At 40.7% G+C, this 285857-nt stretch overlaps 17 protein-coding genes, 2 long non-coding RNA genes and 1 pseudogene across 31 annotated transcripts in view; 8 read left to right on the top strand and 12 right to left on the bottom strand.

The window, feature by feature from the left end:
• Nucleotides 1-32768, bottom strand: part of trabd2b (TraB domain containing 2B) — a 74142-nt gene extending 41374 nt beyond the window's left edge. Inside the window, exons 1-2 of one of the 2 annotated variants that reach the window (XM_076880377.1) lie at nucleotides 32295-32768; nucleotides 29183-29752 (exon numbers count right to left, since the gene is read on the bottom strand). In XM_076880377.1, coding sequence (XP_076736492.1) covers nucleotides 29183-29752; nucleotides 32295-32408 — 684 coding nt within the window. In that variant the 5' untranslated portion in view covers nucleotides 32409-32768. The remainder of the gene's footprint in view (nucleotides 1-29182; nucleotides 29753-32294) is intronic. The other variant, XM_004555012.6, reaches the window with a different exon arrangement.
• A 15511-nt stretch (nucleotides 32769-48279) lies between these two features.
• Nucleotides 48280-53907, bottom strand: lpxn (leupaxin). Its single transcript, XM_012920120.2, has 9 exons — nucleotides 53755-53907; nucleotides 52673-52758; nucleotides 52440-52507; nucleotides 51978-52074; nucleotides 51414-51656; nucleotides 51111-51284; nucleotides 50485-50566; nucleotides 50255-50403; nucleotides 48280-48690 (listed from the first exon to the last, which is right to left on the bottom strand). Exons 1-9 carry the CDS (start codon nucleotides 53765-53767, stop codon nucleotides 48424-48426), a joined length of 1179 nt encoding a protein of 392 aa, XP_012775574.1. The 5' UTR covers nucleotides 53768-53907; the 3' UTR covers nucleotides 48280-48423.
• Nucleotides 53908-57793: 3886 nt separating this feature from the next.
• scyl3 (SCY1-like, kinase-like 3) lies at nucleotides 57794-68424 on the top strand. Its single transcript, XM_004555013.4, has 14 exons — nucleotides 57794-58024; nucleotides 58152-58395; nucleotides 58854-59039; nucleotides 59205-59318; nucleotides 60623-60679; nucleotides 60760-60862; nucleotides 60952-61063; nucleotides 61151-61228; nucleotides 61356-61495; nucleotides 61637-61827; nucleotides 62342-62513; nucleotides 64058-64207; nucleotides 64300-65102; nucleotides 67854-68424. The coding sequence occupies exons 2-14, from the start codon at nucleotides 58231-58233 to the stop codon at nucleotides 67911-67913; spliced, it is 2331 nt and encodes a 776-aa protein (XP_004555070.3). The 5' UTR covers nucleotides 57794-58024; nucleotides 58152-58230; the 3' UTR covers nucleotides 67914-68424.
• Nucleotides 68425-68504: 80 nt separating this feature from the next.
• firrm (fignl1 interacting regulator of recombination and mitosis) lies at nucleotides 68505-82815 on the bottom strand. Of its 2 annotated transcripts, none has more exons than XM_004555015.3 (25): nucleotides 82643-82815; nucleotides 82167-82277; nucleotides 81927-81966; nucleotides 81758-81846; nucleotides 81466-81570; nucleotides 81184-81324; nucleotides 79372-79534; nucleotides 79168-79252; nucleotides 78913-79051; nucleotides 77150-77239; nucleotides 76978-77042; nucleotides 76726-76874; nucleotides 76169-76298; nucleotides 75513-75699; nucleotides 72526-72608; nucleotides 72326-72377; nucleotides 71762-71851; nucleotides 71095-71280; nucleotides 70505-70624; nucleotides 70329-70424; nucleotides 70128-70241; nucleotides 69766-69870; nucleotides 69587-69667; nucleotides 69361-69507; nucleotides 68505-68870 (listed from the first exon to the last, which is right to left on the bottom strand). In XM_004555015.3, the coding sequence occupies exons 2-25, from the start codon at nucleotides 82260-82262 to the stop codon at nucleotides 68655-68657; spliced, it is 2769 nt and encodes a 922-aa protein (XP_004555072.3). In that variant the 5' UTR covers nucleotides 82263-82277; nucleotides 82643-82815; the 3' UTR covers nucleotides 68505-68654. The 2 variants fall into 2 exon arrangements, with proteins under 2 accessions (XP_004555072.3, XP_004555073.3); XM_004555016.6 differs by lacking the exon at nucleotides 82643-82815 and adding an exon at nucleotides 82358-82628.
• A 12362-nt stretch (nucleotides 82816-95177) lies between these two features.
• On the bottom strand, nucleotides 95178-96149 carry si:dkey-51e6.1. The gene is made up of 3 exons (XM_004555017.6): nucleotides 95923-96149; nucleotides 95472-95596; nucleotides 95178-95387 (listed from the first exon to the last, which is right to left on the bottom strand). The coding sequence occupies exons 1-3, from the start codon at nucleotides 96134-96136 to the stop codon at nucleotides 95295-95297; spliced, it is 432 nt and encodes a 143-aa protein (XP_004555074.1). The 5' UTR covers nucleotides 96137-96149; the 3' UTR covers nucleotides 95178-95294.
• Nucleotides 96150-99560: 3411 nt separating this feature from the next.
• Nucleotides 99561-102840, bottom strand: LOC101472351 (dynein axonemal heavy chain 6 pseudogene; annotated as a pseudogene).
• On the top strand, nucleotides 102491-140710 carry LOC101472657 (sushi, von Willebrand factor type A, EGF and pentraxin domain-containing protein 1). The gene is made up of 34 exons (XM_076880101.1): nucleotides 102491-104072; nucleotides 105819-106008; nucleotides 106138-106201; nucleotides 106320-106724; nucleotides 106886-106990; nucleotides 107082-107273; nucleotides 107390-107575; nucleotides 107697-107885; nucleotides 108107-108313; nucleotides 108411-108590; nucleotides 108703-108832; nucleotides 108917-108951; nucleotides 110369-110450; nucleotides 113185-113311; nucleotides 113441-113519; nucleotides 113650-114054; nucleotides 114172-114276; nucleotides 114368-114559; nucleotides 114676-114861; nucleotides 114983-115171; nucleotides 115255-115440; nucleotides 115559-115765; nucleotides 115891-116070; nucleotides 124293-124478; nucleotides 124601-124807; nucleotides 124933-125112; nucleotides 127107-127292; nucleotides 127411-127617; nucleotides 129815-129994; nucleotides 139049-139234; nucleotides 139353-139559; nucleotides 139649-139828; nucleotides 139901-140022; nucleotides 140106-140710. The coding sequence occupies exons 2-34, from the start codon at nucleotides 106006-106008 to the stop codon at nucleotides 140112-140114; spliced, it is 5484 nt and encodes a 1827-aa protein (XP_076736216.1). The 5' UTR covers nucleotides 102491-104072; nucleotides 105819-106005; the 3' UTR covers nucleotides 140115-140710.
• A 133-nt stretch (nucleotides 140711-140843) lies between these two features.
• LOC101469853 (L-selectin) lies at nucleotides 140844-145727 on the top strand. The gene is made up of 8 exons (XM_004555020.4): nucleotides 140844-141814; nucleotides 141929-142324; nucleotides 142782-142886; nucleotides 143540-143719; nucleotides 144707-144886; nucleotides 145114-145203; nucleotides 145301-145322; nucleotides 145442-145727. The coding sequence occupies exons 1-8, from the start codon at nucleotides 141787-141789 to the stop codon at nucleotides 145482-145484; spliced, it is 1044 nt and encodes a 347-aa protein (XP_004555077.1). The 5' UTR covers nucleotides 140844-141786; the 3' UTR covers nucleotides 145485-145727.
• Nucleotides 145728-145917: 190 nt separating this feature from the next.
• Nucleotides 145918-152182, top strand: selp (selectin P). Of its 2 annotated transcripts, XM_076880467.1 has the most exons (19): nucleotides 145918-146007; nucleotides 146118-146187; nucleotides 146269-146658; nucleotides 146742-146849; nucleotides 147239-147424; nucleotides 147510-147701; nucleotides 148203-148388; nucleotides 148496-148681; nucleotides 148798-148983; nucleotides 149095-149280; nucleotides 149423-149608; nucleotides 149736-149921; nucleotides 150033-150218; nucleotides 150346-150531; nucleotides 150686-150871; nucleotides 151020-151208; nucleotides 151285-151473; nucleotides 151699-151815; nucleotides 151906-152182. In XM_076880467.1, the coding sequence occupies exons 2-19, from the start codon at nucleotides 146118-146120 to the stop codon at nucleotides 151968-151970; spliced, it is 3180 nt and encodes a 1059-aa protein (XP_076736582.1). In that variant the 5' UTR covers nucleotides 145918-146007; the 3' UTR covers nucleotides 151971-152182. The 2 variants fall into 2 exon arrangements, with proteins under 2 accessions (XP_076736582.1, XP_076736583.1); XM_076880468.1 differs by lacking the exon at nucleotides 145918-146007 and having other exon boundaries at nucleotides 146118-146183.
• A 1691-nt stretch (nucleotides 152183-153873) lies between these two features.
• lmx1a (LIM homeobox transcription factor 1, alpha) lies at nucleotides 153874-164152 on the bottom strand. Its single transcript, XM_004555021.3, has 9 exons — nucleotides 163913-164152; nucleotides 163778-163823; nucleotides 163236-163416; nucleotides 158027-158247; nucleotides 157447-157625; nucleotides 156768-156845; nucleotides 156315-156396; nucleotides 154547-154726; nucleotides 153874-154375 (listed from the first exon to the last, which is right to left on the bottom strand). The coding sequence occupies exons 2-9, from the start codon at nucleotides 163803-163805 to the stop codon at nucleotides 154233-154235; spliced, it is 1092 nt and encodes a 363-aa protein (XP_004555078.1). The 5' UTR covers nucleotides 163806-163823; nucleotides 163913-164152; the 3' UTR covers nucleotides 153874-154232.
• An 891-nt stretch (nucleotides 164153-165043) lies between these two features.
• Nucleotides 165044-195027, bottom strand: rxrgb (retinoid X receptor, gamma b). 3 transcript variants are annotated; one of them, XM_012920190.2, is made up of 10 exons: nucleotides 194910-195027; nucleotides 173874-174109; nucleotides 171166-171310; nucleotides 170626-170805; nucleotides 170033-170193; nucleotides 169186-169315; nucleotides 168569-168701; nucleotides 168170-168261; nucleotides 167095-167200; nucleotides 165044-165570 (listed from the first exon to the last, which is right to left on the bottom strand). In XM_012920190.2, the coding sequence occupies exons 1-10, from the start codon at nucleotides 194923-194925 to the stop codon at nucleotides 165423-165425; spliced, it is 1347 nt and encodes a 448-aa protein (XP_012775644.1). In that variant the 5' UTR covers nucleotides 194926-195027; the 3' UTR covers nucleotides 165044-165422. The 3 variants fall into 3 exon arrangements, with proteins under 3 accessions (XP_012775644.1, XP_012775643.1, XP_004555079.1); XM_012920189.4 differs by lacking the exon at nucleotides 194910-195027 and adding an exon at nucleotides 188436-188672; XM_004555022.6 differs by lacking the exon at nucleotides 194910-195027 and adding an exon at nucleotides 182669-182853.
• Nucleotides 195028-195390: 363 nt separating this feature from the next.
• Nucleotides 195391-223366, top strand: atf6 (activating transcription factor 6). The gene is made up of 16 exons (XM_004555023.6): nucleotides 195391-195617; nucleotides 196689-196777; nucleotides 197126-197204; nucleotides 197468-197565; nucleotides 198224-198347; nucleotides 198629-198832; nucleotides 200381-200550; nucleotides 208123-208308; nucleotides 208404-208495; nucleotides 209986-210135; nucleotides 211631-211726; nucleotides 211814-211916; nucleotides 212677-212747; nucleotides 213731-213842; nucleotides 216968-217052; nucleotides 222243-223366. The coding sequence occupies exons 1-16, from the start codon at nucleotides 195518-195520 to the stop codon at nucleotides 222437-222439; spliced, it is 1956 nt and encodes a 651-aa protein (XP_004555080.3). The 5' UTR covers nucleotides 195391-195517; the 3' UTR covers nucleotides 222440-223366.
• Nucleotides 223367-225809: 2443 nt separating this feature from the next.
• olfml2ba (olfactomedin-like 2Ba) lies at nucleotides 225810-232849 on the bottom strand. 2 transcript variants are annotated; one of them, XM_004555024.4, is made up of 9 exons: nucleotides 232434-232849; nucleotides 232051-232314; nucleotides 231674-231781; nucleotides 230700-230858; nucleotides 229794-229955; nucleotides 228474-228702; nucleotides 227207-228205; nucleotides 226708-226884; nucleotides 225810-226612 (listed from the first exon to the last, which is right to left on the bottom strand). In XM_004555024.4, exons 1-9 carry the CDS (start codon nucleotides 232599-232601, stop codon nucleotides 225996-225998), a joined length of 2883 nt encoding a protein of 960 aa, XP_004555081.3. In that variant the 5' UTR covers nucleotides 232602-232849; the 3' UTR covers nucleotides 225810-225995. The 2 variants fall into 2 exon arrangements, with proteins under 2 accessions (XP_004555081.3, XP_076736448.1); XM_076880333.1 differs by having other exon boundaries at nucleotides 232051-232243; nucleotides 232434-232548.
• Nucleotides 232850-233159: 310 nt separating this feature from the next.
• On the bottom strand, nucleotides 233160-238498 carry LOC101472944 (torsin-1A-interacting protein 2). 6 transcript variants are annotated; one of them, XM_076880334.1, is made up of 10 exons: nucleotides 238365-238497; nucleotides 237668-237743; nucleotides 237075-237248; nucleotides 235832-235975; nucleotides 235647-235727; nucleotides 235511-235558; nucleotides 235254-235412; nucleotides 234836-234982; nucleotides 234533-234661; nucleotides 233160-234424 (listed from the first exon to the last, which is right to left on the bottom strand). In XM_076880334.1, exons 2-10 carry the CDS (start codon nucleotides 237699-237701, stop codon nucleotides 233661-233663), a joined length of 1680 nt encoding a protein of 559 aa, XP_076736449.1. In that variant the 5' UTR covers nucleotides 237702-237743; nucleotides 238365-238497; the 3' UTR covers nucleotides 233160-233660. The 6 variants fall into 6 exon arrangements, with proteins under 6 accessions (XP_076736449.1, XP_076736450.1, XP_076736451.1 ...); XM_076880335.1 differs by lacking the exon at nucleotides 238365-238497 and adding an exon at nucleotides 237869-238118; XM_076880336.1 differs by lacking the exon at nucleotides 235254-235412.
• A 13-nt stretch (nucleotides 238499-238511) lies between these two features.
• Nucleotides 238512-243493, top strand: LOC101471485 (uncharacterized). 2 transcript variants are annotated; one of them, XM_004555026.6, is made up of 8 exons: nucleotides 238512-238723; nucleotides 239926-240057; nucleotides 240178-240351; nucleotides 240927-241028; nucleotides 241110-241262; nucleotides 241354-241458; nucleotides 241554-241604; nucleotides 241703-243493. In XM_004555026.6, exons 1-8 carry the CDS (start codon nucleotides 238657-238659, stop codon nucleotides 242500-242502), a joined length of 1584 nt encoding a protein of 527 aa, XP_004555083.1. In that variant the 5' UTR covers nucleotides 238512-238656; the 3' UTR covers nucleotides 242503-243493. The 2 variants fall into 2 exon arrangements, with proteins under 2 accessions (XP_004555083.1, XP_004555082.1); XM_004555025.6 differs by having other exon boundaries at nucleotides 238512-238729.
• A 1947-nt stretch (nucleotides 243494-245440) lies between these two features.
• Nucleotides 245441-249976, bottom strand: LOC101472145 (uncharacterized). Its single transcript, XM_024798831.2, has 8 exons — nucleotides 249881-249976; nucleotides 249718-249771; nucleotides 249548-249610; nucleotides 249239-249322; nucleotides 249050-249141; nucleotides 248905-248963; nucleotides 248624-248767; nucleotides 245441-248528 (listed from the first exon to the last, which is right to left on the bottom strand). The coding sequence occupies exons 2-8, from the start codon at nucleotides 249751-249753 to the stop codon at nucleotides 248356-248358; spliced, it is 651 nt and encodes a 216-aa protein (XP_024654599.2). The 5' UTR covers nucleotides 249754-249771; nucleotides 249881-249976; the 3' UTR covers nucleotides 245441-248355.
• An 88-nt stretch (nucleotides 249977-250064) lies between these two features.
• On the bottom strand, nucleotides 250065-252482 carry LOC143415080 (uncharacterized). The gene is made up of 5 exons (XR_013095690.1): nucleotides 252347-252482; nucleotides 250810-250993; nucleotides 250508-250650; nucleotides 250338-250429; nucleotides 250065-250199 (listed from the first exon to the last, which is right to left on the bottom strand). It is a non-coding gene; the product is annotated as an uncharacterized LOC143415080 (long non-coding RNA).
• A 12436-nt stretch (nucleotides 252483-264918) lies between these two features.
• Nucleotides 264919-265587, top strand: LOC143414972 (uncharacterized; the record flags this gene model as incomplete). Its single annotated transcript, XM_076880099.1, has 1 exon — nucleotides 264919-265587. A coding segment is annotated over exon 1 (669 nt), but the record flags the coding sequence as incomplete, so codon positions are not given.
• Nucleotides 265588-265589: 2 nt separating this feature from the next.
• Nucleotides 265590-266487, top strand: LOC143415095 (uncharacterized). The gene is made up of 3 exons (XR_013095700.1): nucleotides 265590-265630; nucleotides 266003-266199; nucleotides 266289-266487. It is a non-coding gene; the product is annotated as an uncharacterized LOC143415095 (long non-coding RNA).
• A 7484-nt stretch (nucleotides 266488-273971) lies between these two features.
• LOC101472451 (chemokine XC receptor 1-like) lies at nucleotides 273972-275468 on the bottom strand. The gene is made up of 2 exons (XM_004555028.3): nucleotides 275326-275468; nucleotides 273972-275229 (listed from the first exon to the last, which is right to left on the bottom strand). The coding sequence occupies exon 2, from the start codon at nucleotides 275210-275212 to the stop codon at nucleotides 274235-274237; it is 978 nt and encodes a 325-aa protein (XP_004555085.3). The 5' UTR covers nucleotides 275213-275229; nucleotides 275326-275468; the 3' UTR covers nucleotides 273972-274234.
• Between the last annotated feature and the right edge of the window lie 10389 nt (nucleotides 275469-285857).

Here is a 285857-nt window from a genome sequence, read left to right as displayed (position 1 = left end):
AACATTGTTATCTTTTTACAAAAACCAGCTGAACATGAGAGGTTTTTGGACCAATTTTGTGTTCTCCATTCTTTAAGCACCGGTTTGAGCACCGTTTGAGCACCGGCACCGTTTCAAAAGTACCGATTTGGCACCGGTATCGGATAAAACCTAAACGATACCCATCCCTACTGTCGACCATAATATCCTATTAGAGCGATTAGAACATGCTGTAGGTATTACAGGTACTGCACTGCAGTGGTTTGTATCATATCTATCCAATAGACTCCAATTTGTGCATGTAAATGGATTATTATTACTATGGGGAACAGAGCTTTCAGTTGCTCTGCTCCCCAGCTCTGGAACTCTTTTCCTCCTGCACTAAGAAATATTGACTCCCTCTCCATATTTAAGACACAGCTCAAAACACATCTGTTTAAACTGGCTTATTCGCTTTATCTGTTGTCATGCTCTGTTTTATAATTTTAACTTATTTTATGTATTTTATGACTACTGTTCCTTTTATTAATTGTGTTTTTTGTAAGTCGACCTTGAGTTTCTGAAAGGCGCCCTCAAATAAAATGTATTATTATTATTATTATTATGCTTCCCTTAGGCAGCATCACTAGAAGACATAGCATACATTTTCACTGCTATGCTGATGACACCCAGCTCTATCTGTCCATGAAGCCAGATAACACACACCAATTAGTTAAACTGTAGGAATGTCTTAAAGACATAAAGACCTGGATGGCCGCTAACTTTCTGCTTCTTAATTCAGATCAAACTGAGGTTATTGTACTCGGCCCTGGAAATCTTAGAAATATGGTATCTAAGCAGATTCTTACTCTGGATGGCATTACCTTGGCCTCCAGTAACACTGTGAGGAACCTTGGAGTCATTTTTGACCAGGACATGTCCTTCAACGCACATATTAAACAAATATGTAAGACTGCTTTCTTCCATTTGCGCAACATCTCTAAAGTTAGAAATATCCTGTCTCAGAGTGACGCTGAAAAACTAGTTCATGCATTTATTACTTCCAGGCTGGACGACTGTAATTCATTATTATCAGGATGTCCAAAAAACTCCCTGAAAGGTCTTCAGTTAATCCAAAATGCTGCAGCAAGAGTCCTGACAGGGACTAGAAAGAGAGCAGATTTCTCCTGTTTTGGCTTCCTGTTAAACCCAGAATTCAAAATCCTGCTCCTCACATACAAGGTCTTAAATAATCAGGCCCCATCTTATCTTAATGACCTTGTAGTACCATATCACCCTATTAGAGCACTTCGCTCTCGCTCTGCAGGCCTACTTGTTGTTCCTAGAGTATTTAAAAGTAGAATGGGAGGCAGAGCCTTCAGTTTTCAGGCCCCTCTTCTGTGGAACCAGCTTCCAGTTTGGATTCAGGAGACAGACACTATCTCTACTTTCAAGATTAGGCTTCAAACTTTCCTTTTTGCTAAAGCATATAGTTAGGGCTGGACCAGGTGACCCTGAATCCTCCCTTAGTTATGCTGCAATAGATGTAGGCTGCCGGGGATTCCCATGATGCATTGAGTTTTTCCTTTCCAGTCACCTTTCTTACTCACTGTGTGTTAACAGACCTCTCTGCATCGAATCATATCTGTTATTAACCTCTGTCTCTCTTCCACAGCATGTCTTTATCCTGTTTTCCTTCTCTCACCCCGACCAATCACAGCAGATGGCCCCGCCCCTCCCTGAGCCTGGTTCTCTTGGAGGTTTCTTCCTGTTAAAAGGGAGTTTTTCCTTCCCACTGTCGCCAAAGTGCTTGTTCATAGGGGGTCATATGATTGTTGGGTTTTCTCTGTATCTATGAAGCGCCTTGAGGCGACTTTTGTTGTGATTTGGCGCTAAATGAATAAAATTGAATTGAATTGAGTTGAGTTGAACGACTGTTTTCTAGTTGTGCCAAAAAGAAAAAGGGATTTGAACCTGGGGGCTTCATCAAGGCACCAGTTTGAAAAGACACCTTGCAGCAGAATCAAGGAACTTCATAGTTATATAATTATAACAGACTAACAGTCTGTTTTCATGTCCTGGATTGACTGGGAAAATCGTGTTACAGCTAATCCACTAAATCCATTTGCACAATACATGACGAGAGACATGGCACAAACACAGACAAATAAACCCACACACACACCCTTAACCAACTTCACACAGTCTTTTAAATGGCAGCCAACAACCTCCACTGAGGAGTGAAAACTCTGGTGATGATGATCAAATGAAAAGTATGGGGAAACACAACATGAGACGTTGAGTCAAACTGAAAATGAGGTGGTATAACAGCATTTCCTGATGTTCCTACAAAAATCATTTCACAATTTCAATTGTAGTGTTTAATGTCCCTCCACAAAAGCTTTCAGGACATGTCCTTGCCACTTTAAAAACTTTGGGCTAGATAAGAAAAATTAAAAAAAAAGGTGATGGATATCATTGTGCTCGTGTGATTTTGTTCCATTGTTACTTGAAAAACACGGTTGCATTTGATGAGCTGTATTGTTGTAATGGTCCCTTATCTGGTATTAAAAAATGGACAACAACAAATCTGTAATGTGACTTCCAGCTTTTTGCATTTGGTCCAAAATCCATTTTCTTTGTTCTCCTGTGATCAGAATGTGTTTAACAGTCGCAATTTTGAGGAGGAAGATTTATGTAGTTTGTACATTAGCCAGTCGTCCCTAGTGCTACTCTTAATTACTGAGTTTAAGAAGCTTTCGCTTTTCCACACCACAATTAATTAACAGTTTCTGTTCATGCTGACAGCTAAATCAGACATAAGGCCTGCGCTGGAAATTGTACCAAAGAGGAATTAATCATGTTTACGAGCAGCCCATAAATAAGCCCCTGCCTGCATCATCAGAGCAATTCAGTGTTGGGGGAAGCGTGCATTTATATGAGTGTTTAAGTGTGCTTGTGTGGGACAGAGAAAAATAAATGTATTTTGTGTTTGTGGAAGAGGGAGGGCAGAGAATCAGAAAGGGAAGCCAACATGGAGACAGAGCAAAACAGACAAACAAACAGACAGGAAAACTCACTGAAGCACCAAGTGGGAGGCAGTAAAGGGGGAGAGGGGAAGAAAGCCCAGTGATAGGATATGGGAATTAATTCCTCTATGCTGCCAGTGGTTTTGGAGGTGGAAGGCAGAGTCTGGATAGCATGTGGCGGAGGAGGTTGCAGTAATGCTGGCCAGTAGCTCCTCGTCTAGTTGGCCTTGACTTGGAGGGATGCTGGCTGTGACATCAGAGACCGGGCATTTAACTACTCTCATGAGACTCTAATTATTTCATAAATCTGACATTTAGGCACTCGGTGCTGTTGATTTGAGCCTCAGCCAGGGCTTAGAGTATGTTTTTACAATCTCCTTAATTTATTAACAACCTTGATTCATTTTTCTGTATGTGTGTGTATGCGTGTGCACGTGTGTGTGTGAGAGAGAGAGAGAAAATCACAGACTAAGAGCGTATGGAGAGAGACCTAGGTGAAAGTTATTGAGCTTACCAGCTTTGCTTGTATGTATTTGTGCACCCCATCAAACAGGAGCTATAATATGATAAATCTTGCACAGGACCAACAGGGAATTAAATATGACCACATCTGCTGCCCATATGAAATTAATCGTTCATGTAGCTGAGACACATATTTCATCTACCAGTTTTATTTTGCCCTGTCACATTCTTGGCTGGTCCTTTATCTTGGAATTGTCTTTGTTAGATGTCTAAATGTCTGACTCTCCACAACCAAACCACCCTTTTGCATAAAATATCATCAGAATCTAAAGTATGCATATCAACAAACAGATGTAAATGTCTCAGCTCTCTTCTCATGCACAGTTTCCTGTGTAATAAAACGTACAATTAAAAACAAACAAACAAACCTGTGGCTTGCTTTGCTATCCATCCTCACAAGTGAAAACCTGATGCTATATACCATCATACATGTACAGTATATATTATTTCTTTTGTCTTGATTTCTGTTTTTCGTGCTTGTGCGGCACAGACAGTTGCTTACACTTCACATCTGTATTCATCTGTATTCCTACAGCCTCCCAGGGAAAGTGCTTGGTATGAAGAAATCCAATATGATTAAGACTATTATTGCTGCCTCTAATAGTTTTAGCGCTCATACCCTCTATTAAGGAAAACATTGGGTTTGGACCAGCGCAAGTTTCTGGCAAAGGGGATCAGTCTGTGGGAAGTAACCACAGTTGAGTATGTGTGTATACGGTAGGTATGAGTTCTACATATGTAAGCACATATACACGTGTCCCCCCTACATCTTTCTGGATGTATTCGAAACAGCGAGCGCGTGTTGGTGTACGCATCTGCAAAGCCCTCAGTGGCTTAAAAGCAGACTTGGTCAGCCGTGCTGAGGTTTTGTGGTCACTTTAACCAAGAGATCACATGTATGTGGCTTTAAATGGGCCACAAATCATCAAAGAGGCCACACCGATAGAGAGGAATGTTGAAGCAGACGGGAGGAGTACTGGATAAACAAGATTACAACTTCTGCACTTTGTCTTCACTGGAAGGCAAATAATAAAACCCTTGGATGAAATGGCTCATAGCAGAGATTAGTACAACGTATAGTGTTACACCTTTGAGTAGGAGTCAAAGTCACCAGTTTGGTTTTCTGCTTTTTGGGGGGTAAAAATGAGTGAAAATCAACTAAATACATCATATTTGTTCAGCTTAGGAAACAATTTCAGTTAATTTTCTGCCATTTATCAGTGTTCTTAAGTTTAATATCAATCTTAAGGCCTGTTCACACCAGGAAGCTGAGCTGCTAAAATCACTGAACCAAGTAGTCAGTTTGACCCTAGTCAGTCACAAGAGCAAACAGAGATTCTCCCAAAATGTTGATTCTAGTCCAGATGAATGATGCGTTTTCCTGAAAACGCTACTTCCAGATGAAGCTAATCAACTTTTTGGGATTTCCTTACCTGGATGATTGAGCATGCATCAAAACAGAGATTCTCTTTACCTGTGCATACACATTCATTAAAAATATTGAAAATGGACTGTTGTAGTCATGTAACAAGCATCGGAAGCTTCGCTCATCTCTTTTCCCCTAAAATGTCATTCCACTGAAACATGTTTTCTACTGAGACAGCTTTTCTGATAGCACCATGTCTCATACACTTCTCAAACACACTCAGTCATACCATCAGCTAAGCAGAGGAGATTGCATTGAGCCCAAGTTAATTCTGGACTCCTCACTGCTGCTTATCTGTGACCAGAGCACAGTCCAGATAGACTTGACATGGGCAAAAACACTGACAATGACCATAGATGGGTGTCACGAATTGTCTGCACTTACATCCTAGAGCTGCTAGTTTTCATTTTGTAGAGAGAAAAGAAGTGTTGTCCCTTTTCTAGGATGCATTAATGAGATCATCCTGCAAAAAAGGAATCTCAACCTGGTTTGGTTTCATTGTGTGGCTACAGCTGAAAGTCTAGGTTATGAGGCTAACGCAATTAGCCATAAGAAATCCACACGCAATATTTAGAGTATAGGCAAATATCCTTAACTCATAGAAACATGGAACTATTTCTCTTTAAAAGAACACCATGAGAAATAAAAATCAGACCTTATTTTCTTTGAATACTCTGCCCAAGTGGCAAATAGTAATGTTGCACATATGTTACATTAGGTATTTATAGTTAATTGACATATTGTTGGATTTTTATTTATTTATTTATTTAGTTTCATGGGAGCACAGTTTTGCCTTTTTATTTGTATTTCCATGTTAAATTTATGCTTTTTCCCAGATTTGTTACTGTGACATTCAGATTTTTGCACAGTGTATAAATCTGTCTGTTCCCTTCAAGCACCTTTGCTGCTATGACCTTTTTAAAATACTCCAGGGGGGTATGAAGACCATGTGGAGGTGTGACACCCGGTCCACTAAATGGGCACTCAATATTTACTTTTTCAAGAAACTTTCCTTGGGAGGTTACAGTTTGTTAGCCAGGGTTTATTTTCATCTGTGGTACTTAAATCACTAAATCTATTTGAGATAAACAAATGCATAAATAAATAAAATTACAGCAAATTAGGACACACTCGTATTCGTTTTAACTACCAAAGCTGAAGTATAAAGTATTTTATAAAGTATATTATGAAAAAATTAAGTACTTTTGACAACATTTCATAAATTTTTCTTGCATTTGTTTATATATGCTTCAAATTGCACAGCCCTGCACTGGAAGTGATGGAAATTCATCCAGTGTTACATGACTGCATCGTGTTCCTTAGATGACCCTTGGGGACTTAATGAGTAATGAAGTAAGTGAAAGACTAAACTGTATAAGGAATATTTTCCAGATCATTTGTGACATTTGTGTCACCATGGGCTCTTATGGGTTAGCTTTGTGGTGTATCATTTGCTATTTCAAATTACAAAATATGTTTTTCTTTAGTAAACTGGGAGGGATTGGGAAATCTTTTGTTCTTTCAGGGGAGGGAGAGCTGAAGTTAGTTCTCACAAGTAAAGCAACTAATAGAACTAGGAAAACACATTTTTTGCCAAATAGTGCTCTATGTATGCCTTTGCTCTAAAGGAGGACAGGTAAAGTCCCCAATTTGGTCGCAAAACTGAAGCTTGTGTATTACAAAATAATAAAGGCATTATGACAAACACAACAACAGAATAGTAATTGGTTAAAAAAACAGGGAAACATTCCCACAGACACATCACAGGTAATGGGCTAAATTTCAGGGCACAGAAAAGAATTTCCTATCAAAGCTGCTGTGATTTTCTGGAGCTGTTTATTTGCCTTATTTTATCTTAAGACATCATTTGCCCTCCCTGTGTTTTCCCCATATTTTTGTCTGAACCTAATCTTTGCGTATTATCATTTATTTATATGTATATATGCATTACTGGCATTGTCTAAACATACAAGAGTCTCTTTTTCCACATCAAGCTCTCAGCTCTCATCTCACCACACACCCTGCTGGGCCAAAGCCTATCTTAATTAACACTGGGATTTTACTAGATAACTGTTGGTTTAGTAGGACCTACACGCTGGTTTTGACAGTAATTAAGTGTTGAAGTTGAGGCTGGGGCTGGGGCCCCGGCGCGTTAACTAAAACGAGAACGTGTCAGAAAAAGATGATGTTATCGACTCAGGGTTAACTGAAAACGATATCTGTCACGGTCAGTTGAGTAGAAATTGAGCCAAATCAAGCAGTGGCACAGTCTGTGTGTGTTTATATGTTCTCCTGCATGCCTGGGTCTGGGCCAGTGACCCAATCGTTAGTGTGGTTATGGGTGAGTAGCCGTGGTTTCAATGGCTCCACACAGACACATACACACAAGGGGGTTGCTGACAGATGCTTTACACAGTTCAGGGTTACAACAGAAGAATAGAAAAGAATGACTGTACCCTGTCCACCGCCACCATTGTTGTGAAAATACCATAACAGGCAATTCAACACACACTGGTATAAACATACATGCACATTCAAACAGATGCTGCACCTCAACGACTGTTTAAAAAGCCCATTGAGAGAGACTGAAGTTTACATTTAGAACAAAAGGGACAAGTTAAAGAACGTGTACCATTTCAAAATAATATCCGCCCTTCTTTTTTCCTAATCACTTTAGGTCACTAACATTTTCTCTACTCACCCCTGGGCTCTCTATCCTCTCTGCCCACATAACCTCCCCCACTCTCATCAGCACCCCCACCTGGTTCATTTCAGGCCGGGCTGGCAGTGGCTATGGAAACGTTCCAAGAAGGTGGCCGAGTCAACAGAGAGCCACAGAGGCCCTTCTCTCAACCTTAGTCTTTGGGGGGTGAGATGGTGGAGTGAGGCAACCTCAACTCCCTGAATGAACGAAGAGGAAAGGGTGAGAGCAGAGAAAGTGTTTGTTAGATTTTAAAGAATTATGGAAAACTAAATGTTTTTTTTTTGCAATGCTGGCTCATGTTACTTTTAAAGTGATTTGAACGACCTCAAAAACGCCAAATCATCAGGGTTAAAGCTCTTGGCAAAAACGTAGGATTTCCGTATTAGAGAATGTGGCTTATGGTGTATGTCAGTGCTCACCTCAAGACTGAGTTGTTTCCCTTTTCACAATTTGTCATTTCCCGCAAAGAGACTTTGTATGACCTACATTAAGTTTAGTATCTCTGTGGAAATTGATTGTAAAAATACACTTTTTCTGTATTTTGTATATTTGCAGGAAATGAAAATAAGCACAATTTTAAAGTGACACACACTCCATTATATCCATCCATCCATCTGCTTAGTTGTAATTGGATCAGGCTAAGTAGGTTATTTCAGACGTCTTTCTCCTCGGCAATGTTTTCCAGTTCGTTTTGCAGGATCCCAAGATGCTCCCAGTTCAAGCTCAGGGTCTTGTCTCACATGGAGCAGACTAGTAAGCCACTAGGCAGATGTCACGAAGAAGGCATCCAGATCATCAAGCTACATCAGCTGGATGCTTTCAATGCAAAGCACCTCAGCCCACTGTCAGATCTCCTCACACTTTCTGTCACTTTCACAGGGCTGACTGCTCTCACTGAAAATTCTCCCTGCTCGTTTCTGCAACGGCATTCTTAGATTGAATACAGCTCATGGCTATACTGTAGATGAAAAGAAATCAGTCTTCAGTAAAACAATACCCATGATTTCATGCTAACATGGTAACCTAACGTGGCTGAACTTTATATCTCTGGTTGTTATTGAAGTTTACATATCCCATGGGAGGGACATCTCATCACATGGACATCAACTGAAAATGTAGGTGAGGACAAGACCAAATGATTAAGTAGGAGTAGGGAGAAGAAAAAAACATGTAACACTTAACTCTCTGGTGCTGAGGGTAAAATAGCCCGTGTCCATTAACACGCATACAGCACGAGTGTGACTGCTACAAGTGTATATCATAATTATCAGTGTCAGTGTTAGAATTCACTTTGTCTCGCAAATACACACATACATAAATAGAGCGGAATCTCGCGATGGGTGATACGGACACATGTTTATCATTGAGGGGATTGGTTGGATTCCTTTCATCTGAAAATGGCTGCCTGTTCCCTCGCTCCAGACCTGACCTCTCAGCTGCCTTTATCTTCCTCTTGCTGTCTGTCGGTCTCTCCCACTTTCTCTTGAGCGCTCTCCTGCTTTCTGTCTCTTACATTCTCTTTAGTACCCTCTCACTTTATCTCTGTCTTATTTTTTGAGGTTTTTTTTCCTCTCCAGTGTCTAATTCTGACCCTTTAACCTGAATCTGACTTTACGCCTGTTTTATTCGTCTTCATGTATTTCATTTTGTGTCTCTTCCACTCGAGTCTAATCCATCTGCTTTTCATCTGAGGCCAGATAGATGAGAAGAGAGAGAAGCTTGTGGTTAAGGCAATGATGCAGTTAAGTGGGAGGTGTGTGTGTGTGTGTGTGTGTGTGTGTGTGTGTGTGTGTGTGTGTGTGTGTGTGTGTGTGTGTGTGTGTGTGTGTGTGAGGGAGGGGGTGTTATCCCTTACATTTCCAATCAGATTCCTAAATATTATTATCCCTGACTGATTGATGCCTGTAGACAATACGCCTGTGTGATTGTGTGTGTGCAATTTACCCATCATCTTGGAGTGTGTTTATGTAGGTGCATTCCTGCATGCATGTGTGTGAAGAAATAAGTGAGTTATTAAGCTTCACCAGGGATGTTTGCCTTCTCATAATAAATGCACACAGATATTTGGCACGCTCCAACACCAACCCCCAACCCTCGCACACACACATGCACACAGCAGTTCTCAGTGCGATGAGCTGTCAGTCCCTGTTAGGCTTGGCATTCTTGTTAGCACGCGGTTTAGATCCCCTTTCAGAGGAGCTGAACTCAGGACCTTTCTCCCTCAGCACTTCCAAAGAGCGTTAGACGCCAGTGCTGGCAGAAAAGCAGCGAACATGAAGGAAAGAGGACAGACAGGAAGTGAGAGCCAACGAGCTCTCATGATATCGGAGAGTTTGTATTTAATCATTTGTTGAAATAGCTTCCATTCTGCGTGAGTTTTACAATTCCTGGTGTTCAGTCACAGTCTCAGAGCCCACTTCCATTTTCTGCTCAACTAATTGTGTCTTCACCCAAATTGCTGCAAGTTCACCCTTGAGTATATCAAAGGCCAGAGAAAGAAATGAAGCTTACCAAAGCACATTTACCTTATGAATAATGTTACCTTAAGTTTCAATTACATTCTTTCCAAATGAGCCCCTGAAGAATCCACTGCTGATTAAAAAGAATTTATTTGTGTTTCTCTGGGAGACAAAGTGGACTAGAGTTCCTTTTTACAAGAGCCAGATCAGCAAGTCCACCTGGGTGGGCAGTGGTACCCTAAAAAACCTGAATCCAAACCAGACGTCCTTAAAATGATTTCATCCACAGTTCCTCGTGCACTGATGACTGCGAGCGATCCAAGATAAGCATCTGATTTGCGAGAAATGTGATTCAATTGAAGGGAACATCTACCATCCCACAGACGTGCCCAAAAATCTTTCCAAAACTTGGCACGCTCCCAAACAAAAAAAAAACAACAAAATCCCATCTCTACAGTCAAAGCTGAGCCCAAGTGAAGACAAATGGAATTCCTGAATCAACTTGCAGACTAAAATCAGACCTCGCGTTCCGAATCTCTCTGTGGGTAAGGTGAGGCGTGAAGAGATTTGAGGGCTTTGAGGATTCAGGATTCTTTATTTTTTCACACATAAATTGAAATAATAGGATACTGACAAAATTCCACAAACTGATGGATTCAATTTTGTGTTGTGATGTCGAACCCCCCCAAAAAGAATTAAGTTAATTTCCTTTAAAGCCCTAAACCTATCAATTTCTTTTTTTTTTTATCAAGTCTTTTCTTTTTTTTTTTTTTTTTTTTTCTTTTTTTTTTTTTTTTAAATGACATCAGAAACAGCAGTATGCAACATTACGTGATGGCAGAGCTTCAGTTCATCCTTTGTCATTTTTTTTTTTTTTTTTTTTTTTTAATAAATAGGACAGGGGGAATGAATGAGAGAGAGAGGGGGAGAGAAAGAAAGAAAACCAAAGGGGAGAAGAGACGGTGAGAAGGGGGGGGAAGAGAGAGAAAAAAAAAAGAACTCCTGGGTCACCTGTATGGAGAAAAAAAAAAAACAAACAAAAAAAACAAACAGAGGAGACAGCAAACAACAAAGAGCAACATAATAATAGAGAAAACAAAGCACCATCACAATAAACTAGCTAGTCATAGATATCAATATTTACTAAATAATAAACGATATTGTGCAGCACGCAAGATAGACAGCGCACAGTGTGCTTTGAGGCAGCAGCCAAGAAAGCTTTAGTCCGCGTCTGTGAATACCCATGTGTGCATACCTGTGTGGATCAGCATGCTTGCATTCCAAAGGTTTCTCCATGTAATGATCTGCTAGAGGGTGTGGGGGGGCCACAGCCCCGTCCTCCAGGGTGTGAAGCAGGTATGGAGGAGATCAAAACTCCAGACATCCAGAGGCCCCCAGAACACAAGAGACCATGGAAGACCAACAGAGGGGCAGCCGCGCCACTGTTCCAGTAAGAGCTGAGGAGAGTCCCAGATGAGGGCTCGCCCAGCAGCCGCGGAGCAGAAGTCAGGGGGAGTTGCAGTGACGCGCCCGTGAGCTCCGCCGGCCCCCAGCTGTGCCTTAGTGACCGAGCCCCAGGCCGAGAGGCCGGGGGCACCCTATCTCCAAAGGGGCCCGAGCGAGCCCCAGGCCCCAGGCCCCGACAAGCGGCCGCCAAGGAGTGAGCCGGTGTGTACCCGGACGCCCACCCCCAGACACAAAGAACCACCAACACACCGACACCTGAGGGAGTCCGCCACCGGCAGGGGAAGTGGTGGTGGGTGGAGATAGGCCTCCAAACCTTGGAGGGCCTGAGGTGTCCCCAGAGAGGTGGCGTCTGATACCCAACCTGACATATAGACACAGACATACAGGCACACACAGACACAAACATCCATTCCCACCCTCATGCTCTCATATGCACTTACTCCACACTCAACCAACGTGGAGACAGACATAAAGAGACGCTGTACACACAATCACACTCCCCAAGCGTACTCTACAAACCGGGTCTAGGTACCCTTGCCCCTGGAGGGGGGAATTGCACCCAGACCCAGGTGGTGTTACCCTTTTCCCTGCGGTGGGGAGAGGCAGACCACCCCGACTCCGCAGCAGCAGGGAGGCCCCACACCCCAGACCGCAGTCGGACGGCCAACTCCTCCTACTAGCCCTCCCGCTCCAGCAGGCCGCAGAGAATGGGGGTGGGAGAAGACTCCAAACCTCCCTCCACCCGCTCATTGTAATGTTGATGCATGTGTGTTCTAAGGTGCAATTAAAACCCAGGAGGGCATGGAGCTACCTGCCAAGGAGCAGCAGGTAAGCGCATAGTCCCTCCTGATAGCCCTCAATGTCTAAGTGTATTTAAAATTGAGAGGTGGGCAACGACGTCAGGGGTGAGGTATACACCCTGATGGTAATTTGGACTCCGTGATTGTGCCCACCCCCAAGATCCTATATGTATGTGTAATGAGAGTGTGAATAATGTGAATGTCTAAGTTGTGGGATAAAATTGAGGCAGAGGCAGCCAGAAGGGGACAGGGGGGGGGGGGTAGCCTCCTCTGCACCCTGGTGACATACCCCCACTCCAAGGCCCTGCATGTGTGGGTGGTTGTGGAGGAGCGGGAAGAGGGAGGCAGCTGGAGATGGGGAGGGAAGGAAGGGAGGGGCAGGTAACCCCTCCCTGGGGCCAGCTCCCCCGCTGACCCCAGTAGGCACCCCCACCCTCCGCGACCCGCCAGGGAAGGGGGGCCCAGGCCCATCAGACCGGGGCCCAGTGCAGTAGCGCCCCCCGGCTCCACAGAGCCCTGGACAGTCCACCCAACCCCACCACAGAGAAAACTGCACCCACCCCACCATCCACACATCTTCCAGACTACATAAGACGGTAAACGCCCAGGCTGAGATCTTCCTCCACCTCTCCTGTATCTCCCCCTCCTGCAGAGAGTTCCTGAAGAGAAGAAAGCTCCTGCAAGATGTGACCATCCCCCCCAGCAGTTGAAGAGCCCCCCAGGCGGCTCGACGCACCGGCGGCACCCTGCTCCAGGGCCGGGCCCCCATGCACCCACCCGCCCACAACCCCGGCAACACACCAACCAGGACCCAAGCCCCCGAGGCCCGGCCCGGGCCCCAGCCCAGAGACGGAGCGCCCCCAGAACCTCACGCCCATCCCGGACCCACCCAGGGGCAGCCAGGTTGCCAGGTCAGTAACCCACGTCCGTCAGCACAGACCCTCCCCTAGCCCCGCTGCACGCAGCCGCGAGGAAACAGTCACCTGAGAGCCAACAGAGCCCCCAACCGGACGTGACCGCTACCCCGGGTTGAGCTCCCCAAGGAAGATGCCTCCGGGGAACCCCCCGACGCCCTAAGCCTGTCCCTACCCCCTCACCAATCACAACAGTGAAGGCGGGACCAAACTATGACCCCCCACCCCCACTAGGTGATGGAGCTGATAAAAGGGGCCCAGAGCAATTGATCTAATGTGGTGGCAGAGGCTGTGTCAAGACTAATGTAATCTAATAGATAATTTCTATATTGGTTAGAATTAAGATTATTTTTATTTTTCCAGTTCATGAGGACTGTTTTCTTGGCTATGCATAGGGCAGTGAAAACCATATGGGCTATATTCTTTTCTGAAGTGACATTATCTAAGCTGCCCAGTAGACACACTAAGGGGGAAGTTGGAATGTTACATTTCAGACATTTTGATAAGTCTTCACATATCTCGCGCCAAAACTTTTGCACTGGTGGACAGAACCAAAGAGCGTGGATGTAATTGTCTGGTGTATTGCCTTGACAGTGTGAGCAGTTGTTGGAAGATGTAAAGCCCATCTTGAACATCCGATGACCTGTATAGTGCACTCTATGTAGTATTTTGTATTGTATTAATTGCAGACTGGGATTTTTAATTAATTTAAAAGTTTTTAAGCAAATCTGAGACCAGAAGTTTTGGTCTAGGTTGACTGATAAATCTGCTTCCCACTTTGCAGTAGGAAGGGATATTGATTCATCTAATTTAGAAAGTGTTCTGTATATTTTAGATAATAATTTGGGGGATTTAAGAGTACTCTTAAACCTATCAATTTCTACAATAAGTGATTTAGTAAACACCAGATAACACTCCTTATGCACAACACAAGTAATATGGAGAGTAAGAAATTTAGAAATGGTTGCATAAAAATCTTTGGAAACTAAATATAAAGGTAGAATTACATGAAAAGCAAAGAACAACAGTTCAGAAAACTTAACAAAGTTTCTGTTTAAGAATCTGAAAAATCAGAAACCAAGAAAAAACAAAGACAACTTTTTCACTTTTAGTTTTCTTTCTTTAGCATTTTGACTTCTTCCTGTAAATTTATGTAGTTTGATTTTTTCCCATCCTCTTTCCCATCTTCATCACTCTAATCTTCTCTTCACACGGTTTCCAAGGAGCATTCCCGCTTTTGTTTGAGTCAGGGGCCATTTTATGTAAACACCAGCAGGGATGAGGTAAGATAGTGTAGTTTGTGTAGTACTGTATATATGACCCGACCAGTTCCTTTCTTCAGAAATCCTCTTCTGATAAACATAAAAAATGGATTCTGGCTGTCTTTCAGTTTTTAAACATTTGGAATGAAGCAGTACGCTTTTCCTCAAATATGCCGTTTTATGACACAAAGGTCAATTAAATAGTTTCCAGATTCATTTGTTGTTCCTTCTTCTGTCTTATATCATTTGTAGCATTTGGACTCAATAGCTCATTATAAAAATCTATTGATCATGTTCCAATTTCATGACTTTTTAAATGTTTCTTGCAGAGATGCATGACGCAGATTCACAATTAACAATGTTCTCATAAACAACAGCAATTCCATCACTGCTCCTGTTTGTATCCAGAACTATAATTAGTGGGCGATGTTTCAATCACCTGTTAGAAGCATGCAATCCAGTTTGCTGCTAATAATGATATCATTAATAATGAAAGTGCTAGATGTAATATGGAGTGACAATGGCATTGGTGGACTGAGACAAGGTGAATGTAATGAATGTAATGTGTACAAGAGCAGCAGGTCGTTGCTTACTGGCTTGTTGTTAGTGTCTGGTCTGTTGTTAATTATTATCTTATTATGATAAAGATGTTTGGGAACATTATAAAATGATGTATTAGCAATTGTAAACTGTGAGAAGTTCAAAGGATCAAACATTGTTGGTTCTTGTCATAAAAGGACGAGCTCCCAATGTGGTAATTTATAATGTTTACAGAGGTTCCTATCGCCACATGAGAGGCAGTTGGAATAAGTGAAAACCGATTAGGGCTGGCATCAAGATCCAGATGATGTCAGTATGTGCAAGGGATCAATGTTTGCCAAAAGCTCGGACTTCATTCTGCTGTAAGTGCTCAATTTTAGAAAGTGTTTAGCTAAAACAACTTGTTTTAGAAGTTGAAATGCTGCGCCAAGGCCTAGTATAAGATAAACAAGTAGTCTTTCGAACCGTGAATCATGAAATTACTTTAGTTCAATAATAATATGGAGCTGGAGGTTATTGTAATAGGTTCTCTTTGACAGATATGACATGAGTTTTGTCTTGCTGTAGGAAATGGTGAACTCACTATCATGAAGGAAAAGATTCGATCAAACAAAAGTTTAGTCTAACTGCAGAAAAAGGCAAGACAGTGGCACTCCTTTTGGCCATCAGACTTTCTCTTGTATTTGCATTGGACAGCACTTGTCAACAGCATATTCACTCAAGTTTAGTCTGACTGAGTGCATAACCAGCCGGCTGAACAGACATCTATAGATAGAAGAGCATCACTGGCAATTATGTCTGTGATTTCCACATAATTGAAACGTCATTTGTGTCAGTCTCAAGCAAAATACCAAGACCTCAAAAAAATATGAGGCATGACCAAGATAAATGAGGTTGGAGTCAGAGAAAAGACCACAATGTTAAATCTGTGATCACTAATAGCACAAAGCACAGGATGAACTTGAGTCCTGCAGCTGTACAGTGACTGGGCAGCAGCGCTGCAGCAGTGGTCAGCTGGGACCTCTTGTCCAAACATTGTCGTCACTCATCCTTTCTCCATCCCTCCCATCCTTCAGCATATCCCTTCATCCATTCCCGCATCCCACTAAATACCCTGGCTGTTAGCAGGCATTAAAAAGCCATTCGCACTGCTCTCAAGTGCATAGGTTGGCCGTCACCACGACTCACTACAGAGGCTTTGACGGGCTCTGGCCTCTCTCTCGCTCTCTGTCTTTCTCTAACTCTCTTCCTCTATGTCTCTCATGCGTTCTCCCCTTTGCATTTTGGCATCTGATAAAATAGCCTTGTGTTTCCATTCCAACACTCACTCGCTCTCCATGAGCTTTTCACAAAGATCTAGCTTTCGACTGTCAACAATGGCGTGCATGCCTGCACCGCATGTCTGTCAGGCTCCTGTCAGCTGCCCCGGGCACTGACACTATTACCTGTGAGAATCAACAGCAGAAAAACCAATCAAAAACACTGGATTTGTTCATGTCAATCCAGAATTGGCTCACACGGAGAGCAGACCATATTTTCTGTATTATCAGATTGTGTTATGTTTCATAGCAACATGACGATGGAGGCCTCATCCATTAGAAACTGTTTATTGTGATGGTGTGTTCATTTGTTCATCACTGACTGATGTTTTTTTAACACTGATACGGCTTTCAGGAGGATTCAGAAAGAAATCTGAAAACGGTGCCCTGTGTTGTCCAGTACTGAAATATCACATTTCTGTTTTGGAGATTGTGAGTGAACTCTTTCGTGGAGAGCTGGAGACTCTGCGTCAGTCATCTCTATCAGAGGATAGGGGGTCTGTAAATACAGTATTTCTAAAGCAATTTATAATTCTAATGATTTATAATATATGTGCTAATCTAAAAATATGAAATAAAAAAGTAATAAATGACAGAAATAGCAACTAACTCTGTCTAACAACAGTGAATTCACAGTCTGGACTAAACTACCAGTTTAGCAGGTTTTAATGACATTAAATACATCATTTTCAGACGCTTTTCAGTTCACTATAATAGCAAAAATAATATGTTTTATATTGATATAAAGCATTATAAGGAATATGACGAGCTGTCCTAAAAAGAAACAAGTAGAACGTTTTCCATTCTAGTAGCCGTTAATACACTAGACATTTAAAACATGTGTAAATAATTTCTGAACAAGTTAAAACGCCTTTTTTTAAACTCCTGTAAGTAATGGCTTATTAGAAAGAAGTCTCAGAAAAAAATAACACAATCCTACACTATAAGACAAATGTGGATTTACACAAACTAGACACTTCTAGCTATGAAAGGGAATATACATGTAAAGGGTTTGTTTTTTTAAGGGTAAAATACTATGGCCACCCACACTTGGTGGTATATTATGTGATGTTGTTACTACCTGAAGGCAGGTGGTTTGGCACTGAGTTGACAGGGGCATCAGAAACCAATAACGGCATGTGCTTACACATTGACTTTCTTCAGCCAAGTTAAACTCATGTATCTGAATGGGCTCGTACAGTGTGTCCATGAGATTTCTTTGCGGCTCTTATTCTACCTAACAGTCTTTGATTGTCTGTCTCCTCAGCTCAGCTCCAGGAATGCTTACTTGTGCATCATCTCTCTGTTCCCACACTCAACTTTAGCTGAGAGCAGTGCTCAATGGGGCAGTTCCTTTACATTTTTACAATGAAAAGCTGCTATTTCAGTGTCAATATTAACTTTAACTACTGATGATGGCAATATCTCGAAATTAAATGTAGCCTCCCAGTCTACAACTAATCTTAACTTAAAAGTGACGTATCACAGTAGGACAGGGAGCCTCTGTATATATGTTTGTTATAGAATGTGGTCAAGCTGGTAATTACATACATTTTGTTTGTGATGTTAGCATGATTAATTGTAATTAGAAATAATAGTAATAGAAATTCCAGCCAGAACCTCATAGATTTGAAAAAGAAATTTGGAAATCTGTAGTTGCTGCAGGACTTAACTTGCTTTTATATAGGAATAGAACCAGAATACAACTACTTGGCAACCAGCTGAGGCATGTCACATCCCCTATTGCGTTGACTGAGTTGTACTCATTGGTGCAGAATAGTTATTTGCAAACCTTTGCCAATCTGAACGTGACTGCAGTCACACCAAGTCAGACCCCAGTTGTTTGAAGTTGGCCCGCACTTGGCAACCTGTGCAATAACTATGCAATTGAAAGTGGTCTTCCAGAAGTTGATGGTCTGGCACCCTCAAACCGCAACCCCGAGGATCTTGCACTCTCAACTCAACAACCAGGTGGTTGGTGTAATTACTTGTAATCTGTCTCTGACAGTCGAACAAATCCAGTGGAGTCACGAGGCTACCACCGATTTTTCCTAGTCGCAATGAGGTTGCCGTCCTATTTTTGTTCTCGTGTGAGTGAGCCATAACCAAAATTACTGTGGTCAGATGCCCCAAAACTGCAATGTGGTTATCCCAGAGAGGACATTGTTTCTGTGTCAAACACTGGTCCAACCGGGCCCTCTCTTGCACACCAGAAAATGTTTATCATATTACTGAAGTGAAAAAAGTGAAATATGTCCACATTTGAACGACAGTTTATTTGGCTGTGAAATGGCTGCGATGAGACAGGCATACGAAATTCACCCATGTATAAAGATGCATCGGGTTTAGATTTAAAACTCTAAAAAAGGATATAAGCTGGTATTGGGAATGAGCTGCAGACTTAATATGAAAGTTTTTAAAATACCAGGCTGATCACACAATGAACTTCTGTTGAGTTTCTGCAGTGCTGGGCTTTATGGCAGTGAGAGCAAGGCTTGTAATCTCCAGTGTGCTTAAAACCACACTGAACCTCTGGAATATATGAGTACAGTGCAGACATAATTCAATTTAGTGAATGAAAATGAAGCATTGCAAGTCTTTGTGTATGGATGCATGTGTTGGTATTATTATATGTGCGTGTAACTGTGCATAAATACTGCCCGAGAACTCTAGACATTTCCCAAGTGCCCACGACAACAAATTTGTCTGTGACAAAGTCAACTGCCCCACCTGTTCACCATTAATATAGGTTTTACTCCATCAAACCATTTCCCACACAATCCCACATCTGTGATTCACACAAAACACACATTCACCTCCGCAGCCCCTCAGGCTGACATGTTTCCCTGCTAATCTGTTTGCACAACTCTGGTGTGACCACAGGCCAATTACACATCGTCACATGATGCACACCCACAAGAGAGCCCAAGGAAGAAAAATGAGAAAAAGAGCCACCCACTGAGAGAGACCCTCTTTGTCAGCTTCTTCCCCTTCCCACTCACCCCAAATATTCCCCTGGGCTTTTCCCTCCATCCTCACTGTCCTCTTGGTTCTCTCAGTTAAACCATCCCCTTCATCTTCTGATCTCTCGCACCAGTTTTGTGGCTGTAATTACAGCTGCCCGTCATTTAGGCTCTCCCTAAACAACGGCACCCCTCGGAGACCACAGTCCTGCTACATAAATTTGATTTCTCATCTCATTTACGTTCTGTAAACTCTGCCATATGTTTGATATTATATTTAAACTGTTCCAGTGGATGCCAAGAAAGTGTGTGCCTTGGGAAAGGTAGAAAACTTTGCTGGAAAAACGGTGCAAGTGACTGACAGGTGAAATTAACCGTGATGTGAAAGAACATTTCAGGGGGAAAAAACAATCAAAAGCAAAAATGGAGAAGAGAAAGTTACTTCACAGCAGCATCCAGTTTATTATTGTTGTCTTTTATTTTGGCACAGGGGAAGCTATCAAGTGTAGAAAGTATTCCTGTGTTACTGTTGCCGTTCTCTCTCCAGTACCACCAAATTGAGCATTTTTATTTTCCTCTTCACTCCCTCTAGTTTGAATTAGTGACATGGAGACTCCTTCGTCTCCTGACTCACTGGGTGTCCCCATCCTTTCAATTTTCTCTTTCTTCATAATCGCCTTTTCCATGCTTTTCTCTTTTTTTGCCCTTTCTCCCGTGATAAGGATTGACCGGGTCAGACGTCAGCAGCAGGGCAGCCAATTTTTATTGTATACATATATATATATACATATATATTTATTATCCTTTTAACACACCAAAAGGACAGGAATTTCTCTATAAGCTTGCAGAACGAGAGCCAAGGAGTTCAGCAAATTATTTGGAGATTACGTTCACTTTCATCATTGTCCCAATGCTGTACTTACCTGATAGAAAAGAGAAATAATCCTCATCCATTCATGTACTTCTTAAACAGCTTAGCTTGTTAAACCCAAACTTGCAAAGGCTACCTGACTCCAGCCTGCGTCGTTATATAGAACTAAAAATGTCACATTCAACTGCAGTGTGAGGGGCACGGAGAAGAAACTGGGCCTAAGGCAAAGGAATGGGGTCATCCAGAGGGCAAGTGCAAGGCCAACCTAGTCCTTCAGTCAGTCTAACTCAGGAAAGGTTCTGTGAACTCTAACTGGAAAGATGGAACAGAGACCAAAATCTCATAGGAAAACAATATATTTATTGATCGGATGCTTATGGTCTTTGCTAAAAGCTCATTTTTGTATTTTACTGGTATAATCTATTCTAACGAGTTGCAGAATTTGAAACAGAAGCAGATAAATCCCGATGATTCAGTCTGGCTTGGAAACTACTGACAGTGCCTGAATTTTACATGTGTACACCACTACAATAAATTTGAAATGATGCAGGTGAAGTGCAGACTCTTGGTTAAATTTATGGGTGCAAATAAACCCTCTAAATGCTGTTTTACAGCTATTTCACAGGTATTGCTGCTACTTTGTACACAGTTCCCTCTTTTTTAGGGATTAATTTCCAATTGCATCATTTCAAACTGACAGTGGTGTAAGAAACTGTGAAATCTGAGTCAGCATCCAAAAATTTCACCTAACTGTATACATGGGTTCACATTACACTCAATACAGTTTTTAGTCTAATTACATAGTAGCTGTGCATCAACCTTCAGAACCCTATACCCAGGTGTGTTATAAAAATACAACTCAAAAAGGTGGTTAGCAAAGACAGACGCATATAGTCTAGATACTTTTGTTATGTGTAACAGAAAGGAACCTGGCAACAGCACTGTGAGTGGCTGAGAACAGATTTGCAATGGCGAGAAGAAAGTTTGGGCAGAAGGTAGCATTTTTCAAATTAGTGGCTAAGCTTAGTTTGACCTTTGGAGCTCAATGTTTGTGCTTTCGCTTATCTCTGGGGTAATCTATCCCTGCAAAATGTTGTTAACAACACTGCAGACCAGAGCATCTGCAGTGTTGTTAATGGTACTGGATCCTTTCTCCTGCTCGCCTGCTTCTTGTCTTTCTTTCTTTCCTGCCTGCTTGCCTTTCTGATTATCTGCTTTCTGTCTTGTCTGTTTATTTACCCTCTGGTCCTTACCGCTAACTTACTTCTTGCATGCTTTTCTCTCTGCTGGTTTTGCTTCAGCTCACAGGTACTCCTCTAGAGGTGTGCAAAGGGAGTAACTGTATCCAACTGTTCAAGGGATGATAGGACTATAGGATTTATGTGCTCCCTAATAAAGTTTATGAGTGGAGCCTTGCTTCAAGAGAGCCAACTGGTCGTTTCACCTTGGCTGAGAGACATTCTCAGTCAGAGACAGAAAAAAAATAGCATTAGAATGAAATTGTTCTGTTATTTGTTTTTGTTTTTTCTGACAAAAACATTACATACATTATAATTTTATAATTTTTATTCACTACAACCCTGAACTTTTCTACACAAAACCTGACTGATGTGAATACAATGTAACAAGGGTCTCAGAAAATACACAGTCTTTACTCTGACAGCTCTGTGGTACAAAGTCTGTGAGATGTTCTCATGTTAGAACAGTGCAGGTAAATGTCTTTTGAATTCACAGAATTGAACTGTAATCATGTCCCCTGCCTCCATAATGCTAATCAGAGAGCTTGACTAGCTGACTTTTCACAGACAGGATCATTTGATGCATTATATTGTTCTGCTTAGTTTACAAAAATGCCACTGTTGTCAAAGAAAGCCGCTCACCTGCTATCTTACATCTACATTATTGAATGGAGGTAATCTTAACTCTCACAGGTCACCTACTCCCCTTGAACCAGAAAGTTGGAGTATGAAAATTGTATTTTTGCTGCATACAAATGACTGCTTTCTATATGAGACTTCTAGCAGAAGGAAATCTGTTTTACACTCCACAGAGCCAAGTGTGAATATGTGCCATGTGTGACGCGCAGTATTGCCAAAAAAAATGACGTACATGTGCCCCACAAGTCTGACTGCAAAAACACATAAAAAGCGGGACTACAAAAATATTATTTGACTTACAGGATAATGCAGGTAAAGGGTGTGAGAGTGAAAATGAGCTTGAACATGTTTTTCTGAAGGGGGGTATAGAGAGGTGAGCGTTAGAGGGGCAGGGTACAAGCAGAGCTGAAGTGCTCCACTGGGTTGTGTATAATGGGGACAGGGCGTTGGGGGTAGAAAGGAGGAATCACATTAAAACTGAGTTCAGTGTGAGGGCTCCGCTAATGCTACCTAATCCTGACAAGCCTGCATCACACAACACACACTCATACACACAGTTGCTCCCTACTGGCACCTATTTATGATTGTTGGCCACCAGTGTGTGTGAGAGGTGTGTGAGGTATGTGTGGCTGATGTCACAGGCTGACTGAGAAGCTGAATTCATCTTGGACCACCAAGTATCTGACATGGAAAGTTGCATGCCATGGCACGCTGGCAATCTATTTTTCCATGTTCACCTCTTCAGGCTGATACTGACATGCCACAATGTCCGGTTAGTTAGTTGTCAGGCACTACTGTTTTACGCTTTGCATGTGTACGCAAGATATTTTTTATGTCTAATTAGATTTAAGCCCTCTGTGGCCCCCCTTTCTTCTGTGAGGGATTCTGTTTTGAAGATTGCTTTTTGGTTTTTTTGTTAACTTTTTTACTAAACTGAAACATTAATTTATTTGTGTAGACACACATGTGACACGAACCATGCCGCAGAACACAGGATTATTTGCCTAACCTAATTTGCAATGCCAATTCCTAGATGGGCATTAAAATTAGGAAGTGGTCTCTTTAAGGATGGCACTGTTCATAGCTGAAGGCATATGAGGGTCAAAGAAAAGGCTGATGGCTATAAAAACAAATGATAAGAGTCATATGTTATTCCTTTCACAGTTCCCAGATCTCCTCCCAGTTAAATATTTATGGGGGATTTGCACCACCATGTTCAAAACACCAGGAAATCTCTTTTAAGAGAATTGTTTGTGGCACACTAAAGGTACCTTTAGAGCAGGTGGTTGCCCAACACCCATAAAATCCTTGAGTTATGATAAAAATCATTATAAAATATTGTCTGAACCTTATACAACTAGCAAATCTATTTTGTTTTCTGTTTTATCCCATCTAGGCATGAAGATTAAAGATATGCATCAGGAAAGAACAGAATTATGAGAGAAATTTCTACAACGAAAGTGTAGCTTTTTGCGCTGCTCACACCCTGATCCTTAGATCTAGCAGGGTTAACCTGGTTAAACAAAGGTTATAAAACAACAATGTCCCAAAAGACAACAACATTCCAGAGGGGCCAAGTGGGTCTCTGAGGAAATCAGTCGGTCACATTCCTGTCTGTGATCAATCAGCCTCTGGCCCAGACAACCTGAGATTGACTTCAGCCACCCTGGAAACTACCTGCCCTCCCCATAGAAAGCAACCTCCAGCCTTATGAAAATCAATTTTCCCTTATTGTGATGAGAAAATATCAAAGTTTAATATGTGTGCTTGTGAATGTTTCTTTGAGTGTACCTGAAGATTTACTGCAATTTCCACAGTTAGGATGACAAAATAATTATAGAGAAGCTGGCTATAGTGTGTGTGTGTGTGTGTGTGTGTGTGTGTGTGTGTGTGTGTGTGTGTGTGTGTGTGTGTGTGTGTGTGTGTGTGTGTGTGTGTGATCAAGAAGAGTGTGGAGTTTAGATGAATTCACAGTATGACAAGAGGTCTCTACAATTTACCCTGACAGAAACCCTCATTTCTCCACCAAAGGGAGAATGTGGGCGAAGGAAGGAGGGAAGGCTTTTGGCAAAATAAATTCAAAAGTATGGAAGAGCGCTTCAACCTGCCGTGCTTAACTCACTGCCTCGGCTTAGCGACAATGTGGTGGAATCATTACCTCAGGTCTCTCAGGTACTCAGAGGGAGAAGGGACGTGAACTCTGTTGGAAGCAACGAATAGAGATACTGCACCGAGTTAATAGACGAGCACATGGGTTTACAGGTTTTTTTGGTTAGACTGAAGTTAACAGTACACTGTTGATTAATGAATCTTGTTCATAAGTCCAAGTTTTACAGATCCAAGGAAAAAAATCAAACCTGGAAACACATGCGCTTTGGGGTATTCTTATTTATTTAGTAACGAGAGTTTGCTTAACTTTCTCAACTTAAAAGAAACACTGAAATTGCGGCACTTAAGTTCAGTGGATTGATTTTTGTAGTAATATTCTCCCATTACTTCTTGATTGCAGCCTGCTATTGAACACCACAGAAGAAACATTTTGTCTCGCAAAATGACTGTAAAAATACGAACCACGTACAAGAACTGTGATCTATTCTGTTGTCAAGCACGCCGCTCCTGTTTTCACATTGTCCACATCCTGCTTCTGTACCTCCCTCAGCCTACAGAGTTCTGGCCTGTACATAATTGTCTAAGTGCTTCTAGATGGCAGTGGGCGATTTGGTCATTTAGGGGCCTATTAAGTCATTAGTGCAGCAGAGGGACTGCCTTCTGCCTGCCGACAGGACCAGATGATCAACCTGATATGTGTTGCCTTGCAGTTTTTCAACAGATTCGCGCAGGTAATTATAGCTTCAATGTAAACCACCCTCAGATGTCACGCTTAAAGAGGGAATGCACGTCACCAGCATGCTTTAAAGACAATCTCCATCTCTGCTTTTCCTCCTCCTCCTTCTCTCCTTTTTCCACTCAGCCTATGCGTTTGGATTTGTGTGTGCGGATGAGCAATAGGTGAGAAGCGGGACAACCAGAGCCTCGGGACATGTCAGAGAAAAGGATACGGAATGAAGAAGAAGGCAACAGAGACCCAAATAGAGTGAGGAGGTCAGAGGAAGTTAGAGTATAGTGCAGACAGTCATCCTCTGTGGCCAACACAATTTCTTTAAACCCAAACTTACAATGTAAATATTTGGATATGGCTAAGGTTGGTTGCTTAATTCCACCCTTTAAAGATGTGCTGTTTAGGTGAACACGGTCCAAGGAACACAAATCAAAGTATCATTCATCATTTAATATGACGCATGAGAATCTTATTTTGATTTCATTTCTGTAAACCTCGCCCAGCTTTTGGAGCCATTCATTACCCTGGGTTCTCAATATTACATTCACCGCCTATAAATGCTCATCATCTAAGTGCCACGCACAGCCAAAAACCTCAGTATCCCCACAGAAAAAGTCATTCGCCGTCGAAAGGCTGTATTTTATTTTTACCATTTCACTGCTTTTAAATCATCTTCAAAATTGCTGATTTGTATCAGTCTGAATTGGAAAACCAAACACAAATCATATTTAATATCATATAAAGTAGTAGTGACTTATGGGAAAAGTCTAAACACTGTTAAAAGGAATGTCTTTTTTTCCCAGACAGACAAAAGTTTCACTTTATGGTCGCTGTGTGTAAACTCAGCGGTTGCTATCGTGTATTTTTTATTATATGTTTGCAAGCACATGTTGGAAAATCTTAATGTCATCACTTTGCACATTATTTTACCATAAAGAAATACATTGTTGTGATACTTTGGCCATCTCCCCAGGCCTGAAAGTGCCCCACTGTGACCACAGCATGTGTGAGGCTGCAGCGTCAGCACAGCAGAAAGCCTCAGGCTGATGTCTGCTCTAGCAGAGGAATGCCACAGGAGCTGCACTGATTGAAATAGACACATCAGACTGTCACTGCATCTGTAAACAGGGCGCCTCCTAATCGGGAGGAGAACGCCTTCTTACTCAGAGGAAACTGGATTCACCAACCACCCTCCCGTCTCGTAATAACATTACCCAATCTCCTTTCAAGCCTAAGGTGACGGCACTCGAATCTGTCACCGGTCATCTATCTCTCGCTCTCTATTTGCGCAAGTAGCTTGAGCTGATGGAAACTAATGGTCAGAGGTTGAACAAGGGACTCCATCAGACTGGTCTCTGTCTGCCTGCTCAGCAGTGCCCAGGCTGACCTCAGCAGACTGCCAGTCTCCTTACCGCTCTGCTGCTTGTGGCTCCGCTACCACCTCCCACCATGACCCATGACCCCCGCCCAGGAGAAAGGCGCCACCGATACGATGCAATTTCCCTTTGACGTGGTCCAGTGGTCTCAGCTGCCAAGTGACCCAGGCAAAGTAAATATTGTTGCTTATCACAGGCCAGCGCCACCACCAAATTTCCCAAAAGAAGTGTTGGACTAAATCAATTTTTCTTCCATGTCCCAACTCCAAAAATGAACAGACTCTAGGTGCAAATAAGCCAGTGGAGTTTGATGTTGTGCATTAATAACACATGGTACAGTTGCTATTATTATGGTGATAGTGGCATTTACTTGATAAGTCATTATGTAATATATGTATCTACCCTTGAGGGAACAAAAGACATACAAAGAGTGTTGGTTATGGAGTGTACACTCTCTCTGCTGACTGCACTGTCTCCAGCCTTTTCCAATCTGCGCTGAAAGCACTTGGTACCGCCCAGCTGTCAACCTACATCGGCCTTCAAAGGACTGGAGAAGAACCATGCACCCTGCCTGCCTTTGTTTCCACAGCCTTAAACTGCCTCTCACAGAGACATCCACACCTCTCTGTCATCTAAAAAGACCAGAGAGAGGTCTCAGACAAACTGCACTCTTGTTAGACCACAATTGTCTAAAGAGGGTTCTGCTATACTTGATATCTCTCTGACCCTCCCACGCTACCACAAACACCACCACTAAACAGAAGATTACTGCTTTAAACATGCCTCCTCCTCCTATTCCAGAGAGGATGATATATTTGCCGTACCACTTTTCAGCCAAAAACTGCTTCCTCTAAATTCATGAGTCACAAAGCAGTGCTTCGAGACCACCCATCTCCCAGGAGTCCACTGTACTGGTACTGTAACAGTGGGACCGGGCCCTCCACTGAGATACCTACAGTGTGATAGGTGATAAATGATCAGTGATCACGTTTTTAAGAGCCTCTCTGTAAAGTCAGAGTTATGGGATGGTGTTAAAAATGTACTTTTTATTGGGACCAAATTATCTGTGAGCCAGCCAGGTTTAGAGTAACTCCCATTTTAGCTCTCCCTTTGCTTATGTTTCAGATTAGCATTAGCAGCAACAAGATGCCGGTCACTCTCCATGCAGCTCCTCCGCCGTCTTTCCCCTGTTTCTTCCTCCTTAGTCAATGTATCTCTGACTTTCTCTCTCTGGTGTTTCACTTCTCTTTCCCCTGATTCCCACCCACGCATTTTCTGTTCAACTTTTGGTGTATCCATCCTTCTGACCTCATCGCTGTTATAGTCAAGCGTAGAGGGATCCAATCAACCATAGTGTTCAGATTAAATCACAAATTATTATAATTGAGAATAATGGTTTCCATGTCAGTTTCAGTTCAGTTCTCATACATGTCTGGAAGCAAAGGGGGTTGGAAGCTCTGGAGTCGGTGGTGCCTATGTACAGGTTGGGTGAAATTCAAATTATTTGTGATAAAAGTTCTATTTAATGTGCTTATCTGAATTTGAAAGATCGTCATATGATTTTGTTTAAAGCCTTTTCATGCAAAAACACATCTCAAAGATTAAAGTCAAGTCAAGGTTCTTTAGAAACATAAACGCTATTTTCTAAAACTGGACGTGTGCTGCTTCTCAACCATGTTTGGGTGTAATTTAAGCAGTGTTGTTTTTAGGGGCAGTGACTGTCGCACTAAATGCAGATCAACATTAAATACACTAAAAACAGGAAACATATTATTACCCTTAAGGTAATAAGAAAACGACACCTGTACGGCACATAATAGACATAAACACTGAAAAAAACTCCCAAAGGCAGTGGCAATATTCTCCCGAGAAACATAGTGTGCCTGCCCTAGCTTATTTCTAGGGTTAGTAAAGCTCTCAGGCATGTGCAGGGCATGCAACGCGACTTTGACAGCGTAGTTAGGAGGTGCTGATGAAAGAGGAGAGGCAGGAAGCCCGCTGCGTCTCAAATTAGCTCCCGAGCCCTCCGTCCTCTCGCATGGAGGTTCAGGCCCTCACAGATTCTCTTGCATTACTCAGTCAACATGGATGTATGAACCTTTTACATGTAGAGCGTGCCTTTGTGTGTAGGCAGTCCACGCAAACGTGTTTGATTATGAATACTTTGTGAACACACATGCAGATTTCTCATTTCAAATTTTGTCAAAAGGCTGCATTAGGGAATAAAAACTATTAGATCATCTTACTCCTTCTTTTGAGGCTCAATAGAGTTTTGTCTGGGAACTCACATGCCCTGAAAAATGTTTTACAGCCTCTATTTTAAGTAAGCTGCTGACTAATTCTTTAAATAGAAACATATTTCCATTGCTTTTTACATGATACAATCAATTAAAAATGCATATGCACCCTGTGTTTTGCTGATCAAGTAATTTGGTAATTACACTCCTCTCAAATTGCAGTATGAGTTTAGGATTACTGCAGAGAGCTTGACACACAGTCTGCATTAATAAATGAGAGAGAGCGCTCCTCTCTTCTCACCTTCTTCAGTGTGTTATTGTGTACTCTCTCACACCCTTTTTCCAGATTCAGCAGTTAAATATGTTTGTGTAGTGAGGTGGAGGGACGTTCATAACCATAAAGCTGTCTACAGCAGACATGTTTTAATCACTTCTTTCTCCTTATGTTGTCTTCTCCCACATTCTTAGTTGCATGCAGTATATGTGTATATATTTTCATGTATTCAGGAGGATAAACGATGCTCCAACTTCACCAAATTGTTCTTGTCATTTCTTCGGCTATTCTGGCTGTGTACACACAGGAAAAATAAAGGCAAAGACAGTCATTTCATCCTCTTACCTGAGAGAAGTTGAGTCCATTGAGGGGATGACACTGCTCCTCCACTTGCTCAACTGCCCCTGTAGTCTTTCCCATTCGCTCTGCCTCTTGAGCTAGAAACAGGTCGAGCACTGGTGTCCCCCTGGACCGGACGTCCCATTCTGTGAGTGAGTTTACCATCAGCATTACCCACACAGGCCTCTTCCTCTCCCAGTTCCCTGCAATAGCATTGAACAGGTAGTCAGCATACAGGCCTCGGCCTCGCTGGTCAGCTGTCATCCAATAAGGCATCATGTGTTTGACGTAATCAAGATGGCGTTTGAGTCGGCGGTACAGATCTCGAGGTAGCAGGGTCTGCAGGTTTTCTCCGTGGGGCAGTAACTGGCAGCTGGTCAGTTTGGAGATGGTCAGGGGATCAGTCAGGTCCAGCTCAAAGTAAACATTATTGCTGTCATGGAAAGCCTGCTTGGAGCTGTTGGGAATGAAGTCCCAGACTCGGGTGTAGGGCACGTGGATGGTACCAAATAAGTAAGAAGGTGGGTGAGGAGGTGCCCGCTTTACTCTCCAAAGGAAAGAGTTCATGTCACTTTGCTATAAAAAACACACAAAAAAGAAGAAGAGGAAAACGATTTTAACAGTAAACAGAAACAAAAACACCAAAACCATCATGTTAGAGCTCGCATTAAAACTGAAAGTGACAGATTTTTCCTCTGTTGTGGTTTACTGGCTCATGGGCTCAGGTCAACAAGTTAAAAATTTGAAATACTATTTTAAAATTACACCGCAGGAAGTATGAAGTCTAGTCAGCCTGGGGCTGTGCTGCGAGCACTTGCAGTCAGGGAGTTTATAGAGGGGCCTTCTGGGCTGTAAACAGACCCCCGTGTATTGTTGAGGTGCATACCTCGGTTGCCAAAGCCTCTTTAGGCCTGGGAAGCATTTTCAGGGCTGTGGTGCAAATATACTACACTGGAGCTCATAAAAACCATGAAAGAAACCTGCACTCAATTCTGACCTCACTATGATACTTATATTTGGGATTTTACTTTCTTTTTTTGACATCGGGCATGAGGACGAAATGCTGACAGTCTCAAGTACAGCACTGATTTTGTCTCCAAAGTTTGTGTTACAGCTTTTTACTGTTGTGGTTGTCTTTAATAGAAAGAAATGTCAAAATTGAAATTAAATAATCACAGTCGTTCTAAATGAATATAAGGCTCTACTGCATTTAAAACATGTTTCTTATTAGCTGCTCTGCAAATGTGCTTTGCATGTGCTATGACTTTGATGTTGGCATTATTTAAATATGACAAAAAATAGCTTTTATAAACAATATCAAACTTCTGGCCGCTGAGACACAGTGCAATCAGGCATTTGAGGGATGAAACCCATTACTGTAAAATAAAGTTTTTCTTAGAAAATGTTTATTTCTAAAATTTAATCAAGATTTTCTTCAGCTGTGCTCCACTGCATACTGCCAATGCTGCCTTTGTCATTTCAACTTTTCAAATAGCGGTGCTCTTGTGGTATGTTTCTATAATCATCATAATTAATTGCAATTTACATACCGTAATTACTGGCACCAACTTGTGCTAGACAAAATAAATCAAAATGAACATATTTGATTTCAGGGCAAAATTTTTTGCAGACACACTGCGTTTGTTTCTGTGTTTCTAACCTCATTTTCACTCTGGCCAAGGCCACTCGTCTGCGAAGAGTAACGGGAAAGGTTTGGAAGGGATTAATATCATATTTTGGAAGGGCGGAAACTAATAAAGCATTTTGCACGTCCACCGTTAACGACGTGTACTTGGGCCTAACCGTAAACGAAGACGTTTTGACGTGGAAAGTGAGACGGTGTTCGTGTAAGACCTGAAAAGAGGCGAGAGCCTCTCTACTAAGGCAGCTTTGACTTTTCTGGCGAGCCTTGACGCACGGGGTTCCTTTTTATGGGGGTAATTACTCTTAACAGAAAACAGAGACCACTGTACTGATGCATTAGAAATCACATGGAGCAAGCCTTCAGCCATATCTGACAACAGTACTATTATAGGACAACCTAATACAACAAAGTCTGTGATCTGTAAACAACTCCTTAATAATATCTTCTGCACACTCAAGTGCCAAGCGTTTTGTTTTTGTTTTGGACTGTTTCTGGGCTCTTGGGCAGTTTTCATGTGCTGTATTTTTTTTCCAACAGAAAAGAGTGTTGGATATGATTCTTGAAGTCACGATGGCCATTAACTTTCCCCCCGCTCTTTATGTCGAAAATGCAAGAAGTGGAAGTCAGACAGCCGGCTGGGCAAGCACATTAACCGAGCTGGAATATGTCCGGGCTGCACTCCGGCACTTCCTCACGGTCTGCGAGTTCAAGCCACGTCCATAATTTTACCAATATGCCCGATAAGTGTTTTAATAAGCCGCCACAGTACTGAAACACGATCACTTCTGAAAGGTCAATGAAACTTTCCCAAATGAAGTAAGTCACCCGTGGGTGTTCCCACTTGCGTTTGTCACATAAACAGCCATAAAGTTGGCAAACGGTAACAGTTTCTCTTGGCAGTCTCCTTCACGTTAAGTCCCCACTCCACAGTTTTACTGCAGTATAAGGGTCTTTCATATATACCTGAACATTTACATAAACATAACGCACAAAAAGTTATTATTATTATTATTATTATTATTATTATTATTATAACTTTAAGTTATTGTTACTATAAATTTAAGCATAAGTAATAAGAAATTGTAGGCTGTTTTCTTTAAAGTCATATCAGCCTTTGCGCTTGTTATAGACAAGTGTCTAAGTCAGAAAAACAGCCTAATGACAAACTAGACTCTGCGCCCCCCGTCGTAGAATCTCCCTCCAAAGTGACCCAATGCTTCAGTGGAGTTTCGCCATATAATTCAAAAAGAAGTTATTAGAGAGAAAGGGGTGTTTAGGATGAACAGACAACAAGTGTCACAAAGCCGTAGGGTTGTTATTAGCACCATTCAGTTATGTGGGCTAAATAACGACCTTGTCGGGGCCAAATCTTTGCTTGGAGTAGCCTAGATTATTATTAACTTTCAAATACGCGTCCATCCCGGTGCACACGGAGAGTCACTGACTTAAGAAAGCCCTCCCAACACGACTCACCGACTTTGGAGCGTCGCACTGTCTCGGTCTGCCCGGTCGGTCTGCGCCCCAGGGTGCCACAGCGTGCAGCAGCGCGCTCAGGAAGACCCAGCTGATTCCAGGCAGAACGACCATCCCGTCGATGTTATTGGACACTTGTAGGAGTCAGCTCAAAGCGGACTTTTCTCTCTTTTCTCCCCACTCTGTCTTCTCTGTTATTGCCCGGTTTCCCGTCTCCTTTGAAGTACAAAAAAAAAAAAGTTACCGGTGGCCTCTGGGCTCACATGTGCAGGTCGGCGAGAGGACCATTCCGCCTCTTCGCCATTCCCGACGCACTCCACTTGTGAAAGTATCTGTTTCTGCTCTAAATTTTTCTTGGCTCCTTCCAACCCGGTGCAGTCCTGAAGCAGGAGCTATAAACTCTTTGGAGAGTTTGCGCTCCACGAACTTGGAGCGTCTTGACTGGGAAAGAGGGAGGTGGGACGGTCTGAGTGAGTACCCCACCCCACCCATAATACACACAGCCCAGGTTCTTTTAAGAGGAGGGAGCACAGGTTCATAGAGAAATGACAGGTTTCCGCGAGTGAAGCAGCTCTAGCCACGCAGACCCCCAAAACAGTGCAGATTGGAATTAATCTTCTCATTAGCTGCTTATTAAGTTAATTTAGCTTCCATTTCGATGTTCCTGATATTTTTCTAATAACCCGAACTCAGGAACTCGTTTTTTTAAATTGATCCCAATGATCTTAAATGAAATATTTGCTATAGTGGTTTATATACCACAGCCATGCGCTATGATTGGGTATATGTACCTCATTATTATGAGGGGGGCTGTCACCACTAACCAAGAGCCCAGAGGGCTCACAGTACTAGCAGTCCAGAGGTTTGTTTGGTTTGGTTTTCGGCAGAGTCATTTCAAAGATGTAAATGAACACTATTTCAAATGCTGTCATGTGCTTCCTCACCAGTAGGATCCCATTCATCTCTGTCCTTCTCTGTTTGACATGCCTGCAGCAATAGGCTGCATTTGAACTGTATGGATAATCTTGGACCTTATATGCATGATTAATGGATGCAAATAAACAGGTCTAAGAAAAGACAACTGTGAGAAGTCTTTTATTTATCTTCATTCCACCACTCTTCTTAAGATGTATTAGTCATGATGAGGAGCAGGCATTCTGAAATCAGCGCATGTGTTGAGAGATAGTGGCCCCTCTGTGCAGGCACCGATGTCAACGCTCCACTACTCTACTGTGACCTCAGTTATTGTCCAAGTGGCAGACAGCGTGACAGAGTCAAGTAGTGGAAATTTATCATGGGGACCCCTCAAACAAGTGGCACCGAGCCCCTCCCGGCAGGCTGGGCAGACAGACCTCAGACAAGCAGCTCTTTGTCCTCTTTCATGTTCTCCCCTCCTCTCCACTCCTCTTCTCACCACTCCATGTTCACTTCTGTTACTGGGCAGCTCGGTCCGTCTGCACCCTTATTGTATTTTCCATTCAGATTGGCTGTTTGTGTTGAGTGCCTTTGATCAAGTTGTCTTTTAACCAAGTTTCACGTTGTAAAACTGTGACACTTCTGCTCTTTGACTCTTGACTCTGACTACTTTCGTTGGGAGTCATTTATCAAGATTTGAGAGTCTGACAGGTAGAAAAGTTAGCATGTTTTTGCTTTATGGATTTGCACAATGGTCCACTTGAATGCCACCTCATATTTTCACATACTTGAAACAGAAGGAACAACTCAAGAAAACCATGCTAAACAGATCTAATCTCTGCATCCTCACTACTCGGTTTCTCCCTTTTGTGGCTCTTGCTCTGAGACAGGTGTGGGACTTCAGTTAACGGTTTCATCTAGTCTAATGTGGCCACCTGTAGACCCAGGTACATGCTTTAACCACGCCTCGTAGAAGGCTTCTCTTTGAAGGAGCTTTCCACATTCTTGGCTGGTTAGAAGAGGGCTTATGAGCGGCTGGCTGCAGGATATTCCTGGACTGGGGCCAGCACTTACAGCATGGTGCACGTATATAGCTGGGGACGAAAGAAGACTTTAAAGTTAATGTTCTGTTAGCAGATCGCGGCAACGTCCACTTATAGAGCACACATCTGGGGAGGTGTTGGAGAGAGAAGGAGGCAGGAAAGGGAGAGAAAGAGAGTTGACTCGGCTGCAAAAGTATTTTTGACATGTTAAACAAGTCTGCAGCTGAATCCTGCCAATAGGCCTGTCCACACTTTTACTGGCTTTGCATATTTTTCTTTAATATGTCAATTACATCCAGAAGAAAGCATACAGATAGGGAAAGAGTAAATATGAGATTGAAGGCACCCTGTTAATGTCTGTAGCCCTTCAGTTCAAAAGATCTGCTGTCTGCTTGTCCTTGTGGCCGTCCACATGTCTGATATTGTGCAGAAGTCCTGGCACAAAACCCCAATTTTAACTCTGCACCTTTGCCTCAGAGTCATTACTTGTCTTTTGTTATGTAATGCAAGAAGTATTATTTCCTTCATAAACACCACCGGTGCTCTACACCACATGAAAAGAGAACATCCATTTATATCCAGTGAACTGTACAGAGATGTGTAACTGTAACTGAGGCTGGAAATGCATGCAAACTATTTTGTTTATTATGTACACAGGGACCCCTAGTGGTGTGAAGAAGAATTAAGCATGTGCACATTGTGGACAAAAGTAAGAAGAACAAGGTGGGATGGGTACCATGAGGGCATAAAAATTGCGCTTCAAAGAAACTGAGTATGATAAATCTGAAGGAGTGGCTTATAGCTTCAGGCTTCCATACCTCAGAGTCTGACTGTCAAGCTCGAAGGCCCCACTGGACACTCCCTCTTTCTGTCTCTTTCTGGTGTCTCAGCTGGACTAAACACGCATTCCCTTCACTACCTCCACCCATTTCTTGCTCAGGGTCTAATATCCTCTGTCCTCCTTTGAAGACGTCGAGTAATAATATTGACAGAGTCTCTGGTGAAAGGTTATTGTGGTTCCCTTTTCCGGATGTCCTGGGAAAAACGGGGGGTAAAATGTAAAGGTTAGGAGGTGGTAGAGAAGAAGGACAATTTTATGTGGTGAAATATATCAAAGAATCCAAGGAGTGGGCCCAAAATGTATCTGTTTACCCTAGATGAGTAAAGCAGAGATAAAAAGGAGGAAAGGAGTTCAACCAAGTCTAACGTGTAACGGCTATTTTTGGTTAGTCTCCAAGAATTTCTGCTGCCATTGGTGGGTCATGCAGACACTGATTTGTTTGGTGACAGCACATTTGGGTTAAATAGTTTTTCCTAGTAGTTGCAGTGATGTCTCTTGTTGCAGGTCAACACATGCAATTGACGGCCACACGTCTATCTTCATCCAGAATGAGCAAAAGCAGAAGGGGAAAGATGAGAGGAAGAGATACAATGACAGAGGTCATGGCAAGGGTTGTTTTTTCAGGAGTATTGTCTCATATAGATTTTTTTTTAAACATCTGTCATTATTTTGGGGGGAAGTAAAGAAGAAGAGACATGAGTCTGAGTCGGAGAGAAATAGTTCAGTTTAGTTAAATGAGATCAAGATTTGCATTTAGGATGTATTAATATTTCAAAATATACCTTTTAGGTTCTTTTGTCATGCTGTATAATAGTTACAATTAAGTCATGGAAAGAAAATTCACACTTTCACAGTTTCTTGAGATGCTGAATGAATGAATGAAAGCACACAGCCACCCTGTTTCCAGTTATTTGTGTTAAGTGGTTGCTGGCTCTCGCTTCACATTCACTGTGCAGACATGTGAGTTACAGTCGTCTCCTCATCAAGCTCTCAACGAGCAGGCAGATTAGTACATTTCCAAAAATGTTGAACTGCTTCTTCAAAGGAAAAAGCCTGACTGAAAGAGTGGGAAAACAAAGCAAATGTACAATAATTCCAATTTCTACTTGGGGTCACTGAATTGTTTGATTGTCTGAAAATGATTTGAATCATCATATGGGTGATTTTGGGACCGGCGGACGCTCTCCGCCATCATCATCAAGACGCCTAATAAGGGAGTATTTTTGGATGAATGGAGTTGATGCTTTTGGTACATTTCCACAAACTAGAGCTGTTTTGACAGCGTGCGGTGACCACACACCTTACTAATATGCTTCATGTTGAAATTTCCCTTAATATGCGTGCCAGCTGTTGATCACTTTCCATTTAATGATGAAGGAGACTCATCTTATTAGCAACAATGTACTTCTAAGGTCATTGTGGAAATGGTTTCTATGCTGAGATTTTGGTAAAGCAGCAGTTTTGATCATAATTTGTATTTTTTTTTTTGTGGTCATTTTGTATATGTGCACACATACTGACGCTTTCACAGAGAGCCATATCTTGTGTTTGTTTTCTAGAGCCTATAATTCTCTTACATCAAAGGCTTGGCTGGCAAAGTCACCCCATGATGCACTGCACTCTCTCCCACTGATCACTGGCATTGTTAGTAATTGTATTACCCATATCTGGAGCACCCCCTGCTATCTTCCCTCTTCTCCCCCATTTACCCCTGAAAGCCAAAGCTGAAGAGTTGGAGGAGTGAAAAGGCTCGTCCTGCTGTTAAGAAGATCTGTCTTTTGGCTATTTGAATGGTAAAAAAAAATAAAGTATGGACAAATAATGATGTTTCCCTTCTTGTCATTTAAGCATACATACTGGTTCTGCTCCAAATCTCAGAGCTGGACAATGGATGCCATTAATATCACAATATTATGGTAATACAATATATATTTTGCCAGTGTTAATCTCTATTATACTGTTGTTGTTCATTGTCGGTGTCCTGTTTGGGGTTTATTCAAGCAGGGTTCAAAGAAGGCCACCAACGCCATATAAGGAATTTTTCATTGACTGGGGAGCACAAACAGCATGTGTTATGATATCATTAAATCAAAGCCTCTGGTCTGCACTGGTGTGCAGGGATCAGATGAGCTCTTCTCTAAGTCGACAGAAATCTGGGTTTGAACTTGACCGTCTTTTGAAGATGGTCATCTGCACTAATAAGGTCTTTTGAAGATTATCGTATTGTCCGAAGATGCTTTATTGCCGCACGTATAGTAAATTTGTGGCATGAAAGGTTAAAAAATAAATTATGCTTTAAGATCAATAGAGAACAGGAAGCATTGGTTCAGCCGCTGTCTGATCGTGTTGTTTTTCCACACACAGCTTTCCCTAGTTTCTGTGATTTTACACTGACTACAGAAAGCAAAGCCTGGCCTTATGCCTGAGTCAGCCTTTGGCAGGGAGTTTAGTTTGGTGTCAATGAAACGCTGTGTGTTTATCCTGTATTTATCCAAGGTTTATTTGGTCTCTTGCACATCTCTCTCTGTGGTCGTACTGTACGCCAGCTGCTGTGTTTGAGGGGGTAGTCTTAGTCATAGACTGTCTTGAGCTTTGTTTACCCACATCTGTGAAGCTAGGTGTCCAAAATACTACATAGTGTGTACCTGGGTGCTTTGGACAGACATGTGGTTTGAACATGTGTTTGAAAGTATAAAAACAATTCAGTGGCCGGATCTGCAGTTTGGGTTCCTTTGGGAGACAACGAAACAGGCTCAGAACGATAACATCTTGACTCAGCTACGTTGAGAACTGTGTGATTCCAGAAAAAAGCTCTTTGATCCCTGTGACTGATAAAACTGGACTTCAGCTATGAGTTCAGAACCAGTGCAAGGTTGGGGGTAGGGAGGGGCTGAATGATGCGAAAGCGGTAACGCAATATGACATTTCATGCTTTCTTTCTATCATCTGTTCTTTTCGGCATCTTTTTTCCCACCCCGACATATCCTTTGGTTTCCAGCTCTGTATATTTTCAAAATCAGTGTGCGCTTCTGTAACACTTGGCCCATCAAATTCAACCCCCCCAAACTCAAGTTCATGTATCGGTGCAGATATACATACCCATTCATCTAAACATGAGACACTGAAAGAAGGAGGGTGCACCAGTGCACAAGGTGGAAGAAGAAAGGAAAAAGAAACACAAAAAGAAAAGGTGTTGATGGAAAGCAATTGAAGTGAAGAGTCACAGGAATGCTACAGAGGGAGATGATTAGGTCTGACTGATGGCTCTGTATTGATACAACACAGACATAATTTATTGCCTTAAAGGCCATATTTCAAATGCCTAAAATTAATGGTTTGTGGAACGAGAGCAGTGGAGGATGAGAAGTAGGAGGGCATTTTCAAGATCTGTCTCCATAATAACAACCTGGCTCAGATAAACACACAGACTCAGACATGCATAGACACTGATACAGGTACGCACACATAGATGCACACACACACAAACCCCAGACTTCTTTCTGGGCAATGTTCCTACTGCTACTCTTCACTCACACATAGAGCTGTTCTTGTGGTTGACAGGGAGCGGTGGAGCTGTCAACAGGCCCAGAGCCTGTTGAGAAGCAGACTGCGCTACTAAGCTACACACACACACATTCACCCACACAGCCGCCGATATAAACACAGATCCATACATGCACATGCTTTTGAAATATGTCAAACAGCATGGCTTCTATGACAAAATACACACAAACACACGCACTAGGTCAGAGGGAACATATTAAGCAGTACTGTGCGTATGACTAAACTGAACACACACAAAGAACCGAAACACATTAAACAGCATGACCCTTACGACTAAATACACAAACACACAGGCACGCAGGCACAGACAAATACACAAATAGTTCTCTCAGGAAAAATCCAGAGAGGTAATTTTCTGCTTCTTCAGCTGATCCTGAACATGTGTCACGGTTTATACTGTAATCTACAGTATGAGACTGAAAAAGGAAAATACACCAGCTTCGCCCCTGCTTTCATGTCTAGATTTATTTATGGTCTTGCCTGGAGCTCTGTTTGGGCTTCCAAGGGGTGTGAGTCTGTTATGCTGTGATGTGTATAATAATATCATTAACCACTTACCTTGGTAGAAATGACAGTGGGCCTATAATTATTAAACATTGTCTTAGATTTGGACTCTAAGCAAGCTTCATATTTTTTTGTAATATCACTGTATTGAGCAAAGACTATTTTTACTTCCTTAGTAGCAGTCTGAGCCAAGAATATGCCTTAAATGCAACACATCAATAACGTTGCGATGACAGCTTCCAGTCTCCACCTGGTCTCACAGAAGATGAATTATACTCTGAATCTGACTGAGCCCCAATGCTCAGGTCCCAGGGGGGGCAAAGTTTGAGCCTTAATGCCCCAACAGGGAAGTCAATAATACAGTAAGTGAAATACAAACTGTATCAGTCGACGTGTAAGCGTTTCCCAGCACTTTCTCTGTAAGTGAACACAATTCAGTGGATCTGTTGTTGCAGTATTTCATTCTACAGAAGTATTTAGTTTCAAAAATAGGACCAACTTTATAAATAATCTCTCTAGACAAGTGCAGATATGTATGGAGAAAAATGCGATATTCTGCTTTTTTAAGCCGAACGGGGTTGATCTCATATGTTAAATGTATCAGCTAACATTGTTGTGATTGGCCAGTGAGCCCAGACCTGGTACAATCAGGCCGATGTTTGGTTGGTATCGTGACAGTATTATCATCATCGACAGCTTAGCATATTAGCTAGTAACATTTACAAACAATTTGTAACATAAAGTATCACAAGTTGATGGTGAAGACGATGTTTTGTAATGGTCATAACTAGATCATTCAAATTAAATTTGCTATGAAAAGTTAGGAGTAACTGTAATATGCAAGGCCTTTGTCTCTGTGACAGGCCCATTTTTGACCTGCACATGCCCCCAGAAAACCTCACCAGTTTAACAAAGTAAGTATTATTCATCCTTAGGGCACCGTTAATGTTGGTCCAAAAGGACACAGTAATTCGATCGGGTATTGAGCTGTTCAGTCTAGTCTGCTGCTATCTCTGGAGCAATAAAACGTTCAATTTATAAGCATTTTCACACTCATTACCTTTGATATTTAACTTGATCCCTTTCTAGTAAAATTTGCTGGCCATTCATCTATAATATGTCTGCACTGTACATATACAGTACAGTGCAGACATAAGCTGTGTGATTCATGACAAAGGGAGACTGAAGTGATGAACCAGTGACTATGAAGATGCCTGACAATAGCAGCTGACTGCAGAGAGTTAAAAAACGTGCGTAACACTCTGGGGAGCTCTGAGCTGTGCAGTCGAAGCGAGGTTGATTTATGAGCCAGAGTTGAGCCTAGCATAGACTGCTGGGCTGAAGCACATCACCATGATTGAAAGTCACATCTAAACCAATGTGCTGCCCTCTCAGTCACCACACTGCACATGCCCAGAGATGGCTGAGTTCTGTTTTGATATCGGAGGCTCTTAAAATGAGGTTGACAGGGTAACATTTACAAAGTAATTCGAGCACACAGGAAACAGTGGTCCTCTGGTCTGGTGAAGAGGCTTTTGGATTCTGTTGCTCATAAGTCTCCCTTTCTTTTCCTTCTTTTTTATATTTGCTGCTATTCTGTCTTGCTCCCTTATTCCGTCACTCCCTTATACTGTCATAGCCCACCAGTCACATGTTGGTAGTCATATTGAATTTGTTGCTCTGAACTCTTACAGCCAAATCAAATGATGCACAAAAATTGAGGTAATCTAGCTTCCTGTATTTATCTTTATTGCCTCTTGCATGACCTTCTAAAGACAGAAGCCTTGTCTGACTAGTAAACAGACAACAAGATCAATATGAGGTCACTGAGAAATCTTCTTTGTTTTTGGATATATTTCACGCATTTACTTAAAAAGTAACTTGAAATTGAAAACAGATGGTTTAATAAATTAGGTGGTGCACTGGTCAGCACATTCATCTTACAGCAGGTTCAAATCTGCTGGTTGGGGTCGTTCATGTTCTCAATGTGCAAGTCCATTTTCATGTTAGGTTAACTGATAATTGATCGTTCTGTGTTGGCCCCGCAATCGATTGCATCCTGTCCAGGGTGAAACCGGTCTCTCACCCACCGGAGGGACACGAAGGGACTCCATCCTCCTATTACACTAAATTGGATTAGCCAATCATTTCCATATTTCAGTTGCAAGCTGTGTTATCTAATGTAATTTTTTCATGTTAAAAGGCTGGTTAATCTATAGAGAACCTCCCATTCAATTGTGTCTTGCTGAAAATTGCTGTGCTAATAAAAGAACAATTACATTTACCTAGTTTTGGCTCAAAATGGTCAAAAATCAAAAGAACTTCTTGGTCAAAAATAGAGCTATTACATGGATGAAGTTGGTTCAAAAAAAGATGGAAAATGAATTTTGAATATTCCCATAGACTCCTGTATTACCTTCACAGAGCAGCCAAACTGGCTCTGACATGAAACAGAAAATAGAAACAGAAGTGGGAGGTCTCTGAAAGTGAAGGCAAGCAAAGCGTCATGAATTATTACCTGCTAAATGTCCCATTCACATTTCAGACCATTTTAAAAAATAAAGTAGAAAATAAAACCATTATTATATTAATGCTTATACTGGTTTTGCCACTAGAGCAAATAACTGCATCTTTGAAATCGTGTTTGACATGGTTTGTGGTTTGGTTTAACTTCATGCTGTAATGCCACATTGCAACCGCATGATCACACAAATGATCTTGCTACTCGCCCTCGTTTCCTGAGTAAGATTGTGGAACACTGTGTTTGAATGGTCCGACAGCAGTGTGTATGCAGCAGCATTCAGTGATAATATCGCAGAAGATAAATGAGACATGGCTTGTTGCCATCCATTCCTCTTTGCAGAGAGAACAGGAAGATAACAATAACAGAATGATGCAGGTTTAAGTTATTCATTAACACTGCCAAGAACATTTTTCAACACCAGTGACCAAAATGAGCCTGGTGTTGTTTGTGGTTCGAACTGATGTTGTCGCCACAGTAAATTAACCACTTTTTTGACAAGACATGAACCTGATGCAAGATGAGTCATTGCTGGGTAAACAGTGCAGTCATAACTGTAACGATAACAGGAGGATAATTAAAGAAAAGTATGCCAAGTTGGTCTACTGCTACTTCTGCTGTGCACATTTTGTTACAGCTAAACTATGAACGCTAATTACAAATTTTGACTCGAATAATTGTTGTTTTTCCTAGATTTCTCTCAGTTTCATATCGTAGCACAGAAAACCTTTACTTTTGTCCTTGCGCTTGCCTTTCACATCCTCTATGTGTTACAACTTGTGACATCAAACATTACACATAAAAGCCTTTCTGCGGCACTGGAAAGAGAAATGTGTTTCTCATTTCATGCTATTATCATATCACTGGACATGTCCACATGCAACTTTGTTCTGAAAACCGTGGATTCGGAGAGTAAATGAGCCACAGAGTCAGTAATTTGAGCTCTAATCCCACCGTAAGCCCTGATGGAGACTCAACTGTTTAGTGGAAATATTTACAAAGCCAGACATCATTCGGGGAAGGAAAGTGAACAAGATGTTGATAAAAATGACTGAATAATCCGTGTGTTCCTGTTTGTCTTGGCTTTGTTGGTTGCTATGTGATTATGAAGTATGCAAAAGAAAAAAAAAGTCTGAGAGGGAGAGAGAGAGTAAGTATCTGATAAAGGAAAGATAGAAACTTTTTTTCAATAAAAAGGAAACATTAGTGCATCTTCTCATATACTGTGATGTCAAACATAACATACTACAGTTAAAAGGGGTAAACAACATTTTTCCCCCTAACAATATAACTTACTTTCAAACAAAAACAGAAAAAACACAAAAACATACACTTACACCTAATGAAGAGTGTTTTTCTTTTCAAAAAGAATTTGAATCACTTGTGCATTTCTTTAGTTTCAGTGATTTCAGCATTTTGTTTAAACAATGAACACATTTAAAAAGAACGGCTCTTTGAAAATTAAATATTCCATTTTTAAAACGTGCAGAATACCCTCAGAGAGAAGAAATCTTTATTGGTGAAAGCAATGCAGTGGTTTAGAATTACTATGCACTAAATCATTTTTATGCTAAGGAGTAACCCCAGCTCCATCAACACATAGCTGTTGGTTAAGCCTGGGTTCAGATGAGGGCTTATGATTGCGTCTTAATGGGTTTAGTGGGAACAAGGTGTCACAGAAAGCATTGGGGGATTAGCAGTTACAAAAATGTCTCCACCAGCCCAAAGTTTTTGAGTGAGCTGCTAATTTATCCGTCACCTGGGCAAACCGAAATCCTCTCAGTGCAAATTAAATTAACATGCAGTCAAACTTACCAGAGGTGCTGTAAAATAGACACCTGCTAATGATTTTGTGGTAAACTCCTATTGGTGTTTCCAGGGTTAAAATGGTATTTGCTCCCACAAAGTTTCAGATTGATTTTCAAAGCGGGCTAGTGTGAAGTTTGACTAGAAGCTGGCCTTTTGGGCTCTTACTACAGCGGCTGTGATTTATCAACAAGCCAACCCTGATCTTCCACTGGTGGGGCTTCCCAGCCCTAAACAAACGTTTCCAAGTTTGTCTAAACCCAGGAGACCATTCAACTCTTAGGCAACAGGGCTGCATTGCGGTTAACCATCACTCTTTAAAACAAATCTTATAATGATCCATGCTGTGGCTGCTACAAAGGCGGCGGATTTGGATCAGAGCCACTGTTATGCTCAATGTCTGACCTCTGGTTCAAGCCTTACCCTTGCAACTTAAAGAACCAAAGCTCCAGCCCTAACTATCAAGCATCTTTCATACAAACAACAGAGGGCACCTGTGGAGCTCCAACAGAGACTGAGATGTGTTACCTAATTTTTACCTTTGGACCATATTTGGAAAAACAGTGACATGTGAGACTAAACTAAATCACTGCAGGTTTACCACCATTCAAAGCATGTTCTAACAGTTACGAGAAGGCTTTAATTAAGTGATCCATCGATTACAAGAGAGGTTTCCCTGAAAATATCACAGAGTGTAAAGTTCTGGCACACTGTGCAGTAAATCCACACATGGACACAATGAGCAAGCATAATGAAACCATCTATCTTCTTGATACTAAAGTCTAGCATACAGAAGGAACTGACTGTCTTATAAATCTTTTTCATAACCCCAGCCAGTTTGATCCATGGAGTTATTAGGATCCAGATAAAATGCACCATGCTGTCTTTCTCATTCTCTTTCTCCAAGCTCTTCCTTGTTGAGCATGGAGGTCCAGCTGAGACACTTGGCAGAAGATGTGAGGGAGATGAGACAAAGATGTGTAGCAAAGCAACAGGAGAAGAAGGTGAAGTTGTCTTGGGAACCACCCATTAAGTCCACCTCTGGAGCTGGCTCCATTTAATCCATAAAACTGGAGACCTAAAGTTATCTTGGTTAAGGATCTACAAGCACACAGGGAGGGCAGTGATGTTCGCACAGATACACTTTGTGTCACCAAAAAAAAGAAGGCTGTGCAGAGAGAGACTGAGAGACAGACACCAAACTAATAAAAGCCATTTATATATTTATGCATGTGCATGTGTTTTGCATCTGTGCGTGATGTTGTTGACCAAACCCAAAGAGTCCGCACATGTTTGAACTGATTTGGGAGCGTGCATAAGTTGTTTTTTAGTTTTTTTTTAATTATTCCTAATATGTAGCCAAAGCCTTTTCCACTCATGTGTTGTTTTTGTGCATGTCTGTGTATGTGATTATGTAAACCAAATCCAAGATGGCACGAACAGAAAATCCCCAAATAGTATTTACAAGTTTGTGAGGTTTGTGTGTGTGCATTTATACGTCTGCTGGTGTGTGAGGGAGTGTGAGATAGTGAGGGGAACTCAGTGTTCAGCCAAGGACAACAAGAAGTTCCCTTTGGACAGAGGAGGCAGTCATGAATCAGGTGCGATACCTGTGACCCTGTGTTAGCAGAAGGCCAAAACAAACACACCCAAAGTAGAGCCGCACTCCAGCTAAACTTCTCTCTGTGTGGAAGTAATTACCGAGGTGTTGAAGTTGTCACTTTTCCTCTGCTGTTGAAAATGGATTCATGTAAATCTCTTACACAGAAACCCTTTCATTTCATAGGGTAACAGGCGCTAATGTTTTTTGAGACGTGCATTATCCTCAGTATACGTAGATGGTTAATGACACGTCTTTATATCAGAATAACAGGAGGCTTTCCTGTTCTATAATGTATGAATGAGCATTTCTTGCATGATAAGAAAGAGACATGAAGCTCTCGTTTACTGAGAGAATATATTTTGGAATGGCCAGCAATAGAGAGAAGTTTTGAAAAGTTGTGGCCTGACTGAATTTTGCCATCTCACCTGTGTATATCTCAAATTGTATATGTTCTAGAATGCTAGCAGTGTAAAACTGATGCTAATTATCTATTATCCCAACAAAGATGTAACAAATTCATTCAGTTTAAGTTTTGTTACTTTAAATTAGATGTCATTTGCTTTGTGTTATCTTCATTAACTAGATACCTAACACATCCAATCACTTGTTTACATTTATTAGAAATATGCTGTGCATTGACAGTACCGGTAATGATGTTGCAGTAACCTGAACCGTCTGCGTTTTACTGCTCGGACTGAAGCTGTAATTTCACCATGTCAGGACAAAGCTGCAACGGAGGTGTTTCAAGATGGTGTTTTTCATGGATGTGTCTAGAAGCAAATGTCTTGATTAATGTGCTGGTCTGAACCAAAGTCCTGTTTGACAGTTATGAGTTCAAAGTTTCTCGGTTTACTAGGTATGGCAGGACAAGCCAAGTGTGACCTGCAGTGGGGCTGTATGGATCTGGACAAGACTCCCCTCCATCCCCATCAGGGGTGGCCAAGCGGACACAGTCATTTTACAGGAGAGGAGGCGAGTGTTGAGTTTCAGTGTCACACAAGGGAAACTCTTACAACTACACTCCTCAACCCCTGCCCTCCTCACCCTGTGTCCCTCAGCACCAGTATCCATTATGTCCCGATATACTCCCCACTCCTTTTCCGTCCCCCATTGAGCTCTAGCTGCCATCTCATGGCCCAGTGCGCTCCCAGACCGTCCGTACTCTGTTTCACTGCTGTAAATGTCACCTGCCTTACACTCTCTCTTCTTTTCACAGAGTGTGCTTTATTCAGCCACCATTTAAAAAAGACCCCTGCTTGCATTTCATGTTTTCTCTTTTTTTTTAAAACGTGCCAAAGGGCACTTTTCCTCCCTATCCTCCATAAAATATTGTAGAAGGCATACGATAACGCCTATATATTTCTGTGAATGTCAGATTTTATTTAGTCACTGCTTTGAGACTGGATAGCTGTGAGTAATGCTCACGTGTTTTTTGCAAATCTTAATTTAAACTGTTAGTTTACATTTAGTTCTTTGAAGCCATTAGTGGAAATATAGCATTAAATTATGGGTTTTTTCCATTCATAACACAGTTTTGTGAGTGTTAGGTCCACAAATAATAGCAATCATTTGTAAAAGTGCTTCATCCAGAAAGAGATATGTGTAATACTATCATATGACAGGGTGAAATTTTACAGTTTACATGCCAAGGTCTTCAATCAGATCATATCCCAAGATGATGTTCTGTGCATGACTCATGCTGGAAACACAGCAGCAAATGTGTCAGGCATCTTCTTGCATTTCTAAAAATCATTATAGTAAGTCCTTGGTAGCAATCTGGGCAGAGGAATGTTGGACTACTAAACACTTACAATTGTGGATTTTGACTGAACATAACACAGTCACAGTTCTTCCATGATGCAAGGTCTATATTCTGTAGAGGCCATAAGGGACCTGGTCTGAAAGTGATGACAGCATGATTAATGCACACCTCCATTCCCGCTCACACACTAACATCACATGCAAGCACAAGTGGCTTGCTTAAGCAAAACTTAAGAAAGCTTAGAAAAGTAGCCAGTGTTCATCTGAAGATCACTGATAAGATAAGACACAGTTTGGCACTGACAATAACACTGAACTCATTATTTTAGGGATAATAACAGTGAAAACATTTTGGCAAGTTTGGTAATACATCATACTAGAAGAAACTAGCCTTCAATTTATTTAGCTAACTGATTCATCAGTCAAAAATTCAGCAAAATTTTGATATCAGATAAAAGCAATTTGGCTAAAAAATAATCAGACAAAGAAGAAGTGAATATATTTAAATACATAAGTTGTGATAGAGAATTCAAAAGCTTAGTCCAAACTTTCTCATGATGTGATTCTGCAGAACTGATTACAATATTCACACAAAAGAAATCTGTCTTCTATTAGAACAACAGTACATCCCAACTGGGCTGCAAATGCTTCGCTGTCACGTATCATCCGCACCATCTGCCAATAACAAAATGAGCTCAAATACATCGACAGCCTAAAAAGCATTAAAACACTTTGTGGTTTTGTCATCCCTCAGCAGTCAAAATGAGTTTCTAAAGAGATGCAGTGATGTGAAGGAGCTCTTTCTCAAACCACCTTTGTTAACCTCACCACCTCTATTAATCTTCCGTGCACAGCTATAAAAGAGCCTGTGTGGAAAATGAAGAGGTTGTCTGAATTCAGTGCACGCCAGAGGCCAAGTGGTCAGTCAGGGTAAGGGGAAACTCGGGCTGGCATGCCGATTCAGTGCCAGTTACTGCCAATACAAGCTATCAGGCCACATAGACAAACACCTTGACAAATGGTTCCATACTGCGAGAGAGCATATCTGGACTGCCAAGTCTTACGGCAAACTAAGGGTAGCTTAATGGAAAGCGTGGACTAAAACAGCACACATGTGTTATTCTTACTCCACCTATAAATTTTGTCATCATGATGTATGAAATCCCATAAATTTTACATCAAGCAATACACCTTTTAGAACCATTCAGTCCTCACATTTATTGTTATAATGGGGAAAATTTGTATTTTTCATAACCATCTAATTAATTATGTAACAATGTTAGCATGTTCCCTTCATTTAATCCATGATCAATGTATGTTTTTCTTACGGTTACATGCTATTTATCATGTAATTCACCGTAATGGTTTTTAAATATGATCTACTGAGAATTTGTATATACAAATAGAACAATGAATTGTAATGTAGAGACTGTACAATTGCTTCATTTTATTTTGTCATTCATACACAGACGAGACAGTCTAAACTCAACAAAGATAGTAATGTAGCATTTGAATGTTTTGTTGTTTTTGTTGTTGTTTTGTATTATTTACATCTTACTCATGTGCAAATCTCAGACAAAGAGTTTGTCAAAGCAAGCTGAGCAGTATGGTTTCCCTTTCTGCTCCTTGAAGATGCCCTGGCTGAGCTGCCGCAGACAAAAGGCACACACAAAGTGCTCGGGGTGAAACTTGCGATCCATCGCAGAGATGCAGCGGCCGATGATGGGCTTTCCGCAGCCACCGCACACAGTGCCTTGCCTGGAGTGAAAGTGAAGCGAGCAGAGGGGACGACCATTGAGCTCCATGAAAATTCCATCAGTGAAGGGCTTCAGGCAGTCCTGCGTAGAGGAAGAGGGGCAGTAGGGAGGATAGAACGTTATGTAAAATTAGGCATGGTGTTATGGAAGAAGAAGTTTAAACTTCCAACAGTTAAACTTTCTTGATTTTTCTATAACAGTTTCAATTAGACACAGTGATGCCAAACCCAACCCACACGTCATACCCAACACTGCTTAACATACAGCAGTGATAACTTTTAGAGAGAAAGTAAAAGACTTTAAATCCATCATTCATTTTAAATGTCTACGATGTGAAGGGAAACCAAGCGCCTGGAAAATGGTTGACTGTTACAGCCAGATAATGAAGTGACGGCGCCACAAAATCACATGGCATGGACCTTTAATATGAAAACTAAAGGAGTGTTACAACTGTGTTTCTTTTAACAATCTGTTAATAACCGCTAAAGCATAATTGGAACCTACATGTACAGCACTGAATTTGATTATGGTCGTTTCTCTTGGCCGACACTTTGACTTGTCATACCGTAGCAGTAAAAGCACAGGTGTAACTCTTAACATCACCAGTGGCACTGTTCCATTTATTATGCACCAGCATGAGCAGCTCCAAAGCCTTGGAACACCTGAGTTATCTGTGTCCATCAAAGGGCTGGTTTGCTCAGTGTTGGTGACAAAACAGACTAAAACAATAGATGTTGCGTCACAGTTTTAGCCTGATTTCATACAGATTACAGTCAAAATAAAGCAATTAATGACTAGCAAATGTGTGATGAGAATAACACTGTGACAGCCGTGTTAATGACTGCTCTTTCAGGGGAATTTCATCTGGGGCTTACAGGACGCAAATGACTCATGGTATGGAAACGTTTCTACTGTTGCTGTGAAACAGAAAAAGTGGCGGGGAAGTTCAAGGGTCCTAAATTGTATGACCTGTTTTATTTATTTTTATCAGTAGGCTGATTAAAAAGTCTCCACCTTTGAGTGTCCACGTCATCCTTTTTTATGGAGTGTCTGACCTTCAGCCTGCTGGAATTAGTTTTAGGTTATTAGGTAGCAGGTACAACTGACCTTATTGATAATGACTGGTTTGTATAAAATAAGTAGTTGTAGTTGGTGTTTGTGATTAATGATTAACTAAGATATGTTAATTATAATTTTAAGTGATAGGTATTAAGAAATAAAATGCCCTTTATATGTTTTATGGTCAGGTTTATGGACCTCATATTTCAGTACCTGCCAGAAAAACAATGAATACATTCTTAATATTACAGTTGCTCCTGCTTGTCTCTTACTACTGATGGCATTTTATGTTTTACACTTGCACATGTTAAGTAAAGCAGAGCTGCACATTGAACCATTTTTGACCAGATGCTACATACAGAAATAGATTTGAAGAGAATGTAAAAGATACCCACACTGAGGAATACACTTCCTTGATTTATCTGCATCATTTCTAACAGCAGAGTATTCATCAGGCATATGGTTTTCATCAGCGTTGAGGTCAAAATGTTGCAAATAAAGCTAACGTGCGGGTATCTTTTCTCATTTATTCTCAGGCTCGTATGCAAGCCAGAGCTGTGTGTGTGGTCTGAGGTAAGAGGCTCACTGCGCAGACGAAGCACTCTGGATGCCAGGTGCCATTGGCTGCAGTCAGGTAATTCTCCCGCACCGACTCCCCACAGCCTGAGCACTTTGGAGCAAAGAGGTAGTAGAAGTCCTTACAACAATATGGCTTCCCATCCTTCTCTAGGAAACCTAGGATAGGCATAAGATGCAGTGAGTTATTTGCTAAAGTTGTGGTTTCAATTGGAGAGAAATAATCCACAAATCTCTCACCTTCCGTTCCAAACAAGCCTCCGCAGTGTGCGCAGAAGAAGTGCTCTGGGTGCCAGGTCTGGTCCAGAGCTGTCACGATGTTCTAAAGCAGCCCAAAATATATCATAAATTTACTTCCTTTGAGGATTAGTAAGGTTTGTCTCATCTCACATGTTCAAATGTCAGGGAACACAAAAATGTGAATTGTGAAACACACAAAGTGGAACATAGAAGAAGCTGCATTAGTTTCTGATTAATGACTTTGGTCTGCAGCAGAATCCCAGTATGGTTTTGTGTTTTCTCTATTAGAATGACATGTGGGATATGTTGAGAAAAATTGATTACATACTACTGTATGTCATCATCCAATCTTCAAAAGATTATTGTGTAAATAAATTGATGTACTATATGACAGAACAAATTATAGCTTAAATCAAACAACAGCGCAGCTGAATTTGAGTGACATTTAGATACCAGAGAGTTCCAGATTGGTATTTTGGTCATTTTCTATGTGCATTTTCCACCAAAGTGAATTCATTAAAACATGAAATTTCATCCTTTAGTGGAGATCATATTAACACCTATTTTTATTTTAATCTTACTTTCTATGCAGAGGCAGGGTTATATATGAATACAGTTGTCCTCACCTGCATAATAGGCCCCTTGCAATAGGCACAGCGTGGTGAGAAGAGCTGATGGTAGTCTTTGTCACAGTACGGCCGTCCGTCTCTCTCAAAGAAGCCTGTGGTGCTCAGCTCCATCTTACACACCGTACACACAAAGTGTTCGGGGTGCCACACTTCACCCAGTGCTGTGATCATCTGGAGAAAGGAAATGTCAGTGAAAGAGGGAACAAGAGGTTTTGATCTCTTTCATCTTGTTTGAATTTCCACAATTTGGTACCAGTGTGACAAATTCTCTTCTTTGTGTCCTGTAGGTCCAGATTGTACCTTTCCTACAATGCATTTGTTGCAGGAAGCACAGTGGCCCTTGGCTGTGGTCCGTACACCGATCTTCTCCAAGTCAGTGCTCAACCCTCCCAGCAGGTCATCTATCATATCCGTTTTCTTTCTTTGCGTTGTGGCTTTTCCATCTGAAGCCGCTGGAGTGTTGCTGCTGCTGCTCGCCTGTTTTCCACCTTCTGTTTGCTTTTTTTGTGTAAGTGATGGTGGGTCAGTTGGAGGTTCTAGATCCTAAATTATGGTACAAAATGTAGGAATAACAGTTTTATGTACATATTTCCTCAAAATATATTAGCTGTCTATTATATTTATTTTATATTTAATCAGAGTATTTTTAATGTTTAAGAACAAAATGCTTATTGGTCCAAGAGCTTGAGTCTGATATAAGTACAATGCTGCCCTCTGTTGTTAACCATGTCATTTTACTAATGTTTGAAAATAGATAGACATAGTTTTTCAGGCTTCACACTTAAATAAATAAGCTCAAAGGGGCAACACAGATTACTTTCAATATTTATAAAATATGTATTTCCGCACTGGGGTAGTACTAACCCCTTCAGCTAGACCCATCAGGTCTTGCAAGATTGAGTCCAGCTCCTGAGTCGGTGAGTCAGGTTCCACAAAAGCTGGCACAGGAGTTGGAACATCACTAAATCCCAGAGAGGAAAAACACGAATGTTTTAAAATGCAAAACTGACATCCTGTAACATCATTAATAATTGAAATGGTTGCATTTCTGAACCATAGCAAAAATATAACTGGAAATTCTTAACCTTTTAGACCTTAAGAAAATAAAGCACATCTACATAAAGGCCAGAATATGCTGAAGAACAATGCTTTCATTTTCATTGTATTTGCTCTCCTCTTTTTGGGTGTGGTCTGAATGAAAGAAAAACCTTAGCATTAAAATGTTAAAAAGAAATACATAAATTAATTAAAATGTATTATTTAAATTATTAAGCTAATGATCTTCATGCAGCACCACTATGAATCGGGTTCAACTTTGAACTTCACCTGTACACATTTGAGGAGTTTGAGACTTTTTCATTTTTGGTAGTTCCAACACAAACTTCACTTGGCACCTGCGAACACAACCAACATATACTGAAGTTTCTGTACTTAAAGAAATTAAATTACATGTTAGGTTTTAAGTTGTTTTCTTTAGAATTCCAGGTTCATCTACAAATGAAATGGGGGATAAAGCAGAAACAGGATAAGCTCATGATTAATGAGTTTTGTCTTTTTACTTCTCTTTTTGTTGCATCATTGCTCTTTTTCTCAGGGACGCTGTCTGAACCCGCTGGATTCAGGGCCAGCTCCTCTAACAGCAAATCTGCGGCAGGAAACACACACAATAAATCTTTAAACCTCAGAAAAAATACTCATGCAACCAAATATTCATATTACATAACGTTTGTACGGCACACATTTGCTCTTTCACACTTATTGTCCTTTGTGGGTGTTAACTGTTAGACTGTATGCATATAATTTATGTATAGTGAAATATTTTCTATGAAGTAAGTTACAGTGGATTTCAATACACAGATCAAGATGCTAGCAGACTAAGGTTGCTCATGCAACTTGCGTTCCTCAGGAAGTGAGGGCATACCACATTGCAGAAGTGAAACTTGTGATAATGTTGCAAGAATCTGGTGACATTTGTTACAACAAATACAACACTCCTTCACACAGGGCAAACCACACATCTAGGGAAATGGGAAGCTTTGTATGAGTAAGTATTTTACATAGAAGTAGCAGAAGTAGCAAAAAAGACAAAGGTTCATTTTAAAAAGTCAAAGACATGACTTTAACTTTCAATGTCAGTAAGTCAGTAAAGATCATCATCTTCAAACATCATCGCACCTCAGAAAAATATTTTTTGACATTGTGAAATTAAAAGAATTTTTCTTTTTTGTCTTACCTTTTGACCGTCACCCTTATTTCATTTCCAGTATGCGAATTAAACGACTTCGTTAAGACTTGTAAAATTCTACTGTATTCTAAATGTTACATTGTATTTGATTTGTAGTGAATCGCTACATGTAGAGCCCTAGAATCAGAGGTAAAACACAAGAACAGTGGTATAAAAATTCCTTCTAATGAGCTGGATCATTGAGTACATTACATATTGTACTTAGAGTCTGCTGTATAAATCAGTCTGAGAACACACAAGACTGTGGTAATACTCCATAAGCACTGGCTGTGCTTGATGTCATGGTGTCAACACACCAACTCCTGAGTTTGCTAACAGTTTCGACCTCAGTTTAAATTGTACCATCGATTAGTTTGAGGACATTCATGAAGGTAAAACATGACAGAAAGTTCTTACCGAGCTCATCCATTTTCCTTCTGACAGCATAAAACTTGAATGTGAGTGGGTGGCTTTTTTTTCTTTTCTTTGTGTGTGTGTGTGTGTGTGTGTGTGTGTGTGTGTGTGTGTGTGTGTGTGTGTGTGTGTGTGTGTGTGTGTGTGTGTGTGTGTCTCTGCTGGTTAGTTGCTAAGGCAACTGAACTCATTTCTGATCTGATCAAAACCGTCGCTTCCTGTGAGGAAGGTGTGTTTTCGGTTGCTGCTGTGTGAAGAATTGTCAGTAGCTAGGAGGAGGTTTGACTATTTCCTGAAGATGAAAACAGTGAGAGTTTTAAAGCAGTGCAAGTGTGATACCAACAGAGTTGTGCTTTTGTTAAATATTTATTGCATATTTCTTCAAACAAAGTGTGTGTTATGTTGTAACACTACCTCCACTGCAAGTGGTAGAAAAAATCTGCTTCTCTTAATTACTGATTAACATGGCGCTGATAAAACTCAACATCCTCGTGTTACTAACACAGAGTCAGACTGACATTTTGGTTCACAGATACAGAAAATAGGACAGAAAAGATCATTTTGAAGCTGTGTCATGACAGTGTTTGCCCAGCAGAGTTTGCTCTGACTCCACTGTTCACAGTTCTCTCAGCAGTGCAAGCATCACATGTAGCAGGGGAGAGTCAAGTGAGGTCTTCACCTTAAGTTAACCTCACTTTAAACTTGTGAAACACATTGCTGGAAAGTTCCTAAATAAACTTTTTAATGTAACTTTGCACTCTGTATTTATACTCATAAAGAATATGTGTGATTTTTAAAATGCGCAAAAGAAGGAACATTTTTTTTAAAAAGAGATCTATTTTCTGTCGCCTACATTGTAGAGGGCGATTTTGCCTCTAAACAGAAGATGAGTATAGCCCAGGGTTAAAGTGGGATTCAGCACGTGGTGGAACCCTAAAATCAGTTATAGTGGCTCAGCGTGGGGAAAAGAATCGCAATTTCTATTCTGAGCTCTTGTAGATCTTCTTTTGTGTACAGGCTGTGATCAGATGATCTGGGCTGCTGCTGCTCTGAGGTTTACTGCACTTTGTGGATTAACACAACTGAATTTAACAAGATGTGAGCAGGTGTTTCATGAGTTGTCCTGTTCCATCCTCTACACTGACACAGTTTATGCTGTCGTTATACTAAACAGTATGAAGGTGGAATTCAGTGAATGAATCCAAGTATAATCAGCTTACCTTCAAATTCATCTTTGCAATACTTAATGTACCCTAACTCTGAAGACCACAGCCACTTTGCACCAATCTAACACAACGCTTTATTTAAATTCCATCACATTACTGCAAGCGAACCAGCTTATCCTGCACTAAACTCCATATTTTCATGCAACCTTTAAATAACACGGTTAGTCTGTGTCAGGTTTTTTTCCCAGCACATTTTACAACATGAAAAAAATAACATAATATGTACAAACCTGATATTCAAATTTCCAGTTTATCAAACACCACCGAGCAGAGGTTAAATATAACCTCTCTTCTTCCTCTCCTGCCCTGTCTTTATCGCTCTCCATCTCTGAGTAAAATTAACATCTTCACAGCAGCTCTACCTTTCTTTAGCTAGCAGACACACAGTGTGACAAACTGCACACACAAACAGTTTGTGTGTTTACTGACATTTCTTGAGGTGACAAAAACGTTGCATTTGAAATTACCTGCTACTTAAAAAAATATCACTCCTTTTATGCTTCTCTTGGTCCTCTTCTGTAGTGCTAACTAGATGCTGAAGTACAGCAACTGCAACTTACGGACATGTGCACCCATTCCTGTGTTGTGCCGAAAAGTGGTTATCTGCCAAAAATTGATTTCCAATGTTTCGATGTGGTATTTTTTTATGTGTCATGTCTTTATAAGTAAATATTGGTCAATAGACTTTAGTGAACAGGATTTACAAAGGATCTACAAAGGGGTTATTTATAGAATTAAAAAAATACATGTTTTTCAAGTATCTTTATGACTCTGGGTTACTGTATCTACATTGTAACCAATCCAGTCCATTTTGGAAGTATCTTTATAGAATTATTGTTATATTTGTTGCAATTCCTGCTGTCTTCTTGGCCAGATTACTCCTAAAAAGGCATTTGTTAATGTGAATTAGACTTTTTAACTGGATAAATAAAGGATATATAAAAGTCACTTTGCCAAAAATTGATTGCGGCTTCTACGTTGAGATAGGAATGTTGTTTGTGGCTCAAGATGACTTGATATCGTTCATGAGGGATACATTTGACATATGTTTTAGATATTATAAGCCAACAAGTTATTTATGGCAATTTAAATACAGGCAATCACTTTTTTAGCAAATACCGGAAATCAGTTTTTGGCAGGCAATCACCTTTTGGCATTTTAACCCCTGATTATGGTCTCTTTCGTCTCTTTTTATGTGACATATCGTTGTGAATAATACACGAGTAAGATTGCCTTTCATGTGTTGCTGTTGAGGCTCAAATTTTGAAAGTTTGATGTTTGAAGATGCGCACTGACATGAAGAAAAAAAAGAACTCCCCTCAAATGTCTTAAACCAAAAGTACCGAGTCTGTTTTGAAAGTGTAAGGAGTAGAAAGTACAGACATTTGGTTAAAAATATAGGTAATAAAAGTAAGAAGTTGTTAGAAAAAAAATAATACTTATGTAAAGTACATATATCTGCAAAGGCTACATACTTACAGTAACAAAATATTTGTACTTTGTTACTTCACACCTCCACTTTGACTTGTGCAATTTGCTGTCATGGTGAGGCTAGATCATATGCCAGCTGACATAGGATGAGAGACAGGATACAGCCTGGACAGGTCACCAGTCTGTCAGAGGGACAGACAACAGTTCACTCTCTCATATGCATACATGTTTTCGGATTGCTTAGGGGAGCCAGAGGACCCAGGGAGAACATTTGAAACCAACACTTTCTTGCTGTAAGGTGACATTGGTAACCACAACACAACCCTGCAGCCTTTAGTATTAATTCCAAAAATCCAGTAGTGGTGGTGGTGGTAAAGATGGAAGCAGTTTTAATTAACAAGCAATGTAAAGCATATCAGAAATATATATATTTTTAAGAACCCCACTAACATAGAAATAAAGTTTGGGATGCAAATTTTTATATTTACCATCCCATGATGGCTTTACGTGAACTGGTAGTGTTTATATGGTTTATTTTATTTAACCTTGCTGTGTTTGGGAGTCTTGTATATTATGCATATAATAATAATAATAATAATAATAATAATAATAATAATAATAATAATAATAATAATAATAATGGATTGCATTTATATAGCGCTTTTCGAAACCCTCAAAGCGCTTTTACAATTCCACTATTCATTCACTCTTACATTCACACACTGGTGGAGGCAGCTACAGTTGTAGCCACAGCTGCCGGAATGAAACCGGAATGAACTATGAAACTATGCTTTGACAGCTTTTTAGTCAAAGTAAACTTTATTGTCATCTCCGCTATGTCCAGTGACGAAGCTCCGGTTACATCAGTGCAAAAAACCTAACAAATATATATATAACTAAGGAATAAGAAAATAAATATACACTTAAGACTTAAGGTGATTTTAACTTTTATACCTATGTGTTACCCTAACATTATGGACAGCACACCCGCTTTTGCTGAGAATGAAACAGTGTGCTTTTCAGAGTTTGTATAACAGGTAAAGGAAAGAAAGACACACATGGACTGCTCTCTCTAAAAAGGACATAAAGTATGATTTAAGTAACTCAAATGAATAGTGACAGTTTCTATTTTCACTTCACTCACCATATGGCGCTCAACTCTCCGCTGATTACTTGCGTTATCTCGCACCACTTTAGTCGCAACCATTAGCTTACGGGGAGGGGTGTTCGTTCTTTTGTATCAATGTATCAACAACAAATAAACCTATTAACGAATTATTTTATGATGAAGGGATTTGAAACCTGTATCTTTTGAAAATAAAGTTGAAAAACATTAAGTTATTCAACCAAGTGAGTAATTACAAGTAAGTACCAACCCCTCCTCTGTGGTTTCGTCTTTTACCGGAAAGGTCCTTGTTTACAGCGCAGCTCTTGCTCCACGTTAGCATCGGTGATTTGACAAGAAGGAAACGGGATTTATTTATTTTTTTACTTTTAAAGCAGTTCGCAAAACTCGTTGAATTAATCTGTGGTACACTTCGACTGGCATGGTTGTTTGGAGGCGGAAAAGCTACCGACAAGGGCAGCAATGACAAGCTTGCTAACGTAGTGCTAAGGTTAGCCTGCTAGGCAACTGACGCTAGCTAACTTGTCACTAAGTGGTGCATCCAGTTTACTGAAACAGGTACCGGTATGTCAACTTAACTCTATAACAAGTACTCGTGTCTGTTTCTTTACTGACAGGCACTCGCACTGCCACGTATCACGCCTGGCTTGCTTAGTTTATGACCTGAGTGGCTGCTCATAAAGAACGACCGCGGTCATGGGTGCGGAGAGCAGCGCGGTGCGGAGCTGCACCCTGGAGGAGCCGCTCCTGACTCTGCCCACCGGACCCACCATGTACTCGGCGGTGCTCCAGGATGGAAAGCCCGCTTCTGTGTTTGTTCACAAACGTGGCAATGAAGACAAAGTCAACAAAGCTGCCAAGGTGTGTAATTTCCAGATGTCGCTGCTCGCCTTTGCCGTCGCTCATGTGCATTATGCGTGGAAGTGTGCAGCCAGCACGCTGCCATGATCATGTTGGACACAAAGTACCGCTGCAGCGTTGAGACATTTTTACCAAACTTCTCCAGTCGGTTTTCTGTCTTTTCTAAAACTCTGTAGAAAAAAAGTTCTTTAAAAAAGCGAATTATTGCATCACGTGTGATTGTGTGTGAAGTTGAGCTGTACACACAAGTGTGTAATGTGGATGTAACATTTTAATTAAGAAAAAAAATTAACATGGTTTTGCGTAGTGGAAGAGCCCCCTCCAACTTCAGTATTCTCTGTTGTGACTAGAATTAAATAAGTGAAAGTATGAGTTTTGTGTCTTAACTGACGGGTAATTTAAAATACTAATTATTTGCAATTCTTACACCTGCTTAATCATCCACACATTTCACCCAGCACCTGAAGACACTGCGACACCCACGTCTACTGCGCTTCCTGTCCTGCTCAGTGCAGAATGGTGGCATCCACCTGGTGACAGAGCCTGTGCAGCCCCTGCAGCTACTGTTAGACAGTCTCTCCCCAGAGGAAATTTGTGCAGGCATCTATGACCTCCTGCAGGCACTTGTTTTTCTGCATGAGAGGGTGAGTGTTTCTACAGTCTCTGCATGATTATATCAAAGCATGTGGGAAAAACAAGGTAGATGAAGATGGAGATGGTGATTGACCCTTGGATGTTGTTCTGTTTGCATTAAACATGCATGCATGCATATTCATGCAAGTTCCAAACTTGTCTTGCTCTTCCACCAGGGTAAGTCGAGCCACAACAACGTCTGTATTTCATCTGTATTTGTCAGTGATGATGGTCATTGGAAACTGGGAGGGATGGAGACTGTCTGCAAGTTCTCTGAAGCAACTCCTGAGGTAAGAAGTGCATTAAAGCCATGTGGGCAGTCATGTGAAAAAGAAAGTTTGAGAAGAATTCTTTACTGTCCTGTGGAAAAACTAAGTAAATATCATGATTCAGTAGCTTGTAGCTTTCTCAGTCTTTTACATCATAGTGAAAGAATATTGACCCACTCTTTGTACAACTCTTTTTACAACATTGTTTCAGTTCATTGAGGTTTGCAGGCATTGGCTTAGGAGATGATGTCAAATTTCAATTGATTTAAGGTCTAGACTTTGTTTTTGTTTGTTTGTTTGTTTGTTTGACAACTACTTGAAGTTTTAGCTGTTGGATAGAGTTGGTCTTTGGTACACAGAAAAGCTCATGGTTGACACAATGACAGCAAAGTGCCATGGTCATGTGGTTGCAGAGCAAGCCAAAATCATCATCCCTCCACCACTGTGCTTAAAAGTTGGTTTGAGGTGTTTGTGCTGATGAGCTGTCTTTAATTTTTGCTTGATGCGATTCTGTGCATTATAGCTAACCATTTCCACTTTGATATCATGTAGCCAAAGCACATACCGTAAATCCTGGACTACAGAGCGCACCTGATTAAAAGCCGCATGCTCTAATTTTAGAAAGAACATAAATTTTGTACTTCTACAGGCCGCACTGGATTTTAAGCCGTATGCGTTTCACTTCTAATATGAGATATTTACACAGAAATATTACACGTGAGGATTAATCCGTAAGGTAACATAAACATGGTAACATACAAAAATACATACTGCAAATGCTTTCTTTCCTTGAACAGCGCCTGTAACGTGGCTACCTTTAAGTATTAAGTACGTTGCTCATGGTTTTTTTTACGGAACAGTGCACAAACAACATTACGTCTCTTAACAACCGGTAAAAATATATACAGTATATATATTACTTATCAATTTTATTGGTCTACTGTTACCAGGCAAAATGTTTTTGGCTGAATGAAAAACAATATGCATTAGCCGCACGTCAGTATAAGCCACAGTGTTCACAGTGTGGGGGAAAAAGTAGCGACTTATGACCCGAAAACTACGGTAATACTGGTTAAGCTGTTTTCTAATCGTACTGTCATAACATGCTAACTGATATTTGAGAAAACATTTTGTATGACTGTAATACCACAATTCAGTCCGTGTGTGTTCACTCAACTCAAAGATTTATCCAAACATTGAGCTATTTTTCTTGCAATGTATATACAGTTCAGCAGTTTTAATGCACTTTTTTTTAGACTGTTTGAAGACTCACTCTGTAAAATATCAGGTTTATGTTAAATGTTGGCTATTCCTAAACTCCTTAGTTCCTCACAAGCATCCAGAATGCAAGAGAGGCCAGCTATCTTCCTCCAGAAGAGCAGGTAAGCAGGTTAAAGTTAATGATTGACAAGAAGCACTTCCCACTGTGTTGACAGGTTTTCAAGAAACGTTTTCTTGACAGGTGGAGGGTTTTAAAATCCTTCCTGATAAACATGCTCACTCTCGGGACTGTTACTCTTTTGGGATGATGGTGGAGTCTCTTATTCCCCTCCTTAATGGCTATGGTAAGGAGAGGTGACCTTGAATATCACATTTCATTTTTTCAGGTTTAACCTGCATGTACATTATCATATGCTTGCACTGTTGTTTTCAGTGTCACAGGAGCTTGCTGCCAGCCTGACAAAAACACTGCAGGCAGGCCTGCTGAACTCTGACCCCATGTCGCGGCCGCCACTCAGTTCCTTGCTCACCAATGACTTTTTCAGGTTTGTGTGGTCAGGTTTGATTTGTAGTTATCATTAAATACTCAGAATGATTTTTTTTTTAAGCAAACATTCTTTTTCTGTGAACAGGAATGACTTTCTGGAAGTGATGAATTTTCTGAACAGTCTCACCCTAAAGACAGAAGAAGAGAAGAATGAATTCTTTAAGTAAGAAATAATGTAGTGATCTTGTTACATGTTATATGTGGACTTTTTTCACAGATAGAATTTTCTTTAACTTGTATTATGGTGTATATATTCTCCTTACGTAGTGTTTTGGTTTTATGTTTTTTAGGTTTCTTCTAGACCGAGTCCAGAACCTCCCTGAAGAGTTGATAGCTACACGCCTTGCTCCCAAACTCCTTAACTCTCTCGTTTTTGCAGAACCCATGGCTGTAAAAAGCTTCCTGCCTCATCTTTTAAGGCCAAAGAAAGGTGAGATTGCATTTGAACAAAAATTGGCTTCTGATAACCAGATCTTCTAATCCCATTTTCTGAGAGAAAGCCAGAACTTAGTATTTGCCTGACAGGCACAAATGTTTTATGAAACTTTCTTTATTTCACCTTTGTGGACAGATAACAGTGGTGGTGGTAGCAGTGAAGATTGCCTGCTGTCTATGTCCCTTTACCGTAAGCATGTGATTCCTCAGCTTCTTGAACTCTACAAGGTCAATGAGGAACATGTCCGAATTGTGCTGCTGACCCACATCCACCTTTACGCTGAGTTTTTCTCCCACGATGAACTCAAAAACCAGATCCTACCTCAGGTGGGGTGTTACTTTAGAAGCAAACTTTTTTGTTGTTGTTCTTGTTGTCAAAAAAACGAAGACAGTTGAAGCTGAAATGTTCAGTATTTTGGAAAATGTTTAAACCAATAAACAAATTTTTTTTTCTTTAGTCTTACCAGACGGGGAGATTAGGTAATAGCTTAAACAGGGTGAAACAGGCAACCCCAGAAATTGTAACCAATTTAATAATGATAATAATAATAATAATAATAATGTATACTTTAATGATCCCCGTGGGGAAATTCCTCTCTGCATTTAACCCATTCACTCAGTGCAGTGGACAGCCATTGGGCGCCCGGGGAGCAGTGTGTAGGGACAGTACCTTGCTCAGGGGTACCTCAGGGTAGCTGTTCAGGGGAATCGGACCCCCGACCTTCCAATCACAGAGCCACCACTTTTATCACACCAATTTTATCTAATGTCTAAAGCTTGAGAACAAAATTCAAATGAAACTATCTCTTAAGTATATTATCTTGTCTATTACTCTCTTTAGGTTTTGTTAGGAATGAGAGACACCAATGATTCTCTGGTTGCCATGACGCTGCAGAGTCTTGCGGTGTTGGTGCCCTTGCTCGGGGCTCAGGTGGTTGTTGGTGGAGAGAGAACCAAGGTCTTTAAATGCACTACACCTAACTTTACCAAGTCTACAGAAGTGACCCCTGAAAGTAAGCAACACTGTCTATAAATGTCAATGAAAGCACCTCTATCTAAATAATAACTAAACAGTGCAAGACAGCACAAGTCTTGTATTGCGATAACTAATTTATTAAAATTTTATGTCTAATTTTTTTGGATAAAGACACTTTTTGTAGTTATGCCTCTGCAAACCACTGCAGTGGATTTTAAATCAAACAGTCGGCTGCAGATTTTCAGCTTTTCCAAAAGTATTGCATAAACTGTTTAGTAATTACTGGAATATTAAATGTCGACAATTTTCAGAGGCTCAAAAGTAACTGGACAAACTAAAACTGCAGTAATTTTAAATATAAGAGTTTGTTTTTGTAACTGGACAAAAATCCTTTTGCAGTCAATTACTGCATGAAGTCTAGAATCCACGAACATCATCAGATGCTGTGTTTCCTCCCGTGAGATGCTCTGCTAGGTTTTATTGGAGCTGCCTGCGGTGCCTGGTTGTTTGTGGGTCTCCCTGCAATCAGTTTTGTTTTCAGTCTTCATGCTGTGTTCCGTTGGGATTAGACTGACTTGGCCACTTAATGTTATCTTTGCCTTGAGATAATCTTGCGTTGTTTCAGCATCATGCTTTGAGCCATTATCCATTTGCACTGTGAGGTATCTCTATTTTCAGATGTGTGAGTGATGACGTAGCCACTTAACACGTTTTTGCTATTTCACAGATAGGTTTGTTTTGGTTTTCAGCCTAATGATGGCTTCCTTTACTTTTATCAGTATTTATTTGGATCTCATATTGAGAATTTCAAAGGGAAAAACTACAAAATGCAACACTTGAGATTATCTCCTATCTCTTATCTGCTTAATTTGTCACAAAATAATGAGAAAACAGGCCTCACTTGGCCATGAAATTGGTTGTTAGTCAATTGTCCTGTTACTTTTGAACCTCTGAAAGTGGGGGATCGTTTAAAAACAGATGCAATTTGTAAACAGCTAATTTAATACTTTAGTTAAACCCCTTGAATTAAAGGTGAAAACCTTCAGCACTTCAGTTGCATGAAAAAAGACTGCAGTGGTGTATAGAAGCAAAATTATTTAAAATGTGACTGTCCAAAACCTTCTGGACCTAACTGTATATAGAGTACATTTACATTATTGATACCGTATATCAAATAAACTGAGGCTTTTGTTGTTGTTGTTTTTTGAGAATTTAGCTATACCATATAAAAGGGGTGCACAGAACCTGATTGTGCATTAAAGGTCTGGCATCATACAGAGCTTACTAAATAAAAACCTTAAATAAAATGCTTTATTTTACAAGTAATCTTTAAAAATCAACCAGGAACCATTACAAGAACATTTTATATGCTGGAAGCATTCCTGCAGCAGTGTGTAGTAGTAAATGGGTCCTAGCGTGCCGTGAGCATTATTGTCTCGTCCAAAGAAGATTACTAGTTTAGTCAGACTACCAGTTCAAACTAGAAAATCTGGATTTGGAAATTGAAATGTCACTCTAGTAATCCTTTAAGAACTACAGTCAAGTGAGCTACTCTCATCTTACTTTACTTTTATTCTTTAGCCTCACCTGTCCATATAGTTGGAAGTTTCCACCCTCAGATGGCCCAACCCTCCAAAGTGCTGAATTTATTCCCTAGACCATCAGGGACTGAAGGCTTAGTCCTCGGTCACACGGGTAGCAAGACACCAAGGGTTATCAAGCCAGTATCGGGTAAGAAACTCCCTTCATAATATTAATTCAAATGAATTTGTTCATTTATTTAAGGTCCATTGCATATTATTTTTATTTTTTGTATATTCCAGATGTTAGTAGAAAGATGTCTCTGCCTTTGAATGGCTTTCATCAGGACAGTGAGATGGACCAACTTTCTTCTAGCCCAGAGCAGACTGACAGACTAGAAGGCACTGTGGAAGACTGGCCTGACTGGAGTGACCCTGATAGTGAGAATAGAGATGGGCATTCGGTCCAGATCCACATACAGGCCTCAAAGGGCGTAGATCCAGTTAGCAGCCTGGCAATCACACATCAGAACACAGATGAGGAGCCGTGGGATGACTTTGAGGACACTGAACCTACCTCGGATCTCTCCCCCACAGCTCCTTTATCAGACTCAGTCATCCCTGCACCACCCAAAGGGGGCGCTGCTTCCCCATCTTCGAAACATGGTCCTGAACCACTGAGACTGGGTTCCTCTAAACCCCTTAAGTTGAGCTCAACACTGCGGCAGTCAACAAAGACAGAGGCCACTTCCTTATGGGACAATAGCTGGGCTCAAGAGAAAAGGAACTCTCAGAAATCACATAACCGCTTAAACCCCCAGTCCAAACCTACAGTGCCACAAAAAAGTAGTTCAGTAGGTCTGGGGGAGGAGTTTACTATAAGGGTGAAGACAAAGGTACAGCAAGACCCAGAGCTGGATTTGTTTGCAGACATGGTGCCGGACATCAAGTTGTCATCTCCAGCAGTGCTGTCACTACAAGAGACTGGCAAGCGTGAAGCAGAACTGTCCACAGCATCTTCTGATAACACTAAGCCTCTGCAGGTCGATTCATCCATCGATACTTTAACATTCACTGCCAAGTTTGCAGCAGTTGACCTGACTGAGGTGAGTGTCTGGTGAAAGGATGTTTTATATACTTTAATATATTGGTTCTCAATCACAGCTGCCTAGCTGCCTGGGATTACCCTGATTTCTGAAATCTTGATTATGTTATACTTAATGCTGGTAAAATAAGTATTGAACATGTCACCAGTTTCCTAAGTAAATATATTTCTAAAGGTGCTGTTAAGATGAAATTCTCACCAGATGTCAATGACAACCCGTCCAGTCCACACACGCAAAGAAATCAAACCATAGATCTCCGTAAAATAATGAGACAGGGAAAAAGTATTGCTGATATGAAGAAAAGAAGGCACACAACAGGGTGCTCCCCACACGATTTCAGACAGCGGACTGAAAATAATTATCAGTAGAGTTTTCCAAGAGCCAAGGACCGCTTGTGTAGAGCTACAGAAAAACATGGAATTAGCAGATACCACTCAGTATCACCCCAAAACGTGTTATAGGCGCGCCGGTCCATCATGTTCATTTCTCACTTTGCCTCTCCAAACAATGAAATGGACACGTGTGCAGAAGTTGCATTACCAGCAGGGGGATATAATATATTTAAAGTTACAAAGTTGGTAATGAGCAAAAAAATGTAGTAGTACATTCAAGGTCCTTAATTGTCAGAATCAATTAAGCTAGGCGCCTAATGTGTGTATGTGTAAGTATATGCAAATGTGTTAATGTCTGTTTAAACACTTTCCCGTGGTTATTTCCATGCTGGCTTGAAATAAAATATCTCCCTCTGCTTTTACTGCAGAAGCTTCAATTTGTACATGCGTGTACATTTCACGTTTTGGAGAGCAAAGCGTGAAATGGCCAGTGTGTCTATTACATGCTTTGCCCTGATATCGGATTGCGGGAACAATTGTTTATAAGAAAACAAGTATTGTACTCGACCACCGTGGACTGTATGTATGCACACTCACCACGCCATAATCTCATTTCTGAAGAAAAAGCATGTTGAAGCAAATTTAAAGTTTGCTGAACAATATTTAGACAAGCCTGGGAAATAATAGGAGAATATATTCTGGCCATGTTTGGAAGACAAAAGGTGTTGCATATCATGTCAAAAGTGAAGTTTGGAGATGGGAGCGTCATGGTGTGGGGCTGTTTTTTAGCATACAGCATGGGCAGGTTTGTGTAACTGAAGGAAGTATGAATGGGAAAATGCACTGAGATAAAAACCTGCTGCCATCTGCCAGGATGATGAAGATGAAATGAATGTGTCCAGCAAGACAATGATCCCAAAGACAGTCAAGGAAACTCAACTGGTTTCAGAGAAAGAAAATAAAGCTGCTAGAATGTCCCAGCCAGTCACCTGATGTGAATCCCCTTGAAAATCTATGGAAATGATGCTGTTTTTGTGCTTTCTATTCCCTTGCCATCTGTTATGTCATATGTAGCACCAGGGTCTCGGAGGAATGTTGCCTCGTTTCACTCTGTACTGTACGACTGTCCATGGTTAAAATGACAATAAAAGCGACTAAGAACTAAAGCTCAGAGTTCATAGAAGGGGCCTAAAGAACCTGGAAGAATGTTTGTGTGGAAGAATGGACCAAAATCACGTGCGAAGTATTCAATACATTTAAGCAAGCCTGTTCAATACTTCAATACTTCCCTGTCATTTCTCAGTATGGATTGGATGAGTTGTTATCGATAACTGGTGAGAATTTCATGTCAGTAGCACCTTCAGAAATATATTTAGTTAGAAAATTGGCGACGTATTCAACACTTATTTTACCCGCTGTATGTGAAGCACCATCTGTGTACAATCAGTTATAAGGTATGACTCTGTTTCTTCATTTTACTGTTTTTGGAGGCCTTGTTGGTTTGTAGAACTTTTAGATATGCAGACTGTAACAAGCCTGAAAACACAGGCTCGTTAGGCTTGGGGTGGCTGTGGCTCAGGTGGTAGAGCAGATCAGCTACTGCCTGGAAGGGTTGGTGGTTCAATCCTTCCCCAGTCTGCATGCCAAGTATCCTTGGGCAAGATAATAACCCCGAGTTGCTCTCCGATGCATCCATCGGAGTGTGAATGTGTGCGAATGCTTAGATTGCACTTAAAGAAGGAAGTGCTTGTCTGAGTGGGGGTGAATGAGGCATGTTGTATGAGTACTCTGGGAGAGTAGAAAAGCGCTGTATAAGAATCCATCCATTTACAACTAGATGTTTTGTTTTTTACACTAACAAATTTTACTTTGAATTATCTAGTGACGGTAGGTTCCAACATGACTTGAAATTCTTTTGACAGTTACACTTCTGTGTATAACTTTGGAAATTACTGCAACCTGTAACCATTTAACACAGCTGCCATGATTTTGAAGAACCTACGAGCCAGAAGACACAGAAGAGATACAAATGCATGTCTAACTTTAAAAATACTGACGGCCACAAGTGTTACCTCTCAGCTTGCCAGTTGATGCACATACAGTATAAAATTCAAAATCCAAAATGATTTTCAGAAAAACTGACCTCTGACCTTGAATTTAAGGTCACTGAGATTACCTTTTTTCAAGATTTTTAGTAGATGCACCTACTGTATGAATTTGAAAATCCTGTCACCTCATTGTCACATTCACAAACATGGGTGCCCATGCCACCTGCCCACTGTGGGGACAGTAGCCCATTAGCCTTTAACAGCTGAGGGGTAAAAAGTGACCGTCAATGAGAATTAAGAATTTCCCACTATTGTAAATATTTTTCCCAGTGGATGATTGCACCTTTTCCTTTACTTCTTTTCTCTCAAAGACTGAACCAGATGGCTGGGGAGATGAAGATGACCTGAACTGGGAGGATAACGCCTGGTGATTACGTTTGATCCATTACTTCCATCTGCAGTAAAAGACTTGACCACTGGAAAACTGAAACCCATGCACCACATCTGGAGTGCCAACAGACCAGTAAACTGGAAGTAGTTTCTCATTTAACATGATGCAGTAGGGATGGTAATGCCAGGGATGGGCTAAGGCTTTTTATGTTATGTTGATTTTGTCATTTTTAATTATGAGAACTTGCTTTTAAACTGGAACGATCAGCTCTTCATCAGATGGTGCTAGACTTGGACAAAATAAGCCATTTATAATTTGCCAATCAGAGGTGAATGTAATCCTGTTTCATCTGCTCTGCTTTTTTTTTTTTTTTTATGGGTTATTTTCACTAGTGGCATAAAGAAACGTTTCGGAGATACTGGGTCTTCCCAAAAAGAGTCAGTTTGATTAACTGAAGGCTTGCACTTTGAATGAATGTGAAATCAGAATTGCATAATTTATTAGTAGCTTTTGGGTTGATGGTGAAATAAAGTAAAACTTACTGTATCAAATGTGTTTACTGTTTTGTTTTACAGTACAGCGACCCACCCAGGAAAGACGATCGACGCTATATCTAAAAGAAATGAAATGCTTCAAGTTTCAGAAACGGGTTTAATAAAAAAAAAAGAACAAAGATTAACATTTTTTTTAAAAAGAGAGAGAAACCATTTTCAATAGCAGCAAAAGTTGTGGGGACTTTGTGGGTTTTCCATACAGAAAGAAAACACCCTGAGATGAAAAACTATCTCGAGCTGCTGGGTCTGACTGTAGTGATGTGGGTTAGGAGAGTCTGGAGCTCCTGTAGTCTGGAGTCCAGCCACTGTGGAGGTGGTGCACTACTGTTAGTTTTACCATCAGTGAGAGCCTGAAGGGCTTTTAAAGCACTCTCAGCTGTCTGGATATAGCGGCTGTATTCCTGCTCTGCGCTGTTCTCCTGTCGAGCTCTCTTAGGGCATGGCTGAGAGGGATGAATAGTTAAAGAAAAAGATAAAGGTCTTGTTAATTAAACTGTTATTTATATAACATGATTCATGGTCTATAGTACTTCATAGGACACAGTTTGAACCTGGAGAGCAAAATCTTGTGATAAAAATATCAAAAACACAAATCTTACCCACTACCATATTTATGAATATCTGACAAAGCTGACTTCCAATCAAACAGTCACATTGAAGTTGGATGCGTTCACTCAAATCTTTTACTGCTAAACAAAGTATTTGGTTTTTTATGCTTAGCAAAATAAAAGTGATTCTGATCATCTCTGACATCTAATAAAATATGAGAATCCAGGCTGCTTTTGTGCAATGTGCACTGTCTCCTTATGCTCTGGTAGCTTTAAATTAATATAAGCCGGCTACTACTAATATGAAACGTGTATGTGAGACAAGACTGTGCATGAACATGCATATTCAGAAACACTGAATACATTTCAAGTTGATTAAACTAACCTCTGAGTCTGGAACAACTTCAGAAGGTGGTTTGCTGAAAGGCTTTTCTTTGCTACACTCCAGCTTCTCATTGTGTTGCTTGATGTGTTGTGTCTCATGTTTGAGCCTCTCCAGCCGTAACTCATTGCCTTCCTGCGCATTCACCGTCTGCAGCAAAAGAAATGACGACTTCACCATGCTTCGTTTTTATATACATGTTCATGAACAAATAATAGATTTCCCTTACCTTGCTAAGATAATTAACCACTTTGGTTTTGGTTTCTTCGACACTCAAACTCTGAGAGATTACTTCTTCGTGGTTTGTATTCTTTGACGTCAGAAGGATATATCAAGGTTACGTTTAAGCTTCAACAGTGTATGAATTTAATGTAATATGAAAATTATGTTAGACTTATAAATTAATACCTCTGCAAATTGAGAAAAGGCCTCCAGGGTGTGCTGGTGCAACAGCCAAGACTCGTCAGCCAAAAGGACTCCAAACAGGCCACTCAGCCTCGGAAGAATTTGACTCTGGAACCAAAACGAGTCATAACTGAGAAAATGCTTAATTTGTTTCTATTATTTTTATTTTAAGAAAATAAAAATGGTTATTATCATTTGCTTCTTATCACGAACTTTCCTTTATACAACAAAATGTGTGTATCTATCTATCTTGCAGGCTCACAGCTTTAGGAGCAACTATAAGCAACAACAGTAGGCTAAAGAAGACAATAGAAAGACAAGTAAACCAAAATTAAAATCATCATTTGTAAAAAGTCTTTTATCACCTGGCTGTCAGGAGGGACAAAAATCTTCCCCAGAGAGCAGAGAAACTCCAAAGCAGCCAGCAGTAACCAATCTGCACACTTCTGAGAAACCACAGCATCCAGACACACCAGAGCCTGGGATAACACACACACACAGAGACGCACACATCAATAAATTTATTCTGCCCTCTTTAAATGTTAACGTGATGGCCAACAACACACCTGACAAATCACGTGAGGTTCAATGTGCTTCACTAAAATGGCCGACAGTGACAAGAGAAGCTGCAGCGTCCACTGGAGCACAGGGTGGGTCTGCAACTACAGCATGGCAGGTTACAGTTTACTGGTCTTGCATCTTCTCATTTACTCCACCTGTTTGTGCGTGTACTGTTTGCTACCTGGTCTGGACTCATTCGTAACCAGAGCTGTGTGACCATCCTCACAGAAGACAACACACACGGCTCTTCGGGAGAGGACTGGCCTCGAACCACCGATAGGAGAGACATCAGCACTGCATTCTGGTAACAGGAGGAACTTTGTAAATTCACACAAGATTATGTTTTCATGGACTGATCAGTAATAAAAACAACCATTAACCATTCTGTGTTAATCTCAGCTGCGTAACTATTACTCACTGGAAGCTCTGAGTTCATAGGCCAACAATGGAAAGGTCACTAACAGTCTATTGCAGGAAAAAGGTTATCACAGTCCAAACATCATTTATTGCTGATATTTATAGTCAAGCTGCCATCGTCACGGCACAAGTACAAACGAGGCTGCAGCCTTAATGTTTGTACATCAAATAACTCTGTCTTTGTTGCATGCAAGGCTATAATAATAAGGATGAATGAGTGCAAGTTTATTTTTGACTTTTGTTTTGTCCTTTGCACAAACAATAAAAGGCCTTCACTTGATAAAACCATGCTAAAAAGATTCAGCGATGGGGTGCAAGACTCCCATTACATCCCACTGCTAAGGTTGTCCTTACCACTTTGCCGACTTGTCCCAGTTTGTATCCTCCATTCTGCCAGTCAGCCAGCACTTTTTGAGTTAAACCAGTGATTTCTGTCACTACTTGCCGGCAGATGTCCTGAGAAAGAGCTCTGAGGAGAACATGGTGCCAAACTCGAAGGTTTTCCATCTCAGAGGGTGGAAAATGTGACACCAGTTCCATCTGTGAAAATAAATACATAAGATTATGGGACATTATTTATTAAGATTATTTTTTTATTCATTGAAGTTGTTTCTATTGATTTCTTAAGCATCATCTAAACCCAGAAAATGGCACTCTACTCCAAATTATATGGATGGTACAAGGATTCACTTGTACACAGGGACTACATCTTAATTCGACTGAATGTGGGACTTCAATTACAAACTCATATGTGAGAATGTTGCTCATCACTCCGGTAACGCATCAGTGCTGCTCTGCTGTCCAGCATTTTACATGTTTGTCTTTGCCTCTAATTGGCCCCAATAAGAAAAAACACCAGCTTTTCAACCATTTTAATGTTTAAATATGAATCCATGTATTTCATTATTTGTAAATTAAGCAAAAGCCTTTGTGTGATTTACTTTAATACAGTGTGGGCTGACTCTCTAGCATAATTCATATTTCCCTGAAATCTTTCCCCACTGCTCCTGGGGATTCTAACCTGATGGTTCGGCGTCATTAGAAAAACCATGCGTTTTAGCAGCGTGCCCAGATGTGATGACTGGTAACAATCGGTGGCACATGCTTTCACCTGAAAGAGAAGAAGGGGAGCAGCAGGGAGGGGTGATGAACAGCTGAGTGAAAGCACCAAAACAAACAGGTAAGAGAAAGGTTAGCCTGTGACGTCCAGCTTAATCTGACAATCTGCTTGTTTAAACTGAGACATTATTTTTTGAGGAGTGATGCATGAGACAAAGACTGAGAGGGGCTGTCGGGCCATAGTTAAAGTATTTGAGACTCTCCAAACTAATGAAGGCAAGATTCAGATGTAGGATTACACTCCTAATCTTGTGTGTTCTTTTCCTTTACCGCAACTGCATTTAGATCTATGCACTACTGAAAGTGACACATGAATTATTATGATTGAATTAATTAATAATTGTTATTATTATCAGCTCCAATCTATTTCATTAGTTTCAAAATGTTGTGAAGTACTGTCTGCTGTGACGTCTCACTTTCAAATCAATATGTTTGTGCGTTGTGCATTTTGCCGGTCTCTACATACCAGTTGAGCAATAAGGAGGACATGATGTAGGCAAAGCTCTGCTGTCCCATACCTGTCAGCACAGATTTAAAAGACCAAAAAAAAAAGCATTTGATTCAATTAATAAACAAAATCTTCACAAGCAATATCTGAAATTAGTCTAAAGGTCCCTCATAGCAAAACAAAAAAACCCAAAAAGTAACATTACTCTTCATTCTCACCGTGCTGTAAAGCACCAAACATCTGTTGCCAACACAGCTGTTTGAGTATCAGCCTGAAGTACAGCGTCAACCAAGCAACATTCCTGAGAAGACGAAATAAAGAAGAGGGGAAGTCAGATAAACCGGAGAAGGGTGGGAAAATTGAAAAAAAAACAAAAACAAAAAACACGCATAATACTGAGCTATCACAGAAACACGGAAGAATAACAAGCTTTTAATCAAGGGAAATCCTGCAGTGACACACTGCTAATGGTCACCACGAGATTACACACAACCTAATAATGTATTTTCAGTCTTTAACAGTGATTACCGTATTTCCCGGACTACAAAGCGCACCCGAATATTAGCCGCACAAGCTAAAATCAGGGGAAAATCCTGTTTTGTACATACATTAGCCGCACCTGACTAAAGGCCGCAGGTGTTTCAATGTTGACTTATCATATGTAAGAGAATATGCACAAAGGGAATTGTCAGGAAAGAGATGGCTGTTTGGAGACACACCACTTTTATTAATATTTTGAAAAACAAGTTACGGGTACATATTTGCATAACCTTTTAGGTATATGTACAAGTAGCGGTAATTACAAGTAGGAAACATGTACTGTGCTTCATAAATGAGTAACAAATGTAGTACATAACAATAACCTACAGCACACCAGAAAAATAGATTCAGACTACCTTTTAGGCTCAGGTGCAGCGACACGGCTTTAACAAGAAGAAAAGTCAGTCATTCACCACCATCTTCCTGCCCACTAAAACCACCAAAGTCCTCTTCTCCAGTGTTGGATACGAACAGGCTCAGGGTGGCTTCGTCATCCACTCTCAGCTCCTTTCCTTCGTTGTCACTTTCAAAACCAAAGAAATCCTCGTTGTCAGTGTCAGAGTCGAACACCCTCAGAAGGGCCGTGGCGGTGTCCTCCTCTCCATCATGCAGCAGTCCAGCCCTTCGAAATCCGTTGGTGATCATTGATGTTTTCACACTTTTCCACGCTGTCAGATTCCACCGGTGGAGTTGAGCATAACTTGCTTTTCGCATTGTTTTTCGCGCTACTTGTACGGCACTATGTTGTCTGGCGGATGGACACGTGACCAACACACCACTCTTGAACCCCTGTGTGTCTGATCACATGCCTTTCCGCCAGGCAACGTAGTACCGTACAACAGCGGAACAAACAAAACAAATCGTCTTACGATATGACAAAAATCATGGATAATCCATAGAAAAGCCGCACCTGACTAAAAGCCGCAGGGTTCAAAGCTTGTGGAAAAAGTAGCAGCTTATAGCACGACAATTACGGTACTATAAAGAGCTTATGATCACATATGTTTTAGAATAAAAATTAGTTTAAATACGAATCCTTTTATTTGGCAATTTATTCTATTTTACTTTATTTTTTATGTATACTGTAAAAGTAGATCTATTGCTGTATATTATTGTTAGTATGTTTAAATATAAATACTTGGCACAATCACCCATTTAGAAATTGTTGTGTATGGTCTGGGGTCAGGTTAGGTTCAAGTGAGGCTTTGTCCTGATTGGATACTTTCTGAAATCTTTCTTCTTGACCAAGCTAATAACGTCCTTGTTGTTTGCGAGTACTGCACCCACAGTTCAAGTAAGTTCTGTTTGTATTAAACATGTTGATATTTTGACAGAAGCAGCTTGTATAAACCGTGGTGCAGGAGGTTGGGAAGCGCATCTGTAACCGGAAGGTCGCCGGTTCGATCCCCGGGCTCTCTGTCCTGGTCGTTGTGTCCTTGGGCAAGACACTTTACCCTACTGGTGTTGGCCAGAGGGGCCGATGGCATGATATGGCAGCCCCAGGGCAGCTGTGGCTACAACTGTAGCTTGCCTCCACCAGTGTGTGAATGTGAGAGTGAATGAATAATGGAATTGTAAAGCGCTTTGGGTACCTTGAAAAGCGCTATATAAATCCAATCCATTATTATTATTATAAATAACATATTTCACTCCTTGGCAGAGGCTGGGTTTGATTTATTCCCAGGACTACCGGAAGGAGATTAAAATGATACAATCATGGTATCATCTGTCAATTCTAAGGTTCTATATATCAGTGCATAGCAAACATAATTTTGGTCCTTAGAATGTCTTATTACCTGTGGTTTGTTTTGTTCACACACACACACACACACACACACACACACACACACACACACACACACGAACCAAAATGCATCACTACAAACCACATGAGAATGTCCCCACCGCTCATTGGCCAGATGTATCTGGGGCGGGAGCAACAAAAGTAAATACAGGAAGACGGTGCTGTGCTGTGGACTACTGGAGAACACAGAATTTACATTCAATTAACTCTTCAAACCTCAGTCGGCACGTTACATTTTAAAGTTCACAGAAATACAGTTACAAAAGAGCTGAACAAGTATGTACTAAGCAAGTTTGTTTAATATTGAGAAAGTGTCTCTCTTAAAAGAACATTGCAGTATGGCTTCGGTTTGGAAAACGGCACCTGAACAAATCATAAGACTTCTGAAAAACTGTGCATTGGACAGACAAGCCAAACCAAATGGAGATGTTTGATCATAATGGAAAGCACCACATTTTGTAAAAACCAAACACAGCATCACAGCACTCTCACTTCACACCAGCTGTCAGGCACAAGTGAAGGAGTGATGAGTTGGGTTTGCTTTGCCAGACTGCACGGCTGTGGTGTAATGTCACGTGCTGTTCATCTCAGGTATTTCATTTTTAAACCTGTTAAGTACTAGCTTTTAATTATTATTATTATTACTTCCTGATATGTCACACCATATCATTAACAAATAATGTAATTTATTTTCCCATGACTGTATGCTACCTTGTGGTCTTCACATTTACAGTCTACAACAAATGAAACATTACATCAGATTAACAGTTTTAAAGTGTCCCTTATGCATTAAGTGGAACAGTATAAGAGCCATTCTGCTAGTATTGCTTAAAACAGTGTGTGTTGTTGTGTTGACCTCACCAGTACACGGAAGTATTCAGGTGGAAGCCAAGCCACACTGGCACAGAGGTGCACACAGATGTGTTGATGCAGAGTGACTTGGACTTGTGCCTGACCCTTCAACATCACCCCAGGCAACAGCACTGGGACCTTACGCTCAGTATAGCAACGCCGGAAACTAGTAAAGATGGCCTGGAAGAGAGGAAGCCTAGGGACAAAGATGACACACTGAAGGACATAAAAACACTACACAACAAAAGAAGCTATTTTCTACTTTAAATTCAGCACACATAAATGTGACCCTTTCCAAGGCTGCTAACTAATACTGTTTGTTCCTAACAGCTTAAAAGAGATTGCTCCATGTGGGATGTAATTATTATAACATTACTGCATATTAAAAATAAATTGATAGTAAAACCGTAAAGGCTAAATTGATATTCATAATTATTCAGCTACACTGGAGTTGCATTTAATTGCACTGTGAAAACATGAAAAGTACAATTAACTTTGTGAACCAAACAAGACAATAATAGATCAATATTAATAACTCATAAAACCAGTAAATTTTACTAATAAGTCCTTCAATAAAACAAGTGTTTTAAAGTTTTTACTGTTCATTAAATCATCTAAAACCATTATTACCATTAAAACCATTATTACCATATTAAAACCATTACCTGATATTTTCTTCTGAAAACTGATTCCCTGCATACCAAAGCTGCAGCACCTCCTCAGGTTGGCCGGCCAGCTGTCCCATGACGCTCACCAGCAACAGACAGTGCGGAAGCTCATGTTCAGGACTTAAACCTGCAGACAGTATTTTGTACAATCTCTAACAGTCAGCATCTACAAACATTATAGCGACATCACAACAAAATACAAATGTAACAAAGGTCAGCTTTCAGTTAAAGTTTTGAAAGCAACCGTGGTGACATTGGGCCCTCACGCCACCCTCATGAAGTCTGTTTCTGCGCACCTCTGTTAATTTCATTAACATCAAATCAGCTGAAACTGATTCAACAATTCACTTCTTAACTGACCATATCAATATCACAGAGATTTAAGTGACCTGATGGTATAACGTGATTAAAAAGTGTTCCTACGACCTTTTTTGAGCAGCATACTATGTGTCATATGCCAGTGGAATGTCATTAGTGCACAAACTGTAATTGTTGAGTTTAAAAAGTCACTACTGTATCATGAAAATGTCCAAGAAGATAAACCTTTCACTTACGCAGGTCTTGCTGGAGGACAGCTTCAGCAAAAGGTCTTAAAGGCAACAGCTGAAGCAGGAAGGCATCCATGGGAACAAGAGCTGCTGCATTTAGCTCCTGAGACAAAGCTATGGGCAGTTCTGGAGTGCACAAGCTGGGAGGGAATTTACTGAAAGACACCAGCCACATTGTTATAATCAGTATTAAACATAAACTAAAAACTGTGACTTGTATCCATTTATTTTTTTAAATGACATGTAAACAACCGATACCTCGTGATCTGGAGGTAGAGCTGGTGGAAGCAGCTACAAGATTTTGTTAGAAAAAATTTGAACTCCTGTTAAAAGGATAAAAAGAAGAAATGTGTTTTAGAGATAAGATACAAGACAGCCCAACGTTTTTATGCTGTAAAAAACACCTGAAATAAATCATAATTTTAACTACCTTTATGTAATGAATCAAAGTGTTAGCAAAAAATCTGCACATCTTTGCACTTTTTTGGAACAGCTTGTATTCTGGACTTTGCGTGGCCTCCTATAAAAAGAGAACAGCATCAATACAAAAGGTCCCCGGGGTGACCCTACACTTTTATAAAGAAGCCGAAGTCCTTCTTTAAGTACAAAGGGTTACAGCACAGGAAACACTCAGCATTTGCTCTGTCATTGCTGTGACCCCAGTTGGCATCAAGTCACTAAAGACACAAATATGCTGAGCTGCAATCTTTGCATATAATACAAACTGACATTATTTTAGAGGTAAACAGAGAAAGAGAAAGAGAGAGAGAATTGCAATTAGAGCTGGGCGATATGAGATTTTTTCATATCACGATATGTTTTTTTCATTTCAGGCGATAACGATATCTATCACGATATAAGCCAAATAACTATATTTGTAAGATTTAAATGTGCCGTTGCTCACAAGTAAAATGTGAAATAATCAGCAGCTTGTTTTTATTTAAATATTTATTTCCCATAATAAGTTCAACAGGGTAGATGTACTTAAGGAACATGAGACTTTTTCAGATAAATAAAGGCAAATATTGCAAACTACACAAAAGGCAGCCGCTAAAGCGTTTAAGTTTCAAAATAGAACAAACGAAACAGACTAAATTGTCGATTCCACTTAGAAACAAAATATTAATTCTAAAAATAAATCTTAGTTTGTTTTACAGAAGAACAGACAAAACTGACTAACTTTTGTCAATATCAAATAAACTGAGAACTAAAAGGAAATTCTCAATCTCTCCTTGTTGTATAGCTGAGCTTTTCAAACAGTTGTAACAGTTACTTTAGTCTGACAAAAGCCGAATGACGAATTAGCGCTTCCAGTCAGAGACTGAGGCTACGTCCACACGTACACGGGTATTTTTGAAAACGGAGATTTTCCGTTTTCGTTTTAAAAAATAATCCCGTCCACACATAAAGGCAGAAATGAAGGAAAACGCTGCTATGAACATGCCAAAGCAGCAGGTGGCGCTAGATTCCTAACCGTGCCGAAATGCTGGCCAATCAGAAGTCTAGAAGCCTCGGTGGGAAAAAGTAAACAAAGCTGGGGCATAGAAGCAGAACCGAGTCGTATGTGTGGAGGGACAGTAACTGTGTGTATATGTAAGCATTTAAACACTGCAGAGAGTAGAATTAACAGTATTGTAGAAATTCATTTCACCGAAACAATAACGTGGCGCACAGTGTGACGCATGCACCAGTTCATTGTATTTCCAGACTTGCTTTCGGCACAGTTTACAGTGCACGCTACTCTGTTTTTTGTCAGACTTGAAATAGCCGAAATACCTTCACACTACGGAACTTCTATGGCTCTTCCGTTCGACAATCTCTCCGGCATTGGAACCATCATCTGTTTTCTCTTCGGTCACGCTCGGTTGATTTTTCTAGTCGGCACACTCATTTCCTCCATTACGCGCTGGCTGCTTCCCAAAAAAAAAAAAAACGTGCGGCTTGGCACTTGTGCTGTACGTAACAAGTCACGCGACGTGACGCTGTGGCTGTGATTGGTTCGGCTCTGCGCTACTTAATTTGGATTGGCTGACCTTTTTTTTTTTTTTTTTTTTGAGGACAAGAGCGGCGAGGTCTATCGCGATAGCTTAATTTCTCTATCGAGTAAAAGTTATATCGCGATACATATCGTTATCGTTCTATCGCCCAGCTCTAATTGCAATATACATATGTTTATAATTAGAGGTTTTCTACCTGTAGGCCAGCATGTTTAATCTGTTCAGCCAGCTCCACACAGTTGTGGAAGGATGTCAGCAGGTTGTCAACAAGGCTGTTGCTGATTTCACTGTGATGTAGATGCTCCTCAACCAATGACTGGTACTTCAGACTCGTTCTGAACAAAATAACAGCCCGTTCAAATAGTTATAACAACCAATAAACTCGCCCAACTCTTAAAACTAAAAATTCATTGAGTTAACTGTAAAGTTTAATGACACTGATTGCACTAACTTGATGAGGAACTTCCACGTGTTTGCATGCAATGCTACATCCAGGTTGGAGATAACAGAGCAGATATCCAGCAGACTATGAATCACTGACGAAGATGAAAAATATGTCAAATGAACTGAAGATTGCATTAAGATTCAAGAGCACAGAAAGTGAGAAAATATGAAACACATAGTGATGTTTACCTGCACAGACAACTGAACACACCTGTAACAATATCGGAGACGTCCTCATCTGAGGCGCTGTTGTCAAGGCAGATCTTATCCAGCAGCTCTAAAAGACCCTTTTGAAGTGAATAAGCCTCCTTGAATAATCCCTGGAGCAAGTCAGCCACAAGGGACAGACGGCCACAGTAGACCACCTCACTGTCCTGTGGACAACAGACAGAATATGCTTGATCAATTCTGTTTTCTTCAGATAAAGCTCTTTAGGGGTATAAATCAATTTAAAATTAACTGTAACTCCTTTTGTGTTCTTTTGCATTGCTAAGTAGGGCTGGGTATCGTCACTGATTTCCAAAATCGATTCAATTCCGATTCACAAGGTCCCGAATCGATTCGATCGACGATTCGATTCAAATTGGGGAAATTTTGCCTCAGTCAGAAATATTATAATTCTGATCACTTATCAGTACACATCGATATTTTTATATCTATAAAAAGGAAGCTGACACTTGTGAGACTTTATCAAAGGTGTGAGCATCACAGCAGATTCCTTAGTGTCAAAGTAACTGAGGATAAAACACAGAAAAACATGAAGGCGGTTTTCCTGGTCTGGGTTTTTATAGCAGATGACCTTAAAAATATTGTGCAGTCAAAAATGAAGTGAAGCAGAGCAAAGTTACAGAGGCTTGATTAGAGACACAGCTAAGCATTTTGCAATTTTGCATAATTTTAAAAAGTTTACATTTGTTCAGTATTGAACAGCAGAAATGAGGCTTTCTTGTCGGAAGTAAGTAAAAAAAAAAAACAACAACAAAAAACAGCGGCAGACACCATAGACTGGTGGGTAATAAGTAAGCGAATAATGTGAAAAACAGAGATTTTTAGATGGGAAACTGTTCCTGAGAGAGCGAAAGAGACAGAGCTCTACATGAAGTGTGATTTTATCGTGGTGGAAGCAAAGCAGCAAAAGTAAGAGGAAATTTGTGACGATGTTTATGTGAAGCGTAGTATGGATCGTCTTTGGCTGCTGGTTCAGTCAATATTGTTTGAAGAGAGATAAAAACCTGCAGCTTCAGAATCGAGCGCAAAAAAGACGTAAACACAAAGAGCCCACCGACGCTTCAAAATCAGTGAGCTGTCGGCTTTCAGCCCCGACGGCGTGTCCGTGTAAGTGCCGTCGGGTGAGAAAAGCGACATCTCACAAATTCGGATGCGTTGGGTCCGCGTTTTGTGTTTACGTCTTTGTGCAGAATCCGTGTACCTGCTCTCATTTACTGTTTAAGCTGTTTGGTGGTTGTAGAAATTTTGTGAGGTTTAACCTGAGATTCTGGCATTTCGGGCAAAATAAATTTATATTTAAAAATCAATTCAGGATTTTAATGAATCGATATCACGTTATCCATGCCAGAATCAATTTTAATAGATAAATCGATCATCAAAACCCACCCCTATTGCTAAGTGGTTATATTTCTTGCTGCAGTATGTTGGGATGCTTTTCAAATCTGTTTTCAGTCAATTTCTTGCACTGATGACACATTTGGTGTAAACAAGATGAGGAAAAACTTAAGAATGTTCTTTAGAATTATTTTCAACCACTTAAATTTGACAGCTTTTGTGTTTGAAACAAATATTAAAAATCCTAATTGCACTTCTCAGATTAGCGTCAGCATTTAGCTGTGTATAACTGTAATATAAACATTTCTGTAATTAACCACTTAGTACATTCTCAGCAGCCACTAAAACATAGTCAGCTTGGTTATTAATATTAATGTTATAAAACTAAAACACATGCAGTGACTTCACAGAACACCTGATTTATAAAGATAACAGCTACCAGCAAACTAAATATTCTGACCTTGCAGTGCTGAAATGTTTCTTTCAGAATTTTTAGGATACAAGCTGGTAGCGAGCGGATAGAATCCAGGTCAGGGGCTTCCTCCAATGAGCCAACATGACGCACACAAGTGGATAGCACATCAATTATCTGCATCATTGCCTGAAAAAGAGAACAGACTCTTGTCACAATATAATCCAGGGTTTAATTTGGGAGAAAATTTAGAGCAATGCACATTATATGGCATGTAAAAAGTTGTATGGGTTCCACTGTACCATTTTCAAATGCAGTGTGTTGCAATACCTGCAGTATATTCCTCAGTAAGGCACAAAGTTCAGTGTTTTGACTTGAAAGTCCACCGACTTGGTCCATGATTTCTTTCATCATGCTGTCAAACATCGTCACAGCCTGAAAACATTTGAGATTTATTTTTTTTCAAAAAGATTAAAAAAATAAATTTTTAAGGAAAAAATATGGAAATAAAGCAGTTATTCAAAAGAAAATAGTTACTTGTATCAACAATCTGATAATAAAAGAGCACTTTTTTAACAAATGCCATAGATGGTATTCACATATTATGCAATTATCAGGATACCTTTGGTAAGATCTTGGAGAAGCATTCATCCTCCAAGTCTGGCAAACCAATATGAGGGAGGAACATGTCTGTAATTATCTTCAATATACCTGTAATGGTGTCATATTATACTTAAACAGCAAGTCATACCAAAGTTTGTAATTATTAAGTGTGTAATTAGGAAACTCACGTATGTGATCATCCCAGCTGTCAGACTGACAATGCAAAGAGTGAACACAGTTAAGGGGAAAAGATGCATTACAGGGTGATTTCCAATATAATGCCGACCTACCTATTTTATCATTTCAGCTACAGGATTAATGTTATTTTTGGTTATTTTTCCAGTGTTGTAATGGAGACAGGTGACACTATGAACCATAAGCTTACAACGCTGAAACTTGGATGAAACAACAAACATTAGAGAGGATATAGTGAGCTTTGGCAGGACAGACTTGAGTTCCTGGCGACAGGTTTCCTGACTCCACTGCACCACCTCGTCCAAGAGAGAAGTGTTGGTCTGGGACATGATGAAAGACGTGCACTGCGGTCCAGGGAACAGATTTTTTTACATCCAAGTTATCACTGACTCAGTCACTGAAAATGACTCCCAAGCCCTCTTACCAATTAGCTATTCAAGGAAATTCCTTTTATATCCATTCTGATCAGTTACAAATAGACAACTTTCCCTACTTCAGTTACTCTGCTTTGCCTAATTGTATTATAAATATCTTAAATGTCATGCAGACAGGCTTGCCTGCAAAGACAACGTTACCAGTACTTTTGTACAACAAGCTAGCGTTATAAATTCACTGAGTGCAACGCGTCAGCTAGCTTGTCTGTTTACTGACATGTTTTGCTAACGGAAACAGGTAATGTTTTCGATGGTTAATACGTATGGCATCCTACCGCAGATACAAGTCCAGCTTCTCTTTAAGAGGTTAAAAATTCACACCAGCGTTCCTAGAAGTCTTGAATTGTTGTCATTTTACGTTTTTAACGACTGAAACGACCAAGCGGATGGGTAACTCAATCTGCGTGACACTAAAGATAGCGCGCGCCGTAGTTTGAGTCGGACGTGACGTTACGACCCACGTGACTCGTCTACCCTCATTGTCATTTGTTAAAATCTTAGCTTTCAATGAGTTCAACCAATCAGAGATCTGCTGAACTGCAAAGCGTTCAAGTCTGGTTTGGAGCCCACAGAGACGAAGTTAAAAGACAGGAATTTCAACAATTACACTTTTGTCGATCTTTTCTGTACACATGCACATACTAACATGTTACTTACTATCTATGTTACATGTTACATACTAACATGTTACTAATGTTGCTGAACTGCAGAGCTCCTTCAGTGACAGACTGCGCATCCTAGATGCATGAAGGAGCGTTTCCGCAGGTCCTTCCTCCCTGCAGCTGTCAGACTGTACAATCAGATCTGCTCCCAACAAACATAGATGTTCACATCTGCGCTGTAACTGCAATATGTTAATTAATCGATTCGCACTACAACCTGCTTTGCCTCTTATCTGTAGTTATTTTTATTTAATTTAATAACTGTACAGTACTCTCTGTATAGTGTAACCACTGTCCTTGATGTAAAAATTGTGTATGTTTCTGTTCCGTGTCCTGTGTACTGTTTGTTTGTATATGCGTCTTTTTGGCTGCTGTTACAACCAAATGTCCCCTTGTGGGACAATTAAAGGATTATTCTATTCTATTCTACTTATAGCTTAACATTTATAAAACTCATTGCCATTCCAAAAATTCGATTTGTGTGTTGGAGAAACTGTCAAAAACAAATACAACAACAACGGAGTAGGGTCACAAACCAGCGTACTCCTAGTGCTGAGTGCCAAAAGATTATTAATAACTTGTTGACTCCTAATCTGTCAAACATGTCTCTTGTGAATGATATCAAATTATTTTGAGTCAGAAGGAAAATCTGTTCACGAGGTGGAAGATACATTGAGTTTATGGCAGAGTGATGTTTATTTATCTTTTATTTATCCATGCCTAATGCCAAGCTTAAACATTTATTTATTTACTTACTTCAAGAGCGATCTGGGAAAGATGACAACAAAAATTGCAACAACTATTATATTATATTTTATCTGTCCGAAAAACACTAGATTGTTCACAGAGTAGAGACAGTAATACAGATTCATAGGAATACTTGCAAAGTGGGTCATTTCTTCTTAATAAACCCAGCTTATTGCAGCATATTTACCACTATCAATAAGAATATTAGCCATAACACATACAAGCATCTGTAATCATTTTTGGCAGACAATCACTTATTGGGAGAACCCTGGTCCCAAGCCAGGGCTCAGGGAGGGTTGTGTCAGAAAGGGCGTCCGACATAGCAATCTTTGGCAAACCAAATGTGGATTAAAAAATGAGATTTCCTACAAACTGTGCTATTATTGGCCAAAGACAAAAGGAAGATGAAATTGTGGAAGACATGTTTGCAGGCAGCAAGAGAGATGAAAAGAGGGATCTGTAGGTTAGAATAGGGACTGTCTGTTAAAGTGTCTAGTAAATGTTGGCTCCAGCACACCAGGTAAACGGGATTCAAGTTGTTAAACAATGGTGTAGATAGTAATGGGGTAGGGGTAATCTTGAAAAGGAATGTATGTGAATAGTGTTGTGGAGGTGAAGAGGTTTTCAGACAGAGCAGGACTTTGTAGCTGGAAACCAAAGAGGTGTTGCTGAATGTTGTCAGTGCATATGCCTCACAACGTGTCAGTTGGAAGAGAAAGATGATTTTTACAATAATTTGGATGACGAGGTAGGGAGTATTCCTAGGAGTGAGATAGTAGTCATTTAAGCAGACTTCAGTGGGCATGTAGGTGAAGGAAACATGAGTAATAAGGAGTTGCTGGGTGGGTAAGGTATTAAGGAGAAGAATATGGAAGGAAAGTACAGCTGGGAAAGAAGAGCTGAAGTGGTGATGGAAACTAATCAGGGAAATGAAGAATTTAGACAGGAGTACTGGGAGTCTCCATACCACAAAGAGAGACGTGTCAAGAGCAAAGGAAAAGGCTTATAGTGAGTCGTATGTGAGGCTGGACGGAGAAAAGGACTTGCAATGAGTGGCTAGCCTAAGAGATCAAGCAGTAAAGGATGTGCAGCAAATTAGGATGATTAAGAATAGAAATGGGACTGTACGAATGAGTGATTGTTACGTTCCCCCCAAAAGGGTCTAGGCATGTGAGTGAGGGGACCAGTAACAAATGAGTCCAGAACAGAATGAAAGGAAAACAGACCAGTGTTTTCAGTAAATAAAATAGTCTTTATTATAGATCATCTTAACATAAAGAGCCGGCAACGCCGTTTTACCAATAACACTTGGAAAAAGAGAAAAAAGGTTGCAACAACAAAGAACACAACAACCAAACAAAAACTCCACACCACGAGGAGGTACTTCCAGGGGCCCACAAGCTCACCCTGTCACTAACAGCAGCTGGCTTTACTGCTGCCAAGGCCCACAAGCCCACACTACTCACGCAAAGCAGCTATGCTGTTTCCACAACTCCACACTTTGCGCAGGCTAACCACACACAACGCAGAGACACCAGAGAACACCCCACCCTGTTCACAGCTCATCCCCAGCTTATATGACCTCAGAGAGGTGATAGCTGACTGGGCCCAGGTGGCAAACGAGGCTAATCAGAAGCAGCTGTGTCCTGGGGAGAGAGAAGAGCAAGAGAGAGACAGAGGGGTGGAGCAAAAGAGGAGGAGGCGGAGAAAAACACCACACCCACACAAGGGCAGTATCAGGAGGCCCAGCTAGGGCCGTAACAGTGATGTTTAGGAAGCATTGATCTAGGAAAGACATCGCCATATCAGTGAGCTTTTAAACCAAATAGTTTAAAACAATTTTGGAGCGTTAGACGATGCCTTTGAGAGTGTTGATGGAGAACTATAGCTACGGTCAGAAGAAAACATCTGATGGGGTGTAAAGAGAGAAATGTGATACTGCATGAAAAGAAGTAAAGAGTAGCAGAAAAGTATGTGAAGGTGGTGCAGGACATTCAATTCAATTTGGTTTTATTTATATAGCGCTAAATCACAACAACCTTGCCTTGAGGCAACTGTTATTGCCTCAAAATGCTTTCTATTGTAATCAGAATCAGAATCAGAATCAGAATACTTTATTGATCCCTGGGGGAAATTATTTTTTGTTACAGTGCTCCATTTTAAACCAACATTAAGACAAGACAGACAATACGCTAACTAAGAATAGTACAATATATACATATATATACATACATACATACATAAGTCACTTATAAATAAATATTTGGAAAAGAAACATGTGTAGTTGTAGCAGCAAACAGTGTGTTAAGTGGATGCGTTGTACAGGGAGATGGCCACAGGCAGGAATGATTTCCTGTGTCGTTCAGTGGTGCTTTTCGGTAATCTCAGTCTCTCACTGAACGAGCTCCTGTGACTGACCAACATGTCATGGAGTGGGTGGGAGGTGTTATCCAACATTGTCCTTATCTTGGACAGCATCCGCCTCTCCGACACCACCTTGAGGGAGTCCAGCTCCATCCCCACAACATTGCTGGCCTTACGGATCAGTTTATTAAGTCTGTTGGCATCTGCGACCCTCAGCCTGCTCCCCTGTGATATTGTAGGTGAAGACCCTACAATATCACAAAGAAAACAGAGAAAACACAACAATCACAGGACACATATGAGCAAAGCTAGTCTGTGGTGAGGCATGTGGTAGGAGTGACAGATGTGTTCAGGCTGGGGTGAGATTACACAGGGCATCGGCTCTGAGTCTGTTCATGTTTGCAATGGTGATGGACGGGCTGACCGATGAGGTCAGGCAGAAGTCTCCATGGATTATAATGTTTGCAGTTGACTTTGAAATTTGTAAAGAGAGTAACGAGCAAATAGAAGAGATCCTGGAGAGGTTGAGGTATGCTCTGGAGAGAAGAGGAATGGAAGTCAGTAGAACCAAGACAGAATACATGTGTTAGAATAACAGGGAGATACTGAAGACACAGGGAGCAGAAGCCATTTGAAATACCTGAGGTACCATTCAAAGCAACAGACAGTTCACAACACAGGTGAAGAAGAAGAGGTGATCAGGATAGACAAGATTAGAAATGAGTATGTGAAAGCAACAACTCAAGTTAAGTGGTTTGAAGACAAAGCGTTGTGGAAATGTGAAATAAACTAAGGTGCACACAACCAGGTTATCTTTATGAGTTTTGTTTTACCTTTGCAAAGGTAGATAAGACAACAGTGCAAACAGCATGACAGCAGTCTGCATGCTCTTTGACAAAGAGGGACTGTAATCCTGGACTACTAATACAGAGTTATCTATCTACAGTTAGAATATTGTGTAATAAAAGAGAACTTGTACATCAACAAGTCTAAAAGATTACGGTATATGAAAGCAGGATAAGAAGATATGGAACCTTCTAAGGTCCACTTGACACATAGAAGCAGCTTAATCTTAAAATACTTCATTACAAGATGCAAAAATTTGATACTCTGGACATGTACGAAGGCGGTATAGTGGATATATTGGGCAAAAGATGCTGAATATCAAGTTTACATCTGCTGTGGCAACCCCTAAAGGGAGCAAGAAGAAGAAGAAGAAGAAGAAGAAGAAGAAGAAGAAGAAGACTTCACTTAAGAAAAGAATACTTTGCAATCAACATGATGATATTTCTTGTAAAGTTTTATGGCAAATTAAACCATAATGTAAAAATAAAACCCCCATTTTCTAGACCTTTGTAGCTGTTGTGCCATCTGGAATTTCTGTAGCCTCTGTTTTGCAGATAAGATCTTAAGCATTGAAGTGAAGCCATGCTGTTGCTTGCTGTTGTGTCCTTTCCTAAAACTTTAAAGTGGGAGCTCACTTTTTGTTTATGAAACAGGGCTCCACACTGATGCTTATCTCGCTTTCTTCACTGCGACACTGCTTGAAGTGTACTCGGAAATATAAACATATATTGGACAGTGGCGCTATGACGATTTTCCTCCACCACTAAATCATTCCTTCTCTTTAAGCATTCACTAATTACACATGTATATCATATTTATAATATAACATAAACATCTGACTCAAAACTCCGAATGGGTTCAATGTCCTCATTGTGTATCATACATAAAGCATGCTATTGTTTTTGTATTGAAGAGGCATTGTTAGTGTATAGCAGTATTTATGAGAAACAAAACAGAGACTGTTTCTGGGAGTCAGGTGTACACTGAACCTTCTGGCACTTGGAGGTAAACAGGGATTTATGCAAGGCAGTTATTTCAGATGTGAACTGGAAGATGGGCATGCATAACATCCACTGAAATCTTTCCACAGGAAAAAAAATAGCACAGAAGATTAATAGCAGGATTCTCTCTCTTGGGCCATATGTCAGGACTGGAAGCAACTGCACAGGAGAGAGCGGAGAGAGTCAAAGGAAGCAAAAAATCCAAACAAGCTGAACAAACACTAATTATGAGAGACATTCAACAGAAGTACACTTAGTGCAGTTATCTTGCATCCAATGAGAGATTTCTTCAGCTTTAAGTGGAAGGAACGTTACGGCCAATTGCACAAAGGTGAGTTAACAGTTTCCAGAAGAGAGACAAATACAAAACGGTGGATCATAACAAAAAATAAAAAAGCAGTTTTAGATTTTCTCTTATTCATCATTACACTTAAGACTAAAGTCAAATTTTCTTTTGCGTCTTCTCCAGATGCAATGAGAGCATGAACACAGTTAATACTAACTTTTGGAAGAGTTGGAAATTCAGGTGTGTAGCACCTGAATCAATAAGGAGGATGACTTGCTGGCTATGCACCATCAAGTCAGACTGATGTATCTGGCATGATAATTAATATATACATTCACAGAGAATCTGACTTTATCTTCAAGTCTTGTGACAAACTGAGTAAACAGATGCTATTGTATGTGTAGGTGTGGTACCTCCAACCTCCTGCATCAGTTGAATCCGAGCAGTTGCGTGTCTTCCCCAGTTTCAGTCCACCTTGCCAAATTTCCAATCATCAAGTTTATGCTCGTTGAGGACTTCTCTAGCACAATGTCACCCCTGATAGCATTAGAAACAGAGGGCCTCTTCTGGAACCACCTCTTCTTCCAACTAGAGCTTGATAAATGGTTGGAGTCAGGGTTTCTGGCAAAGAGCCTGTAGCCTGTACAGATTGGTACATGGTTAGGCCTGTCACGTCCTAGTCCATTTATTTTCCATTTTCTTCTTCCATTAAGCTCTGAGGAGATTGCTAATGTGCCATAATGTCTGACCTTGCACAGTGCTATCATCGTCGTCCCACTTGCGATGTTGTCTGTTGATGTTATTAACTATTTCCTGATCACAAGTCATGGCTTCAATCACCAGTCTAGTAGGCTGTCCATTGGGAAAGTGGTGTGGTGGGCTATGTGAGAAAACGGTGATGTGGAAGTGGATGTTCAGTTAATCAGCTTGTTAATGTGAAACCTCCGGTGTTAGATCGTAGTCAGTAATGAATCACTTTAATTGTCTGCTGACACCATGTCCTGTCCTGTGTCTTTGTTGTACAGTGACGGTGAAGGTCAAGGTGGAGCACATGTAGCCTTTGGAGCAGAACAGTTGAGCTCACGATTCACTATAACACACTGAGGCTCTGAGGAGAGATGTGGACGTTCTCTGAGAAGATTTCTCTGTTTCATCCTCCTTTTTTCTGCCTCACGCTTCCACACGTTTAATGTCTTTAAGCAATTTCAACAAAATCTTTTCATTTTCTTTCTTGAATTTTATCTATTTGTCTCTATGATCATTTTTCTCTTCTAACTACATCAGCTGTCAAATGTTGACGCCTTGTGCAAATCCAAAATGGTTTACCCAAACATGCATAACACAGATGGCTTTGTCTCCATACTTTCCCTTCTGATAAACTACATCTGGTGACAGGAAATCTGGCACTTCATAGAGAATGGGGCTTTCTTTACCAGACTTTTTCCCCATGTTCACAAATTTCCATTTTTTTGCTATCTGGTGTATTTAATCACTCCTTGAGACTTGATCCTCACCATAAATTCAAATATTTTTTGACACAATTTGGTGGGGCAGTAATTACAGTAAGAAGGACGCAGTCCGCAGTTACTCTCTTCTCTTCCTTTGACAGTAATTCACTGAGTTCCTGGAACCTTGTGTTTACCTGGCCCACTAATGACCTCTAGACTAGACATGAACACAAGGAAACAATCAATGTCTTTCTTTCCCTTAAAACCCCCCCACAAAAAATCCCCTTTTCTGTATTTTCCCCTGTAGCATTTTATTTCAAATCTCTCTCTGGGGTCTTAAAGGTTCGCTTTCTCCATATCTCAATTATGATACGTAGAGGCTAAAAATGCATTTTTTAATCAGCTGATTTTTCTTTCAGTTGATTTTAGACCGCAGATTCAATCAACAAGGAAAACCACAGAAAATATTAATTGATGTAGAAAAGGACAAGCAGATGGCTGATGTGACAGAAGAGGATGAAAGATGAAGGATGGTGATCCACTGTAGTGGCTGAAAGAAGATGCCTTCACTTGAAAAAAGTGCATATTTATTGAAAAGTCTTAAGGCCATAAATGAAAATTTCCTAGGCCTTAACCCTTATTTATAGCTTAAAAAAGGGACATTATGCAATATCAGTATATCTTCTTTAGAATAAAGAAAGTCCTATAGATGGAAGTGTTCTGATTCTGCCTCGTTGGAAGCAGTTTCTGTCTAGATATTTGTAGCTGTTCATCTCTCTGCAGCTATTTATAACATTCAACCAACTGCATTATTTGTATATATATATATATATATATATATATAACCCTATACACACACACACACACACACACCTTTATCTGGAACATCTGGAATTTCTGTTGACTCTGACTTGATGGAGTACTGGCTATTGTTTTGGAGATAAGATCTTAAACATTAAAGTGAACTCATGCTGGTTATTCTTGTGACTTCTTTTCCAGACACCCTGAGGTGTGAGCTGGCGCTGCTACAGGAAGGGACATTCTTCTTCTTCAGGAAACAAGGCTCCGACCTGTTTGAAGTACACTTGGAAGTATAAAAATACACGGGACAATGGCAATATGGTGGTTTTTCCCCTTACTACTATGTTATAATTTAAAAAAAGAAGAAAAAAAAAGAAACCAGTATTGCTGAATCTTGTAGAATTCAGTAATAGTTTGTATTTTCCAAGACTCATATTTTCAGTGTTCCCCAAAATAAAAGCATTTCTTTTATTTGATCGACAGTGAGGTCAAAATCCAGCAGTCCTACAACTTCTTCAGTTTCATGACTTTTGCTAAGGCTTTGCAATCACTTAAACATTAAAATTTGGTAACAAACTAATATATATATATATATATATATATATATATATATATATATATATATATATATATATATCCATCCATAGGTCCCTCATCCTATTCATGTAGCCCCTTCCGCCGGGGTTACTTGCGTAGTACTTGCCATGGTAGTCAGAACTGAGGGGATTGAACTACCAGAAGGCAACATTGCAGACATAGAGGACAGTTACAAGTACTTGGGGATCCCGCAGGCGAATGGGAACCATGAAGAGGCCGCTAGAAAAGCTGCAACCACCAAGTACCTGCAGAGGGTCAGGCAAGTCCTGAGGAGTCAGCTGAATGGTAAGAACAAGATCCGGGCCATCAACACGTACGCCCTGCCCGTGATCAGGTACCCTGCTGGGGTAATAGGCTGGCCAAAGGAGGAGATAGAAGCCACTGACATAAAGACAAGAAAGCTCCTTACCATGCATGGAGGGTTTCACCCCAAGTCCAGCACCCTGAGGCTGTACGCTAAGCGGAAGGAAGGGGGCCGGGGACTGGTGAGTGTCAGCACCACAGTCCAGGATGAGACAACGAACATCCAAGAATACATTGGGAAGATGGCCCCAACTGACTGAGTGCTCAGTGAATACCTCAGGCAGCAGAAACCCAAGAAAGAGGAGGGAGACGAGGAACCATCATGGAAGGACAGGCCCCTGCACGGTATGTACCACCGGCAGATAGAGGAGGTGGCTGATATCCAGAAATCCTACCAGTGGCTGGACAAAGCTGGACTGAAAGACAGCACAGAGGCACTAATCATGGCAGCACAAGAACAAGCTCTGAGCACAAGATCCATAGAGGCTGGGGTCTATCACACCAGGCAAGACCCCAGGTGCAGGCTGTGTAAAGATGCCCCAGAGACAATCCAGCACATAACAGCAGGGTGCAAGATGCTAGCAGGCAAGGCATACATGGAACGCCATAACCAAGTGGCCGGCATAGTGTACAGGAACATCTGTGCCGAGTATAACCTGGAAGTCCCGAGGTCAAAATGGGAGATGCCCCCAAGGGTGGTGGAGAATGACCGAGCTAAGATCCTGTGGGACTTCCAGATACAGAGGGACAAAATGGTGGTGGCTAACCAACCGGACATAGTGGTGGTAGACAAACAGAAGAAGACGGCCGTAGTGATCGATGTAGCGGTTCCGAATGACAGCAATATCAGGAAGAAGGAACACGAGAAGCTGGAGAAATACCAAGGGCTCAGAGAAGAGCTCGAGAGGATGTGGAGGGTGAAGGTAACGGTGGTCCCCGTGGTAATCGGAGCACTAGGTGCGGTGACTCCCAAGCTAGGCGAGTGGCTCCAGCAGATCCCGGGAACAACATCGGAGATCTCTGTCCAGAAGAGCGCAGTCCTGGGAACAGCTAAGATACTGCGCAGGACCCTCAAGCTCCCAGGCCTCTGGTAGAGGACCCGAGCTTGAAGGATAAACTGCCCGCATGTGGGCGTGCTGGGTGTTTTATATATATATATATATATATATATATATATATATATATATAAATATATATTGTTACCTAAACTACAGTTTAATCTCAATAAATTAGACACTTTTACAGTCTAGTGAACCTTCAAAGCAACATGCATTTAAATAGGGTAAAATGAATATATGCAAAAATGCTTTAAAAAACAATGGAAATATTATGGTGTCCTCTAATAAGATTACAAAGAATTAGCTAATTACTTACTGTAAATTATTCATTTTACAAGAAAAGGGCTGAGTCTAACTCACTTTAAGCCTCCTACCTCCCACACAGACCTCCCCATACCTAGGTAATGGAAAGGTTATCAGTTTAAAGGAAACCGGTTGTAGATTGGAATACAAAGTGGAAGGAAAATGGCTTTTGTTATTCTTTTTGTTAGGGTCATGGGGTATTTGGCAGAATTTAGCCAGTAACTTTTTTTAAGTCTTCTGATGTGACTCAGTGTGAACTAAGGTCTATTCAGAGTGTCGACATGAGCTAATTCCAATCCTGTCTGCAAAGCTACATGGTACTTTCTATCCAAATGTTTTCTTTGTGATTTTTTAAGCACTGAGTGAGTCAAAGTGAAACGGAAAGTACAGGAATGTGTGCCAGTGGTGACATTTAGCATGCTGCCAACCTAAATATCATCGGAAAAATGAATTTCATGTAAATGCAGTCTTTTATGGTAAAAGGTCTATTACTTCTTTCGTCTATTATAATGAAAAATAAAGCTAATTTTTAATATTAAAAACAGCAATCAACTGTCAATGTAAAGTCACCCAAAGTATTTTCATGTACTGCTAACACAGCTGAGAAAAAGCAGCGTTTGTGTTCTGCTTTAGGAGAAACACACTTAAAACACACAATTTGTCATGTTAAAAAATAAACACCAGAATGAATCTTGTTTCTTCACAGTCACTACCACTCATTTCTTTATACTTTTTAGGTGGTCTTGAGCAATGTCTTTGTTCATGAAGACTTTCGATGTTTTTTTAGTTAATCAGGCCACTTGACCTATGAACCAGTCATGCATTAAAAAGGCGCTTAGCTCAAGGGATGAATGAGTGTTGTGACTACAGATAAAAGACATCTTAGTAAAGCAGCAACTTTGAATTGTATCTTTAGGCCTTTTGTTACTAGCAGCCCGAGTATCCTTAACATATTCGAGGAAACTGGTGAAGTGGAGAAGTGGCAGGCCTAAAAACTACAACATGTTCTTAATAGGAAAAAATTCAACAAAGACCTGACATAGGACCTGAGAGATTCAGTTGAACCTTAAAAACTGTGTGTATGATGAGTTTTTACTTAAGACTCATCATGTAGCCATTCTTAAGGAAGGAAAGAGGGGAAAAGGCCAAGGAGTGCCAAATTATACAAGCACTGGACTGAAAATCAGCAGCATCAGGTCTTATGGAGTGATGAATCCAAAACTAAAATCTTTGGTTTAAATTGTCAACATGTACAGAAGAGAAGTACAACAGTGGGTGTCTTTGGGCATCTGTAAAACATGGTGGAAGCTTGCGTGGCACATACAGGTAGTGAAGTGACTACCTGAATAAATGACAAAGAAACTTGCCTAAGTGAGTTCAAGCTCTGGAAAAGAATAAATGTGGTCATTCCATGTATTACCTTTCAAGCTCAGTAGAAATGTACAAATAATAATAAATTGTATTTCTGTGTATTTTTGCACATATTTCTTTTTTGTGTGCAATAAACAAAGAAATGATGGGTGGTTCAAGACGTTTGCACAGTACCATATCACAACAGGGACAGGCATGAAACAAAAATCATTCATGTGCTCATGGATCACGTGACACAACTAAGTGGTTCCCTTTAACACCACTACAAAGTTTACAGTGCCGTCATCAAACACCAATTTATGCTTAAGTTAATGACCCAGAATCTGCAAATGACCTTTACTAATGCATGCAAACATGCAAACTGAAGAAGTTGATCACAGCAAATACTGTGCCTGCTAAATATTACCATGTGGTCTGGTGTAAGTACCTTCTGTTTACTACCGATTTTAAAAGTGCATTTTTTTGGCAGCATAAAAGTAAAAGTGAAATTTGAACTGGATTAAAGCCATAAAATGCAGAAGGCGGAAGAACTTTTAAAAATTCAACGTGTGATTTAAAATATGACTCAGCTCGGGCTATTTTCTCACTCGGAGTTTTTGTTAGTTTTTTGATTGAAGATATTTTATCGCAGGCTTTTATTTATTATTGCACTACCGTTTAGAAAGAGTTCTGCTGAATTTAGCTTGATGTTTATCATTATCCGGACTTAAACAAAAACAAAAGTGATTATCCGTAGGTTAAATGAAAGTGCTTGTTATCTCTCTTTTGGGTTTTCAACAATAAACTTTCCCTCCTGTGTAACAGGATATGTCTGTGATTCCAACAGACTCACCCTTTCCTGTATGGACTTTACGCCTGGCAAATGTACTCCTATTCAACTGAGGCCAATGGGGACTAAAAGTCAAAAAGGTATTTACAGGAATATCTACAGAGTTCATATACAGTATTCAATTCTGAAGGACTAAAATTTTTACAACTGCAGAGAATCAGAATTTGTGCTTTCATTGAGTAAGAAACCAAATGTGAAATGCAGAAGGACTGTATTTGAATGGTTACAGAACAGTTAAAGCATCATTATGTGGTTTGATTCACAGAACTGTTAAATAAAGGCGGACGTTTGAAATGTCACAAAGGTTACAACTATTTTTTGTCGTCTGACCAGGTGATCTCATAGTCGCTGAAGAAAGTCTTCAGCTTCTCCACAGAAACAGCATGGTCAGCTTTTCCAAAGGCCTGCGAGTGAGCAAGAGACCTGACATTAGTGAATTAAATACTACTGAAGATTTTAACTTTTCATTCAGCTTTTAGTTAACTTGCAGTGGATTCTCCAAACACCCTTATTTTTTTCTCTTGGTTGTTGTGCTCGATCTTTCCTCCTCCAAGGCATTTGCACTCCATCCCCAAGGCCTCCATAGCAGGGTTGACCTTCTCAAAAATATGATCTGAAAATGTATGAAGACATTTAGAAGAAATTGAGATTGTAATTTAGTTACAATTTAATAAAAATAGCAATTAGAATCAAATACGGAAATTTGGTAGTTGTCTCCAACGACTAGGTTGGCATGAATTTCATCCCTCTGCTCTGTGCAGTATCTATTCCGCAATGCACGTCTGCAAAATCCACCAAAGGGACCATAACAATGAGACAACATTGCAAAATAGACTACATGCAGGTTTTCATCTGCACCAACAGTCACTGGTCTGCACGATATCTCGCGCTAAACTGACGCAGTTGACGCTCTCCTTGAAACAAACTATAATAACTTACTGTGATATTCGGCATTTTTTGTGCCACGGACAATGTCTTTATGCACATCGCCATCTTTCGCTTTTACTCTGACCAGTATGTACTTAAAAGTTCCCTCTGGATCAATCTCTACATCGGGGATTTTAGCCAGAGCGTCTGCCATTGCGACTGTAGATTTACGCAAAACGCCGCAGACTCTCAAACTGCGCAGAGGTCTACTGACCACAGAGAACATGAGTAGCTCTCACACATACCTTTATTTGGGTCAGGATTTCTACTTCGCTTCTTAAAGCGGCAGGACATTCGCGACTTGTTGCCATAAATGTGCAGATTTAACAGTGCGCTCGCACGCTGGCGCCTTCATATGGCAGTGAGTGCGAAGTGTTTGAATTTGCGTTCCTTGCAGTCTCTGTATACCGTGGATTTGCATTAGAAAACTTTATGATACATTACTCAGACGCAGAAGTGAGATCGTCAAATGTCTAAGTCTGGTATGAGAATTTTCTGCTTTCGGCCGTTTTCTGCCGCATGCGGCAGATTGTCCGCTGGTGTTTATCGGAGAGATCAGAGGTCAAGATCAAACCTCAGAGTTAGGTTTGATCCTCCCTTAGAGGGCCTTTTGGTTCTTAATCCAAAGGAATCCTATCTTTTTGGATTCACATCAAGAACGCTTCAGCGGGGAGCAGGATGCATGGTTTTGCTTTGCGTGATTAGACTCCCGTTTGCCCTGTGACTTCATTAAGAAGTAATTTATCATGTTACCTTAAGCTTGGAGCCAAAGGACACAGAAGTTTTAGGACAGTCAGAGAAAGATAAACCTCTAAAAAGACAAAACCTGTCCCATATAACCAAGCCAATAAGACAGGGAAGTCAAATAAACCTTTACATTTTTTGTAACTAATAGTGATGAGTTGTGTAACTGTCTGTTCCATTCTAGTTACAACTGTGTAATTGTTCTACTATTCATAGCTGTGTTAGTTAATCAGAGAGTTTGTTTTATCTAATTGTGGAAGGGAGTAAGGCAAAGTGTGTCAATAACAGTAGCTACAATCCCATGCCTCAGCTCAGACAGGAAGGATGTAAACTGTCACTTCTGGAAACGCAGGCAGCCAGCAGGCACCTCTGCTCCTATGTGCCGCACATTTTCCATCTCAAGACACTCGCAAACAAGTGACTGTCGTGATCTTTCCTACAAAATCTTTCCCCTTGCTTTCTACTAACACCTCCTTTTCAATGACATGTCAGTTCTGAATTGTGAAAAGCATGTTTTAGTCTATGCAGTGTCTGTTAGCACACTTTGTACTGTTGTTGTGTATTAGTCAGAATGATTCATTGCATACAGTTGAGGTTTAGACATGGGCCATGAGATTTCTTGAAACACAAATGCAAACACAAGAAATCCTCATTAGTGCTGATGAAGATAATATTGTTTCCTGACATCCAAGAAAGCATGTCAGTGGCACACAAGTCAATCACAGATAGACTCTTATCAGCTCCCAGTATTTCAGAGCTTTGAAAAAGAATTTCCTTCTCGGTGGCCTTATATTTAATACGTGTATTTTTGTGTGTACTCTGTACCATTGTTGCTTCACCAGGAAACGCTTAAGTACCCTATGTCATACAATTTGCTTTGTCTTTGAATTTGTTCTTCTTTTCCCCTCAGGTGGTTTTTTTTTTTTTTTTTTTTAACAAATTACAATTGTGGCCAAAAGCTTTGAGAATGACACAGGTATATGCTTTCACAAAGTTTACTGCTTCTGTGTTTTTAGACCTTTTTATTAGTTGTTTCTATTGTACACTGTACTGTACTGTATTGTACACTGAGGATACGTGTCAAAATGTGTTTTATTGACAATCACATTAAGTTTATGCAAAGGGTCAATATTTGTAAAAATATTTGGCCTTTTCTTAAGACCTGTGACATATGCCCTGGCATCCTGCCATTCTTTCAAGCAGCCTCTGGGTTACATCCTGGCTGACGGCAGCCAGTTCGTGCATAATCAGCGGTTGGAGTTTTGGGGATTTTTGTTTGTCCACCAGGTTCTCAGTGGAATTAAGGTCTGGGGAGTTTCCTGGCTATGGACCCAAACATTTGATGATGGTGAGCACAAATGTGCTACCACATTTTGGTAAATTTTATTATTTTTAAGAAAAATATATGCCAGCAATTAAGACAATTATTATTTTACATTCATTACGTGTAGTCCATAACAATTGAGGGGAGTAAAAGTGAGAAATAATAAGCAGAACTGTTGACACTGTAGTCGTTCGCCCGCGGTTGCCTAGAGCGGACCTACTTCCTGTCCTCTCAGACGCAATTCGGGAAAAGATACGAGTGCTCCTGTGATTCTTTCTCTGAGACTCTACCTTTATTTGTACAGGTCAGTATCGTCTTAAAAATACAGTGTATGAGGGTTTTGTGCGTCATTCTACTTCGGTATTTACTGAGAGTTATGTTGACACCGCCGATATAACCTTAACCTTGAAAGTTACTGAAGCGCGGCACCGCAGCGGTGATAAAGCCGAGCTGCGCAGCCCCAAGTCTCGCGAGAGTTACCGCGAGAGTTTGCCAGCCCGCGGGATGTATTTAAACTTGGTAAACTCCATTTAACAATCAAATATGTGTGTGTGGTGTTCCAATTTAACTGTAAAGGCCCTGACATCAGATTATTCGAGTTTAAAATATCTCATATACAATTTACGGTTCAAGTGATGTGGAAATGTTAAGAATAAGCTAAGAATGCATGTACATTTATGTTGTTACATTGCAAAGTAATACATTCAGGTGTGTTTTGTCTAATCTAGTAAGATTTATGCACTTATATCTGATTTGTGGATAAGCTATTTTGAGTTTGCCCTATATGTGAGAAAGAGCAATAAGATGTTTAAGGCATTGTATGGTATCTGCACTGCTGATGTAAATGAGTGAAGGACTAGTGTAATTAACAGTGTAAACTGGAGAAATGTAACAACCATAGATACATATATTTGCCAAATGCCTTTTATTTACCTTTTACAGTTAATGAGCATATCTGACAAGTGAAAACACTGGATGTAAATTATATTTGTTGATCTGAAATAAGAGACGCAATTCGGGAAAAGATACGAGTGCTCCTGTGATTCTTTCTCTGAGACTCTACCTTTATTTTTACAGATTTGTATTCTTTTTGTTATTGTGGTCTTCACATCTGGGACCCGTAACAAACTGTGGGGGCTCGTCTGGGATCTCTCCTCTACAGTCGTCGAGGGCAGATCCAGTGATACCAGAACCACGACACAATCGTGACCAAGGCTGCTACTCCAGCCAAGCCAGCGAGTAGGTGTCCAGGTAGTGAGGCGAAAAGGGGACCTTTGCCTCGACGTGGAACCGTACTGCAGTGAGGGGAGTGTGACGCATCCTAGTCACTATCGAGCTGAAGGATAATCAGAAATACATACAATATGTCGACCGAGAGAAAGGAACTCGCCTGGAATATCAGGAGACGCTTGTTTTCACTCCAAGGTCAAGACCTCTTTGAACTCGCTAAGAGCCTTGCATCAGAAAACAAAGACACTACACAGCTCAGTCAGGTGAAATTTTTATTGCGGTCTGTGTTGCTATTACAGTTGCTACTGTGCAAATGTTTTGGTGACATTTAAAATTCTACTTTGCACTCGAATAAACATTTAATCATCCAACTGGCACAGGAGTGCGGAGGCTTTGGATATCCAGTAGTCGCTGGGTCGCTTGGAGGGAAGCATTACTGTTACCACAAAATTAGTTGAGTGACCTGTGGTGGACAGAGTGCCAGCTCTGGCTGAGGTCTTGTACAGAGGAGCGTGGTAGAGGTCAGGCTCTGGAACGTAGTTCTGCTGTGGCTCAAAGTGCACCACCGGCAGCATGGCGTTCATAACCCGAGGCAGCGCATCATCAATCACCATGCCGACATCATCCCAGCGACAGGCATCCATGAACATGCCGTGAACAAGTACACCGTCCTCCTCATCCATGTTTTGTTTTGCACCAATGGGAAGAGTGCGTAGAGCCTCACAGACTGCTTCCTCATCCCTGTAGGCCGGCACCACGCTGAAGCGGAAATTAAGCTCATCAATAGGCAAACTGTAACGCCGGGCATGATTCTGCAACACTCCAGTAAGAAAGCCTTGAGGGAAGAAGAACCCGGAGATCCAAAGTGATTTGGGCTGACCACGTGTGATCCAAGTCTGGATAAAGGAAGTTCTGAGAGTCAAGTCTCTGACCCAAGAAGACAGCGGTTTGAGGGAAGGGTAGGCAGAGTTTGCCCAGTGGGTGGGGACCTGGTTGTTCAGAAAGCTTGTGTAGATTCGGTCCATTTTCTCTGACATCACAACGAGACCTGCTATTGCCTTTTGCAGAGTGATAAGAGACATCCTGAGAACTTTAAGCAAGTTGTTGAATCGGTCTGCTTCTTGGGCCAAAACAGTTGTGAGGGAGTTAATGCGCCCATTGGTGTCTTTGATAAACAGTGTGTCAATTGCTTCATCCATGTCCAGTCGCTCGGGCAGTTTGGCTAAAATCAGTTCGGCGAGCTCGCAGACTATGTCATCGTTACTCTTAGCTCCCTGTTGTGCTGAAGAACAAGGATCAACATCCAGTATGGTATTGATCAGAGTTATAGTTTCTTGACGCTGAAAAGCCAAGTTGGCATTCTCATGCATACCAAAGATCTCAGGATCATCAATGATTGGAAGATTCTCAATATACTTATATTGTTCGAGTTCATCTGACTCTGGAGCGTAGTAAACACCTGAGGGGGAGTACGTGTAGCCAGGCTGCAGAGTTTCTGGAGAAAAAAAGCCTTTGAGGATTGTCCTTAGGTACCGTTGGTCCCAGGCATCCGTCACTCTCCCTCCATATGTGATCTCACCAGTGATGTAGACCAGAGCATCCCAAGGGATGGTGCCATCTTTGCAGTACAGGTTGAGGTTGAGCAGAGCACATTCTCTGTCACTGTCATTGAATTCGTAGCGGATGTTCCAGCCCAGGGGACCAAACTTCTTCCGCTCCTGGATGATTGCATGGAAAAAGCAGATTCCAAAGACAATCTTCCTCCACTGGTGTCCCAAAATGTGGTGTTCAAAGAAACTGCTGGTGATCTCTGTGAAGGCTCGTTGCATGTTGGCTCGCAGGCCTTTAGGAGGCTCGTTAGTCACCTTAACGGAGTTCTGGAGCACTGTAACAGGAAATACTTTGGTCGGCATGGAACTGAGAAATAGACGGAAGTTCTCATGGACTGATGTGTCAGGGTCAGTGAAGGTCTTAATGAGCTCCTCCATGGCTAACATCCAAGACACAGCCAGATGGCAGTTTTGCAAGAAGACCCAGTTGCCACTTGTCAGCGCTGAATGGATCATCTTCTCCGCTATAGGTCCCTGGCCTTGCCCCAGTGAGATAGCCTCGACCCTGTCGAGACACCCTCTCTTATTTGCAAAGCGCTGGAAGGCACCCATTGGGTCAGAACCTGAGCTGAGGATGAAGATCAATGGGGTGGTAGGGGATATGTCATTATAGAGATTAGCCAGGTCAACTGGAGGGTTTTCCACAAACTCCTTCCCCAAGTTGACAATCACAAACTCAGGTGCTGCAAAAACCACCTTCTCTTCCATGAAGCTCTTGATAAGAACTAGTTTCTGGAAAGATCCCAATCGCTCATTCCAGTAGCCTGTTATCTCCTGTTTCTCCTTTTTGGACTCCTCGAGAGAAGGCAACTCTGACACATAGCCATTCCATTTTTCTGGATTTAAAGATGCTTCAAAATGCCCTAGCTTAATATGGATATGGGTTCTAGTGATTTCTTTGGAGATGCCCTTGAAGCAAGGCAGTGTGTCCTCCAGCTCACAACATGTCTGCCAGTAAAAAACACTTAGCCATGGCACATCTGGTCGCTCTGGAAACTCCTTTTTCAGTGAAGAAGCTCCTCTTAGGAAGTGCCACCATTCCCCATCAGAGATCTCGCCACGCTGCCTCATGATTTCTATGTGCAACATAAAGCTGTAGATAAGCTTGTGTTGCTCGAAGAGTCCACTTGACATATTAATGTAGGAGTTTAGCAAGATTTGATTCAGGAGGATCTGAAGGCGCTCTTCTAGCACAGTGCTCTGATGTCTCGATGGTGGAATTAAAGAGCTGTTTAAAGTACTTGAGTGAGAACTGGTACATAGGATCGATCTCTGACAGACTGGCAATGACAAAGTACAAAACAGATCCTCGAGTGGCCACAGGCCTGTAGCGCTCCCTTGCAGAGTTTATCAACAGCTCAGTTGCTTCTGCCTCTTCCAGACGTTGCTTTATGGCCTCTGAAGTCACCGTTGACTCCTGGAGAGTCTGAACTAGCTCCTCGTTGTCAAGTATATTCCCCTTAGAGGTAAAGAGAAGCTTAAGAATGCAGTCTTCAATATCTTTCAGCTGGCTGCGGTCAGCGTTGATGCGCACAATCGGCTCGTTCCTCTGTTCCTCAAGATGCGGACTCTCAAGACGCACCACATCACTGAGAAGTTGGTCTTCTAAGCCAGATTTAGTGACAGTGAAGTTGATAATTGTAACTTTGATGCAAACCTCTGGCAGGTAATGTGGGTTGGCCATCTTTGTGGTCATATAGAACCTAAAAGAGGCAAACCTTCTGCATTCCACTGGCGGATGACATATTGATCACCAAGAATGTTAATCAGGCTAAAAGTGGAACTGATTGGGATGTTCAGGTTCTGGCACTGCGTTATCCACTGGTCAATTAGCAGCTGTCTATAGTGGGAAGTAAATGCGCCATAATATGCCACACAAGCAGCTGCAATGAAGACATTTCCCACAACATTGATGATCTCTTGCTCAAACAGGGCTACACTTTCTTCCCAGCATACTTGTTCGTCACCAAGAGCGGACGTTAGCTTCCCTGCCCTGATCAGACGGGCCTTTGTCAGAGCCATCGTATTAACCAAATATTCTTTCTCATTCATGCTGCTATCAAACTGCTCCTGCAGGACCTTGATCTGGTTCTCCACCTCCAAAAGAAAGCGTTCCTTTGTCCAAAGTGTACTGAGCAGAACTTGCAGGACTGTAGTCATTGCTTTGTATGCTGCGAGTCAGGACACCGAGCAGTGGGATCTTTAAAGCGGACCAAAACTCAGGGAAACTGGGATCGGTCTCTGTCAAGGGACAGCCAGAGGCCGGCGCAGAGTCACAGTCCCAGCCAGTAAGGTCCTCCTCTGCACAGCTCACCACTGAGTGTGCAAGGCGTTGCAGTAAGCTAAAAAGAAAGCAGCCAAAGCGAGACCAGAGAAAGCAACAGGTAACCTCTTGCCAAAGTTTAACACCAAACAGCTGTAAAGTCCACCTAGTTGGAAAGAAAAGCCTTCTCAAGTGTTTGATTGGTGGCTATCCAGTGACAGTGTTATTTGATTCTGGCTCACAAGTGAGTTTAGTGGACAGACATTGGGTTCAGCGGTTTTTTCCCAACTATCAGGTGCGACCCCTCCAAGAGCTGTTAAATGATGGACTTGAAGTTTATGCGGTTAACGGACAAGCAGTTCCTTATGATGGGTGGGTCGAACTTACAGTCACTCTCGCTGGTCACGAAGATCCCAATCTTACTGTGCAAGCCCCTTTCCTTGTCAGTAAGCTGTCACTCCCTTAGCCCCTCCTGGGAGCAAACGTGCTTGGCGCCATTATCCAAGCACAAGAGTCAGACCGAGAGGCCAGTGCTTTATTGTATAGTCTCCTACGCAAAGCTTTTGGTACAGACGAAGAGCAAGTGATGGCTATGGTAAACTTCATACAAGTACCACAAAGAGCAGGATGTGACCCAGCCACAGTGAGAATTGGGAAGAGCAATGTGACCATTCCTGCTGGAAAAGCAGTCCAAGTGTGGTGCAGAGTACCCCAAAGTTTTGACATTTGTGACCCCCTGGTGCTGTACGAACCCGATGAGAACACTGCCTTGAGACACCTGAGTGTTGGGGAAGGGCTCCTTGAGATCAACAACCATCAAAGGCCATTTGTTAAGGTCCCCATCTCTAACCACTCCAAACACGAAATAATTCTACCGAAGAGAACAGCCCTGGGTACTATTCAACATGTCGCTAAAGTTATTGAGACAGACCGACCCACAAACACATCAGAGGTGACTCAACCCACACAGAGCCCCATCACCACAGCTGAGGTAAGTGCAGCCACCTCTGTTCCCCAAGCTTAGCTATCACTTTTGCTCCAGCATGCTGGGAATGGCATTGTTTTTTAGCAAAATGTTCTTGTTGGTGGTTGGGAAAAATGCTTTCATGTTTTGGTGCCATTCTTTATTCATGGCTATGTTTTTAGGCACAATTGTGAGTGATCCCACGCCTATGTATGAGACGTAACCCCACACACGAATAGTCACAAGATTCATTATTGTTGGCATGACACAGGCCTGATGTTAGAGCTCACCTTTTCGTCTCTGGACAATCATTTCTCTGGCTGTCTCAAACAATTGTAAAGGGGCTTCATCAGAGAAAAAATGACTTTTAACACAGGCCTCTGCAGTACCTGTAGTTTTTTTGAAAAACATCAGTCTCACTCACACTCACACCTGCCTGCTGTCTTTCCTAAGCAACTGAATAATTTTAGGACAAGGATGGCAAACTCATTTTACACTGTGGGCCACATACAGCCCCCTTTCATGTAAAGTGGGCCAGACCAGTGAAACTCTTTCTATCAATCTAAAGAAGTTTAACTACACATTTAAACCCTGTGATAAAAGAAAAATAAGTTTCAACAGTACATCTCTTTTTGTTCGTGAGAAAGAAATGCTGTTTTGGTAAATGAAAGAAATCTGTCAGGATCAGTCTTTGGACTTAAATTGTAAGAAATTAGAAGTCTGGTAGCTCATTGCCCAGTCTGTCCTAAAATTATAAAACATCTTGTTAATTAACAAAAAATGCCCATTTTAATAACGTGAGCCCATGGAGAAAATTTTTTTTATTTCGTAGACAGTAAAAAAGTAGGAACTTTTCTGCTATTTCAGTTTAGCGTGGTATTTTCATAAGCTGATAAAAATATAGAAAATGCAGTTGAAAAAATAAAATGTATCCTCTCATTGACATTTTCCAAAAACTATCCAATGACCAGATTGGAGTCTTTGGCAGGCCAGTTCTGGCCCCCTGCCTTGTGTTTGAAACCCCTGCTTTAGGAGATGGTACTGGCGCTTGCTGGGCTTTGTAAGGTGCCCTGAAAACGTATTTATAACAACTGAACTTCTCTCTTTAAAGTTCTTCATGCTCCAATAATTGGTTGATTTAGGTGCAATCTTACTAGCATCAGTATCCCTGGGAAGCTCTTTTTATGCAAAGCAGTGATGACTGTACATGTTTTCCTGCAGATAACCATGGTTAATAGAGTAAGAACAATGACTTCAATAACCACTGCCTGTTGTTTTAACTCAGTCAGTTTAGCTTGACAGATCTTCTCCTCATCAACATTCTCACCCGAATTAATGAGAGGATCACTTAAATGATGTTCACAGGTGCTTTTGAAGCAGGGCTGATGGACTGTGTGGGGCTTTTTGCATGTGTTATTGTTCTCTAAAGCACTCTGAGCAGCATGTTTTGATGGCATCTCAGTGAAGAACACTATATGCAGTGGTTGTGCATATGTTTAAAAATGCAATATTTGCACGTGCAGTGCAGTGTAGTGTGATACTCATATAAGGTAGCACAAAATGTAATACACTAGTAACTAGTAACTTCATGAAAATAGTTTGTAAACCGAAGTAAATACACTTGTTTTCTGCTTATGATAATGATACTGAAAGTAATACTGAAAGAACTTCATACTAATGAAAATAGCAACTGTGTTAATAAATAACAGAATTTCATTTGTTATTTTTCTTTTCTTTTTAACTTTACTTTTGCTTTTCTTTTTATCTCAAAAGGAACAGCCTCTCGTAGAGTGGAGGAGTATAAGAGTCGGGGTGGAGTTTCCACTCAAAAGTCCAATTGTTATGAAAGCTTTCAGGAAACCTGGACCAAGCCAAGCACCATAAAAGCAGGCACTTCAGCGCAAAACCCTCAGAATCACATCGATCTGCACTGAAGTCAAAGGCTAAAGAATCACTTAAAATGGTAAGTGGAAGTTGAATCAGTTTAAATTCCATTCTCTGCACTGCAGATTTATTCAGTTGTATCTTATAGCCTGTGATTGATAGTATACTATTAATGTATGTTAATGCATCTTTCTAACTTATTTTTTAGGAATTGTGCTATGGATTATTTCAGGCACGTGCATCATGGATCCAGTTCACTTTTATCTGCTCAAGTATGTGCAATGCAGACATCATCCCACCTGCAAGTTTTATAGCCTGATAGAAACTTAACATTTTTTGCATTTTTGCAAAAAATTGCATCTAATGTGTATCTCTGTTCTGTATCCTTAGTGCTGTGCATGTGGACTAGTGTTGAGTCCTGGTCTTACGTCTATTCAAACAAATCAATGAAATGGGATGATGCACGTAATTGGTGCAAGGAGAGCTACACAGACATGGTGGCCATCCAGAACCGGGAGGAGATCGAGCATCTTAACAACTGGCTGCCCAAAAAAAAGGGCTACTACTGGATAGGGATCCGTAAGATCAATGATGTCTGGACCTGGGTAGGAACCAACAAAACTCTGACAGAAGAAGCGACAAACTGGGCAGAAGGAGAACCGAACAATGGCAAAACTGGACAAAGTGTAGGAGTCAGTGAGGACTGTGTGGAGATGTACATTAAACGAGACCAAAATCCAGGCACGTGGAATGACGAGAGGTGTATGAAAAAAAAGACTGCTCTGTGCTACACAGGTAAGCAACAGTTTGGGGCTTATATGCTTTATTTTAGCTGCCTTAGATTTGTTATTCTGGTTCATTATTATCAAGGTAATCTACTGATAAAACATTTAGAAATAGTTTATTTGATATATTATTTTTACTAAGGCTTATAAAAGCATGTCTGTTTTTTCCAGCGGCTTGTAAGATTGACTCCTGTTTGCATGGAGAGTGTGTTGAAACCATCAACAGCCACAAATGTGATTGCTTTGAAGGGTTTTTTGGAGACAAGTGTGACCAAGGTAAGAAAACAAAGTGACAGCGTAGTTTAAATACATATTTTAAGTCACATAAAGGATTTGATATCTAACTGTGTGTTTTATTTGTTGTCAGTTGTGCAGTGTAACAAAGGTGAAGTGGTTGTTCCAGATAAAGGACATGTAAATTGCTCTCACAACTATGGCAGTTTCTCCTATGACTCCTTGTGTCAGTATTCCTGTGAGGAAGGATACAAGCTGAGTGTGCAGACTCCTCTGAGGTGCACGGGGTCAGGAAAATGGTCAGAAAAAACCCCTACATGTGAAAGTGAGTTTAAGTGCTAATAGCTCGTAATATTGCTACTTTTTTTTTTGTAATTATATTATTATTTACTACACAGTGATGGAGTCGTGGACTGATGTTTTTTTTCCTGTTGTCTACAGTGATTCAGTGCGAGAAGATGTCAGAGCCGACACATGGATCCATGAAATGCTCCGATCCTCTGGGCTCATTCAGCTATCAGTCCACCTGTACTTTTACCTGTGATGAAGGTTATGTACTGTCTGGATCTCCATCTCTGCAATGTGAAGCATCAGCAAATTGGAATGGATCCCAGCCATACTGTGTTGGTACGGCCACATGTTTTTACCTTTCATCGTTGTGTAGTTTTTGTTATTTGGAGGATGATTTGCATGATGATTAAAATAAAAGCTTTAATTTAACTCCTTCTGTTGCCTCTCTCTTTTGTAGCTGTTCAGTGCCCTGCGCTGCAAAACTTGACAAATGGCTTTGTCAGCTGTGGAGAAGATGCTGATACGAGGTTCAGCTACAAAAACACCTGCAGCTTCAGTTGTGACCAAGGTTACCATTTAGTGGGAGCCAGTAGAGTGACCTGCACATCAGGAGGTACATGGAATCAGCAGATTCCTCACTGTGAAGGTAAGAGGAACACGAAAAGTATAACCCACCATCTTCTATATCATGAGGACACGTTCAATAAAATACACATGTTTCTGTGTCAGCCATCATTCATCTGAAAGCCTAGTTGTATCACTATTTATTGCAAACACCTTTCACTCATCATAGCAATTTTAACAGTGTCTGTGTTCTTATATGTTACTGATTAATTTTCTTTCTTTCTTTCTTTTTCTTTGTTTTAGCAAAAGGATGTCCTGCTCCAGAGGTCCCAACAAATGGTCAGATAAGCTGCAGCCCTTCTCTGTCTTCATTTCTTAGTCATGACACACCCCATCCACTTGGCATGGTTTGTCATTTTACATGTGATGAAGGACATGAGCTGCAAAGTGCACACAGCATGGAGTGTACACATCCAGGCCAATGGACCTCCAGATCACCAACCTGCACAGGTACATGTGAACCCATTTTACTTGGATTACTTGTTGTTCACAACTTCATTTGTATGTTAATGACATGAAAGTCACATCTTTCTGTCCTTTACAACAGTTGTTCGATGCCCGCTGCTTGAGGCTCCTAAAAACGGTCACATCAATTGTTCCAGCACTGAGTCAGTTTACAACTGTCAGTGCTCCTTCACCTGTGACCAAGGCTACTCATTAGAAGGACCTGAGCTGCTGACATGTGGTCATCATGGTAACTGGACTGCAGAGAAACCCACCTGTCAAGGTAAATAAGCAACAACAGAACAAGGGGAACAAGAAGTTAAAATGCATAAACTTAACATAACAAGTTTCAGTTCAAAGTTTGACGCTATTCACATTTCACCGTGTTTCCACAGCTCCTGCTCCAATTACTGCAGTTACTGCTGGTGTGGCAACAGGGGGCACTGCCTTGTTATCTGGTGTGTCTATGGCTATGTGGGTCTTGAAAAAAATGAAGAAGAATGTAACCAAATTCGACCTGAGCAGGTTAGAGAAGGATTAACCATTTTTATTTTCTTTATTTTTAAGTTTATTGAAATTTCAGTGCTAATCTTCTCTCTTTTATTACAGCAGCACTGAGTCTCCCTCACAGAGCTACAAAAACAGCATTGACAGCCTAATATAGAAATCTCTGATATTCTTAATAAACAAATATGAATACTGTAAATTTTTACCACATTATTGCACAACATATTATTTGCACTAGTATAACACTCTAATAAGGCAAAGCCAATGTAAGAAAAAGAGCTTATTTAGACACATCCACTGAATCATTGTATCCCTTTGTAAACTGTAAAAAGATCTGTGATCGCTCTGAAATGTTGTTTCAACATGTATTTCCTCCCAGTGGGAATTTTATATTGAACATATTGTTCTACAACTTCATGAAAATGCTGGGAAAATGTGGCTATTCCTGTTACTTTAAACGTCACATAACATGTAAGCTGCCATTTCCCTGCATACCTGTGAATTCTTTTTAGTATTTATGTGGTATTTATTTTCTAAAAGAAAATTGTGGTGAATGTTTATTCAGGTGTTTGCTTGTACAAAGCTATATTTTTATTTTTATTTACCGAGCCACTGTAACTGTAATGTTCTCATGTACACACAAAACAAATAAATATTGTTTAAAAAAATTTGATTTTGGCACTTCCATGTTTTGTTATAATGACCAATAAAAATATTCCATTAGTTTTGTCACCACAATGATAGAAATGCTTAGCCGAGCAGGGTCTGAAGCCGTCTGCTTTCATAACTTGGCTCATCAATTCTGCACGACATGCACCGACTCTCACAGTTTTAGCAATGACCTTCTGCCACCATGACTTTTTTTAGAGGTTGAGAAAGAACCTCTTTTGAAAGCTGCCTGGACCTTTTGTCTCTCCAGCAACCTTTCCATCATAAAGGACATGACAAAGCAGAATAAAATTGAAAAGTGAGAGGTAGGAAGGAAAAGCTATATTTCTGGGTATTCTATCCATTGTTTTAATTGAGTGTCATTTGTGCAAGCACTTTCGTGGGACAGGAAAGGGTCAGATATCTTACATAAGGCTGAATATGACAACATGTTGTGAACATCGAGTTATTCTATGCTAAGGCTGCCCTGAATGTAAAAATGAGAGCTTACAAAAACCTGGCAATGACCCTTAGATGCACTGAATGGACGCACAATTATTTTTACTGCTGCAGCACTTTCTTATCTTATGTTTGGGTTGATCAGATAAGCAAAGATTTAACTTCAGCAGCAGCTTCTGTCAAACAACATAACATCTGAGTAAATGAGACATTTTCTCATCAGTCATTTTTAATGATAATATGCATCATAATGGATGTAAATATATCCACCTTTCACCTTGGGTAGGCAACAGATTAATAATATAGGATTAAGGTTGATATAAATTATTGATATTATCTTTGGGTTTTAGATTTGATGCTAGCAAAATGTGTGACTGATGTCATGGAACATGCAACACTGTTACATGTTATAATCATCACACTATGAATTATTCTGAATGTTTTCAGATAATTCTTTGGATGAGACTACTGTCTGCGGGATGCATCACGACTCCAGCAAGACAATGACCTGGACCCAGGCCAGACAGTGGTGCCAGGCCAGATTCACAGACATGATGTTGAAACCAAGAGGAGGATGACTGTCTGGTCTCTATCCTGCTGCAAAGGATATTTTCTCCCTGTATTTCTGGATTCCACTCCCCAAAAAACACAAGAGTGAAATTTGGACACAGTTTGAGAATAACAGCATACGGATCGGTAATGATTCATCAGCAACAAATGAGCCAAATAGCCGCAGTGTTTTTTGTTTTTTTTGTAAACTAACTCAGGACGAAACTGAGGAGAATGGAATGATGGGAAATGCAGCAATTTAACATCAAGTGGTGAAGATTATTTTAAAGTTTGATATTTCCTATACAAAATTTTGCACCATTTTAAATCCTGTTCTTATTTTGTTGATTTAGAAATATTTTAAATTGTCATATGATTGTCATAATATCACTTTCATTGAACATTTATATTTGTATAATTATTTGTCACATCTTTAACTGCTGTAACTATTAAATTTACCAACTTTGGGATTTATTAAGAATATCATATCTTCTCCTGAACTTGATTCATTTGTATGCAGCTTGGCAAAGGATAAGGCTGTTATCTGAAAAAAGGAATAACAGGAAATATTATTTTGGTATTAATAGCAAGCATTTTAATCATGCTTTGTTTGGGGGAGGGGGGGGGGGGTGTTCATAATTACCCAGGTTGAAAAAAAAGCCAAACAGGTGAGCAGATGGCTATTAGAATGGGCAAAGAATAGCAAGTCAAAGTTATTAGTAATTTATTATTAGTAAAGGACAGTATAAACTGAGGAAACTACCACAGTTAGTTAAGTCAGGTCATCCTGGCATATTTATGCATCCTTATACACACTTTCAGATGTCTGAATGTTTTTAAAATATTTCTTTCCACACAACATGCTCTACATATTTCAATAACTTGTACTTTTCATCATTATTTTGTTTGTTTTTTTTACATAATTTTAACATACCTGAATACCCATGCAGGGCTGATGAGTGAATACAAATTCTCCTCATTGAACTTATGCATTCACTTCATTTAAAGATAATGATAAATAATTCTGACTAAGGCTGACGGTTCAGTGCTGTTAGGGGTTTTTTTTTATATCTCTGGTAAACTGATTCTACTTCTAGTGACTCAGTATGAGATATTATTACCACTGACTAGAACAGCAATACTATTGCTAAGAGATTCAGTGCAAGTTTATGGCAAAACAGGTCCAGAATAATCCATAGCTCTATTTACTCTTCACAAGAAAGAAATGTGAGCATGAAAAGTAAGTTTTGAAATTCTTGTACCTGACAATTTCCCTGTAACCAAAGGCCTCCACAGTCACCGGTTCTCAACTCAAAAGAGCACATTTTAGAGAGAGTTACATCATGGATGTGCAGCTGACAAGTCTCCAGCAACTGGGTGACGACATCATGTTGATATGGACAAAGATTTTGGAGGAATGTCACATTTGACCTATTGCATAAATTTAACTTTATAATTGTGTAGGTTTAAAGTGATCCTTTACTATACTCTCACATGAAATGAGTCACAAGGACTTACTGTGTATGCATGTGTCTGTGTGGGGGTGTGCGTATATGAGTGAAAGCCTTCCTGAAAGGAAGCTTTGGCCAAAATGATAACACAAAATTTACCAGTGGCTCAATTCCAGAAGGATAAATAATGTCCTTTATCTTTTTATGAATAAGTGTAAATGTAGTGACAATAATGAGTAACTAAAGACAGATAAGACGATATTACTCATCCTTATTTATAGAAACAGATACGACATATTCAAAACAGTAAGGAACAACGCAGGACTACTCTGATAATTCATTCTGAATAACTCTGACTTTTCTAACACGATAGGTAACTCTTTGAGAGATGAATTATTACAACTTATTCATTATGAATAATATTTATTTTTCTCCTCACATTATTCATTCCTGTTTTATCTAAATGGCATAAACCAGTATCCATGCAACAGTTACAAATATTCTATCTGTGGTTCATCTTTATGTTCACCACAAATAAATAAATAAATACATCAGTTGTAATACATTGTAAAAAACAAAACAAAAAAACATCACAAATAACAACATTTGATGTTTTCCCAGTCTCCCAGTCTGCTCCCCGGTACCTCATAATATCCACCCATTTATAATTAGATTATTACTAATATGTCCCTCGCTTGTTCATGACAAACTTCGGTGTCTTTGTTTAACCTGAAAAGGATTACAAATATTTTTATAAACCTGAGCCAAAGACCTGACCTTATTCTCTAATGAATATATTTTCCCCGTTTTTTAATCATGCAAACCATTTCCACATCAAGATCAATGCTCTACTCACTGTTTCCATCCCTATGGGTCTAAAGGTTTCCTCTCGGTGGAGCTGACCCAGATCCAAACTGTTTTGGCAAGCACACTGAAAATCATCATCCTCTGTTTCAACATAAGACAACAGAAAACCAACAGTTTTATAAACTGATATTTCAGATTCTGATTCCGTAGGACCAGACAATGTGTGAACACAGCTGGCAGCCAGTGTTGCAGCATATAAAGTTATCAATACTTATATTGATTGAATTTATTTGAATTTGTTTAAGTTAATATCATTTAATGCTTTTTTGATGATGACAGACAATAGAAGTTTTCTTTTTGTCTTTTTTCTTTCTTGTGGGAAATGATCCTGAAGCCTTCTGTGGAATTCAGCATTGGGAAATGTTGCGGGAAATTCCGCTGAAAGGCTTCCTGTAGGAGGATGGAGTCATATATAAGAGGAGGCAATCCAGTGGATCACACTCAGAATCATTTTATCCTTAAATATACTGAGGCGGAAGGATCAACAATCTTCTGTAGGCTATCAGGCATATTAGTTAACATGGTGAGTAGAAGGGTTAGTAATTTAAATATCAATCTTTTCAGAGAACATTATTTCACTTTTATCTTATATTTAATGATGATAGCACGCTGTAAATGTATTTTAACTTGTTTTGTGATTTTATTTTCATAGGATTCCTGCTTTGGACTACTTAAGACCTGGGGATATAAGAGCTCTGCTTCATGGATGAATTTCACCTTCATTTGCTTAGGTAAAGAATTTTGATGCAAGCAGAAACATCAGTGTAACTCTTGCAAGTTTTACAACCAAAGAGAAATTCTTAAAATCCATCCTTTCTGCCACATATGCATCTAATGTGTATCTCTGTTCTCTGTCCTTAGTGCTGTGCATGTGGACTAGTGTAGAGTCCTGGTCTTATTTCTATTCAAACAACACAATGACATGGGAAAATGCACGAAGCTGGTGCCAGGAGCACTACACAGACATGGTGGCCATCCAGAACCGGGAAGAGATCGAGCATCTTAACAACTGGCTGCCCAAGAAAAATGGCTACTACTGGATTGGAATCCGTAAGATCAATAATGTCTGGACCTGGGTAGGAACCAACAAGCCTCTGACAGAGGAAGCAACCAACTGGGCAAAAGGAGAACCGAACAATGGCGAGAGAGAAATAAATTCAAAGATCAGTGAGGATTGTGTGGAGATGTACATTAAAAGAGACAAAGAACCAGGCAAGTGGAATGACGAGAGATGTACAAAATCAAAGACTGCTCTGTGCTACACAGGTGAGCAAAATTTTGGGACTAACATACTAGAGCAGATTAAAAAATTAAGATTAATTATGTGACACATTATTTTACTATAATAGGTAAAATTTCTAAAAGCATGTCTGTTTTTTCCAGCGGCTTGTAAGATTGACTCCTGTTTGCATGGAGAGTGTGTTGAAACCATCAACAGCCACAAATGTGATTGCTTTGAAGGGTTTTTTGGAGACAAGTGTGACCAAGGTATGAAAACAAAATGACAGCGTAGTTTAAATACATATTTTAAGTCACATAAAGGATTTGATATCTAACTGTGTGTTTTATTTGTTGTCAGTTGTGCAGTGTAACAAAGGTGAAGTGGTTGTTCCAGATAAAGGACATGTAAATTGCTCTCACAACTATGGCAGTTTCTCCTATGACTCCTTGTGTCAGTATTCCTGTGAGGAAGGATACAAGCTGAGTGTGCAGACTCCTCTGAGGTGCACGGGGTCAGGAAAATGGTCAGAAAAAACCCCTACATGTGAAAGTGAGTTTAAGTGCTAATAGCTCGTAATATTGCTACTTTTTTTTTTGTAATTATATTATTATTTACTACACAGTGATGGAGTCGTGGACTGATGTTTTTTTTCCTGTTGTCTACAGTGATTCAGTGCGAGAAGATGTCAGAGCCGACACATGGATCCATGAAATGCTCCGATCCTCTGGGCTCATTCAGCTATCAGTCCACCTGTACTTTTACCTGTGATGAAGGTTATGTACTGTCTGGATCTCCATCTCTGCAATGTGAAGCATCAGCAAATTGGAATGGATCCCAGCCATACTGTGTTGGTACGGCCACATGTTTTTACCTTTCATCGTTGTGTAGTTTTTGTTATTTGGAGGATGATTTGCATGATGATTAAAATAAAAGCTTTAATTTAACTCCTTCTGTTGCCTCTCTCTTTTGTAGCTGTTCAGTGCCCTGCGCTGCAAAACTTGACAAATGGCTTTGTCAGCTGTGGAGAAGATGCTGATACGAGGTTCAGCTACAAAAACACCTGCAGCTTCAGTTGTGACCAAGGTTACCATTTAGTGGGAGCCAGTAGAGTGACCTGCACATCAGGAGGTACATGGAATCAGCAGATTCCTCACTGTGAAGGTAAGAGGAACACGAAAAGTATAACCCACCATCTTCTATATCATGAGGACACGTTCAATAAAATACACATGTTTCTGTGTCAGCCATCCTTTGCCAGAATCCAGAGAGAGAAGCTCCCCTCATCATGCAGTGCAGTGAATCTGAGACTGAACTGCGACCAAACTCCACCTGCAGCTTCAGCTGTGAAGAAGGTTTTGAACTGCAGGGAGCAAACACCATCAAGTGTTCTGAGGACGGACAGTGGAATGAAAACATACCTACATGCAAAGGTCTGAAAGACTAATTATATCAATATTTACTACAAACAGTGTTACTCCAGTTTTTTTCTTGGATTGATTATGTCATGACATATTAGTAATATTTTACTCTTTTGTTTCCCTTTTGTAGCAAAAGGATGTCCTGCTCCAGAGGTCCCAACAAATGGTCAGATAAGCTGCAGCCCTTCTCTGTCTTCATTTCTTAGTCATGACACACCCCATCCACTTGGCATGGTTTGTCATTTTACATGTGGTGAAGGACATGAGCTGCAAGGTGCACACAGCATGGAGTGTACACATCCAGGCCAATGGACCTCCAGATCACCAACCTGCACAGGTACATGTGAACCCATTTTACTTGGATTACTTGTTGTTCAAAACGTCATTTGCATGTTCAGAATCTTACGAGCACAGGTGAGATCACTTTTTCAATATGCAATATCTTCCTTTCTTTTACAACAGCTGTTACATGTTTGTTGCTTGAGGCTCCTGAAAACGGTCACATCAGTTGCTCCAGCACTGAGTCAGTTTACAACTCTCAGTGCTCCTTCACCTGTGACCAAGGCTACTCATTAGAAGGACCTGAGCTGCTGACATGTGGTCATCATGGTAACTGGACTGCAGAGAAACCCACCTGTCAAGGTAAATGAGCAACAACAGATCAAATGGTACACAAAATGTAAATGTGCACACTTACAAATCTCTGTTCAAAAGTTCACATTATTCACGTTTTACAATGTTTCCACAGCTCCTGCTCCAGTAGCTGCAGTTACCGTTGGTGTGGCAACAGGGGGCACTGCCTTGTTATCTGGTGTGTTTATGGCTTTGTGGCTCTTGAAAAAAATGAAGAAGAAAGCTGACGCATATGAGCTGAGCAGGTAAGAGAAGGATTCACCTCTTTGTTTCCTTCATCTTTCTTTTGAAGTTTGTTGTCTTATCCTCTCCTCTCTTTTTTCACAGCAACTCTGACATAGAGTCTTCCCCACAGAGCTACAAAAACAGCACCGACAGCCTAATATAGAAGACACTTCCCTTCCTCTAAGGCAGCTACAGACAGCTGTATATTTCTCCACAGAAATGCAAAAAGTACATATCATATACACTAGCATAACAGATGGGAAAAAAACAGCCATACTAAATGTGACAAGGAGTGACATAATGTGACATTTGAATTTTCCTGAAGCTTTTAAAAGATCTGCAATTGCTCTGAAATGTTGTTACAACATGTATATCCTCCAGAATGGAATTTCATATTGAACATATTGTTCTACAACTTCATGAAAATGCTGGAAAGGTGGCACGATTCATGTCACCATAAATGTTACATAACGTTATGTGTGAATTGTCATTTAGCTGCACAAATGTGAATAATTTGATATGTATTTATTTACTATTTATTTTAGAATAGGATAGTTCGAATTGAATTTTTATTTTATTGTTTTTATGTGTAAAGTTGTGTTTTCTTTTACCTTCACTGTTTTTTTATACTATGAAATTTTACAGTTGATGTTTTATGAAATTCTGGAATATATGCAAACCTAATAAACCTTTTTGGAAAAAATATGAAGACAAATGTCTTTGTTTGCTGTTGGCACATTCACTTTTCTTCATCAGGACTAATAATAACAGTTCAGCTGTGTCACCACATTGCTGTAAATGCGTAGCCAAGCAGGATCTATTCCAGGCTCATGTGGAACCAGAATTTAAGCTTGACTCATCAGTTCTGCCCATCATCAACCTGATCTTGCAGTTTCACAATGACCTTCTGCCACCGTGTGTTTTTTTTAAGGGCTAAACAAGAATGTCTTTTGAAAATGCTCAGACCTCTCTCTTCTCTCTCATGAAGGTCATTAGCAGTTATTCAAGGAAGGAAGAACTGTATTCCTGTGTATTTCATTTCCCCATTGCTCATTGTTTGTTTTAATAAACTGATTGTTATCTGTGAAAGCACTTTAGTGGTACAGGAAACGGACCTAATGTCTTACATAAGGCTGAAGGTGACAACATCCACTTATTGTATGATAAAAAAAAGGGAAACTTACAAAAGCCTGACACTGATTTTTAATTGTGTTTAAAAAACACACTTATTTTACTGCTGTAACACCTTTTTTGTTTATATTTGAGTTGATTAGAAAAGCAAATGTTTAACTGAAGTAGCAGCTTGTGTTTACAGGTTCACAGAGCATTTTATGGTGTTATTATAAAAATAAGTCAGGATTTTCTTATTCAGTCCTTTTCATCATGATCTTCATTGTTACTTATGAGAAGTACTGTTAGTCTTAACTATTGTTGTTATTTTTTTCTGGTGCAGATGACAGATAATAACAGCACGTGGATCAGTAACAATTCAAGGGCCCTGTATGAATCAAATAATATCCACTCTACAGATATGTGTGTGGAGATGTACACTAACTCAGGAAAAAATAGAAGGAAGTTGAATGATAGAAGTGTATCACAATTTTTTTTGCATAGATTAGTAGTTTTGCCTTGTAAAATATTCATTCTGTTATTTATTTCATTAAGTTTTTTTTATATGCTTGTATATTTGTTTATATCTTATTTTACTGATCTATACACCATTCCACCATTTTTATTTTTGTGTTTAACTATTGTGACAGAGCAATTTCCCAAAGTAAATTTGATGGGATAAACTCAATAAATCTTATCCTAAAACTAATGATTTTATATCAGTCATCAAGGAAAAAGACACAGTCTTCTGTACAAAGAAAAACAAGAATCTGTGTGAGTTTTGAAGTGATAAGTGACCTTTTATTGGTGAGCTTTTTCTTAAAACCCAGTGTAATGCAACATCATGTGAAGATGGGAGATGCCAGGAGACTATCAACAATATAACTGTGAACATGGTTTTGAGAGAGAAAGGTGCCAAACGTGAGCAGTTTAGTATTGAAATTGGCAAAGAGCTGCCATTCAAAGTCAGGACAGGTGCTCCACACTCGCGGGGTCTCAGCCGTTCCTCACACTCCGGTCACGCTCTCAGCTCACGCTAAATCTTCCAATAAGCAGGGAAAAGGAAGGGTCCAAGAATCTGAAGCCAGGAAGGGAAGCAATCACTGAAGGTACACGATATCGGACAGGAATCTATAAGCCGGGATTCTCACTAACGTGGTAATTCAATATTCCAGCGAGGAATATTTTTTCCTCTGCCGCATCGATCCTGCTTCCAGTGAATCATTATAAGTTATTAGCATGAACAGGGCTCGTCGTAGTACTGTTACAGTTATCACATTGTCAGAGCTCTGATGACAATACGTGGATTGGCAGTATCGCCTCTCAGTAGGAAGGTTCCTATTTAGAATCCTAGTTGGGACCTTTATGTGTGGATTGTGCATGTTCTTCCTGTGCTTGTGTGGGTTTCCTCCCACAGTCCGAAGAAATACTAGTCAGATGAAGTGGTGATTCTACACTCCTTCATAAGTAAAAATGTATAGATTAAAGTATGAACCTATTATTAGATGTTGCTGCTGGTATAAAGCGCTTTGAGAGGTCAGTGTGACTAGAAAAACGCTATACAAATACTTTGAAATCTGTTATTTTTATATTAGAAACCTGTTCGATTATATTACATTAAATTATGCATAACCCATTTGTGCCCTTAGCTGTGTAATGCCCTTCTCTGGATCAGTCAGAAAATGGATACCATAGCTGCTCAGAAGGTAAATCAGACATTCAACACAACCTGTCGGGTTAAGCGTAACCCTGGCTTTCTCATGATTGGTTCACCAGCTGTCATTTGTAGACACACAGAGGTCTGAAGTGGCCCAAGACATACTTGTGCATGTAATTTCATAAAATTGTGTAAATGTTTGTAAAATGTTGTTGGAAAGCAAGTTAAATATGAAGGCTGACAATTGGATCGTGTTTTTTCTTCATTCTAGGTTATTACGATCAGCAATACTAGTGTCATGCTACTGTCACTGCATGTTGGGGTTTTTTTGTTTGGTTTTTCTCCCCTTAGACTATAAACAGACTCTATTAGCTGCAGTCGAGTGTGGAGCTATTTTTACCTTCTGCTGCATCTGTTTTTGCTACATAAAACATAAACATACTCAGTTTTTCTCAAGTATATGTTATAGAAGTAAGAGAGCATATGAAATCTCATTGCAACACCCCTCAAAAGTGATAATATCTCTGTTTGTTTCTCACGAGAAAGAAACTTACCCAAGTAAGGTCAGTGTTGAAATTATGCGTTGCTGCTCCACCCTTCCACACAGCCTTTGCCAACCTAGCAATAAAAAAAAGAAATTCAAAGAATGAACAAAAAAGAAAATGCTGAGAGCTTTCTTTTTGTTTTTCATGTTATTCACAGGCTGCCTGAAGAAGCCAGTCCATCATGTGATACACAACTATAAACAACAAGTCTTATTTAGAACAGTTGTACAGTTACTAATATTAATTACAATGCAGTGGTAACAGGTAGATTCAAACATGCTCTGGATGCTGTTTTAAATATCAGTAAGTTAAAGTTTTTGTTTAATATGTTGTTAATACTATGCACACGTGGTGTGGTGGTTAGCACTGTTGCGCTGATCCTGAGTTAAATTCCACCATCAGGCCGGGATCTTTCTTTGTAGAGTTTGCATGGTCTGTCCGTGTTCATGTGTGGGTACTGCGACATGCAGTTAGTGGGGATCGGTTAAATGGAAACTCTAAATTGCCCATAGTTGTGAATGTGAGTGCAAATAGTTGCCCTAAGATAGGTGGGATAGGCCCCAGCCCTCCCCCAAGGGACCCTAAAAGGATAAGCAGAAGATATATGTGTGTGTGTGTGTGTGTGTGTGTGTGTGTGTGTGTGTGTGTGTGTGTGTGTGTGTGTGTGTGTGTGTGTGTGTGTGTGTGTTAATAATGTCTTTTTAAAGGCTTTGTACTTCATATGTTTTTAGCTTACTACCGACTCAGTGGATTTAAATATATTATCTCCCCCTGCTGGTTGCTGGTATTGTATTTTTATACACATTAGAGGCAGCCTCAAAGACGTCCTTGGAACCTTTGTGTTAACATATGGAAAAATCACAGTTTGTTTTTATTATTTTAATCAGAATCAGAACACTTATTAGTCCCTGAGGAAATTATATGGTTACAAGATAATAACAGTAACAGACTTAACTAAATTAAATAATATATTACAAACTTTACAAAACTCCAATGAAAGTGTCCTTCCATGTTCAGGAACCACACTCAACAGCGTTTCTGCACAGCCACTATACATTAGTTACCTTTTGATCTGGATTTTGCATTGAATTCTTTTCTAGCCACTTAGATGCTCTGAGGTTATGCAGTCTTTTATCGTTTTTTTTAAGTAAGGTAATTAGATATAAGGCATTCAGTGAGTGCACAATTGCCAGTAATAAGTTGGACTCACTATTGATGGATGTTGGGCATGAGTGCTCTGCCAGGGCTACCCTTTGTCCCCTTTGTTTTTGATTCATAATTTTTCTGGACAGAATTTCTCGGTGCAGACTTAAGGGTTCCACCCAGGTGGCCTCAGAATTTCATCTCTGCTTTTTGTGGTTGGTGTGGCCCTGTTGGTTTCATCCAGCTTGGGCTGGAGAAGTTCACATCCAATTGTTAAACAATGAGAATGAGCATCAAAGTCTGAGGCCATGGTCCTTAGCAGCAGTAGTCACATCGACATACCACACTGTATGAGTGTACTTTTTTCTCTCTCTTTTTTCTTCAGACTCTAAACAGCTTCTCTACCATCTTCTGACAAAGTCAGTTACTTTCTCAATTATGTGTTGAAGAAATAAAATAAATAAAATGAAATCTTATTGCAGTATACCTCAAAAGAAATCAACTTCTTTGTTTTTTTTTCTCCAGGGAAAGAAACTTACCAAAGTAAGGTCAGTGTTGAAATGAGGCGTTTGTCCTGAGCTACTCCACCCTTTCACACAGTCTTTGCTGTACATTTAAATAATTTTACAAAATGTTCAGTGAGTTGTTTTGTCTTCACCAGAGCACCTAAAAATGCAAATCTATCAACTGTGAAGAATATTGCAATTTTTACACATTTTTTTTAAAATATCACTCAGCTAAGGTTGTTGTCTGTTGTCAACTCAACCTGTGAGTTACAGACTGATGAACACTATGAGCTGATTGAGTAAGACGACACAAACGTTTTGAACAGGAAATGTTTTTAAAGCCTTCTGTGGAATGACGAAATACTGGACAGTATTGGAGGGGTGGGGGGAATTCAACTGATATCCTCCAGGTTTCCTGGATGATACAAGAGAAGAACATAAAAGCAGCAAATCCAGTGCATAACACTCAGAATACTTTCATCCCTACATATGAGGCTGAAACCCACAGAGTCAAACATCTACTGTAGGCTATCAGGCATACCATTTGACATGGTGAGTGGGGTATCAATTTAAATATTGTTCTTTTTAGGGCAGATTTCAGTAAAAATCAATTCAGCTTTAATTTAATGAACTTTTTTTTTATATGATGTTTACAGAATTCCTGCTTTGGACTAATTCAGACCCATGGATATAAGAGCTCGTGGATCAACTTCGCCTTTATTTGCTTAAGTATGTATATTTAATGCAACCACACCTTTAGTTAATTAAAAAGCTTTACAAATAATTTCTAAAAAATCCATCCTTTTTTTTAAACTACATTTGCATCTAATAAATATTGCTGTTCTCTATCCTTAGTGCTGTGCATGTGGACTAGTGTAGAGTGCTGGTCTTATTTCTATTCAAACAACACAATGACATGGGAAAATGCACGAAGCTGGTGCCAGGAGCACTACACGGACATGGTGGCCATCCAGAACCAGGAAGAGATCGAGCATCTTAACAACTGGCTGCCCAAGAAAAATGGCTACTACTGGATTGGAATCCGTAAGATCAATAATGTCTGGACCTGGGTAGGAACCAACAAGCCTCTGACAGAGGAAGCAACCAACTGGGCAGAAGGAGAACCGAACAACAGCAAGAGTGACAAAAATGCAAAGATCAGTGAGGACTGTGTGGAGATGTATATTAAAAGAGATAAAGAACCAAGCAAGTGGAATGACGAGAGTTGTACAAAATCAAAGACTGCTCTGTGCTACACAGGTTAGCAAAAGTTTGGGACTAACATACTAGAGCAGCTTGTTTTAGCTGCTTCATGTTTGATATTCTTGTTCATATTTTCAATGATCTAAAAGCTTGCAATTATTTATTTGACATGTTCTTGTAGTATAATCAGTGTTGGTCAAGTTACTTGAAAAAGTAATTAGTAACTTATTAATGATTAAGTCTCCAAAAAAGTAATCCCGTTACTTTACTGGTTACTTATTTTCAAAAGTAATTAGTTACTTAGTTACTTTTGAAAAACATGATACACAACCTGAATAGGTAATACAACAATAGACCTTTCAGCCCAATTCTATTGTTTATGCATAATCCATCATATAAAATGTAATCAAATAGAAAGGCTCTTTTTAAAATTTGTTTTATTAGTTTTAATCTTTTAACTTTCTGCACATTGCATCAAGCAAAAAGTTATTTATATGCAAACATGTTTGACTTGAAGAAATTTGTTTAACATTTAAACCCATTTTCTGCACATTCCAGCACATAAAATAAAATATTTTTTTGTGTTTACACTCAGTCTTTGAAATAGATGCAAGTAAAACACAGCAAAAAATAAATAAAATCAAAGACTCAGCAGTTACTGCGTTACTGCTCATCTCTGCATATAATTAAGAAGACTTATGAAAGCATGTTTGCTTTCTGCAGCGGCTTGTAAGATTGACTCCTGTTTGCATGGAGAGTGTGTTGAAACCATCAACAGCCACAAATGTGATTGCTTTGAAGGGTTTTTTGGAGACAAGTGTGACCAAGGTATGAAAAAAAATGACCGCCTAGATTAAATCATATTTTAAGTCATGTAAAGGATTTAATATCTAATTGTGTGTTTTATTTGTTTTCAGCTGTGCAGTGTAACAAAAGCGAAGTTATTGCCCCAGAAAAAGGATCCCAAAATTGCTCTCACAAGTATGGTAGTTTCACCTATGAATCCTTGTGTCAGTATTCCTGTGAGGAAGGATACAAGCTGAGTGTGCAGAAATCTCTAAGGTGTACTTCCTCAGGGAAATGGTCAGAAAAGCCACCTTTGTGTGAATGTGAGTTGGAAATCTGCAGTAACAAGATAAATGAAGAGATGAGACATTACCCAGTAGCTACTGAAATTCTGAGATGCTATATTTTATTGATTGTTATGATTTTCTACACAGTGATGGAGTCATGGACTGATGTTTTTTCTCCTGTTGTCTACAGTGATTCAGTGTGAGAAGATGTCAGAGCCGACACATGGATCCATGAAATGCTCTGATCCTCTGGGCTCATTCAGCTATCAGTCCACCTGTACTTTTACCTGTGATGAAGGTTATGTACTGTCTGGATCTTCATCTCTGCAATGTGAAGCATCAGCAAATTGGAATGGATCCCAGCCATACTGTGTTGGTACGGCCACATGTTTTTACCTTTCATCGTTGTGTAGTTTTTGTTATTTGGAGGATGATTTGCATGATGATTAAAATAAAAGCTTTAATTTAACTCCTTCTGTTGCCTCTCTCTTTTGTAGCTGTTCAGTGCCCTGCGCTGCAAAACTTGACAAATGGCTTTGTCAGCTGTGGAGAAGATGCTGATACGAGGTTCAGCTACAAAAACACCTGCAGCTTCAGTTGTGACCAAGGTTACCATTTAGTGGGAGCCAGTAGAGTGACCTGCACATCAGGAGGTACATGGAATCAGCAGATTCCTCACTGTGAAGGTAAGAGGAACACGGAAAGTATAACCCACCATCTTCTATATCATGAGGACACGTTCAATAAAATACACATGTTTCTGTGTCAGCCATCCTTTGCCAGAATCCAGAGAGAGAAGCTCCCCTCATCATGCAGTGCAGTGAATCTGAGACTGAACTGCGACCAAACTCCACCTGCAGCTTCAGCTGTGAAGAAGGTTTTGAACTGCAGGGAGCAAACACCATCAAGTGTTCTGAGGACGGACAGTGGAATGAAAACATACCTACATGCAAAGGTCTGAAAGACTAATTATATCAATATTTACTACAAACAGTGTTTACCCATTGTAGCACTTTTATTTTAAGTCTCTTTAACTATGATATATTTTATTGATCTCCTTCTGTTTCCCTTTTGTAGCAAAAGGATGTCCTGCTCCAGAGGTCCCAACAAATGGTCAGATAAGCTGCAGCCCTTCTCTGTCTTCATTTCTTAGTCATGAGACACCCCATCCACTTGGCATGGTTTGTCATTTTACATGTGATGAAGGACATGAGCTGCAAGGTGCACACAGCATGGAGTGTACACATCCAGGCCAATGGACCTCCAGATCACCAACCTGCACAGGTACATGTGAACCCATTTTACCTGGATTACTTGTTGTTCAAAACGTCATTTGCATGTTCAGAATCTTACGAGCACAGGTGAGATCACTTTTTTAATATGCAATATCCTCCTGTCCTTTACAACAGCTGTTACATGTTTGTTGCTTGAGGCTCCTGAAAACGGTCACATCAGTTGTTCCAGTACTGAGTCAGTTTACAGCTCTCAGTGCTCCTTCACCTGTGACCAAGGCTACTCATTAGAAGGACCTGAGCTGCTGACATGTGGTCATCATGGTAACTGGACTGCAGAGAAACCCACCTGTCAAGGTAAACGAACAAATGTGAATCAAATAGAACAAGAACTTTAAATGCATGTAGCCGCTAAGACTGGTGGACCTAAATCTTCACCACCACCTCTTTATACATACAAGCGACAAGGGGAGTGAGCGGGTCAGCGCTCAGGGCACAGAAACTAAGCTGGCTTCAAACACCATTTACTTTCCATAAAAAAAAACACAGCCAGAGTCACAAATACAAGATAAAATTCCCCGTATACAATAAAAATAGTGTCGCAACCCGCTAAAAACCCTGCCGGCAGAAATAACTATACAATATTAAAACAAGGCTAAATGAATGTTTTCCATATGCTAAAATTACCCTCCCATAGTCCCATAATCCCACAGTCCAGCCACACATGGGCGAAAAGTCCTTATATGAAAGAGACAGGAGAGGAACTTCTCTTCCGGGATGGGGAAACTCGTCAGCAACAGACCAGGGAGGGGGCTCCTATCGCAGACCTGTCTCCTCCTGACAGCGCGTCGCCGCACAGTCCCGCCCCACTCCACACCTGAACACGGCCTCCCTCGTCTCACCGTCAGATGCAGGCAGAAGGGCATCCCTGCCCTGTTGTGCATTGCAGCCATCGCCACCCACTGTTGCCGTTCCTGCATTGGGAGTGGATCGCCGAACGACTCGCGGCACCCCACAGTCAGGCAGCAGTTCCTTCCACACACGTGCGGGCTTGCACGCGCTCCTTTTTCTCCTGCCCACCTTTCGTGCGTCACTCTCTCTTCTTTTGTCTCTGCGCTCACCATCCCCTTTAACAGGTCAACCTGGCGGCTGATAGGCCACCTTGGGGAACGCCCCCACCTCACAGGTGCCTACAATTGTCTGTTTAGTCCACAGTGGGTTAAAGGAACATGGTATAACGTTAACACAAATATAAACATGAGGATAAAACCATGCAGTATAAATATCAATAAACAAACATGTAATATAAATATCCCAATAAAATCATGCAAATAAAATCAACACTATGTACCAATACACAGATTGAAGCTATTGCAGTTTCACAGTGTATTAGATGGAAGAGTTGTACAAGGAGATGGCCACAGGCAGGAATGATTTCCTGTGTCGTTCAGTGGTAGTCTTTGGTAATCTCAGTCTCTCACTAAATGTGCTCCGGTGACTAGCCAGCACGTCATGGAGTGGGTGGAAGGTATTATTCAGCGTTGTCCTTATCTTGGACAACATCCGCCTCTCAGACACCACCCTAAGGGAGTCCAGCTCCATCCCCACAACATTACTGGCCTTGCAGATCAGTTTTTTTAGTATGTTGGCTTCTGCGACCCTCAACCTGCTGCCCCAGCATGCAACAGCATAGAGGATGGCACTGGCCACAACAGTCTCATAGAAAGTTCTAAACATTGTCCGACAGATGTTGAAAGACCTCCGACCCCCCAGAAAATAGAGACAACTCTGGCCCTTCCTGTGAAGTGTAGTGGTGTTTTAACCTAGTCCAGTTTATTGTCTAAGTGTACTCCAAGGTATTAATCGTTCTCCACAATGTCCACATTATATAGAAAATGGGTGGGTTATAAAGAGGGAGCAATACAAACATTATGAAATATGACTAATGTGAACATTTTGAAGTAAAAAGTGTGTAAGTGTGCATGTCACACAGCGGAAATTTGTGTTTTTATGTTTTATCACCCTTTTTGCACACGCTCAGTAAAATACCAAAGTAAAATAGCAAATAAAATAACAAATGACAAAGTTTACAGGTTAGTCAAATGTCAGTTATATATATTCCACCCCTGTAATATTCTTCATATTTATAATTCAGTGATTGTATTTATTAATGCTATTTCTTAAATTTGTAAACTCTGTAACATATTGTATTATTTAAATAGTTTAGTCTGTTACTGTTACTGTCTTGGAGCAACTGTAACCCACGTAATTTCCTTAGGGATTATTAAAGTAGTCTGATCCTGATATATCATGAGGACACGTTCAATAAAATACACATGTTTCTGTGTCAGCCATCCTTTGCCAGAATCCAGAGAGAGAAGCTCCCCTCATCATGCAGTGCAGTGAATCTGAGACTGAACTGCGACCAAACTCCACCTGCAGCTTCAGCTGTGAAGAAGGTTTTGAACTGCAGGGAGCAAACACCATCAAGTGTTCTGAGGACGGACAGTGGAATGAAAACATACCTACATGCAAAGGTCTGAAAGACTAATTATATCAATATTTACTACAAACAGTGTTACTCCAGTTTTTTTCTTGGATTGATTATGTCATGACATATTAGTAATATTTTACTCTTTTGTTTCCCTTTTGTAGCAAAAGGATGTCCTGCTCCAGAGGTCCCAACAAATGGTCAGATAAGCTGCAGCCCTTCTCTGTCTTCATTTCTTAGTCATGACACACCCCATCCACTTGGCATGGTTTGTCATTTTACATGTGATGAAGGACATGAGCTGCAAGGTGCACACAGCATGGAGTGTACACATCCAGGCCAATGGACCTCCAGATCACCAACCTGCACAGGTACATCCATCCATCCATCCATCTTCATCCGCTTATCCGAGGTCGGGTCGCGGGGGTAGCAGCCTAAGCAAAGAGGTCCAGACCTCCCTCTCCCCAGCCACCTCCTCCAGCTTGTCCGGGGGAATACCAAGGCGTTCCCAGGCCAGCCGAGAGATATAATCTCTCCAGCGTGTCCTGGGTCTGCCCCGGGGCCTCCTCCCGGTGGGACATGCCTGGAACACCTCGCCCAGGAGGCGCCCAGGGGGCATCCTTGCCAGATGCCCGAACCACCTCAGCTGGCTCCTTTCGATGTGGAGCAGCAGCTGCTCTACTCTAAGCCCCTCCCGGATGGCCGAACTTCTCACCCTATCTCTAAGGGAGAGGCCAGCCACCCTTCGGAGGAAGCTCATTTCCGCCGCTTGTATCCGCGATCTCGTTCTTTCGGTCACTACCCACAGCTCGTGGCCATAGGTGAGGGTAGGGACGTAGATCGACCGGTAAATTGAGAGCTTCGCTTTTACACTCAGCTCCCTCTTCACCACGACTGACCGGTGCAGCGTCCGCATTACTGCAGCCGCAGCCCCAATCCGTCTGTCGATCTCCAGCTCCCTTCTCCCATCACTCGCGAACAAGACCCCGAGATACTTGAACTCCTCCACTTGGGGCAGGAACTCATCCCCGACCCGGAGTGGGCACTCCACCCTTTTCCGGCTGAGAACCATGGCCTCAGATTTGGAGGTGCTGATCCTCATTCCCGCTGCGTTACACTCGGCTGCGAACCGCTCCAGTGCGAGCTGGAGGCCCTCACCCGATGAAGCCAACAGAACCACATCATCCGCAAAAATCAGAGATGAGATTCTGAGGCCACCAAAGCGAAAGCCCTCCGCCACTTGGCTGCGCCTAGAAATCCTGTCCATAAAAATTATGAACAGAACCGGAGACAAAGGGCAGCCTTGGCGGAGCCCATCACCCACCGGGAACGAGTCCGACTTATTGCCGGCAATGCGAACCAAGCTCTTGCAACGGTTGTATAGGGATTGAATGGCCCGTAGCAATGGGCCAGACACCCCATACTCGCGCAACACCTCCCACAGGACACCCCGAGGGACACGGTCGAATGCCTTCTCCAGGTCCACAAAACACATGTAGACTGGTTGGGCAAACTCCCATGCACCCTCAAGTATCCTCGAGAGGACAAAGAGCTGGTCCAGTGTTCCGCGACCAGGACGAAAACCGCATTGTTCCTCCTGTATCCGAGGTTCGACTAGCGGACGAACCCTCCTCTCCAGCACCCTGGCATAGACTTTCCCGGGGAGGCTGAGGAGTGTGATCCCCCTGTAGTTGGAACACACCCTCCGGTCCCCCTTCTTGAAGATGGGGACCACCACCCCGGTCTGCCAGTCCACAGGTACTGCCCCTGATCTCCACGCAACATTGCAGAGACGTGTCAACCAAGACAGCCCTACAACGTCCAGAGCCTTCAGGAACTCGGGGCGGACCTCATCGACACCAGGGGCTCTGCCACCAAGGAGTTGTTTAACTGCCTCAGTGACCTCGCCCCCGGAAATCGGTGGGTCACACCCCTCATCCCCAGACTCTGCTTCCTCCCCGGAAGACGTGTCAGTGGGATTAAGGAGGTCCTCGAAGTATTCCTTCCACCGCCCGACAATTTTCTCAGTCGACGTCAACAGCGCTCCGCCAGCACTATACACAGTGCAGGTAGAGCACCGCTTTCCCCTCCTGAGACGCCTGACGGTTTGCCAGAATCTCTTCGAGGCAGTCCGAAAGTCTTGTCCCTATTGCCAGTCTTGGCAGCCGGGGGTCGGTCCGCCAGGGCCTCCGCTCCTGGCCGCCACCCGGCTCACAATGCACCCGACCCCTATGGCGCCTCCTGCGGGTGGTGGGCCTGCGGGAGGATGGGCCCATGTCTCCTCTTCGGGCTGTGCCCGGCCGGGCCCCATGGACTAAGGCCCGGCCACCAGACGCTCGCCCTCGGGCACCCTCCCCGGGCCTGGCTCCAGGGCGGGGCCCCGGTAACCCTATCCCGGGCAGGGTAAACTGTTCCCTCGATATTCTTTTCATGGGGGTCACAGGTACATGTGAACCCATTTTACCTGGATTACTTGTTGTTCAAAACGTCATTTGCATGTTCAGAATCTTACGAGCACAGGTGAGATCACTTTTTCAATATGCAATATCTTCCTTTCTTTTACAACAGCTGTTACATGTTTGTTGCTTGAGGCTCCTGAAAACGGTCACATCAGTTGCTCCAGCACTGAGTCAGTTTACAACTCTCAGTGCTCCTTCACCTGTGACCAAGGCTACTCATTAGAAGGACCTGAGCTGCTGACATGTGGTCATCATGGCAACTGGACTGCAGAGAAACCCACCTGTCAAGGTAAACGAGCAACAACAGATCAAATGGTACACAAAATGTAAATGTGCACACTTACAAATCTCTGTTCAAAAGTTCACATTATTCACGTTTTACAATGTTTCCACAGCTCCTGCTCCAGTAGCTGCAATTACTGTTGGTGTGGCAACAGGGGGCACTGCCTTGTTATCTGGTGTGTCTATGGCTTTGTGGCTCTTGAAAAAAATGAAGAAGAAAGCTGACGCATATGAGCTGAGCAGGTAAGAGAAGGATTCACCTCTTTGTTTCCTTCATCTTTCTTTTGAAGTTTGTTGTGTTCTCTGCTGTGTTTCTGAATATGTTGACTTTGAAAAAACTGAAGACCAAATCAGTTATGTATGAACTCAGCAGGTTAGGTTTCACCTCTTTTCAAAACTGTTTTTTAAGTTTGTTGAATTTAGTTGCTCATATTCTTCTCTCTTTTATTACAGCAACTCTGACATAGAGGCTCCTCTACAGAGCTACAAAAAGCAGTGACAGCCTGATGTAGAAGACATTTCTGTTCTTTGTAGACAACTACAGACAGTATATATTTCAAAACAGCAATGTGAAAATATGAATCATATATACTAATTTAAAAGGAGTATAAAATAAGTAAACCCAGTGTCACAAGAAGTGAGCGGATGTGACATTTGCAGATTATATTATAGGCTTGATCATATTTGGCTGAATTTTTCAAACAAAATGTGCTGACATATATTTCCTCCAAAAGGGAGTTTTAAATTGAACATATTGTTCTACAACTTAATGCAAATGCTGGGAAGGTGGCATTATCCACGTTTTTGTAAATATTATATAGCATCGTGTGAATCTTGTGTGTATAACGTTGTGTTTTGTTAAGTTACCATTACACTTTAAAACTGATATGTTATATTTTCAGTCCTAGATGGTTGGAAATGTTGTGGTATACATGAAAAACTAAGAAGAATTCATTTAAAAAAAAATCATCCAGAGAACATTTTGTTACATATTTTATTTTTTAATTCCTTGTTCAGCATATTGCTAATTAAAAATGAATTGGACACTTATCCTTATCTTTGGTGGGTTTTAATGCCAACACTAGCAAAATGTGTGGCTGCTGGGGAAAGATTAGGACAATAATAAGTTGGAACTCTGTCACATCTTCCACTTAATTATTACATTAACAGCTGTTCTGAATGTTTCCAGGTAGTTGTTGGCTGAGACAACTCAGTTCTAAACATATTATTACTCTATCAAAACAATGAACTGAACCCAGGCCAGGCAGTGGTGCCAGATCCACAGTCATGGCGGTGATCCAAAACTAAAAGAATTACTACCTAGTCTCCATCCTACCACAGAAATATTGTTTCTTGTATTTCTTGACTGTATTCATCAGAAACCCCACGAATAAAAGTTGAACTTAGACTGGAAATAACAACACATTGGCAGGTTATGTTGTGTGGCAGGTAGGATGTAGGACCCAAATACAGGACTCACAGACACGAAAGGATGAACTCAAAAAGGAAGCTTTGTTGCGCTGTAGCAAACACATACTAGAAACAAAATTCAAAAGCAGAAAACTAGAAACTACGGACAAGGAACATAAACACTAGGAAACTAGAAACTGGGACGCTAGAAACTAGGTGCAAGGAAACACAAAGCACATGGAAGTGGTACAACACAAGAAAAGGGAATGGAAAACACAGGGCTTAAATATACAAGGGAGTAATGAGAGAATGGGAAACAGGAGGGAACCACAGCTGGGACTAATAAGACATAATGAGACAAGGGGAAGCACTGACATAGGACACAGACTTTCAAAGTAAAACAGGAAACACGAGAAAATCACAAAGACGCAGACCCTGAGACCAAAATCCTCGGACTAAAAATATAACACAAGCAGAACCAAAACCCATGAATAACAATAATCAAAGAATTGAACTAAAACACACACAAAACACTGGGCCACAGACCCGGTACCGTGACACACATGGACCAACCGGTGTCGGGGTCATTACTCAAAAAACAGTAATGAATTATATATTATTTGTTTCTCTTCTGAAAAGTAATTCAGTGCATTACTTAATTACATAATTCATATGGACTTGATCTGGCTATTGCTCAAAGCATCCTAAAGTCATGCACTCTTCGATGATTTTTACTTTAGATAGATAAATAGTCTGATATAAGCCATTTCATTTGTGCGCAAATGTTGCCAAAGTTTGTTTTGTGTGCCAATTATTTGTAGTCAACATCAGTGGGTGTTGGATTCAGCCAAAGCAGCTCTTTTTGTTACCAATTCTGTTCATAATTTTCATGGACAGAATTTCTAGGTGGAGCCTAGTAGCTGAAGGTTTCTTCCAAGGTGGCCTCAGGATCTCATCTCTGCTTCTTGTGGGTGATGTAGTCCTGCTTTCTTCATGAGGTGGTGGTCTTACACTGGAGCAGTTCATGGCCAAGTGCGAGAATAAGATTGAACTCTTCCAAGTCTGAGTCATATGGCCCTGAAAAAGCCTGAAAACAGTTGAGTTTCCACTTTGGGTTAATGTTGAGTTGCTGCCCATAGTGGAAGACCTTTAATATCACAGAGGTCTTGTTCACAGGTTAGAGGAGAGGGAAGAGGGAGATTGACAGATGGATTTGGATCATGGCTACAGTGATGTGGACACTGCACTGCATGGTGAAGGGAGAGCTGTCCATAAAAGCAAAGCTGTCAGTTTACTAGTCGATCTATGTCCCCACCCTAAACTATGGTTATGAGCTTTGCAGTCCTGAATTTTTTCTTGCTATTTTCCTAGCTGCCATCACGTGTGACAACACTGGGCTCTTGCTTGTGCAGGTAGTAAATTAAAATTTTAGATATAGTTAGATATAGCAGTAAATACTAACAAAAATCAAGGCTGCTACATTGATTCCAATTCTATAAAATCATTACAGTTTATTATTACCAATGACCAGAGCAGTAGCACTACTACCACATACTTATATCACATTCAAAATGCCCATCCAAAGAGTGGTACATGCAGCAGCACATTGGTACTTTTAGTACAATACATTACAGATGGTACATCACTTGTTTTTGCCCTCAACTGTGGAATTTTCCACTCTGCTTGTCCTGATAACAGATACCATAACTGCTCAAGTGAAAATTGAGAAACACTGAAAACAAACTGTCTGAGCTTCAACCATTTAATGGTTTGACTTATTGTTTCTTTGCTTTCCAGTAAATCCTTCTTCTTCTTATTATTATTATGAAATTATTATGATGGCAGTAGTAGTGTCAGACTGATATACCATGCTTTATGACTGCATGATAAAAATAAGAGGTTTATTTTGGGGGGATTTTGTCTGATACATTGCAGCTGTAAAGGCTCTGTTTAATATGTTGTAAATTATGTAATTTCCTACACCATCTCTTTATCAGTATATGTTATATACAATATTTCTGTACAGTCCTTTCAAAAATAAATGTGAATAAATACAATATAAATATCATGGTACTTTGTGTCTGTGTGTTTATGTGTCTTCAGAGTGCTATTGGTGGTTGAGTGACACCCTTCCTGGAAGGAAGCTGTGGAAGAAATGATATTACAATGATGATCATTGGCGAAGTCCCTGGTGGGAAGATAATACTGTTTTGCCATTTGGTGGAAACATCATCACACCAAACCCAAACCCCATATTCATAACCCTAGCGATAGCCCCATGACCCTAACCCTAATGATGTTTACATCCTAACCCTCAACCCTAACATTGAACCTTTGTTGGATGTTTTCCACAGGTGAACAATAGCAGGGTGTTTTTTCCATGTTGCAAAACTATGACGTCACAAAAATATGATTAGTAACTTGCAGTGTTAAACCTGGACCAACATTAATTATGGTGATGCAGGAACAACACCAACATGAGGATATCAGATACATCATCATCAGATTGCACCTAATGAGGTTCCAAACTGGGTACCTGCAGAGCCAGATAACATACCCTTTCAGGACTGTGTGGAGATACATTGCAAGGAAGAGATAAATGGCCTGTATTTGTATAGCACTTTACTAGTCCCTAAGGACCCCAAAGCGCTTTACACATCCAGTCATCCACCCATTCACACACCGGTGATGGCAGCTACATTGTAGCCACAGCTACCCTGGGGCGCACTGACAGAGGCGAGGCTGCCAGACACCGGCGCCACCGGGCCCTCTGACCACTACTAGTAGGCAACAGGTGAAGCGTCTTGCCCAAGGACACAGCGACCGAGACTGTCCAAGCCAGGGCTCGAACCGGCAACCTTCCGATTACAAGGCGAACTCCCAACTCTTGAGCCACGATCACCCCAAGAGAGACATAACCAAGTGGAACAATGAGAAATAAATGCAGTAACAAGAAAGAATCTGTCGCTACACCTTTTCCTTTCCCGAAGCTCTTTCCTGAGTGTTATTTTAGCATTTATTACTTTTAGGTTGTAAATTGCAATCTTGTGCAAACATTAGTCCTTTAGTGTTATTGCATACTGTATGGAAACCATGTGAAAATACAACTGTCAGCGTCATTCTAGTTTCCAAGGATTGTTGTTATATTTCTGAGTTGCACAAACCACTAACCGCACAAAATTACTAACTTTTTATTCTTAGTTTGTCTTTTTATGTGCCACAAAAAGAGATATGCTGTTTTTCGTAAACTGGAACACATTAAAAAATAACAGCTCTTGATGTTCTCCCACTCCCCCAGTCCATTCTCTGGTAGCGTAAATTTATATCCATTTCACAAAGTTTTATATTGTAGATTCTTCAAAATAGCCACCCTTTGATCTGATTACTGCTTTGCACACTCTTGGCATTCTCTCGATGAGCTTCATGAGGTCGTCACCTCAAATGATTTTCCGACAGTCTTGAAGGAGTTCCCAGAGATGCTGAGCACTTGTTGGCCCTTTTGCCTTCCTTCTGCGCTCCATCTCATCCCAAACCTTCTCGATTGAGTTTAGGTCAGGTGACTGAGGAGGCCAGGCCATCTTGCGCAGCACTCCATCACTCTCCTTCTTGGTCAAATAGCCCTTACACAGCCAGGAGGTGTATTTGGGGTCATTGTCCTGTTAAAAAATAAATGATGGTCTAACGAAACGCAAACTGGATGGGACTGCATGTTGCTGCAGGATGCTGTGGGAGCCACGCTGGTTCTTTTTGCCTTTAATTTTGAATTAATCTCCAACAGTGTCACCACCATACCACCCCTACAACATCACTCCTGCATGCTTCACAGTGGGAACCATGCATGTAGAGACCATCCGTTCACCTTTTCTGTGTCACACTGTTTGCGACTGCACTTGGGGACATATTCAAATGACTGACTGACTGACTTCCAGTTCTTAAAATAATGATGGACTGTCATTTCTCTTCATTAGCTGATTGGTTCTTGTCATAATATGAATTCCGATTTTCCAAATAGAGCTGTCAGCTGTGTACCAACCTGACTTCTGCACAAGCCAACTGATGGTCCAAACCCCATTAAGAAGGCAAGAAATTCCACAAATGAACCCTGACAAGACACACCTGTGAAGTGAAAAGCATTTCAGGTCACTACATCATGAAACTCATTGAGAAAAGGCCAAGGGTTTGAAGCGCTGTCAACAAAGACTTTCAGAAAACGAAAACATAAGACATCCATCCATCCATCCATTCGCTTCTGCTTATCCTTTTCAGGGTCGCGGGGGGCGCTGGAGCCTATCCCAGCTGTCATAGGGCGAGAGGCGGGGTACACCCTGGACAGGTTGCCAGTCTGTCGCAGGGCCAACACACAGGGACAGACAACCATTCGCACTCACATTCATACCTAGTGACAATTTGGATTATCCAATTAACCTATCCCCACAAGCTGCATGTCTTTGGACGGTGGGAGGAAGCCGGAGTACCCGGAGAGAACCCACGCAAACACGGGGAGAACATGCAAACTCCACACAGAAAGACCCCGGCCTGATGTTGGAATTGAACTCAGGACCTTCTTGCTGTGCGGCAACAGTGCTAACCACCGTGCCACCGAGCTGCCAATATAAGACATATTTGGAGTTATTTATAGATTTTTTCTTTGCTGCATAATTCTATATATCTTGCTTCAGATATTTGATTTCAGCATGCATCTACAATGTAGAAAGTAGGGAAAATAAAGAAAAACTATTAAAATGAGATGGTGTGTCCAAACTTTGACTTTTGTAGTGTGTATGTATATATATTTTTATAAACCTGAACCAAAGAACCGACCTCTTTCTCAAATTAATATATTTTCTTTTTATTTTCATCTTCGGCAATTCCATGCAAACCTTTCCCCATCCAGATCAAGGCTCTAACCATTGTTTTTATCTGTTTGGGTCTAAAGGTCTAATCTTTTCCTGCTTTTTGGCTTTCTGTTGGTGGGCACACCCCAACTCATCTATCAAGCCAGCAGACCTTGGAGCTATTCTCTTCCTCTACATTAATGTACGGCAACAGGAAACTGATAATTTTTAAAAACTAATATTTCAGATGTCGAAGTTTAAAAAAATAGTTTTGACTGTTTATCATCGTTACACAGTGTCTAGCTTAGAAACACAACAATTTCAGTGGGAGTAGCATGAACATGCAGTCACCCCATTTGTCACCCCGATTAGCTGCATTGTTGCAGAGCCAAGTAAGCCCCATCTCACCCTAAAAGTCAACCTGGGAGTTCAGTACTGAGAACGACCAGCCAATGCTTTTGTGCAGGAAATGTTTTTAAAGCCTTTTGTGGAATGGAGCAGTATTGGGGGGGATTCCATGGAAACCTTCCAGGTTTCCTGAATGACACTAGAGAAGCGTATAAAACCTGGAAATCCAGTGCATAACGCAGAGAATCATCCCTACACATACTAAGGCTGAAAGCTAGAGAATCAAGTGCCTTCTGGAGTTTATCAGGCATATCATTTAAAATGGTGAGTGGAAGGGATATCAATTTAAATATTATTCATTTTAATGTAAATTAATTTGGTTTTAATTTAATGCACCTTTAAATTATTTTTACAGGATTCCTTCTTTGGACTAACCCATGGATATAAGAGCTCTGCCTCATGGATCAACTTCGCCGTTATTTGTTCAAGTATGTACATTTATTGCCAGAAGAGCCTTGAGCGTCTCAATAAAAAGTTTTAGAACCAGCTAGAATAGGATTGCCCTGTGTTCACTGTACATGTATGACAAAATTGTGGGTGCTCCACACCAAGTGTGCAGGAATAAAATATAAATAGTAAGACAGCAAAAATAAACAACAAATAAGAGAAATTTATACAGGATGAAGAATATATACGGGAGGGACAAAGGCACCCAATACTAAAAACACTCATTAGAGAGCAAATTAGTTAATAGAATTTTTTTAAATCTCTCCTTTTCTCCCCATTTACATCTACTATATGTCACTGTCTCTATTTAAGTGCTGTGCATGTGGACTAGTGTAGAGTCTTGGTCTTACTTCTACTCGGACAACGCAATGACATGGGATGATGCACGAAGCTGGTGCCAGGAGCACTACACGGACATGGTGGCCATCCAGAACCAGGAGGAGCTTGAGCATCTTAACAACTGGCTGCCCAAGAAAAATGGCTACTACTGGATTGGGATTCGTAGGATTAATAATGTCTGGACCTGGGTAGGAACCAACAAGCCTCTGACAGAAGAAGCAACCAACTGGGCAAAAGGAGAACCGAACAATAACGAGGGTGACAAAAACACAGGCATGCATGAGGATTGTGTGGAGATGTATATTAAAAGAGATAAAGAACCAGGCAAGTGGAATGACGAGAGATGTACAAAATCAAAGACTGCTCTGTGCTACACAGGTGAGCAAAAATCACACTCTTGAAAAACTAATTTTTGCTGCTGTGTTGCTGTTCTTTAATAGGTGATCTACTGATCTGAAAGTTAAAAATGATGTTTCTGACATATTGTTTTAGTATATTTACCAACCTTTATAGAAGTACCTCTGCTTTTTCCAGCGGCTTGTAAGATTGACTCCTGTTTCCACGGAGAGTGTGTTGAAACCATCAACAGCCACAAATGTGATTGCTTTGAAGGTTTTTTTGGACACAAGTGTGACCAAGGTGAGAAAAAATCTGATAGCGTAGTTTAAATACATATTTTAAGTCATGTAAAGGATTTAATTAATATCCAACTGTGTTGTTGTTTTTTTGTTGTCAGTTGTGCAGTGTAACAAAGGTGAAGTGGTTGTTCCAGATAAAGGACATGTAAATTGCTCTCACAAGTATGGCAGTTTCTCCTATGACTCCTTGTGTCAGTATTCCTGTGAGGAAGGATACAAGCTGAGTGTGCCAGGACCTTTGAGGTGTACTTCCTTAGGAAAATGGTCAGAAAAACCCCCTACATGTGAAAGTGAGTTTAAGTGCTAATAGCTTATAATATTGCTACTACTTTTTGTTACTTTTATTATTTTCTACACAGTGATGGAGTCATGGCGTAATGCTTTATTCCCCTCTGTTGTCTACAGTGATTCAGTGTGAGAAGATGTCAGAGCTGACACATGGATCAATGAAATGCTCCGATCCTCTGGGCTCATTCAGCTATCAGTCCACCTGTACTTTTACCTGTGATGAAGGTTATGTACTGTCTGGATCTTCATCTCTGCAATGTGAATCATCAGCAAATTGGAATGGATCCCAGCCATACTGTGTTGGTACGGCCACATGTTTTTACCTTTCATCGTTGTGTAGTTTTTGTTATTTGGGGGATGATTTGCATGATGATTAAAATAAAAGCTTTAATTTAACTCCTTCTGTTGCCTCTCTCTTTTGTAGCTGTTCAGTGCCCTGCGCTGCAAAACTTGACAAATGGCTTTGTCAGCTGTGGAGAAGATGCTGATACGAGGTTCAGCTACAAAAACACCTGCAGCTTCAGTTGTGACCAAGGTTACCATTTAGTGGGAGCCAGTAGAGTGACCTGCACATCAGGAGGTACATGGAATCAGCAGATTCCTCACTGTGAAGGTAAGAGGAACACGAAAAGTATAACCCACCATCTTCTATATCATGAGGACACGTTCAATAAAATACACATGTTTCTGTGTCAGCCATCCTTTGCCAGAATCCAGAGAGAGAAGCTCCCCTCATCATGCAGTGCAGTGAATCTGAGACTGAACTGCGACCAAACTCCACCTGCAGCTTCAGCTGTGAAGAAGGTTTTGAACTGCAGGGAGCAAACACCATCAAGTGTTCTGAGGACGGACAGTGGAATGAAAACATACCTACATGCAAAGGTCTGAAAGACTAATTATATCAATATTTACTACAAACAGTGTTACTCCAGTTTTTTTCTTGGATTGATTATGTCATGACATATTAGTAATATTTTACTCTTTTGTTTCCCTTTTGTAGCAAAAGGATGTCCTGCTCCAGAGGTCCCAACAAATGGTCAGATAAGCTGCAGCCCTTCTCTGTCTTCATTTCTTAGTCATGACACACCCCATCCACTTGGCATGGTTTGTCATTTTACATGTGATGAAGGACATGAGCTGCAAGGTGCACACAGCATGGAGTGTACACATCCAGGCCAATGGACCTCCAGATCACCAACCTGCACAGGTACATGTGAACCCATTTTACCTGGATTACTTGTTGTTCACAATTTCATTTGCATGTTCAAAGTGACATCTTCCTGTCCTTTACAACAGCTGTTACATGTTTGTTGCTTGAGGCTCCTGAAAACGGTCACATCAGTTGCTCCAGCACTGAGTCAGTTTACAGCTCTCAGTGCTCCTTCACCTGTGACCAAGGCTACTCATTAGAAGGACCTGAGCTGCTGACATGTGATCACCATGGCAACTGGACTGCAGAGAAACCCACCTGCCAAGGTAAATGAGCAACAACAGATCAAAGGGGAAAGCAAAAGTTCACACTATTCACATTTCACTGTGTTTCCACAGCTCCTGCTCCAGTTGCAGCAGTCACTGCTGGTATAGCCACAGGAGGGATTGCCTTCCTCTCTGGTGTGCTTATGGCTATGTGGATCTTTAAAAAACTGAAGAAATCAAACAAGTTTGAACAGGTTAGAAAAGAATTTACCTCGTTTAAATCATATATGTGTCTTTTGGGGTTTTCTGATTTTTCCTCTTTTCTCTTTTATTACAGCATCTCTGACATAGAGGCTCCTCCACAGAGTTTCCAAGAACAGTATTGACAGCCTAATATAGCAAAAACGTGCTATAATAGAAAACTACAGATGGTTTTACGCATTATGTGTGAATTATCATTGTAGTGCATAGCAGCAAATAATTTGATATAGAATTCATGTAATATTTATTTTCTTAAAAAAGCATTATTTTTTAAGGTGGTGTGTGTGTGTGTGTGTGTGTGTGTGTGTGTGTGTGTGTGTGTGTGTGTGTGTGTCCCAAACTCTACAGTCTGTTGATAATGAGGGCCCTGTGCGCTCCCTACTACACCTAGCTGATCCAGTAATTGCTTTTCCTCCTCTGCATTTATCATCATCTGCCTGTCCTGTCATGATAGCTGAGTGTGTGTGTGTGTGTGTGTGTGTGTGTGTGTGTGTGTGTGTGTGTGTGTGTGTGTGTGTGTGTGTGTGTGTGTGTGTGTGTGTGTGTTCTATTTTTTGACTTTGTTACTGTAACACTTCAAATTTGATGTTTTTTATCTGCTGTTTTCTATGTTCGGAAATGTTCTGATATTCATTTGAAAAAAATATACGGAGGACTAATAAAAAAGTTCAGCCAGTTGTATCAGTGTCACCACACTGGTAGGAATGCTTAGCCAAGCAGGATGTGTAGTGGTGGGATGTGTAATAGCCTTCTGTGGAGCCAGCCTTCATAGATTGACTCATGATTTCTATCATAAACCAATCTAGTTTCCCAGTTTCAGCCATGACCTTCTACAACCTTCGGGGTTTTTTTTCAGGGGTTGAGGAAGGATGTGTTTTGAAAAATTCCCAGATCTCTTGCCAAAACATCGACCTTTCCATCATAAACTTCATGACAAAGCAGAATAAACATATAAAAGTGAGCGGTATTCAAAGAAGGAACAATTATATTCCTAGGTATTCTTTTTTTCTCTCCCAGAGTTCATTGTTTAAAAAAAATTCCGTCTCTTTTACTTTAGTTGGACAGGAACTCACATCTCGCATCTTTCATAAGTCTAAAGTTGTCTCGAAGGACACTGCCGTTAAAAAGAGTTTCCATTACATCAATATGTCAGGATATGGAGAAGACGTGTTTTTGAAAACAGACAAGAAAACACTCATTCTAGCCACAAATGAAAGGCTTAAAAATTCCCATTTAAACACTAAAAAGTGTTTCAAAGGCTGTAGTCCAACCTCTATGAGTAAGCACCTTGTGGCATTGTGTACCTTTTCTTCATTAAAATCTGCCCCTGAAACCACCTTTACTAGAAATAGGTGGGGTTTCCCTAAAGGTTTGTTAAAGTCATTAAAATATTCAGTAAATCATTCGTTACATGCATTCAGCCTGAACAGCAAACATCCAGTTATTGTATGATAATGTTGCTCTGAATGGCAAACGAGAACATATAAAAGCCTGACACTGGTCCTTAGTTTCGTCTAACAACCTTTACATTTTTCTGCTGTAACGCTTTTTGTTTTATGTTTGAGTTGATCAGAAAAAACAGGGATTTAACTTATGTAGGAGTTTGTGTCAAACAGTTCAAAGGACAATATTATAATATTAATTCTGGGTAAGTCACAATTTTCTTATTCAGCAACTCTCCGTGGTGACATTCATTAGTACTTTTGAAAATATAGTCTTTCCCCCCCGTTGTACAGACAGTAAATTGCTCTTTGAAGATGAAGTGGACATTAATCCTCATCTTTGGTAAGTTTTAATTCCAGTTCCAGTGAAATGTGTGGCTGCTGGGCAAAGACCGGCTGACACGTGTCAGAAAACTTTATTAATTATCACATTAAAAGCTGTTCTGAACATTTGCAGGTAGTTGCTTGGCTGAGACTACTCTGTGCTGGACGTATCACTACTCAAACGAGACAATGAACTGGACCCAGGCCAGAGAGTGGTGCCAGAAATATTTCACAGACATGGTGGTCATCCAAAACCAAGCGGAGAATGATTATCTGGTCTCCATCCTGCCACAGAAAAGAAGCTCCCCATATTTCTGGATTGGAATCACTAGAAACCATATGAATGAAAGCTGGATTTGGATTGGGAATAACAGCACGTGGATTGGTAACAATTCATGGGCACCAAATGAACCAAATAATGTCCATGCAACAGAGTTTTGTGTAGAGATCTACACTAACACAGGAGAAAATCGAGGGAAGTGGAACGATGAGAAATGTAGCAAATCAAAATATGCAGCGTGTTTTAAAAGTACGTAAACCTGTCATATAGTAATTCCTGTACAGTTTTTTACCACATTTTTAATTCTGCTTTGTTGATTTTTTTTCTTTTTGCTATATCATAACTTTATATTTTCATGAAAAAGCATGGCTGATTTCCTTTAAGGTGATAACTTGATTTCAGAATAGTTTTTACATGTTCATAATATTTGTTTTAAATATTATTTTAATTTGTTATTGAAGTAAATTGTTGTATTTTTGTTTACATATTATTTTAATGTGCTATCCACCATTACAGTAATGTCAGATATTTTTTGTTTGCATTGTTTAACTTTTCTAACATCTTCAGGATAACATGTCTTGTCTTAAAACTAATTTTTTTTAATATCTATTATTAAAAAAGAAATAAAGTGTCTTCTATACAAAGAAAAGCTGTGAAGGTTTTATAGTGATAAGTGACCTTATATTGGTGTGCTTTTTCTTAAAAGCCCAGTGCAATGAATCATCCTGTGAAAGAGGAAGATGCCAGGAGGCAATCAACAGTACAACCTGCCTCTGTGAACGTGGTTTTAAGGGAGACAGGTGCCAAACACGTGAGCAATTTAGTGTTATTTATTATAATGCATAAAGAGTTGCCATTTACAGTTATTAGTAATGTGTGAAACAATGTGCAGGCATACTTGCACGGAGGAAACAAGTAATCGTAACAGAGTTGTATATTCCAACACACACGCTTTGAGATATGCGCAATTTTTTATGCTCTACATATATAAGTGACTCGTGTTGTTTTTCTTCAAAAACTGAAATTATCATTATTAAGCCTACATCAGTATGAACACAAAAACCCAATATAAATGCTTTAAAATGTGTTATTTTCATATTACAAACCTGTTACAAGACATTACATAATGCCCTGCATACCTGTTTGTGCCCTCAGCTGTGGATTTTCCTCAGCTTGAGAACAGATACTAAAGCCGCTCAAGAGAAAATCAAATGTTCAACACAACATGTCGATTTAACTGGAACCCAGGTTTTGTCCTGAGTGCTCCCCCCCTTATCGTACAATTAGATATAGAAGTAAATACTTAAAAACAGATTTAGTTTAACTGCTACACTTATTCTGTTTTCAGCGACTCATTATCCACATTCTTATATAACATTAAAATGTGCATGCACCAGCATGTTTGTGCTTTGAAATGTTTTATAAACCATTACAAGATGTTGCGTAACTTGTTTGTGTCCTTAGCTGTGGAATGCCTCCCTCTCTCTGAGCCTTATAATGGATACCATAGCTGCTCAAGAGGAAATCAAACCTTCAACACGACCTGTCGATTAAAGTGTCACCCTGGCTTCTTCATAAATGGCTCGTCATTTGTCACTTGTGAAGACACTGGGGACTGGAGTGGGCCAAGACTTACTTGTGCAGGTAATTTCATGAAATCATCTAAAAGTTTAAAGGTTCCTGAAAATACACAGGTTTGTTTTCATAAGCGCTGTGCTTCCAGTGAAGCATTTTAAGTTACTGTTACCACTGATTAGAGCGGTAGTAATACCAAACTGTAACATCACATTAAAAATAAAGTACACTTATTGGGCCGAAATACTAATGAGGATTAAAAAAAGTCATGGGTTCTGAGATTGAGTTTTGCTTTGCTACAATATATATTTGGGAAATGTACCAGTTGAGATGAATAGGAAAGATAAACACCTTTTTAAAATATTCCCGGCAGCAAGTAAAAAAGCAATAACTAGAAGATGGCTGGACAAGGACCCACCAACGGTTGGAGAGTGGTCAGCCATAGTAAAAGACATTTGTGAAATGGAAAAGATGACCTTTTCTCTGAGACTCTGTAAAGACAAATTTCAAAGATATTGGTCAAAATGGTTTTCGAATATGCGAAAGGGTTGTGAATAATGTAGGAAAAGGATCTTATTCATTCCCTTCCCATTCTGTTTTCATTTAACCTGATTTTATGTCAAAGGGTATACATGCACGAGTATGCATGCATGCACATGTAGATATGTATTATGTATGTATATGTAGATGTGTATGTAGATACTTGAAAGTATATGTGAGTATGTACATAGACGTAGGTATGGGGGTGAAGATGCACGGTGTGTCTCCAAGTGGAAAAACTACATTTTAGTAACTTCCCATAGCCCTGGGTGAGCCCCTCCCTCCATTATTTTTTATTATTTGTTTATTTATCTTATTTATCTTATTATTTTTACTTCTAGTTAGTTGTTTACCTTTTTCCCTTGCTGTGTCTGTGTAAATGTTAATGTTCCTGTTCCTAAAAATAAATAAATAAAAATAAAGTATAAAAAAATAAAAAAATAAAAATAAAGTACAGTGCTTTAAAATGTATTATAACATACTGTAAGATGTTGTATAACCTGTTTGTGCCCTCAGCTGTGGAGTGTCCCCCTCTACCTCAAACTTATAATGGATCCCATAACTGCTCCAGAGGAAATCAGACATTCAAGACAACCTGTCATTTTAAGTGTGACCCTGGCTTCTTCGTGATTGGCTCACCAGCCGTCACTTGTGGAGAGACCAGAGTCTGGAGTGGCCCAAGACCTACTTGTACAAGTAATTTCAAAAAAATCATGTAAATGTTTGTAAAATGTTGTTAAACATTAAACATGGCGGCCGGCCATTTCATGTATGGTTTTTATAGTTTCTTTGCCATAAGAACTGTGCTTCCAGTAACTCATGCTAAATCATTTTGATGGAAAGCAGTAGGTTTTGACATGTACATGAATGATGTGCTGTAATGTATAACTGAATGGTAAAAATTGCTTTCCCCTCTTTTTCAGGCTATAAACAGGCTTTGCTGGCTTTAGCTGGATGTGGAGCCCTCTCTACCTTCTGCTGCATCTGTTTTTGTTGCATAAAACACAGACAAAGTCAGTCATTCTCAACTACTCTCTATACAAATAAAACATTCAGTGCAATCTTATTGCAACACCCCTCAAAAGTAATCCATTTCTCTGTTTCTCACAGGAAAGAAACTTTCCCAAGAAAGGTCAGTGTTGAAATTATACGTTTGTCTTAAGCTGCTCCACCCTTTCTCACAGCCTTTGCTGACTTAGTATTCAAAGAATTTGGGGGAAAAATCTAAGAACATTGTTCTGTCCTGCACAGGCTGCCCGAAGAAGGAAGTCCACCCTGTGATACACAACCGTAAACAACGTCCCACGCCTTAATTAGAATATATTTGACACCAAGACAGTTCACTTAGAGATTGAGGAAATCGGTCTCCTTGCATCATGCACTGGATGCTGATTTAAATATCAGTCAGCTAAGGCTTTTACCTAATATGTTGTAAAAGTTACATTTGATATGTTGCATACTTATAAATTATGTAATTGTGTATATTCGATGGTTTGTCATCATGGTATGGTTCAGACATGTGTGCCGCATTCTTGTAAATTGCTTTGAAATGTAAATATGAATAAAAATAATGTTTTAGTGACTGTGTCTGCATGTCTTTTTCTGAATATATAATTATCTTTGGATGTGTGCATGCATGTGTGGAGGGTGCTGTGAGTGGTTGAGTGAAACCCTTCCTGAAAGGAAGCTGTGGTAGAAATGATATTACAAAATTGGACATTGGCTCAGTCCCTGGAGGACAGATAATACTGTTTTGCCATTTACTGAAGAGGTGAGAGTTAAATGCCAAGAATTAGTAACTAAAGACGGCTCAGAAGGTAAGACACGTAACGGCTGTTCATTCATACCTATAGAAATTGATACTGTACCCTCATTCTCACATATAGCAGCCATGTGTCGTTCTCAGTTGTTTTTCTTTGTATTTCAGATGTCAGGTGATGTAAGACAAAACTCGCATTGTAACGCACTGATAGCTACACTGATTGTGTTTGCTGTAGGTAAGCCTGCGTAATACACACACCAAACACTTTTCTTCACCAGTCCACATTTATCTTACTGTCCTTATGCTACATTTTTAGACTTGAGTAGTAGGAAAGGAGGTGTGCAAGCATGGACATACAACTACAGCACTGGTCCAAACCAGAACTGGTACGAGGCTCGCAAGTGGTGCCAGAAGTTCTTCACGGATATGGTTGCCATTCAGAACCAAGGGGAGACCAATTTCCTCAATGATCTGCTACCATTTAATCCAAAATATTACTGGATAGGGATTCACAGAGTGGCTGGATTGTGGACCTCAGTAAACACCAGTCAGAGTGTACCTGAAGAGGCTCAAAACTGGGCATCAGCAGAGCCAGATACCATACCCCGTCAGGACTGTGTGGAGATATACATTAAGAGGGCGAGAGACACAGCCAAGTGGAACAATGAGAACTGCAATAAGTTGAAAGGAGCTGTCTGCTACACCGGTAGGATACTTTTCACTTAGTTTGATGGAAAACTTTGGCAGTAAATGTAATGCAGCATCTGACACCTTTTGTGTGATTTGCAGCCTCTTGCAAACATGAGTCATGTAGTGCTCATGCAGACTGTGTGGAAAGCATTGGAAGCCACATCTGCAAGTGCCATCCTGGTTTCCGAGGCCTACGCTGTGAAGAGGGTAAGCTGATAAGATCTGTAGAATATTGCAATATGCAATCCAAATATACAACTATTAAATTAAAATAACCAGCCGGGATTAGCCTGATATTTCATTCTGACCACCTCAGACTTATTTAATGAAGTTACCAGACAACTCAGCCACAAGAGTCCCCATAACAAGTGATTGATTTTGAATAATACTGACCATCTTTAAGTCTTCGTTTTATATCTGAATGGCATAGAACCTCACCGTAGCAGTCCATTTAGGGTTCGATTGTTATTAATTTGTCCCTCATTTGTTCCTCGGGAACTTCTGTATTTTAGTTTTAGCCTACTGACAATTGTTAAAGATATTTTTGCAAACCTAAACAAAAGACATGAACTAATTTTTATTTGTTTTATCTTCAGCGATCACATGCAAACCTTTTCCGCATCCAGATCAAGGGTCTCTCCGCTGTTCTAATCCCTATGGGTCTAATCATCTTAACTCTTCCTGCCATTTTCTCTGTGAAGTTGGATTTCGGTTAATAGGCGCGCCTCAACTGATTTGCCAAGCCAATGGGCTCTGGAACCACCCTGTTCCTCTGTGTCAAGGTATGGCAACAGGAAACCAGCTGTTTTTAAAAACTGATATTTCAGATGGCAAAGTTACAAAACATATTTTGACTGCTTATCATAGTTGCACAGTGTCCAAATTTGAAATACACCAACTTCAGCGCGAGTAGCATGAACTGCAGCCACCCCATCGCAGCCTTCAGCTACAACTCAACCTGTGAGTTCAGTTGTGATGAAGGCTATGAACTGATTGGGCAGAACCAGATCATCTGTGACCACACTGGCCAATGGACAGCCACTGTTCCAGTCTGTACAGGTAAAGTTGTCATTGCCTTTGAATTTAAATCATTCTGTATGGTGGTTAATTAGTTTACTCATTTTTATTTTTAGTTAAATTGATTATAGCTTTCATTTTGTGTGTCTGTGTGTGTATTTGAGTGTCACTTACTTTTCACAGAACTTGTGTAATACTTGAACCCTTTTTACAGATTTACTTTCGAGATATACTACTGCATAACTGCACTCAGTCCACTTTCACATCCTGTCTGGACTGTGCAGCAGATTAGCTTTAGGTCACGCCTGTCATCACTCCACTTCACACTCATTTAAGTCCGTGCTGGACAAACACTGATTTTTTTTTCATGGGTCGGTAAACTGTTTTTTTGTTTTTTCTTTGACCGTAAATGATCTCAGCATGATGATTAAGCTATGTTTGTGAAAGCACAGTCATAACATACAGTTGTTCAAACTGACATTTTATATAAGAGCACTGATCTGCATTATGTGAACTATGAGTGATATCTGTGTCTCACCACAGTGAGAAAATGCTCCCCAGTTTTCTCTCCTGCTATGGGCCACATGACCTGCGTTGACCCTGTGGAGCCTTTCTCTTATGGCTCATGGTGTAACTTCACCTGCAAGGAGGGTTACTATTTAACTGGGGACAAGGTACTCAGCTGTCTGACCTTGGGACAATGGAGCAAGCCTACACCTACATGTACAGGTGTGTCGCAAACTACTCTGCTGTACCACAAAGCAGCACACGCTTTCTGGATAGAAATAAAAATTGCATGCTGTGATGTTGAAAGAACAGTGTTTCCTCTTTTCTAGTGGTACAGTGCAACAGTCTTCAGGCTCCACCTCATGCCTATCTGCAATGCCATGACCCTATAAACAAGCACAGCTACACCTCAATATGCACTGTTCAGTGTGAAGAAGGATTTGATCTAATTGGTACAAATGTGACAAAATGTTCTTCACAGGGTAACTGGAGTCATGCACTTCCTGTTTGCCTGGGTATGACTAAATGCTGATATACATACTATATAATTTGAAAACTTTTTTTTTTTACTGTTTTGAATGTGAACCACAGGTTAAGAAGCTGCCTCTTCTTATGTCTGTCTTTCTTTAAGCTAAGAAATGTACTCCAATTAGTTCTCCTTCTCATGGCTCCATATCATGTTCTGACCCAAATGGTTCCTTCAGTTTTGGTTCTGTGTGCACATCAACATGTGATGAGGGCTTTCTGCTGAATGGGACGTCCAGCACTGAGTGCACCTCCATGGGCATGTGGAGTACAGACATTCCACCTTGCTTGGGTAAAGAACACGCTAAAAGCTTGTAGTTTCATGGTTCAGTTTGCATTACAACAATTTTTCACTAAATCAGCTTAATACCTTGTGTACATCTTTCTTTTTGTTCATCTCCAGCTAAGAAATGCCCCACACTGAACTCTCCTGCTCACGGATCCATAATTTGCTCTGATCCTCATGGAGAGTTCAGTTTTGGTTCTCGTTGCACGACAACCTGTGATGAAGGTTTTATCTTAAATGGAACTGCTGTCACTGAGTGCACGGCTATGAGCAACTGGAGCACAGACATCCCACATTGCTTGGGTAAAAAACATTCTAAATCCATGCTTCTCAATTGTTTAGTTAATAAAAGAGCTTGTACTTTCAAGGTTCACAGAGGGTCCAATTACCACTTGATTAAAAAACGTATTGCTGACCTTCTACCCTGCCTGTTCCCTCCCTCCAGCTAATAAATGCCCCACACTGAACTCTCCTGCTCACGGATCCATAATTTGCTCTGATCCTCATGGAGAGTTCAGTTTTGGTTCTCATTGCACGACAACGTGTGATGAAGGATTTGTGCTGAATGGGACAGCTGACACCGAATGCACTGCTATGAGCAACTGGAGCACAGACATACCTCAATGTCTGGGTAGGAAAAAACCCTCCATCAATAATAAGTGATCAGACAATCAAAGATAAATGCTTAATTTAAAGGTTTCAATGGCATGATGCCTTTTCTTTGTCTTGGTACCTCTGTGTCTTCATTCCTCTTGCAGCTAGACGGTGTCCCACTCTGAACTCACCCTCTCATGGGTCCTTAGTCTGCTCTAATCCCCACAGAGAGTACAGTTTTGCTTCTGTGTGCACATCAACATGTGATGAGGGCTTTCTGCTGAATGGGACGTCCAGCACTGAGTGCACCTCCATGGGCATGTGGAGTACAGACATTCTACCTTGCTTGGGTAAAGAACACGCTAAAAGCTTGTAGTTTCATGGTTCAGTTTGCATTACAACAATTTTTCACTAAATCAGCTTAATACCTTGTGTACATCTTTCTTTTTGTTCATCTCCAGCTAAGAAATGCCCCACACTGAACTCTCCTGCTCACGGATCCATAATTTGCTCAGATCCTCATGGAAAGTTCAGTTTTGGTTCTCATTGCACGACAACGTGTGATGAAGGATTTGTGCTGAATGGGACAGCTGACACCGAGTGCACGGCTATGAGCAACTGGAGCACAGACATACCTCAATGTCTGGGTAGGAAAAAACCCTCCATCAATAATAAGTGATCAGACAATCAAAGATAAATGCTTAATTTAAAGGTTTCAATGGCATGATGCCTTTTCTTTGTCTTGGTACCTCTGTGTCTTCATTCCTCTTGCAGCTAGACGGTGTCCCACTCTGAACTCACCCTCTCATGGGTCCTTAGTCTGCTCTAATCCCCACAGAGAGTACAGTTTTGCTTCTGTGTGCACATCAACATGTGCAGAAGGTTTTGTGCTAAATGGTACAGCTATCACAGAGTGCACATCTCAAGGCAGGTGGAACAGAGCTGTTCCCCATTGCTTAGGTAAAAACACTCTTTGTATCAATATCCAGTGTATCAGAAACAGACCGATAAACTCCTTTTTCCATAATTTAAATTGCACAGCTACACTTTTTTCTTAAAGAAGCTAATAATCTGCTCTGTTCCTCTATGTGCTGTGAGTTTTTTTCCTTTATAGCTGAAAGGTGTCCTATTCTCACTCCTCCTTCTCATGGGACTTTAGACTGCTCTCATTCTCATGGCGAGTTCAGTTTTGGCTCTAGGTGCACATCAACCTGTGAGGACGGCTTTCTGCTAACTGGAATTCCTGACACTGAATGCACCTCTGCGGGCACATGGAGCACAGAAATACCAGGCTGTCAGGGTAATAAACCAAAACATGATACGGTTGCCATCCACATAAAGTCCTTCTTAATCTGTGTCCATACATTAAATAGTTCCAAACTCTACACCACCCGGAAAGTCAAAAGTGAAGCTGTACTGAGCCTATACTGTTTTTATGTTATCCACAGCACGCCAATGCCCCCTGCTGGCCAAATCACCACAGCATGGGAGGATGAACTGCAGCCATCTGAACTCTCCTTTCAGTTATGGCTCACAGTGTGACTTTAAATGTAATAAAGGTTTCTGGCTGAAAGGAAGATCTTCTATGATGTGCAACACCTCAGGCCACTGGAATCAGGATCCACCCACCTGTCGACGTAAGTGCATAGCAATACTTTGAATGTTATTACATATTCATTGATCTTATGTAATTGTAGTTGCTGTCCTTTTTAGCTGTGCAGTGTAAGGCCATCCGTGCCTTCTCCTCAGACCTGTCTATGAATTGCTCTCATCCTCTGGGGAATTTCAGCTTTAGCTCTGAATGCGTTTTCAGCTGTAAAGATGGATTCACCCTCAATGGCACAGCAGTGATGCTTTGCTCTGCCACTGGGATCTGGAATGACAGCCTGCCCAGCTGCACAGGTAAATTATTCTCTGTAGTTTAAAATGTTATTTCCCCCGTAATTTATAAATGACACCATTTTCTAAGATAGGAGTCTTCTCTTGCACACTGTGTGGTGTGATACAGGCAAAACCCAAACTAATATCAACATACACTATAAAACAATGACTTCTGCTGGCCATGAAGTATACACTGAGAACAGTTCCCTAAAGCTTCATTAAAATCTTTATGTGATCCCACGCCAGGTATGTCGATAGGGACTGCCATGTTGCTGTACACTGGCGCAGGGGCGGGAATTGCTGTTGCGATACTTCTCCTGATAGGACTGACTGTGTTGATCATGAAACAATTTAAGAAAACAGGTGAAACTTACTGTAGTGATGCACATTTACACATACAGTGTGGTGTAGCAGGGTGAGCACACTTCTAATCCCATCTTTTCATCTTTGTAGGAAATATGATCACTTCTGATGTCCCGACATGGGGTGAAAGAGAGAATCCAGCATTTGAGTTTTGACCTCTTGTTCCTTTTTTGAGATGTGATTTTACTTTTTGCTTGTTATTATTATTATTCTAAGAAGCTTGGTAGTTACTGCATCTACTTGCTCTCGCTTAAGCAATAGCAATTCATATGACAGACTTCATCCACGATACATAAAGTATGTCTACAGCTGTTGCATTAGGTCCTCCCTGAAAATTTCCAAAAGTCAATAAAATTTTAAAAAATCTCAGAAAACTGTTGTTTCATTTGCTTTTTCATTGTTTTATGTTTACTCTTCCCCGACTCATTCAGTCCCATTTTACTGCTGGCATTCTTTCAGCTATGTCCAGTATCATGTGGTACAATCTGGAATAACCCTGTCCTGTCAGGTCGTCATCAGAAATTCATATTTTACACATTTGGCATTTGAATGCTGTGGGGTCAATTGGGAATGTTCCCAGAAATCTCTAGGCTTGCCGAAATGCCGTTAACTGTCAATTTAGCACATTTGGTGACCAGAAAGCTCCCATCATAGGATATGGTGAGGAGGTGATCAACTCAGTGTCAAAATGGGCACTGATCCCACAATGACTACCCCCACCCATTACACTGATTATTGAAATGTGTGTCATATTTGTGAATATGTAAGTCCAGTGGCTGAAATGATACATTTCCATGGTATGGCTGTATCTACTGCATTAAACCTTGCTGGTCTATGTGTGCAAACAGACTTTATTTATAATCTGCAAGCATCCTTTGGAGTACGTTCAGCAAAGCGTGTGCATCTGTCTTGGCACTGCAACAGCATGAAGCCAATTATAGCAGTTAAAAGACAGAGGGTTTGTGGCCTGTGGTTGGCATGGAGCGTGCAATAAATAACCGCACTGTTGACAGGAAACTGTTTGGCTACCATCGGAATAATAATGAGGTTATTGCTACCCGCTGTGACCGTATGATCACAGTGTGAACTTTTTTTTTGGTCTTCTCACCTGCTACGTATGCCAACTGCACACAGACAAGAAGGTAAAAGGCTCCCCCAGGTGACCACCTTGGCTTTCTTCCCCGATATTTAAGCCTTTTCCCCCCTCTTTTCATTCACCTATAGATACAAGGAATACATTATGTTATGTTAGGCCCTACAACAAAGAGTGTTGTTCCATCTAACACATGAGAATGAACACATGCACATGCCAGCAGACGCTCAGAGCAGATACAGAAACAGATACTGAGGGACTGCGAAACACAGACGTACTGTAGGTATACTCTGCTGCTTGCTTCTTTAGCTCTGGTTGGCAGTAGTGTACTACGGTGACAGACAGTTAGATTGTTCCTGACCATTGACTTGAGCTCTCTGCTTTGCAAGGTCTGATTTCATAGTGGGAAATATGAGATGGGTCCAGGAGAGGGTTCACGGCTGGGGCAAGGAGGCACTCCATACAGTAGGGCTTCATATCTCCGTGTCACCCTGGGCATTCTCCCCTGACACAGCTTTCAGCCACTCCGTTGTCTGAAGCCCCCTCCGTGGGTTTTCGCAACCTCCCTTCCCATGATTGGTGCATTCCAGCTGGGCACAGTGCCTGGGTGGTCCCCCACCTCCCCCTCCTCCCATCCTCTTTGACTGAAGGAAGGAAAAGGCAGAAAAATGCAGCAAAGGCCTTTGACCAAGAAAAGCACAATGTGAGCGTTGATGATGGCGGCGTGGATGTGATGCTTACCTGCCACTGACCCATACGGCTGTCATAGCCCAGCATTTTACAATCTGACGATCCATTCAACAGCCAGGAGAAGATGTCTCACTGACCCGTCACCTAGATCGGACTGATAAGCACTGAGGATGGACTGACCTGCCTCTAACCCTCAGCATGAATATCCCATTTTCATATGGACAAATCACCCCGTGGTTTGTAGTAACACCATAGTGAACAATCACCGTTTCATGTTTATTATTTTCTGATTATTGTTAATTCGATCGAGATGAACAGCATACACACACATTTGGAGAATAAATACAAATACACACCCAGTCAACTATTTACATGAGTAGATGCAGTTACGCTCTCATAATCTGGCATTCAAACATAATGAGAGTTCAGTGTCATGCACGTACAGGAGACTCCGAAGAGATTTTAAAGCATAAGAGGCAGGAGTGTAATTGGGTTTGTATAGAGGTGAACATGGTATAGTATTGCATGGTATCACTGTGAGTGTACCCCTGTCCCCTTCTAACATTTTACGTCCACGTACCAAATTACCACATTTCTGAGATAAATTCAGTCTGTCTGAATCTGATAGCCACCCTCACGAGGTGAAGTACGAGTCCTGCATGGAGTAGAGGCGGTCAATAGGAGTGAGTGGCGAGGAGTTGCCAAGAGAGAGGCAGTCGCCGTCAGCCATATGACACAGCGGGTCTCTGTCCACATCGCCATACAGGCTCTTGAAACCTTAAAAAGATATAAATTATTATTTTGTATCTCAACTACTATTGGAAGTTTAAATTAATACCAGCAATATCAAAAGTACATTTTTTTACTTTTAAAATTATGTTTATTTCATGTTTGTTTTACAAAAGGCTTAAAATAAGCTGAGGATTTGACTGCGTTGAGATCTTTTACCATAAGGATGCATGTGATCCCCTGGCATCTGAGGCGGGGTCAGGCCCTGTCTGAAGGGGTCCATGTCCCAGTCCTGCTGTTCCAGTGTGGTCATTCCCATCTGCTGCTGCTGCAGTTCAATATGGACATAAGAGGACCCGAGGTGCTTCATCTCAGAGGTCACACTGCCACTGGAGGGCGCTATGAAGCATAGGAAACCAAAGGAGATCACAGAGCTGTGTGTTTATGAGTTAATGTAGTTAAAGTAACAGAGTTCTCTGTTAATGATTTTAGCCTGTTTTAACTGCAGAAAGCCCTTCAAAACAATTAAAAGCTAAATTTTAGCTCTAAACTTTGGAGTCTTCTCACACCCCCGTTCTCTGCGGCCTGCTGGAGCGGGGGGGCTGGGAGGAGAAGTTGGCCGTCCGATTGGGGTCTGGAATGTGGGGCCTCCCTGCTGCTGCCGAGCCGGGGCAGTCTGCTTCTCTCCACCCCAGGGAAAAGGGTAACACTACCTGGGTCTTGGTGCAGTTTCCCCCTCCAGGGGCAAGGGTACCTAGACCTGGGGCTTAGAGTACGCTTGGGGAGTGTGATTGTGTGTACAGTTTCTCTTTATGTCTGTCTCCACGTTGGGTGAGTGTTGAGTAAGTGCATATGAGAGCATGAGGGTGGGAATGGATGTTTGTGTCTGTGTGTGCCTGTATGTCTGTGTCTATATGTCAGATTGGGTATCAGACGCCACCTCTCTGGGGACACCTCAGGCCCTCCAAGGTTTGGAGGGCCTGACATCAGACATCGGTGCGTTGGTGGTTCTTTGTGTCTGTGGATGGGCGTCCAGGTACACACCGGCTCACTCCTTGGTGGCTGCTTGTCGGGGCCTGGAGCCTGGGGCTCGCTCGGGCCACTTCGGGGGTGGGGTGCCCTCGGCCTCTCGGCCTGGGGCTCGGTCACTCAGGCACAGCTGGCTGCCAGCAGAGCTCACGGGCGCGTCACTGCAACTCCCCCTGGCTTCTGCTCCGCGGCTGCTGAGTGAGCCCTCATCTGGGGCTCTCCTCAGCTCTTTCTGGGACAGTGGCGCGGCTGCCCCTCTGTTGGTCTTCCTTGGTCTCTTGTGTTCTGAGGGTCTCTGGATGTCTGGAGTTTTGATCTCCTCCATACCTGCTTCATGCCCTGGAGGACGGGGCTGTGGCCCCCCCACACCCTCTAGCAGATCATTATTTGAAGGAACCTTTTAAATACAAGCGCGCTCATGATAACAGGTGTACACACGGGGACTCACACACACAAACTAAACCCTTTTTGACTCCTACCTCAAAGCATACTGTGTGCTGTCGATCTTACGTGCTGCACAATAATGTTTAATATTTAGTATTTACAGTTATATTCACATAGATCATCGCGATGTTGTTTATTATGTTGCTCTTTTTTCTTCTGCTTGTTTTCTCTTTTTTCTTTCTCAACAGGTGATCCAGGTGATTGATAGATGTATTTTTTGTCTGCTTATTTTGTTGTTGTTGTTTTGGGGTTTTTTGCCCTTTATCCCCGTCCCTCTTCCCCGCTGTTTTTCTTTCCCTCTTTCTTTTCCCCAGTCTGTCCCGTATCAAACAAGTAAAAATAAAATAAAATAAACAATAAAAAGGTAAAAAAAAAAAATTGAACTTTCTATAACTTAAAGGCTGAATAAAATCTTTAGTCAAGGTATTTCCCATTACCTATTAGAAACTGATAAATAAATAGAGAAAACGGTACCTTTTCTTACAGCGAGAACAAAAGCAATTATGAATAATACCTGTGTGATGCGATGGGTGTTCACACTGTTCCTGAGTCTGTTGCTGCTCCTGCTGCTGTTGTCTCCTGGCCAGTTTCTTCATCTAAAAACATGCATCGAGAGACATTAAAGCTCTTTAATGCCTCAGTGCAGTCAAATCCTCAAGCCTACTGTAAAAAACTGTCCTCCCACTCCACAGTCCATCTACCACCCAGGAGTATGCTTGTGTTCACTCAGTTGTAAAGTATCAAGAATGAAGTAGAGGGCAGCCACACATGAGCCCAAATTGTGAGGAAATATTGGGTTTAATCTACAGTGATCTCTCCATGAGATGTCATCAGTTTCCTGTATGAACAGATAACCAGGCTGATTTCCACTCTGGCTTACGAATACAGTGCAGAAAGAAGGCTTTTATTAGCAGTGCATGAGTGTGTGTGTGTGTGTGTGCGTGCGCGTGTGTGTACTTTGAATTACTTTGGCTCTTTGGTTCTGGAACCAGACCTGCACCACCCGGACACTCAGACCAGTCTCAGCTGCCAAGGTCTCTCTTACCTTGGATTAAGATTCAGGAGGGCAACACAAAGACAGAATGCGAGGGTAAAAAAAAAGAATGAGGAGGTCATTTGAAGGATAATAAAAATCTGCGTCACATCACAAATTTAGCAAAGAGGCAGAAACTGCTTAAAGAAACACTCATGATGCTTATTTGTTTTGTGAAAATAACTGCTATGTTTTCAAAAATCTTTACTTTGGTACTTTTAAAGTCAGTTCATGAGGAATTTAGCAATGTCACTTATAACAAAACTGCCCAACTACCCACCCGCAGTACAGTGATAATAATGTACAGAAGATACATGAAACCATGTCACATATTTTTGAATGAAGTTTTCTCCTTTTTTTTGTTCATTCTGTCAAGGTGACACATGGTACAAGGGCTTTCTTTCACAATATGAGGTAAAAGGGTCTCTGGATTGTACAAGCTAGTAAAAGGCTTAGCCCTTGCACCTTGTTTTAAACAATGAATAAAATAAGTGTAAAGATGAGACAGTGCTGTATGAAAATTTCTAAAATGTCTATGTTAGGTCCTCATATGAAATAGATTCATAGTTTTAACTTGAATGCAAAGTAACAGAAGATATTTTTTTTTGTTTACCTTTCGACAAGGCTTGGAGGAGACCTCAAAGGATGCTTTAAAGGTGCGTCTTTGCTGAGTGGTCAGAATAGTGCGAGGTCTTTTGGGGCGTTTGCTCTCCACATCATCTGATTTAACTTTTCTGCCTGCAATCCTTCCAGATTCCTCCTCAACTTCTTCATCTTCATCATTACTTTTACCTAGAAGACAGGCATAGATATGATTGAAAATATTCACATAAAAACAGGAAAATTCATGCCTGCTAATGTTTAAATATTTTTTTATAAGAATTTTAGTTTTTGTTTAAAATGCAGATACTTTACATCAACCTGGCTGATGTCGGGCTGAGTTTTGGGCTTTTCTGTGTCTCCCAGGATGATTTTTATGTCCCAACTTGAACTGGTATTTTACCACTTCACTTGAATCATTATTTTGGCAATGTTTTTATTGCACTGTTACAGTTAGTTACTCAAACTAAAATGTGCTTATTTTACCCAATGCTGGACAGAGTTTGAATTCTTAAAGTGGGATTTAATCATCAAAATGGATTGTGAATTTATTACAAATCAAAGAGCAGCATGAAAGCATACAATTTCTGTACCTGTTTCAGAAGAGCTAGGACTGGCCAGACATTGGTGGTAGCCCTCTCTGGCACATAGTAGCTGTCCCTCCCTGAGAACGCAGCGATCTCCTGTCTGCAGGCGGCAGGAACAAACGCTGCAGGTGAAACAGCGCAGGTGGAACACAGCGGCCCCCGCACGCATCACCAGCTCTGCGGGAGAGATGGCTTCTGTGCACCCTGCACAACGCACTGCAAACAGACTGAACAGTGGAGGAAAGCAAGCGCACAGAGAGAGAAAGTGTGAGAGCTGAGTAAATAACAGAGAATAGGGATTTTGTTTTCTTTAGACACTTGAGGACCCCCTCACACATCAGTAAGATGGGACTCTATGAGAAAACCAAAAAATGCTGGGTAGACTTTGAGAATGTTGCTGAGTCGAGCTGTCACTCAAAACAACCGCCAGCCTGACTTCTCTCGCCTTTCCCCCCCTCCTGCCCGGACCACTCAGACACATACCCTTAGTGTGTCGGGTGTGTATCTTAGCGCCTGGCAACCAGTACTGGTGAGCTTAGCCTCAGAGACTGTTGCCGTGGCTCCGACTGCCGTGTCCGAGGCTGCGCTCCTGGGGAGGCAGGAGAAAGGCTCTCGGCAGGCCATGGCTCCAGGCAGAGGGGTGGAATCAGATCTCCTGGTGGGAGAGACTGAGCCACTGGTCCCAGGAATTATCCGTGGAATTATCCGTAAGTCTGCTTAACCAGAAGTAGACAAAGACAGAGCCAGCCCTCAAGCAGCAGGACCATTGTCCGCTGGCTGGCACCTCCGCATTTTGGGTCTGTCACGCAGGATGATGCGTCATCATTCTGGAGCTGGCGTTTGTCTCCAGACTTGACTAGGTCACCAGAGCAGTCAGCACAGAGGCATGAGAAAGTGACAGCTTTTCCCCTTTTTTGTTTCCAAATAAAAATACTCCATGTGCCTCATGAGAAAGTCTTTTTCTTGATACTGTGAAACCATCAGAAAATAGGAGCATTGGAGGTTATTCTAACACTGTGCATGGACACATTAATAACCACAATTATTATTCTGTATGTCCTAATCACATTGAATCTATTTTATTTACTTTAATAAGTTAATTTGAATAAATTGTGTAATGTTGTTTTTATTAACTTTCTTCTTAATAGTACAAAGATACTGAAATTTTTTACACTACCTAGAAAAAAAATACACCCAAACTTAAGCAAATTAATTAATTTTTGGATATATTTCAAATTCCGAATGAGAACAATATTTCCAAGCAAATAAATTTTTAAGTTGAAAATAAAACTAACAGCCATGTTGACATAAGATAAGATAAGATAAGATAAGATAGAACTTTATTAATCCCTCGGGTGGGTTCCTCTGGGAAATTCGACTTCCAAAAAGCACAGCAACGACCGAAGTTACAGTTACAGAATTGTTATATATATATATATATATATATATATATATATATATATATATATATATATATATATATATACACACACACACACACACACACACATATCCCTGTCAAAGGCTCCGGAGCTCGTACGTCCTAAAGCCAGACATTGCTAAGACCTCTTACTGTTGCTCTGGGGTCACTATGGCGATGGTAAGAGCCCCTTCCCAGAAGCTCAGGAGGGTCGGTCTGCTTGACCCATCTGAGTTGTCTGCCCCACAGCTTCAATGGTATGTGCTTTAATATGGTCAACATACCGTCTGTGGAATGTGCATTCCTGTGGCAACACAAGATGCATCAATCAAATATTTCAAAGGAAGTGTGGCAGAGGAAATAGCCTGAATGTTTCTGGGTCTCTGAGATACCGCAAAGCATTTGATTTGACATCTCAGTATGATGCTAATGCCAGCGGAGAAGAAACTATGGGCATTAATGTTTTGAGATCATTCGTGTTTCGAGAAGCGCTTTTCCATTATACGCCTTATCCAGTTCGTCTAATTATCCCCAGTACTCTTAAGCGTCGTTAATGCAAAGGTAAGAGTACCTCCAATACTTATGGAGTGGCTCAAGGTGTTTAATATTTCAGAGTTTCCGCTGACATGATTGGCCCAGAGGCTCGGCCAGGAGAGCGGGAACACTCAGTCACGCTGGATTTAGACATGGCAATTAGTGACAAGATCATTACAGAGGAGTAAGTCAGCAAAATTTTGCACTCCTCCACACTGACATGGTCTGGGTGAGGCACTCCTAATGCAGAAGCACTGTATAAAAAGATGAGTGTTTAGCAGAAATGTACACAGACAAACTCACAGTTTTCCTCAAGTCCTCCTCTTTCATTGTTCTTGCTCTGACTTCAGTGCTGACCTTTGGCAGTCAGGCATTCAGACTGCTGGTCTAGTGGACAAGCAGAGAGGCAGATCTTGTTTCTGGATCAGGTTAACTTAGATCCATTGCTGAACGCACACACCAGCGGGAGCTATGTATCAGATACAGATCGTCAGGTCAAGTGCACAGCGAGTCACACCGAAGATCTGACGACCAATCTGCTGTCCGGTCCACCTGCCCGCTGAACCGTTTAGTTAACCTAAACCAAGCTGAAGACACGCTGTCAGACAGGATTCTGCATTCGGCTTCAGAAAACTGGAGTCACTACAGGTCAGACAGCCAATGTATAAACTATGGAATAAAACAAGCATTATTAAAAACAACTGCATTCAGTCGTCTAAATGAATCAGATTATTGTAAATTAATGATTACAGTTAGAAAAGCTTCAGCGGCTTCTCTAAAATGTGGGGAAATGACTGCAAGCTAATACAACACATACTGCCGATGACTTTATAATTAATGCTTAAATACTGTGTTTTTTCAATGCAACCCTCGGGTTGGATAAGAGGAAGAAAAACAGATGGATCCCCCCCCACGCTTGAGGTGCAAAAACCCCTCTGCTCAGCTGGTCTTTATAAAAAATTTAATTCAAAGTGTTTTGATATAATCAAAAATTACATTAAAGAGGAAAAAATGACTATCAGAAAGTATTATGATATGAAAACATGTTGAATTTATTTATTTTTGTTGTGATGACTTTCTCAGATACTGAATGAGTTTAAATATGCTTAAGTTAGTCTTGTCTGCCACAGTAACTGGGACAGACAATGAAAATCAGTAAAGTTCTGTTAAAACAAAAATGTTTTTATGCATCTTGTTTGTTATATCACACATATTAGATCATCCAAAAAGAGATAAACTACTTTAATTAAGTTAATTTTTTAATTTTCAACCCTTTTTTAATGTTATTATTCCTTTGTGGCACATATATTATATCCTCATGTTCCTACTTGTTATTAAAAAGAAACATTTTAGATGCATAAATATATATAAAACTGAAATCTGTACGGTCCTCTGGTACTGGCAAATATTAGCATTATTGTCTTATAAACCACATGAATGGGCCAGGCTTCATGGTGAAACAAAGGTAAAAACAAAGCAAGATTCAGTCAGACGATGCAGCATGTGGTAAAAGACAAATGTTGTCACAGTATGGAATAATCACACTTGTTTTGCATCAGCCGAACGGGGGAGCAGGACATAGTTTGTTGGTGAGAAGAAAAAAAAACTGGCACAGTTTTAAAACCTTCATTGTGGTCAAAAGTAGTGCTCATGTGTTATTGGGTGTCGTAACTCCAGACAGGACAGCAGGGGTGGAAGGATGACGGGTGGACTCAGAGGTGGAGCTTTGGCACCAGGCCTCCTGCTAATTGATCAGGTCAGATAACTCACGGTCGGCTGGGCGTTGTCCCATTGCTCAACACAGGGGCTGCTGTGTGAAGAGCTTTCCAGATGCCACGGCGCATAACGCCAGGGCTCATGGAGCGCACTGTCCCCCAAAATAAGTTCACACCATCCTCACCGTCCCTCTTGTAGGGATGCACCAGACCTTCTGACATATGGCTGTGCACTCCTAATTACCTCTCAGTACAAGTCTTTACTACGTGTTTTCGCCAAGTGTTATTATCTCCACTGAAGACACTAAGTACATTAATTTTTTTGTTTTGTTTTACAGAAATTAAATCTACATATTTTTCTAAAACACTCCGTCTCCTTTAAAGGTATATGTCTCCAACATGAGTGTGTTGAAACATTTCCTTGCTTCCCTGTGTGCTTGGCAGAACAGCCATTACCAAATTGTTCAAAAATAATGTGAGTTGTTGCCTTTTAGGGTGTGCAGAGTGTATTTGGAAGCTGAGGGGGGATGAGCTGGTGAATGAGGTAGGAGGGCATGAGCAGTAGGTGATTTTTTTTTTTTTTTTGTGTGTGTGTGGATGGGTGGGGGACCATATGTTGTCCCCAGCTTGCAGTTGCCACGTCAGTGGGCCTCAAAATTTTAACACATTTTGACAATGTGTCAGTTGAGCCTTACCCCTGGTTGTGCATGAAGGTGTGACCACATTATTGTGTGTGTGCATGTGCATGTACGGACGAACGCAACACAATACAATAGTTTTCTTACATTCCAGCTCCCTTGCCACCCCTTCCTCCTACAGTCACCTTGTTCTCTCAGTGCACTGTGCCAAGTTTACTGGAAGTCATATTACGGCATATACACACATTTAAACACAACTGCACACAAAATGCATCCATGTCTACCCAATACAACACTAAGAAGGATTAGAAATATTTATGTTGGCCTTATGAGAAAGTTATTTTCTTTATCTCTCAGACACACACGCGCGCGCGCGCGCACACACACACACACACACACACACACACACACACACACACACTTTCTTAGTCAAGGTCAAGTCTGGACAAAGCTGTACTGTTGCAAAAATGACCTTAATGATACACCATCAGGTTTGGCCCTCAGAATAAAATGATCAAAACTGAAGTCAAATAACATAGTTGTTTTTTTTAAATGGCAGAAAAGGTCATATATATTTTTCTATATCATGATTATATTTTTGCAGGAGGCTGCATAAAACGACTACTACCTTATTTAGAACTTTATTAGTTTAGTGTTGTGTTAAAACGCTTATTCAAACATTTTAATGGTTAGAGTCGTTTAATATGTTTTTTTTTCTTTTTTTTAACTGTATGAGAAATATTAGGTAGTTTTTTCTTAACATGCCTGCGTGTGTTGCATTATATGTGCCCAAGTTGCAAATTTTATTTTGTCACGTCTTGGTTAAAGTTGAAATTGGTGATTTCCCGTGAAAAAGGAACTACTACTTACGCCACCTATGAACCAAACAGTTATAAATAATAACTCACTCAGCATAGTCCCGTTTGCAGTAAAGTTTGCGGTCCCGCAGAAAGCAGGAGTTCGTGAGCGCGTCCCCGCACGCTGCGCACCGCACGCAGTCCTCATGCCAGAGGCCGTCAGTGACTCTGAGCAGGAATCGGTCTCTGATCAACCGATGGCATCCTGCACACACTGCCCTCCGATTCACATCTGCAATGCACGGAAATCCTTTAATTGGTAAATATTTTGGTTCAGCGAGAAGGATAAAACTGAAGAAATGAAAATTGGCAAATTTTGTTGTTTGCCTAACCAAGTGGCTGAACTAGACGAAGGTTGGCAAATTAACCAAACTTTTCCTCTTTTATAATCAGAGGAAATGTGTGCGTGTGTTTTATAAGAGCGATATACATTTGAACAACTATTTTAAAGTTAGCACTTTTTTAAAATTTCAAATTGTTAAATTCTAGCAACTGAGTAATTCTGTTGAGCTGATAAAAAACAACAACAAATGAAGTTGCTTAAAATAAACGAATCTAATCTCAATATATTGATAAAATACATGTTTACTTACCTAAGGATGTATCCGGTATATCCACCATTGCTGTTCCCTGAAGAAGCTGCGAAATATATTTTCACCAAGGTTTAATTTAAGGAAAACATTTTTCTAAGATTTTTTTCTTAGAGTTTTCTAAGAAGAGTGGCATACCTGTAAAATGCGAGTTTCCGGTCAGCAGCGAAGGATTTTGGTTATGAACTCCCAGTCCTGCTCAGAGCATCTCCGCCACTCAAAGTTCCCCTGCAACTTGCTCCTCGGAGCAGAGAGCAGCGCATCAAAGTTTCTGCTTAGTGCTTCCAGCGACCTCGCTGAGTCCACAGTTATTGACTATTTGGGCTGTCTATCAATTATCCTATTAGGGGTGAACGGGAAAGAGAGTGAGAGAGAGCGAGCGCGAAACAGAGTAAGACTTCCTCCATGTGCAGGTGCAGGTTACCTCTCTCTCTCTCCTTCTCTCTCGTTCTCTGCCAGGCACTCTCTCTCCTCCCTCGGTCACTCACTCTCTCCCCCACGCTTGTGTGTCTCTCTCGCCAAGCCTCAATGCCAGTAGTATTCAAATTGTGATTTGATAACACAGTAAACTGCAGGTTAAAAGGTCACACACTTAAGTGATGATTCCCCCCCCCCAAAAGCTTTAAATAATCAGTTTGGTTTTTCTGCGAATTAGTGGCTTCACAAAGTTTCACTTTAGCCCAGTCTTGGCAGTAAATGGGATCATAGAGATTCCAATGATTTTTGCAAAATAACAACATCTATTTTTCCTATTGAAACATGTGAGCAAGATATGGCTGTATGCTATTTTATATTCTAGCTCCAGTTGCAACTATTGCGGACAACTGCAAACCCGTGCGGATTTTGTTACATATCAGCCAACATACTGACTCATTCCAGTATAGGCACATATTCCGACGTAGATTTATTTTCTTTTTTTGTTCTCTCTAGATTCCTATTTCTTCGTGGATTATCTTCACCAAGACGTCTTAATGAAATCAAAGGTCTTTGTGATGAGGTCCTGGCAGTTCGTGATGCTGAAGCCTGCAGAGGCCCTGACGAGTCATGTAACTCTGACAGACCGTAGCCACGAGGAGGATACAGGAATCCGTGCAAACAGCTCTAAAAAAAAAAAAAAAATGCTGTGAAGCAGCGTCTCTCGTCTTGATGGCACTCTGTGGACGCCATCTGGTGGACGAGGAGTGAAAATAGCAGGTTCACTTTATATTTGATACCAAACACAGCTAATAAAAGAAAATGTGATAATGCATTAACACAATGCACAAAATATTTCATGTACATTTTTAAATAACTTTATTCTGTAAGAATTCTCAGACACGTTTAAGAAATTCAGGCATGGTTTTTGTTTTATACAATTCTGCTTTGAATAAAATATGATTTTTTTTCTTCAAATTTTGCATTTGGTGGCTTTTGAAACAAACACCTGAAATTAGCTATTTACAAAATTCCAAACCAACTTTATTGGAATTTATCGAGTTATGACTCCACCATCCCCACAACCACATTTTTTTTAAACATTTTAATTGCATTTTTTTTTTTAAAATGGGTACAAAATAAGCTGTTTTACATTTCAATCAAGTCTTTTTAATTCCATCATCATATTGCTTATGATGCGGGAGTATGTACAAGGGAAAGGGGAAGACGTGTGTCATGTGATCTGATGCGGAGCCTCCAGCATCTCCATCAAAAAGGTGTCAATAGGCGTGTCCCCAATTAGCTTGAAGAAGAACAGATGCTCCAAACATTTGAGGCCGATGGAGCGCAGGGCAGGCAGGCGCAGCAGCAGTTTGGCAAACCTGAGAATAATAAAAAGTCGTGCCAAATAGTGAGGCGAGAACAACTGAGCTTAAAACTCACTTCCACACATGTTCAAAGTTGTTTAAAAAAAAAAAAAAAAGCCATATTTTACACACACTCACTAGCCACTTTGTTTGATACACCTGTTCACCTGCTTTGTAATGCAAATATCTAATCAGCCAATCACATGGCAGCAACTCTGCATTTAGGCATGTAGACATGATCAAGATGACCTGCTGAAGTTCAGGACGAAAGGTGACAATCATCTATACGGTTTGCAGAGAATAGTCCAAAAAAGAAAATACATGCATGGGAGCATCTCTGAATGCACAACATATTAAACTTTAAAGCAGATGGCCTACAGCAGCAACAAGACCACACCGGGTCACCTGCTAAAGGACAGAGCGCCACCTAAATTGAACCACAGAGGAATGGACAAACAATGTCTCATTTGATAAGTCACAATTTTTACTGTGACATTAGAATAATAGGGTCAGAATTTGGTGCAAACACCATGAAAACATGGATGCACTATGCCCTGTATACAATTCAGGCTGCTGTTGGTGGTAGTGTGTGTGTGTGGGAGATATTTTCTTGGCACATTTTGGGCTCCAACTGAGCATCGCTTTAAACATCACTGCTTATCTGAACATTGGTGCTGACTATATCATTATTGATCACAGTGTTCCCATTTTCTGCTTTTTCCAGCAGGATAAAACACCACAGTCACCGGATCTCAATCCAATAGAGCACCTTTGGGATGTGGTGGAACGTGAGAATCCCATCATAGACATGCAGCAATCATATCGATATGGCCCAAAAGGACTAGCAAGATGTTCCTAATAAAGAATATAGTGAGTGCATATCAAGATTTTTTTTTTAATATTGTAAACATCTCACTTTTCATGAGACAACATACCGTACACAGTAAGCCATTTCAAAGAAAGTCAAGCTAGTGTTACATTTACCTTTCAAAAATCAATTCTTTGCTCAGAGATTTATGATTTAGATTAATGAAAACAAACAAGAAAAAGTATTACATGTTGCAGTGGTGATCTTTTTCACTGCCGGGCTGTGGCATGCTAGTTTCACTTCAATCATGTGCACTTTATGTCATAATTTCACCATTAAATGTTTTTTCAGTGAGGTGAAATATTCATGGGGTAATAATAATAATAACTGTGATCTCAATAGTGACCAAAATATTCTTAAGCGTTCTTTCTGCATCTCAGCTGTGATGTGTTGACTTTTCAGGAAGTTTGCAGTGTCTGCTTTTACCTCTAATACCTGTTGCTCTCAATCAGCTCCCAAATAAAAAATACAGTCAATGGCAACAATTTGCAGTTACAAATAGCGTTATCAGCCTACATCCTTTTAAATGCAATGTTGTGGTTAGGCAAAAGTTTTTTACTTGCATAAGAGCTGTGTACTAATATAATGCAAGCTGCCATCCTTATTATTCTTTACATCCAGTGCAGAAATGTGTTTAAAAATGATCGATGTTGTAATGGAACAGTTCCTACCTGCCAGGCTGGTCCGGGTACTTCTGTTTTGTATACGACTCCAATGAAGCATAGACCTTTTCTCTCAGCCCCTCAACCTCTGCTGGGTTAGACAAACCTTTTGCATCTGGAAAAAAAGACCCAAAACAAAACACACAAGTCATTCTGCTAGTTTGTGATCGAATGGAGTCAATTTTCTGCAGTCTGTTTGTGATAACATGGCTGTTAACTGTGAGCAAAAATCATAAATCTTTTGCCGTCTAACAACACAGAAATTCTGTGTATTCCATTTGAAGCTGTAAGTCTGAATTTCAGCGTTCTCAACTTTCAATCTGTGAAAATACTGTTGTACATATTTGATTCGCTAAATAAGCCATATACAGAACACCGTGCAGGCTCGAACCATAAATGTGTTGCTGTTGTGTTTTTCAGTTAAAAAACAACAACAAACCCAAACAAACATCACCTTGTATCCCCATCGTGGTATGAATGGCTCTACTTGCTAAGGAACAAAATAAATCCTGTTTTTCTGACTTCACTACTGGAACACACTCAACTTGGGAGTGATGTCACTCCCAGCCCTGCTTCCAAGGGAAACTGAATGCATCATTACATTTAGAGTCCAGCCAGAACCTCATAAATTTTAAACAGAGATTCAGAAATTCCTCCGCAAATAGTGACCTAATTGCTGCAGGATGGTTAATTGACTGATTTATATGACACAGGTGCTCAGCAAAGCTGTTTTCTTCTACCAAGACACCTGTGCAATTGAAAATGGTTGCTGCAACTACTTACAATCAGCAAAAAGAATCCGGGCAATCACTAATTTTTCTTGATATAAAGTAGATTACTATCCTATTTTTAGTCTAGTCTGACTGAGCCATTAGGAACGCATGGGTGCACAGTAAAATCTCTCCAACTAGCCATAATATTATGATGACCAACATTGCACTTGACAAATATGTTCACATGAATTTCATGAATCCAGTATAGTGATTCTGCAGTTACTAAAATAAGCAGTGAAATAACACAACTGAAATGTCGGTGAAAATGTTGTTTTGGGTGGTATGTAACAGTCTCAAGAGGCCAGACTGACCTGGATTGAAGAGGACAATTGCTCGCAAGCAGCCGAGCTCCGTCTTATCCATCTTCATATCTTTCATTTTAGATACTAACTCTGTGAGTACTCTGCAGGAAATCAAGAAAGAAACAATGACTAGTCACAAAAATAGGACTGAATTAAATCAGTACAAGAATTAGAATAATTTCTCAGTAAAGAATTTGCATTTCTATGCAAATATGTACTTAGCTTAAATGACAACACACTGAAATGAATGCAGTTAAGACATTAGTAACATTTACAGCCAGTTAACGGTGGTGTTGGGGGGGGGGGTTGCCTCCAACCACAAAATATACAGAATTAAGAGGTTAATCATGAAGGAGTCTAAATGTCACATTATTTTATCTTTTTGTCTCATCTTTCAATCCTTCCTACCTGTCAAAGATGGAGCCAACTCCAGCACTGTGGGCGCTGCTTCTGTGGACGTGAAGACCTGTTGCCAGCAGGATACCGTCTTTTACCGTGACCGAGCGATGCGAGAATGATGCAATTAGTAGCTCGTTCCAGCCTGGACACAAAAAAGGAACAAGAAAAACGAGTGACATCTCGATCCACTCGTCTCTTTAAAGCCCGTCTTTAGTTTGTGTAAATTAAATACACAAAACATGTTCTGTGATTTCCCTGCTTGCTTAAAATTAATTATCCATTTTGTGACTTTTTCACTTTATCGTCCTGGCATGTGTTAAATCTCCTCCCAGCAGAGGTCAGCACTGGCAGCAAACTGCACTGCTGGGACTTGCAAATGGTCCAGTTATTTTGGTTTCACTGCTCCATTAAACTAGATGTTACAAAAAAAAAAAAAGACTTAAATAGACTGCTTGACATCGGCTCGGCAACTATGCTGAATGAAAATACTACACAAAAAGTGAGGGGGGAAAGGGAGGATAAAGGACTGTTTACCCTTGCAGGAAACTGCTGTGTATGAGTGTGTGGTCTGATATTTGTGTGAGCATAAGCTTGCCGCATGCACTGGTTTGTGTTTGCGTGTCTACCTGCTCGTAGTAAGATGACCTGGTCATCGAGGGGGAGCTCGGAGAAGTGCGGGATCCTTTTCGCCCACTCCACCAAGGTGAAAAGCTGCTTGTCTGCTGCTTGGCAGATATTGGTGACGGGGTCATTGGTCTGGAGAAGAACATGTAGGACAAGTGCCAGACCGATTTAATGTGATTGTAGGCACTGTTAGTGACATCTAAACCTTTTCTAGCAACAGCTGGTAACCAGGTGCAGCAGTGGCTATTTTTGACTCTTTTTAAACCAACAATTTCTCTCGTTGCTTGCGGTAGTTTTAATACAATCCTAAATTCTACATACCAAAGAAGGGAAATATCTTGAAGCACAATTCAATTCAAGTTCCGCACAGCTTTTAAATTGTGGCTTTGTTATCCAACCTCTAGGTTTTAAAATTCATTTAAGTGCTTGAGCTCATACCCAGTAAATTGCTAAATCAGTGTTTACTTAATTTGTTTACTAACTTGTCAGATTTAAGAGTTAGTTTTGGACCAGAGCAACTCGGCAGCTCGGCTACATTATCTCAACAGATTAACCCAGGAGATTATGACAACTGCACAAAGTAGCTTGTCAGAATTTTGGAGCAAAGCCTAGATTTATTCCCATAAACTCCTCAGCTTGTGTTATTTATATTCAACTGACCCAATTCCATCCGGTCTCAGCTTCACACTCAAAACTATTTAGCCAAGCTTGTGTGTTTATGTTTATAATAAGATCAGTATATCTTAATAGCACAGCACATCTTGGCATCTAGTTTCTCCCCAGAAAAACTGCCTCAGATTCATAATACAAACAGTGAAAGAGACATGGACCAGTGTCTGTATTAATTACCGAGTTCCCGGGGCTGCCGTCGCTGTACGTCTCTGTTTTGGGTTCTACAGCCAACTCAGCATCTAGGATCTTGTCCACAGGCATGTCCTCATTGAAACTGCTGGTGGATTCTACCTCATTCTCACCCCGCTCTTTCCCACGCTGCCTCTCCTCCTGCACCGCTGCACACAGACACACAAAAAAACCACACAGCATTTAAACATCCTGAATTGTTGACTAGAAAATCTGTAATATTAGCAGATAACTCAAAACCCCTCCAACCGGTCGCGACAGATAGCCGCGCCTCCCTGAGCCTGGTTCTGCCATGAGGTTTTTTTCCTTCCCACTTTTGCCGAGTACTTGCTCACAGGGGAACGTCTGAATGTTGGGATTTTCTCTATTCTTGTAGCGTCTTCATCTTACAATATTAAGCGCCTTGAAGCGACTCTTGTCGTAATTTGGCGCTATATAGAACATTCAATAAACAAAACTGAATTTACCTGAAAATTATAGTTTTACTACAAGACAAAACCACATGTGATTTTATTTTAACTGCAAAATGTCACATATTGTTAAAATTTCGAACCAACCTTTTTCTAACCCTCCATACACACCTTCTCTTTTCATGCCCATGGCCAGGCACTTCTGGTAGCGGCAGTATTGGCAGCGGTTTCGCTGGCGCTTGTCAATCAGGCACTCCTTGTTATCTCGACAAGTGTAGCTGAGATCTTTGCGCACGGTCCTCTTGAAGAAACCTTTACATCCCTCACAGCTGTATACACCATAGTGCTTTCCTGAGGAGAATAAAGCCACAGGATCAATATTGATTAGGACCACTATTCAGCTTGCGTCACAGTGCATAAAGCGTCGCACTGGCTTGTAGACTAATTTCTGGGCACATCTTTAGAATTAGGATTGGAAATGTGTTAACTATTTTCTGTATGATAGACAACCTACTTGTAACAACACACCGATAAAAGATATTTGCAGAAACATACGGCACAAATCCTGACAAAATACTTAACAAATGACTTCAAACAAGTCCGTCTTTGTCTACTATCTGTTCTCATCTGGGTGGGGGGAGTTGTGGTGGTGAGTGGGAGTGTAAATATGCTTGCCCATCCCTCTCCTCCGTCCTTGCATGCTAACATTACCTGAGGAGCGGTCCCCACAAATGGCACAGATGTGCTTTGACATCCCTCCCGGGCTCGTACATTGGTAGTTGATGTTTCCCAGATTCTGTAGGCCCGGCGGAGGCTTGATGTCCTCTGAGCTGCTAACACTGTTCATAGAGTTCATCTGCAGATGACAGGAAGAGAGAAGAGAGAACAAAGAATTAAAGCTGAGGTGGCCAGAGCTGAACGGAACAGAGCAGAGGAGGAAGCAGAGGGGAAGTAAGAGTGAAAAGTTTGTGGTAGTCTCATGACACTCTCTCCCTTCCCCTATTTTCTCATTTTGTCTTCCGCTCACTCATATTTTTTTGTTCCCCCACCCACACACTTTATTGTGAAAGTGTCTTGGTATGATCACATGCTCAGCCTGTAGGAGTGGCTGAGGCCTGTCATACAGGTTTTTTAATGTTTGCTGACAGGGAGAGTCGCAGGAAGGGGGAGTCACGTGGAGCAGGCGCAGTTCTCAAACTCAGCAGCAGAGGGAACTCATGGTGAATTTTATGCTTTGTGATGACAGTTGGCATTTCTGTTAGACCTCCAATGAAGGCCAAATGTATTTTATCTGCCATTTTTTTATATCATAAGCAGTGCTTACAGCAGCTTTCAATCCCAAGTAGATGCACAATAATGCACACTTCAACTGACATGATTTATATCTCTTACTGCAGCGTAGGGTTTCGCACCTGATCCCAAGGAACCCCACGAGATATACGAGTAACTCCCAAATATGGTACATCAAGACTCCAAACCACTAAGTATGGCCAATTTAGAAATAATGTGTAATATAATATGTTTCCCAAAAAAAGAGCAACAAGTTAAGCCTCCTTTGATTTCTTCATATCTGCTTCTTTCTCTTCTTATCATCGTCCAGCCTGTCGATCCTCTCTCAGAGAGACACATGGAAAGCATATTTGCTTGATCTCCAGATTCCAACCAGAAAAAAACAAGCCTGGCCTACATATACCTTGTAGTATATGATGCAGCATGATATACAGTATCGGACATCCTTCTGACAGATCCTATCACTTATTTACAAAGTGCACTCTCAATATTCTCCAATGGCAGTCTGAATTTGGGACTCTATATCCATGAATTTGCAGCAGAGACCATCACACAAGAGTGTTTCTTTTTGCCGTCATTCAGTTTAATGTCAGCATGCTGGCTGCCTGCAGGGAGGCGGTCACACCCTAAATAAGCTTTCAGCAACAGCGTGCTCGCTTATTGGCGTGTCTGTAGTGAGCAGCTATTCAGCGTAGCATAGAGTTTTCATAATTAATTTTGCATGATCTAAAAAAATAAGTGTTTTTAAACTGTCGTTTAGACAACATGCAGCTTTACACAGACAACAGGATGCTGTAGAAAACGGCTACGAGCACTGCATATGGATTATTGATGCTTCATACATTTTTTATTCAACACATGGTATGAAGAAAATACTGCATGAGACATGCAAGGTTTACTGAGTGATGCACGTGTTTGTTTTTTAAATCTATATGTAAAGATTTCTGTAAAATGAAATTGATTTTTTTTGAGTAAATTTTTGCTGATTGATGAATTCATTAAATCGCTGATTATTTAACTGATCAGAAAATCAGTTATCAGCTACTCCAAAGCAAATGTGATGATGTAAAACAAAGTCAGTCACAATCATCCAAATAAATCAAATTTACACATCATTTCTCCTTGTAATTAAAATAATGATTTCATGTTGCCTCATGTTGCTAACACTGTCATGTTCGTAATCTTCACTCCATGAAAAACATACATTACATGATAAAAAACCTGCCAGCAGCTTTGTTTTTGGCATGCAGCAAAAAAGCCAAAATCTCTATCATAAAATGTATATCATCGCCTGCTATTCCCAACAGCACGGTCCTGAATCTAGCCTTGAAAGCACCATGTGCATCCAAACATCTTTGTTTCTGTTTGTATGGCTGACTGTCAAATCACTGAGCTTAAAAAGTGCAACAGAGCTCCTGTGACGTAAAGAGCCTTGGTATTATTAGTATATGCCTAAATGAGCACATAAAAGTAAAACAAATAAATAGAAATATCCGCAAAGGAAGAAGGAGAAACCAGGAAAAATTAGGCTGCCCTTTCTCCGTCTTTCAGGAATCCATTAATAGTCATACTGTGTCTTATATGTCCAATTCTATGAGTGTAGTAATTCAGAACTCATGGATGACCTTTAGGGAGAAAAGTTTAAAGGTCAGCAGAAGGGTAAAAGAGTGAGAGTAAAGCCAAGCTATGCCTGCCAAACACATTGGATATGGCTAACCTTCAAAGTCCTGTCTGCTGGAGGAGATCCCAAGCAATAAAGGCACATGACCACCGAAAAACATGTTATTTAATACATGTGCACCTTGCCAAAAGTAACAGTTCTAGCAAGTAGTATTTGCATTCTTCACTACCTTAAAACACACAAACTCTGCTTCAAAACACATTCTCTGGCATTTCCAAATGGGGTTCTGAGTGGTGCATTTTTTTTTTTTTACTTACCTGCCTTAAGAGTTCGCTTTGACAGAGAATGGTGAAAGAAGAACAAACATTTCAAATATAAATGCAAAAATAATAATAATCCTGTCATGATAATTTCATGGATACATAAAAGCAACTTTATACTCGAGCCATTTAGGGAAATAACAATTCATTGTTATCTTCTGACGACCAAACACCCCCACATGTCTCACCTGTGGACTGCTGAGTGGTCCGAAGTTCATGTTGGGAGTAGACTGCAGCGATACAGAGGGCGAGCCCAGGGAAGATGTAATAACTGGATAGGGAGAGGCCAGGCCGTTCATTGGTGAGCCCAAGGTGGACATGGGGGACGGTAAGGGCCTGGAGGTGCTGATGACTGATGGGTGACCCACCATGCTGCCCATCAAAGGGGGGTGGGAGTGGGCTGTACTCATCGGCCCTGTAGAGTCTGGAAAGGAAGAAGGTGCATGTTGAAAAGAACAAGCAAATACTTTGGATTTAGGAGTTAGGAATAAAAGAATTAGGAAGGTACACCTACACAAACAAATGCATCCATGCTACCACACATGCTTTCTTTGCGAAGTTGTACTTTGAGCAGACACTATCTAAAGCCACTTGAACAGCAGACTATTCAAAGGCGATTCTAATATTTATGTATATACACAGCGGCAGAATAACAGAAACATTATATAACCCAGTACTGTATCTCTGCTAACTTAGGTCCTAGGAAGGACCTATTAATCTGGGAATTTTGTGTATTACGAAAATCAAAATATCCACCCAAGGCCAGTTTTTAGCTGCATCCAAAATAAACTGCTTGAATCTAAAATGCATGACTTTCGGGGTATTGGGTGACAGTGTAACAAGTTTGAAACCAATACCGACTTGTCTGACTTCATGAAGCTGAACTCGACACCACAGATTTGCTGAATCACAGATACAATAGACATAAAACTAATAAACAGAGGCGAATAAATTAAAATAAAATTCAACCACATCAAACCCTTGTTAGCTATCAAGTCTCCACCAACTAGGAGAAAAACTAAATAAATCTGGCTCCACTATAGTTTGTCATTTGGTACTGAGCCGATGTGTTCAGTGTTTTTTTTCTGAAACAATATTTATAGAACGAAGACCTGAACAGTAAAGTTGTGGAGGATAAAACCAAACTGATGATCAGGATGATGCTCTACAGTCAGATGACGGAAATCAGTGGATTGTTCAAAAAGGACGTCTCTACATTACCATTAGTCATTTGATACATTTGTATAAAAATTAGCTTCAAGGTTCGAAACAGTTTAGAGGTTCCACATGAATGGATACACTAAATAATCACACTTTAAAACGTAAAGTCTAGCAACTGTCAAAATGATGATGTTATCTAATTAGAATCCAGGTTTGGGTTATATATTGTTGGCCAGTGGTGCCATGTGTCCTTTTGGAGTGTAAATTTAGCGACACAGAGTGAAGCCCATCTGATTTTGGTCACAGGATGCTGACTTTGCTCAGCGGCCATTGATGTAAACTGACAGGCTGGCATTTACATAGATGACCTACTTAGAAAAGCTGTCAGTCAGCTGGGTAACAGGGCATGGTGTGTAATTTCATGCATGTGTTGTAGCTGCGAGTAATACAAATTCAGCAAATACCATCATATACATATGGTGTGTACGAGCAAGAGACCAAGACACATCTTTACACAAATGCCAAAGGCTATCATAATACAGACAGATGCAATAAGCAGTACCCCTCTGGGCTAATGGTGATGACTCAACGACGCGAACAAAACTGGGCTTTCTTGAGTAAAATGCTACTGATGAAGAGTGACAGACCACCATATGCACATAAATATTTGGATAAGCCTGCAGAAGTTTTGGCTTTTTTGTCAGTGTATATCCCCTGCCTCCATTTACACACACAAACACACACACAAACTCAGCGTGATACTGGGCTTTGCACCACTGTTCTTAGTTAAATGTCACATTCTTGTGTCCCATGTGCGTCTATAAAGCTGGGTTGTGGCATGATTGCACAGACACGCAATGAACAGCACCTGTGTTTTGGGTTTCTTATAATCTTCAAAGTCCTTTTTTTTTTTCCTGAATCAAAGCTGAACCGGGTGCCCGGAGAGAGCCCCAAGGGAGGGTTTGATGTCTTTTTGTCACAACTACTAATAACCTAGATCTCCAATGTCAAAAAATACACTTATTTAACTTAAAAGTTGAAAGTTTAAAAGATGATTATTGATTGTGCACTTTCCAACAGATAAGAATGGAGTCTTTTATCACTTGAAAGTTCATTTAGTAGAGATTCATGGTTGTAAACAAATCTGAGTTGCTAAAAATACTGTAAATAACAAGAAAATGCTAGTGATCAATTAAAATCATGAGTCAAAAACAGCGTGACTACAGCATGACCCTTGAGATGCTGGAGATTAGCTGGGCAACAAGAGCTCCATGAGTCGATTTGTTTGCTTGGTTTATTGTGAAGTCTCATTTAACACAATAAATTGCAGGTTCTAGCTTCTCAAAAGTGAAGAATTTGATGCTTCCCCCTTTCTTATGTGACAGTAAACTGATTATGTCCAAGGATTGCGGGACTGTTGACCAGACAAAACAAGACATCTAGAAAAATCTTGCGAGATTTAAAAGAAGGGAAAGGGACATTTTCACCATTTTAAGAATGATTTACCACAGAAAAGATTCTGACAACTAATCAACAGTTCAAAAAAAAAAAAAAAAAGGATCAGCTATGACCTAGACCTCGCTGTGACTAGTCTGTGTGATAATCTTAAATCTAAAGAGCCATCTCAGCTCCTCCTGTATGTCATAATTGCACAAAATCTGAATTGTATGTACTTGTCAGCACTCTTTCAAAAGCATGTTCTTTTTCCTGACTTAAATTTATTTAGTGCATTTTAGATTTCACCAAAAATATCAGCCTAAAACAAGAGTTTTCCTGCTCCCACTGAATGAAAACATCCTATACATATGGTTTGGTCTGTAATTATGATTTCTAATCTCTGCTTTTGAAGTTCGCATCATCTTATTTATTTTGAATTTCATTGCTGTCATCGCTTTTTCTGCAGGCCCCTTTACTAACATGGTCACTGTGACTTGAAATGGAACACACAAATATAAATTAAACTTGGTTTTCCTTATCTGATCTGATAAAAATGTGTCAAAATTGCTAAACGCTAATGCTGCTAATCTGTTTGTTTATCTGACTCTGGGGGAAAAACTGTCACAATTTGTTTTTGACCTTTTAGACCTGAAAAAGTTTGACTTCAGTTTTAAGGCTTTACTCAGAGCAACTTGTCAAACATTTTGAAACAGTTTTGAAATGTTGCTGTGATATTTAACCTTTAGCACCCACTTATACCACATTAAAGGAAATGGTGACTGAGTAATGAAAGACCATTGCGCTGAAATATGAAGAAATTGTGAAAAAGGGAATAATGTCATGTTGTCGGGCTGGACGCAGCACTTTCTGCACAAAGACACACAGTAAGACACAGCTGGCCATTCACTCCCTCTCTGTACGCAAAGGAACAGATGTTGTGCAACTTCCTGTTTAGCAGTGAAACTATATCCTCCACCCCCTTCTTTACTCGCCCACTTTCTCCAGCCCTCCACAAGTGATCCCTGGCAGGCAGAAATGGATTGGGGCCTTCCTCTCTCTCCCACAGAGCTGAATGGATAAAAGAAATATACTTCACACTCCAGGCTGTTACAAAATGCACTACATAGATTGAAATTCAACTATGTGGCATTGTTCCCAACTTTCCCGAGTGCATTTTCATCCAATCAACACTCTTATGTAATAGACGTCCACTGTACAACATGTTCTGTGTCTGATTTCGTGCAATGGCCCCTCTTTTATGTGCATGACAAATTCCCTTTGGGGTTCATAAAGATCCATTCTATTCTAGTACAGAGTGGGAGATATGGCAACAGGGTACTCCAGCAGCCAATAGTTTAGCAACATGCTCTGAAGACCAACAAGACTAGATGTAAAAGATAATATGAGGATGAAAATATGGAGAGAAATGAAAAGTAAAGTAGGTAGATCGGTGGATAGATCGGTGCAGTTCTATTTGTGACCTGAATGTTCAGATTTCCTGCTTGTCTGGAGACAGGGTCCGTTTAAACTCTGAAAAACAACATACATGTTTGACACAACACTAACGACAAATCTTCGCCCAGACCTGAGTGTGTTCGTGGCTGCATTACACAGGGGAAAAGAAAAGCACACGGACAGTCAGCTGGTGGGATGCCTAAAAGGGAATTGCTAGAGAGGTGAACATGCTTTGGGAAGGGCGTGTGCGAGTTTTGTGTCCGTGTGTAAGAAGGCCAACATGCTCAGTGGAGGAAGCACAAATGGGCCCCGAGCGGCTCAAAGAAGCCTATCCTTGAATGACCCGCCTCAACTGGCAGTCCAATCTAAGTCACTTGCACAACAAAGACTCTTAAATGCACAGACTATATTTGACCATAATCCATCCATTCATTTCGTGGCACAGAAATGTACGTTAGCAGTCTGCAGCATTCACAAATATGTCGTTTGACTTTTCCCTCTCAGTCTTGTCTAAACCTATGCAACGCTTCAGCAACTCAAGCATCTATCTGAGAGCAAACAGAGCAGTGAAGGGCACCTTTGAACACTAGTGTCGCAAATCAAAGGTCACTTGTTACCAAACTCCTGAGCCAAGTTCAAAAGAGTTTTCTGTCTGCAGCAGCGCAGGTCTCTACTGATCGTTCCCAGAAATTACTGCACTGAGGGCGGATGCAGGACTCGCACAATAACCTGCTAAAATGCAGCTTGATCTGACTTTGCGATGAAAGGCTCCTAAAAATTGACCCAGTGTAAATCACAGCTACTTTTAGCAAGAAATGTAACCCATAGAGTTTTACAGCACATCAGCCTATTTTCATATTAGCTCCCTTTTGATATGCTTATTGTGTTTGAAAGATCTTTGAATGTAGAGTGATTGCACAGTTATCAACAATAACAAACCAATCGCGGTAGACTCTTTGATTCTTTTTGCTGTAGTCTTTGGAAAATTGGGATTAGTACTTTTTGCCTCCAAGGCATTTTTATAGACTAACCACTTAACCAGACCAGTGAATACTAACAATAATTCTTAATATGACCTTTACTGAGCTTAACAACATCACATTATTCTGTTCCCTTGCATGCAAAAGATTCAAACATCCTCATCAAACTGCCTCTGCTGTGTCAGATGATCATATTTACTTTGAAAGCCAAAGGAAGGAATACCCAAAGCCACAAATACATCACATTGATCTGATGATCAACAGGTTTAAAAAAAACATCACAAACCACAAACCCTCTAAATCCCTTGCAGTTAATTACTGGGTTGTAACTGGATGGAGCGCTGCACTGAGTAGTAATTCAATAAGACCAAACTAATAATATCTCCCGTCTGGAGAGCAGACCAGCACTGGGAGTGCACAGTGAGGGGATGACGGGGTGGGAGCAGCAGGAGCAGCACTCCTAAATGACAACATAAACTTCAAAATCTATCACATGAACCCCAACAAAAAGGAATCCTCAGCATGTGCATGGATTCGTTCAATAACCGTCTACTCTATATGTGTTTTTATGCAAAATGAGTTAAAGTCTGTAGATGACAGTGCCGTGACCAAATGACATAGAACAGAATGCATCCTAAAGTAATCAGACGGACAGCCTGAGGAGCTCATTAGATTCAGTGAACATGTAATTAAGAAATCTCCGCGCTGCCAGTCCGGCTCATTTGCGCTGGCTGCAAACCATCACACTCACTCCTTGCATGCGCACATACTCGCTCACACTAAAAGAGGGGGGGAGAAACCCCCCCTCAAATTGTCTGCACACACCAGCATAAAAATCACCACCCTTTTAACATTCATTTCTTGACTAAATGAGGTTGATATCTGATCAATTGTGTCAGTAAATCCTCTTATCCCCGGGTAAGTATGTGCAGCTCAGCAGGCCAGCTGTCAAGAAGGTGGGAGGCCCGGGGAGGAGGGGACTGAGAGCCGAATAGACCCAGGGAGGAAGAAGGTAGCAACGGATGGCTGGCTGGATGGCTGGGGGAGGGCACTGCTCTCCTTCTCTTCCCAGCCCTCATGACTGCACTAACACTACCACCACACACTCCTAATCGCCCCGCCTGTGCGAGGACATTAGATCATGAGTTGAGAAAAGCCCCTGTTTATTTTCTGCACAGCTGTGATTTTAGGAGATACGAATGGTTGCTGGTGATAGAAAATAAAGATACAGTCCACTGTTACATAAGCAGCACTCTGTCCAAAGCTGCTTCAAGGACACCTGTTCCATTTTCGTACTGCTTTGTCAGCCAAAATTAATACCGCTCATTTTACAAGCAGAACAGATGTTACAGCTGTGTATCATTCCTGTCTTGCTGGAAACATAAAGAAAAGTGTGTGTGTGTGTGTGTGTGTGGGGGGGGGGGGGGGGGGGGGGGGAGTTGTGTCCATAAAGGCTTACGGCTGTGACAACATAAAGGCTTCAGATAGCAAACCTCTCTGACCCCAAATTCTGCCCTGTGAAACCCTCCAGTGAAATCAAATATACTTCTGAACAGAAGAGGAATAAACTCTTTCCCCCATTTCTTTCAGTTTCCCTATAGCAAGCATTCATACAAGCAAAGCAAATTGTTTGGAAAGTACATATATTGTTTTCCCACAGGCAGACCACATTTGTAGTTCTCTTGAATCAAACACAGACCTGCCACTTTTGTTTTTTGGGGGGTTTTTTAAACACAGGCCCACAGAGAATCGATGAGCCCATAACTGAGTCAGGGATAAGATAAAGACTGTTTTGCAAGTGATAAAAGTTTGGAACTTAAACAACACGAGCTAACACAGAACAGGCTGACCAAGCAGTCCTGGAAAACAAACAAACAGCTGGGCCGAAAGTCCCAATGCAAATCGGGCATCCGCCCTTTTGGCTTCGCCTGCTGAGGTAACTCAAATTAGTTCCTAGAAGTAGTCATTCACTGTTAAAGGGGGCAATGGAGATATAGCCATGTGCTGTTGACATGCCTAACACACACAAACCCATTCATCTCATGCTGCGACCAGGCCGACCTGACCTCGTGAACTGAAGACAGATCCTAGAAAGAGGACGACACTTACACCAGCTTTCTGGATCCTAGAAAGACAGTCGGACTTACACCAGCTTAGCAGCTAGAGTGAACACAGACAGTCTGGTCTTGGGGTACCGTATCACATGAAAAACAATGTGTTCCTTGTGGTCATATACAGAAACATAAAAAGACCAATCGGGAAATGAGAAGAAAAATGCTAAATGACAAGAAGCGAGGTAGTGATAGGATTAAGCTTCTAAGCCATAGCCATGCTAACGGCTTTGCTTTAAGTTAACTGCTAAAGTCAGGCAAGCTGCTGGTTATTCGGACATGATGCTAGGAGGTAGCACATTTAGCACAACAAAACAAAGTTTTCAAAAAGAAGGATTCGCTCCCTCAGAATAACTACACCGTACCCCTTTAACTACAAGAGGCATTTGACGATTTTCCTTTAATCTTCTAAAAATTATTCTTAGCTATGATTTACTCCACATTGCCAAAGCAACTAAAATGTGAAAATCAAACAACAGAAATATCTTTAAAGTTAACATGGGATCAAATTTATTTAAACCCAGTGCTTGGTTGCTTTAAAAGTTCCTATAAACTAATCGCTGTTTCAGACAAGGAAAATCATTATGAAACCATATGGTGGCTCCGGTTTAATGCCACATCTATCAATTTGTACTGGACTGTTGAAAAACATGCAAAACTGCCAGCATTTATTAAGCTATAGTCCTGTTGTTTGTTTAAGTTTTATTGAATTGCTCCTGATACTAAATAGGCAACACTGTATTTCATCAACATAGCTGAAGCTCAGCATAATATGGATTTAATCACAGCTTTGTCGAATGTCCTGCGGTGCTTTTAATGAATGATCAGAACAGAAAGAGCCAATAATAAGCATAACCATGAACATAAAACACTTGGACTGCCAGGTTTGAAAGTCGGTATTAGACTATATTACTGTCCTCAGACCATACTTCCACCCAGGCCAAGAAAATCCACTGAACAACTTTAGTATTTTCAGAAGAATTTGTTTCTCAAGGACACTCAAAAACACGAGGGTGCTCTAAAATGCACAATTTGCAGATATACATATTCTCTAGACAGAGAAGCCACTTAATGGCTCACACCAATGCTTCCCACACCTCTTCAGGAAGGATAGAAAGGAGAAAAAAAAAAGGAAACAAACACATCACTGAGGCTGTTGATGGAAAGGTGACAGGCAGTGTGACACAAATGGAGAAAGAAAGCGTGATGAAGAGGGCTAACAGGAAGGGACAAGTGTTGAGAGATAAAGAGACAGTGAAGGACAAGGCAAAGAGAGCTGGAAGCATCCTTTTAAACTGAGTGACAACCCCGCTGAACTCATCTGAGAATTCAAGTGAGTCACTAGTTCTAGATCCCGATCTCCAACTGGAAAACCTTGTACCTGCCACAACTTGTTAAAATGACCCAGTGATGATAAAGGAACTAATCTGTTAGCAGAGAATATCCTGGAAATAGATTTAAAGATGCAGTTCCTTGTTTAAAAAAATAATTAAATGTTTTGTTATTTTTTAGCAAGGGATATATACAACATGGGTGAGAGAAGAATATATATAAAAGAAAAAAAAAACGGGTTTAACGATCTGCAGATGCAATTGCCATGAGAGTTGTTGGTGTCTCCTCGGAAGAAAGAAATTCAAAATAACTTCATCAAAGAGTGCACAGGGATTAGAGGCATTACTCAAATGCATCTGTGCACCACGAGCTTTTCGTGCTCAAGCTTCACTTCTGTTGAAACCCACAGAAGAGACGCGTTGCATCGGAATGATTCCACACACACACACACACACACACACACACACACACACACACACACACAAAAAACAAAACCCAGCTACTCACAGTGACCATAACCTATTTCCGTTCCAGGGCTGCCCCCACTTCCAGGTGATGCCACTGGATGCCACATGTCTTCAGGCCCTAATGGTAGCGCTGGAAGAACACGAGTCGCTCAGGACCAGGTGTCAGACTCAAAGTGCTGGCTTGGTGGATGCTCAATCGAGCACTTTTCAGAGAAGAACGGGACGGAAGGGTCGGCATGTAGAGGGAGGGATGGGGGGGCCTCCGTGAAGAGCAAAAGAGGCGGAGTCCAACAGCGCCGGTTATAGGATTACCCAGATTATCCTTCCCCAGAGATCAATCCCACAGGAACTGTTTGCTGCCCGACTGCAGCACAAATCAGCTCCTCTACCGCCCACTCAACTCATGTTTCTCCTCTCTCTTTATCTCCCCCTCTATCTATACAGAAACACCTGTTGTAGTGGTACAACCAGGAGGTCTGGCCAGAGGGGGGCGCGGTTGGGGAAGGTCATGGTGGAAGGGGTTGTCTAAAAGTACAGTACAACCAGACGTTTCCAATTACTTCCTCTAAAAAGGGTTCAGGGCTAAAGAGCAAGGGAAGACAGTATGAAGACACTAATACAGTCCAAAGGTTATTATATGTCAGTAACATTTCTTCACTACGTTCTCCTTGTTTTTTTTAAACATCACAAATTCTCTTTCTGTTTTGCAGGTTTTATAAATGACGTGTGTTGAGTGGGTGACAAGAAGTGGTCAGAGGTTGAAGTTCTATTTTGTCTTGCCAAAAATAACTTAACACCATATCACGCTGTGAAATAACTGTGCCAGCATACAAGCTTAAAGGTATTGTTAGCAGCATGTTCAGTTGAGTCGCCTCTGTGAATATGTTCGTGTGTTTAACAAGTGTGATAGCATTCCAGGAAGTCAGGAATTGTCTTTTTTAGGTGCTCTAGGATAGCCAGGAAAACACAGGGCAAAGTGAAAATCCAGATGCACACACAGGCCAAAAATATAACTTAAAGGCAGCGAGGAACAATACATGAGAAATCCTGAGGGAAGCTAAATAAACCATGCAGAGATGGATTTGATCTGCAAAAGTAACCCTTGGTGGAAGACTGCGTCTACTGTAGCAGGCTTTTAAATCAGGTAATAATTTTTAGACTTAAAAATATGAATGCAAGAAGTAGATGTTCTACTTGTTTAGTGATGACAGAGGCAAGGCAACATGTTATTATCACCACAAAATAGACCAACCCGTAAATGTTAAAGTGTTCCTTCTAATTTATCCTTCTTCAGATATTCAAACTGAGATATGGCACCAGAAACTTCCCATTTCTTGTGTCCATCCATTTGCCTTACACAACTCAGAGCCTTCTTGCGCAGACTACCCAGCAAGTGATTGGATCGACTACACAGTGTTTAAAGGAGAACCACTAGTAACCATATACTCTCAGTGACACTCGTTTGGCTTTGTCCTCCTCCTGTGACTCAGCGGCCCGACACATAAGAGGAGAACATGACGGAAGAGGAGAAACGCTAGCGTCTCTTTAAGAAATCCCAGAGGGAGAAATTAAAATAATGCAATCCTTCTGAAAAGCACGCTGTGTTATATTAGTGTGTCATGGCCCACATAAAATACATGAAATTAACCCCGAGAGCCATAATTAGTAATCACAGATGTATTATGGTTTGTTAAGGCGCGGGAAGAAGATAATTGGCAGCCCTAAATTTAGGCTACATTCTTAAATCTAAACTTCTAATAATGTAATCAGCGTACTGTCCCCTCAGGAGAAAGGTTTCCTTATGGCCTGCTCTCCCTGCCGGTAGTGATTTCTGACAGCACTGAGGACATAATCATGTGGCATATTCAGCTGTGTAGACATTTATAGGAAAATACAGTGGAAAAGCAGAAAAGAGAAGGGAAATTATGCTACATTAATGTGTGCTTCTGCTACATGTTGATGCTCTGTAGAAGTGAGACAGGAGCAGCACACTAAAATGGCACTCTCAAAGCATTAAAAATAACCAAGCGAGGTTTCCAGCATGTTCTTCATGGAGAGGTTTAATGAGATCTAATGTTCTTAGCTGCTACCTGTTGCTGCTATTTGTGCACCCACAGGACAAAAAAAGCACCATGAGAAATATTTTGGCTGCTCAGTCAAACTAGCATCTATTGAGTTATGAACTTGGGCTCATTAATCACACTCCTATAATAGTATAAATGAGTTCCACAGTGCTTAAACTTTCAAAGCCTGTGCTTGTTTTGGAACTGACTCCACATACATTATTCTGTCAACATGGGAACACATCAGCTAGTCTGCCGACTTAAAAGCCAACGGCCAATTTTCGCAGCTTCCTGTGTGGCGAGGATATCCAAACAGCGGATACTGGAAATCCGGGTCAAACCTTCCTGTTCATTTCACAGGTGATTGTATGCACACAACTGAAGAAAATGTTTAAAAGTTATTGAAATGCAAACAAAGTTGCCTGAACGTGATTGGTGAGAAGAACTTGGGGCTACAAATGTAAAGCTAAGAAACTTCCAGCACCTTTGCCTACAGAGTCAGTTTACAACTCTGTCTAAAAATGTGCCTAGAACTCAAGGTTATGGCTTCTATATGCCTGTTTTGTGCAAATACCAGTAAATACTTAACTGCAATTATGAATGACAAAGAAAGACAAAACAAAGAAATAATTCACATCATGCACGTAGTAAACTAGGGAATGTTTGGCCTATTTCCAGTGGAAGATTTTAACACACATTTAGCATTTTTTAAATTAAATTGAAAAAAAAAAAAAAACTGCACAAATCCACAAGCAGATTACTGCATTTTCACTACTGAATCCTCAAATATTTTCCTGTGTGACTATTTTCTAATTCTTATTTGATTCCATATATTTATTACTATTATTCACTGCACTCCAGCCTTTTTAGCAGAGCAGTAAGAGTGAACCACTCTGCATTTCTCAAACTAATAGTAGCACTGCTGGCAAACAGTTTTCTATCAATTAAGTAATCAAGTAATGTTCCCTCTAGGAATAATATTGCAGATGCATCAACAGCTTTAGTTCTGTGTGCGCAGGTGCAACTTAAAGCTTGCACACACTGAGAAGTGCTGTTGCAGGAAATGACAATTTATTGAATATCAGATGGAAAAAGGAGCCAGATGTTAAGATGCCTTCCAAGCAGTGAACAAATTAAAAACTCAAATTAGATAGGTTGTTGAAATCAGAAATAGCTCAATGCATCTCATAACTAAACATTGCTTTAGCACATGAGCCTTTGAAGGTTCTCTGCTTGATTAAAGCTGGAATTAAATCAAGGATTTGACCTTCTTCACTAATGACTAATTACTGGCAATTAGCCCAGAGAATGGCCTCTTTTTGCCCCCTCTTTTCCCTCATCCTGCTCTCACAATTGGCACCCACTCAAACACACAATCAAGGCAAGCTGACTATTTTACGCGGAAACACAAATACGCACACGCTCACTTAAAAAGTGCCTGAAAATAAACCTTTTGTAGGTATTGTGTGCTAATGAATGTGTGAACACAGGGGTACTTCATGTCTCAAGCTGGGATCCTTGAGCAAATACCTGCAAAGAGCCACACCTTCTCTACCTGTGTGATGTATTTAATTCTGCAGCAGTGGGAGGGGAGGAGGTTTTATTACTGCAGGGACTTGACAGTCAAAAGGTAAAACTCACATTCTTTAAGTCACGTGCCATCACGGTCACAGTCTGTTGTAAAGGAGTTACTCATACAAGCTACTGCGCAGCTGTGAAGAATAGGCATGGGTGTGTGAATGTGTGTGGGTGTCCTCCTGCTTCTGTCTGTGCGTGCACTGGGAGGTCAACTGTTGATCCCTAGGAAGTGATGAGTTTTCAAACCACCCCCCTCACCCCCATCCATCCCCTCACCCTGGTTTCAATCCAGTTCTTCTTTCTGTCATGACCTCCCTGTTGTGTGAGCCAAATAAGTTCTCACCGTCAAATTTCCCAAAATACGCGCTCATCAGCTTGTCTAGAATCACTTCCACTGATGGAAAATAAAAAAAAATGCTGAAGTGCTGAGAGAGAAAAAAAATGCTGATTCTACTTTAAGCTCCGAGCAGGCCTGCATCAAACCTGCTGAAACATAACAAGTCTGGGAAAAGCCAAGAGGAGGAAGAGGTGGATCATGAAGCAATCTGCACATAATCACCAGACTGTTTTTTTTGACTCCACACTGCTTCGCCTCAGCTTCACGCTCCTGACAGATTACAAAGGGTGACCATTTTCAAGTCAGAATACAAGTACTGTTTATGGCTCTGTTTTCGTACGTGCTTTGGTGCATCCTAAATCATAGCTGTGAGCCAACACATAGACAAAACAAGATTTGGAATGACTTTCAGTGGTTGTGGTTTTCATTTAGCTCTGTGGCTTTACTACCAACATTCAAAAGCAAATGCACCAGAAGAGGAGGATTCAGCTAATCCTGGTTTATGAGAACTACTTTAAGATTTATTCATAATACATTTTTTCATACCAAAAATTATGACTATTTCGCGTTTAAGACAGACCTCTAGCCTTTGCGGGTAGTGAGTAATGCTACAGCAGCATTACTGTGGAGAACAGACTCTCTGTTTAAACAAAGACCAATGCAATTTTGGAAAAGAACAGTGTTTAAATCGCACTGTGGAACTTCAATGCAGAAACACGATTGGCTAATATCTATTAATATCTAAATCTTAGGATGCCATTACTGCCCAATCATAACAGATCTTTAAAGAGAAAGAAGAAAGAGTTTAGCCCTGAGGGACTGCTCCATTACTTCTGTACACTGTGGGTTTCTCTCAACACACTCTCCTATCCAGATGTCATGTCATTCCCCTGGGAGCCACATTCATTATGGAAACAATACTCAGCCCCTCCAAATGGTGCAAAGATATCTGTGATAGCATAAACAGGCGGTACAGTTTTGCCTTCAAAGAGTTAGCCTGCTATTAGATTTTAAGGATAAGTGTGTGTGACTTAATGAGACTATATGCGCAAGCCTATTAGACCACATTTGGTTTCAACTAAACACTTAAATGGCACAGGGTATTTCTGTAAGTAGTGTGTCCCACGTGTTGCTCCAAGACGTCCTATTTCCTTGTCTCAGATGATTTTAAGCGGCCACAAGAAGGATAACAGAACAAATCCAATCCACTGGTTCAAGGGCAAAGTCACCGAGTCAGATCAGACTTCAGCTTTACTGAGCAAAATCACATCACGCTGTCATTCAGCTGAATATGGCCACGGCGGTGACCAGGGCGCGTCTAGCACGCTGCACTCCTTTCTACCACAAAGAGGGAGCCTATAAGTTTGTTTATCAGTGGAAATCCGCCATTCCTCTGCGCAGTTGAACGCTTTTCCCCTCTCTGGATCTGACGACCTACCCAGACCAATAAATTGTGTTTCTGTCTCAAACTGTTTAGCAAGAGACGCGCGACAAGCACCATAAATTACATAAGCGCAATTAAAGTGCCAACCTCTGACCTTGCCCGACCGGCACAGCCATGATCACCTGACTTTTGCAGTGACCGCATCTTTCGTTTCAATTCGCGCTGTTCTAACGCGATTATTTAAGAGCAAGCGTAACAACAGGATCCACACACAGCAGTTGGTGGTTAAAGTCCGAGAACACTTTCGCGCACCGCTTGCTGACTGGAGAGAGAAGACGCCATAAAACAAACGCGCTCGCCGCTGAAGTCACAACAAAATGCAGCGGCTTCGCGGGGAGCACCGCAGCAAGATCGGACCCGGGCTAAAATACGCAAGAGTACTCACTGAGGTGTAGATATGGATCATTGCTGTCCATACTGCGCGAGTTGTTGCGTCGATTTCCTACAGTCGGTGCTGCTCCGCATCCCAGCACATTCCTCTCCCAGCCCGACTGAACTCTCTCTGCAAGGCGGCTCTACACAGGGGCCCAGCGAGGGAGGGGGCGGCAAAAACAGGGCTTCTCCCAATGACAACAGTGGTCGATATCAAGCTCCAACACGATCATGACGAAACATCTCTCCTGCAGCGACACTGTGTTGCAATATTTTCATAGTAAAATGTTACTTTGGCGACAGAAAGAAAGAAATAAGGTGTTTTACAGTCTACACGTTGTCTTCTTCCTATTTATAGGCAGCGTAATCAGATCAATCTTTAATAGGCCAATGAAAATAAATCTAGTCGGTCTAGGAAGGGAATGCAAGCTGGATTTTATTGATGACAGGCGATATGTTTGGGCATGACAACCAGTTTAAATACAATAGGTAACGTTATCCTTATATTTTAAAATAATTGCTCCACTGACTTTAGAGTCTGTAGGTCTGTACTTATCTGACACAGATTCTTTAACTTCTTCTCATAAAATCACGCGATTTAAAAAAAATTAGCTTTATTATTTGCAGCCTACACACAACTCCAAAAACAAACACCTGCTTCCAGCTCCTAAATTATCCGGTTTAATCTGTATTTGGTAGGTTATTAACTCCAATTAAATATCTCATTTGGCTTTGCTTAAAGCCTATTAAATCTGTGACTACAGCCTATAACAATTCCAAATGCAAAACACTCTTTTTAATCTCCTGCCGTCTTCCTGTGAAGGGATCTCTCCAGTGTTTACCTAATTGTTTAGTGTGAGTCCTGGTCTGGGTACCCCCCCGGAGCCCCCCCACACACACCCCTGTTCACAGTGCGGGGTCATGTAGGGGTGAAGCTCCCGGTACCTCAGAAGGTTATTTAGGAGTCAAGCCGCACTGAGGCATTCACAGTCTTGAACTGCAGAGCGGGCAGACGCTCCGTCAACGCCCGGCCGCTGACCACTCAGCGGGCCTTTGGGCTGCCCCGCTAATAGGACAGGCACCCCGGCACTCCCGTCCTTGTAACAGCGACCCATAAAAGAGCACAGGAGGATGCTAACCAAGATGAATGGGATTTTTTTCTCAGCTCATTCTACACTAATCAGAGCTTTTCATTTGTTATGGCCTTGCGCCAGCCCCTCAGCGCAGCCTTCCATTAGGGCCAGATAACATATAAATTCATTAAAGTCAAACAGAGGCATTAAAATGGTCATTTGTCAGCTCTCTCTTTGTGTGTTCCTAATGGTGGCACATGGTTCAAGGCATTGAAATGATTTTGGTAGGGCTTTTTTTGCACTCTGGCTCAAAAAGGGGGGACGTGGGAATTACATATACACACACACATATATATACATATATATATATAGATAGATAGATAGATAGATAGATAGATAGATAGATAGATAGATAGATAGATAGATAGATAGATAGATAGATAGATAGATAGATATAAGAGTCTGTGTGTTTATATGTGTATTTTTTTTCTTTAATGAAAATTTTGAAATTCTAAAAACATATGTTCCTACTGGTTTTTATGCTTTATTAAAAAATAAATTCACATTATAAAAATCTGCTCAAATCCACATGTATAGTTTAAAACCTTTTTTTAATCTATCATATTTTATTTATTTATTCATTTAATTGCCTAATGTTTTATTTTGGGGATCATCTAATCCATCCATCAACTTCAGATCTCATTCCCCACCCACCCATCCTGCTCACACACACACACACCCATTCAAGCCCACTCAGTGAAGCAACCCTTTGCACTAATCCCTTTGTATTCACAGCCCCATTCCCACCAAACTGTCCTAAAGCCTAATCCTAAACCAAGCTCGACAAAGCTGGGCTACCTGCTAACAAGTCACAGTGCAGCTAAGAGGCCAACCGAAACCTTAACCAAACCGTCTGTTTAAGTCACCTTTAATCACCCCTTCGCATGCATTCATGTAAACAGCACCAGCTTATAGGTGCGTTCATTTTTTTCAGTCTTTCACCATTCTTTTGGCCCGCTTCCTGTATTTTCCCTGTTCCTTTCTGCATGTGTCCTTCTCTGGCTTCGGGATGGAAGTTCTAGCTGCGTCATCATGGGAGATGACTCTCTCCATCTGCCTCCGCAGCCATGAGCCCATCTCCATCACGCTTTATCCGAGGGACTTCCACCACCCCCACCCTCCTGGACCCCTCTTCACCATTCTGACAACCCCTGCCCCCTGCTCAATAGCCTACATAAGCCTGCGATGATAAGTGTTCTCCCTCTTTGTGCGGGTTGGGATAAGACAATGCCACAGAGCACTACAGAACATCATCCATCTCATAGCTCATCAATCTGGCAGACAAAAGATGAAATGTAGCTCAAAGTCCCTTTCGCAAAAGGGGTTTTCTCTTTGCTTAGAAGAGGCTTGTAGCCCAACTTTCTCGCTCCTTTTCACTGCTAAGTAAAGTTCTTCTCCTCATGGCCACAGAGGAGGAAAGTATGGCTGTCTTTTCATAAAACACCAGTGCATAATTACAACTGCACAAAAACCCAATCAAATATGTAGACACAATTTCAATATCAAGTGACAGATGTACTCAGTGGCAGCAAAATTATCTTTTAGGCATGAAAAGCCTGACTGGAAACATGCTGTTAACTCACTAAAGCATGAGGCCTCTGCCACATTTACAGGAATTTGTTTTGTGGTAAATGCTAATTAAAGCCTGCTGTCAAATAAATGACACCATCTACTTTTGGTTCCTTGATTAAGTTTACATTGTCTCATGGCCAGCGTGGGGCTCTTTGTTCACTCACTGTGGTCTTTGTTTTATTTATGTGTTTATTTGTTTCAGCAATACATTCCTAACAAGATACTCCTTTTATGAGTAAATGTAAATTTACTTATACAGCATTTAGATCCATGTGAACAATAGTGTGTTGTTTCACCTCTTTAACCAGCATGACAAATAACAAGAGCATCAGAATGTAACCACCAAAGCATTAACTGTAACAAATTACTGTAAACAACCAATAAATTGAGTATAGTAACGTGCTGTAATCAACTTTTTCTTCTTTTTCAGTCATCAAGTCATCTGACTCGAGTCTTGCTCTGTTGCTTGTTTCTCATCTCATCTGAGCAAAATCCTGTTAGAGAAATCATGGGCACCGTCTACATCATAGGTGTCAAACTCTGGCCCGCGGGCCAGATTTGGCCCGCAGCCTAATTACATTTGGCCCACGAAGCCATACCAAATTATTATTAGAGCTGGCCTACTGGTATTATACAGCTAATATATATATATATTGTTTAGTATTAAGCTTTGCTTGTTCTATATTCAGTTTTTCAGCAAAACGTGTTTGAGTCCATAAGAAAAGATTCATTCTTATATCTGGAGGAATAAATATATTTCAATAAATATATTGTTCCAGTTTTGAATTTTGGCCCATTGTGTATTTGAGTTTGACACCCCTGGTCTACATCTTCCGTTATTGGTCTAAATGGAGTTTATTTAACCCTGTTTTCAAAAGTGTTTTGAGGAAGCAGTACGAGAGGAAACTGTTATCTTGCATTTAAAAAAAAGAAAATGAACTGAGAGACAAGAACACAGACTGAAAACCTTTTCTGCTTAAAAAAATGGCTTTTTTTCTACTTACTGATCTACAGTACAGTGAAACATCCTAAGCTAACCCTCGTTTTCCTTTATGTTGCTAGGGAAATTAGAAGCACTTACAATGATTTATTGAAATATGTTTCAATATAAATTGAAATAAAGTATATAAGGCAAAACCAGAGTTTATGCAATTCTAAAAGGCCTGAAAGTCAATATGTGGTATGACCACCTTTATAATCCACATGGCCTGAACTCTCATAGGCAAGCTTTCTTGTAATTTCTTTAAGTAGTCTTCAGGAAAAGTTCTCCAGTTTTTTGTTTCACTTTTGTCATCTTACATTGCTTCAATAATTTTTTGGCATACATCAGCCTTTTCTACCCATTTCCCTTCCTTAAGAATGGCTTTATGACAGCCACTTCTCCACTGAGACCATATATGGTGACCCTTCAGTGAACAGTACATGGATGAGCTGAATGGCTAGCATCTCTCTGGTACTGATTTTTTTTTTGGTCCACTGTTCCTTTGTCCATTTTCCTCAGATTTAAGGAAACATTGCACACCATGCTGCAATAACAACCCGTTGTGCAATTCTAATAGCCAGTGGGAATTATTTTTATAGAGCAAAAGTACTATTTTATGTCTGTCAAGTTGTGCAGTCTTTAGCTTTTTTTTTTAATGAATTCAACTCAAGAGATGGAAACAAAGTATGTGTTTCACAGGCTGCTAATAGTAAAGTAACAAAGACTGGTTTCATAACGGGTTATTGTTTTATTCTAAGGGATTTTGTGAAGAATTAACAACAAAAAAAGCTTGTTGTGAGTGTGTTAAAGTGGGCATAATATTCAAATAACATAGTGTTCCTATTCTGCTGTGTGTTATTTATAGTGGCAACATACACTGTTTATATCAGCTGTTCATATTTGTATAAAATATATGTAACTGCTTTTCCTGTCCCAAAATTACACAGGGCACCCTTAATTATCATCATTTCTACTCTGGTGTTCATTTAAAATTACTACGAATATTTAAAAAAAAAATGTATTAAGTCTGTTTCAAACTTTAAAAAAAATTAGCAGAGCATCAGCATGAATGGTGCATTTCAGACAAAGGGAGGAGATGTGTTGTAGCAGCTTGTACACCAACAGCAGCAGCAATATGACCAAAGCCTCTAATCCATTTTACACAAATGTTCTGTTAAACCATTCAGCCAACATATCAGGTTAACCTGTTAATCTGCTCTTTGTGTCTGGCTCTCAGGGGCTTTTCTCACGATCAATATTATAAGTCCCAAACTGTCCACAGACTCCAAACAGACATGCTTGCATTGTTACCATAATCAAGACACCACAAAGTTAGCATTTTGAGTTCTGTTAATAGTAAAACCCTAGACTGGAACCATAGAGAACTATATCCTGCTAAGTAAACACAATATACTTTTAGACGTAGATGACCTCAATGTAAGTCTCCACCTTGAAGTATTAGGTTAACCAGTGGCTATTTCTTGTTGAGAGAAGCTTCAAACCAATCCAGCAGGGAATCAACCAGACCACCTCAGGTTAATCTCACTACGACCTGAAATGCCCATGAAGGATTAAGTCCAGTGTACACCTGCCGCTGATTTTTAGCACACAATGTCACTTAAAGTGACTGCGTTATTTTAAAATCACAAATTATAAACATAACTCTTAAGAGCTGATTAATTACCCGCGTTATTCAACGATACATAAATCTCTGATGCAGGACTGCTTAGAGTTTAGCTACAGAACTGATGACCCTTAACTTGTCCATATTTGCAGAGCACATTTTTAATGTCTTAACATGCTTTTTTTCCTTGTAAAATTGGAATGATTTTATATGATCTGATTTACGTCCACCTCTAAAAATAAAGTTTTACTTACAAAACTAGAAATAGGACTGAAAATGCACTCTAACATCTAGCAGAGTCTATGCGTGTCCAGCTATTATTGTAGCAGATATAATCTGTGTGAAGAGTTGTGTAGCTGTCAAGGTGTGTATGTGTGTTTTAAAAAAAAGCTTCACACCAAGATGAAATCTCTGACACTCAAGTACAGTTCACATCAGAATGGACCTGCACAGCAGCACAGAACCCCAGGAATTGGACAGAGTGGATAGATTCTGTCCATGCAATTCACACCTCCTCTGACCATTATTACAGCCAAGTTTGGTTGTCTTAAGAACGCTGCCCTATCAGTAGCTAGCTGGGGTAAAATGACCAGTCTAAACTGAGGAATCTGTCTTCAAAAAAATACCTTTATGTGTTTGTTTGTTTTTTAAAATTTCTCTCCCACAAAACTGACTCTGGCTTCAATAAGACCCAACATATGGGAAGTATCAGTGAAAATCTGGTCTGATTAGATATCACTTTTCACCTTATTTTTTGTGTTTCTGACAACTCTCATGTGACTACCATGTGCATGTGGCCTTAATGACTCATGGTGAAACATCATCATGTGCATGAGGCAAAAGGTTCCAATGCCTTGCCTCTCTGTCAAGAGGGGGGAAAGCGAGAAAGCTGGCGGTGGATGTCAACTTAAAGTAAAGAACTTTAAACTAAGACGAATTACTGGGAAGAATACACTGGTGTCTACCACAAAGCAGACTGCGTTTTGTATATACACTTTGATGAACAAGATATTTTTGTCTCTTAAATGACCCCTTATGACCCCTTGCCAAAACATTACCTTTATTTAACCATATTCGGCCAATACAGGATTTTTTCGGTTTTTTTAAAACTGCAGAAATGCAGGTGTAGTCTTTAAAATTACTAGTTTGCTTTAGAACTTAACATAAGTGACTTACTCAACTTCTGCCTCATGATCTCAGCTCCTCCGTGTCGACAGAAATCAGCGTTTGAACACTAAACATTTCACGCCGTACCGTGGAGCCTGCAGTACGATCCTGCTGCCTAGTGGCGCAGTTAGGAACCACAAGCTGCGATGTAAATTTTCCAGCAGCATTAAAACGGTTGCAATTTGTAATACTTTTAGTGTCTTTGTTTAATGTCACTGTCGCTCTCGCATTGTTTGTTGTTGTTTTTGTTCATTTTTTCTTCCTATATATGTGTGTGTGTATTTATATATATACATGTCTTACTTGTAATTCTTTTAAGATCTCTTATTTTGCTTACTGTCATTTAGATAGCTATAACTCAGTCTTCTGTTCTGTGTATCTGTTACTTTTTTTCTGTTTTGAGAATCAGAGAGCAATAAAAGAAATTATTACAATAAAATTCCCAGCTGCGCGCCCATGCTCGCTGCGCGACGGGTCCCTCGGCGGCACCCGTAGACTGACGGTAAAGTCAGACGTGTATCTAAACGGGAAGTTCATCCCTAAACAGCCGCTTGATCAACAGTGGTATGATCGCGCTTTGTTACAGTGTGATAATATACTAATGAATTCAAAAGAGGATGTCATCCGACTTAACGTTAGACTTCGAAAATCATCGGCAATACCCTGCGATGGATAGTGAGGCAGGCATCATCTCCATCGATCAGGAGGGAGAGTGGGGTAAGCAACAGCGGAGCTCACATATTCTAGAAAGACCTATAGAGAGAAGCAGTGTAGCTGACCCAGGATATCAACAGAGACAACACGTATAAAAGAGGAGTGTTTATAAGTCGGTTGTTTTAAAGACACAAGTAGGAGGTTTATGTGTTGTGCTTGTTGTCACACTCCTAAGTCTAAGTTAGCCATTTAGCATTAGCCATGATGCTGTGACGATGTAACAGCAGGTAATTGGAGTTATAACCAGCACTGTAACTGGAGACAGGGCACACTTCACACTGCATTGTCTGATCATTATTACAGATATGTAATACTAAATATTGATAATATATAAAGTGCACAACTTACCCTAAAAAAACAAAAACACGAAGATTGTAGATTTTTTTTCTCATTTTTACTGATTTATTTTAATAATCGATTTTAAGGTCTCGAAAAGTACAACTTGTTAACAATTTATATATTTATTGTTATCTATTATTATCATTATTAATGCTATTTTTTATTAGGTTACTAATAATAGACTTGCTGTTTGCACTTACTTGTGTTTTATGCTGAATTGTGTAATAACCCGAGGAAGAAAATGTAGAAGAAACAAATAAGATGTTAAAAATGAAAGTGAAACAGATTTGTTAAAGTGTGACCATAATAAACTTGTTTGGCCTGTTAGAGTTTATGCTTTGAAAAAGACAAAAAACAAAGATACATTTTTAAGGGTACATTTTTTGGTGTTAGTAGTTTTGTCTGTAATTGTGTTATGCTGTGTTGTGCGTGTTGAGCATGCATGTTTTTGTGGCACAGTCTGAACTGTATTGATTACTTTTCCAAATTACACATTGCCTGTATGGGCTATTTATTGAATATGGCAGAACTAACTAAATACAGTAAATTTGATCATACCAGCTTGTCTCTTTTACTGGCAGTTAACCGCAAGAAAAAAGCAAAAGCCAAATGTGCCACTTACTTATTTTGAAGATATTTTTTGTAATTGTTTTGTAATTGTCTTCTTCAATAATCTCATGATAAAGATTTCTAATGGAAAGCAATTGTCTGTGTTCTGTTCTCATTGACATACAGACTTAAGCCTGTTCGATGAGCTGGAGAAACTAGGCGATGAGCTGCGGGATGCAGATGAGCTGCTTGAAGCTCTTGATAATGCTGGCTATGTGAGTAACTCATCCTCTTAATATGCAAATACACGGGGAAGTGAAAGATCAGCCCAGTGGAAATCTGAAAAAAATTGACTGTGTGGTGCTGAAGGTAGAGCCTAAGATGGCTACAGCCACATTTTGTTATGCAAGGATAGATCATGCACCAAAAAAAAAAAAAAATTCCACCTACATCGTGCATGCAAAAAAAATACTGTAGACTCAAATAAATGTCCCAGAATTCAAACGTGTTTAATTTTATCAGCTATAAATGACACATTGATTGGATTTCCCTACATGCATTTGCTTCCATTCTGCTTTCTCAGGAAGTCCATTTTTTTCAAAACCATATGTTTGATTTCTCAGGCCAATGGTGTTCCAGTTCTGGACTTTGACATCGACATTCCTCCATGGAATGAAATGGATACATGCAGCATTTCCACAGGTACGTGGTGTCACACTGCAGCACAAAATAAGGACTATATAAATAAATCTAAAAGGGATATTACTCAGGGATAATATAGCTGTTTTACTACATGCATGTAACATTGGTGCGTCATTATTTTTCAAACTTGTCCACCATGCAGTAGGTTTAATGGTCCAACAATACAAAAGTATTGAATGGTTCAATACTTGAGAGACGCATTGGCTTATGCTGAATAAGACTCGCACATATTGCCCATTGTTTCCATGTCCTTGTGCATCCAGATGGTGAGGTGAGCGTGGACTCTCTGTCACCTGCCCACACTCTGAGCTCGGTGCCCTCTCCTGCCTCAGTGGAAGCTTTGTCTCCGTGTTCCTTGCAGGTAAGACACGGTTTTCAACTCTTTGTCCTTCCTGGTTTTTCTGCATTTGAATTTCATTTCCAATGCAAATTGCACTTTGTTTCACAATGTGATTATTTACATGCTTGCCCCTCCTTTGAGCAGTTGCAGCAACAAAAATTTTCATCCAGATGGCGTTCAAACAATGACAGCTGCTCTTTCCTTTTGGATGGTCATGCACACACTTGAGACACTTATTACCAAAAGCCTTAAACACCTTGTCAGATTAATAATTTGCCATCCATCTGAAATGTGCTCCAACGTCTCGTTAAAAACAGAAAAAAAGGTGCTGACAGCTTCAAGCATATTAGCATAATTTAGCAGGCAGATGTTTTCACAGCGTGTCAAAACAAGGACAAGGGTTACATCTTTTTCTGGCCTCAACACAGTCTGCACGCATTTGTCTGCTAAAGGAATCGTCCTGACTTCTCCAAGGACACATTTGTCTGCTGGAGTCTTTGAGTACTGATAAGGACTCTATCTGTTTTTATCTGGCGTGCCTTGAGCACACATAGAGTACAAATGGCTTCACAAATTAATTTATAGTGTCACGGGTGAAACGTATTTAAACAGTGATGTGACTACACTGATCATGTCCTCGAAGATACACGATCTAAATCTCATTTGTTTCTTCATTCAGGATGAGGCCCTGTCTCCACAATCGCAGCCGTCTCCTCTTTCAGTCTGCTCAGAGTCCAGTGGCTTTTCTGAAATCTCTTCCCCACCTCGAAAAGCTGCAAAGAGGACCAATCAGGTTGTACGAGGTGAGGCAGCTTCTGCCACCACACGTCTGCTAGCTATTCAGCTTTTCTCAATATTTAGATATTTGATTACTAAAACAGGGAAGATTTGCTATTTTTGCACCACAGTATGGGTTTGCAAAACTCTGGGATGTCGAGTCCTGAAAAAAAAAAGTCCTTTAAGAATAACTTATAACTGTAAATGCATATTTGTTTTCCTGAGCTTAGGATATTTATATGAATACCGTTTCCTTGTCTAACTACTTCCATCCCTGTCCTTTGACATATGCACACATGCACACCAGCCAAGCCAGTGCAGCCGGTCAAGAAGCCGATTCAGATTGGCCCAAAGGTTTCCATCCAGCCCAAACCACTGATTACAGCTGTGCCATTGGCTCAAGCAGCAGCTCCCATGCAGGCCAAGACAATCATCATCCAGCCCCTGCAGACCACTGTGCTCCCTGTGGTAAAACCAGCTCCAGTCAGCATCAAACCAGCACCCCCTGCAGGTCAGGGCTCACACTGCAACACATCAAAACATGCTTCTCCCTCCCTGCACTGTATTGCATCAGACCAATGCATTAGTCATATTAACTGGAAATTTGATATGTCTTACTCATAATACTTTGTAACTCATAATTTAGAGATGATATTCAGGATTATGTTGTCAGTGCTACTGAATCTTTTGTAAGCAATAATTTAATTGTTGTATCTTTGCCAGTAGGTGGTGCTTTAACAACAGTTTTTGCTCTGTGTGAGGCTGTTTCTCACTATTTTGCTTGATGATCAATACATAAGAATGAAATTAGACAGTAGATTATCTTAATCAAAATATGTCCATATTTGCCTAACATTTGGAAAAAAATATGCTCTTTTTAAATCATTATTTTTTAATAAATAGCCGAACAAACTTGCTTTCTAACCAAAAAGTGAGACTGTTTATGGGCTGCTATGTGTTTCGTGCATTAGAGTCATTATTGCTGTTGTTTCTTTCTGGTTTAGCCTTTCTGGGTGACCAGTCAGGCCCTCTGTGTTTGTTACATCAGCAGCATCTAAGCCAATGTAAATACTTATGTCATTGCTTGGGTCCCAAATGGGTGGAGCATCTGACCTCTCTCGAAGTGAATTTGAACTTGGCTCCGCTGTCTGCCTTGTAACGGCCAAGATGGCAGATGGTTAAGGCCAAGACATTCAAATGCAAAGCCCCAGATGGAAATTTATTCAAGCGTGCTCAGTGCTATGAAGGGTATTGTTTTATGAGCTCATCAACATTCACAGCTGAGGAGTAAACCTCCTCAGCAACGGGACGATTTGAAAAAGGAAAGAAAGGAAATGAAACTGTTTATTGATTATTTTCCAACAAACAAACATGCTGAACCAAACGTTTGACGTTTTTTTTAGGCCTATGACTTCTTACACATGGTGAACTTGGGCGCAGGACTTGGTGTTGGCACTGCACACATTCATTAGCAGAACTGGCAAACGCTTGCACAATTAGCATTGACAGGTTTAGCATTAAAGGGGAAGGTGGCAGGGTCAGCTTGATGAGTGGTTCCTGGCACACCGCTCTGGGAGGCTTCTGCATTAGTAAGACCTTAATTTATAGTGACAGTCTTGCATTATGTTTTCCTTGTTTATTGCATTTGAGCTATGTTGTACTTCAAGTGTGGGGACACGTGCACATTTATGTCTGTTTAAGCTGATAAGCATCACAAACCTATCACGGTGGAATGTGCAAGTTTAAGACCATGGGTCAAGATGGCAAACATCTTCTCCACCTGTAATTTAACAAAAAAGTCCTGTTAAAGAGAAGGAGGTGTATGTGGGTCACCAGAGGCAGGGAGGAGTTTGGAGGAACCTGCATCTGCATCATTTTTACAGGGCACATTGGGCTCATCTTTCTTTTGTGTATTGTCACTGTACAAGACGAAGGCTGGATGAAAAAATAAATGCGAAAGCAAAGTAATCTTCATTAGTCTATGTTAATCACACAATAAAAATATGATTAGCGTGGTTAAGACCTTTAATTTGAAAAAGCCTGTGTGTCTCTCTCTCAGGTCACCCTCTTTTGCTGTCTCAGCCAAGCCAGCTACTGCAGATCCAAACACCACAGGCCATCTCTGGGAGCGTGGTCACTATGCCAGCACTCAGCCAGGACTGGTCTGTACCCGTCGCTGCTCCACCAGTGGTTTCGGGCACACTTTTGACCCCATCCTCAGAGGATGATGTGAGTTCTGAGCATTCTCTAAGAATCTTCTTTTATGAGAGTTTCTATATAATCACCCAACACTGAGATGTTACCACTTCTGGTTTAAAAGCTCTTATCCATAAAATATACAGGGAAAAAAAATTCTTTCTTATTTTGTGTGTCATGATTATTCATCTTTCTCTGTATGCTGACTGTTAACTTGTTTTTGTGGGGATTTGTTGGGTGTTTACTCTAAAATCAGGTGCATTAAATGCAGGCACATGTGGTGATATAAGTAGTATAATTCTTATTTGTTCCACTTTTCATAGACAGGTTACAAAGTGCTTTACAAACTATACAGAGTTGGAGTTAAAAGTAAATATAAAATTAAAAGAAAGCACCGGAGTAATATATCTGATTATCGTTCAGAGCAAGTTTACCAAAATAAATAAATAAATTACAAGCTTGTAAAACATTTTTATTTTTACCCTGTGTGTTTTAGAAGCATGCAGGCCTTTAATGAGTATTTCAACGACAGTGGAGGAGTATCTTAAGGATAGGTAGGATTTTTAAGCTCACGAAACGCTGTGATGGTCGTAGTCTTTAATTTGCTACCTAACTAGCAATGTGCCCAAGTTATTCACAGGAATAAATGGTGCCTTCAACACCTGTGTTTGTGTGCGCGTGTGTGTATCGACATGCAAGTACTTGCCTGTGTGCGCTTGCATGGAGCAGCATTGTTATGCATCGTGATTGTGCGTGCAGTTGCTCACTTTGTGATGCTGTGCTCCGGGTGTTTACGCTTGAACTGGATCCTGTCCAACCCAAACTCCCCCATTTAAACCTTTTTTTTTTTTGTATTAATTTTAATCTCACAAACCATTAACTTTGATTTTTGGCTAAAATGGTGGAAATGAAAAAGCATTTATAGCTGTTGTTTATAATAATGAATCCATTTTTCCACACTGAGAGAAAAGTTATTACTCTGCATGGACCATGCCAGTCACCGAAGACACAAATTGCTGCTTTTTTTTGCATAGAGAGTGAGTACCAGGCACGTTCATTTACTTTATACCAGGGGCACTCAAAGTGCCAGTGTAGGGAGCCAGTTTATGATGGAGGGCTATAGAAATCCACACGTGAAACACTTACTTTGCAATGTCACTGCTCAGAGGGTGGTTTGTCTTGGTGGTTGTCATTTTTGTGCGAGTTTTGTAGTTTTGGAGGGTTTTGTTTTGTTTTGCGGGTTTTTTAAACCACTGATGAAGTGGCATTTCTTGAAACCAACTCTGTTTCTTAAGACTTATGGTGGCTAGAGCAGAACTGAAAGTTACATGAACTTTTTCTTATGCAGCTCTTTTCTACTCTACATGAGCATTTGAAGTGCTTTATAGAACATGCATTCGCACAAGCACCTTTTTCTGTGCCTTGCCTCTAGACTAGTGCTTTCTCTCTAACGATCGCATACACCTACACTCTGGTGAATGCATCGGGAGCAACTCAGGGTTCAGTATCTTGCCCCAGGATTTCTTGGCATGCAGATCAGTACGCTTGGGCAACGAACCACCAACCTTCCCATTAGGAGACCACCTACTCTATCTCCTAAACCACAGCCACCCCTAAGAAGTTAAAACAGAAGAAAACTGTTCCTTTTGTCTCATTTTGCACCATTATACATAGTATGAAATGTAGAGAATCACATTCTTTCTTTGTTGTGCGCAGGGGCCGAATAAAATGTTAACAACGGCCACCATTTGTGACCACAGACCACACTTTGAGAACCGTGGCTTGAGACCACGTTATGATCTGAAAGGAATGATTTTCACTTTGTAATCAGAGATAAATCTTAAGGAATGCTGCAGAGCACTGAGACGACACAAACATGTAAAAATACAAATAGATGATGAGTGTTTTTTTTTTAATTTGCTACAGTAGAACAGATTAGTTTGAAAAGGACAGGACATTGCTTTCAGTATTAATGGCAGAGGGTGTATTCTTTCGTGTGATGCGTTCAGGGGTGATGCCAGGACAGCTGCGCTTTCCCCACACGCATTCGTTTCTCCCTGGTTGATTTTTACGACAGCGTATACATGCAACCGAGGCCCCGTTAACTGCAGCAGAGACTGCCCCAGCAATTTAAAAGACATAAAGTAAACTTGTAGTATTTTTTATTGTTTATGGCACATTTTCTTGGTCTCTTCATAAAGGGTCACCAACTTTTACAAGTGCTTGTCTTATTTTGTGTGGGCATGTTTGTCGTGATCTTTTAAAGACCTGAGGCTAGCGACTCGCTGGGACTTTTAGCAAATTCGCTGTTGTTTCGGGCTTCGGTCTCCAGCACAGCAGTTACTCATGTCTTGTTCTCATCTGACCTTTATTGGGTTGAGAAACATGTTCTCACTCTGTCTCCTCTTTCAGACTTGTTTGTTTTGTTAGCAGGACTTCCACATTCCCAGCATGTCTCCTTAGCATTAGGCTGAACAGCAAAGTTGCAAAAATGAAAAGTTAACACATTTTGAACCTTTGTTAATTATGGAAAACCATGTGTCACATTTGTGGAATGTCTCTAAAACCATGTGTAGTGATTTCTGTGGTGACAGTGGGAAAATGTATCCAGATTTCTGCTGTTATTATCTCATGGGGCAGTGATATATGTGAACATGGAAAAACAGTTCACTTCATCTTAATTAATATTAACTTGGTTAATCGGGTAATTAAAAAAAAAAAAAGATTCTGAAAAGCGTCTGGGTTTGTTGTGTTTTTTTTTTAAAATAAAATGTAATGGTTGACCTCTAGCTGTAAAAGCCGCCCACCCCTAAAAGGGCGTAGGGGAACTTGTCCAATTATCGCGGGCATAATTCAGTCGAGAGAAGCACTTTTTGTGCCAGACATCGAGAGAAATGTCGAAGAATTCCAAACCTCAGAGGCCAAAACAAATACTCCTCTCAGCCATTTGTAAACCCAACCAAGTCAATAAAGTTTATAATAGGTGATTAAAAGAAAGGGTCTGTAAACATTTAATTGTGAGCAGGACAAAGAGATCCAAAGTTTTGAAGTTCACCTTATTTATCAAGAGAAAAAGGTAGTGGAAATTTAAAAAGCTCATCTGAAGAGCCTTTTAAAGGACAACTGGGGCAGTTTTTACACATTTTTGTTAAGGATGGAATGTTTTTATATTTAGAGCAATTTCAATGGAGTTGGTTGTTTCTGTGGCACAACAAGGAGAATGTAAGAGGCTCGACTCTTCGTGAGAGAGCACTGCAGCTGCGTTCACTCATCGTGGTTTGGCTGCAGCAGAGTGGTGGACTTGATAGGCTTGTGGATGTGTAAAATGCCTGTTAAAGATGGCATGCTTGTGCCAGGTGTTGCTGCATGTTGTACAGTAAGTCTGTGTGTGTGTCGCTGATTCTGGTCTCCACAGTGCTGTATTTTGGCCTGCGTAAGCCTGGATGTTAAACGGCTGCAAAGGATTACATGCTTCAGACAGGTGTTGTGCAGTGCGACAGCTGTAAATAGCCATCAGGGATTGGGTCAGTGTAGTGTAATGGGCTCCCAAATGGCAAGGGATTTAGATGTATGTGAGTGTGTGTTTGTGTGCATGTGCATGCATGCAAGGGAAACCAATCCCGTCTGAAATTGCAGGCCTCAACAAAGGTTCCCATTAGTAGGATGGAAGGATTTACAGGGGTGGGCCCCAGGAAGGCCTGGTGGTCCCTGCGTACAGCTAACTCAGATATTTAGGCATGTTTAACTTCTTTTCATCAGAAATATTTCTAAAGCTGGACAGCTGAGACTGAGCTTGATTAAAAACATTGAATCCACTCGCTGGCCACTTTTTTTAGGTATACCTTTCTAGTACTTGGACCCCTTTTTCCTTCAGAATGGCCTTAATTCTTCATGACATGGATTCAACAAGGTGCTTGGACCTATTCCTCTGAGGTTTTGCAGCAACATCACACAGTTGCTGCAGATTTGCTGGCTGCACTTCAATGTTGCAAATCTCTTGTTCCAATACTTTACGTCTCAGACTTAATCCGTTAGATTGAGATCTGGTGACCGTGGAGGCTTTTTGAGTAAACTGAGCTCATTGTCATGTTGAAGAGCCTTGTACCTAATTCTGTTGGAAGCAGCCATTGTAAGATGCATACACTGTGGTAAAAACATGTTCAGTAACAATAGTGTGGTAGGCTTAGGCATTCACACTTGGTACTAACAGGCCCACAGTGTGCCTCTGGCCTCTGACATTAACAGGGCATTTCCACCCAGAGAACTGGCACTCACTGTTTTTTGGACCATTCTCTAAAAACTCTAGAAATGGTTGTGTGGGAAAATCCCAGTAGGTCAGCAGTTTGTGAAATACTCAGAAGTCACTTAAATCACCTTTCTTTGCCATTAGCAGTTGAAGAAAGTAGGCAGTGAGTGAATAACACATGAACACTTAACTTAAGACCCCTTTTTGTAGTCTCACCGTCCAAGCACTGTGCACTTCACACTGCATACTGCTGATGGGGAAAAATAGTAGTAGCTGTTATATTTTTTTCAGAAGCACAGCACGGTTAATCGCTCACTGTTTATATATAATTCCAAAATTTTGTCCTTAAACTGCCAGAACTCTGATCCAGGGTTATTATAGTAACTAAACTAAAATTGATGTGTTCATTGAGAGTCAACTGAGTTCCAAAGGTTCTACTGCCTGTACTAATTTTCCTAAATCTTGCCTCTGGCTCATGCCCTCCATACAATAATCATTACTAACTAAATTAAAACTAAACATTTTTAAACAACAAAAAATCAACCGCCTTTCGCCCTATGACAGCTGGGATAGGCTCCAGCGCCCCCCGCGACCCTGAAAAGGATAAGCGCAAGCAAATGGATGGATGGATGGACAACCAAACACACTCTGGAAACGAAGTGAAACTAAACTGAATTAATAGACTTAAAGAAGTCAAAACGAAATAAACAAAAATCACATTAGAAAATACACAACATAATAATGATCCACTCGCATCCTATTAGCAAACTTTATGGCTGAAGTAGGTTCATCATTCTGCTTGCTCTTTGCTCAACATATTGCAACCACATTGGCTACGACAGATCTGTAACTCATCACCTCTCTCTCCCGGCTTCCTCCTGCATTAGCAAAGATGTTTTCTTTGTTGTAACTGTGCGCATCCTTTCGACTGTTGGGGGACTTGTGATCTCGGCGACTGTCTGCGTCACGCTCGACTGAAATGTCACCTATGGAAACCATTTCACAGTTATGAGGGTTTATGACTCACAGTAAAATCATGAAACATTTACACCCTGACCCGTTAGAGGAAGCCACTATCATCTGGATAGATTAATGGTTAATCACAAACTTCCTTTTGGAATAATCCTTGAACTGTTGAACTGAATGAGGGGTTCCTCACTTGCATTGTGGCGATCAGACTCCTGTATGCTTTTCTCTCTTCACCCATATTCATCTGTTGAAGTGCTGTTGACCAGGAGTTGGGATGATCATGCAATTAGATGCATTCACACGGCGCTGATCAGTAAACCAACAGCTGTCTGCAGCTGTTGCTGTATGAGCTGTGCTTTGCTAATGGGCATTTTCCCCCCTTGTTTGCATTTCCCACTGGCATTCAAATAGTTTGAGTGTGAACAAGTATCACTGTTAGCCTCTCAACCCGCCAAGCTTCTTGAGAAATGCCACTCAGCCCCCTTTTTTTTGCCCCTTGCCCCACATCTTCCTCCCCAGCCTCATTGTGGACGCGACGTGAAGTTCCCCGTGCTCTTCACTCCCTGGTAACTGCTTACTTGCAGTGTTCCCAGGCTCGGGCTAGTGGCACGGCTCCCAGACCTCGGCTGGGAGACAGAAGAGTTTCTCAGGAGACAGAACACAAATACAGGGATCCAAATAACTTAATCACCAGCGGGGCTATTAGACCCTGGATCTTAGAGACTTACCCTTAGGAGGACGTTTGTGTTTGGAGAAGAGGGGCGGCGAGATGGCTGGGGAGTGGGTGGACAATGAAGGTGTTTGGGTAATCTGTGCCACTGGTTCTGCTAATTTGAGAGAGGTCATGTTAACATATGCACTATTTGGGTTAGCATGCGAGACTTTGATTTCAGTTCTCATCTTACTGACGTCAAGTGGAAAGAATCTAACAACTTGAGCGTGTCTTTATTTATTTATTAATTTGTTTATGTTGATATTTTTAAAGTCTTGATTCACACAAACGCCTCAGATAAACAAATCTGAACTGAAAAAAATGCCAGAATTGTATTTATTTATTTATAGTTTACCTTGAGAGTTAAAACAATAGATGCTGGCTGTGGCCGTTCTTATGTTTCCACATTTAGACCACTAACATATAAACTGTTTCTGTGTTTATGTGCCTGATGTGAACCCATTTATCAATGAGTGACACCTTTTCTAAACACACATATAGAATAGAAGCATTGCAGGTGACCTTTTATGCCCCTAGACGATCCTGGTGTAAATATTTTACTTAAAGCATACACTTAAGGGCTCTTTGGAGCGATGTTAATGCCAGGATTTGCTGAAGAATTGTCATTAACCTTACAATACATCCTTAATGTGTCTGTTTATTATTCTATCACTGAGGTAAACTAGAGCACCAGCAACAGAGGGAGTCTCTGGGTGAGAATAACACAGTCGGCACCGGCTTTTATGTTGGGTTTATCTTTCCTGCTTCCATTTATTTTCTGCGTTTCCTGTGATTTCTTTTTTCTCATGCCAATCTCTGCAATTCAAACCTCTGCCTTCTCCCACCTCTCCTTCCTCAGTATTTTTCAATATACCTCATGTGTTCCAAGTGTTAATGAATGAGTGTTGGTTCAAGAAATGGACAGAGCAGATGTCGGAGCACATGTATGTGAAATGAAATGGCAGTAAATACAAATGAATATAACATACGTCTTTAGAATTGACTGTAAAATGATGTTTAGTTTCCCAGAGACGCTGTGGTCAGAGAAATTATGTTTATGGGCAGTTTTTTTTGTTTTGTTTTTATTTTGTGTGGTTTTTTTTTTTCTTTTTTTGTTAATCCCATCCTCGGTTCTTGTTTGGACTTGATGGTCGACGTCACTGTGAAATCACAAAGCACACGTTCACACGCTTATTTCCCATAATTATCAAAAAAAAATACACTCGAAAGATTAAAGATCAACTACTCTGGGAAATAATAATGTTTTGCCAGCGGTATTCAGCATGATCACTCTGGAACAGAAAGTAAGTTCTGTACTGGTGGTGACTCAGTAGAGATGTAGTGATTGAGTGAATCTCCTCTGATGCTGTATTTATGATGTCTGTAATGCATATTGGATGAGACAGCCGTAACCTAACTTTTTGGAAGCACGAGATGTTTCTAGTTTTCTCCTCATTCCCAAGACACTTTTGGATCATTTTACTAAAAACAACTGCTCATGTGATTCAAAAGACTTTTTATTTAAGTCAGAAGAACCTGTGGTCTGCAGTCCAACGGGTGGCTTAGGAAGTAACTGCTTCTCTTTCCTGTTTGGAGTCGAGGAAGGATAAAATATTGGCGTAACTTCAATAATAAATGATGTCCTTGTTTCTGTTTTTTTCTCACATTCCCACTGTAGTCCAAGTTGTCCCAGAGACAGCAGCGCATGATAAAAAACCGCGAGTCAGCATCCCTGTCTCGGAAAAAGAAGAAAGAGTATTTGCTTTCGCTGGAAGCTCGCCTGAAGGTGGCGCTGTCTGAGAACGAGGTGCTCAAGAATGAGAACGGCAACCTAAAGAAACAGCTGGAGGGCCTTCTGAGCAAGGTGAGATACGACCAGCGCTTCCCTCACAGTACAGGCACATGTGCACGTGTTGGAAGTCGTTTTTACTACAATGGGTTTCCTCGCTTTCTCTGCAGAACACAGTGCTGAAAGCAACAGCACCCAAAAGGAGAGCGGTGTGCCTCATGGTGGTCGTGGTGTTCCTCGTTCTTAATGTTGCACCAATGAGGTGAGCGTGGGACACTGAACAGATGAATGCTTTCACTTGCCATAAAAAGTCATTTGATACAGTGATCGATGGCTGAAATTCAATTCAAACCAAATGAGTGCTGATGACGCTGATATTGTCAGGCTGCATGAATATTTCTGCCATGATTATTGACTGAATAGAAATGGGAAGCCCCGTGACTCACAGTGGGAAGCACGCCCTACATGTAAGATATTATGCAAAAAACGTTTTCCTTTTCAGACGATGTCTTCAACTTTTTAACCGCCCCACTCCCTCAAAACGAAGAAAAATCTCTTTTATCAAGTATATTGAACAAAAAGTAAAAGGTGATCATCGGTTGAGCTAATATTTGTGTATATTAAAAGTCATTGACTTTGCATGGTAATACTTTTGGGGGTTTCCCCGTAAGACTTTACTACTATGCTCTGGAGCCAAGCACCAGAGCATAGTACTGAGTAGTATGTAGTCCATTAATGCACATGCTATAAAAGCCCACCTTTATCCTGACCAAAGCCAATCTCTTGGAAAAGAAAGTGGCGATTAATAGTTCATATGTGCCGTATTGTTCTTGTGTGTACAGTTCAGTCCTCTGATGTTGCTGCCAGAGTTTATAGGACTTCTTGACTAATGGATGAATAACTCTCAAAACACTGTGATGGGCTGGGGCAAAAGTAAACTGTTACCACTTGTGAAAGTAAAATAAAATCATTCTGGCTTCAAACATAAGAAAGAAATGCAAAAAGCATTTGCACATGGTCATTTTTCTTATCTCTGCTTGTAATATTAACAATTGGGACAAATTGTAATGAGTTATATAAAACTACACCAAAGGGGGGGGACTTGATTCCTCTCAGCTAGCAGATGGAGGGGTTGTGTAACTCAAGAGCGCAGTTCACCTCCAAGTGTATTGAAAAATTTTCTGTTCTCATTTTATAAAAATGTTTATTTCCTACTGGGAATTTCATTCTCCACGAGGATCCAAGCATATCTTTTCTGGATCTGAAACTTCTCTTTACTAAAATCCACTTTTTTCTTTCCTTTTTATCTAGAGGTTAAACATGGAAACATGCGAATGAGTTTGCTTTTGCGGTTGCATTCACAGTATCTGAAGTGTGTGTGAGCCTCTACCTGTGCTCACATCTGTGGCTTTTTGTGTTTGGGCTCTCCTCTGGAATGTAAAAAATGCCCGCTTTGAGGTTGGATCCCTTTGAAATGAAAATGCCACACAGCGTAGTAATACCACTCAAAGTAACTGTGTGTATTTTTGCTTGTGTGCATGCGCCCTTTGGGTTGTGCAGTCGAGATCAGAGTTCAGATTCTGCTCGTGGCTAAAAACAAAAATCCCTCCTGTGCACAGGATGTGGGTCACGTGCATTTCAGTCCAGCACCAAGTTCTTTTTTTTACATTTCTTTTCTAACTCAAGTGTCCTGATTTTACCTCACCTGCGGGTTTTTTGTTTTTCTTAACTGACTTTTTTCTTTGTCATCAGTCTGTTTCAGGGTGGCCCGGGCTCTTCGCTCGAAGTTGCTTCCACGCAGCACAGTGGCAGACACCTGTTGGGTTTCTCACCAGAGGCAGAAATTGAACGCCTGATGGGTCCTGACGCTCTTGGCAGCAGGCCGTCTGAGATGGGCGACAGGTAATGAGCTAAACCCCCTAACTGCCTTCACAACAGCATGTTTATCCAGTATGTAACTAGACCAGGATGCACCTGTGCTCAGTCTGAACCGGTGAAGCTCATTAAGGCCCATGTAAACACAAGTGGCAGCTGATCACCTACCTTGTCCAAACAGCCGTTTGAATGCCTCCAGCGTCCTTGCTGTAGTCTAGTAGTTGCGCTTTGAACTGCAAGGTGAGAAATTGGGGTCAGTTCTTGTTTGACAGAAAGCTGTATATTGTTAATAGTTTATTTTTCTATGTGCTTATGTATATATTCTTTGTTTTTTCTAAATGCACTCCAGATCCTGCAGTTACATTTGTAAATTGCATGAATAACATTCCTGTTTGGTACCATACCTGACTCCCCATGTCATGAAAATTATGTTTTGCAAGGTGGTCAAACATCTAACGTCTCCAAGGCATCCTGCGTTGTGTGTTAGATCTCTGCCTAGGCTTTGTCACATGTTAATGCAGACTGTTCTTGTGTAGTATCAAGTTTCTCAGCAGCATTAAACACAGCGCAGGCAGGAAGGAACACATTAGCCTTTGCAAAAGGGGTGACAGCACCAAACCCAGCAGTGAGAAGAATGATTGGGGAGATATGCGATCTAATCTTAGGGTCCCACTGAACAGGAAGCTGCTCATGTGCTTGAAGGTTAAAATGGGCCCCTCTTTTAAACTTACTATCAGGCCTCTTTGGTCTGACATGTTGTCTCATGGAACCATTTCCAGGACATTAAGAGACGGGAAAATGAGGCATAGTCAACAAATTGGCTCACGTTGGTGAGGCCCAGGGGAGGGATTACGTCGCTGACTTACATTTTTCTTAACAAAGCCCCGCACAGGTGGGCACTTTCTTTGGGTAGTCTACATCGGCACCTCGAGAGTTACATTCACTCTCTGTAACTCTCCAACCAGAGTCAGGGAGTAAAATCTGCAGAGTAAAGTCAGGAGGTGCTGCGTGGTGCTAATCATTTGAACTTAAATGTGGTAACGTTTGATTGTTTTCATCTGTCTGTGCTCAGAGTCAGACTATATGTGACCATTTGGGTGGCAGTGCTCAACTCTGTAGCATGTTTATGATAATTGTGCGCAGGATTTACAGCAGCATGCGTCGCTGCACTCGCCCCTTTGATGCAAGTATATGTCTTCATGCATGCATTCAGCGATTGGATCACTGCCACCTCTGCACATGTTGAGCAAAAAGAACCAAAAAATTTTTTTTATTAGTTCCTAGTGTAATTATCACCACATTAAAGCCAAGATGAATTCCAATTTGGTGCCACTTTGTTCCCTGTTACTTATTCCACCATGGGTACTTTGCCTGCAGTGAACTGCATGCAGCCGTATTAGTTCTTGCTCTTTATTCACAATATTTTTAGCAGGTTGACGTAGATTTTTGAGTATCTTAGTGGCTGTGCAAAGTTTTGGCTCTTTGGTTATTTCACATCTCTGTGCTTTTTATTCTGTTTTAGATCTGAAGATAAAGCCCTGATGGTGGTAAAGGATCCCATCTTTGTCAGACCGTCTCCGCCCTGCCAGCCTTCTGTCAACAGGACCAAGTGCATTGAGTAAGTAACTTTATTTCATATACAGCTTACTGTCCATATGTTTCCCCTCATGCTAAAATGCAAAGACGCACTGTGTTAATTTGGCAGGCTGGCCCATGAGTTGAGGGGTTGGGTCCACCGTCACGAAGTTCAGCAGACCAAATCGAGACGAGAGAATAACAGCAACCACAAACCCACCAGGACGATTCTGGTAAGTCACAGCAGCGTGTTTTGCAAAACAGTAAAACACAGGTAATGGTCCGTGCACAAATTTACGTGATATTTGCTGCTGGCAATACATATTGCAAACTAAACCTCATTTGGATTTCAAGCCATTCCACTTTAAAAGTCTCTTGGCAACCCAGAGCCTGTCTTTCACCACTGTTTCACCTCCAGTCACACCTACCCCTTTTTCTGCCTCTCGTTTCTCTTTATTGGGCTGAATTTAATCCGGCAGCCCTGAGAAAGTAAACATAACACTTAGAGGGGAGCTATGGGATTAGTGCCCCCTGCTCCTTTTTTCCATATTTTTCCTTTTTTTTTTCAAAATCTGTCACAGCAGGTCCAGTCTACTAAAGCCGACCATCTGCCCACTTCATATATACACACATTGTTCTTATCTGTATTAACAGAAAAGGTGGAGGTGTTTATTGCCTGTCTGTATTCAGCTGTTTTACCCTTTCGGCCTTTGGAGTTGAACAGTAAATCTGCTCACTCTGATGTAACATGTGCCTGTGGATCACCACCTGAGTCTTTATTTCTTCATGACAGCTGTAAAATTTCTGAACGAGATGTCATTTATCAGGAGAAAACCTTGACACATGTGTGTGTGTGTGTGTGTGGATCTCTAGGAGTTTTGAAAGGATAGTCTGCTTTTATGTAGGCAATACTGTTTATTTTTACTGTTCTCTTTCATGGGCATTGATGTGGTTGCACAGATTATAGCTAATTGTCTGGTTTTTCCCTGACAGAAAACAGGAAATAAGGAGGACGAAGGCAGCCAGATTGTGACGGTTCAATACACAGAAACTACTGCGGAAAAGTAAGTAAAGGCCGGCTACAGAAAATTTCAGGTGTTTGTGTTTTGTTTTAATGAAGGTTGATTAGTTGATGCACCTGTAGACATAATAACCTGCCATGTTTTGGTGTTTTAGTAGAATTTGACCAAAGCGTTGCTTTAAATAGAAACTGGAGCGTTTTTGGCATTTGTCCCCTTTTTTTATATTTTACAGTTTTATAATATTCGATTTATGATGCAGTGATTTTTAAAGGATGACCCTTGCACACCGCTTTAGAAGTTTGGCGATGAACGAGAAACTTTTTGGCGCTTTTAAATCTGGCTACAAAATATCTGAGTTCATAGGAAAATGAAAGAAAATCACTTTCAGAAGTTAACCTCTTTAAGGCCAGATGAAAAAAACATAACACCAAAAATAGGAGGAAGTACTCAATGCTGCAGTGAGATAGCGAAGTAGCAGTTTTTAGGCTTTACTTTGTGCTCCAGCAGCAAATTACTGGGCAAGTCTGTTATACTGAGGCACAGACCACTGGGATGTTTTAGTAGTTGCTGTTTGAGTTGGTGTTTGAACAAGCAGAAATCAAATAGGACGCTGTGATATAAATCATATAGTTGAAATATGGATATGGGGCAGGGATAGCTCAGTAGGTAAAGTGGTCGCCCCATGATCGGAAGGTCGGCGGTTCGAATCCACTTAACGGCTACCCTGAGGTACCCCTGAGCAAGGTACCGTCCCTACACACTGCTCCCCGGGCGCCTGCTTAGTGGGCTGCCCACTGCTTCACTGAGTGAATGGGTCAAATGCAGAGAAAAAACAAGTAATTTCCCCATGGGGATCAATAAAGTATCCATTATTATCATTATTATTATTATTATTATATTACAGATTATCCTACATTTACTATCTGCAGTTAATTACAAGTATGCATGCTTGAATGTTTGTAGGTTTCATTGCTACCATATTCCTCTGACGAGTGTTTTCATAATTATCTGCGTTTCTTCCACAGGAGTCCTGGCAGTGAGCTGCAGGTGTACTACGCCCCTCGTCACACGTACACCGACTTCTTTGATGAGCTGAACCGCCGCGGCGACACCTTCTATGTCGTGTCTTTCCGTAGGGTAAGTTTGGACTTGTTTCTAGCTGAGGTGAATGGGGGAATTAGGCACATGAAGCAAAATGCAGCTGGAAGTTTTTACACATCAACACTAAACCGATTTCATTCTGTTTGAATCTGGTCAGATTTGTGATTAAACCAAAATTAAGCAAGGGATTCAAATTTAGTGCAATGTCTCTCTTCTTCAGCAGAGAGGTTTCTTTTGAACCAAAGGCCAGTTTTGAATTTGCAATATTTGTTTATACTCAAATATTACTGTCAGTTATCTTGATCTTTATTAATTGTTGCGCATTTGAGACTAAGTGCCAGGGGGGTACTGGTTATTACTGTTACCTCACAGCAAGAAGCTCTGCTCAAACCATTCTGTTTGCCGGTGCCGGTACGGGCTTCCATCGGCCATTCCAGTTTTCTGGAAAGCGTGCTTGTTTGGTTTTATTTGTTTTAAATTGGCCTGCAAGTTTATAGAACAAAGCACTATATAAATGTATGGTTAAATGTGGCTTGTAGTCTTATCTTGATGATATTCATATCTGCCTTTCATCCCTTCGTTCTAACCAGGAAAAAGGGAAATTAGTTTGGTTCACGGTAAACTTTTTGCTTTGAGTTTTACAGGAGTTTTATTCTTTGCCATCTCACTGAACAACAAAAACGCACAGCGGCTTCCAAAGTGATAGCGCTGAGATATTATTAAATTTGCTATCAAAAACTCTTTTGAAGCTGGAAAACACCTTTTTGTTCTCTCTTTTCATTTTTTTCTTTTTTCTGTGGTTGGTGATAATTAAGCTGGACTGAGTCTAACTGGAAAGGCTAAGAATGTTCCTGCTCTAGACTGCTGGATAATCTCGGTGAAGGTAAGCTCAGGGTTAGTCAGGGCGGTGAGAATTTTGACATATGTATCCAAAGATCGAGACACAAAGGTTCGGCTTTAGGTTGGCATAGTGACGACAAGGACAAAGGGAACAATGGTGTACCCGAGGTGAAGGTCTTTGCAGGTCAAGTAGCCAGCCTTTAGTTTGTAGCAGCTTTGTGATGCAGGGGGAGGAGGGTGGTCTGCTTTCTCCAACTTCGTGTCAGAAACCATTAACATTACAGGTAATAATCTCTCTCCCTCTCTCTCTCTTTTTAACTTTCATTCACAAAAGTTTTTTGGCAAAAGGAAACTTTGTGGATATTTTACAAACAATTGAATAGTTCAAACGTAAATTTAGGGCAGCTTTTTAGTTTGATTAACCAGTCATTCCTTACACAAAAAAAAAGGCATTAAAAAGACAGAAAATAACAATAATGAAGCGCTTCAGTGGATTTGTTAGATTTAGGAATTTGTTTCTTGGATTTTGAACTCTTTAAAGGTGAATTGCACTTTATTCAGGTGTTTCTCTTACACTTGCATTTTCCACATTTTAGCCCGTTCCTCTTCTTTCTGTGTGTTATCTGATCTTATCTTGATTTTATTCAACTGGAGATAGCATTCAAAAATACTTTTTTTAATGAATATGACAAAAACATAAGGACGAAATGATAAATAGACACTTCATGTAAAGTGTTTTAGTTACAGGCCAGTCATTCACTGTGACCTTCTTTTAATTCTCACAGACCTCGTTAGCTTTTCTCTCTCCGTTTATTTGCCTGTATTTGGTTTCCTGGGTTTCGGGGTGTGTGTGTCTGACAAAGCAGGAATGCTTTTTCTTTTTTTTTTGCTCCAGTTGGTATGATGTTATTACAAGACTGCCAAAGTTCTGGATTAAATTGTTTATATTTTAAAGCCAGTCACAAAATTTTTTGAGTTTTGTCCCTTGAGACAAAAGTATTTTTTCATTATGGTCTGTTCTTGCACCTTCCAGCAGTTGAAGTCACTCTGTACAGTATGTACAGGTCACGTTTCGGTCAAGGCAGCTTAAGGCCGTGCAGATGCGTTACCACCTGTGTCTTAATTTAGGTAGTAAATGAGGTAAGACGATGGAAAACACAACTCTCAGCGAGCTAAAGAAAGAATCGTCCAGGTGTGTCTTACTCTGCCGTCATTGTGTGGCCCTGTGTCACTTCTGATGCTGTTGTGGCGCCTGTGGCTTTATGTAAGTGTGCATTGGGGCGACGTGATGGAAACACTGCCAGCTTTCAGCCATCGCTATGGCAGCATCAGCTGTCATGTGGACTTGTCAAGCCCCTGATGAGGAGCAGTAATGTGGCTGGTGTTTTCTGTTTTTCCTTCCACTCTCCAATCACAGACACGCCGTCATTTTAACACATAATTTCACCTTTTCAGCTTACATTTAGTTCCCATGAGCACAGATCACAACATACACTTAACCGAAACAAAATTCTTTATGAATTTTTGCACCATTTTGATGAAACGTTACAGAAACTACGAAGCACATTCTCGTATTCACTGTTATGAAATAGAAACTGTCATTGCCCTATCCTGTTTATTTTCTGTAATCCATCTCCTGGACCCATATTCCTGTCTACCGTCACCTTAGCAACCTTAATTCTTCATGTCACTCACACCAGAACCTCACAGTTACCTGCTCAGGTTCACTGTTGTTAACGTTACACCGGTCACATGATATTGTCTTCAGCAGGCGTCGATGCAGCTGTTTAGGTTTTCTCAGCCTCTATGGGTTCACAAATATGTTTTTGCCTCACAAACTGGGAAAAGAATAAGAACCATCTTTTGTCATCCTGTTTCATTCTTAGACTCTGTTTTGTCTTAATCTCCTCATTTTCTTTGTTTTTGTTATCATTATTATTAATATTAATTAATTAATTTGCTTTGCTAGTTTTACTCATCTGTTAAAATGTGCACTGGATATAGATTAGTTTTACACAGCAGTGGTTCTAATAGCTTTAAAAGTTTCAGCTTGGAGTCATTTTGTGGAACAAACGGCTTCATGCTCTGATAAATAATACAAGCAACTTGTAACGTCTCCCAGCTTCTTCCACCTATTATCTTGCCCGTGATGACAGAAGCCTCGTTAAGCTGCTGAAGCTGATCGTGTGTATTCTTTAAGAAAAGGCTCTAAACTCATTGTGAAAGGCCTCTTTATCATTAAACACATACAAGTCGGATGTTTTGTTTGCTTTGAGTTTGTTGCGTTCTCCAATTTCCAACCTTCTCTTCTTTGTTCTCAGGATCATCTCCTACTTCCTGCCACCAGCCACAATAAAGGAAGTCCACCCAAGATGTCTGTCGTGTTGCCAGCCATGAACATAAATGGTAAGAAGTGCAGCACAGACACAGTTTGGAAGTGCAGCGTGATGTGGCAGATAAAAGGCAGCCCAGGTTCACATTCTCAATCACGTTTGCCCACAAGAATGCATTACTTGTGGCCTCAGACATTTACAGAAAAAAAGGGTTAGAAATTCTATTAGAACAAGAGTTTTGTGTTTTACTTCTGTGGTTGTGTTTTCAAGGGTTTAGTTTAGAAGCAAATTAAACAACAGGCAGCAGTTAAGCAAAGAAATAAGTGAAGAACATTGGTTTCTTGCCTGGAGTGCATCAGTTGACTATTAAACCTACTTGAAAGTCTAAGCACTTTGCTCTGAGTACACTGGTCAATTCATTCATTGTTACTGAGTCACATAATAACTTGTCATTTCATAATCAAATAATTTAAAGCAAATTTCATGTCCGCTTCAGATGGGAGAGCAGAGACACAGCTCATCTGACTCAATTTACTCTTGAAAACGCTCTTGCGGTCCACAGCTGTGGACAGAGTGGGTGGCAATCAGAGCGCGCTTGGTTGCGTTCTGGGGGCTGCTTTCCAGCTCATGTAGTCGCTCATTTATTCTCACCACCTGCCTTCAAAAACAAACACTGGATCAGCAGAAAGCGTAGACTTGCACTTGTGCATATTCTCAAATGATTGACAATTGGTGTATGCGTGTTTTTGACATCCATGACGTTATCGAGACTTTGCTTCACGGCTGTCAGATCTGCAGGATTATCAGTGCGTTCTATCAAAGTCAGGTCATTAGATGCTTCAGTAACAGGTGGCCTGATTTTCACAAAGCACGTGTAGAAGTGAGCTGAGAGAGAACACGCTCAAGAGGGGCTGTGTTTATGTCTGATGTAAGCAAATAGGAAGACACCACACTGTTGTTAACAGTTGAACTGTCATTTTTATTTGAGAACCTTTTTGTTTTCCTGTTAACTTCATACTTGTGAGTGGAGAAGCATCCAATTTGGTTAATGTTTCAGCAGCTAACCCTGGGAGGAGTGAGTGGGTGAAATGTGAGCCGCTCGCTCAGCAGGAGAGACGAGGCCATTTAGATTTTTTTTTCTGTGAGATGGGTGTTAGGTGAAGATAGATGAAGGTAAACATTGTTCTCGGTTGGTCTTGTCAGGGAGGAATGTTAAGGTCCAGGCCAGTCAAATGAAACCATTGAAATAAGCAGTAAATAGTGAAATCCAAGATGTGCTTGTGAGCTAATTGTTGAAATGGCCAAACAAAGGTGGCATTTATAAAGAAACGTCAGGTCTGGAAAGATTCTCGATTGCTCAACAAAGGTCTCAAATTTGCATGATCTGTCATGGACGCTTGAATTGAGTTACAAATTCAAAACAGCGGGTTAATGCCTGTCTGTTCGTGTCTTTGCGTGTAAGAAGTTGGCTCGATGATGTGGTAGTTCCTAGGGAGAGGGCTAACACCCGTTTTATGTTCAGAAATAACACAACTGCTCCTGCCTTGTGACTGAAAAGTTAGGACTAATGCAAAACCAAGACAGGGAAGGCTGACAAAGCAAAGGTTGCAGTAATTCTCCTGAAGCACAATCTCCACACGGCCCTCTTTCCTTTTAGATATGGAGCCCCATGTGCTGCACAGATAGCAGCCTTCAAGTAGCATTTTAGATTTATGCTGTCCTTGTTTGGACCTTTGAAGTGATTAAGTGCAAATGTATGCATATTTAGTTGGGTGAGACCCTTAGAGAAGGAGAAACACTGTCCTCTTACTGGAGAGTAATACTGTACTGGAAGATAATTCTTTCCAGCTCCCTGTTGCTGCTCTGCTTTAAGAATGCCTTCCTTCTCTAGTCACTAAATAGTTTTCATCTGGAGGAGATGGAGAGGCTTGGCTAATCTGGAGTGATCATTTAGTCTGTCTTGGTCAATAACTGAACATTAAAGATGGAGTTTTTGATCTAACGTCCACACGTCATAGAGTTATTTAATCTAGACATATTTGGTTTTCTCTAAAAATGTATCAGCCACAGCAGTGGCTCCTTATAAGGGCTGTGGGATGTGTTTATTCAGTAATCCTCTGAGTTTGAAAGTAGCTCAATCAATTGAAAGCGACGTGCTTGAAAGGGGGGAATTTTTCAGGGTTGACATCACTTACAGGTGGATGGACGTATGAGACGCACTGCAGTCTATTTTTACTTCTGTGAGATTATACATGCGCACTGTAGCCAACAGGCTGCCTTTCACTGGGGGTTCAATGTACAGCTCTATACTGCTGATTGACTTGAGGGTCAGATTTTCCTACTTCCCTAATCTAAACAGCAGGGCTCAGAAATGGAGTTCACTCTCACCAAACCAAATGTTTAACTCAAGCCACTCCAGAAAAATAAGACTCCAGTGACTATAGTGATTATGTGCCTTTAGAAATGACTTGTTTGGTCCATCATTGAGCGCTGCGGTTCAGATGAATCTTAACCACTTGTTGGTTGAATTCAGTAAGGCTTCAGTCATAGAGACCAGTCAGTGATCCCCCTGGAAACCTCTGGTTGCTAGGGAAAAATGTGGATTCCCCAACTTGAAAACTTGAAATATTAGGAAATGGAGAACATTTCCCTTCAAAATAAAAGTTTTGCTGTCCCACAGCAGCCAACACATTTTGAAAGGTGCAGCTTTTTTACTTTGAATGCAGACAGACTCTGTATCCAGGACGGTTGGCAGAAATGGCATTTTCTATGGAAATGACCGCAGCAACCTGCTAGCGGGTTAAAAAGGAGGATTTCGCTGCAGCACCACCACAGCACTACCAGCAACCACTCACAAACCAGTTGCAGAATATAAACGTTTCCCTAGTGATCAACAATGGCCAAGGGCTCACAGACTGCAGGCCTCCGTGATCGGGGCTTTAGCAATTGATTTTGCAGCTACTGCTAGCAACTTCTCACCAGACAGTTTTTCCCCCTCACAACTGGCAGTTACTAAGTGAAATCTAAGCGTATTATTCTTTATTTCTAATGGTGAGCATTACTTTTTTTGCTTCTAATTGGCTCTTACATTCTACTGTAGAATGATAGCTTGTAGTTTAGTAAGTTAAAGCCGAACATACTGGAAAAGTTCATTAAAACTGGACTGATGGTTTGTGTGAATGTGACCCTCCATTTAGTTTCATTGTCCCAAATCACATTATTTAGTTTGGGACCATACTTACTGATGAATAATGCTTCCTTTTGATGTAAACAAAATAAAAGGCCTTCCTTCATGAACATATCCTTAGAGTTTGTTCCAATCTGGCAGCCAACGTCCTCCTGAGATGCACTCTCAGGTTTCCTCAGATGCACCGCTGCCAGACATCGGGCCTTTATCAGCGTAGACCAGCTCGCTGTGACGCTGAAGGTTTCTGAAACAGATCCAGATGGTACCAGTATAAGGAGGAAATGAGACCACGCAGAGCAGGATGGCAGATCTGGCAGCCTCTTCAAAGACTTGCTATTTGAAAGCTGTGTGTTTGTGTGTTTCCTCTTTCACTGTTCAGGCCTCACAAGCTGTTAGTTAAAAAGACGTTACACAGTTTGGCATTCTGGTGAAAGACTGATGTAAACAGAGTCGAGTATTACATGTAAGTCCTGAGTTTGGATAATGGTTTAGGCAGTAGCCCAGAAATGACAGGGTCATTGCTGTACACTTAAAAAGTATTGATTTCATTAAGGAATAACAAAGTGCGACTGAAATAGTGAGTATTTGTATTTACAGGAGCACTATTTGGCAAATAGAACTAAAATGGTAAACACAGCATGTTAGCAGGCTGTTTTTAGCATTTAGCTCAAGTAACCGCTTGGCTGAACAAAAACAGTATTTATTCATCTAATGTCTGCTAACAGCAGCTGAACTCTGCAAGCAAGTGGTCACATAAGTCCAAGTGTAGCAGCAAAAGCCGCGTTCCTTGCCATGGGTGGATTTTATTGCTTTTGAACGTAAAAGGCGAAAAATGTGTAAACTCACTGTGATAAGTCCAGCCTCTCAGAGGCACGGGACCTTGAACCGATCCAGCCGCAATATACATGATTCATTTTTCCAGTCTCCTTCAGACCTAAATTGAGAGGGTCATAAAGCGACAAATCCAGATGCAGAGAATGACTTCCAGAGATGTCTGCTGAAACACTGAAGCTATTGGAAAAGCTCTGGTTTCGGTGCAGGTGCAAAATCGGAGGTTTATCAGCAGATGAAGTCAGAGTTACCGGTACTAGCTGTCTAATGTTATGAGCATCAGTGGAATCTTCCGTCTTGAGAAGGAGCTATTTTATAGCCTCTGTACAATCAGATGAACTCCCACTGCCTCCAAATGTATGTCCTGATGAACGATTAGGAAGCTGATGGCTTACACAGGTATCTGGAAAAATGACCAAAGCTTTTTAAAAGATCTTTGCAGGCTGTTTGGATTGGGTGTGATGCATATGGGGAATTTTATCTCAACCCCCACACAAAAGAAGCCGCAAGTTATTTGTTAGTGTGAATATATAAGCGATCCTTCAACATGTTTTAATTCCCATTTCTCCCCAGAAAAAGTTTATAAGAATGTCCACTTTAAAGGGTGTTTTTTCCGCCCCAGGCTGAGTGTAGATATCTTGCTGGATACCACAAACCATGAACCACTTGTGTGAAGTCCAGTATCTTTTTCCAAGTTTAAATTTTCCAAAATAAAAGCAGATTGCTTGTTTGTAGGTCAAGCTTTCAGATGACTCTGTGAAACATACAGTATTTAACGTTGTCTGCACTGTACACCATCTGCTTTCCCCGGGTTTCTTCTAACACAACAGCCTGACTCATCAGCGGCAAAAACTTTCTGACTTTTCAGCTTTGCCAAACTTTCTCTTCGTCTCTCAGCCCAGCAAGAAGCATCCTGACTCATCATCTGCAATCACTCTTTCTTTCTCCCACACTCTCGCCAGACTTTTCTTCTTTCCAGTTCGCATGTCCTGCTCTTGTTTAGAGATGTTTTGTTTATCTCCACGATGGAGAAATCCAGCGTGTGACTCACCTCTGGACTCCATCTGTGTAGCCCAGCCTCCACCCAAACTCCCTGCAGTTATCCCCCCTACCTAATGTTAACTGTCTCAAACAATACTCGGTACACTTCCACTCGCTCCACTCGAGCAAACACCAAAATGAAGGTACGCTAACTTTATTTGCAGATTTATTTCACAACCTTCTTCTCCCTTTCTTGCCTTACAGACAGCATTATAAGGGACAAAGACTTTGAGGTGATGATGCAGATTGACTGTGTAGTAACAGACACCAGGATCCTCCACATCAGATCTTCCACCATCCCGCCTCTGCTCCGGGTGAACCGCTCTGACACGTTTTACCAGAACTCCCCAGCAGAGAACAAGGTTGCGCCTCCTGTCGGCGTGCTAATGGGGTCTGCGTAAGATCATCAGCGACTCCTGCGTTCTTTACACCTCCTCATTAAAACTCATAAACGGAAGCACAAGATAACACCTCAGTTAATAATTTTTCTCATTTTTATTTGTATGAATGTGCTCTGCAGAAAACTAGTCATTGGAGGTTACAGAGGAAGCTCAATTTGTCCTCACAGTTCAGCCCCTTTCTGGAGCTGGACTGTAATAGGGTCCAAGCAGCAGCAGACTAGCTCCTTGTGTGGCAACATTGACTTACCCGTGTAACCCCAGATGCTTTATGTAAGGGTAATTGTTTAGCGGCAGGGGGCAGAGCATTGAACCTTGAGTTACCCCATCATAACACAAATACTTTTACCCCTTACAGCTTACTTTCAGTCGGCTCTTTTTTTCTGCACAAGCTCCAAAGCTCTGTGTGTGTGTGTGTGTGTGTGTGTGTGTGTGTGTGTGTGTGTGTGTGTGTGTGTGTGTGTGTGTGTGCTTAAAAAACATTAAATACATTATAAAAATGCATTTTTATTTAAAATGACCTGTTTGTTTGTATCTGATTGCTATAAAATGGAGTGCTATAATCATTTCTTTCTGTCTCTGAATAAAGCAAATCTGATCAGTGATGTATCAGACATGACAGATGAGTTATCTGCAGCAACAGAGGCACAAACTCAGGAAGTTAAGTGATCTTTGAACCCTATCTGGCTAATTGTTCTGTTATCTGCTGGTTTCTATTGCTGTTGATGAAGATTTTCACTAGTTAATTTTTTCGGGTCTTCGCTGTGTTTCTATATTCATGGACAGGTTTGGATATTGTACATATTTATTGCTGTTATTATGTAACAGCACACATCTGTGGTTTAATCCAATTCCCTCATTTTTTTTCCTTTGAAAAATTCAGTAGTCAAGTTTTATTTTCTTTCATTTTTATTTTGGTGATTTTTTTTTTTTAAATAGCTTTTTTTGTTATTCCTGTTGACTCCAAAAAACATGTTTTTTTTATATATGAAATAAAAAATGGCAGATAGAAAATCTATTTATGCATAAAAACTAGTTTCTATTATCCCGGAGCATAAAAAAAAGCTTCATCATATCTTATAAAAGCTCGTTTTTGCCACTGAATTAAAAAAAACATTCAACAAGTTTCAGTTTTCTGTATCAAAATTTCAACTTACTAACTCGAACTTATGAGACGATAAATCCTAATTGATATAATGGCAAAAAATGCCTTTTTCAGTTGCATAAACACTTAATAGTTACACTAAAGGCCTGATGTTTAACCTCTGGTTTCAAAAAACAAACTGTGAGTACTTCTCCGTCCACACAGCTCCTGCTTTTATTTACTGCGTTTGAGAACAGTTGCATTTTTGTGCAGAATTATGATGGTCTATGATCTGTTTTGCTAATTTGAGGGTAAAATTTGCACTATTAATGCAGAACATTGGATGTACTGTTCTGGCTTTTAATTTCTTATTTGTTTTTTGTCAAGCTATGAATAGAGACAGATCTTATATAATAAATCACATATAATAAATATGGCGATAAAGCGAAGTCGTCTCTGTATCGCTGTGCGTTTCTTGTCGTTGCAGGATTGTGCTGTGCTTCTTTTCTTTCTTTCTTTGCAAACAAAGGCCTTCTCTTTGTCTGTAAATTCCTTTCTGCTTACAGAAGTACATTTGGGTCACCACAGTGTTTTCGCTGCATCTCTGCTGTATATGGGGGCAAAGAAAAAGTACAATAAAAAAACTTGTTTTATTTTTATTTTTTTGTATGTGCAGAAACCAAAATAAACACTGGATTTTCTGTAGCCGTGTGTTCGTACCTGTTGAGCTGTTAGGGGAAACCCTAAACAGAATACGTTTGATTTTTTTTCCTCAGGTAGAAAAGCTGTTCCAGGGTATTTTCGCCCACAATAACTTTACAACCAGTAACAGTGGTTTAAATTACAGGTTTGAACAGTCATTCATTTTATGTCTGTATTTATGTTCTTTTCTTTTTAGTCCTTTCCTGCCTGGTTTCCTTCTATCCTCACAGCATTTGACTTTAATTAATACTTGCAAGCTATGATTAGAGCCAATTAGGTGTTATCTGTGTTTAGCCAGACAATGAAGACATTTTCTGTTAGCATCTCAAAACTTTATTGCAGTCTCCTCAAAGCAGTCTGATATGGAGGGAGTAAGCGCTTTCATGTGAGGAAGGATGTGTGGCGTATAAGGCTGAAAGTTCAAAAAGGATACAAAACCGTGTATGAATTCTGTTTCTTTGAACAGAGCTGTCGATCAGAAACATTTCGACATTATTCAGCTACTCTTTTATAGCATCCCGATGTTCATTCACCGGCCACTTTGTTAGGTACACCTGTTCAGCTGCTTATTAATGCAGCCGATCAAACTGCAGCAACTGAGTGCATTTAGGCATTGGGGAAACGACCCTATCCAACTGGTGAAACTGAACATTACAATGGGGAAAGGTGATTTAGGAGACTTTGCAGAACTTGGCGTGGTTGTTGTTGCCAGGTTGGCTGGTCTGTATATTTTTGCTGAACTACTGGGGTTTTCCCACATAGGCATACGTAGGCTTTATAGAGAATGCTCCAAAAAAAGAGGAAATATCCTGTTTGCAGCAGTTCTAAATGCCTTAGCGATACCAGAGATCAGAGAACTGTATGAGCTGTTGGACGGCATCAGTAACTCAAACACTCATTAAAACCGAGCTATGCAGAAGAGCATGTCTGATTGCACATGTTGTAGTTTGAAGCAGATGGACTACAACAACAGAAGACCATGCTGGGTGCTGTCAGCGAGGACCAAGAAATTGAGGCTACAGTCTCCACAGACTAATCGACATTTCACTATAGATAAGATTGAAAAGAACATTTCTTAGTCTGAGCCTCCATTTCTGCTGGAACTTTCAGATGATTGGGTCAAAATGTGGTGTAAACAACATGAAGGAGCCAAAAGGCTCTCTTCCACAGCTCTCTTCCAATTATGTGCCCCTGAGTATTATTACTCACCATATCCATCTCTTTATGACGCAGTGTACCCATCCTTTGGTGGCTGCTTCCTGTCGCAAAGTTCAGATGAACTCAAAGTAGTTTCTTAAACATGACAATGAGTTCACTGTTACTTCACTGCTCACTCGTTAACTTGAAATGGCATCAACAACCACCAGATCGCAATCCAATAAAGTGCCTTTGAGATGTGGTTGAATGCCATCATGCAGGTATAGCTAATAAATGTTCAGCAACTATGTTGCTACCGTGTCAATATGGACCAAAATCTGAGGAATGTTTCCAGCATCTTCTTGAGTCTGTGCCATGAAGAATTAAAGCAGCAGTGTATACCTAGTAAAGTGGCTGATGAGAGTATAGAGCGCAACTTGATGTGTCGACTGAGGAGTAATTCTTATTAATTTATTTTAAGTAGAAATACAAAAAAAATCTTAATAAGAACAATTTTGAACACAATATATTGAATTTTATACATTTGGCCCCTCGCTTCTCTCCATACATGAAGCCATGTGGACTGATCTACAATCCATAAACCATAGTATTAACAATTACACTTAAAACAGATCCTTACTGAGCATCAACATAGGCAAACTTTATGTTGTATGTGACTTGGTGTCCATTGTCCCATGCGTACAAAACACCCTCCTTAGGATTGTAGTCAATCTGTGTGGTGTAGGTGTAGTTGTTGATGAAGGGCATTCTGGGAATCATTTGAGTGTTTGTGTGTGTGTCGAAGGCATATTCCAGGTTGGCGTCTCTTTGGTTATAGCTGTCAACAGCATACAGGACGCCACACACAACGAAGCAGTTCCCGAAGTGGTTTCGCTTGAGCCCCGTTCTCCAAGTGGTCTCCCTTTGCATGCTGAGGTCTGAGGGGTCCAGTCGACTTAGGACAACCACTTCCTGTAAGAAGCCCTCATCATCCAGTGCCGGGTAGATGATCCACAGGCCGCTCTCGTCCACAGCAAAGTCGATGTCCGAGTGGCTACGCCAATCCCAAGGCGACGATGAGTCTTCATACAGGGCATCGTGCAGCATGGTCCAGGCAGCCACGTAACGCTGTCGTAGGTCAAACTTGATGATGTCACGGGAGAAGGCGCGATTGTAATAGAAGGCCCCGCCATAGACCACATGGCCTGTGCCAATCCAGTTGTAAGGAAGCTTGTAGGAGTTACTGAAACGGCCTTGAAAAGATACGTAGACGATGAGATTTATTACATCTTATCAAAAAAATGTAAAATTAAAGCTAGTTCTAACTCCAAAAAGCACACATTCTTACCTTGCTTGAAAACTTCCAGGTTGCGGAATTCCAGAAGGTTGTTTCCGTAATAGAAGTTTGTCACATAAATTTTGCCATTATCAGATTTTGGATCCTTCATCCATGCTCCCTCGTTTCTGCCATAGGTGTTGTGAGTGACTGGCTCGGAGATTGTTGCCAAAGTGTCCTTGCACTCCTCTGTAAAGAAGACAGAGAGCTCTGAGGGAAGTTTTAAAGGCACTTTAACATCATCCAGACCTACGTCAAAGGGTCTGAAAACAATTAAAGGCTTTTGTTTTAACCAGCTTGAATCACGGAAAGGGGAGGGGTAACACAGAGAAGAGAGCCCTGTCTTGTAAAGTTCGGTCATTCACAAACAAATATCAGTTTCTGTTTCTCTAAATGAAAATGTGAGGTAAGTCCGTACATTTGAAGTGACATATGCTGACAATAATTTCTGGCTATACTCTGGCTCTGGCTGCAGGTGGACACAGATGGCACAACGTTCTTTATTATTTACCGGGTTTCTTTGGCCTGGATTCCTCATGCCTCTGCATCGGTTCGTCTAGTTCCATGTGTCCTTCCTCTTCCCAGCTGATTTTGTATCTCTGTTTGACCTGAGCAGCCTGTTTGGTAGTGGTAGTGGTGGTAGTGGTGGTAGTTGTGGTGGTGGTGGTTGAAGACGAGGTAGTTAATGCTGCAGGAAGCAAAGCTGTTGGTGTCTGTGGCAAATCTGAGCCTGAGAAGTTGGTGGATGTTGTTTCTTCTGGTTGTTTTGTAGTAGCAGCCTGTGTGGAGGTAGCAGTTGTGGCAGCTGTTGTGGGATGTACTGGTGCTGTGGTCGGGTCAGCGTGGGTTGTGAGGGTCATAGTAGACTCCAGGCTGGAAGTTAAAGGCTTTGTTGTTGGATTTAGTTCAACAGAGCCTGGATTAGCTGAAGTACTGCCAGCTATGGTTTGCAATTGGTCTTTTAGCTCCAGACCAGAGGGTTCCTTCACACTGGTGGGTGTATTTGTTGTTGTGAATGCTTGCGCATTTTCCTCCATCGTTGTATTTTCAGAGGCTTGGACTGAGGTTTTGTTCTTTTTCTGCTGACTAATACTTAAAGAAATGTTTGCTGCTTCAGTCAGCGAAGGGACTGGTCTGTTGGTGATTCCAGCAGTGACTGTTTGAGTGGTCTGAGGCACGAAGTTTGTGGTCCTTTGTTTGTTTTCTGCAATAGGCGGTCCAAGGCTGATGCTTCTCACTGTGGATGTGTCACTCGGTGCAACTGAAGACACATCCACTGATGTGGTTCCCATGGCACTGATAAACCTTTGATGAGTTTTTAAGGGCTCAGTTTCTTTTGTGTTTTTTGATTGGCTGGTCTTCTTAGGCGCGTGCAAAGGACCTGTTGTTTTTGTTCGAAACAATCTCAGTCCTTCTCTGGTCCAGGGCCGAGGAGATCTGGGTTGAAGCAGATTCTCTTCGATAAAGAGGTTATCTGGGCCGTCACCGCTCAAACCATGATACTCAAAAACTAAAAGAAAGAGAGGAAAAAGATTTGAGTACCACAAGAAAATGTTAGAAGCAGAGTTGAAATACAATCAGAGTTCTGCTGTTTGTTAGCTGAGAGCCAGCAAAGCTTCTGTGACCATCTCTCACTGCTACGACACATCCTGAACTGTACAAATGAATATAATTATACATCCAGAATAAACACTTCTCTCTTTAAACACTTTAAACACTAATAAACACTTCTCTCGTTGCTTTAATGCCGCTTAAGGTAACAGACAGATTGCACTCACAGTTCTCTCCAGGCTCCCCATCATCTGCCACCATCGGATCAGGCTCAGATTTATAAAAAGTCATTCCTCTGATAATCATTCCAGATGATCCAGCCTTTGACACCTGAGAAGCCTCCTTATTAGCGCTACTTTTGAGGGTCACCTGAGGTCTGACCTCAGTGATCTGACCAGAGCCGTCTGTGTGTAAGAAGGGTTGATTTTCCGCAATGACCTTCCCGTCAAGCTTTTCCTGTTAGACAACAAGGTACACACAACTTCTGAGGAAATCGTTCACTCTGTATTAAGAAGAGATCAATTACGACCCTTTGGCTATAAACTGTACAAACAGCTGTCAAGAATTTGGATTGGTGTAAGAAAGACATTTGTGAAATCTTGAATCATAACATGTTATTCAAAAAGTACGTTATGTTTTTTATTTTTTACTACCAGCAAAAGAGAATTTGGAGTTGTGTAAATAATGAGTCGGTGTGTGGCAAAGAAACTGTGTTCAGATCTAGTGAGGAGAATAGCATAGAAGAGCTGAAACTCCAACAAGCTACAATGATCCCAAATGATCCCACAGTGCAGAGGAAAGTTTTAATCAAAAACCTAATGTAAAACATTTGCCTTGTTTTACTATCACTTTAATAACCTTGTTGGACGTTTCCTGTAAATTTTCTAGTGAATCAACTGTGTTTAAAGTCCAAGACCATGCAATCCTCCTGGATGGGCTCTCAAGTTTATACTCAAGCTGTCAGGGACCAGGGCCCAGCAGTATGCTCTGTGGTCTGAGGTCTGCTGTCGTCCTGCCAATCCTTTCAATTACATCAATAACTTTCTTTTACACGTTTCTGGGCCTTAATCATGGAGACAATGATTTTTATGAAGGACTTTGTGGAAAGAACACGTAATTGTTCCTTTTGCTTTGGAGGAATGTTAGCAGGCTAAACAGAAACATCTGACTGTGATCACTTCTTTGATACGTGTTTCCTTCAGCCAAAGCCTTGCATTCAATATGAAATATCAGTGGTGCAAATTAAAAGTGACTCCTGATACAATGTTATCTCAGTATATTACCCATGATGGCTTGATGTACTGCAATCATGCAGTACTTGATGCAATACTTACTGAACCATGTAGGTATTCTCATTTTTAGTAACAAACATTTGCAGTTGAAAATAATTTTATTGTAGCTGTATTTAAATAGTTAATAAGAAAACAGTTATTTCACTAAATACAGGGAAATAATTACCTGTAGAACCCGGTAATTGTTTAGTTGCTACTATGTTATTACAGCGTCTCCATAGATTAAGCCTGTGATATCAGTATTGTCACACTTACCTCTGGGTCTTGATTGGCTGCTGCCCTGCTGACCTCACCAACTGTCTTCCCATCCTTATGCTGATTTGGAAGAGGAGTAGGTGGGCTTTCAGTCACACTTCCTTGAACAGAAGTACTTTCCCAAAACTTCACCTCATCCACAGATGGATTCAGAGACACCAACTGCATGCAAACATGGTGAAAGGTAAACAGACTGGTTCTTATAGAGCGCTTTACTCTCGAGTATTCAAAACACTTTATACACTTTGCCTCATTCACTTTTCTCTATTTTCTAACATTTACACACATCTCTCTACAAGTGACCTATTCATTTGCTATAAATGAAAATAATTGCTATGAATATAACATTAGATGTGCCTGAGTATAAGCCATCAGGCGAGTAAGCTGTTTGGGGCTGTATTTCTGGAGGTAGAGCAGGTCATCTAATTAAAAGGTTGGTGGTTTGATCCCTGGCTGCTCCAGTCTGCATGCCAAAGTAGTCTTGAGCAAGATACTGTACCCCAAGTTTCTCTTCGATGGGTTCATTAAAGTGTGAATATTAGACAGAAAAAAACGCTTGTGTGAATGAAGCACATCGTATAAAATGCTTAAGTGGAGTAAAAAGTGTTAGTTAGAGATAAATGTACTTTATGTAGGCAAAATTTGTTGTCTAATTTAATGACAAAAACTACAAACTTTCTTGGTTTGTGAACTGAATAGGGAATAGTTAGTTACAGTATTTTGTTTTCCCTTCGATAATATTCACATTTTGCACCAATTGTTACCAAGCAAAGACAGAGTTTGCTATGGTGCTAAAGACAGGCAAATACTTATCTGTGGAACTCAGTAGTTATGTAGTTACTATGTTATTACAGTGTCTCAATAGGTTAAGGCTGTGATATATCCATGTTAAGATGTTACACTTACCTCTGGGTCTTGATATGCTGCAGCTCTGCTAACCTCTCCAACTATCTTTCCATCCTGAGGCTGATGGGGAAGCGGAGTCGGGCTTTCAGTTAAACCTGTTTGACTAGTAGGACCTTCCCTGGGCTTCACCTCATCCAAAGGTGGATTCAGAGACACCGCCTAAATGCAAACATGGATACATCAAGCTACTAACATAAGTGTTATATTTTTGTTAACGATCAGCAATCATAACACTAGCAGAGGAAGAAAAAGTATTTTGTTAATATATTAATATGAATTAAATCAGGAAACCAATCAAAGTTTTAAAGCAGCAAAAACAATGACACACATAAAAAAACATCTTGTAGCCAGTTGTAGACCTCGTTTCAACTCTGTGGTTCAACTTTGGTAGGTGCAGGCTCCTATCTTTATTTTTTGGCGAACAGACTGACAGCACACTCTGACAGGTGTTTTCAGTTATGAGAGTTGTACTCTCGTCTGCATAAGCATGCAACCCTCTGGCTCATTTTGCTGCACCTGTTCGAGGGGAAAAACTTGATGGTTTATGTTGCTATTGGCTCATTTCAGTATATGGAGTTCAGTGAGTTCAACAAACTCCCAACTGCTTCACTCGAAGTCCATGTGAGAAGAGCATAAACATTCAGGTAATGTATTAAATGTGCTGCTTTTAGGTAATTTGGAACTTCTATATGTTCGTGCTGTAATTACAGTTTTGCTCTTGTGTAAGTTTATAGACTAAAGCCCAACAAACACGTACTGTATAAAAATCTCTGGTAATTTACTGACTAAGAAAAAGGATCCAAAGATCCAAAGAAAAGCTCTGGCAGATAAAGTTCCACATGTAACAGAAACTCTGAGCACTGCTTCCTGGTCAAGCTTCTTGTAAATCTGAAAACAGCACCTAAGGGAGTCTTTAACAGGACCTCCAGAAGCCACCACTACACGCACACCTGTTGTGTTTTCTGTTGCGCTACCTTTTCGATGTGATCCACGCGATCAATGAGCTTGTTGGTAACGGAGTGCAGCTTCAGTAGATCCATGCCATAGAAGGATCCCTCCAGCAGCTCAAGTATGGTGGACAGCTAAAACAACAACAACAAAAAATGATCAAGTGAATTCCGTCAAAGTTAAAGAATTCATAACATAGAATGCATGAAGTAGGTACATCCCCAGTCCATTCAAACTCTGGTTGTGGTAAAATATTGATTATCCTTTTCGGAAATTGATAAATATCAGACATCCATGCCACCAGGGGTTCAGGTCCATCTACAAATCAACAGTCAGATGTCGCTGGAGCATGAACACCTGCGGGGAGGCTCTGGCATGATAAATGGTCAGGAGGAAACTTCACCTTGACATTTTCGTTCCCAGCTTCCCTAAGCTTTTTTAGCCTGTACTCTCCCTCGCAGGGGTTGACCGCTGATGGTGGGGCGATGCAGGCGCACTTGCACTCCGGTCCAGAAGTGATGGTCTCCACGGTGTAGAAGTCCTGCGCAGAGGCGCTCCCTTCTTCTATCCGTCGACAGGCGCTCCTGCTCAGGGGTCTGACAACACATTTACACCGACAGTCAGAGCCTTCCGACAGGGCTTTCACTTTGTCATAATCACCCAGCAGCTATAAAGAGAAGAGGACGGATGTATTTTCCACCAGCAATCGGGAACTTTTCAATTTTTGCGCACAAAGTGTAAAATGCAGGATATAAGGAAACACATTAAATGAGCTATTTATCCTACCTTGGAGAGAATGTTCTGTCGGCCTTCTATCTCCTCTTGCAGTCTGTCATTTTGCTCTGCACTGCTCTCAAGTTGGGACCTGGGATTTTCAGCCAGGGGCTTTGGCGCTCCAGATCCCCATGGAAAAAACGCGCAGCTTATCACGATGACAAAGCCTAACTTGTACATTATGTGAGGCTCACAGTGCGCAGATAAAAGAAATAACAAATAGCCCGTCACCAATAAATTCAGGTGCACGAAAAAGTCATAGCCTACCTCTGATTTTAAAAATCAGAGAGTGCGTGAAAAAATGACATCAAATATCCGGATTAGGTTCTATGGGTCATCTTTTTCAGAGTCACAATGAACGCAGACTGATGAGACTGAAGAAAGAGTGCACCCTGTGGGAGAGCAGCCGGCATCTGGTGCTGGAGCTACGCTGACAGGAGGCGGGCCTGATCAAACTGGCGAGGAGGAGTTGAACTGCTTCAAAAGACTTCAGAGACATGATGTGCAGCTTGTTAGTGTTAGTCATGATTAAAATGCAACCCCCAAACTCGGATTTTATTTCAGGTTCAATTTAATTTGCAGTTCCAGATTAAAGAAGGTGTAGTTTGACTTCATATGCAAACTTTATGCTGCTTTTCAAAATGCCACCAAGCCTTTTCACAGACGCTGGAGACAAGTTTCAGATGTGGATTTGCTGCCCTCTGGTGGCAACAGTGTTCATTCCAGTCACAAAAGACATTTAAAATTCTTCAGCGTTTATTTTTTACTTTAAGGCACATATAATTTATGTACTTATCTTCATTTTTTTATCCCGTAGTGTAACGTGTACATATACATATAGACAAAAAGGACTTTGTATGTTCAGTTAAGGCATGTCGGTGCCATGCAAGTTTCCGAATCACAGAAGACATTTGCAATAACAATTAAAAACCCCATTGCGTGATACCAAAAGAATTGTTCTTCCTTCTATCTTGTGACTCCAAGTATTTATTAAAATGCAGAAATTACCTTCAAAATTTTAAATATAATGCAGAGACCAAATAAACTTACAATTATCTGTTCATAATTACATCTGATCAGAGAAATGACTTTAAATCCCATACCATAATGATTCTCATTCATTCTGAAAGTCCACTTCTGTATATTCAATATCCTTGAGGTCTACTACCTCCCAAATGATGAATTACCCAGCTTAGTGCCCAGATTAAAAGTTCAGACTAGAATGAATGCTTCTGCTCTCTAGCACCCTTCAAGCTCTATTCTCTGCTCTGCTGCCACGGGGAGGATAAGGTGAGAAATACGACTCCACAGTCCACCATATTTGTCCAGGTCCATCATGTCAAAAGACACTGGGTGGCCATGAGTGAGGAATTTTTTTTGAAGGTGGTCATCCACCATCTCCTCAACAGCACACAAGCTAATCTTAGCAGGAATCTCGTCTTCTTCCCCCAGCAGTACAGTGAAGATCAGAAAAGTTTTCTTGTATGCGGCATTCTCGTGGTCGCAATAACGATAAAAAATTAGCGTGGAGCCCGGAGGTAGCTCTTCAAAGCGATGAATGACGGCTACAGGTTTGTCTCCATCAAAAGCTCCCTGCAACTTCCTGTCAATGTCCAGTTTGACGTGGTCACTGTCCTGGCTGGCTTTGCTGGCTCCATCTATGTGGAGGACGGAGGCGTTCAGGGCAGAAGAGTAGGCAGAGGCCAGGTCCCGAGCTAGGCAGTTCAGCGTCTTCTCAGCTCTGAGGCCTGCAGTGAGAATCAGACTCACGGGCTCCGTGGGCTGTGTGGTCTGAAGGTGTCTCTTAAGGTGGATCCTGCCCCTATTCCAGAGCTCAGCACGCTGGTTAGGAAACCGAGTCTTTACTTTTTCCAGCTGCCTGAGGAAGACGTCTATCTTCGGTACATCATTCGTCTGAGGCGGAGATTCTGGCTGAAGAAAATGCAGCGCGATAGCAACAATTGCCACTACTATAGCAACTGCTAGCAAGTATTTTCCACTTCCTACGGAGAAAAGGCCTGTGTTATTTAAACATCTACTTCATAACAAAAAGAATTATTAAAAAAAAAAAAAACTATTACAAAAAAAAAGAACAAATGTACTAAGATTACCGCTAGTAACTTGTGGATCTTCAGTTTGACTAGCCTCTGGGGTGGTAGGACCGATGTTTTCAACATTATTACCGTGGTCATCTAACTGCTGTGTTGGGCTCTCAGGTTCTTGCCGTCTTTCCTCTGAAGCTGAAAAATTGTTCACAGGGAAAAAACAAGTTTACACAAATATAAGATGGTAAAGAAAAGAAAAAACTTACACACTTCCAGTTTCCTCGTGGAGTCATAGAAAGTCAGCAGACTGAAGCAAAAAGTTTAAGGAACAAATTCTAATCCGTGATGTTCCAAAAAGTTCTGACTCACCATCTCCAAATTTATTATCTGAGTTGTTCGGGGCTGAGATGTTTTTCTTTAGCTCAGGTTCCGGTTCATCGCCCTGGTCATTCGCTTTGTCATTTGGGATTTGTAAAGTTAATTCTGATGGTTTGTTCGTTGTGACGCGACTTTCATCTAACGAAATAAAAACAGTTTAACTTTCACAACATCCTAAGACTTTGGATCTTTAAATATTTCTGATTCTTGTGTCCCATAAGATTAAGCAAGTGCTTCATCTTTAAATATGACTAGAAAACTTTTATTACAGCAGTAGTTTCCTTTTTAATCTTAGAACAACGAGGCTAAATGTATGTTTTAAACCAAAGTAAATATAGACTTTGTCTTTCAAATAAATCCATAATAATATCTGAATCAGCTGTTACAATACTCTGACAGGAACACTAACCTGATTTTGGCGCTATCGTGACTTGTTTCTCATTTTTTGATAACAATTGTTTGCCATCAGTTTGACTAGGATTGCTTTTCTTCTCCGTCTGTGTGCTGTCCTTATCGGGAGAACGTGCTTCTGCAACAGGTCGCACCTCTTTTTTAGACGAATCCCTGTCTGCAATAAGCACGTGACTCATTTATGTTAATTGCCCATGAAATCTGTCATATCTATTCAAGATCCCAAACGTGGTCTCTTTAATATTCCTTCCTTACCTTGAATAGTATCGCTGAAGTCAGCAGGTTGAGATGGTAAAGCTGTGGCTGATTAAACAGGATCAAAGCAATTTTTGATCAGTAGAAACATTTGGTAACAAATGTTCTCTTGACTCTGAACGGTTGAACAATTTACCTGCTGTAACTGTGTGTTCCTGAAAATGAGCCTGATCACTGTCTAAGTTCTCACAGGATCCGTCTTCACCTTCACTGAACTCTGTAAAAAAGAAATCACAGTTTTGTTTGTGGAGTCACAGAAAGTTAGCTGACTGAAGCAAAAAAGAATTCTAATCAGTGATGTTTCAGAAAGGTCAGACTCACGGTCTCCAGGCTGACAGTCTGTGTTGTCCTTGGCTGAGATTTCTTTTTTCTCACTTTCGCCTCCATCTATCCGATCATCTTGTTTATCTTGGGTTGGTGGAACAGTTGTTTCAGATGCTCCCTGTGTCGTGGTTTGACTTGTGTCTGATGAAAAAAAAATAGTTTAATTTCCATAGCAACCTAGGACTTCCGATCTCTACATATTTAATATTATTGTGCCCCAAAAATCATCTTGGATCAGGCATCTGCAGCATCCTTAATGGAGATTTCTCTTAACAAAGCCCAGGGCAACAGTAATTCCCTTTTTAATCTTGGAACAATAAGACTGACAATAGGTGAGATATGGAACATTCTCAGAAAACTTGACCTCCGACCTTGACCTTAAGTTGAGGTCACTGAGATTCAAACTCATCCAAGGTTTTATTAGATGCACCTATGGTATGAATTCCAAAATCCTATGTCGCCTCATTCTCGTTATCACATTCAAAAACCTGGGTGCTAGCCCCGCCCACCCGGCAGGGTGCCGATGATACCCCATTAGCTTTTTATGGCTGAGGGATAAAAATCATCCTGATCATTGAAAATCTGTTCTAAGTCCAGCAGCAACAAAAAGAAAAGCTGCGATATGTTGGAACACAGGAAGACAGAGTCCTGCTTTTTCTTCTTTTGTCTTCCACTTCTTCACCTTCACCTTACAAGAACACACTACACACCATGTTGAGTATGCCAAGTTTGATCTCAACACTTCTTTGGGAATCACCTGTTTTAGTGCAAAATGCCCATCTTTAGCATATTTTAGAGCTCAGGTGGAAAAAATTATATGTTTTTAGCAAAGTAACAAAGATCCTAAAATACAATTCAAAATCAGTTCTTTGTTGTCTGTTACAACAGCGGCTCATCCTTGAAAATGAGTGAAAAAGCACTCAGTGTCCAAAGAAACGTTTTAAAACTCCTTCAGAAAGCCCGGAAAGCTCTGTCATTGCTATTTAACAATAAAGTCTGCCTCATTGGAAGAAAAAAGAAAGGAGGAAAAATGAGGGGTGGCTCAAGACTTATGTCTATAACAAGATTTGTAAAATGAATATGGCCATTTTAGGAGCACAGCAGTAACAAAACTTACAAATGACTAATAACTAAGACAAACAATGCTGGTTGATGATGTTCCAAAGTGGGGTATATAATATAACTGACTGTTGACTAATATCTGAATTATGTGCTGTAACACTTGGACAGAAACACTGACCTGAAGCAGTCCCTTCTGTTGTGGCTAATTTCTCTTTTTTTATTGTCTCCTTTTTGCAGTCACCACGATTTATAACATCAGCTTCACTTTCTTCGCTTTTCTCCTCCATCGGTGGGCTGTCCTCACCAGGAACATGTTCTTCATTACAACATTGTACCTTATTTTGCACCCTTTCTGCAAAAAACACGTTTGAATTTTCATTAATTATTTTACATTGGTGCAATAAATATATGTGCTATCCTTACAATGCTTACTCACTCTCTCTCTCTCTCTCTCAATCTTTTCAAAAGGTTCAAAAAAGTAAAACTTAATAGTGATAAAAATGTTCAAGATAAACATATTTGTTCTATACAGATCTTGGTTATAACTGATTTTTTTGTATTTATTTACATTTCATCACGAGAAACAAATAACATTTTAGTTCAGAAACATGCTATAACTGAAGTAAATGCCAAATATTAACCGTACATGTGTTCAGTATTTCTTGAAATAGAGATAAACATTAGTTATGTCTGTACTGCTTTAATAATGCAGCGAGTCGACCACCAAACAGCAAACACTGGCTGAGCAACGTAGAAATATCAGAATTTTACCTGCTGCGTTCGGACTGGGGACTTCCTTTTCCATGTCTTTAGGTAGATGGTCTTCCTTTTCTTCACTTAGGGTTCACTGGATGGTTCAAGCGTGAATAAAACAAATAAACATTACATGTTTTTCTTTTTTATGCGAAGCCACGAGTTACAGTTTGTCGTCACATGTTCAAAGGTCCAAACAAATAATGTAAATCTGCTTACGTGCATGTCAACAGAGCCAAGCTCAAAGGCAGTCTCGCTAAAGTTAAAGAAAGAACGAGAACAACCATTACGCTCCTCAACTTTTCAAACTGTCACTAAATAAAAAGGAAATATGTACATTGCATTTTGGAAGTATTAATTTGTGGCTGTGCTTTCGTGGATTTGCTAAATAACGTTTTGCTACTAAATCGAAACTGAACTTGCTGCGAGGTGACAGTAAGCAAGCCGAAGAAAAGCTAGTATAAATTATTGCGAGAGAAATAACTACTCGCCGGGAACTAAGCTCTAATGACATGCACGAAACGTAAATTGTTGGTAACCATAATTAAAGAGAACTAGCTATTTAAGTGACAAAGATAACTAAGCTAGCCCAGCCAGAGTGATGCTAATTTAGCCAACAGTTACCAAAGCATTACTTGGGTGTTATTGTAAAAAAAAATGCCTTCGTGTAACTCAAAAGTCATAACGATACGCTTTTCTGATTACTGCTCCATACCAAATATGTCACGGATCATATCGCCGTAGATCATACGCTTCCTTAGCTTTCAGTTAGCATGTGTGGCACTCATAGCAGACTAAATTCTGAAGCGGAACGTTTAACAGTGCCTTTGTTTCTATCGAGATAACTAAACGTTGCACTATTTTCCGGGCGGCAACGGTGTCCTGTCAAGAAATGTCCCCCCAGCTACAGGGAAGTCCAGTGATTGTAGCTTGTTTGTGCGCGCGATGCTACGTCGCATTGTTTAGTTGAAGTTGTTTGGCATTGCTCAATTGAATTTGAGTTACAAATGGATACCAGAGACTCTGAAGATAAGCTCTCTCGTCCCATGACTAGATCGACACAACGGATGTCAGGTAAAGGTGAGCACTGTTCGAGTGGTATGTCAATTAACTAGCTTAGCCATCGGAATTAGCTCCCTCATACTCACAAGTTTAAAAGAAAATCAGATTTGGATCGGTGCTTTGGCTAATGTTAGCAGGCTTCACCGGTGTAAATGATCCTCAGATAGGAATCTGTATTAAAATTAACTTAATGTTTCAGTTCCTGGTACGAGTTCAGGCACAACTTTAAAACCAATGAGTTATCTCCTTACATTGAAATGCTTTGCTACATATTAGCCATTATCTATGTGAGGGTTTTTTTTGTTGTTGTTTGTTTGTGTTTTGTTTTTTAGCGCTGTGTCTCGAAACAGTTTACAGCAGCAGCGAAGTTAAAATCACAAACTGACTTTCGCTTTTAGCACTGGCGGTCAGTGACAGGGATCAACGTTTCATTAAGCCGCTAAACACACTGATATATGGGCAAACTGTGAAAAGCAAGGTTGGACTGACTTGATATTGAGTGCAACTAGTCTGTGGAAATATGAGTTTTCCTTTTAAGAGCATTCTGAAGTCAATGACAGAGTAGTTCAAAAATGAAAATTCACAGGCTTTTACTGTGAAATCCAAAATAACATGGCATTGACGGGGCTACTGGAGTACACGGGTGTGTCATTTGGATGTAACATTAGAGTGTGTAAACAAGACTAAATGATATTTGTTATTATGTACTTAACATATCTGCAAATTAACTCGAAGCTTTTATTTTGCAATTAGGTTTCGAATGCTTTTATTTTGAAATGAGGGTTAATGTTGAAGCTACATTTACTTGAAGGTGGTTTTTATTTTGAAATCAGGTTTCCGCGTCTCTTGCCGTAATACTAGAATACATTGGGAACACAAAGCAAAATGGAGGCTGGCTGGACACCAGTTCTGTTTCAGGGTTTTTTCTTCTTTTGGCTGCTCCTGTCAGCGGTCCCCACAGGGGATCATCTCCGTCTTTTTCGCCCTGTCCCTAGCTCTGCATGTCCTCCTTCACATCATCCAGGAATCTCTTCTTTTGTGTTCCTCTTTTCCTCCTGCCTGGCATTTGCATTTTCAACCTCCTTTGCCCAGTATATTCACTATCCTTCCTCTGCACTTGTCCAAACTATCTCAGCCTTGCCTCGCTATTTCTCTAAATAACTTATCCTGAGCTGTCCATGTGATATACTCATTTCTAATCCTGTCTTCCAAAGGGTCGAGTTTTGAGGCAACTCCTAGGCAGCCTATAAAGAGGACCAAAAGAAAAAAAGCACAAGCTGACGCTGCTGATGCTCCTACATCAGTTAATGGTACCAAAGATGGGGAGCCTGACTTTGAAGATGGAGGTTAGTTGCTGGAATTAAGTATTTGCCTAATTTTAATGGCTGATTACCCTTAGTTACCCTCACTGTTCAAGGCACTGTTAAAAAACAAACAATCCGTGTCTATTATTTATTACCTAACAGAGTCCCCTAGCAAGAAGAGCCGACTGGATGCTGAAGAAGCAGTGTTTGACGAGAGCGCTGAAAGTAAGATGGATGTTGAGGAATCATCTGGAGACATTCAGAAAAATAAAGACCAGGAAATGGATATTGAACGGGATTCCTTTAAAGTCACTGATCTGCCAAACATACACAAAGGTTTGTACTACAACTAGTGAACATTCATTATGAAATAAATCATAGAGATTAGATAATATTCCCTTTTAATTTATTTTTATTAAATGTAAAGAACAAATGGATAATACAGTAACTTAAAACATAGGGAGGCTGTATAAAGTGTAAATAAAACAGGACTGAATTAAGTTATCAAAACACCACATTTAAATGTCCAAAGATTGATTCTGTTCATCAACCTGTTCCAAAATCTTCTACACAGTACATTTGCTAAATGACTGAAACTATGACTATGCAAATGTACTGTTTATAAGGTTGGGGAAACCTGCAGTCAGCTGAGATTGGAGATTCTCCCTCTGAAAACACTACGTCCAGATGAACAGAATCAGACTTTGGAGATTTACTTACCTGGATGATTGAGAATGCATCACATTTAAATAAAAAAAAATTAAAATAAAAACAAAGGCAAACATCTTGGACCAATACTTTATTTTTACTATATAAGCCATATAATAATATACAAATACACTTTGTGTTAAGTTACTTTTCTTTTATGACTTTATTAGGATTTTATCTTAAAAATCTTCTGCTTAACACAGATGCTCTCGGAGATAGGAACTTAAATCCCCGTGTAGTGCTTGATGAGCTCTACAGACCCAGTCTTAAGACTGAGGATCCCAACTTGATGAAATCCAAGAAAGGTAGAAAAATGCTCCATCTTCCTTGACATTCAGAGTGTTAAATTATGGTCTAAGTTATTTGACCTAACCTATTTTGTTTAGTTTCAGCAACACCAGCACCTAAAGCACCTGCACCCCCCACCAAGCCTGTCGCACAGATCAGCGCGACAGTGAACAGACATCATTCACCGGCTCTCAAGCCGTCCAGCATGGCAGACTACAAGAGGACGATGATGCTCAAAGCCCAGAGCGCTGGTATTGTGCTGCTCATATTCTGTATAGAAAGGTTGAGCGTCTGCGTGATGACTTTTGATCTTTGAAAAGATGTTTTCTTTTCTAAATTTAGCCTCATCTTCAGATTTATCCAAAGTTAACCACCTTACCCCAAGTGTGCATCCGAGACGTGTGAATAACGTTCCAAGAAAAGAGACTATTCATTCCAAAGAATCTGGTATTGCTGCTTTATCTCAGTATTCTCTCTCTGCAACACCTGCTATAGTGGTGACATCTGTGCATTAATATAATCATGTTTTCTTTTATTAAAAGACAAACAGAAACCTGTTGCTACCAAGACACGCCCCAGAAATTCCTCTAGAGGTAAGTTTGTCATTTTAATTATTATCTTTAGACCTGATGATGCTTTTTAAACATTATTTATTAACTTTGTGTGTTCTTTTGTTTCTGTGTTATTGAAGGGTTCACGTGGTGTTTGTGGGGTTTAGTTCGGCTGGTAGTTCTCCTGTTAGTTCTCCTGGTACTATTTGTGATCGGGACATTGCTGATATACAAGATCATCCCATTACTCCAAGACATGAAACGTGGTGGAGGGCAGTCATCCAGGGCTGTGAAGCCAGAAAGGTTTGCTGATCAATTGTCTGATCTTCAGACTCAGTTCCCCAGTCAGCGGCCTGAGTTGTGGAAGTTGAGCAAAATCCACCTGGAGAAGCACCTTAAAACAGCCCATCCCTCTGAGCCAGTCAGTCTGATTTTCACTGCAGGACAGAAGGCTGAGAGGACACTGCAGTGCCTTGCTCGGGGTCTGGCTGCTTCCTTCTCATCTGCCCTCAATGCCTCTTTCCTTGACATTGATGGAAAAAGCAAAGCAGGCCAGGACAGTGATAAGGTGAAGTTAGACATTGACAGTCAGCTGCAAGCAGCGTTTGAGGGAGAAAAACCTGTGGCCATCATTCATCGTTTGGAAGAGCTGCCACCAGGCTCCACTCTCATTTTTTATCGCTACTGCGACCACGAGAATTCCGCATATAAGCGGGTTTTCTTGTTGTTTTCTGTGCTGCTGCCTCAAGATGAGATCCCGAAGGAAAAGGGTTTAAAAGAGGTGGAAGAGATGGTGCAAGACTATCTTAAGGAGAGGCTGGTGGACACCAGTGGCAAAACGTATAATATAATGAATAATGATATGTTTGGTGGTCTGTGGAGTCGCATCTCCCATCTTGTCCTGCCTGTGGTGTCTGAGGTGGAGAAGAAAGGATGCTAAAAAAACCAAGCTGCCTGATTCTTCTTTGCACTGTAGAAGGAGCTACGAGAAAGGAAAAACGTGGAAGTATGATGTGTGCTGTGATAATTCATTTACAGCATTCGATAATTGTGTTATTCTCTTTCTCTCAGAGATTACATTGTACTTAAATTGAAGTCAAACGCATATGATTTGGTTCGACTGCACAAAAATTTAAACAGTTTTTACTCATGCATGCATGTTAAAAGAGGTTACAGTGTTACACCATCATTCCACTTCACAAGTGTGGCGATAATCTTTTCTCATGTGCATGCAATCTACGAAACACAGACTGACTGAGCTGTTTAATTTTTTGTTGCCTGTTAAAGCCTGCATCGTTTCTCAGCAGCTTTTAATGACCATCTCATTTTTTCCGTCATCCTCAGCTTTTCTTTACTGGAACTAAAAAAAAAAAAAAAGTTTTGTTTTCAGTGAAAATTCATATTTCATCTTTTATTCTGCTGTCCAAGACAACCAGGTGACTTCATTTAATTCTTTATTTTTTGTGTGAGTGCTGGAAATGCTTGGTTTTGACTTAAGTGTCTGTCTTTTTGAGCAACAGCTTTTTAAGGTGAATATTTTATATTCTTTGCTTTTTTTCTAAATATGTATATTTGTGTCATGTTTCCTGGATTGAGGTATTTTTTTAAAGCTGTGTATATGTGGATTTGATATTAAATGGTCTTTTGAACATGTTGTCACTTCACATTGTGAGCTACTCGCAATGTGGTTTATATCTGTAAAAATATTTTGGATAAATACTGATTAGCTCGTCCCAGACTGTGCCTTAAACACATATGAAGAATACACTGTATTTAATTAGAGTAAAAACTTTCTCCAGTCATTTATACTAGCGCACATGACAACATGTGAACTTGTTTGTGCTGTTTCCTGTCATACATCTCATTCCTCTTGTTATTCTGAGCACTCATAAACACCTGAATATTATCAATAAAGATAATTTTGATACATAGAGGAGTGAATTGTCTAATTGTTTATGTTAATAATGAGCTAGGCTACTACTGTTAGCTACAAATATGAAACTGAGGCTACAGTTCTTACAGGCTCAGCAAAACCAGACAACTAGACTGTAAAAATGGTGCCTGGTCTGATGAGTGTATTGTAATGTTGTGACAGTAGGGTCAGAATTTGGTATAGACAACGTGTGAGCATGGATCCATCCTTCTTTCTCTCAACGGTCAAGGTGTTGGTGGCGACATAATTCTTGGCATATTTTAGAGTCTTAACACTTGTTGAGCATTGTTTAAATGCCACAGTCTACCTGAGTGTTGTAACTGTTTATGACCACAATGTAGCCACCTGCATTAAAAAACACAACACACCATGTAACAAAGCTGTTAACCTCAAACTTGTTTACTGTACTCAGATTGCCTCCACAGTTACCAAATCCTGATCCAGTCCAGGACTTTGAAGGTAAAAATGTTCTAAATGCAAGAATGTGTGGGGGAAAAGTGAACTTTCAGTTTTCATCTTCACACACTTGTGTTTTAAATTTACAGTTACAGAAAAAACATCCACAAATGTTTAGATTGATATCTACACAAATATACCGAGAGCTGCAAACTGGTAATTCAAATTAAATATTTGGGGGGATGTGATGAAATGAAATTTAGATTATGATAAATGTGTAGCAACTGCGTGAGGCTATGATGTTAATATGGACCAAAATCACAAAGAATTAAGACAGCAAGGACTCTAATAAAGCATCCACTGGATGTAACCTGTCCTTCTGTTTACTAAAAATTAAAGTCTCCAGCTGTGAAACGAGGACTTGACATCTATTCAGCACATAAGAAGTCAAACATTTACTAAGCAGGAGTTACGACTCACTTCTTAAGAAACCTGACAGTTCAAAAGTCCATTTCAAGATTATGTTTACAGACACTGTTTTGTATCGATAACATTAAAATTAGGTTTGACACAAAGTATGAATATGTTTTTACATTTATTTAAATGTGTCCAGATGAAGATATACATTGTAGCTGCTAGAAGAGCATTAGTACGGCTCTAAGAACAGGAAGTTACAGCAAGTTTAATCATTTTCTAAGCAGTTGATAAATGCATCTCTGTGTCTTGGCCGAGTTTAACTGAGTGAGTCACCAAATGGACCACAGACATAAACAAAGGCTACCTTTTACACAGCAGTGGGTTTATTGTTTTGAACTCAAAGTGAAATACCACAAAAGAAAAGCCATTTTACTGCTGAATCATGAGACATCAGTTTGCAGCTCATGCTGTAGTTTCATGGGGACGAAACTTGTGAGTGAGTGCTCCACTTCCACTTCCTCAAGTGGTCTTGATGAAAAGAGCATTTATTTGAAGTTTACACAGCTACATTCTGGCCTGAAAATATCGTCAAGTGCTTCCCAATTTTGATGCAACTATTCCATACCTTTGAATACTTATCAGGCTATAAAATTAATGTATCCAAAACACAAATTCTATCATTCAATTATATACCCTCCCAAAAGATCAGAGACGAATACAAATTAAATTGGCACTCGAACAACATGAAATATTTGGGCGTAACCTTGACAAAATCATTATCAGATATGGCGGACATAAACTATAATCAGGTGGAGGGCAACATTAGAAAAGATCTAGAACGGTGGTCGGCAACACCTACAAACTTCTACTCAAGAATCCAAATAATAAAGATGAATGTTCTCCCAAGACTGTTATACATGTTTCAGTCACTCCCACTTCCTATATCTCAAAAAAAATTCAAAATATGGGACAAGATGATATCAAGGTTTATTTGGGGTGGGAAGAAGCCCAGAATAAGACTAACAACACTGCAACTCCCGAAGCGCAAGGGAGGGATGGCCTTGCCGAACCTAAGGGAATACTTCTATGCAGCCCAACTCAGACCACTTGCTGGTTGGTGTAGACCAGAATATGAGGCAAGATGGAAGGAAATTGAGAAAGAAATCGAGGGAAACAACATTCAGATTTTTATCTCTGACAAACATTTAATGACAAAGAATAAAAGTGGAATGAATCAAATTGTGAAATTTACATTAGACATATGGCACACAGTAATAGAAAAATGTCAGTTAAAAGAACAATTATTTATACTCAGATGGTTTAGACATGATAAAAATTTCAAGGCAGGACAATTGGACCAAACATTCAAACAGTGGGAACTAAAAGGGATTACAGCAGTTTGTACCCTTATGAAAAACGGAGGACTAATGAGTTTCCAACAACTAAAAAACAAATACAAATTGGAAAATAGAGATTTCTTTAGATATTTGCAAGTTAGGGACTACTACGCAAAACAAATAAAATCTGACTGGCTTGGGAAACCACTGGGGGTTGTCGGAAAAGTAAAAGATTGCTATGAAAATAAACAATTTAAAACTATTTCCACCTTCTATAGGTCATTAGAAGAAAATAGACAAGATTCAACACTCTATATTAAAAAGAAATGGGAAGTTGAACTGACTATAAAAATAACAGAGAAAGAATGGCTCAATATGTGTGAATTGCAACACAGTACAACTAATTCGCCGTTGTGGAGGGAATTTTGTTGGAAAAATTTGACACGTTTTTTCATTACACCCAAAATAAAAAGCAAACTGACCTCAAGTTTACAAAATTGTTGGAGATTGTGTGGAGAAATGGAAGCAGATCATTCTCATGTATTCTGGAAATGCATTAAAATTAAAAAGTATTGGGAAGACTTAAAAATGAATATGGATAATATTTTGAGTTATACATTCCCAAATACTTGCCAAGTGATGTATCTAGGAAACATAAAAGAATACATACAAAAAGAGGACGTGTATTTAGTCAAAATAATTCTGGCCGCAACAAAAAAAGCAATTACAAAGAAGTGGTTACATCCAGATCCTCCCACCCAGCGGGATTGGATCAGTATTGTAGAGGATATCTCAGAGATGGAAAAAATAACACTCAACATTAGACTGATGGGAGGTAAATACGACAGACTATGGAGGAAGTGGAAAACATTCAGAAGTGACACAAATGAAATAACATAATAGGTTTTCTTTTTTTTTTTTTTCTCTGCAATGTGATAAATGGAGAAAGATATGTAAACTCCAGACTCTGTTTGTTTATATGTATGTCTGTTTGTTATTTTCTTTACTGTATGTCCACAATGTCAAAATAACCTATAAAAATCAAAGTAAAAAAAAAAAAAAAAAAAAAAGAAAATATCGTAAGAGGTTTTTTTTTGTGATCCAGACAGAGTAATATTAAAACTAAGTAGCTGCCGCCATTGTTGGAAACTGGAATTGGCTGAGCCGCGCTATGAATTCTGAGATATGGTGGACCACGAAGGATACACCCAACCCCTCCTTCAAACCTGTCAATCATACACAGTACAACATGCAGTGAAACGCTTACTGCTGTGCAATTCTCGACCATTAAAAATACAAGAATGACCTCAAATTAAATATGGAAATTAAAAAGGTTTGCAAATCAGCAGTGTGCAGATTTACAGTGAACAGTAAAAAAAATTATTGAAATACATTATTTTGTTATTGAGTGCATGTACAGTGATGTGATATGCAGTGTTGGGAAGGTCACTTTGGCTCTGGATGGTGAGTAGAAGTTCTTGAGCATCTTCAGAGTGTTTGTGTGACAGGTCCTGTGTGATGTCAAGCCCCGGGTATGTGAAATTGTCTTCTCTCTCCACTGTTAAATATATACTGCCTAATAATGTCTGTTCTGTGTGGCTTTTCATTCGGCTTTTTTTCTTAATCTGACTGCAAGAAAATGCCTCCAAGACACGGCAAGGCTTTGAAATGGCAATACACAGGTGGATCTAACTTCATCCTCGAAGTACTGCTTAACTTTGATGAGAATTAATTTAACCTACGTTAGGAAAACTTCCCTTGAAAATGAAAAACAAGCTATATAGTGTGCCAGGGGCGTTTTTAGCCCAAAGATTTAGTTTTTTTTGCTGTTTGTCTGTCGCACTACTAAAAATATAAAAATATTTTAAGGACTCTTCTATTTTTGGAGTGTATTTTTTTATGTATCTGTATTATATGATACACACACATTAAAAGTGAATCTCTGTCCAGAAAATACACTCAGTTTACTTTTTGCTCACTGTGAGCATCATTCATTATTCTCCCCAGTAATTAAGGTTAGGATATTTTTTTTTATTCCAATCCATTCTTCTTTTGCAGCATTTAAATAACCTTTATCAGATTTGTTACAGACATTTCAAAAAAGTGTTTTGCTTTTCTTTTACAAATGTGGGGATTAAATTGAGTTAAAATGTACAAAACAGTGATGTCATGTTTTGTGACGAGGACCCAGGCACAGAGAGACTTGATGAATTTAAGAATTTCATGATTTAATAAAGAAATTTGCAGACTTGCACAGAGATGGTAAAATTATGATGACTGATAACAGAGACGAAGACAACAGACGATGAGGACAGGGAGGAACAGGGGTTTAACTGCACCAAGGAGACAGTCAGAGAGAACTCGGGACAACTGGAGACATTTAGGGATGCAGGGACTGACAGAGACGGGGAAGAAGTCTCACTGTGACGAGTAAAGTTTATCTTGCCTGGCTGGGCAGCTCTCTGGGTGCTCAGCACCCCCAAAGCTCTGATCCTAGAATCGCCCCTGTAGTGTGCTAAAGCAATATGCAGTCTGTGTAGTCTGCCTGGTGTATTGAAAAATTACGAGATACAATAAATAAGACCCTCAAGCACTACTTGCATTAAATGAGGAAGCAGCAGGTAAACAGTGTGATATGATCAGTGTGATGTAACCATACTATATATAAACTGTAAGAGAAATCTGATTGTGATTCAAACAAACCACAAAACTATTGTTTCTGACAAGTAAATATACCAACAATGATGGCTATAGAAAAAGAAATGGCTCCAGCGAAGAGGATTACTGACACAATATTAACAACAACATCTCTGAGTCTCCTCTGGAAATGAGAAAAACAGACATGAACTTGCTGCTTGTTTCTCTCGCTCGTTCCTAAATGGCCTGTAACAGAAAAATACTAATATTATTATTCCTCATTAGATTTGATGCTGTATCTGATGCAGATTTTTATATTCAGACAGGCACAAGGCATTCACCTCGTTTTTCACTGCTCAAAATGACAATCCAGATTACATTCAGGAAATCCCATACTGTGAAAGCAATCATCACTTTCAGAAGCCAAGAGTCCCTCACGTTATTTCCGCACTCATTCTCCATAACACCAAGAAATATGACAGCAACTGGCCCAAAACAAACATGGAAATAATATCAGAGCAATGTAAAGGCAGTGGCAACTACTTCCACAAAAAAGTCCAAACTCTTTTTTGATGGTGTAAAGTTAATACTCTTAAATTTACAAGTATAAGAATTTTCTTACTTGTAAATATATTATGGATAACAAAACAAACATTGGCAGCGTATTCACAAATCTTCCTTCTTGAAGAGAACGTGAAAAATGAAATAAACATTTTGCACAAATGTCAGTTGATATGTTTGCACATGCAAAGTGAAGTTAAACGTACCTTTCAGGACCACTTCTAATCCCCAGAGACAAAATTACTGTTCCAGTGAAATTAATCACTATCATCACACACACAAGAGCAAAGAAGATGACCTAAAAAATACATAAACACACACATTAAAAATACATGTGGGAAAAATTAAACAGATGTTGTTAATGAGACGGGTTTTACACCACCAGTTGTTCTCACCTTGGAGGAATCACCGATACTAAACAAGATCAGGGATGAGATTTCAACAGCCACACAGAGGACGTTGCCTGCTACCTTACACACCTACAAAATTTAAATAAAAACAACAGTGCATATAATAAGTTAGACAGCCTTGAAAGCCCTGAAAATCCATATTTTACCCTATGAAAGCAGGGGTAAGTTCCAGCACCCCGTGAACCCCCGGCTTTCAAACTAACTACATACTCAAAGAATTCTTGGAAGCAATACAAAGATGCAGGACAAGAAGAAAATAAAACACTGTGAGCACCAAAGGCCCCCAGCTCTTACCTTATTTATATGATGAAAAACAGCCTCACTGGCCAGTAAGACTTTGCCTATATTGGATATTACCTAACAAGACATGAAGTAGAACACAATTACATTTCTTTTTGTTCTTTTAAGGTGGGGCTGAATAGCATTTAGTGCGTGTCTTGAGTATCGTTAAATATGCTACTTACTTTCATCTCTGCCACCAAAACACAATCAAAACACATCAGTGCAATACCTGCTCGCTGAAAGTAAATCAGAAACAGGGAGCAGTGTTGTCAAAAAAAGCTCTTGCAAGGTTAATGAGTCACTTTGTACAGTGTTACAAAATCAAATCCACCTGTGGGTTCTTACTTCTTCTATGTTGGTGTTGCCCTTTGTGGTGCTTGGTGTAGTAGTTGTTTCCGGTGTAGCAGCTGTTTCCGGTGTAGTAGCTTTTTCCGGTGTAGTAGCTGTTTCCGGTGTAGTAGCTGTTTCCGGTGTAGTAGCTTTTTCCGGTGTAGTAGCTGTTTCCGGTGTAGCAGCTGTTTCCGGTGTAGTAGCTTTTTCCGGTGTAGTAGCTGTTTCCGGTGTAGTAGTTGTTTCTGGTGTAGTAGTTGTAGTAGTAGTGCGCTGAGGTAAGATGATATTCACATTTTCCCAGAATTTTACCCTTTGCTGAAGAAATGTTGCTCTGAAATATGTTAGAAGGGAATGAATGCTGATATAATTCATTTTCTGTTGCATTGTAATATTACAGAAATCTGAAGCAGGTCAGGTTCGATTTTCACCGTGGACGTCAGCCATAGAATATCAGAAATTTTAAAGTCACCTGAACATGATGTCCTGCTCTGCTTCTGTCGCAGTCCAGTTAACTCGGATCAAAGTTTTTCTTTGATTAAGTGTGTGACTAACAGCTGAATCCTGAGAAGAGTGGCAAAACATAAGAGAGCTTCAGATTTACAAAAAATGAAAACAATAAATCAAATTCCAACTACTTACTTCCAAAACACCGCATGTCAGGAGTTGAGTCTTGTCAGGCTCAAGTAGAACAAATCTTCCAGTAAGACGTGTTTCATCTGCAACCTCTCGAGCCTCTAACATAAACCCTCTAAAATATGTGGATTCCTCGCTCTTGAGCAAAACTTGAAAATTGTTTCAAAAATTCATCCGAGCAAAGATTTGGGAAAAAGAGAATGAAGAGAGATTGTAATAACTTGTAAAAAAAATGTAAATTATAATTACACCAGACATTGCTGTGATAAACAAATTTAACAAAATAAAAACTACAGCGTTCCCTGTACCTGTAACAGGCTCTCCAGGATAGCTGCCGGGCACATATTCAACCATGAAGGGGGGGTTTGTGGTTTGAGGAGCTGCACCATTATGATCGGGTAACATTGAGTCACATGCTTCTGGGAAGTAACCCCCTGAATACCCATGCAGCTTTGAGATGATGTTAAGACTAATCAGAATCCACATCCACATCTGTCAAATAAATATCACAGTGATACCCAGGTCATCCATTGGCACTCTAAATATTTATTTACTTCTGCAAGTATTCATATACTTCCAGCATGTAGACTTCTAGTGGCAGATTACACTGAAAGTGTTTGCTTTAAAGATGCTTGAGAGTATAATGTCATTGTCATTCATAGATTTGCGAGTATTGAGCAGCCGACACATTGCTGGACATAAATGTTAGGTTAAAACTTTTTCGCCTTTTAACTACTGTTTGATTACAAATGCAGTTTTGGTGGACAGAGCCAGCATGAGGTGTATGTGGATTTCTCTAGGAAAACTATTAGGGGGGAAAGCCGTTTTAGAGAGCTCTCAGTTTTATCCATTAAACTTTGATTTGATTTGATTTGATTTGATTTGATTTGATTGATTAGCATTCAAATTCAAATCTCAGTGAAAACAGTGAGAAAAAAAAACAAAAAAAAAAAACAGTGAAAACAGAACAAAAATCTACCATAAAGAAAGAAAGCATGAGACAAGGCTAATCAAAAGGTATTGGCTGAAGCATTTGCTTATTACGCCAACCCTTTTCACAAAATATCTTTTTGTATGCAGCTCCTGTACACAGGGCTTGAAGAAAATAATAAAACAAAGCAAAAACCAAACCAAACAAACAAACAAACAAACAAACAAACAAACAAACAAACAAACAAACAAACAAACAAACAAACAAACAAACAAAACAAAGAAAAAAAAACTTTCCACCTTAGATAAGTAACTACATCAAAGTAAAGAATCAAGAGGTTGTTGTTTTTTTTCTCCTTTTTGTTCTTTTCATTCTTGATATATATATTTTTCTAATACTCTATTTTTAAACATGTTTTTAAACAAGGAAAATGAACTACACCTTTTTAAATCACTGTCATAACTATTCCACAGGTTAACTCCTCTAACAGAAACACATCTCTGCTTTATATTTGTCCTCATCTTGTTTTTCTTAAAGAAATCTGTTCCCCTTAAGTCATATTGACTCTCTCTGACTTTGAACAGCTTCTGAGTACTGGGGCAAAGCAAGTTATTTTGTGCTTTATACATTATCTGTGCCATTTTATATTCAACTAAATCATAAAATTTCAGGGTATTCAGATTAATAAACAAAATGTTAGTTGGTTCTATATAGTTTGATTGGTTTATAATTCTTATAGCTCTTTTTTGTAACTTGAAAATATGAAGAGTGTTCGTTTTATATGCATTACCCCATATCTCCAGACAGTAAGTCATATATGGTAAGTCATATAAACTTGAAAAGGATTTCAACATTTCTCTGGCAAATATTAAACACAGACTGACAAAAACAACTGAGTAAGAACAGTTTCTTACCTTAAAGTAAATGTTTGCACACCACATCTAATAATGTGAATCAGAAAGCTAAGAGAATCAAAATAAACCTGAACATCTGAGTTGACAAAGAAAAATATCTCCTCTTTGAAAGTCCCTCTAAGAGAAATAGAAGAAACCCTGCAAATGTCTCAGAAGAAATGAGTCCACCCTCCAGGACAGTTACAGTTGTTGCAATGTGTGTTAGTGGGCGGTGCTACAGCTGTAATTGAGGAAGCTGGAACATTGTGATAAACAAAACACATTTCCCTTCACTTGTGAAATGAAAGACATATCCTGGATTATTTTCCTAGTCTCTTACTTCCTCTGTGTGTGTCACCATCCATATCACTAGTTCAATTAATCTGGCTCAGTGAGCAGATATACTGTGATGTGTAAGGCTTTGGATTGACGTTATTCAGTCCCATTGTCTTTAGTGGACCCTACTGGTCTAGGGTCCATATATATTGTGCTATTGTACTACAACCAATCAGAAAATTATGAAGGATCTGAGCTATGTAAATGTTGTCATTGTAGATGTGAGTCAGCCAGATTATGATTATCAGTGTGACTCATAGTTAATCATGAACAAAGACAGGACCATACAGGTTCCAATCTGAGGTACATGAAGCTTCTTGATCCACACCTCAGATCAAGCAGCCGTCCAGTTTAAAGTTAATCCACAAGAAGAAAGAACAAACAAAAAGAAACATCAAAAAATGTTTGGCATGAAATTTCCTTTATAACAACCCAAACATACACCGAAGCATTTTCAGGAATACAGCAGTGCTTTAAATCATAACCCATCTAAAGCAGCGGTCTCCAACCTTTTTTGCGCCACGGACCGGTTTATGCCCGACAATATTTTCACGGACCGGCCTTTAAGGTGTCGCGGATAAATACAACAAAATAAAGCTAGTACCGGTACCGAAAAAAAGAAAATTTATTCATAACACACGTGAAAAGACCCAGGAAAACCGAGTTAACGATAAAAACGATAACAAAAATAATGCTGAAAACCGATAAAACCCTGAAAACTATACATTTCACACCTGAGCCTCAACTCTCGCGGCCCGGTACCAAACGACTCACGGACCGGTACCGGTCCGAGGCCCGGGGGTTAGGGACCGCTGCTCTAAAGGTATTTTTCATGATGTGGTAAAACATGAACAAAGGGCAGAAAAACACACAGATTGCATTTTGTTTGTGATGTGGAAGTGTAACCCAGTGTTAATTTGGTTATCTAGCGGGAGGGGCTATGAGCTCACGTGGCTTGTAGCTGTGCCAGAGAGCAAGCTGGGGTGAGCTAGCGGGGAATATCGCCTTCTGCAGTAGCCTTGAAAAGGACTATTGTTCGTTCTCCTGCCAGACGCTTCGCTGCTGTGCTGCCTTACTACTGTGCTGCCTTACTGGTGCCATTAAAGGACAAGCGGCCGCCATCCCTTCATCCATCCGGACCTTGATTATTTGGACCGAAGTACTCACACACACGCCCGCACTCAGTGCCATACACTCTCTTTATTTTGCTGGCCAGCTAATACCATTTGTTTTTTTTGTTTTGTTTTCATTCACAAAGACTATCCAAAGACATTTTGGTTATTGTCAAATAGACACTCTTTGATTACGGACTGAGGAGGTTGTGGTGTTACAACCCCAGGACTGAGAAAAAGGACTCTTTACATAATATATTCACTTGTCTCCTGGTTAGGAAAAGTGACTATTGATGGAAATATTTTTCTTCTTCTTGTCTTTGTTTACATTGTATCCCAGAGAAGTTTTAAGTTGTTCAGGTTGAAACATTTGCACTTAAAGTCGGTTAAGTTTCCTTTGATATATCAGTGTCAAGCTGATGTTTAAGAGGGTATGTTAAGGACAGATGTGCTCCAGTCCATCAATCCTTTAAAGTGCTGGATACCGATGGTAAATTGCCATCAGACCCTAAATAAATTGTCCTCTGCTGTTATCCATATTGCTTCACTCATTCTTTGGTGAGTAGACGTATTGGTTACAACTAAGAGTAGTAGGAAAAAAATTGGCGCCCGAACAGGGACTGGAGCGCATCACTAACTTTATCCTGAAGCACATGCTCAGACATCTGTGAATTCATCTACTGCTTTGCAGAGAGAGACAATGGAGTTTTGTGACAGGTATGGTTTTGATCCAGAGTACACTGTTTTGTTAAAAGGGGCTAAAGCCGGGATTAAACTACAAGAGGTGCAAAGAGCATTCGCTTTGCTGGATCACGTTGTCAAAATTCAACAAATAGATAGTCTCCCTGACACTATTTTGTGTCAGTTCATGGAGTGCATTACCCCAATGCTCTTAGATGGAGAACATTCAGCAGATGGGGAGTGTTGGGAGGTTATTCAGATAGATGAGTACTGTCCTCAGGGACCTGACAGTTTTCACCTGGCGCATGATGTGGTCCCCCTCGCTCGAGCAATTGATGATGTGACTGCTAGTTTCAGAGAACAAGTAAACGAACTGGCATTAGCATATAATGTGAGCCCCATGACTTTAAATCAGGCTGCAGTGAGCCACATGTGTGGGAAAAATGATACATATAAGGGGTTAGCTACCTCAACTCCTGCCTTGGGAGTTAAAACTCAGTCCACACCAGGTCCCAGGTCAACTGCCGCCTGTGATGATGGCCATGTGCCCAAGGCTAAACAGGCACTTGATGCGGACTCCCTGCTTGTTGATCCTTTGCCAGCGGAGGTTCAGAGAGTCATTGTGGAGCACATTGTAAAACATGACTCGCCCATGCACACTCCCTCTGGTTTTGAGCTCTGCTCATTTTCAGGAAACTCTCCAAAACCCCCTAATGAGGTAGAGTACAGGGTATGGCGACTTAGAGCTAAACAGGTACTAAATGACTCTACCCTTTCCGAAGGGCAGCAGCGCCGTGTTTTCCTCGATAGCTTGGCTAGCCCTGCTTTGAATGTGGCCCTTTCTATTGGGTCTCAAGCATCACCAAAAGACTATCTCGATGAGCTTGACAAGGCTTATGGCAATGTCACTGGAGGTGAAGAGCTGTATATCCAGTACCTAGAGACTCATCAGAATAGTGGAGAAAAGGCATCTGATTACTTGCGCCGACTCCAGACGTTGCTGCAGGAGGTAGTTGACGGTAATGGCATACCTAGAAGTGATTTTGATGTTCAGCTACTAAAGCAGTTCCTCAGAGGTTGCTGGGATGACTCTCTAATTGCCACTCTGCATCTAAAAGAAATAGTGGGATCTGCACATCATGTTATTCCCACTTTCTCAGAGCTGCTTTTTAAAATCAGAACGCATGAGAAAGAGAGTCAGTTAAAAGAAATGCGCAGGAGACGTTACATGAGCGGCACCTCAACTAAAGTGCAGGCTCGAACACTCGTAGCCGCAGATGACGGCAGGCATTCTGGCACACCTCCCACAGCGCTGGATGCTTGTACCAGAGAGCAACTGGAGGAAAGAATCAGGCAGCTAGAAGCAGAGCTAATGAACAGCTCATCTGCAGCAAATTCTCAGTGTCCCAAAAGTGATAAAACTAGGCAGAAGCTATCGCACAGAACCAAAATCCACAATCCAGCTCCACCAACTCCTGCTAGGCTACCTGGTGATCATAAAAGGGTTGGGAAATTTTGCTATAATTGTGGGGAGGATTCACATATGTTGCCACAATGTTCAAACCCAACCAATGCCATATTAGTGCAAAAGAAATTGTGTGAGAGGCACAGTGCTGGGCAAAGCCAGTGTTCAATGGCTCAGCGACAGAATAGTCCACAGTCCAACTTGCCTTTAAACCAGTAGGAGCTCCTGCTGTGGAACGAGCAGGAGCTGATGGTCAGAGCAGTTCCAAGCCTTCAAGCCAGTGCATGTACGAAGCCCCAGCTCCAACGGTGCCTCCCCAGTTTCCTCAGGGTCTAATTGGGGAGCCTTGTGATGGTTTAGCATGGTTAGATCAAGTTCCGTGTCGGTGTTTAATTGACACCGGGTCCCAAGTGTCAATAATATCAGAGTCATTCTATTCTCGCTATCTTTCTCATAGAGAACTGTTCTCTATAAAAGAGGTACTGGACATCGAAGGTGCGGCTGGACAAAAGGTACCATATGTGGGGTACATTGAGGCTAAAGTTCAGTTCCCTGAAAGTGCTTGTGGCACAGACAAGTGTTTCAACATCTTAGCATTAGTTAGTCCAGATCAATCGTACAATGATAAGTTTTCTCTTCTTGTGGGCACAAATGTGTTAGGTCCCATGCTACAAGACTGTCAAAAAAAGGGTGGAGCAAAGTTTCTGCAGACTCTACCCATTGACACTAACTGGGTCATGGCATATACCAAATGTTTCAAGCAGGCTGACCCCCAAGCAGACGAGGTCAAAGCCCTCCGTGTTGCACTCTCCAGCAAGGTACCGGTGCATTTGAAACCAGGTGAGGTGTATACTTTGAAAGCCATCTGCCACACTAAACCTGGGAGCGATAAATTTCAGGCTCTTGTGTGTGGCTCGGAGGACACACCTACACCAGGGGGGTTTATCATCTATGACCAGATAGTTGATGTAAAACCTATGTCTCACTGTAAGTTTAAAGTTGCGGTCAAAAATGCCTCTCGGCGGGGCATCACACTGTATCCTGGAACAGCTATTGCTGAGTGCTCCCCCATTGATTGGGCGGTTCCTGTTGCACTCCCTGATCTGAACCCCCAGCCCGAAGATGCTCCTCTGCAGGCACAGTCCCTGCTAGCTTCTCATAGCGAGGACAGTAACCAATCTGCCGTGCTTCTTGGCCTTGATTTTGGGGACAGCCCGATATCACCACAATTCAAAGAGCACATACAGGCTAGAATTGTCAAAGAAGCATCAGATGCTTTCTTGAAACATGATCTTGACGTTGGTAGTGTGACGGGGGTCAGTCACCGCATTGAGTTAGAACCTCATGTCCCATTCAAAGAGCGGACAAGACGTGTTTCGCCCGCTGATTTCAATGATTTGAAAAGACACCTCCAAGACCTTTTGGCAACAGGCATTATAGAGGAGTCACATAGCCCCTATGCCTCTCCAGTAGTGCTTGTAAGGAAAAAGAATGGGGAACTGCGAATGGTTGTAGATTACCGGAGACTAAACAACCTCACCAAAAAGGACGCATACCCATTGCCTCGTATAGAGGAGACGTTCACTCTGCTCTCTGGTTCAAAATGGTTCACTGTTTTAGATCTCAAGAGCGGGTACTATCAACTTGAAGTTGAGCCATGTGATCGACCCAAGACAGCATTTACAACGCCGTTTGGAACATGGCAATTTCGGAGGATGCCTCAAGGCTTGACTAACTCCCCTGCCACGTTTCAACGGACAATGGAGAAAGTGATGGAGGGAATTAACCTCCAGGAGGTTGTTGCATTTCTAGATGACCTCATAATCTTCTCCAACTCACTGGAAGAGCATGAAGAGCGGGTGATGAAGGTCCTTAAGCGCATTGCTGAGTTTGGTCTGAAGTTATCCCCTTCTAAATGCAAGTTCTTCCAAACCTCCGTGAAATATCTGGGGCATGTAATATCTGCCCAGGGGATCCAGCCTGACCCAGACAAAATTACTGCTGTGAAAGACTGGCCATGCCCACAAACTGCCAAAGAGCTTCGGTCATTCCTAGGTTTCACGGGGTATTACAGGCGGTTTGTGAGGGATTATTCTTGCATTGTCAGGCCTCTCAATGACTTGTTAAAGGGAGAACTAGCCCCCAGGCATAAAGGCCAAAAACATTGGCCACGAACAAAGTCACCCTCACTTGGGGCAAAATGGACCCCTGCCTGCCAGGCTGCTTTTGACCTTATCGTTGAAAAACTGATTTCAGCACCTGTTCTGGCTTTCGCCAACTGGCAGCTCCCGTACGTAGTACACACAGATGCCAGTATGTCAGGCCTGGGAGCAGCGTTGTATCAGGTTCAAGACGGCCAGACTCGAGTAGTAGCTTATGCTAGTCGTGGCCTCTCCAAAAGCGAAAAGAATTACCCTGTACATAAATTAGAATTTCTCGCCCTCAAGTGGGCAGTAAGTGAGAAGTTCCATGATTATTTGTATGGGGCTAATTTCAAGGTGCTGACTGATAACAACCCTTTGACGTATGTGTTGACCAGTGCGAAGCTTGATGCTGCAAGTCACAGATGGCTTGCTTCTCTGTCGATTTACAACTTTGACATACACTACAAATCTGGCCAACATAACACTGATGCTGACGGGCTCTCTAGGAGGCCTCATGGACCCTCAGAGGAGGACGAGGAGTCCCTGGAGACAGACAGAAGAATCTCCAGCATGCTGGACTGTGCTAGTTTGTCCCCTGAGGAGTTTAAAGTTCTCGATGGGGAGGCAATGAGTACTGTGTGTAAGCGTCATAGTGTCAATGTCAACACGATCTTAGGTGAAGGCACACAGACAGTCGACACTGTAATCCCTGCCGTGGAAACACTCTTGTGCAATGACAGTGCGGTTCCTGATGACCTTGAGGATCCGGTCCCCCTACCTGGCCAGTCAGCCCTACCAGGAATGTCTATGGTGGACTGGTATCAGTTACAGAGAAATGACAGCTCTTTAGCACGCATCATAGGCATTTTAGAGACTGGGGATGAGACTTTTGACAGAAAGTCTGAGGAACCTGAGGTGGTTCTGTTTTTACGGGAGAAATCAAAGTTACTTCTAGTTGATGGGGTGCTATACCGTAGAGTTTTTGATCAAAAGGGGAAGGCCTTCCATCAACTTGTCATCCCTAATAGCCATCGAGAGAGAGCTTTCCAAGGTGTTCATGACGAGACAGGTCACATGGGTATTGAGAGAACCTTAGAACTGGCTAGAGCGAGGTTTTACTGGCCAAAAATGGCTAGCTACATTGAGAACAAGTGTAAAACATGTGAGAGGTGTGTGAAACGAAAGGCACGAGTGCAGAAAGCCTCTAAACTTGTCAACATCAAAGTCAGTGGTCCCCTCGAGTTAGTGTGCATAGATTTTCTGACAATAGAACCCGATTCGAGAGACACCAGGAACATCCTAGTACTAACTGATCATTTTACAAAATATGCACAGGCATATCCCACGAGAGATCAGACAGCGAAAACGGTGTCCACAGTGTTATGGGAGAACTTCATCAGTCACTACGGGTTTCCTCGCAGAATCCATAGTGATCAAGGTGCTTGTTTTGAATCTGAAATAGTGGCAGAGCTTTGTAAACTAGCAGGGATTACAAAGTCCCGTACGACACCCTACCATCCACGTGGAAATCCAGTGGAAAGATTCAACAGGACTCTGTTGGACCTCCTCGGAACTCTGGAGGATAAGAAAAAAGAGGAGTGGAGGAAGTATGTTCGCCCCCTTGTACATGCTTATAACTGTACAAAACATGACGCAACTGGAGAAGCGCCCTTCCTTCTGATGTTTGGTAGAGAGCCACGCCTTCCGATTGATCTCTGTTTTGGACATAGTCCACGTGGCCACAGCACCAGAACACATATTCAGTATGTACGAGAACTAAAGAGTAGGTTGAAGTATGCATACGACCTAGCCTCAAGAAATGCTGAGAAGAGACAATTGTTGAACAAAAGACGCTGGGATGCTAAGGTTACTGCCCTTCCATTGGAAGTGGGTGACAGAGTCCTGGTAAGGAATCTGAGCCTAAGAAAGAAACACAAAATCTCTGATAAGTGGGAGCCTATTGTGCACATCGTTGTTAAGCAGACGGATGAGTCTATCCCGGTTTATGTGATTAGGCCAGAGGATGCAGAGGGCAGAGAGCGAGTTCTGCATCGTGACATGCTTCTTCCCTGTGGGTTCCTACCGGTTAACCTGCAATGTGACAGTCAGGATGTGCTAACCAGTTCGGTTCAACCTCTCATGAGAGTGGATGCAGGGAGCAACACAGAAGAAACTCGGCTGGAGGAGGAGTTTGGGCAAGACGAGGAAATAAACTTTACATCCAGCCAATTTCCTGACAATGACTTGTTGGCGGATCAAAGGGATGTTCTGGGAGAACAGGAGGCGTCCCAGCCACAGTATCCTCTGAATCCTGGGGCACCTGAATTCATTGTAGATCTGACAGGATCGGAGACAGCAAACGATGAGGAGGTGCTCAGCCCAGCCCCAACATGTGGTAGGCCACAAAGGAGGAGAGTGCCACCGGCTTATCTCAGTGGCTATCAGGTCGGCTACAAAGTCGATTGTAAGCATCACAGTTCCAATGTGCCGATGACACTTGCATTGCTCAATAACTTTTTCCTGTCATTACAACAACAGATTGCTGGGTTAGTGCAATCTCTGTCGGGTGATAGTGACGGGGACGTCACACTTTAAGCAGGGGTGGATGTAACCCAGTGTTAATTTGGTTATCTAGCGGGAGGGGCTATGAGCTCACGTGGCTTGTAGCTGTGCCAGAGAGCAAGCTGGGGTGAGCTAGCGGGGAATATCGCCTTCTGCAGTAGCCTTGAAAAGGACTATTGTTCGTTCTCCTGCCAGGTAAAAATCTGTTTCGTATGTATATTATACTATTCCATGTGTTATCATGTGTTTGCTATGATGTGATGTGTAGTAATGGTTATTAAGGTGCTAATCGCTAATCGAGGCTAAGCTAGCAAGCTCGACAATTAGCCGCCATGCTAAGCGGACGTTGGTAGCCAAGTTCGTATGTCACTAAGGGGCTATGAGCTCACGTGGCTTGTAGCTGTGCCAGAGAGCAAGCTGGGGTGAGCTAGCGGGGAATATCGCCTTCTGCAGTAGCCTTGAAAAGGACTATTGTTCGTTCTCCTGCCAGACGCTTCGCTGCTGTGCTGCCTTACTGCTGTGCTGCCTCGCTGCTGTGCTGCCTTACTACTGTGCTGTCTTACTGGTGCCATTAAAGGACAAGCGGCCGCCATCCCTTCATCCATCCGGACCTTGATTATTTGGACCGAAGTACTCACACACACGCCCGCACTCAGTGCCATACACTCTCTTTATTTTGCTGGCCAGCTAATACCATTTGTTTTTTTTGTTTTGTTTTCATTCACAAAGACTATCCAAAGACATTTTGGTTATTGTCAAATAGACACTCTTTGATTACGGACTGAGGAGGTTGTGGTGTTACAACCCCAGGACTGAGAAAAAGGACTCTTTACATAATATATTCACTTGTCTCCTGGTTAGGAAAAGTGACTATTGATGGAAATATTTTTCTTCTTCTTGTCTTTGTTTACATTGTATCCCAGAGAAGTTTTAAGTTGTTCAGGTTGAAACATTTGCACTTAAAGTCGGTTAAGTTTCCTTTGATATATCAGTGTCAAGCTGATGTTTAAGAGGGTATGTTAAGGACAGATGTGCTCCAGTCCATCAATCCTTTAAAGTGCTGGATACCTATGGTAAATTGCCATCAGACCCTAAATAAATTGTCCTCTGCTGTTATCCATATTGCTTCACTCATTCTTTGGTGAGTAGACGTATTGGTTACAGAAGCATAATAGTGGTCAATCAAAAGTGATTATTGTGCAGTCGAATTTCTTTGGAAAGGGTGTGTCGAGATCATAATGAACACTGAGCTGTGACTTGAGATGGTGCCTTCAAATGCTACAACATGCCTCGGTGTTCGCCTCGGTGTTTGGGGGTGACATCCCTTGGCATTGCTGACTGTGGATATGACATCCTCGACATTTTGTGGGTGATGCCTGTGGAGGTCATGCCGCTGCATTTGTAGATGATACCACGGGTGTTTAAAATGGTGCCATTATGTTTGGGGATGATCCCATTGCTCTTTAGGGTGATGCCACAACCTGCTGCAGTGTTTCGAGGTAAAGCTATGAGCTGCGTCTTTAACGTGATGACACAACATACCATTGTTGTTGGTGCTGTGACTTTCCATGTCTGTTTGAGTTGATGTCACAACCTGCAGTTCTCTTACAAACAGAAGTGACCTCGTTTTCTCATATATGCTACAAATACTGCTAAATACTGTCACAGAGTGTCACAATCAAACCTCTGCCTGAAAAAGCCATTAATATTTTTTCTCTAAATAATTTAGTTGCAATGAATATTTAATTTTCAAGACAGCCAGATGCAGTGCCATGATTTGTGTTATTCCTGGCAATACTTTTATGCAGTTATAGTGTCTTTTAAACAGAAATCTAGATCCACTAGAGAACCTTTGTGAAGGTAAAAATGTTGTAAATGTGAGAATTTATTTTTAAAATTTCACTTTCAATTTTCATCTTCACACACTTGTGTTTTAAATTTACAGTTACAGAAAAAACATTCACAAATGTTTAGATTGATATCTAAATATACTGAGAGCTGCAAACTTGTAATTCAAATTTTACTCATTTATTTTTTGGGGGATGTGATGAAATGGGAGATTTAGATCACGACAAATGTGTAGCAACTGCGTAAGGCTATGATGTTAATATGAACCAAAGTCTCTGTTACACGCACCTTGTTCAGTATGTTTCACAAAGAATTAAGACAGCAAGGACTCTAATAAAGCATCCACTGGGTGTAACCTGTCCTTCTGTTTACTAAAAATTAAAGTCTCCAGCTGTGAAACGAGGACTTGACATCTATTCAGCACATAAGAAGTCAATCATTGTCACGGACCCAGTTCCAGGGATTCGGGGTCCGTGAGCAGTGTGGACTACTATTGTAGTTATTATTATTATTATTATTATCATTATTATTATTATTATTATTATCATTATTGTGGTTGTTGTTATTATGGTTGTGTCTGCTGTCCTGTTTTTCCGTGTTGGTGTACTGTCAGGTGTTTAGGGGTGTGTGCTTGTGTATGTGAGGGTGCGGTCGTGGCAGGCACTTTTAGGCCTGGTGGGTGTGGCCCTGCCAGCTGACCGGTCCCACCCAGGAATCCACACACACCTGGCGCCGATCAAGCCTCGTCACAGGAGCTTCAAAACAGTGTGGCTGAGAGCTCCTCGACGCTGGATCGTTGAGTGACTTCCCGTCAGTCTTAAGTGTATTGTGCAAGGTTAGTGCAAGTCTACTGTTAGGTTTTGTACTCACGGCTGCCTTTGGTATACGTGTTTCCTCAGGAGGAATTGTGGCGACCAGGAGGCAGCACACGGAGAGTACACAGGGAACGGAGACAGAGCACGGAGCACGGGATAAAGGAGAAGACACGGAACGGGAGTTGGGATCGCACGGGGGGATTTATTGTTGTTTGGATTGTCACCACTGTAAATAAACACTGTTGCACTGTAGAGTCCTGCATTTTGGGTCCTCCTTTCCCCACATCCCCACGGTCTGCCAGCGAGACCGTGACAGAACGATCCAGCCATTATGGGCCCAGCGGACTCAAGGACCGTCTCACAGGAGGAATTGCTCGCCCAGCTCTGGAAATACTGTCGGAGCATTATCCAGGCGGCAGATCCACATCAGAGACACTTACAGGTCGTATTTTTTGATTCCTTCTTATCATCAATCACCTCATCTGTGAGCTTTTTGGACATTAAGAGACTAATTTTGATTATAACCACGCTGAGGGAAAGTTCCTGTTTTGAGCTGTTTGGTTTGGGCTGTCCGGGCGAGGAGGATATGGCAACCTCCCTGGGAGCCCTTGCTGCCTATTTCTTTTTTCATAGGCTGATAGCCTCCCCGCCGTCGCTTGCAGCTCGTTTGTTGGACCCTCCATTGCGGGGGAAACGTTTCACACGCCCTCTGCACCTCACCACATCTCCACTCACCTCTGCGGCACCTGCTGAGTCAGCAGACCAAGGACCGGCAGCTCAAAATCACACAGCTGCTCTCCTGTCCGGCCGGCTGGTGGAACCTCAGCCTGATACGCTGGCCCCGGCATCGTTAAAGAAGCGACGCTTGCGCCGCCGGCGTGCCTCACCGCAGTCAGACTCTAAAACTTTCCAACAGCCGGCTGTGGTGAGTCATATGGACAATTCATCTTCATTCACCTCATCTGTTTATTCACGGGACTGTGTGAAAGCTAACCTCGTAGCACAGCCAGCTGCCCAGCCTGTAGCCGTAGCACAGCCAGTCCAGTCAGCCTCTCGTCTTCATCCTCAGTTGGAGGCTGATATGCCTGCTGGAACTACCCTGCCATTATGTCACCCGCCTGTTGTTTCTACATCGCTGTCCAGTCTACCACGAGTAGCTGCCGCACCATTATCACCTCCGCCCTTTGCAGCTACTTCTCCACCAGCGTCCCATCAGACTGCAGCGACCGCAGAACTCTCGACTTCACCATCCACATCACCCGCTCGACCGTCATCTTCGCCACCTGCAGCTTCCGCATCGCCATCTTCACCTCCGGATCAACGACCATCTATACCCGCATCGCAGCCGGAGGAGCGGCTCAGCGAGCGGGAGGAGCCCGTGTCGCCAGCTGTGGAGCTCAGCGAGCCGGAGGAGCTCAGCATGCCCGAGCGGGAGCTCAGCGAGCGGGAGGAGCCCGCGTCGCCAGCTGTGGAGCTCAGCGAGCCGGAGGAGCTCAGCGAGCCGGAGGAGCTCAGCGAGCAGGAGGAGCTCAGCGAGCCCGAGCAGGAGCTCAGCGAGCGGGAGGAGCCCGCGTCGCCAGCTGTGGAGCTCAGCGAGCAGGAGCAGCTCAGCGAGCCGGAGGGGCTCAGCATGCCCGAGCAGGAGCTAAGCGAGCGGGAGGAGCCCGCGTCGCCAGCTGTGGAGCTCAGCAAGCCGGAGGAGCTCAGCATGCCCGAGCAGGAGCAGCTCAGCGAGCAGGAGCAGCTCAGCGAGCCGGAGGAGCTCAGCATGCCCGAGCAGGAGCTCAGCGAGCGGGAGGAGCCCGCGTCGCCAGCTGTGGAGCTCAGCATGCCCGAGCCGGAGGAGCTCAGCGAGCCGGAGGAGCTCAGCGAGCCGGAGGAGCTCAGCGAGCCACCAGCAGAGGAGCTCGGCGAGCGGAAGGAACAACCGGCGCTGCCAGCCGAGGAGGGGCTCTCGCTGCCAGCCGAGGAGGGACCCGCTCAGCCGGAGGTCAGCGAACCGGAGGGACCTCCACGTCTAGCGCGGCCTCCACGCCATCCACGTCCAGTGCGTCCACGTCAGCGACCGGCGCGTCATAGACCATGTGCCACGCCTCGCTGTTGCTCACCGGAGCAGCGACGTTGCCATCGGACCCGTGGCAGGCCACCAGAACCGTTCCGCCGCCACCGGACCCGTGGCAGGCCGCCGGAGGAGCAGCGCCGCCGCCACCGGACCCGTGGCAGGCCACCAGAACCGTTCCGCCACCACCAGACCCGTGGCAGGCCGCCGGAGGAGCAGCGCCGCCACCACCGGATCCGTGGCAGGCCGCCTGAAGCGTTCCGCTTCCATCATGGGGTTGGAGGTAGGCCGCCCGAACTGTTTTCCCACCACTGCCTGACCCGTAGCGGGTTTTGCCTGCTTGCGGTCCACTGGGTCGGCCGCAAGAACTGTTGTTCCCACCATGGCAGTGGTTGGACATTTGAACTGGGGTTTTGGGGCCCTCCGTCCGGGACCCCCCGCCGCCCGCCCGGGGTTGGTTGTACTGTGGTTTTTGTTTTGTTTTTGTTTTTGGGTCGTCGGGTGCCGACCCTTAGAGGGGGGGTACTGTCACGGACCCAGTTCCAGGGATTCGGGGTCCGTGAGCAGTGTGGACTACTATTGTAGTTATTATTATTATTATTATTATCATTGTGGTTGTTGTTATTATGGTTTTTCCGTGTTGGTGTACTGTCAGGTGTTTAGGGGTGTGTGCTTGTGTATGTGAGGGTGCGGTCGTGGCAGGCACTTTTAGGCCTGGTGGGTGTGGCCCTGCCAGCTGACCGGTCCCACCCAGGAATCCACACACACCTGGCGCCGATCAAGCCTCGTCAGAGGAGCTTCAAAACAGTGTGGCCGAGAGCTCCTCGACGCTGGATCGTTGAGTGACTTCCCGTCAGTCTTAAGTGTATTGTGCAAGGTTAGTGCAAGTCTACTGTTAGGTTTTGTACTCACGGCTGCCTTTGGTATACGTGTTTCCTCAGGAGGAATTGTGGCGACCAGGAGGCAGCACACGGAGAGTACACAGGGAACGGAGACAGAGCACGGAGCACGGGATAAAGGAGAAGACACGGAACGGGAGTTGGGATCGCACGGGGGGATTTATTGTTGTTTGGATTGTCACCACTGTAAATAAACACTGTTGCACTGTAGAGTCCTGCATTTTGGGTCCTCCTTTCCCCACATCCCCACGGTCTGCCAGCGAGACCGTGACAATCATTTACTAAGCAGGAGTTACGACTCACTTCTTAAGAAACCTGACAGTTCAAAAGTCCATTTCAAGATTATGTTTACAGACACTGTTTTGTATCAATAACATTAAAATTAGGTTTGACACCAAGTATGAATATTTCTTTACTTTTATTTAAATGTGTCCAAATGAAGATATACATTGTAGCTGCTAGAAGAGCATTAGTACGGCTCTAAAAACAGGAAGTTACAGCAAGTTTAATCATTTTCTAGGCAGTTGATAAATGCATCTCTGTAGCTTGGCAGAGTTTAACTGAGTGAGTCATCAAATGGACCACAGACATAAAGGTTTCAGTTTGCAGCACATGCTGTAGTTTCATGTGGATGAAACTTGTGAGTGAGTGCTCCACTTCCTGTTTACACCATTTATTAATACTTGAGTTATAAGTGTTTGTCTAACCACACCGTGACTTTCAGAACATAGAGATGGGCTGGCTGTTATAGCTAGAAACTCCTTAAACATGTCATCTAGTGAAGACCCCTTCTTTTAACTAATTTGATATTCAGATGAAGAAGACAAATAGCACTAACCTTTTCTATCTGATATTAATCTATAGACCACTTGGATTAGCTAGGATTTTCTTTGTGGAGTTTGGGGACTTTTTATTGTCCACCATCAAGCTGGAAAGAATCCTGCTGCTAGGGGATTTTAATTTCCATATTATTAAATTTAATTTAGTGACAGAATCAGATTCACAGAATCATCTGATTATGTCACCGGCTCTGGATATCAGACCAGTCTGTCGTGAGGACATTTTTATAAGCGATCATAAACGTCTTTTATTTGATCTCTACTTTATCTGTGATCTGAAGAGAAAGAAGGAAAATAAAAATATATTTCTATTTCCTGTGTGCCCTTTGTTCATGTGAAGCATTTACAACTAATTACTGAATCTGTGGTGAAAGAATTTGGAATTATTTGATAATAATCTACCTGAAACTGATGATATGGAACAGCATGTGGCCTCCTTCAGTTCACAATGTCTAAAAATTCTTGAAATCAGGAAAGGTGGCACTGTTAAATCCCCACCCTGGTTCACAGAAACTATCCCCAGCTTTAGGTTAATTTGCTGTAAAACTGAGCACCAGTGGAAAGCCACAAAACTTGAGGTTTATAAGCTCCACTTGAAAGAACTATTATCTACCTTTAACGACATAGTGAAAGATGCAAGAGCCACTTATTTCTCTAAATAACCTGCAGTAGGAAAAAGAAACCCTAAGGTTCTCTTCGATACAGTGAAAAACATCATCTCTTCTCCAACTTGCAATGACTTTTTAAGCTTTTTTCAAGATAAGATCAGTAGCCTGACAGGACATTTTACTCCCTTAGATAGCCCCTTCAACTGTGATCTCCCAAACCCCATAATTATGGAATCTTTTCACCCAGTTTCTTTAAAGCATCTATTGAGTACTTACTCAAATTAAACTTTCAACGAGTCTGAAGAAGATGCTGAAACATTTTTCTAATTTTTAACCTTAGAGAGCTTTGTATCACATCTTGTGAGCATCTTAACAACGGAAAATTATGAAAACCAAAAATCCCACTGTTGACATTTAATCCTGATATTATATACTTTTCTTTTTCATTTTAGTTGTTAAGGGTTCGTGTTTTCCTTATAATCTCTCCCAAGTATTAGTTCATCAGTCTGTGGTTGTGGTTTCCACATCAATGGAAAATTGTCTTCTGTTCACCAAGCCATACACAAATCAGTCAAATCATATCAACCCGGATTCATACATATACACATTCAAAACAACAACAATAAAACCCATCACAGCATCTCATTATTCAGTATGTGGGGAAATGAAAGCTAAGTTAGGACTAAATAAACATGAAACCGATACTGATCTGCTGTTCATATTTTTAAAACTATATTAAAGCATTCCAGGGTCTCGACTATAACCTTTAAGGCTACTGTGAATATTTGAAATGAACTTTGACTGTACTGTTAGACTTTAGTGCAACCACTGCTTGAATTGTAAATGATGAGTCAGTCTTACTCGAATCAGGCAAAAATTCCTTTTAGACCAAAGTTCTGTGAGAAGGTTCTCATTGTCCTTCATGATCACCATCCCAGTTCTGTAGGCCCTTCAGAGTTTGTCCCTCTTTGTGATAGCATAACAAGATGTTGGTAATTTTCCCATTAAAACAGTTATTTTAGAGACAGCCACGCACACAAAATTTCCTATTATTTTGACTTACTATCTAATATTTAATATATAACAAGTTGTAACAAATCTCCTGTCAGAGCTCCAACAGTATATTCAAACTTCATGTGTCCCTTGAGTGCAACAAAGCTTTCATGTTTTCTATATTATCCTTTTTTACATTTCTGTATGTTTAACATGTTCTTTCACTTTGGCATTATTAATAATTAATTATACTTTACATGCAAGACATGCTTCTTGCAAAATAATCACTTAAAAAAAATCATGTAAGCTAGCCTCAAGGGTTACCATTTTATTTTAAAATGTCTTGTTTCTGCTCAACTTCCACCAGGTATCACCTTTGAGCACGACAAATGAGCTCTGCAGCAACAACAACATTGCAGGTGTTGTGCGTGTCATTTTAACAATAAAAGTGAATATTTTTTTCATCAAAAGAGGTTATTTTTTTGTGTTGCAGAGAAAACATTAGTGTTTTTAGTGGGAGAAATGTTTTGTCACTCATTCAAGAGACTTATTCACTCTCAGCAGACTGCAGGTTTCCCCAACTTTATAAGCTTCAACTGTGGCTTCTTCCCAGAGTCTGAGACATGCGTGGGATTAGGTTAATTGATGATACTAATTTAAGGATGAATAGTTATCTGTTTCTATATTTTTATCTAATTTTTTTTTTAATCTTTGATGCTTATATACCTCATTATTTTATATTCATAATTGCCACATCTTTTTTAATCACACATTAATATTCTATCTTTTATTACACAAATATGTATTATACTTTATTCTTTCATGAGTTACTTACAAGTTTCTCTTTGTTCACAGCCATTGACATGTCAAAGAGGTTAACACGTGAGAAGCAGATCGAAATTGTGTTGATATCTGGTGAACGCAGTAACCGGGTCATTGCAGCAGATTTCAATGCAAGACACCCTACGAGACCACCCATCTCCCATGCTACAGTCAGCAAACTGCTTGCTAAGTTTCGTGAAACTGGTTCAGTGTTGGATTTGCCAAAATGTGGACGCAAGAAAACTGTCACTAATGAAGAAACATCAGTGGCTGTCCTAGCTTCATTCAGCAAGAGCCCACAGCGTAGCACTCGCCGCATGTCACTGGAGAGTGGCACTAGTCGAACATCCCTTCGGCGGATATTAGCTACTCACAAATGGCACTCTTACAAACTCCAGCTACTGCAGCATCTCAACGAGGATGACCCAAATCGGCGCACAGAATTTGCAGAATGGGCAAAACAAAAATTGGAACAGGACCCTCAGTTCACGCAGAAGATTTTGTTCAGTGATGAGGCAAACTTTTATGTGAATGGTGAAGTTAACAAACAAAACCACTGCTATTGGTCTGACACTAACCCACATTGGATGGATCCCTCCAAGACTGTTGGACCAACAAAAGTGATGGTTTGGTGTGGTATATGGGGTACAACGACAGTGGGTCCATTCTTCATCAATGGAAACCTCAAGGCCACTGGATATTTGAAATTGCTACATGATGATGTGTTTCCCTCTTTATGCACTGAAGCTGGCACGTTCCCTGAGATTTTCCAGCAGGATGGTGCACCACCACATTATGGGTGCCAGGTCCGAGCATTCCTAGATGAACAGTTTCCTGGAAAGTGGATTGGTCATCGTGGGCCAGTTGAATGGCCCCCAAGGTCTCCCGATCTGACCCCCTTAGACTTTTATCTTTGGGGTCATCTGAAGGCAATTGTCTATGGTCTGAAGATATGAGATGTGCAGCACCTGAAACTACGGATACTGGATGCCTGTGCTGGCATTTCTCCTGTGGGGTTGCTATTAGTGTGTGAAGAGTGGAAGAAGAGGGTTGCATTGACAATCCAACACAATGGGCAGCACATTGAACACATTTTATAAGTGGTCAGAAACTTGTAAATAACTCATGAAAGAATAAAGTTACGTTGAAACCAAGCACACCATTATTTTTCTTGTGACATTACCAATAAGTTTGATGTGTCACATGGCCCTCTTCCTATTGAAAAAACAAAAGTTGTATCCAAGATGGCCGACTTCTAAATGGCCACCATGGTCACCACCCATCTTGAGGAGTTTGCCCCCTCACATATACTAATGTGCCACAAACAGGACTTTAATATCACCAACCATTCCCATGTTATTACGCTGTATCCATAGAAATGGCCCACCCTGTAGAATAGAGTCTTGAAACAAAATGCCACACCCATACAACACAAGCCCCCGCCTTAGGAATGTTTGGGGGATGCTTCCTGCGCTGCGCTGTAGATGGCACAGCAAGGTACAGGATATTTAAGGTGTTTGGTAAAGGCCAGCCAAGAGGAAAACATCTCCATAGAAACTGCAAAAGTAGGGAGGAGTCGTTTTTGTTCTGATTACGGGGAGATGTCCGCTCCAGGAGATTTAAGATGACCCAAGGGCCGGACCCAGCTCCAAATAAGGGGAGAAGCCAAGTCTGAACCATGACTTTTAACCATTCATATTACTATTCTGTTTCTGTGTCTCATAATAAAAGTGTTTACTGCTTGGGTACGGTGCTCTTTTTCCTTTTGGCATGCTGAACAAAGGAGGAGACACAGTGCTGTTATTAACTTGAACCTTTATATTAATACATTTTGAAAATGTATACTTTGGGTTTACTCATTTTCTCTCATAAGAAAAATGAACCCAATTCAGGGCTCCAGGATGGATGGATGGAATCTTGATATTTGTTTAATTATATTATTTGCTTTATTATTAGGTTATAGCATCACCACAAAACTACAACAGCTGCTGGGGCAGCACAGGCGTAATGTTACAATACAACCATCTGTCTCACCTTCCATTCTCAAACCGTGGATGGTTCACTTGTTAGTTAAGTGAGCTAAACATTACACTATGGACCCACTCACCAGATGTCTTGAGGTGATGATTATATCTGCCCCTTTGTATTTCTTCATATTCATTTTCAAATTAAAAGTCCTTTACTGTTTTAGTGAACAAAAGCTCTTAGTTTTGTAACAGTAGATCTGTTTTGTGTATTTGTCAAATCCTTTTTACTGATAAAACGAAACAGTACATATAAATATCTAACTACTTGCTAGTTGCCATGTTATGCCATGTATGTATGTGGGTGTGTGTGTGACGGGGGAAACCAACAAGCTCCAACTTCATCAAGTGAGTGGATATAGTCATATACATGTGCTTCAGAGACATACCTAATCATTCTTCGCATTACACCTCAGCTCACCAGGTTATGGCCTTACCTTAAATTGGTGTCTAAGTCTAAACAGGAAAAGAAATAGTTTTTGAATCGTTTCTGATTTCTAAGAGAAGTCCAATGATCAGGCTCAGATGTGGGTTTAAAAAGTTTGTTATTTACAGTTTTCAGTTTTAAACAAGTTTTTTTGCTACAGATTTCTAAAATATTTGTGTTTTCTTGTTTTTATGACTGGTAGTCTATTGCATTAGTTAAACACGCTACTAAACTCTGTGTTTTTTGTGTTTATCAATGAATATTTCTGGAAAGTTAGATATCATTTGAGGGAAATCTGTGTAATTTTATTTATTATTCTAAAGTCATAGATATAATTGACTGACCTACACAGGATTTCAGGACTAACTCTAACCCCCGGCTTCATCACACTCATTTTAATTTACCTTTTGACTTTTTGATGAGCTGCCTCAGCGATGTACACTTGTAATAAAATTATGTCTGTAAAAACAAACAAAAGAACAAACTAAGGTATATGTAAACATTTGATGGTTACATTCACGTGTTCCTACATTTCTAGAGTCTGAACCGACACACGTATTGTCTGTCTCACACAAAAATATGTAGAATCACTTTATTTCTTCCATGTGTCACCAATAGGTTGGATGCCAGTTTATTTTCAGGGACAAGAAGTAAATGTGCTGAATGCTTTACCTCTCTATGGTGAAAATGAAAAGTATTTTTCGGATATCAAAAAATGTTCTGTGTGATGATGTGGCAAATGTATTTATTTTTTCTGTGGATGAAAATACAGTAAAATAACTGCAGTGCTACAACAACAACAGTCTTTTTAAGACTCTTTTTTTTCCCACACTCTTTCGAACAGGAAGTCTGCAAATCTTGAGATGCATCACCTTTCAAAGGTTTAACTGTATACCACAGACTTCCTGGACCTGAGAAAGGGATGCGTACTTGACTCCACAAAGTGCTGAGATCACTTCCACTTCAGTGCTATTATATTGACTTTTCCTAGACTCTGAGATTCAGCTCATCAAGCTAAAGGATATTTTGGCCATGGTCTTACAATTTTGTAATACTGAGAAAATACAGATATTTGTGGATAGTGGTTTAGCAGATATAATAACAGAATATATTATGTATATATATATGATAAAAACAAATATATGATTAAAATAAAGAATTATATTGGTTAAACATGAAATAACGTAAACTGTTTCATGGTAAATTAGTATGAGATCACAAATTATAACAATACCAAATGAAAAGCTAATGTTGACTCAACCTAACTTTGTGTCATGGTCCTGAGTCTGTTGAATCAGTGTTTTTGTTTGGATTAAGAGTGTCTTATGTTATGGATAAATTCTTATTCGGAATTGCTATTACTTAGGTTCTGGTTTCTGTGCTCCCTCTGTTTAGTGTCTGTGTCTCTGTGCCTGCACTGAAGTTATCCCTGTCCTTGTGTTCCCTGTGTACTGTGTCAGTATCGGGTCTCTGAGTCTGTAAGTTCTGTTGGTGTGCTTCCTGTTTTACTTTGAAGGTACGTGTCTGTATTCTGTGTTGCTTCCCTTGTCTCATCCTGTGTAATTAGTCCCAGCTGTGTTTCCTTTCTGTGTCCTGTTTGATCACCCCACTGTGTATTTTAGTCCCGTCATGGCCTGAGATTCAGTTTCAAAGCTGCTACTACATCCCTTGAGTTTTTGCAGCCTCAATAAAGCTGCCTTCTTTAGTTCACTCCTTCATGTCCATGAGTCCAGCATTTGGGTCCAATCTCCTGCCTGTCACACAGCGATTCATGTCCCTTTCTGTCCAATTGTTGTGTGCTTTTCATTGTATTCCAGCAGATTATTGTTTTTCACTTTATATAATGTCTATTCAAACGGTTTTTGTTTTTTGTTTTTTACAGAAAAGATGTTTCTACATGACCATCGGTCATATAAAAAGTTTCTGGGCAACTGCACCTCATTGTCTTAACTGGGGAGATATGAGTCGGAAATTTCACTAAGAAACAAAACACAAGGATACAAAATGCAATAACTAAGTTTACTAATAAACCCCACATCATAAAAACAACACAGGGTCAAATAATTACTTCACACTGTGTGACACACGCACACACACACACGATAAAAGCCTTGAAATTGATTGCCGGGTGCAACATATGACACATGGAGCAGTTCCTATTTTTTTTTGTAATTAGATAAATTCGATATGAGATATGCAATTTTACTAAAGGCACACTGGGAGAGAAAAACAATTAACAGGGCAAATAACATATGCAAGAAAATCAACTGAGTAGCTAGTACATTGTTCTACGTGATATGAGGTTTTCCATTCTAACCTGCAATAACTTTAAATAACTCCTAAACTTCACATCAACAAATGCATAACAGATGGGATTCAGGCAACAGTGGGAGAAAGCAATGAGCCTGCAAGCATAGAATGCATAGTCAAGCTGGGTGCTTGCTTCACATTCAACTAATGACGGGACCACATGAGCAGGCAAGACCCTCAAAAAGATTACAACATTGTACGGCACCCAGGCACTGAAGAATAGAGCAGCTCTGCAGAAGACTAATTTGACTGCTTTGTTGCTTGTGTGAGATCTTGTTCTTGTGATTCTCACAATTATTATGAAGCAAAAAGTCATGACTGCAAAAGCAACTAGGAAGAAACCATTCTGTTGGATGACACCAATGGTTTCCCACAGTGGATCAATATATTCACAGCCCTGTGACTCTTTATCTTTGTGGTGGACCTTGGTGATTGAGCTGAAGAGGAGGGAGGGCATGGCTGCTCCAGTGCTGATTATCCAAATCAGGACAGACAGAAACACCCCGATGGAGTGTTTCGGTGTGCTGAGGTCAGACAGAGGATGGACCACAGCCAGGTATCTGTAGATGGTCATGATGGTCAGGAAGAGAATGCTGCTGTAAAACCCAGTGAAGAAGATAAAAGTCACAACTTTGCAGAGAATTTCAGAAAACACCCATCCCTGGACGTGGTAAATGGCCCAGAAAGGAAGACCGATGGTGAAGACGAGGTCAGAGATGGCCAAGTTGAGGATGAAAATGTTGGTCAGAGATTTAAGTTTTTCATACAAAGCCAGGATTATGAGGACAAGAATGTTTCCGACCAGGCTCAGTGTGATCACAACAGAGAAAATCGGAATGGCAAAGGATCCAAATATCACCACTCCACTCTTATCACAGATTTCATCCTCGTAGTAATAGTCATAGCTGAAGTTACCATAGGTTAAATTGGCTGGATTTGCCATTTCTGTCACACAGGAATCTAGGAGACAAGGGTATGACTTTAATGACACGTTGCAATGGATTTCTCTTTATAAATACAAAAGAGTATTGTAAAGACAATAAATAAATAACGTACCTCTTGCTTGATGAAATGCCAAACGTCTGTTGGTTGAAACGACTTCTGCGGTTATTTTATTATGTATTTATTTATTTTTTGCAGTAGTACGTTGGGATGAGACACTCGATGCTGACGTTTCTGCAGTGTGTCGAGCTACTTAAGCGCCGATGTTTCTAAACACTACTTCCAAGTGTGAGTCAAACACCCGCATCACGTGACCGTGTGGCGACGTGGTGCTAAACGCAGATTTTGGTGCGTTTAGCCAGGCTTTCAGCAGATGACTTACCTTGACATGAATGACTGAATTCACGTTTTAATACCATCTCAACTGTTTGCACACGCGCATGCATAAGGGTAAATAACTGTGTCGTTATCATTTTTGCCGTGTTGTGAAAACTAGTGTGGACTTTCCGCCCACTTAATTACACAAATTAGTACAAATGAGAAAAAGAGGCGAACTGCTGGGTGAGCGGAACGAACTCAGATCAGCGGAGAGAGCGAGAGCGGCACATTCATTAAGTTACTGTAATAGAAACCTGCTGTGCTTTCAAAGAGCAAAATAAAGCAGGAAATCATTTTCAGCTCTTTATCCCATCTATTCTCTTTTTCTCGACTTTCAACAGAAAATATAAAATATTTTGCTGCATTAAGCGACTTCATCTTGAGCCAGAAACTGTTGGAAAAAAGTGTGAAAGCCTAAAGACAATACAAGAAAAGACACATTAACCTTCACATACACCTCCTTTTTTAATTGTCACTGACACATGTGTTGTAAATATCTCACAAACAAAGGTAGGTGAAATCAAAACCTGAAACTCAGACTGAGTCTGGTACAGCATCCGCGGCAACAGAAATGACAAATAAAGTGAGGGGAGGCTTCTTTATCCTCCGATGAGCCACTTCTGCACCATTCAGATTTAAAAAGGAATTGACCAGTGTGAAATGGACTGTTGTAATTGGTCAGAATAAGCATACCATAACATAATGAAACGGATCTTTTAGTTATTTAGAAGGAAAGCAAGTCTTGTCTATTTAAATATTTATCTTTGAAGAAACTGTGACCAAACCAATAAAACCAAAAAAATAAAACAACAGGGCAGCTTCTAGTTTTATTTAACAGTGTGAGGAACAAACCTAACGAAACTACCAGAAAGCTTCAGTTAACCATTTCTTTGAGGATTGCAAAGTTCGGGAGTTAACAGCTGAAATACTGTTTTTTTTTCTATCACAAAACATATAGCAGTGTTTGTGCAACTGAATTACTAAGCGACTGAAACAGCCTCTAATAGCGGGAGAAAATAGTATTTCTGATGCACATTTTCATTACAGTCACAGTTCGTTTTCTTTAACAGTCTCATTGTTTGGTGCTTCTCCAAAACATCTGTCAATCGTTATTATTTAAAGCCTGGTTTTTTTTTGTTGGTTTTTTTTTTTTTTTTGGGGGGGGGGGGGTGGGGGGTTAGCCCTCTTTAGAATTATGCAACGCTTAAAAACCACACCTGTGTAAACTGAAAATTCTAATTGTAACTCTTAAGCGTATATTTATTATTTTCTTCTCTTTTTTTTTATATCTAGCTTGTTTTGCACTGATGTAACCGGAGGCTCGTCATCTCGTCTCTCTGTATGCTGCACTGGATACAGCAGAGATGACAATAAAGTTTACTTTGACTTTGACTTAGCTTGTGTGTGTCATTGCTTCACACAGCAAAACTGGCCAGTAGGTGTCACTGTGGAAATTGATTTCAGATATTTGGGAAACCTGGATACAACTTTAGCTTTAAATGTTTCGTTGTTTCACAAAGTCTCTCTTTGCCCATCACTGCTAGTTTGATTCTCATGGCCACACCAGCTTTGCCTCCAATCCAAAACGATGATAAAATCAAATTTTCTTGTATGAAAAATTAGGCATATATGGTGGTGCTGCTTTGTCTTCCCATATGGAGTTTTTGGTAGTTTTTCGATTTATGAAATTAATCATCCTCAATTTGCAAACACTGAACACATTTTAATGACCACCAAATTACTTTTATTTTTAGCAATAATTAGTTAATACAACTAGTTTTTGTGTATTTTGAAACTGTTTTGTTATATTGTAAATAAGCCTGTTTCTAATGCAGTTTGGATCAACATTTGCCATTAAATGTGGTACAGGCTATAAATAAAAACAACAAAAAGGTTTTGACATTTTTCACAATGCATGTTTGAGGTATGCTTTATTATTTTCAAATAAATTATTTTACTTCACGCATACTTCAAATGCAAGTTGCTATGTACAATGAGATGGGAGGCCATTTCCATCTTCTTTTAATGTAAGAAATTTTTACTAAAGGCACATGTTGGGAAAAAACAAAATACCAATACATGCAAGAAAACAAATGAGCAGGCAACACCCTGCTCATTTGGTCATTAAAATGTGTTCAATGCAGAGAGAACTATTAACTTATAGTGAGAAAGGTGACTGGAAAGGAAAAACGCAATGCATCATGGGAATCCCCGGCAGCCTACATCTATTGCAGCATAACTAAGGGAGGATTCAGGGTCACCTGGTCCAGCCCTAACTATATGCTTTAGCAAAAAGGAAAGTTTGAAGCCTAATCTTGAAAGTAGAGATAGTGTCTGTCTCCTGAATCCAAACTGGAAGCTGGTTCCACAGAAGAGGGGCCTGAAAACTGAAGGCTCTGCCTCCCATTCTACTTTTAAATACTCTAGGAACAACAAGTAGGCCTGCAGAGCGAGAGCGAAGTGCTCTAATAGGGTGATATGGTACTACAAGGTCATTAAGATAAGATGGGGCCTGATTATTTAAGACCTTGTATGTGAGGAGCAGGATTTTGAATTCTGGATTTAACAGGAAGCCAAAACAGGAGAAATATGCTCTCTCTTTCTAGTCCCTGTCAGGACTCTGGCTGCAGCATTTTGGATCAGCTGAAGGCTTTTCAGGGAGTTTTTTGGACATCCTGATAATAATGAATTACAGTCGTCCAGCCTGGAAGTAATAAATGCATGAACTAGTTTTTCAGCGTCACTCTGAGACAGGATATTTCTAACTTTAGAGATGTTGCGCAAATGGAAGAAAGCAGTCTTACATATTTGTTTAATATGTGCGTTGAAGGACATGTCCTGGTCAAAAATGACTCCAAGGTTCCTCACAGCGTTACTGGAGGCCAAGGTAATGCCATCCAGGGTAAGAATCTGGTTAGATACCATATTTCTAAGATTTCCAGGGCCGAGTACAATAACCTCAGTTTTATCTGAATTAAGAAGCAGAAAGTTAGCGGCCATCCAGGTCTTTATGTCTTTAAGACATTCCTGCAGTTTAACTCATTGGTGTGTGTTATCTGGCTTCATGGACAGATAGAGCTGGGTGTCATCTGCATAGCAGTGTAAATGTATGCTATGTCTTCTAATGATACTGCCTAAGGGAAGCATGTATAATGTAAACAGAATTGGTCCTAGCACTGAACCCTGTGGAACTCCATAATTAACCTCAGTGTGTGAAGAGGACTCTCCATTTACATGCACAAACTGGAGTCTATTAGATATATATGATACAAACCACTGCAGTGCAGTACCTGTAATACCTACAGCATGTTCTAATCGCTCTAATAGGATATTATGGTCGACAGTATCGAACGCTGCACTGAGGTCTAGCAGGACAAGCACAGAGATGAGTCCACTGTCAGAGGCCATAAGAAGATCATTTGTAACCTTCACTAAAGCTGTTTCTGTGCTGTGATGAGCTCTGAAACCTGACTGAAACTCTTCAAATAAACCATTCCTCTGCAGATGATCTGTTAGCTGTTTGACAACTACTCTTTCAAGGATGTTTGATATGAAAGGAAGGTTGGAGATTGGCCTGTAATTAGCTAAGACTGCTGGGTCTAGAGATGCTTTTTGAGTAAAGGTTTAACTACAGCCAGCTTGAAGGCCTGTGGTACATAGCCGATTATTAGAGATAGGTTGATCATATTTAAGATTGAAGCATTAATTAATGGCAGGACTTCTTTGAGCAGTTTTGTAGGAATGGGGTCTAAAAGACACGTTGATGGTTTGGAGGAAGAAATTATTGAAGTTAACTCAGAAAGATCAATTAGAGAAAAAGAGTCTAACTTAACATCAATGGTACTAAGAGTAGCTGTAGATAATATTACATCTGTGGGATGATTACTGGTAATTTTTTCTCTAATGATAAGAATTTTATTAGTGAAGAAGTTCATGAAGTCATTACTAGTTAACGTTAAAGGGATGGTTGGCTCAACAGAGCTCTGACTTTTTTCAGCCTGGCTACAGAGCTGAAGAGAAACCTGGGGTTGTTCTTATTTTCTTCAATCAGTGACGAATAGTAAGATGTTCTGGCTTTGCGGAGGGCTTTCTTATAAAGCAGCAAACTTTTTCTCCAGGCTAAATGATGATCCTCTAAATTTGTGACACGCCATTTCCTCTCCAGATTACGAGTCATCTGCTTTAGGGTACGTGTTTGAGAATTATACCACGGAGTCAGGTACTTCTGATTAGAGACCTTAGTTTTCACTGGAGCTACAGTATCCAGAGTCGTACGTAGTGAGGAGGTGAAATTATTAACAAGATGATCGACCTCTGTTGGAGCAGCGTTCAGGTAGCTGCTCTGCTCTATGTTGGTACAGGGCATTGAAGATGATAACAGTGGGTGGATTATATTCTTAAACTTAGTTACAGCGCTTTCAGAAAGACATCTACTTTGATAAAGTCTCTCCACCGCTGTGTAATCAATTATTGTAAATGTAAATGTTATCAGGAAATGATCAGACAGGAGAGGGTTTTCAGGAAACACTGTTAAATGTTCAGTTTCTATGCCATATGTTAAAACAAGGTCTAGAGTGTGATTAAAGTGGTGGGTGGGTTCTTTTACATTTTGAGAGAAGCCAATTGAGTCTAATAACAGATTAAATGCCATGTTGAGGCTGTCACTTTTAGCATCTACATGGATGTTAAAATCACCCACAACAATTATTTTATCTGAGCTGAGAACTAAATCAGATAAAAAGTCTGAGAAATCAGACAGAAACTCTGTGTAAGGCCCAGGTGGACGATAGATGATATCAAGTAAGACTGGTTTCTGAGTTTCACAGCTGGGGTGGACGAGGCTAAGCATCAGGCTTTCAAATGAATTAAAAGTCTGTCTGGGTCTTTGGTTAATAGGCTGGTGTGAAAAATTGCTGCCACACCGCCCTCTCGGCCTGTGCTTCGTGATTTCTGGTAGTTAGAATGACTCGGGGGTGTTGATTCATTTAAACTAACATAATCATCCTGCTGCAACCAGGTTTCTGTAAGGCAGAGTAAATCGATTTGTTGATCAATTATTAAGTCATGTACTAACAGAGACTTGGAGGAGAGAGACCTAATATTTAATAATCCACATTTCACTGTTTTACTCTTTGGTTCAGATGTGGATACTGTATTGTTCTTTCTTTGTAATTGTTTATGTTTAAGTTATTTATTGCTGGTTTTTAGTTTGTTTTTTGTCTGCTTGGGAGCTCTTTTCAGGAAGAGAATGCTGCTGTAAAACCCAGTGAAGAAGATAAAAGTCACAACTTTGCAGAGAATTTCAGAAAACACCCATCCCTTGACGTGGTAAATGGCCCAGAAGGGAAGACCGATGGTGAAGACGAGGTAAGAGATGGCCAAGTTGAGGATGAAAATGTTGGTCAGAGATTTAAGTTTTTCATACAAAGCCAGGATTATGAGGACAAGAATGTTTCCTGTCAGGCTCAGTGTGATCACAACAGAGAAGAAAATCGGAATGGCAATGGATCCAAAATTCATCACTTCACTCATATTACAGATTTCATCCTCATGGTAATCGTAATAGCTGAAGTTAGATGGATCATAGCTGAAATTGACTGGTTTTGCCATTTCTGTCACACAGGAACCTAGAAAATAAACACAAGTGTTTGTTTAAGTGACATGTTACAACAGATTTCTGTTTATGAGTACAAAACGTTACTGTAGAGATGAAACATGAATGTACCTCCTACTAGATGAAATGGATAGGCTGCTGGATGAGACTGTAACTTAAAGCATGTCCTTATTTAAAATCTTTTCTAATTTGTCTGTTGTAAGTTTTCCCAAAGTCATCTAAAAATATAAGAACATTGTGTTGAGAAACAATTACATGTAAACTGCTTTGGTGTTGGAAAGGCTGTATGTATTCCACATAATCTGGAAATATACACAGAAAAGGGTAAAACAAATGTAAATTAGGGTGTACCCCGCCTCTCGCCCTATGACAGCTGGGATAGGCTCCAGCGACCCTGAAAAGGATAAGCGGAAGCGAATGGATGGATGGACGATACTGAGACTGAGTTTATGTTTTCATTTATTTATTGCAAAGTAATAGGTTTATAGGTTATATAGCTTTATGAAACCTGAAAATAGGCCAATGCTCCCACATCTAAAACAGCTGGTCCTCTGATTACATCAAACAGAAAACAGACAACCGGGGTTTAGAAAAAAAAAATGTCAGAGCACGCAAACCAGAGGCAGCCACATAACTTGATCAAGAACCCCAGGGCATGTGTAATAAGTATATTCATTTATTTCTTGATCATAGTGACTGTTTTTTATGCAGTTATATCCACATACCTAATTATGATTATCTAGATATCACAACTTGAACTAACTCATCTCATGATTACAAAACGTTTCATTAACAATTTTAAATTAGTCTTTTTCCATAAATGCATTTTGAAGAAGAATGTGATGTAGTAAAACTGTCACAAAGCGTCCTGGGTCCTTGATGTTAATCAAACCTGTTGTGGAATTGGGTGATTAAAATTTTGAGTTGTTTTGATACAGATTTGAGCAATTATATAAAACAGCATCAAAAATAACAAGAATATGACATCTGTGTTTATATCAACAGAAGACTCCATTGATCTAATTAAATATCCTTTGTTCTTTTGCTGTTGGTGTCTCTAATGAGGAAAAGAAATAAATAAAAAAGCTCTTAAAGAAAATGAAATAAGACTGCCTCATTCTGCTGAGACCGTGGAAAGAGTCCCTTCACAGGCCGGTGGCAGTTGAGAAACCAAATCCCACAACTTCAGAGTCCTAGCTTACGCATTAATTTTTAACCATAATGGACACTGGGTGCCGTCATTTTGCCACGGCCCTGCTTCAGCTCCTCTGACCTTTCACCTTCTTGCACGAATGACGTGTCACTCCTCCACGTCACCTCCTGACAGCACTAAGTATGACGACACTTCCACAGTTCTGATTAAAATCCTCACCCAACCTTGGTCATACCAGCCATGACCATTGTTAGTGCTGTGGATGGCATGACCTAACAACCCAGGTTTAGGTGACCATTATATTAGGTGTGCTGGATGGAGGGTGTTTGTTTTTGTTTTTTAAAAGCTATGAGAAGTTGTTTGATAAAATTATGTTTTAAAATTAAGTAAACATGTTTGTTCAGTTGCTTTCCTTCACCTATTTTAATTAAATAAAATATTTTTATGTTATTTTTTTTTTTTTTTACCAGAAATGCAGACACAAATGGAAACAATCCTACATTACATCATTCTGTGATCAAACAAGACCTGATGTCCACTACATGCTTCATGTTTCTTTCAATCCCAATATTTATAAATCTATAGCAATAAAAAAAAATCAAAAAAGACAAAAAAATCTTCTGTTTTTTTAGAGACTATACCTTACTATACAACAGAGAAGATGTCAAAAACAAAGAGAGAATAACAATGCACGCTCAATCATCCAGGTAAAAAACAAAATCCCATAAGTTGATCCAGTTCATCTGGACGTTGTGTTTTCAGTTGGAGAAATGTTTTGTCTCTCATCCAAATGACCTGCTGTCGAAGAGAGGATAAAAGAACTGAGAGACACAAGAAAACAACCAAAAAATCTTCCAGGTGAATTAAATAACTTCTTCAATGAATTGAACACACAGAGAAAAAAGACTTCCTACTTCTTTGGCCTTGAAAGAACATGGCAAGAGAAAAATAGCATAAATGCTTTAACTATTGATAACCACGAATGTTTTGATCCACAATGAATCTCTGAATATGCTTTCAATTTCTTTTCTAAATTATTTTAACATCTTACTCACATGGGAAGACTTTTTACTTGATAGCTTTTAAACAACACATCTCTCAAATTACCAAAGAGTTTAAAGACAGATGGAAACCTGAGTTTTGCATGAAAGAACTGGAAATCAAACTCATGTCAGAATCTTTCAGCATGAATGTACAGCAGAGGGCAGCAACACCAGAGAGGGAAGAGGAAGAGGCGACAGATCCAGAGAGAGGAGAGGTGGCAGCCACTTTGGAAAAAAGAGAGTAAAGTGCTGTAGCTCTAAAGAGGAGGATGGTGCAGCTGCAATGTCAGGAGTCATGGCTTGTGAATGAGCTAAAACACTTTTTAGTATTGCTTAATGTTAAATTGCTTTAATGGCTGTTAAAGTGCAATTATTTGAACATATAGACATAGAGCACTTTTATTTAGATGTTTCCAATTCAGACAAAGACTTTGTTATGGCACTGATGAAATGGGCCACATCATGTGGTATTTCTATGAGTAAGACAGATTTGACAGTATCTGTCGTAGTCTAGTGCCTCAGGTTCATTGTTATGCTAAAAAATGAAGCTGTTGCCAATCATTCTTCGCTGCATACGAGCTGTCGCCACTGATTTCCAGTCCAGCTTCCTTGTTGAGTTGTTTGTTATGTGTAGATAAAGCGCTGATTTACCCCCAGAGGTGCTGTTTTTATGCTTGGATGACTCATAGGTCAGAGTTAAGTGGCTTAACAGACAAAAAAGACAAAGTCTGGCTCCTTGAAATAAAATATAAAGAAATGAGGGGTTTCTGGAGAGTTTTGCACAGTTTTGACTTTATAATGCAAGTCAAGCATTGGAAAAACTAACAAACAACCTCAAATCCAAAAAATAAGATGGAGGCCACATCAGCAAAAGTAGGAAAACCAGCTGACAGTTGATATTAATTCCACCAACTAGACATGAAAATCAGTGATCTATCTTTTTTTCTATTCTGCAACACAAAGTGTTTGATAAAAAAGAATGCATAACCAATGTCTGTTTTAACTTAATACACCCAAAGCTGAATATTTGTGGCTTTGGTTTTATTTTTGCTTCGGTATATTTCGATGTCACGTACAAAAAACAAAGAGGCATAATGTTGCCATGGATACGGTGAGACATACTACTCAACCCCTGTTTTGTATCTTTTAATTAATTAATTAACATTTTGAAAATGTCAAAGATAACACAGTTTGAGAGGCATTAGTAAGAAACACGAGAAAATTCAAGACTTCAGGATTTGTACTGCCTTTTTAGATTTACTTAAATGAAGCGTTCAATGAATGATCATCATATAAGCCACATTGCTAATAATCCTTAGTTTACATGATGGGCAAACCAACAATTTTTAGGTTAATTACGCAAGTAAAATACAAGGCTATTACATTAACAGAATTGGAAAATGATCTTTACATTTTTTATGGTGTTTAAGGCCATTGTATTATTGTAGGCTCTACCTACGATATAAATCGCATTAAGACAACTGTTTTTGTGATTTGACACTGTATAAATAAAATTGAACATTCAGTGTATAAATAATTAGAGATTAGAAAATAAGATATTAAATACATAAAGTAAAAAATATCCGTCTGTTTAAAGTTAATCCATAGGAACCCTTCGTGGATGATATAAAATACTGTGTGGTAAAAATACCCCAAACATTGTTTTTAGCAATATAACAGTGTTTTCTATTACAATACATGTAAACGTAGTGTTGCTCTTTATTTTGCAGTAAAACTTGAGCACAGGGCCATAGCAAAAAAAAATTCATTTTTTTGTTTTGAAAGCATGACTGTGACTTGTTTTGATCTTGATATTGATTCGGCTCTATAACAGTCATTAATGGACAGTCCAGTTTCTTTGCAAGTTCAGATTTGCAATCTGAATGTTCTAATGTGATGCATCTTCCCACCTGAAGATCCACAACCTGCAAATTAACGAATCACACATTACATCACACTGCATATTATGGAGTACTATTTAATAGGTTATTTTAAAAAATACTTTAATCTGACATTCAGTCCATGTCTTGTTATTTAAATATCTATGTCATGGTCCTGGGTATTTTGACCCAGTGTTTGAGTTTTGCTGTGTTTCTTGTAATTTTATATTATGTTTAAGTCCACTTGTTGTTCTAAAGGTTAATTCTTTAGAGTCTAGGTTATTCTGTTTAGATTTTGTTTATTAGATTTCCCCCTGTGTTGCTGCCCTCTGTGTGTCTGTGTTTATATAGAAGTGTAAGTCCTTGTGCCCTGTTCCCCCTCCTTGTTTTATTCCATCCATGTTTCCCTCGCTCTCTCCCTCTCATCAGCCTCTTCTCCACTCCCGCATCATGTTTCCTGTTTTATTGTGAAGGTCCCGTGTTTTCATGTTCATTCTGTTCAGTCTGGTTTCCCCGGTCTTGTTATGGTTACTAGTGTCAGCTGTTTTCGTCGTGCGTTCTCACTCCCTCGTTATCTT

The sequence above is a fragment of the Maylandia zebra genome, linkage group LG23 (assembly GCF_041146795.1).
Source record: "Maylandia zebra isolate NMK-2024a linkage group LG23, Mzebra_GT3a, whole genome shotgun sequence".
NCBI classification, from domain to species: Eukaryota; Metazoa; Chordata; class Actinopteri; order Cichliformes; family Cichlidae; genus Maylandia; species Maylandia zebra.
Note: the sequence above shows the minus strand (reverse complement) of the source record. Positions and strands in the feature narration are given on the sequence as shown.

Bases quoted from the DNA above. Each gene is read 5' to 3' on its own strand.
- lpxn (XM_012920120.2), bottom strand. The intron at 52,508-52,672 runs GTAAAAAGACAA...TTGTGTTCGCAG, and splicing joins ATGATGCAACAAAAAGAGAA to GTGCCAAGTGAAGTTTGTGT. The intron at 48,691-50,254 runs GTGAGCCTCTTA...TCCTCTACGCAG, and splicing joins CAGAGTGCTTCGTCTGCGCA to GACTGCCTGAAGCCCTTCAC.
- scyl3 (XM_004555013.4), top strand. From the start codon at position 58,231: ATGGGTGCGGAGAGCAGCGCGGTGCGGAGCTGCACCCTGGAGGAGCCG. The intron at 59,040-59,204 runs GTGAGTGTTTCT...CTCTTCCACCAG, and splicing joins TTGTTTTTCTGCATGAGAGG to GGTAAGTCGAGCCACAACAA. The intron at 65,103-67,853 runs GTGAGTGTCTGG...TTTCTCTCAAAG, and splicing joins CAGCAGTTGACCTGACTGAG to ACTGAACCAGATGGCTGGGG.
- firrm (XM_004555015.3), bottom strand. From the start codon at position 82,262: ATGTCCCAGACCAACACTTCTCTCTTGGACGAGGTGGTGCAGTGGAGT. The intron at 77,240-78,912 runs GTAGAAAACCTC...CTCTTTTTATAG, and splicing joins TTAAACATGCTGGCCTACAG to GAGGCCACGCAAAGTCCAGA. The intron at 70,242-70,328 runs GTGTGTTGTTGG...GTGTTATCCCAG, and splicing joins AACCTCACGTGATTTGTCAG to GCTCTGGTGTGTCTGGATGC.
- si:dkey-51e6.1 (XM_004555017.6), bottom strand. From the start codon at position 96,136: ATGTTCTCTGTGGTCAGTAGACCTCTGCGCAGTTTGAGAGTCTGCGGC. The intron at 95,597-95,922 runs GTAAGTTATTAT...ATACATTTTCAG, and splicing joins AAAAAATGCCGAATATCACA to ATCATATTTTTGAGAAGGTC. The intron at 95,388-95,471 runs GCAAGTTAACTA...GCTCACTCGCAG, and splicing joins GGGTGTTTGGAGAATCCACT to GCCTTTGGAAAAGCTGACCA.
- LOC101472657 (XM_076880101.1), top strand. The intron at 106,991-107,081 runs GTAAGAAAACAA...ATTTGTTGTCAG, and splicing joins TGGAGACAAGTGTGACCAAG to TTGTGCAGTGTAACAAAGGT. The intron at 108,833-108,916 runs GTTAGAGAAGGA...CTTTTATTACAG, and splicing joins ACCAAATTCGACCTGAGCAG to CAGCACTGAGTCTCCCTCAC.
- LOC101469853 (XM_004555020.4), top strand. From the start codon at position 141,787: ATGAAGTGGACATTAATCCTCATCTTTG. The intron at 142,325-142,781 runs GTACGTAAACCT...TTTTCTTAAAAG, and splicing joins ATATGCAGCGTGTTTTAAAA to CCCAGTGCAATGAATCATCC. The intron at 145,204-145,300 runs GTCAGTCATTCT...TGTTTCTCACAG, and splicing joins TTGCATAAAACACAGACAAA to GAAAGAAACTTTCCCAAGAA.
- selp (XM_076880467.1), top strand. From the start codon at position 146,118: ATGTCAGGTGATGTAAGACAAAACTCGCATTGTAACGCACTGATAGCT. The intron at 146,659-146,741 runs GTAGGATACTTT...TGTGATTTGCAG, and splicing joins AGGAGCTGTCTGCTACACCG to CCTCTTGCAAACATGAGTCA. The intron at 151,816-151,905 runs GTGAAACTTACT...TCATCTTTGTAG, and splicing joins GAAACAATTTAAGAAAACAG to GAAATATGATCACTTCTGAT.
- lmx1a (XM_004555021.3), bottom strand. From the start codon at position 163,805: ATGGTGGATATACCGGATACATCCTTAG. The intron at 157,626-158,026 runs GTACAGAAATTG...CCTGTCTTCTAG, and splicing joins TCCTAGCTCTTCTGAAACAG to GTAAAAGTAATGATGAAGAT. The intron at 156,846-157,446 runs GTAAACAAAAAA...TCTTAATCCAAG, and splicing joins CCTCCAAGCCTTGTCGAAAG to GTAAGAGAGACCTTGGCAGC.
- rxrgb (XM_004555022.6), bottom strand. From the start codon at position 182,735: ATGTGGCATCCAGTGGCATCACCTGGAAGTGGGGGCAGCCCTGGAACG. The intron at 170,806-171,165 runs GTAATGTTAGCA...TATTCTCCTCAG, and splicing joins TTGTGGGGACCGCTCCTCAG to GAAAGCACTATGGTGTATAC. The intron at 169,316-170,032 runs GTAATTAATACA...GTTCTTCTCCAG, and splicing joins ACGGCAGCCCCGGGAACTCG to ACCAATGACCCCGTCACCAA.
- atf6 (XM_004555023.6), top strand. From the start codon at position 195,518: ATGTCATCCGACTTAACGTTAGACTTCGAAAATCATCGGCAATACCCT. The intron at 200,551-208,122 runs GTGAGTTCTGAG...TTCCCACTGTAG, and splicing joins CCCCATCCTCAGAGGATGAT to TCCAAGTTGTCCCAGAGACA. The intron at 211,727-211,813 runs GTAAGTAACTTT...TTAATTTGGCAG, and splicing joins AACAGGACCAAGTGCATTGA to GCTGGCCCATGAGTTGAGGG.
- olfml2ba (XM_004555024.4), bottom strand. From the start codon at position 232,601: ATGTACAAGTTAGGCTTTGTCATCGTGATAAGCTGCGCGTTTTTTCCA. The intron at 231,782-232,050 runs GTGAAGTTTCCT...TTGTTGTTTTAG, and splicing joins CTGGGAACGAAAATGTCAAG to CTGTCCACCATACTTGAGCT. The intron at 228,703-229,793 runs GTAAGTGTGACA...GTTGTCTAACAG, and splicing joins CAGCCAATCAAGACCCAGAG to GAAAAGCTTGACGGGAAGGT.
- LOC101472944 (XM_076880334.1), bottom strand. From the start codon at position 237,701: ATGGAAAAGGAAGTCCCCAGTCCGAACGCAGCAG. The intron at 235,413-235,510 runs GTAAGGAAGGAA...TGCTTATTGCAG, and splicing joins CTTCAGCGATACTATTCAAG to ACAGGGATTCGTCTAAAAAA. The intron at 234,983-235,253 runs GTTAGTGTTCCT...TTATTTCGTTAG, and splicing joins CACGATAGCGCCAAAATCAG to ATGAAAGTCGCGTCACAACG.
- LOC101471485 (XM_004555025.6), top strand. From the start codon at position 238,657: ATGGATACCAGAGACTCTGAAGATAAGCTCTCTCGTCCCATGACTAGA. The intron at 240,352-240,926 runs GTTTGTACTACA...TGCTTAACACAG, and splicing joins TCTGCCAAACATACACAAAG to ATGCTCTCGGAGATAGGAAC. The intron at 241,605-241,702 runs GTAAGTTTGTCA...GTGTTATTGAAG, and splicing joins CCCCAGAAATTCCTCTAGAG to GGTTCACGTGGTGTTTGTGG.
- LOC101472145 (XM_024798831.2), bottom strand. From the start codon at position 249,753: ATGTGTTTTGATTGTGTTTTGGTGGCAGAGATGAAA. The intron at 249,323-249,547 runs GTAAGAGCTGGG...TAAATTTTGTAG, and splicing joins TTTTTCATCATATAAATAAG to GTGTGTAAGGTAGCAGGCAA. The intron at 248,529-248,623 runs GTGAATGCCTTG...TTTCTGTTACAG, and splicing joins TTTGAGCAGTGAAAAACGAG to GCCATTTAGGAACGAGCGAG.
- LOC101472451 (XM_004555028.3), bottom strand. From the start codon at position 275,212: ATGGCAAATCCAGCCAATTTAACCTATGGTAACTTCAGCTATGACTAT.